Source organism: Lissotriton helveticus, chromosome 6 (assembly GCF_964261635.1).
Source record: "Lissotriton helveticus chromosome 6, aLisHel1.1, whole genome shotgun sequence".
NCBI classification, from domain to species: Eukaryota; Metazoa; Chordata; class Amphibia; order Caudata; family Salamandridae; genus Lissotriton; species Lissotriton helveticus.
The window spans coordinates 2,116,532,845-2,116,821,202 of record NC_136067.1 but is presented as its reverse complement, the minus strand read 5'-3'; the positions used below and the strand labels follow the sequence as shown (position 1 = coordinate 2,116,821,202).

The following is a 288,358-nucleotide window of genomic DNA, read 5'->3' as shown; positions in this document are numbered from 1 at the left end:
GTCTTTGCCAGGCAATGTTTGTTCACGGAAAAGGAGTTCAGGTTCAACAGTGTTCAAACGGTTCAATGGAGGCACAGCTTCTTGAAGAAGATCGTCACTCTCTTGCTCAGTGTTCGTTCCAATCAAACGGGCATCGCTGAATGGCAGAAAGCGAGGCACGGTCTCAGAGTCAGGAAGTCCTTTCTGGACCCACCGGTCGTACGGCAGAGGCAAAGGAGCCCTTTTGCAATGTACGCCGTGGATCCAGTTCTTTTTACCGTGCACTCGTACTGCAGAACGGGTAGATAACAAAACAAGGTAGAGTCCTGTCCAGCGGGGCTGTTCGTTGAAAATTTTTCACCAGGACCCAGCTTCCAGGTTCGATAGCATGTCCTGGATCTTCAGAAGCTTGTGGCAATGTATCGTGAACCTGTTGATGCAAAACACGCAATTTAGCCGTCAATTCATACAAGTAGTCAAGCAGCACAGGATGTTCTATCTCACTGAACTTTGTCGGCCTCTGCACTCCCCAAATGTTCGCCGGGCGACCGAAAACGATCTCGTATGGACTCAAACCCATTCGTGAATGCACAGTCATTCTAGTGGACAAAAGAGCTAGAGGCAAGGCATCTGGCCATTTTAAACCAGAGCTCGCTTGAATTTTGGCCAACTTAAATTTTAGGGTGCCGTTGTAGCACTTGACTAAACCAGCTGATTGGGGGTGATTTGCAGCGTGGAACTTCTGTCTAATTCCTAATCCCTCACATACTCTCTTTATCACTTGACCCACAAATTCACTCCCATTGTCACTCCAGATCATTCTCGGCAAACCAAACCTAGGGAAGAATTCCTTAATAAGGGCTTTCGCTGTGGACAAGGCAGTATTGTCCTTCAAAAGGGTAGGCTTCCACCCATCTAGAAAAAGAGCAAACAACCACTAACACATATTTCAGGTTGTTGCACCTCTCCATGTGGATGAAATCTAGCTGCAAAGCCTCAAACGGATACGTTGGAGGAGCAAAATGACCAGCTGGGGTTGGAGTTCCCTTACCAGGATTGTACATCAGACACACCATACAGTTTTTGACCAAATTCTCTGCACACTTGGGAATTCCAGCATTTTGCCATACCTGGGCCAACAACTTGCAAATCCCTTTCACGTTGATATGAGCCTTTCCATGAGCCATTGTAACCACTGGAAGTACATACGCATCGGGTAACAACCATCTCTGATGCTCTGACAAATCAATCCAACAACCATTCGAATCCAATTTACCCTTTGTTTCTCTCCATTCATTCAACTCTTTCTCTGTAGCTTCAGCTTGGATGGATTTCACACTCTCAATCGTATCTTCACACATACTTCCATCTGGAACCCATCTTGCCGGACCTGCAACATACATTTGACTCATCACATCTCTCGCAGTTTCTTTCGCAACTTCATCTGCAAACGCATTACCACGACCAACATCGTCAGTAACTTTCTTATGCGCACTGCATTTCACGATCGCAACTTGCAACGGCAAAGTAAGTGACTCAAGGAGTTCATTCACCAACTGACCATGCTGAATCTTAGTCCCATGCGAAGTCAGGAACCCACGCTCTTTCCACAAACGTCCAAAACGATGAGCCACACCAAACGCAAATTGACTATCGGTGTACACCGTCACTCGTTTCCCTTTCGACAACACACACGCTCTTGTCAATGCAATCAACTCTGCTGCTTGCGCTGAATTGTGTGGGATACGTGCAGCTTCAACAATCGTATGCAAAGTCGTAACAGCTTACGCCGCAGTCGTATCACCATTGGGAAGCTTGAAGCACGAACCATCAACCCATAAAATACCATCACACTCTGAAAGAGGAGTATCCCTAAGGTCTATCCTCCCTTTCGTTTCTTCCTCCGTTCTAAGGAAGCAATCATGCTGTTCAGTATCATCTGTCTCAACTGAAATCAGCAATAACGTAGCTGGATTCAACGTATTGCATCTCTTTATATGCACATGACTCGCTAACAAGGTCAATTTGTAACCCGACAACCTAGCACTAGTTAAGTGCTGTGTCTTGGTACGATTCAATAAGGTATCCACTGCATGTGGAACGATCACAATCAACGTATTGTCCATCACCAAACCATCAGACTGTCGAATAGAAACAGCCGCTGCTGCTGTAGCTCTCAAACAACTCGGCAATGCTCTAGCTACCGTGTCCAAAGTCGACGAAAAATACGCACATGGATGCTGCTTATCGCCAAACTGCTGAGTCAGGACTGACAATGCACATCCCTCTCTCTCGTGGACATAGAGTGTGAAAGGCTTACTGTAGTCGGGAGTACCCAACACAGGAGCCGAACACAACGCATCACGCAATTCTGAAAAACTCTTCTGACATTCGTCAGTCCAAGGAAGAGGATTCGGAGTATCCTTACAAGTAAGTGCTGTCAGGGGTTTCGCAAGAAGCGAGAAATTTGGGATCCACTGTCTACAATACGACGTAATACCTAGGAAAGCACGTACTTCTCTCTGTGTCGTAGGTACACTCATTTTCACAATGGCTTGAATTCTTTCTGGGGTCAGTTTCCTTCCCTCCTTCGATAAGAGGTGACCTAAATAGGTAACTTCTTGTCGACAATATTGCAGCTTTGAAAGAGAAACCTTATGATGGAAATCAGACAAATGACATAACGACAAAGTAGCCTCTTTACAAATCTCTTCGTTGTCGGCGGCGACTAACAGATCGTCGACATACTGAATCAAGGCAGCACCATCAGGCAAAACAAGCAAGTCAAGTTGTGTCTTCAAAGCTTGACTATAAATTGACGGACTCTCACAATAGCCTTGGGGAGCGCGTTTAAACCGGAAGCTTTGTCCTCCTAAAGAGAAACCAAAGATATCTCTACTTTCCACGGCAATTGGGATGCTGAAGAAAGCATTCTTCAAGTCAATCTCCGAAAACCAAGTAGCAGACGCTGGAATCAGAGTCAGTAAAGCAGTAATATCTGGCACAACTGGAAACTGCGGAACTACAATCTTGTTCACCTCGCGAAGGTCGATCACAAACCTATACACAGGCGGCTGTGAAAAATCAGTTTGTTTCAGAACGGGCAAAACCGGACTGTTGCACACATTACCTCTCGTTTCCTCAATCACACCTTTCTCAATCAGATCATAGATGATCGCCAAAAGCGCTCTTTCACCATCACTAGAAATCCTATATTGGGGAATACGTGGCATTCTAACATTTACTCTCAATGTCACTACATATGGTGGAATCTCCAAAAGACCCACATCATTAGGACCAGTAGCCCAAAGAGAATCAGGGAGAGAAGACGATTCAGGTGGAAGTCGATCTTTAGACAAATACATCGGAGAGATCACTCTCCTACCCAATGTAAGGTGTACTCCTGACGGAGAACAATATAACGTCGCATACAATCTCTTTAACAAGTCCAATCCCAACAAGTTCTCACCACAACCAGTCGTCAGAATAAGGGGTGCTTCAAATTCACAAGGTCCAACAGAAATAGACAACGGACTAGAAATCGGATTCGTAACCAGGGCGCCAGAAAAACCTACTGAAACATTTGTTAAGACAGACAAAGGTGCGCCAGGGAGTTTAGAGTGCATAATAGAACTCTTCGCAGCACCAGTATCCAACAGAAAAGGCTCTGACACACCTGATGCAATCACCTCAACATAAGGTCCACTCTGATCTACTGGAACTGAAACAACTCCTTCTCTCTGTCTATGGCTGTCCTAGCAATCATTACCATCCACATTCTCACCTTCGACATAGTAATCATCCACATAGTACTGTGGCGTCCTACTCGACGCACCATTCTGCTGATCAAAGCTATTCATTGAATTCTGTGGAGGCAAAGAACGAACGTTCTGACCACGACCTCTACCTCTAGGAACTTGCTGAACACCTCGACCTCTCACACCAGAAGCACCATTTGTGCGCTGTAACAGAACCGGACAACTACTCTTGAAATGACCCTCTTCTTTGCAATACGCACACTGATTAGGGCCTACTGGAAAACGCGGTTGAGAAGACTCGAACCTTTGCGAGTTTCTCTGATATTGCCAAGGTTGCTGATAATCGCGCTGATTATTACGGGGCGGATAAGCTTGCTGTAGAAGACCTTTAGTCTTCAATTCCTTAGTCTTCTTATCCGCTTTCTCTATCTCATCCTTGTTCCTATTCTCATAGTACAGGGCAGTAGCCAAAATCTGCGCTGACTTAGAAACAGTCCAAGCACTTTCAGAATCCTTCAACCTATTACATAATTCCGGAAGCAAACTATGAACAAATTTGTCAACGAACAACCGTTGACCACCTTCTGTACTCATGTCCTGACCACTGTGGTCTACAAATGTCTCTTCGAACCTCGTGAAAAAGTCGGACACAGTTTCATCTTTCTTCTGCTTACATGCAGACAATTTGTCCCAATTAACACGCATAGCCGGCATTAAAGTCTTCATATAATCAATATTTCTACCAGGGAGTTCAGTAATCACATCCTCAGGCTTAGCACCACCTACTTGTCTAGCATCTGCAGCTCTAAGATTATCCCATGTATCACCTAATTCCTGTGCATGATCCGTATGACGAATCTTTCCCCATATAGGCTGTGGAACAACATTCCCAAACAACATGTCTATATCTGCTAGATTCATGATACATGAATACAGTTTGGGATAGCTCCTTATAATATCCTGCTGGATTCTTACGCGGATCAGGCAAAGTCTGCTTAAGAGCTAAAACTTCAGCACGCTTCCATGGAACATGTACCCAAACGCGCTGAAAATGAGGCGCAATAGGCGCAATAACGTTTGCGTCCCTCTCTCTCCAAACTGGGGGAACTTCCCTCATTGGGTACTGTCGTGCTTTCCTCCGAACAGAAGGATCAGGCTCAAACAACGGCTGAGAAGGAGACTCACACCTAAACGACAACAATGTCGCAATAGCTCTCTCAACGTCAACGCCCACTATAGTTCCCTTCGCAAACTCGGACTGTACACGGAACAACTCAGACGGAGTATGTCCCAATACTCCATCTTCCCATTCCTCACGAAGGAAAGTACACATCTTATCAAAAACGTATCTCTGCTTTGGTTCTTTCCATTGACGGAAGACATCCATAACAGACTCTAAATCATATTGCAAAGTATAAGTGATCCATCTACGCGCTAGACGATCTAGTACTGTCTGTTCATCAATATCAGGCAATTGACTACGCAATTGTTTACTCCCTGAAACAGGAGTCATACTTGATGACCCAAAGAAAGGAAACAAAAGACTAGTAAAAAAACAACCAGTATTTTAGGGCTTGAGGGACGTTTAAAGACCAGAGCCTAAGTAATGTCCCCCAGAGGACTAAATTATACACAATAAACTTAGGGGTCTAGGAGCTAAACCAGATATGTGTTTGCTAATGTAAGTCCTATGTCAAACAAGTACTATAGGAATACAAAAATGAATAACAGACCAAATCGCCAAAGAATGAAACACCTGTAACCGTGAGTCACCCCAGTTGTTTGGATTCCCATCAAAGTCTTGTAAGATCAATATTCTCATTTGGTAATCCTTGACGGGTATTGTGTCTCTTGATCATTGAGATCACATGCATACCCTCTCGGATGGTTCGGGGTAGCGACCACAATCACACAGATATCTCAAATGATGTAGATTTGATGGGAAAAGTGCAGTGCGAAAAGTAAAAGTGGTGATTTAAAATAGGATAGGGAACTAACAAAAAAACTTTTAATGGGCGTTGGCCCCTTCCTGGTTAAAAACAAGAACAGTTTGGCAAAATCGTCGCAGTGAAAACAAATAACTGCGAAAAGACCAACATGTTTCAGCCACGGAGGAAGATGCCTCAGGCTTTCGTCAGGGTCTCTGTTCTTAGATAAGCTACTGCCTATATATGTGTATTAACGTGTGTGAAAAATTATACAAAAAAACACACAAGTGGAAAACAACAGAAAAGGATATAGTGTTCCTTCATCTGTGCGGACTCCTCTTCGGAAGCTGGTACTTCGTTACTATAATAGGGGGACAAACATACAAGTGAGACACTTCCAGCTACTCTGGTCTGTGTCGTACAGTGCAAGGAGTCAAAAACGTTGTCAGCCTTTGATACTCACCCAGAACTTCCGGGGAGTGGACCTCACCTCTTCCTGGACCTGGCTCAGGATATGTGAGACCCCGCTCTACGGGAACAGAAACCGACCTCATGATTACGATAACGGAGGGATCAAGGGTAGATCTACTCTCGTGCATACTACATGAAGTCAAAGGTGTTCTGGACGTAGAGTACACTGTCATACACCAACAAGCTCCCACACCTGTGTCACCTGCCGTGCCAACTCAACTACGTTAATGGATTCAAATATATTAGACTAGAGTGACTAGAGGTATCATACAGATCAGTGTCGTACGCAACCCACATGGTAGACTAGGGGAACTGGCGTCCTACCTGTCCGTCGTTGTCTCGAGCTGTGACTGAGTCAGGGGGAGGCACAGACCTATGTGCGTCATTCTTATTTGAATGGTTTGGAGAGAAACTCCCAACCAATCAGCAAATACTGCAGGGACGTAACCTCAGAGTAAAGCCTGAACTACTGGATGACGTCATACTCATCGCTCGAGTAGTTCTAAGGGTATTCAAAGGACCCCGCTATTTTTCAGTGGCTGGTCAAGATTGCCTGTTGGGGTGTTCAGGATAGGCTGAACCACGGTATGTCGTCATTCAGTCCATGTTGGTCAGTGCCCAGTTTGTACACCCATTTCTGCTCTTTACGAAACAGGAAATTAGACACATCGCTAACATGGGGAGGAATGAAAGGTTTCTCCAGAACATGCCATTTAAAGTCAGTTTCACTATGGTTGTGTGTGATAAAATGCTTAGTGAGTTTTGAGATGTCTTTTTTGCATCGGAAAGTGCTCTTATGCTCCTGCATTCTCACTCGTACTTTCCTAGTGGTCATGCCCACATAGCGTTCATTACAAATACAGGTGAGGAGATAGATCAAATTGTTGCTGTTACAATTAGAAAATTGTCTCAGCTCCCAAGGTCGGTCAGTACCGATGTCCACACTTGTGATCTTGGATGTTAGTGGGCAGACGGAGCAGTTTCCACAAGGATGGTGACCTACTACTGGTGGTAGGTCCCAGAGGGTGCCCACTTCTTTCTTAGTAGTGGCTTTGGGACGAGTATGTACCAGGCGATCCCTAAGATTTTTTGAACGTTTGAACGCAAAAAGAGTGAATTCAAGTTTGTCTTTGCCACTGTTTAGAATGCGCCAGTGTTTTTTAATCACTTTCTGAACGCTATTTGACTTAGTGTTGTTTGTGCTTACAAGAGTAAGTCGTTCAGTAGGTGGTTTAGCAGGTTTGGGTTCTAGCAGTGCAGCCCGATGGTTATTGGCTGCTCTTTTACATGAACGATTCACCAGTTTTTTTGGGTAATGTCTAGATATAAGCTGTTTCGTCAGCTCACTGGCATGCCGTTCAAAAGTTTCTGGAGTGGAGCAGTTCCTACGGACTCGTAGGAACTGCCCAAAGGGGAGATTGTCCCTCAAGGACTTTGGATGCTGACTCTCATACAGTAAGAGTGAATTCCTTGCCATGGGTTTACGGTAAAGTTCACTCTGTAGACCAGTTTCTGTGCTGTAAATCCAGAGGTCCAGAAAAGCTACTCGCTCTTTGCTGATTTCGATGGTGAAGCGAAGATAATCGTTTTGGTTATTGAGCCATTGGTGGAATAGTAGTACAGATTCCTTGGACCCTCTAAGTTTATTGTGTATAACAAAAGACTAGTGACAGTATCAGTCATTCTCTGTCGAACAGAAGGAGAAGTTGACACGAGAATAGGGGGAAAAACAGGATGAGCTAAAGTATACGTGGAAGTAGTATCAGAAGGAGTAGACAATACAGGAGACAAAGTCGTTGGAGCTGGAAGCGGAGCTGATAGTAAAGTCGGCGGTCCTTGAGAAGGCAGCGCCAGAGGAATAGGAGTCAGCTGAAGAGGAGCTGGAGGTAGTACGATAACAGGAGGCACAGCAACTGGGGGTCGCGCAACTAAAGGTTGCGGAGGTGCGGTAGCACTCTGCACATAAGGGGGTGGCGAACTCAACAAATGAGACATCAAAGGATCTTTCTCGAGTTCCTTCGCTGCAACCTGTTGAAGAGGCAAAGCTGGATAACATTTATCAATCGCCATTTTACGTTGCCTTTGCAACTGCTCACTCGCTTGTTCTTCTTCGTTATCTTTAAACTGTATAGCAGCTTGCATTATCGAAATACCCTTCTCTCTTTTATTTTTCTTCGCTAATTTAATTTCTTTCTGTTTGGCTTCCTTTCACCATAGTCGGAAAGAGTCAAACATTGTCGGCCGGGCTTTCTTCTTGAACAGTTTAAATTCAAGATTGTCTAAAATCTCTGTTTCAAAGCTACCATAATGGGGCCACTGTAGGACACCGTCTTTCCTAGTATATTTAACCCATACTTCATTATACGTGATAGGGCCCACACCATGTTTTACATAAAGTTCATAGGTCGGAGTTCCAATCGGAGGCACCGGACACAAGTCCTCCAATCGGGAATCCCTTTTACAACCACAACAAAATATCTTTCCAAGTCTGCTAAGACCAGGCATCTTCGCCCACTAGTCTAGCTTGAAACTTCAAGGGGAATCTCAAAACGATAGTCTCGTGAAAACACGAGTCCCTCGGCTTTGGGGCCTGCAGGTACCAAATCAAAGCGATCCCAAAGGATACCCAACAAAACTAAGGACTGGGAGACGCTCCACTCATACTTAACTGAAATGTCGATGGCGTCACCAGAAGACCCGTCTATCGTCTCGCTCTACAAATTGTCTAATGGCTCTAAGACAGGGCGACAGTCAGTGCAGCAGTCCTTCGTAGCCGTCGGAAAGCGGGGAACCTCGCAGCAAAGACTTTCGGACCACAACGACATACAGGGGTCGATGAAGTGGCAGGCCTTCCTCCTGAATTTTCACACGAAGCTCCTCACGATCTTCAGGCTTGGACCGGTACCGCTGAAGTGACCCCACTGTGGGCGCCAACTGAAGAACCAGGTTTTTAGAACCCAGCGGCGCCAGGGAAAACGCCTGTTGTCTTCGGATTCACCTGTCTTGGCAAACAGAGACACGGGACACTTCTAGGTGACGTCAATGAACCAAGTTTATTGGTTGCAACCAGGAACAGAGATCTACGAAGCACAACACGGGTGGTTCACCAGAGACTGTACAATTTCATGGAGTGGAGCATCGTCTTTTATGCCAAAAATCATGCTTCAGGCAAACATTCCTGGCTAGCATCAGTTACATACAAACAGACCAATCGTAGGGAGAAATTTCAAACATATCACATAACGACAATCCCACTTTCCGTTGTCCAGCCCACCAAACATGACCAAGCAAAACTCCAACATTCCTGTCCGAACGGGCCAGACAGACCCACCATAAAGTCCTCAACCCACATCAATGATTAAGCCATAACGGAGGAAACAGATACAGATGAAAAACGAGATAGAACGGTGTGTGCATGTACCATAAACTCAACAATGTCCTGCTCTTTGATCTCCATCTGACCAGCTGCTTAACAAGGAACTGGCTCAGCGAGGTCAGCCTCGGGCAAGGGAGTCAGTTCGGCCAGGTCACACAAAAGTCAGCTAAGGTGTACGTGTCCCAAGGACTCGTTCGGCCATAGTCATCAGCCTATGTGAGGGCAACCACCTAAAATGGCTGCCGTACACAAAATGGAACCCGAGGGTTCAGAACGGAATCCATGAATACGTAGTGCTCCCATTGATCGGTAATGACGAAAACACTCGTACATACCGCACTCATCATTTGCGATCCGCTGATACCAGAATCGTCTATATCCGACGACCTTCATTGAACGGGCTCGGAACCACCGAACCACAGACCCTCAAACCACAGAACCACACAATAGTAAATGCTAACTTTGTAACTACTGTTTAGAACACGGGTACTCATAGAAAGACTGTAGGAGAGTAGGGTTTGCAATCCTATGATCACCCAGGTTTTTTGCTTTTGTTTCACTGGTTTACGACTTTCTCTGGCTGTGGGCCTGCCAATCAGACCCACAGCCTGGCTGTTCTCTTTCTAAATTACGACATGTACCCTAGGTGCATCTACCAATTGGTACTGGGCCACCTTATCAGACCCCGTAACGCAGGGCATAGGTGTACCCAGGGCCGCCAGGGGCTGCAGCATGTATTATGCCACCCCTGGCTGGCCTCCTAAATTTGACACAACTGGCTGCATGACAGCTGGGGCAAAGTCGTGTAATTACCCTTTGCTGTAGGTATAGTAGCTCTATATCTAACCATACAATGAACACCCGAGTTCCTATCAGTCACTCCTATGGCAGGCCTTGACAATCCTGAAGGCAGAGTGCGTGAGCTCGTGTGAACTAGGTTCTGGCCCGAGCCGAGCCCGGTTGCAGCTTGCGGAATCAAGACCCAATGGCTGTTCCATGATAACGCGTACCACATCGGTAACTTCGGTGTCGCGTTATCAAGGCATGTCGAGTAAGGTGTCATACGAATCGGGATGCTGCCCCCTCACCAATTCTGGCGATGAGGTTAGCATTCCGCCCTTCTAGAGGGACACGACATGTACGTAACTGTGAACCCCGGTTAAAGTTAACTAAAGCCTCAGCTCCACAAAATGGATGCTGCCACCACAGACACGAGTCTGACCTCCTGCTGCTGGGAGTCCTTCCAGCGAGGAGAGCTTGGACAAAGGGTTTCCTGTCGAGGGCGGTGTTCGCACCGTCCCAGACAGGGTTTGTGTATTCTGGGTAGGTAGGGCTTTTGCGAGAAGGTGACTGCGGAGTGGCACCCCGGTGCTCACTACGCATCTGCCGGTTAGAACCAGTTCCAGGGGCACCAGCCCTGGCCTGGGGAAAGTCCGGCAGGGGAGAGGGGCGTAACTACCCCCCTTCCTGGTCCCACCCTTAGGGCAGGACCTAGTCATGTACCCACCCCTTTCTTTAGGATAAAGACCGGAGCGGGGACCCTTCCAAATTAGATCATCTTTGAATCAAGAACTACTTTCTACGAAAGGACATTCGAGACTCTTCTCAAGATTTCTCCCTTGTGACTAAGGAGTAGTCACCCCGCATCAGCGGGCACCATCTAAGAACTCTGCGGTTTGCTGTAAGTCCTTCCTCAAGGAATCCGACGGCCCAGCTCGACGAGAACCGGCTTCCCTGGCACCTCTGACCTCTACCCACGTCATCAGCTCAGCTGTGATCTGTGGGTGCGACGAGACCTCGAGGGACCGGCCATCATCAAAACCTGCACGCTTTCTTAACCCGCACGACCATCGAAGTAATTCTCTGGTGAGTGCTCTGGGGTCCGAGAAGCCCCGACCCTGAGCCGCTCCAGCACCGAAGTGCAGTCTCCCAGCATCTCCACGATCTGCGTGGGGCCCTTCTGCTCGCTGCTCAGCACGTTGTCTGGTCACTAGCCGCTGGCTTGTGCCCTTCTGTGACGACATCCGACAATCAACACTGCTGGTCTGGTTGCTCCAGACTGGCCCTTGCTTCCATCTTTGTGAGAAGCACCCCGGGCCCTCCTGGTCCACTCAAGACGCCATCTTAGGCCCACCACGTGGCCCTGAGATCTGCCAAGGCTTGTTGCCCCATCCTGGGCCCAGCGACGCCGACAGCATCATCCTTCGTGGGACAGCTCGCACCTCCACCGTGGTCGCCGACAACGCCTCCTGGTCCGTGAGACTGCAGAGCCTAGCGTCGCCCACTCACCTGGTCGAGGTGAAGGCCAACCGGTGCCTTCCTGGTACCCTCTGACTACTGGCTAGTAGTACGAACTTGGTCCCCTCTGCTTTCAGGTATCATCAATCTCTGATCCAGGCTTGGATCTCTACGAACTATTCATCACTGGTCGCCGGCCAGCAACTCCTTTTCTTCCGGCTCCTGGCTCGTCAGCGAAGACCCCGACGCCTGTAAGACTTGTGCAGCCGCAGCCCTCGTGGCTAGGTAACTCGGCATTTCGGTGCCTGCATAGCCTCTTTACTCTAGGGTCCCGAGTCCCTCGCTTCCGACTTGCCTTATCGGGTCCGCCCGAGACCTTAAACTTTCCGTGTCCTCGGACACTTGTTTTAATTGTGCACTTGAAGTATTTTCCTAAGAGATTTGGTTTGTGCTTAGTACCCTGTCCTCATAAAGAGTCCAGGGCTGTTGTGAATCTTAATAAATATACTGTTTATTTTCATAACACTTGTGTGGTGTCCTTTCACTTGGTGTTCAAGGGCTTTGTGATGGTATAACAGCTGGCTTAACACGCCCTCTCGAGTCTTTAGCCTTAGACTGCTCGTATCCACGCTACTAGGATAGCTGGTCTATAGGTTGACTTACAACCAAACACCATAAGGGTCGTTGGAACGATACATAGCGGTCGCTAGAATAGCGAACGTTGCATATCGGGCCAACTTCTCACATTGGTGAGCAGCGGTTGGGATTTGAGCTTGCTGTTGTTTTACCACACGTATCCTAAGAATATCTTGTTGAAAGATCACATAAGTACTGTTAGTACATATAACTAAAGCTTAGAATACTCTGAGTTCTACTGAACCAGCTGTTGCAGCTCCTCAAGGCTTAGCACACCTTGGCTGCAACTCTTAGCAAGGGAATAGTAGGTAAACACATAGTGTAGGTAGGTGCATCACTTACACCACACTAGAAACAGTATGTCGGACAAAGGAGGAAACTCTGAGTCTCCCCTTGTGTCAGTTGACCCTCCACAGGTCATTCCTTCAAGATATACTGTGCTGAGCTTCAAGGAGTTAAGACAGGTGTGTCACTCCAGGAAGATCAAGCAGGGGTCTAACCCCACAACGTCCTTTCTGATTGGTCTCTTGGAGACTTATGATGCCAGAAAAGCTGAGACCCGTCTTAGCTCTTCTAATCCAGAAGGAGACATGCCTCCCCTCGAGGGAACCAGAGACGATCCTGACCTCATCCACCTCGCAACTGAGAACGAAGATGTGGAGGATGATGAGGATGAGGATCCCTCTGGGGATGAGGCAGATAAGGGACAGGTAGAGGTCGTTAGACTAAGCAGGTCCAACTTAAGCAAACATGATAGTGGTACTGGGGGACCCCCAGCGCTACTGTCAGGTCCGCTTAACATTGGGAATGGACGAGCCCGATCTCTGTCAAGAGACTCTGGCAGATCCCTTCAAACCAATGGCTCTCAAAACTCTTCTCAAAGAGGGATGACGTCCCCTCAGAGGAGAGTGTACGAAGCTAAGGAAAGGGCAGCTAATCTGAGGATTGAAAGGGAAGAACTTGCCCTGGCCAAAGAAAGGCTTGCCTTTGCTAGAGAGCAACAGTTAAGTGGGGTAGTCCCCACTGGTGGCAGCAATGTACCTAGCAATAGGGAAAGGAGTTTTGATATGAAACACCTTGGTAAGATAGTGCCCCCCTTTAAACAAGGGGACGACATCCACAAATGGATAACTGCTTTGGAGAGGGCCTGCACTGTGCAGGATGTTCCCCAGAGTCAGTGGGCAGCTATCTTGTGGCTCTCCTTTGAAGGAAAAGGAAGAGACAAGCTCCTCACCACAAGGGTAGAGGACGCTAACGATTACCAAGTCTTGAAAAATACACTCGTTGAAGGGTTCGGCCTAACCACTGAGCAGTACAGGGTGCTGTTCAGGGATACCCAGAAAACGCAGTCTCAAGATTGGTCTGACTTTGTCGATTGTGCCACTAAGGCTTTTGAGGGCTGGTTGCTGGGCAGTAAGGTTACTGATTACAAAGGATTGTATAATTTGATGATGAGAGAACAAATTTTAAACAATTGTCAGAACCAGTTGTTGCATCAGCATCTTGTCGACTCGGATCTGACCTCTCCCCAAGAATTGGGAAAGAAGGCAGACAGATGGGTTCGTACAAGAGTTAAACAGAACCAGGGCCAGAATCAAGGTGGTCAGAAGAAAGCAGACCAGAAGGGTAAAGATTCTAAGGGGGAACAAAATGACCAGAAGTCTTCGACAGGTCCCCAACAACCCAAAGAGGGTGGGGGTCAGGCTCCCCAAAAGAAGAAAGAAGGCCAATCCAAAAGATGGTGCCAGTACTGCAAAAGTAAATCTCACTGGTTTAGTGAGTGCACCAAGAAAGGAGGAGGGCAGGCTCCTGCCACTGCAGCCCCTAAGGCACCTGTGCCCCCTAGTACAGCCAGCAGTGGTAGTGCACCTCCCAAGGGTTTAGTAGGGTTAACCCTGGGTTCTGAGGGGCGTGACAACTTAGTTGGCACACTCACTCAGGCTGTCCTTGTCAGTACAGGGGACGTGGACGTGTCCCCTGACGTAAGTCCCAATACTCTGGGCAAATACCGACAGACGCCTTTCATAAATGGAAAGATGGCTCAGGCCTATAGGGACACTTGTGCCAGCGTCACCATGGTGACGCCTAACTTTGTGGACCCTGGACAGATCATGCCAGGTACGGAATTCCTGGTGACCAATGCAAGCAATGTCACTACCAATCACAGTATGGCAATTGTAGCTTTCTCCTGGGGAGGGGTAACTGGCCAAAAGAAGGTTGTAGTTAGTTCAGACCTCCCAGTGGATCTTTTGTTGGGCAATGATTTGGAGTCATCACAATGGTCAGAAGTGGAGCACCGGACTCACATGGAAATGTTAGGCTTGCCAGCACATGTGTTCGCTGTGACCAGGTCACAGGTCAGGAAATGCCCCACTGAACAGGTGCTGGATCCTGGAACAACGGACCAGACACCTCCCAAGAAAAAGAGCGGTAGGGTTAAGGCTGCGCCTTCCCCCTTGCCCCAGGTCGTGGATCAAGTCTCAGAGGAGGCTGACCTACAGGAATTGAGGGAAACTGAGCCTAGGGAGTTCGAACTTGATCAAGTTGAATTCTTGGGTTCAGGGGGACCCTCAAGGGAAGACCTGGGGAAGGACCAGTTAGACTGCCCTTCTCTTGAACCCCTCAGACAGCAGGCTGCTGCTGAGGCTGCTGGGAACGCCACAGGTACCCACAAGGTATACTGGGAAGATGGACTCCTGTACACTGAGTCAAGAGACCCCAAGCCTGGCATGACCAGGAGGCTGGTTGTACCCTTGTCTCAGCGTGGTTTCCTACTTACCTTGGCCCACGAGATTCCCTTAGCAGGTCACTTAGGCCAGACGAAAACGTGGGACAGGCTTGTCTCACACTTTCACTGGCCTCATATGAACGAAGATACCAAGGAGTTTTGCCGCTCCTGTGTCACTTGCCAAGCCAGTGGTAAGTCAGGTGGCACGACAAAGGCCCCCCTTATACCAATGCCTGTGGTGGGGGTGCCCTTTGAACGGGTGGGGATCGACATCGTCGGTCCCATGGAACCACCAACAGCATCAGGGCACAAGTTTATACTGGTGGTAGTGGATCATGCCACCAGGTATCCTGAAGCTATTCCCCTTAGGACCACTACAGCACCTGTTGTGGCAAGAGCCCTAGCTGGAGTATTCTCCAGAGTGGGCTTCCCTAAGGAGGTCGTCTCCGACAGAGGTGCAAACTTTATGTCGAGCTACTTAACTGCTATGTGGAAGGAATGTGGTGTCAACTACAAGTTCACTACACCCTATCATCCACAATGCAATGGGCTTGTTGAGAGATTCAACAGGACCCTTAAAGGGATGATTCATGGACTACCTGAAAAGCTTCGGCGTAGATGGGACGTCCTGATCCCCTGCCTTTTATTCGCTTACAGAGAAGTCCCACAGAAGGGGGTTGGCTACAGCCTTTTTGAACTTTTGTACGGGCATCCTGTGAGAGGACCCCTATGTTTGGTGAAGGAAGGATGGGAGAGACCTCTCAAAAAGCCTGCAGCCAACATAGTGGACTATGTGCTTGGCCTCCGCTCGCGGATGGCTGAATACATGGAGAAGGCATCTGAAAACCTTAAGGCCAGCCAAGAACTCCAAAAAGCTTGGCATGACCAAAAGGCTGTCTTGACTGTTTACCAGCCCGGACAGAAGGTGTGGGTGTTGGAGCCAGTGGCCCCAGCAGCACTCAAGGACAAATGGTCCGGGCCCTACACCATCCTGGAGAAAAAGGGAGAGGTCACCTACCTGGTCGACCTGGGAACTCCCCGGAGCCCCCACAGGGTGCTTCATGTCAACAGGCTCAAGGCATATGTCGACAGGAAGGACATGAGTTTGCTCATGGCCCTAGATGAGGGACAGGAGGAGGAGAGTGACCCTCTCCCCGACCTGCTCACTCAGAATCCTGACGATGGATCGGTAGATGGTGTTGTCTTTTGTGGCAGCCTCTCCGAACATCAACAGAAAGACTGTAAACAGGTTCTTCAGTCTTTCAGACATATGTTTTCTCTAACACCCAGTCAGACCGATTGGTGCACCCATGAGGTTGACACTGGTGACAGCTTGCCCGTTAAGAGTAAAATCTACCGGCAGCCTGATCACGTTAGAGACTGCATCAAGAGTGAAGTGCAGAAAATGTTGGAGCTGGGAGTCATTGAACCCTCGGATAGCCCTTGGGCTAGTCCCGTAGTTCTAGTGCCGAAACCTCACACCCCGGGCGGTAAGAAAGAGATGAGGTTCTGCGTAGACTACAGGGGTCTCAATGCAGTCACTAAGACTGACGCCCACCCCATACCAAGGGCAGACGAGCTTATCGATAGATTGGCTTCGGCCAACTACCTAAATACGTTTGACCTGACAGCTGGGTATTGGCAAATCAGGTTAGCTGAGGACGCCAAGCCTAAAACCGCATTTTCAACCCCTGGTGGGCATTATCAGTTCGTGGTGATGCCCTTTGGTCTGAAAAATGCACCTGCCACCTTCCAAAGGTTGGTGAATCAAGTCCTTACTGGGCTGGATGACTTCTGTGCGGCGTATCTTGACGATATTGCTGTCTTTAGCTCCACCTGGGAGGATCACCTGGTCCACCTGCGGAAAGCGTTAGAGGCTCTGCAAGCAGCAGGCCTCACTATCAAGGCCACCAAGTGCCAGATAGGGCAGACACAGGTTGTATACCTGGGCCACCTTGTAGGTGGAGGCTAGGTTCAGCCACTGGAGAGCAAGATACAGTCAATCAGGGACTGGGCTCCTCCAACCACCCAGACTCAGGTTCGAGCTTTCTTGGGCCTGACTGGTTACTATAGGAAATTTGTCAAGAACTATGGTTCAATTGTGACACCATTAAATGAACTGACAAGTAAGAAAATGCCAAAGAAGGTTCAGTGGACAGCGAGCTGTCAAAAAGCATTCGATGACCTAAAGCAGGCCATGTGCACGGCGCCTATCCTCAAGAGTCCGGACTACTCCAAACCATTCATTGTCCAAACAGATGCTTCTGAGTTGGGTGTGGGAGCTGTTCTTTCTCAACTGAATTTTGATGGTCAAGACCAGCCCATTGCTTTTATAAGCAGAAGGCTGACCCCTAGAGAGAAGAATTGGCCAGCTATTGAGAGGGAGGCCTTTGCTGTGGTTTGGGCCCTGAAGAAGCTGAGGCCATACTTGTTTGGCACTCACTTCAAGATTCAGACCGACCATAAGCCCCTCTTATGGCTAAATCAGATGAAGGGTGAAAACCCCAAACTGCTTAGGTGGTCCATTTCCCTACAGGGGATGGACTTTACAGTGGAACATAGACCTGGTACTGATCATGGCAATGCCGATGGGCTCTCCAGATATTTCCACTTAGAACAAGAAGACTCACCTGGTCAAGGTTAGCTTATTGTTCCGACGTTTGGGGGGGGGTCATGTAGGAGAGTAGGGTCTGCAATCCTATGATCACCCAGGTTTTTTGCTTTTGTTTCACTGGTTTACGACTTTCTCTGGCTGTGGGCCTGCCAATCAGACCCACAGCCTGGCTGTTCTCTTTCTAAATTACGACATGTACCCTAGGTGCATCTACCAATTGGTACTGGGCCACCTTATCAGACCCCGTAACGCAGGGCATAGGTGTACCCAGGGCCGCCAGGGGCTGCAGCATGTATTATGCCACCCCTGGCTGGCCTCCTAAATTTGACACAACTGGCTGCATGACAGCTGGGGCAAAGTCGTGTAATCACCCTTTGCTGTAGGTATAGTAGCTCTATATCTAACCATACAATGGACACCCGAGTTCCTATCAGTCACTCCTATGGCAGGCCTTGACAATCCTGAAGGCAGAGTGCGTGAGCTCGTGTGAACTAGGTTCTGGCCCGAGCCGAGCCCGGTTGCAGCTTGCGGAATCAAGACCCAATGGCTGTTCCATGATAACGCGTACCACATCGGTAACTTCGGTGTCGCGTTATCAAGGCATGTCGAGTAAGGTGTCATACGAATCGGGATGCTGCCCCCTCACCAATTCTGGCGACGAGGTTAGCATTCCGCCCTTCTAGAGGGACACAACATGTACGTAACTGTGAACCCCGGTTAAAGTTAACTAAAGCCTCAGCTCCACAAAATGGATGCTGCCACCACAGACACGAGTCTGACCTCCTGCTGCTGGGAGTCCTTCCAGCGAGGAGAGCTTGGACAAAGGGTTTCCTGTCGAGGGCGGTGTTCGCACCGTCCCAGACAGGGTTTGTGTATTCTGGGTAGGTAGGGCTTTTGCGAGAAGGTGACTGCGGAGTGGCACCCCGGTGCTCACTACGCATCTGCCGGTTAGAACCAGTTCCAGGGGCACCAGCCCTGGCCTGGGGAAAGTCCGGCAGGGGAGAGGGGCGTAACTACCCCCCTTCCTGGTCCCACCCTTAGGGCAGGACCTAGTCATGTACCCACCCCTTTCTTTAGGATAAAGACCGGAGCGGGGACCCTTCCAAATTAGATCATCTTTGAATCAAGAACTACTTTCTACGAAAGGACATTCGAGACTCTTCTCAAGATTTCTCCCTTGTGACTAAGGAGTAGTCACCCCGCATCAGCGGGCACCATCTAAGAACTCTGCGGTTTGCTGTAAGTCCTTCCTCAAGGAATCCGACGGCCCAGCTCGACGAGAACCGGCTTCCCTGGCACCTCTGACCTCTACCCACGTCATCAGCTCAGCTGTGATCTGTGGGTGCGACGAGACCTCGAGGGACCGGCCATCATCAAAACCTGCACGCTTTCTTAACCCGCACGACCATCGAAGTAATTCTCTGGTGAGTGCTCTGGGGTCCGAGAAGCCCCGACCCTGAGCCGCTCCAGCACCGAAGTGCAGTCTCCCAGCATCTCCACGATCTGCGTGGGGCCCTTCTGCTCGCTGCTCAGCACGTTGTCTGGTCACTAGCCGCTGGCTTGTGCCCTTCTGTGACGACATCCGACAATCAACACTGCTGGTCTGGTTGCTCCAGACTGGCCCTTGCTTCCATCTTTGCGAGAAGCACCCCGGGCCCTCCTGGTCCACTCAAGACGCCATCTTAGGCCCACCACGTGGCCCTGAGATCTGCCAAGGCTTGTTGCCCCATCCTGGGCCCAGCGACGCCGACAGCATCATCCTTCGTGGGACAGCTCGCACCTCCACCGTGGTCGCCGACAACGCCTCCTGGTCCGTGAGACTGCAGAGCCTAGCGTCGCCCACTCACCTGGTCGAGGTGAAGGCCAACCGGTGCCTTCCTGGTACCCTCTGACTACTGGCTAGTAGTACGAACTTGGTCCCCTCTGCTTTCAGGTATCATCAATCTCTGATCCAGGCTTGGATCTCTACGAACTATTCATCACTGGTCGCCGGCCAGCAACTCCTTTTCTTCCGGCTCCTGGCTCGTCAGCGAAGACCCCGACGCCTGTAAGACTTGTGCAGCCGCAGCCCTCGTGGCTAGGTAACTCGGCATTTCGGTGCCTGCATAGCCTCTTTACTCTAGGGTCCCGAGTCCCTCGCTTCCGACTTGCCTTATCGGGTCCGCCCGAGACCTTAAACTTTCCGTGTCCTCGGACACTTGTTTTAATTGTGCACTTGAAGTATTTTCCTAAGAGATTTGGTTTGTGCTTAGTACCCTGTCCTCATAAAGAGTCCAGGGCTGTTGTGAATCTTAATAAATATACTGTTTATTTTCATAACACTTGTGTGGTGTCCTTTCACTTGGTGTTCAAGGGGTATGTGATGGTATAACAGCTGGCTTAACACGCCCTCTCGAGTCTTTAGCCTTAGACTGCTCGTATCCACGCTACTAGGATAGCTGGTCTATAGGTTGACTTACAACCAAACACCATAAGGGTCGTTGGAACGATACATAGCGGTCGCTAGAATAGCGAACGTTGCATATCGGGCCAACTTCTCACAACGACCCGCAGGCCTCCAGTGGCCCGGCAAGCCTTCCTTAGCGGCCCGCAGACCTTGCAGACATCGTACGTGTTTTTTTTTAATTAAAGAGTGTTAGCAAACACAGCCGCAGCAGCGCGGGCTCCGAGACACACTTCTTTATGGAGGCCGGGCGATTCACAACAAAGCCTCATTAAGAAGTAAATGGTCTTTTAAAGACCTATGAAGTACTCAGGTGCGGCTGTGTGCGCGCCCGGGAAGCTGGGGTGAGGTGACAAAGGGTGACGGACAGAAGGAGACGGAGGGAGGAAGACAGGGAGGGAGACATAGGGAGGGAGACAGACTGAGGGAGACAGAGACAAACAGAGGGAGACAGAGAGAGAGGGAGACAGAGAGAGAGGGAGACTTAGGGAGGGAGACAGAGAGGGAGACAGACAAAGGGAGATAGAGGGAGAGAGAGAGGGAGGGAGGGAGACAGAGAGATGGAGACAGAGGGATGGAGACTGAGGGAGGGAGAGGGAGACAGAGAGACGGAGATAGACAGAGGGAGACAGACAGAGGGAGATAGTCAGAGGGAGATAGTGGGAGGGAGACCGTGGGAGGGAGGGTGACAGAGAGGGAGACAGAGAGAGGTAGACAGAGGGAGGTAGACAGAGGGAGGTAGACAGAGGGAGGGAGACAGATAGAGGGAGACAGAGGGCGGTAGACAGGCAAGGTGAGGCGCAAAAGAGACTACCCCGAGCGGACAACGAAAGGAGCCGGTCCCTACAACTGCCCCCCCCCCGCGGGCTACATACCTGCAACCGGGAGGAAGGAGGAGGGACCGCAGCGCCCCAAACCAGCGCCGGTGTCTGCTAGCCGCAGCGCGATTGCACAGTAAGCGGAGAGGAGCGATACAGCCCCACCCCCCCCTGCGCTACAAGTACTGCCGCACAGCCAACCAAGCTACAACGGTCTCCAAGCGTGCACGGGACAAAACGCACGAATAAGGCAACGCACGACCAGAGCTGAGGTCTGCGCTCTAAGCAATTGGGAACACCCAGCAATGGAGAGGATGGAACAGACGATCTCGACCCGCACATAAGGCGCATAAGGAGCACAAACTCCACAAAGCGACCAACAGCAACAAGAGGGGCGGCGCCAGATGGCAGCGAGGAATGCTAAACACCTCAACACCCTAACTACCTAACTAACATCAAGGCAAAGGGCACTGAGGCAAGCCAAGGAGACCTAGCCCTGGCAGAGAAGTGAGGGCATCAGGCGACCGGAGCCAACACTGGTGAACGAGACAAGGCAAACGCTGGAGGGTATAAGGTCAAAAACAAAGACCCGGCACATCAAAGTACCGAGCCGTTTCCGCCTCAATTTTGCAACACAAACCACAGAACAAACACAGGCTAGACAGCGTGCTGGCACAAGGACAGTAGGCGGATCACAGATCAGACCAAGCAGATCGGACAATACACAGCTACAGAAAATGGCTGAAGGAGGGAAAAACCCAAATGACCAGAAAAAGCAAAAAAAAGATACTATGGAGTCCCCGGCAAAGCCCAAAACAGAGACTGCAACACTAGAAACACTGCTGAAAAGAATAAACGAGGTTAAAGATGTTGCAAAGGAAACCAAAAAGACAATAGATACCATGCAACTAGAACTGGCTGCAATCCGGGCTGACCAACACAGCACAAACACCAGACTGGAGACGGTGGAAGGTAGGATGAGGGAAGTTGAAGACGCAACAAGTAAGAACATCAAGACCACAGAAGAGCACGCAAAGATTGCCAAGACAATATAGAAACAGCTGGCGGAGCAGGACGACAGAGCAAGAAGGGGCAACATCAGAATCCTGGGGGTCCCGGAAGGCCTGGAGGAAAAGGAGAAATCATGCGCAGCAATGCTGGAAGACATGCTGCCCAAACTCACTGGTCTGAACTTCGAGAGGCAGTTTGAAGTTAACAAAGCATACAGAGTACCAGCGAAGAAACCAGCCACAGGGAAGCCCCCAAGAGCAATAATCTGCTCCCCACTAAGAGCAGATCACACCGACGCAATCTTTGCCTTTGCCAGGAAAAACCAAAGCCTTACATGGGCGAGCAGCAAGATCGTGCTCACACAAGACTACTCGAAAACCACGGTAGAGGCCAGGAAGGGCTTCCTAGCCATGAGAGAAGCTCTGCAGAATAGGAACCTGAACTACTCCTTCACTGGACCTGCCCGTTTTAAGATCACGGACAACTGGAGGTCAATGGTCTTTGAGGACCCAGAGGAACTGAGACGATATTTGAGAGGACCACCGACCGAGGATATGGTAGCGAAGGGCCAAAGCGCCCCAAAAAGAAGCGCCTCACCAAGCGATGAAAGGAAGCTGGAATGAAACACTATAATTGAAAATAGTCACTAAAAGAATCTACCTCTAAACAAGGAACTCGGATACATGACAAGAGTCCCGACATAAACCCCGGGAGACCAAGAGAAACAACACTAAACGGACATCTACCTCATAACCCGAACAAGCAACCGGGAAAGACAAGGCGAGAACAACAAATTTTAGCTACTGTGAGAGAAGGGACGCTAACCCAAAGAGCGCGCACAAGACTCAGAGACTTGGGAACAGACAATTCGAGGATCAATGAGAGATTACGGAATCAGCAACCAACCTACCTCAGGGGATGCGGTGCAAAGGAACACCCACTATGCAAGTAAGGGGTGGAGGGGGGGGGGTTCAGGGGGATGCGGGGGACATACACATGGGTCGATACTGTTTTCTTCTCTTTTCCTATCTTTCTACACCACTTTTCTATCCCAAGGAACCAACACACAGAACTAAGACAAGTAGGCAAGGAAGCCAAACAGGAAGCCAGCTCAGTAAGAACGGAAAATGACACACAACACGCATCACAGTCTCACAACGGACATCAAGGTAGTGTCAATGAACGTTAAGGGTCTCAACCACCCAGTTAAAAGGAGAAAAATTCTAGAACACCTGGCCAAGCTAAAAGTTGATATCTATGTCCTGCAGGAAACAAGGCATGGGGTTGATGACATAGACCGCTTAAAGGCCAGCTGGATAGGGCACGTCATAGGATCACCAGCAAAGAGCAAAAAAAACGGGGTCATCACAATACTTAGTAAAAAGTCAAAACTCACACCAGCCAAGTCAAATACAGACAAAGAAGGCAGATTTCTAATCACCAGCCTACTAAGAGGGGAGGAACCCATACATGTGGCAAACATCTACGGCCCCAACACCGAAGACAAGGCATTTTGGGAACAGATAGGCAAGGATCTGGAGGCACTACCTCTGGGGGAGCTCCAAATAGTAGCTGGAGACATGAACCAAGTACTGGACCCAGCCATAGACAGGCACCCACAAAGACAGAGCCAGAATACACAGAGGGGCAACCCGCTACGGAACCTCTGCACATAACTAAGACTAGTTGACCCATGGAGACTACAAAACCCAGACGGAAGAGAGTATACCTTCTACTCAAACCCACATAACTCCTACAGCAGGATTGACTATACACTAATATCAGACACACACCTCATAGAACACACAGAGATTGGCCCAAGAACGATCTCAGACCACTCACACATCTGCCTAACACTAACGGGCAAACACAACGAACGCCCGACACGTAGATGGAGGTTTGATGATGATTTACTCAAAAACACAAACAGCGATGCTGAAATTGAGCTAGCCATAAAAGACTACCTCAACAATAACGACAGCCCAGACATTGGAAGAGAGACACTATGGGATGCACTGAAAGCCACGGTACGAGGAACCATAATCAGTATCAAGGGAAGACAGAACAGAGAGAGAAGCAAAAAGATAACTGTCCTAGAGAGCGAAATCAAAATACTGGAATCAGGACACATAGCCAACCTAGAAGACAGAAACACCCTCACGACCCTTACAAAGAAAAAATACGAATTGAACAAGATCCTTAGCGAAAGGGCGGGGACCTGGATTATCAAATACAAAGCAATTAACCTATGCACGGCCAACAGGGCAGGTAAAGCACTCGCATTGTACCTTAAAGGCAAACAGAGACAGCACACAATAGCAGCCGTAAGGGATAGCACAAACAAATCACATACGACAAACAAGGCAATACTCGACACCTTCAGAGACTTTTACGCGCAACTCTACAGAAATACGAGACACTAAGTGCAGACGGGGGAAAAGAACTCCTGAAAAACATCACTACACCAGAGCTGACGAACGATCAGCGGGAAAGGCTAGACTCAGACATTACCTGCGAAGAAATAGAAAGAGCCGTCAAAAGCCTGAAAGATAAAAAGGCACCAGGACCAGACGGCTTCACAGCCAAGGTCTACAAACATTACATCACCACACGTCGGTCAACGATGACGTCAGTGTTCACAAGCTGTGTACACAACAGTCGTATGACACATTCGATGGCTGAAGCCAACATTATAGTAAATGTAAATGTAAATGTAGGTGTACTTATATAGTGCAACCTGTCACCCAAAGGGCATGCTGGCGCTTGCTTAGGGAACCCGTCCTGGTATTCCCCTGTGAGAAGCCCCGGCAGGGTGTCCACAGGGTGAAAGTCAGGCATCCCGCCGCGAGGGGCCATTGTGGAGATTAAGCAAGCTATTGCCCAGAGTCGCAGAGTGTGAACCAGTGAGTCGAGGAGGCACCGGATCGAGAATTATCGAGTCCGTGGAATTTTTAGCCCAAGACCCGCCGAGGCGGGGAATTGAACCCTGGTCCAGGACCGATCTCAGCTTCCGGGTCTGCCGCCTCTAACCCCTGAGCCACACTTCTCCATAGTGATCCCAAAGGAAGGCAAAGATACACAACACCCGAAAAACTACAGACCAATCTCACTCATTAATGTAGATTGCAAAATCTATGCCAAGATCCTAGCCACCAGGCTCAACACGTACTTACCCTCCCTCATACACTGGGCACAAGTGGGATACCTGAAGAACAGGATGTCCCACGACAACACAAGACTACTATGCCACGTAATCAACCACGCAACCAAAAGCAACAATGCAGCGGTCATGATCGCCCTTGATGCAGAAAAAGCATTTGATAGAGTGTCATGGCCATACCTAGACCAATGTATGCAAAAATTCGGATTAGGCGCCAAATACAGGAAAATGGTTATGGCCCTATACAATGAACCTAAAGCACGGGTGGTAGTGAACGGGGGCACGTCAGATCTGCTAGACCTAAAACGAGGAACGAGACAGGGCTGCCCGCTATCTCCGGCCCTCTTCCTACTGGCAATAGAACCCTTACTCAACATGATACGAGCAAATCCCAACATTAGGGGTATACCAGTAGAGGGAGAATCTTTCAAATTAGCAGCATACGCGGACGATGTCCTCATTGTAACAGAAGACCCAGAAAGGTCGATAAACGCCCTGATGGACACTATAGATCAATATGCCCATGTGTCAGGGTACAAACTCAACAGAGAGAAATCGGAGTGTAAGCCACTGAATATCCACACCAACAAGACGGCACTGGGGTCCTCGGGGCTGACCTGGCAGAGATAAGCCATTAAATACCTAGGCCTCCTTTTCGAAAGAGACCTGCGTACCACACTAGACCAGAATGAACAAGCAATCTTAAACAAAATCAAGGAGAAACTCGAGGGATGGTCACCCAAATTCACTACGTGGTGGGGGAGGATAGAAACTATAAAGATGATGGTCACCCCCATGGTTAACTACATGCTCAACATGCTACCACTAACTAACACATCTGACTTCCACAAAAAATTGGATAAATTACTGAACACATTCCTATGGAGAGGGAAGAAACCCAGAATCAGCCTTCAAAAACTTAGACTCCCCAAAGCACTAGGAGGTCTTAACATTACAAATTTCAAAACCTTTCAAACAGCCTGCATTGCAAAACAAGGCCTGTACTGGAGAAGCCCACAGAGTGACTACACCCCGGCATGGCTCTCTTTAGAGCGGAGCCTGCTAGGGGGGATGGAGCCCGTTGCACTACTCACGGCGACGAAACACCCCGCAATAAAACAAAACGCAATACTAAGGAACACAAGAATGGCCCTACTAAGAATAGATAAACTTCTAGACACAAGCGTCGGACTAACCCAGCTAGAGTCCCTCTGGTTCAATCCTAGAATAAAGTATAGGAACAACACGCTAGACATGCAGACATGGTACCGACACGGCATAACAACGGTGGGCCAATTACAGAACAAAGGATATCAAACAACCTTCGACACACTCAAAGAGCAATACAAGCTCGATAGAGTAGAGCTCTATAACTTCCTCAAAATAAGGGTGGCAATTGCCAAAGCAGGCATAAACAGTCACACCCCATCAATAATACAATACGCCACCTGCCTGAACACAATAGGACACCAAGTTGCGCACATATACAGAGCCCTGTGCCCCCAAACCACTAAACTAAATAACAAAATTATAACCCACTGGGAAGAGGCGGCGGGGAGAGAACTCAACGAGAAGGAAAGGGCAGACCTCTGGTCTTCCTCATCGAGAAGAAAGGTGACAACAACTCTAGATCAGACACAATTCTGGCTACTACACAGGGCCTACTGGACCCCGGCACGCCTAGCCACCATGGGTATCAGAGAGGATGGCTCCTGCTGGGACTGCAAGAAGCAGAAGGGGGACCTGGCACACCTCCTCTTCCACTGCACCAAGATCAGGAGATTCTGGGACTCAATAAATACTCCAATTAATGACGTTACAGGAGCCACACTAACACTGGACTTTCACCATCTAGCACTTGGGTACACCGACACCTCCATAACAACAGATAATGACAGGGACCTGATTGACCTCCTGCTCACAGCGGCGGTCAAGACGGTGTTGAACAATTGGAAAGACACAGCAAAGGCCACCTTTAAAGCCTGGTTCAACTGGGTCATATTCCTAAGAGGAGCTGACACCATAACAACCAACAGCCTACCGAACTCAGGGAAAAAAGCGAGATGTGGCTGTCGCTAGACAACTACCTGTCCTCCCATAAGCCACCCTGAACGGTCAAACAAGGTAACACGGCATAAACCACACGCATCACCTACTATGCGACACAACTCGCCTCCTCTCTCTCTTTACTCTTCATATCTCTACACCTCTCTTTTCTTTTCACGCCACCAGGGGTGCAAAAGACCATCAGACAGCTTGTAAGGGGTCAGGGGGGAAGCCTGGAACACTGGTGAGAAGAAGAAGAGGAAGCATGAGGACATGGACAACTGAACAGGCACAAGCAACAGGACAATGCTTGCCCCCCCCCGCGCCTTTTTTCTTCCCTGTCTTTTCCCATCCCCCCCATGTGTTTCCACTCTGCACCATGTATATATGCTTTTTTTTTCAATAAAAATTACTGAAATAAAAAAAAAAAAAAAAAAAATTACATTTTATTTATTTTGTTAGTGCTTCTTCTGGGTAAAGGTCGCGCTATAAAAAATCGCATAAAAAAATAAAAAAATAAAGTTCCAGTGTTGACAGAGTTGTCATTCTGAGCAGCATTGCTGATGTAAAATTGTAATCCTTCTTCTATTATTGCAAAAGGTCCCGGTCTTTGGTTCTCAAGATCTGGTCACCCACCCACAGGCCTTCTCTGGTGGGGGGCAGCAGTCCTCGAGTTGGCACCGCCCAGGCACTGATGCATCGCTGCCCCTGTGGGGGGCGGGGGGGGTATCACCCACCCACGGGCCTTCTCTGGTGGGGGGCACCAGTCCTCGAGTTGGCACAGTCCAAGTGCTGATGCATCGCTGCCCACGGGAGGGGGGGGGGGGGGTGGAATCTCCTTTCATACCTCCCGATCCCAGCACCTTCTCCATCCATAGCCCTCCATCTCCCCCCTCCCTCCCACCTGTAGAAGAGGTACATCCGCCTCCCTTATGGGAGGGTCGCCGAACCAAGGTCATCAACATACGTCGGGTGGGGGGGACCAGAGGGTGTTTTGGGACTGCCCCCCCACCCGTCTGACCACTCCCCCTGGATGACGCACTTCTAACGTCACTGGCAATGGCGGAGCGACCACAAAAGTCCTGAATGCCAGACTCCGGGAGGCGAGTTATCTTCACCCCAGAGGCGCCGTGTGAAGTGAGCGCCGTGTGATCTGCGGCAGGTGAGTTGTGTGAAGTGAGCGGCCGTGTGATCTGCGGCAGGTGAGTTGTGTGAAGTGAGCGCCGTGTGATCTGCGGCAGGTGAGTTGTGTGAAGTGAGCTGTGTGATCTGCGGCAGGTGAGTTGTGTGAGCGCGCCGTGTGATCTGCTGCAGGTGAGTTGTGGGGGTGGCGGACACGACACACACTCGAGTTATTTTCACCCGGAGGTGCTGTGCTTGTACTTCGTGCAGTTTTCAGATGCGTGTTTCAAGCTGAAGCGTGATGCTTTAAGTAATAGCTGTGGGCCCGGGGTTACCACGCCCCCCCCCGGGCCCCCCTCCTCTCTCAGGCGCGCCAGGGCCGTGGGCTCAGTCCACTCTTCGGACTCTCTCTTGCATTCACTCTGCCCGTGTGACCCCTGCTGCTGACCTGTGCTCGCAGCTGATGCCCCTGCGCCACATCTGGGGATTCTGCCCTCCATACGTCCTGGTGTCAGAGGGCTCCCTGTCCTTCCAGTGAGCGGCATCACGTCCTATTCACGCCCCCCCCCACCACCTTCATTGGTCTGGCACAGCACGCCCCCCCTCTTCATTGGTCTGGCATGAGAGCACAAGTGACGTGTGCATCCATGGGCACTGAGTGGATGAAGTATTCCAGCTGTGTGCCCCGAGCCTGGCAGTGCCACCCCTTCTATCACTCTCCCACCCCCCTCAAGCAGTACTGGCATTTTAATGTATGAGGGACTCTTTCACAATTAGAGAGTGCCCCCACTTACACACAGGAAGTGTGAGGGGCGCTCACACTTAGAGTGCCCCCACTAACACACAGGAAGTGTGAGGGGCGCTCACACTTAGAGTACCCCCACTTACACACAAGGAGTGTAAGGGGCGCTCACACTTAGAGTGCCCCCACTAACACACAGGAAGTGTGAGGGGCGCTCACACGTAGAGTACCCCCACTAACACACAAGGAGTGTGAGGGGCGCTCACACTTGGAGTGCCCCCACTAGCACACAAGGAGTGTGAGGGGCGCTCACACTTAGAGTGCCCCCACTAACACACAGGAAGTGTGAGGGGCGCTCACACTTAGAGTGCCCCCACTAGCACACAAGGAGTGTGAGGGGCGCTCACACTTAGAGTGCCCCCACTAACACACAAGGAGTGTGAGGGGCGCTCACACTTGGAGTGCCCCCACTAACACACCAGGAGTGTGAGGGGCGCTCACACTTAGAGTGCCCCCACTAGCACACAAGGAGTGTGAGGGGCGCTCACACTTGGAGTGTCCCCACTAACACACAGGAAGTGTGAGGGGCGCTCACACTTAAGAGTGCCCCCACTAGCACACAGGTAGTGTGAGGGGCGCTCACACTTAGAGTGCCCCCACTAGCACACAAGGAGTGTGAGGGGCGCTCACACTTAGAGTGCCCCCACTAACACACAAGGAGTGTGAGGGGCGCTCACACTTAGAGTGCCCCCACTAACACACAAGGAGTGTGAGGGGCGCTCACACTTAGAGTGCCCCCACTAACACACAGGAAGTGTGAGGGGCGCTCACACTTAGAGTGCCCCCACTAGCACACAAGGAGTGTGAGGGGCGCTCACACTTAGAGTGCCCCCACTAACACACAAGGAGTGTGAGGGGCGCTCACACTTAGAGTGCCCCCACTAACACACAGGAAGTGTGAGGGGCGCTCACACTTAGAGTGCCCCCACTAGCACACAAGGAGTGTGAGGGGCGCTCACACTTAGAGTGCCCCCACTAACACACAGGAAGTGTGAGGGGCGCTCACACTTAGAGTGCCCCCACTAGCACACAAGAAGTGTGAGGGGCGCTCACACTTAGAGTGCCCCCACTAACAAAAGGAGTGTGAGGGGCGCTCACACTTAGAGTGCCCCCACTAACACACAGGAGTGTGAGGGGCGCTCACACTTAGAGTGCCCCCACTAACACACAGGAAGTGTGAGGGGCGCTCACACTTAGAGTACCCCCACTAACACACAAGGAGTGTGAGGGGCGCTCACACTTGGAGTGCCCCCACTAGCACACAAGGAGTGTGAGGGGCGCTCACACTTAGAGTGCCCCCACTAGCACACAAGGAGTGTGAGGGGCGCTCACACTTAGAGTGCCCCCACTAGCACACAAGGAGTGTGAGGGGCGCTCACACTTAGAGTGCCCCCACTAACACACAAGAAGTGTGAGGGGCGCTCACACTTAGAGTGTCCCCACTAACACACAAGGAGTGTGAGGGGCGCTCACACTTGGAGTGTCCCCACTAACACACAAGGAGTGTGAGGGGCGCTCACACTTAGAGTGCCCCCACTAGCACACAAGGAGTGTGAGGGGCGCTCACACTTGGAGTGCCCCCACTAACACACAAGGAGTGTGAGGGGCGCTCACACTTAGAGTGCCCCCACTAACACACAGGAAGTGTGAGGGGCGCTCACACTTAGAGTGTCCCCACTAACACACAAGGAGTGTGAGGGGCGCTCACACTTGGAGTGCCCCCACTAGCACACAAGGAGTGTGAGGGGCGCTCACACTTAGAGTGCCCCCACTAGCACACAAGGAGTGTGAGGGGCGCTCACACTTAGAGTGCCCCCACTAGCACACAAGGAGTGTGAGGGGCGCTCACACTTAGAGTGCCCCCACTAACACACAAGAAGTGTGAGGGGCGCTCACACTTAGAGTGCCCCCACTAGCACACAGGTAGTGTGAGGGGCGCTCACACTTAGAGTGCCCCCACTAGCACACAAGGAGTGTGAGGGGCGCTCACACTTGGAGTGCCCCCACTAACACACAAGGAGTGTGAGGGGCGCTCACACTTAGAGTGCCCCCACTAACACACAAGGAGTGTGAGTGCCCCCACTAACACACAAGGAGTGTGAGGGGCGCTCACACTTGGAGTGCCCCCACTAGCACACAAGGAGTGTGAGGGGCGCTCACACTTGGAGTGTCCCCACTAACACACAGGTAGTGTGAGGGGCGCTCACACTTAGAGTGCCCCCACTAGCACACAAGGAGTGTGAGGGGCGCTCACACTTGGAGTGTCCCCACTAACACACAGGTAGTGTGAGGGGCGCTCACACTTACAGTGCCCCCACTAACACACAAGGAGTGTGAGGGGCGCTCACACTTGGAGTGCCCCCACTAACACACAGGTAGTGTGAGGGGCGCTCACACTTGGAGTGCCCCCACTAACACACAGGTAGTGTGAGGGGCGCTCACACTTAGAGTGCCCCCACTAGCACACAAGGAGTGTGAGGGGCGCTCACACTTGGAGTGTCCCCACTAACACACAGGTAGTGTGAGGGGCGCTCCCAGCAGGCTTTACAAACCAGGGTCTCTGCAGATTTCGGGCTTCTAGTCTGATCGCTGTGCTGAGGATGGGGCTTCACTGTGGGAACTTGTTCCAAGTCTTGCATCCTCGCACACACACATTATTTGCTGCTCTTGTGTCTTTGGCACAATTGTGCTCCATTTGTTAATGTTGAGTCTTATTTCCAAGTCAAGTTTCAATACTTTATTCGACAGCATTGTCATAAAAGCATTTTATCCCTATTCTAAACATATATAAACACTATGCTAAATTTAAGATCAGGTTAAGATACACATAAAATACAATTAGATACAGAAATGCTGGTGAAATCTTTTGACTTAAAAGAATTTAAACATTTTTTCAAAAATCAGAGTCACAGTGCCTAGCTCATAAAGAATGAGGTTAGTCTTAAAACTAAATATTTTTTCGTCATGCATGATCAATCGCAGTTAAAGTGCGAGTGCGGATAATCCAGGCCCAGCCCAGATATTTGGCTAGGGCGATTGCAAGATTGGGGGCACAATTTGATCTTAGGATTCTTAGTGCTTCTAGATATTTTCTTACACCCAAATTCTTGCAAGCTGGTTTTAGCCATCTACTTCTTGGGGCAGCATACAAGGGGCAAGCAAACAAAAAATGTGGGATGTCCTCAACGTGTATCTTACAGTAACAACATGTATTAACATTGCTTGGAGACCATTTGAAAGTAAAAGCATTTAGAGGTAAGGAACCAACTCTGAACTGGAAATACAGCTTTCTGTCCAAGGGTTTTGTGATCAGATCCCAGTACTGTTCACATTTTGGGGATAATTTAGACTCCAAGTACTGGGATGTCAACATAGAGGGTTGATTGGAAATTAAAACAGATTGATATACCATGTCCCAATACAATTTTTTCAGCAACGCCTTAGATGGAAAAGCGGAGGGGTCAGTAGTAGTCCATAAGTGGTCTAAATGCAGTTTTTGAAGCAGGTTCCTAATTTCCTTGAGCCAGGTTATTTTATGGAACCGGTCAGAGCTAATGATGTCCAAGACAGCAGATGCTTAATGACCCAGTTCAGGAGTAGTCTTTATGCGCCTCCAATATAAGAGTGGGCGCAATCGAGCCATATCCTCGATCTTTTTTCTCCCAAGGTCATATAGGAGCGGGATCGATGGAGTGCTCTGCGGGACTCCAACCAACCAGCGAAGGAATTTGTTCTCTGCAATAGCCAAGACGCTCAGATTGGTGAAGCCCCATAGCTCTGATCCATAAAGACAGGCGCCCAGCACTTTCATACTATAAATCTCCATTATAGGCTGGATGGGTTTTGTTAATGAGGATTTATATTTTTGTGCTATGGCCCCAGCCAACTGATGGAACTTTAAAACCACGGAATCAATATGAGATTTCCAGTTCATACTACCCTGCAAGGAGATGCCAAGGTAAGTGAAAGCGTTCACTTCTTCCAAAAAAGACCCATTAAAATGTATTTTTCCCTTGAATTGCTTGGCGGGATTCAAATTCATAAACTTGGTCTTTGTAGTATTTAACTCCAGGCCCCGAATCCAACAGAAATCTCCAAATGCATCAATTGTCTTTTGTAATCCGCTAGGGGTCGGTGAGACCAGTAAAGTGTCATCAGCAAACATTAATACTGGGACCCGCTCCCCATCTAGCGTAGGGGCATCAGTTGGCGATTTCTTTAGAAAGTCTACTACACCGTTAATGTAAAGGGAGAATAAGGCGGGGGCCAGGACGCATCCCTGTCTTACCCCGCGCTCCAAAGGGAAAGAATCTGTGACATCCCCCTGTGCACCCCACCTAATCCTTGCGTAGTTGTTTTCGTGCATACACACAAGCAAAGTCAATAATTCGGGGCTAATTCCAAGGTCGCTAAGAACAATCCAAAGTTTTTGACGTGGTACTAGGTCAAATGCTGACTTTAAGTCAACAAAAACAGCGTATAATGGGCCATTTATCAAGGTTACGTTTTTCCAATAAAGAGTTAAAAAATGGAATACCTGGTCGACGGAGCTAGTTAGGGGTCGAAAGCCAGCTTGGTACGGGGAGAGGATATCCTTATCATCTATCCAGGTTTGTATTTTGTTTTGTATCATTCTACCCATCAGTTTTTGTGCAGAGTCGATAAGGCTGATGGGCCTATAATTACTTGGTAAAGCCTTGTCCCCTTTTTTGAAAACTGGAATGATCTCCGCACCCTTCCATGAGGGTGGTATCATGGCTCCTTGTGCGATGGAATTTGCAAGCCATACGAAATATTGGCACCAGTTAGCCCGGTCAGATAGAAATACATCTGCCGGTATTCCATCAATTCCTGGAGCCCTACCTCTAGTCACCCCATCCAATGCTACATTTACATCTCTCAGTGTGAATATTTCATAACTATAAAAGACCATTTTGGGGCACGGGTGGAATGTCGGAGTCAAATTATCAGCATATTGCGGTTTAAAAAAATCCACCCATGCTTCCTTTGCCACATGATTTTTTGGACACTCTGCAATCCCCCCCTGCCCCATTTTAAGATAGCCCAAAACTCTTTCTGCTGTTTAGCTGCACAGGCTTTTTTGAGATCTAGCCATTGATTTTCATCCCACAGCCTTTTTGCCCTGGCTTGAGCTTTTCTATAATCATCCCTGGTCTTCAACACTCCTTCTTTAGTCCTCAACGCTATGCTGAGGTTCTGCCGTGCCTTTCTTCAAGAATGATCATACCATCCTCGATTTCTCTGGGGGCAAGCATCCTTTCCCTGGTGAGCTTTTTTTAGGAAAAACCCCTGTAAATTAACAAAAAACTTAGGATGTGACTCTTCAATTAATTTATTAAAATTGGGTTCATTACAATGAACCTGCAATCTCCTAACCTCTTTTGCGAGAACCTCCAGTAAGTCCTGCATATCCCCTGTCTTGTCCATCAGAGTTGCCCATTTGATGTGGCGAAGGTTGTTAGTTGAAATGATATCTAGTGGCATAACGCCCCTTTCCTGGTTAGGCGAAATAACTCCATGGTCCAGCTTGAGGATCAAGCACAACGGATTGTGGTCGCTCTCCAATCTAGATGACACTTTCATGTCTATTATCTTGTGCCAGTCTCTGACATCTACAAGGATGTAGTCTATCCGACTACTTGACCGTGTATTGTCAAAGGTGTGAGCACCCTGAAGGTCTGAGGGGGTGCGGCCATTTGCTGCCCTCAACCCCCTAGCCAAGCACAAACTCTTCACTTGTATTGCCACCTCAGTCCATTTCTTTACGGCTGGTAAATCCAATTGAGGGACTCCCCATTTAGCATCTTCCTCTAGGGCCATTTCATTATCCTCTTGGCCTAGTGGTTCGAATGTGGTGTTCATATCTCCCCCCCCACTAGGATGGTAATATGTGATGGAAGATTCTCTAGATCATTATCTAATACTACTACCACCTCAGCGGCTTTACCCCCTTGTGTTCCCCTGGCATAGATGTTGTAGAGGGCCATCTCTTGACCGTCAGCCCATGTTATCACAATTGGGAGTAAGTCACAGTTGTTAACGGGCCTCGCTCTAATAGTACATTGTAGTGATTGGCGTACCCATGTGATTAATCCCCCTGAGGGCCGCCCTTTTGGGTTCTTTTTCGCAGGGACAAAAAAATTTAAGAAACCCTGGCGATAAACAGGAATCGCTGCCCAGGTTTCCTGGAACATAATTACATCGTGGCTATCAACAAATTCTCACCATTCAGGGGACTCTAGTTTGTGGAGAATTCCCGCCAGATTCCAAGAAAGGAGTTTAAGACCTATCTTCGGCTGACTGGCCCTCCCATACAATGGTGTTACTAGCAGGGGTTGGATCGAAGTAGGTGGGGGGCTGGTTGCCCTGCTGAATGCAATGATGCGGGGAGTGGGAGCCAAGTGCCCCGCAGTACAAGAAAGAACCCCACTAGAGCAGGGTATCCTACCATTACTAAGGTTAGTGTCAGTAAGCTTCGTAGCAATGCCTGTTCGCCTCTCTTGAGTCCCTACTGTGTTACCCATGACTATATTCGTCCGCCCATTCAGTCAGTCGCACTCGCTAAGGCCAGAAAGGGCAGAGAATCTATTCTCCATCGGTATGCCCCAATTACTTCTTGTACCAAGGGGTTTGCCTTTTCTTAACACAGGGTTCCACTTTGTTCTAAGTACTGTGGGATTTAGAATATTCCCTTTCTTTGCATAGAAGAAATCTAGCGTTAGTGGGACTATCTCTGTGGATCTGCGCTGGGGTGGATATATATCCCCTCTAAATTTTTTGTTACCATCCCCAATCCATTCTACTCTTCTAGCTTTCACAACTTCTTGTGCCAGCTGGTCCATACCTCCCGGGAAAAAGGCCATGTTCCTTGATAACCAGTGGAGTGATTTATTTATTAGGGAAGATGTGTTCTCTACATGCCCAGATTCTAGGAGGGGAACATTTGCCAGGACCAGCACCAGGGGGGATGCCTCAACAATTAATTCTACAGGTCCCTTCTCTATGTTAGAATCTACCAGTCTGTCCCTTTGACTTGGCCCTTCAGAATCACCGATGTTGATACCCATTCCCCGGGACCCCCCCCCCCCTGTATCGTTAGACAGCATCGGAATAAGGGGAGTATTTTCCAAGTATTCTGGCCTAGGGGCTGTCTGTGTATTTTTTGATTCGACTCTAAGTGTCTCCTGCTTAGCAATGTTTGCTGCTCCCTCTAATGATTTTTGCGGAAGACCCCCCAGCCTATTCACCTCTTCAGTGAGGTGGTCTATTTTACATAGGAGAGGTTTGGTTATGGTCTTAATTTTACTATCTAGGGCGTTTAACAATTTCTTAAATTGGTCTTCGTCCAAGAGTAGCTTCCCTCCAGAGCTTCCCCTTGTATCTTCTCCATTGCTTTTTGATGGGGATGCATCTGGGCGTTTTTTACTTGAGCGGAGTGCGCCCCGTTTTGACAGACTCTTCTCCCCCCCCTTAACAGCTCTTGGAGCTGGTATCGGTGCTGGAGGCTCCTCTTCTAGCAGGACTATTTCTTCATCAGGTATACTCTCAGAGGCTGAGTCTACTATAGCTACTAATAACTGAGTTAATGGGTTATTCTCAGGTGTCTGAAATACCTCATTCCTAATGTCAAAAGCAGCTGTACCCAGAGGCGTGTTATCAGGTGGCAATACAGGGGAAAGGCTCAACCCCAGTGAAGATCTCCTGTCATTGTTTATTTTTGCGACCACCTGGACCATATAATTGTCAATAGTATTGACAGCTAGAGTCGATTTTGCCTTCGACATATTGAAAAGACTGCGTAGATGACCCCCAAGTAATGGCGTACAATACTAGTGCAAGAAACAAAAAATGGAGGGAGAGGGAGGTTAAACCAGACCAGGTCGGCCTCCAGTCAGTATACGCAATACAGGAACCCAAAGTGAAGGGTTCAGAGACCTGGTTGGTGTTTTCTCTACGAAAAGGGGCGTGCTGCGACAGGACGACTACGCAGGAGCACTTGTTTTGTGAGATGACTATGTGTGGTGTAAGTGTGGTGATGGTGGAGTGGGTGTGTAATTAAAAATACTGTGCTAGTGGGCCTCAACAATTTATTTTGCTCCTAGTGTGGTATAAAATTAAAAAGGGGTAACACTGTATTCCAACTTTTAATTGAGCTAGATAAGTGTTAGACTTATCTAGCTCAATTAAAAGTTGGAATACAGTGTTACCCCTTCTTTTCGTAGAGAACTGGGATGGCCCCGATGATGAAGCATGTCACCGTGGGGCAACCCCGGTGAGTGAGGGGAAATTTTTCTTTCTCACATTTTTGGTACACACTGACTTAGCAAGCAGTAACCAGAAAACACCAACCAGGTCTCTGAACCCTTCACTTTGGGTTCCTGTATTGCGTACAATACTAGTGCACAGGATGGCTTTCTTGCAAATGCAGCGTCAATGATGGTATAAGTAACTTACAAAAGATATTCTGAGCAGAGTTCCGGGCCCTGTCCCTGTCTCTTCCTGCCGATGAGGGCCGTAGAGGGACCTGGTGCACGCGAAAACTGCGTCGCTGGGCAGACCTCACACGCAGCGGCTCCCGCGAAGCGGGAGCGGCAAGAGGTAACGTCTCAACAGGTGCAGTTGGAGGAGAGGCGTCCACAATGTCCTCGCAGGGTCACAGCGTCCCAGGGAGATTAGGAGGGTCACGCAGGTGGGCTTGTCCAGGATCCTTTTCACCTGTTTTGCCGGCTGGGGCGGGGCTCGCAGGGGGCGCTGACCGGATGTTGGTTGTATATTATAAATAGAGGGGTTCGACCCATGTGGTCAATGGGACCTGGGTATTAGGTTAGGATATATATATGACCACACCCAGCCCCCTTTCTGAAACCGTGTCTTTCTATTAGTGTTTTCCAGATGAATGCTCTGTGAATTACGGACGTAAACCACAGGTCCTGTCCTGGCCCTAAGACCAGGTGATTTTTACCCTACTATTACTAAGGTTACCCCTCCATGTCAACGAGCACCGTCCATTTTTTCCGAATACAGATGCGATTCGTAACATTGCCCCCCCCGCCCTCTTTTAGTTTCAATGATATAATCTGCAGCTATTTCCACATTTAGAATAATACCCTCCAATTTTTTCCATTTTTTCCGTCACAAGGTTGTATACCCGGTAACTTAGCAACAGGTCTGAGTCTTTCTTCTACGAGGTTATTTAACCAAGCATGGTTACCTCGGTAACACTTCCTGTTTTCCAGGCTGACAAGCACTGACACGGGCTCCGCTTTTTGACCGTCCACCGGTGAGTGTTTCGGTAGGAGCCGCGAAAAAACTTCACAATCTAACCGCCCTCTATGCCCCTAATCTTTGGAATTCCGTTTCCCCCAGACGGCGTTCTGCAGTGCGCGATCCACTTTCGGGACGCACTGGTTACGAGTCTTTAACCCACCGTGGAGGAGACGTGCCGTGACCACTCCTTCCACGCGATTGTTGCACAATCCCCCTCGGGTGAGTTTTTGTATTCTGACAATGCGTGTGAGATAATTTATATGACCACACCCAGCCCCCTTTCTGAAACGTGTCTTTCTATTAGTGTTTTCCAGATGAATGCTCTGTGAATTACGGACGTAAACCACAGGTCCTGTCCTGGCCCTAAGACCAGGTGATTTTTACCCTACTATTACTAAGGTTACCCCTCCATGTCAACCTACATCAGCCCACAAGCGGGCTTGAGAGGTTTACTTTATGTTTTGCTATTTGGATGCTACGGTCCCAATTTTTCGAATTTTTCGAATTCCAACCCCACCTAATCAGACATAACCCTAATTACTGGGACTGGCCCCCTAGTACAGACGCAAACACGCCCACCAGGGCGTTTGCCTTTTTACTTACTTTTTTGGGCTAACCAACCAGGTAATGTTCTTGTCCTCAATTCATTCAACCTCCTTTTTTAACTCCTTTAACTTCTCAATTCATCTCTTGTAATTGTATTTTTAATTATCCTGCTTTCCACTGCCCTTCGGGCCCTTTGTATTTAAATCATGTCGGGACTCTTTTGAGACCGTTTCAAGTAATTAGTATATTTTTCCTTTTACACTCAGGACACAGCCCCACTCCTTCACCCCCCCACCGTCCTGATGAAGACCCGCCAGTAAGGATCCATTATCCTACATCTATGGGTCGAAACGTAGACTACCATCTACCTACACGAACTCCTCAACCCAAGATTGATAATAATAATCACCACGGGAGTTTCTGTTTTATGTGATATGTTCTACCTAACATGTGTTTTTTCTTGATCTTCAATCTATGGATCATTGTTAATGATGTTTTCAGTTGTGGATTGGTGCCTAATGGATTTTTTGATTAGTGATGTTAACTAATTGAAATATACCCCTTCCCTTGCACTCTTTCCCCCTTCCCCTGTGGGCGCACTTGAACTGTATATACTATACTAGCAATTGCATAATCAATAAATTTTTTGGTGCAGTGATAATAAAAACACTGTTCACCATCATTTTTGTGTTGTCTCTATTCTAACAATTTAGTGAAGCGTCAAGCGGATGTTGGTTGGTCACGCAGGGACTCCTGGAAGAGTGAGTCCCTGCCGCGCAACTCCCCTGCAGCCTCTCAGCGCCTCAGTGGACCTGGTGCACGCGAAAACAGCGTCGCTGGGCAGACCTCACACGCAGCGGCTCCCGCAAAGCGGGAGCTGCAAGAGGTAACGTCTCAACAGGTGCAGTTGGAGGAGAGGCGTCCACAATGTCCTCGCAGGGTCACAGCGTCCCAGGGAGATTAGGAGGGTCACCCTTTTTCTTATTTCCATGCTCTCTTGCCTCCATTCTCTTTCCACCTCTGGGGCTCCCCTTGGCACTTTGTCCCTCACCTTTGTTCCTGTGTGTGGGCATTCGTTCAATCCTTGTGTCTCTCACTTAGTGAACCGCCACATTTGGGGGTATATCTGTGGCTGCCCACTTCCTGCATTGCAATCCTTCCTGGCACTGCCAGTGCCACACACTTTGTCCTTTTGTTTCAGTCTTATTCTCAGGGCTCAATTCTTAACCTTGTGACCTCTGTGGACCCCACTGAAAACCGGGGGCCCCAACCGAAGCAATTTCTATGCTTTGAACCTCAAAACTATGTGCAAAATACAGAAAGAAATATACAAAAAAAAACAATGCAAAATTATGAAATGTTTGACTTGATAAACACACCAAAAATATATAGAAAACACATTTTAATGGGGAGGTTGGAACTTTTCAAAATCTGTTTTTATTTCCAAAAGGCAAAGCTGTATGCTAGACTATCATACCACTTTGTTTTCTTGCTCATAATGCATGTTGTCCTTAAGTTGACACTACCAATGCCTCAGTTGAGACCACCCATAGGAGCAAGATTTTGCTTGCTGTCCTTGTGCTGCTCCCACTCATCAGGCTAAGGAGACCAACTTCCATTTTACTCTCCCATTTCATGTTCCCTCCCATTTGTACAGAGTTGTATGTTTTTCAGTTTTACAATGTTTCTAATATTATTTCATTTCTCAACTGTCAAGGATCCTATGCATTGGTGTTTAAGGCCCCAGATTAAGAACCATAGCTCTATGCCTTTGTGTTAAAGGAAAAGGCTTTGCGTCTGTGTTTATATCACATCGCATGGGTTGATTTGCTGTCTTGTTTTTCAGCCTGCATCGTCAGCACTGTGTCTTTGTTTGCGGATCCTTGCGCTCTTGTTGCGGTCTATTCCATGTCTATGGTGCTGATACAGAGTGTCTGTCTTAATGTTGCTAGTTTAGCTGTATCGCTGCCCTTGTAGTTGTATGTCTATGTTGCACCGACCCATTTCTGTGCCTCTGTTGCCTTTGGTGTTGTCCGTGTCCCTGACCCTCTGGTGTAGGCTTTGGCATTCTAAACATGTTTTCGAAAGTCGACCGTGGTATGCTTCCCACTTCTGAATGCAGTTATTATGCTATGAGTAACCCCTAAGCTCTTCACTTTATCAGGTGTCGTTTGACAGCGCAGCTGTCACTAAATCTTGTGTGATCAACAGAAAACAAGCTTCAGAGTACTCTTGAGAGATAGACTTCGGCTCCACCTGCTTTTCGATAACGGATTACTGCATCGAGTTGGGCAACTGTGTGGTTTCACTGAAAAAGAGCACTTGTGTTGCACTTTCTTGGACATGTAGTGAGTCTCAGTCACAATTGTGTACTGCTAACTCCTCGTCTCTGTTGTGGCCATATGGGAATTTTGTAATGAGTTCAATAATGTAATGGAATTCAAGGAGTTGCAGTTGTTTCTCATGATTCCCCTCCTCTCAATCAATTCTAATCTTTATTTTCATGCATAAAGTGCCATAAAAGATACATAAAATACATTATAATTACTTTACAATTGTACAATATACATTGTTCAGTTCAGTTCAGTTCTTTATTTGTTTCGAAGGTTAAAAACCATCATAAAAATACATATTAATACATGATCACATAAAAACATACTGAACATCATAGTTTTGTAAAAAGTGACAAGTTAAAAAGAGTTTTTGTAGATAATATAAACAGAGTGTAGGTGTAACAGGGGGCACCACATGTCCTTTTAGTTTCATCCCCTTTCATCCGACTTTATCAACCCCTTGTGTTTCTTAATTTAAACACAATTTTTAGAAAACTCATGATAGCAAACAAAGTACGCATTTCCGTTGCTCTCTGCAGGAATAATAAGGCAGATTTGGCATGGATAATGTTTGAGTCCTTTTAAGATGTCCACCAAGAATCTTTGATGCGGTATTTTATAAAAAGGACACAGTAATACAAAATGAAGGGTGTCCTGCGGAGACCTATTGTCGCAGCCGCAGGCACCCTTCTGCTCAATTGTTTGCGTAAATCCAGAGGGATAAGCTAAAATATTGTGCAACAAATTGAGCCTAAAACAAGTCATTAAAAACCTCTCGTGTTGGCTGTACATTAAAAAAAGATACGGTTCCATGCCCACTTCATTAGAAACAAGCGAATGAGCAGCTACCAAGGGTATAATAGAATCAAACTCCCTCCTCCTGCAGTCATATTTTTCCAGTAGTTGCTTTTGTACAAAATGTCTGCTATATATGTCCACAGTTGAGGGGTCCAGGAATAACCTTTGCTGGCCAATATCCCCTAATGTTACTTTTATGTATTTCAGCCAGGGGATTTGAAGCCATCTATCTTTCCGTAGGCAATCCTGTATGATCTGTCTGGTTAAATCCGCATTGGGGTTTGACCAAATTTTAAGCCAGGACAGTATTGGTCTCAGTCTGATCAGGTCGGATATGTATGGGGTACCCAGCTCTTCGTGTGTTATTGCTGCTGGGATGCTCAAAGGAAGCTTTAACAGTTTTTTAAAGAATTTATCTTCCTCTCCTTGTATCTGTTGTGCATCCCTAAAACCCCACACTTCAGCTCCATAGATAGCCTTCGAGATACTAACCGATCTGTACAATGTCATCACCTGCTCAGGGGACCAGCGTCCCATTCGTCGGGCAAAGTTTAATATGGCCCCATTTGCTGAGACTAGTCTCCTAGACCTCTCCTCTATCAGAGGGGCAAAGTTGATCTTTTCGTCAAATAGAAGACCCAAATACGGAAATGTAGTGACAGTGTCCAAGACATGATCCCCTAGTTTAAACACGAATTTCTTATGTGGTTTCTTCCCAGCTACCATAATGAAAGATTTTGTCAGGTTGACGGAGAGGTCCAGATTCCTCATAAAATCAGAGAAACCTCTAATTAGGAGCTGGAGACCGACTGCTGTTCGCGCAAGGAGGACCGCGTCATCATCGTACAAAAGTACCGGCAAATGACGCAAACCTACCTTTGGACAGTCAGTCCCCAGTGCTATCAGGACACTCTCCAGGCCGTATGTAGAGGGAGAACAAGAACGGCGCCAGGATGCACCCCTGCCTCACCCCGCCAGAGCACGGGAAGGGATCGGTGCTCACCCCCCCCGCGCTGTAGCGGACTTTGGCAGTGGTGTTCCAGTGCAGCTCCCTAAGAATATTAATGAGGTCTGGGTCAATTCCCAAGTTATGCATAAGTGTCCAAAGTTTGGCTCTATTAACGTTATCAAAAGCCGCTGCTAAGTCCATGAATCCCATGTACATGGTCCCATCAGTCATCTTGGTGTATTTAGCCGTAAGGAGGTATTGGTTGAGGCATTGGTCACTAGTTGACCTGCCTGTTCGAAACCCGTACTGGGTATCCACCCGGATGTTATGAGTGTCAGTCCACTCTATTAAGCGGTTGAGCAGTGCCCTCCCGAGTACTTTAGCAGAGACATCAATCAACGAGATAGGTCTATAACACTGCGGGCTGTCCCTACAGCCTTTCTTATATATAGGGACAATCACCGCAGTGGACCACGATCTCGGAAGGCCCGATTTGATTGCTGCATTAAGTACTCTTGTTACTACTGGTGCCCATAAATCAGTGTTACTAAGAAATAAATCTGGTGGGGTACCATCCGGGCCTGGGGCTTTGTTTCGTGTCAGCCCTAGGATTGCTTTTAGTACTTCCTCCAAAGATAATTCTAGTTGTTCTGCCCTGGGCCCCACCCATATTCCATCTCCAATGTCTACCTCCTGCTGGTTGTATAAGGATTTAAAATGGTTGATCCATTGTTCTGGTAATATGTTAGAACTAATGACCGGGGAGCTTGAATCATGGAAGCATGGTCTGTTTATGATTCTCCAGAACTGTGCATAGTCCCTATTTTCACCTGCCTCCCTCAGGTCTGCCCAAACTTCTTTTTGAAGAGCACTCTTTCTTCTCTTTACCTGGGTTTTATAGTTCTGTCTGCAACGGGCAATTTCAATCATGTCCCTCGGGGCCTTTTTTAAACTCTGCTTTAGTTCTCTTAGAGCCCTTGAGCAGTTGGTATCGAACCATCTTGGGAAAGATGACTGTTTAGCAGGCTTCTTAGTTTTCAATAACCCTTCTACAATTTTAGTTAAAGATCCGAAAGCCACAACCACTCATCTGCCCTCTATTGAGAGGTCTAAGCAGGTCTCTATATGATCTTTCCCTACACCCACTAGTTTAGAGTAAAAATCTTGCGGGTTCATCATTGACCACCTTATGCGTCTCCCTTGATCTGTTACTTGAATTTGGGTTTCATTGGCCACCCCTGAGTTTTTTCTCGGTAAGTTTTTATAATTGATTTCTATTAAAAGGGGATTGTGATCACTGAAAGGGCTCCACTCTGTTCTTGTTTTTAGAATCTGCTCTCTAGAGCAGGCAGAGATCATTATATAATCTATTATGGACCCACCACCTCTCCCTTTAAATGTGGGTATAGGAGATTCCCCTGCTTTAAGTGCAGCTAAATCCATAACATGGGTGAGCGCGAAGTTATCTAAGAGCTTCATCAGGGCTGTGCCCTCTTTGTTGTGTACAACATGGGGACCCTTTTCTAGTGGGCAGGCTGACCAGTCGTCAGAAATAGGAACTAGCTTAGGGCATAGGTGGCAATTAAAGTCCCCCATCAACAGGACAGTTGGTTCTGGCCCCTTCAGCCCTGAATCCAATTCCTCATTTAATCTTCTCTCCAGCTCTGCTAGTATGGGAAAATTCCCATCAACCGGCATAGAGTTATAAAAATTTAGAAAAAGTAGTCTCTCACCCTGGTATTGTAGTGAAACTACTTGTATAGTGTCTGACATCCAGTCTGGGTGTGGCCAGGTGCCCTTCAGGTCTAAATCTACATATATTGCTAGGCCTCCTTTTGCTCTCCCAGAATTCGTCCCTTGGGCAGGTCTGAAAAAACACTTATAGCCCTCCAATTGACAGAGGTCCGAATCACGCGCCCATGTTTCTTGGAGAGCTATAACATGGAAGCGCCTAATGTATTCTTTCCACTCCTTACTTTTTAGTTTGGCTTCCAGTCCTGCAATATTCCAGGATAACACGGTCAATCCAACCCTATTCTCTTTTCCACTTGCTGTGATAGATTCATTTGTTCTGACCTTACCCACTATTGGTGCATCTATGATGTTTGTATTTTTGTCCCCCTGGCTCACGTGTGGTTCTGACCTCCAGGTTTGTACATTCCCCGCACTCCCACATTTACCCCCTATTTCTGGGCATGAGCTTTCACTGGTCACTAAGCTTGGTCTAGAATTGTTTTCTTGCAGAATGAGTCAATCAATGTCCTCAAGCGATTGAAAAGGGGCAAATCTGTTTCTCCACTGGGAGTAGTCTCGTGGGGGAAAGAACTGGTCGGGATGGCTTGCAGGTCTTGGTCTATGTGTGCGTTGTGGTCTTCCAAGGATCCACCCGCCCTCATCATCAGCACGAATAATGTTCCGACTCCTTGGGTAAAAGTACCCAAGTGGGAGTGCGCAAATTGTGCTGGTTTGATTCCTATTAGGATTCTTCAAGATGTAATCAACCAATCTGGTGTCCCTAAAATTTGCGACTATACAGTCCCCTCTTATGTCTTTTTTCTCCCACCAAGCCAGTTTACTCGTCTTACGTGCACTATCTCTCCTCTGTCCCCATTATTTAAGGGTCTGTGTATATTCAACCACTTGGAGATTTTAGCGAGTAATTGATAATGTGATTCTCTCTCTGTAGGCCTAATTTCTGGCACCCCTGCAAAAACTATTACAAATGGGCTGGCCTCTGGAGGGAGATCAATGTGTGGTGCGGGGGTGTTAGTAGTGTAGAAGGGGTCGGAGTCTGTGTGACAAGGATCGTGATCCCCGCCCCTCTGGGGGCGGCCTTCCTGTCTCCATTGCATTAGTGGTTGTAAAGGGGGTTTTTCCATATTTTTGGGGTTCATGCTTTGATTGTGTCCCCCTTTTGGTTTGTCATTAGAGCCCCCTCTTTGGTTTTGGGAAGTTTTTGGAGCCTCGTGTATCTGGGCAATTGTGTGTTGAGTGTGACTAACACAATTGTTGTTTTGCACTCTATTTTTGTTTACATTACCATTAGTAACCACCTCATTTGAATGAGTTAAATCAGTAGGAGGTTTTGTAAGTGTGTGTTCTATTGCCTTACTTTGTTTGGAGAGCTCACACATTATCTTGTCCACCTTACTTATAATTGGTTTTAGTTGTGCAGCAATAAAGGATTCTAGCTGTTTTTTAAGATCTACTAATAATGTCTCAACCCATCCTGGTGGAATTATTTCTGCTTGGGAGTTATTTTCTACTAGTATATATTCTTGTCTGCTTGTTGAGCGATTGCCTCTTACTGGTGCTTTCCTTTGTCTCTGTAGCCCCTTAGTCCTCCCCTGTCGCGTCATTTTTGTCTGGTGGATCGTTTCATTACACCCAGAGATTTCTTGGCCCGGGGTTTGTGCACAGGGGAGATCATCAGTGTCATTATTTGAGTGGGTCTCGTTTCCATGCATATTTGGGCTATCTGCAGTTGGTGGGTCTCTAGGGGGTGTTAGGGTGATTACGTTAAGGTTGGGTGAGGAGGATAAACTCCGTTCCATACGTTCTATTTCCCCCGTGACCTTTTTTAACATTAAGTCAATTGCTGTGGGTTTGTTCCCATTTGGGAGGGCACACTCCTTCGTTGCTGCTCGTATTTGCTTAGGGGTCTCTCTCTTGTTAGTTTTACTCGCAGCCGAACGTGTGTTGGGATGATTGGACATATTTCCTTTTGGGTCTCCAACTTAGTCACTCTAGTGGCCACAGTAACAGGTTTAGTTATCCTGCATTAATTGGAAGTCCCACATTAACAGATAACAAGCCAATTCGGTTCTCTAGCACCCCTCTTCTTGCAGCCGTTAAACTCAATGTGCAATACCTGGGTCAGTTGTTGGGTGTCCACTGGGGCCAAGGGAGGTGGCCCGTCCCGTCCCTGGATGGCCACAGACGGCCCGCCCTCTGCCCGGGCTCCGCCCGCGCGCGTCCCGCGAGGCGGGAGGAAGGGCTCGCTGAAGTACGCCTCCCGGCGGAAGCGGAAGCCCAGCTGACAGGCGGCGTCCCCGTGAAACAGGGGACGCTGGGGGTTGTAGTTTCTCCTCTCCTCCTGCCCTGCCCCTCTCGGCGGCCGCGAATGGTCAGCGGCGGCGGGGGCTAGCAGGGATGAGTTATGGCCAAAAGATGCAAGGATGGCAAGGAGTTGGCCTCAGAAGCAGGTCACAGTGGTTCCCGCTCCGCCGATGGAAGGGCTCGCTGAAGTACGCCTCCCGGCGGAAGCGGAAGCCCAGCTGACAGGCGGCGTCCCCGCGAAACAGGGGACGCTGGGGGTTGTAGTTTCTCCTCTCCTCCTGCCCTGCCCCTCTCGGCGGCCGCGAATGGTCAGCGGCGGCGGGGGCTAGCAGGGATGAGTTATGGCCAAAAGATGCAAGGATGGCAAGGAGTTGGCCTCAGAAGCAGGTCACGGTGGTTCCCCCAGCAGGTCACGGTAGTTGAATAAATTACAAGGTCACAAACGTGAAATATTATGGTTTGTAAGCAGTTCAATTTGATCCTGGACAACAATTCCGGATAGCAGAAAACAATACTTTAAAATATTTAAATAATTAAAAAAGCTAAAAAGGCATGAATATAAAATCATGATTAAAATCTGTATTCCCGGGGGCGTGGCTTACGCGCCGCTGAGTGCAGACAGCTCTCCCGTGAGCTCCGTTGAGCTGCGGGCTTCTTATTACAATTTCCAACTCCATACCTCCGACGGATTCCTGATTTTACAAGGTTTCTACAGCGGAATAGGCCTGACCTCACCTGAACTCGGTGATTTCTATGCCGTTTTTCTTCCACAACGCACTTCGATGTTCCTTTCCTTCGTCGGGACGCGGCCGGCCGCCATTTTGAGCCGCTGAGCCCGCATCCTTTATCCTGCTCCTCAGCTTTCTCCTGCTGTCATCGAAGCCTCCCTCAAAGTGCCTGGAATGTGTTTTTTTGCTTTCTACTTTCCGATACAAGGTATGACTCACAGCATATTCTCCAAGCACCGTTTTCAGCGTTTTTTTCTCCTCAGAACTTTTACCTTCCAAGCTATGGCGGCCATTTTAAGTGCTGGATTTGCAAATCATTATTTTCTGCGCAATTCATGGTTATGACTGTTCTTACTTTCCTATCTGCTGCCCACCTGTTTTCAATTCTTTAATTTTTTACCATACAAAGTGATGCTTTTGCTGATTTGGAGCATTTTGCCATTCGTGAGTTATTTATAAACCTTAATTTGGACTCTGGGCTTTTATTTCGACGTGAGTTACGCCTGCCATCCCTATACTACTTTTATGAGGAGGTGACCTTCTACTCTATGATTTTGTGATTTTCTATCTGAGTTTTTGAGGCTTTTTACCTTATTTGTTTTTCCTGCATCACATTATTCTTACGGCGCCAATCAGTCGTCGTGATGTCTCATGATTTAAGCAATATTAAAGCAAACCACACAGGCCCAAAACCTAAGAGGCTCAAAAATGACCCCCCCTCCCCTATTCATACGTCTCCTAACCCAATTTTGGATTCCATTTTGGAGGAATTAAGGGGTCTACAACCTTTTATGTTTGCTACAAATGAAAAGCTTAAGCAAATAGAGGAGAGATGGGTCGTTATGGAGGGTAAAGTCCTGAACCTAGAACAGCGCGTCAGTGATGTGCAGGATGCTTCTTCTAAAATTCCCCAACTGGAAAAAGAGATCCAGATGCTCAAACTCCACACCGAGGACCTTGAAAATCGCAATCGAAGGACTAACCTGCTCTTATATGGTGTCCCGGAGAATGTTGAGGGATCTGACATGGTGTCGTTTGTTCGAAAGTTCTTGCATGATCTTCTGGACCTCCATCCAGCGTCCCATCCTCTTAATATACAGCGAGCTCACCGCCTGGGTCGCCTCAATTCCAATGCGTCCAAGCCTCGTGGTATTATTGTTCTGTTTCTCGAGTTTACTGAACTAATGACTATACTCAAATCTGCCAGACCTAAACGTCGTCTTATATGGTCGGGTCACAATATTTTTATTTCACAAGACCTTTCCAATGCAACCAATGCCCGTCGAAAACAATTTTTGAATCTTCGTCCTCCAATGCGTCAGCTGAATATCCAGTATGGTATTCTGCATCCTTGTCTATGCAAGATCATGCATAATGGACGTACTCACTCCTTCGTTGATCCTCAGAAGCTCCATGCTTATCTGCAGACTGTTTCCTCCTCTACCATGGACACTAATGTTTAATAATAACTAATGTTTGATTTATCTTTGTAGGCCTACCTTTGTTGTGGCTACCTGGTTGCGCTGTTGCCGCCTTAACTCCTTGCATATCTCATCCTCTTTCTTGAGGTTTTGTGGTTTCTACCTTTTTTATGCCCGTTCTTGCTCTTCTGCTGCTCTTTGGGATCCGTGTCCTCAGTGGCGTTTTCCTTGTCCCCGATGTCTTGGTTATTTCTTTCTTCTCAGATCTGGCTTTTCTGCCTTGATCTGTCTTCTTGTCTTTTTCTTGTTGTTCTTTTCTTTCTTCTTTCCTTTCTTTCTTACTGTCTCCTTTCCTACGCTTTCCCTTCGACCTGGGCATTCCCCCTCTTCTCTTTCCGTGGACAGTCTCTGTTTTTTGCGTTATGGCTTCTTTGGTTCTTGTTGTCACACACAGTGCTCTTGGTCTTCCTGTATCTTCATTCTATACATGTATTGGGTATTTTATTCCGATGTAACGTGTTTTTTATTATGTTCTCTCCTGTAGATGTGTTTCCTGCAGTGTATCCACCCCTCGTGTACTGCCCCATCCTTACCTTACATCCTGTGTAATTTTGTGACGTGGAATGTTCGAGGTCTTGGTCACCCTGTCAAGCGTCAGAAGGTATTGTCTCATTTGTCTAAAATTAATTCTCAAGTAGTTTTCCTGCAAGAGACTCATTGTACAGATGTTGAATCTTCTAAGTTAAAACGTCATTGGGTGGGTCAAGTGGTATTTTCTCCTGCGGTTAACAAGAAAGGGGGTGTTGCGATTTTGCTCCATAAAGGGTTGTCGGCCCAAATTTTATCTTCTCAAAATGATGACGAAGGACGCTGGGTAATAGCAAAGGTTGTGATCCAAAATACGACTTTGGTTCTCTTAAACATTTATGGTCCGTTCGACCAGATCCCAAATTTTGGAACGATATCAAACTCCTTATTTCTACTATGGACTGTCCAAATATTGTAATTGCTGGTGACTTTAATCAATGGCTAGACCCATTCGCAGACAGGCTTTCCTCTCACAAATTTCAACCTGATAAGACTCATAAATGTTTCCAATCTGCCATTGCCTCGCGTCCCCTTTATGATGTTTGGAAAACATGTAATCCTGACACCCTTGAATATACTTTTTTTTCCAATGTCCATCATACACGTTCTAGGATAGACTATATTTTGGTTAGTAAGTCACTCCTTCCCTCTCTCCAAAAATCTGATATTGGATCTATTTTTCTGTCTGACTATGCCCCTGTCCATGCATCCAATGATCTTACCTTAACTTCCTCCAAATTTAGTCGATGGAAATTCAATACTTTTCTGTTGTCTGATGTTGCTTTTGTTAAGGAAACTACGCTCTTTATTAATGAGTTTTTTCTCCTTAATGACCCTGCTGACACCTCTATTCCCAATAATTGGGACGCTTTCAAAGCTGCTTTTCGAGCATTTACCATTTCATATGTTGCAAAAAAGAAGAACACTAATAGACTTAAATATGAGGACCAACTCAGGAATATTAAAAATCTTGAACACTCGTACTTTTCCTCAAAATCCAAGGATGCTCTTCAAAGTCTAATCAAAGCTAAGTCTGAGCTAAATAAGATTGCTACGGTAGAAGCTTGTAATACCCTCTTGAAAATTAAATCCAAATACCACGGGGGCCAAAACAAAGCGGGTAAAATGCTGGCAAACTATCTCAAAATCAAATCTGAACGTAAAACGATTCGGCCTATTCTTAATGACCAAACTAATACTTTAGTCTCCTCGGATGAGGATATTGCAGAAGTTTTCCATAATTATTACCACAATCTTTATACTGATGATACTCATCCTTCGGATTCTAACCTGACATCATTCTTTGAGGGTCTCCCATCTCCACCTTCACTCCCAGACAAATTTGCCCAATTAGAGAAAGATATTTCTCTTCAAGAAATCCTCCAGGCCATCTCTTCCCTTAAAAAATCCAAAGCTCCGGGTCCTAATGGATTACCGATTGAATTTTATTCTGCATTTCACACCATATTTGTGCCCCACTTACATCAAATTTTTAATTCATTTATTTCCTCTGCCAAGGCCTCTGGATCTTTCCTAGAGGCCCTCATTATCATAATTCCCAAACCAGACAAAGATCACTCCCAATGTAAAAATGTTCGCCCAATTTCCCTGATTAATTATGATTTGTAAAATATTTGCTAAAATTCTTGCTTCTTGCCTGGATGTCCTCATCCCTCTTTTGATTAAAACTGATCAGGTTGGCTTTGTAAAAGGTAGATTGGCCTCTGATAATGCATGTCTGTTCGCTAACATTATCTCCCACAGTAACTCTTTTAAATTTCCCCTTGCTGCTCTGTCCTTGGATGCAGAGAAAGCCTTCGATCGGATCAACTGGCAATTTATGTTTCGGTCCTTGCAATGGTTTGGTTTTGGTCCCTTCTTTATTTCCTTAGTTAAACTCCTTTACTCCTCTCCTCGTGCTAGTATATTTGTCAACAACCAGTTTTCTAGATTTTTTTCTTTGTCCAGAGGCACGAGACAGGGTTGTCCTCTTTCCCCCTTACTGTTTATCTTATGTCTCGAACCTTTTTTGGAGCGTATCCAAACTAACCCCAATGTCCATGGTTTCAAGCTAGCTTCTACTGAAACAAAATTATCTGCATACGCAGATGATATCCTTGTATATATGGCAGACCCAATTTCGTCTTTACCACATTTCATGAATGAAGTTCGTTTATACTCTTCCATCTCTGGCTACAAACTCAATCTCTCCAAAACAGAAGTCTTACCTCTAAATTCCATTTGCTACCAATACATGTTTCACTCCACAGACTTTGCATGGTGCCCTTTCAAAATAAAATACCTTGGTATTTGGTTTTCCACTTCTCTCGCTGACACGCTTAAGTTCACCTTTGATTCCCTTGTCAAAAAACTCCAGTCCCTTCTCCAAAGTTGGTCTCCCTTATTTTTCTTCCATTTGGGGTAGACTGGATACTATTAAATTGATGATTACGCCGCATATTCTTTATACTATATCTATGCTCCCCATAAAAATCCCATGCTCATATTTTGCTTGTTTGAATTCTATATGTTCCAAATTTTTGTGGAGTGACAAGCACCCCCGTATTGCTTTGCAAACACTCATCCGTCCTAAAAAGGAAGGTGGTGTCCGTTTCCCCAATTTTAAATTATATCACTCTGCTTTTACTATAAAACAATCCTTCTCCTTAGCGTATGATTTTTTGACTTCACCTGTTCCCAGATGGGTGATGTTAGAACGCTCCTTGTTGAAAGACTTTTCGTTTCAGCATGCTGTCTTCATGTCCAATTGTTCCTTTTTATCCAAACACCCAGTTCTGAAATACTCAAAGACACTGCTGCTTGACACTTTTTCCAAGGACCTATCTCCCCTTCAATGCTTCTTATCGTCCACTGTGTTGTATAATAAGTTCCTCAAATATAAGGGCAAGTCTTTCTATTACAAATACTGGAAGGAAAAGGGGATTTCTTTTGTACATCAATTCCTTTTCAATAATTCTATTCTCCCTTTCCATTAGTTGCAAAATATGTATCAACTTCCTGCTTCGTGTTTACAGGAGTATACCATCATAACTGATGCTATTCGCTCTCACCTAACTTTCCTTTCACCACCTGATGTTTTACCCTCCTTTTCCCCCCACGTCTCCTCTCTACTCTTTGTTCTCCCTACAACAACCAAAAGCTGCCCTTGTATATAGATTGCTGGTTTCCAATGTTACAGACCGCCCTAAGACCTCTGTTGAGAACGCCTGGGAAGCTGATTTGAATATTTTGTTACCAGTTGATGTTTGGGATCGTTTATGGTCCAAATTATTTAAGGTTTCTATTGCTGCACGCATTACTCAATCCCTTTTTTTCATTTATCATATAGTTGTTTTTACGCCTGTAAGTATTTCCAAGTTTTCCCCTGCTTCACCCTCTGTCTGCTGGTCTTGTTCTTCCGAACCAGATTACACTTAAACATCAACTATTTGAATGCCCCTCTGTCCTCTCTTTTTGGAAATCTATCTTGGGTATATGCATGCGTATGTTTCAATGTTCTACTCCATTCTCGTTAACTAATGTTTTTTTAGGTTCTCTGTTAGATGATACAGATATGATCTCCTCTAATGCTAGATTACTTGATTTGTTCATTGCTATTGCTTTTAGAGTGATTTTATCTTGTTGGAAAGATAATTCCAAAATTTCTGTTGTAACTTGGTGGAATTTCATATGTGATGAGCATAGGATTTCTATTGCTGCTTCTTCTTCTGTCCCTCTAAAAATCAAATCTGGTCTCCTATGGCTCCCCTTTGTTTCTTACCTCTCTTCTACCCATTCCATGTGAAGTTCATATCCTGTTCTTATCCTCGCATATTCCCATATTTCACCTAGCTTCCTTCATTCCCCCTCCTTCTTCCTTCTCTGTCTTTTCACCCTTCCTCTTTTCTCTCTTATTCTTTTCTTTACTTCTCTTTCTTTTTTCATTAACTCTAGTGCCTCCTGTTTTACCTTATTGTATTTACTTCATTATTGTACGGCTTTGTTTATGTTTTTGCTAAAACTTAATAAAAATTTCTTAAAATAAAAATAAAAATCTGTATTCCCAAAAGTAGCACTATTAGTGCGACATATATTGATATTTAATTATTCTGACTGGTATAAAACAGCATCACCGAGAAAATTGCACATAAATATTGGTTCTGTAATTTCAAAGTTTCAAGCACAATTTCATTCTCGTAAAATTAACAGCCAGGAGGAATTTGCTGATACCAAAAACTATGGCCTGACTAGTGTCAGTTTTTAAAATTCTTCCAGCCTCTTTGTGGGATCTGGAACCTATGTTCCGACAAAGGGGTAAAATCCACCTTTTTCTCAATGCCACATAAGTTGTGCAAAAAAACAAAATGTGTGCCTCATCTTCCTTTGTCTGGTTCGTACATAAAGTACAAAGGTTACTACTACTGTTCGACCACCTAAATTCACAGACATTTGTCCTAAGAGTGCCATATCTGAATTTCATGTAGAGTGTCTTGGCTAACGGGGGATGAATCTCATCTAAGAAGCTTTCAAAAGATGCCACGTCTTTGAACAATAGAAAATTATTTGTCAGAGATCCAGGTGTATTTAGGTTCACCACCTCATGACTCATATATGACCAGAAGGATAACTTTAAAATTTTCTTTGAGGACGAATTCAGTAATACTGGTTCATTCCAAAAATGTGATAGACCTAGTTTTACCAGCCAGGATCTTACATGATTGAACCATTCGACTTTATTACAGCAATCTAGATCCATTACCTCTTTTAGACCATTTTTATAGTCTATCAGCTCTGGGGTCGTCCATAATCTGACCCAGAGCATCAACGGTCTCAAAATAGCATGATGGTGTATGCGTTTCATATTCAGGTCTAAAAGGAGAGGAATCAACGGAGTGCTGACTGGTAGTTTTAACAAAGCCCTGTAGAACTTATTTTCTCCAGTTGTAAAGGAGTTTTTACACATGGGTCCCCACAATTCTGCCTCGTATAATACCGCTGATTGTACTTTAAATTTAAAAATCTCCAAGGCCTGGGTGATTGCTTTATTCAGGCTATTACCATGTCTTTTTATTATAGGTAAGGAATTTTGTTTGAACACTATTTTACTTTTTTCTATCTGGCTTCTCCATGTTAAATTCGAATCCAGGGAAACACCTAGATAGCTAAAATTATGGACACATTCTAATTTGTGTCCATTTAACGTCAAGTTTCCCCTAAAATTTTTGTGGACGATTAGGGCCATGTATTTTGTTTTCTTTATATTAATCTCTAAGCCTTTTGTGCTGCAATATACCTGGAACCTATTTAGAAGATTCTGTAGACCCCGAGGTGTTTGAGAAATAAGAATTGTATCATCCGCAAAAAGGAGGGACGAAACCCGTTTGCCCCCTAATTTTGGAGAATCATTGTTACAGTCCTCCATGCAAGACGGGATGTAATTGACAAACAAGGAAAAAAGTGTCGGGGCTAACACACATCCCTGGCGGACCCCTCTCTTTATTGGAATTGGTTGGGATAACTCCCCATTTGGGCCCCACCGAACTTTAGCATAGTTGTTCTCGTGTAATTTTATAATCTGCTTTAGTAAGTCAGCTGGTAGCCCCTGGCATGTAAGGGTTTCCCATAACAGTTCTCGGGGGATTAAATCAAACGCCGCCCGCAGGTCGACGAATGCTACGTACAGATGACCTTTTCTCAGGGTAATATATTTCCAGCACACATAACAAAATCTTAGTACCTAGTCAATGGTACTTATTTTCGCTCTAAACCCTGCTTGGTATTTTGTGAGCACTAACTCCTCTTCCATCCACATATTAATACGATTTAAAACATGCCTAGAATACATTTTTTGTAATATGTCAATTAAACTAATCGGGCGATAGTTTGCAGGGTCTTTCCTATCGCCCTTTTTAAAAATAGTGATAATTTGTGCACCCTTCCAAGTGTTCGGGATTTCTGCACCATTAGCAATAACATTACATAAGTGATTTGTATATGGTACCCAAATATTGGTCTCATGTTTAAATAGATCACCTGGTATTTTGTCAAGCCCGGGGTCTTCCCGTTTTTGACCAAGGCAATAGCTACTTGAGTTTCCACTTGATCAAAGACTATGGGCGTATTCTCTATTAAGACAATTGGTGGTGTATGTACAACCTGCATAACCTCGGTCCCCTCTGGGGCATCATATCATTTGGAGAAATGATTGATCCAAGTGGCCTCATCGAGGAAAACCTCTCGTGAACCTTTTTCTTTTTTGTTACCTTTTGCCACTATTTTCCAGAATAATTTTTGGTCCTTCATTTTAGCAGCTGATAGCATACTTGACCAAATTTCTTGGTCCCAAGATGATTTGGCTTCAGCCAGGGTTCCCCTGTATTTTTTCCTGGCCTCTTTAACGGCTAGTGCATTGTTATTTTTTATTGCCTGAACTAAAGTTGACTTTGCAACACAGCACTCTTTATTAAACCAAGGTTTGCCTACAGCCTGGGAGTTGGTTACTCCTCCCATCTTTTTTGGTCTTTTAGTCATTAGTAGTAAGAGTTCCTTGAAAAACTTCTTATGTAGGTTCAAAAAGGTCCCAGGGTCATTTTGAGTATTGACATACGTCCCGAAAGTAGTGGCAAAGGAGTTATAAATGTTTGCCACAAGATCTTCTTTCTCCAGTATATATAATAATAATAATAATAATACCGAGTTTTGTAAAGCGCGTACAGTTTCCTCAACCAGAGGTGTCCCGGCGCTAAGTGAGCAACGCAAACGAAACAGTGTGGTGAAAAACATGGAGAAGGAGGCTCATCAATTGAAAAGCCACGTTTTCAGCAGCTTCCTAAAAATAGCTTCGGATGGTGCCAACTGCATAGCCGGCGGTAGAGTGTTCCAGAGCTTCGCCGTGCTGGCCGAGAAGGTCCTGCCCCCCATCCGAGCCCGTCTAACTCGTGGGACGAGGAGTTGAAGCAAGGAGTTGGAACGAAGGAGTCTCGTCTGTACATATCTAGTGAGTTGAGCTTTCAAGTAATAAGGGCAAGGTCCATGAAAGGCTCTAAAAGCCAGAGTCAGGGCCTTAAATTTGATCCTACTAGCTACCTGTAGCCAGTGTAGTCTATACAAATGCGGAGAGACATGCTGCTTAAATGGAATATGCTTTATCAGTCAAGCAGCCGCATTCTGAACGGTTTGTAGCCGTTGGATCAGATATTTCGGAAGGCCCAGATATAAGCCGTTGGCATAATCCAGCCTTGAGGTGACCATGGCATGGATTACCGTTTTTCGGTATCCTTCTGGCAAGAGCCCCCGAGGAGATCTACGTATTCCACACATGCCGGAGAGCGGGCGCAATTGAATCCGCCATCAGACTCCAGAGCTTAGGTAGGCAGGGGTCATCAGGAGACCCAGATTTTCATCTTTTTATTTCTTGCAGGGCCTCAGGTAGCGAGATCGCCTGGAATTGACATAGGCACGCCAGAGGGCTGCTGGCCTCAGCCGTATCCACTATTTCCGTGGGCCTTGGCAGGGAGATTGAGCCGTAAACTTTCTTAATTTTATCATCAAAAAATTCAGAGATGCTATCACAGAGTGTTACCGAGGGGACAACCTCTGTTTCAATACATCTGGGTTTGAAAAAAGACTACAATTTAAAAAACTTCTTTACTTGAGTGATCTGCTTGCTGAATGGAGGTGACAATAAAATGTTTTTTGGCCTTTTTTATTGATTTATGAAGCTTACGGATGGCTGCCCGGTAGCGGGCTCTTGCCAATTCACAGTAGTTCGCCCTCCACAACCGTTCCAGCCTTTTGCAAGCTGATTTTTCTGCCTTCAGTTCCTCTGAAAACCAAGGGGCCGGGGGGGATTCCCTCCGTGACATTGCTCATTTAACTGGAGCAATAACCTCCACCATGTCACCAATCCATTGATTCAAAGCCTTGGCATCAGTCTTAGTATTGGAAGTTAGGGCCGGGGGGTTCAGGGCTAGGGCTGGACCGACAATTTCTGGTCGCAAATATTTCCACTGTCTCTGCAGGATGGAGCGTTTTCCCCCCTCCAGCCTCTCCCCCAGTAATGTAATGGCGAAAGGAATTCGAGCATGATCTGTCCACAGCAATGGCTGAGGTGCCTCCACTGACATATCCCTGATGTTGGAAAATATCAGGTCAAGCGTGTGACCTGCTGTATGCGTGGGTCCAGTGGTAGTCAGTGTCAGATTAGCAGCACTTAAAGTAGAAATTAGCTGCTCCGCCAGGGGGCAATCAGCTCTATCAACATGCACATTAAAATCCCCCACAACTATAAAATGCGGATGGAGGAGAGAACATTGGACGATAATGTCCATAAGCGCAGTTGAGCTCTCATCTGAGCAATCCGGGGGTCGGTAAATAACTAAACCCGCCAAAGATTGTTGAGGGGAAATTTGGTGGCAGAAATGCAATCCTTCCACCCCTGAGATCGTAATCGGTGTCGAGGTTGTAAGCTTATACCGGTCATTAAAGATGAGGGCCACCCCTTCTGTCGCCATCCCGATTAGTAAAACACATTTTAAAACCTTGGGGCACAGCTAACTGCAGACAATTATTACTGACTGCAGTATTATCTGGGATAGCAAGCCACGTTATTTCATTAGCATTCTGCCCCAAAAATAAGCTCCTTAAAAGACTAATTCCGAGTGGGCGATGATCACTATCTGTTCTTGGTCTGATTTCCATGTCTACAGCAAATGACCATATGTCCGAGGATAGGATAATGTAATCTATTTTGCTCTGGCACTTGTATCTGAAAAAGGTTGGGGCTTTCGGGCTGTCAGAAGGTAGACGCCCGTTACATGCCCTCATACCTTGGCCAGCCATTACCCTTGTGATTTGGAGGGCTAGGACAGTCCCAGCAACTGTCCCACTACTGGACAATGATGGTATATTATTAGCACTATCTTCATCCTCCAACAATTTATCTAGCCCTACAATGGGTTCGAAATTACAATTCAGGTCTCCACATATTATTTTACTTACTCCTGGATCTAATGCATTTAAAAGTGAATCCAGGGTTTCAATTATAGGAGGTTCCCTATATGATGGACATGGTCTATTGTAAACATTGTAGAGGTGTAACACCTTATTATCTTTAGTAACTATTTTTACACCAAGTATATCTAACGAGTCAATATTTAATTTACTAACAACTATGTCAATAGTCACTCTCACCCATATAATGAGGCCCCCTGACCGTCGGCCCCTCACAGATGGGGCAGCATTTATTTGGTAGGTTTTATATCCTACCCTATGTACAAGTTTAGTGGCCCAAGTTTCTTGAAGTATACAGATGTCACTTGAATTGATGTATATATATAATTTCTTTATTCTGTATTTCAAAATAGTAATCCATAAAAGCAACATTATCCACATCAATACAAATTAGAGAGTCCGTTACACAATAAAATTATGTTCCCATAAAAAACAATTAGAAGAGAATCTCTGCACTTTTCATTAAAAACGTTATTCTAAGATTGAAACATATTTTTTCAGAGGTTTTTCCTGTGCCTAAAAATACATTTCAGGAAGTTGACCACATAATAGCAGATACATTCGGACTCTAAAAATTGAAGACGCAACATCGCTGGATGACACTGTTTGAGACCCCACAACTTTAACAGTGATACCAGGCAAAATTTGCGGTGAGCATGATAAAAATTGCAAAACAACACAGTGTGTATGGTAGTCTGTGCTGATGTGTCGTCACAGGGATAAAGTCCAAGGGTTGGCTCCCAGGTGTTCCTCGTTGGAAAGGCTACTAGGCGATGGAAGAGATTTAATCTAAATCTGGTTAGCAGAAATCGATCAAAGATACTAATGTCAAGTGTTAGATAAGGCTGAATCATGACAGTGGATGGACCATAGTTGTATGGAGGACAGAGGCTTTGCCTGACTCATTAGCAAGCCTTAGTCCTTCTAGATGTGCCTATACATTGCTGGTGGTATTAGCCCCAAAACCCAGATTTGTCTCTACATTGCTGGTGGTATTAGCCTCCAACCACAGATGTTACTCTACATTGCTGGCGTATTAGCCCCCCACCCCAGATTTGCCTCTACATTGCTGGTGGTATTAGCCGCCCAACACCAGATGTGTCTCTACATTGCTGGGATATTAGCCCCCCAAGCCCAGATTTGCCTCTACATTGCTGTGTGTATTAGCCCTCAAACCCAGATTTGCCTCCACATTAATGGGGGTATTAGCCTCCCAACACCAGATTTTTCTCCACATTGCTGGGAGTATTAACCCCCTACCCAAGAGTTGCCTCTACATTGCTGGGGGTATTAGCCCCCAACCAAAGATTTGTCTCTACATTGCCGGGGGTATTAGCCCCACCCCCAGATTACATTGTTGGGAATATCCCCAACACCAAATTTACCTCTACATACCTCAGGGTGTTAGCCCCCAACACCAGATTTGCCTCTACATTGCTGGGGGTATTATTCCCCAACTCCAAATTTACGTCTACATTACTGGCGGTATTATCCCCCACCCCAGATTTGCCTCTACATTGCTAGGGGTATTGACCCCCCAACGCTAGTGTTGCCTCTCCATTACTGGGGGTATTAGCCCCCAAACCCAGATGTGCCTCTACATTGCTGGTGGTATTAGCCCCCAAACCCAGATGTGCCTCTACATTACTGAGGGTATTAGCCCACCAACACCAGATTTGCCTCTACATTACAGGGGGTATTAGCCGCCCAACACCAGATTTGTCTCCACATTGCTGGGATATTAGCCCCCTAACCCCAGATTTGCCACTACATTGCTGGGGTATTAGCCCTCAAAGCCAGATTTGCCTCTACATTGCTGCAATATTAGTCCCCCCAAATCCAGATATGCCACTACATTGCTGGGGGTATTAGCCCCCCCAACACCAGATTTACCTCTACATTATTGGGGGTATTAGCCCCCCACCCAAGATTTACCTCTACATTGCTGAGGTATTAGCCCCCCAAACCCATATTTGCCTCTACATTGCAGGGGGTATTAGCCCACAACACCGGATTTACCTATACATTACAGGGGGTATTAACCCCCACCCCAGATTTGCCCCTAAATTGCTAGGGGTATGAGCCCGAAACCCAGATTTGACTCTACATTGCTGGGGGTATTAGCCCCGAAACCCAGATTTGCCTCCACCTTACTGGGAGTATTAGCCCCCTAAACCAGATTTGCCTCTGCATTGCTGGGGGTATTAACCCCCAAACCCAGCTTTGTTTCTACATTGCTGGGGGTATTAGCCCCCCATCCCAGATTTGTCTCTACATTGCTGGGGGTATTATCCCCCCAACACCCGATTTGTCTCGACATTGCTGGGGGTATTAGCCCCCCAACACCAGATTTGTCTCTACATTGCTGGGGGTATTAGCCCCCCCACACCAGATTTGTCTCTACATTGCTGGGGGTATTAGCCCCCACCCCAGATTTGCCTCTACATTTCATGTGGTATTATTATTATTATTATTTTAAAATGTATACAGCGCATAGCTGCCCCAGTGACGAGGCATCCCAGCGCTACCCCAACAAATGACACTGGACCACTCCAACCCAAGTAAGTGGCCTGCGCAGGGAAAAGCCAGGTCTTTATGGCCTTTCAAAGTGCTAAATGGTTCTGAAGTCCTCTGATAGAAATCCAAAGATGCGCCGCCTGAACCTTGAAAGAGCGGCCCCCCGCTCTGGCTCTTTGGAAGCGAGGAATAAAAACTGAGCCAGAGTAGGCAAAGCGCAGAGGGCGATTAGGAACATATTGGACGAGAAGATCCACTAAGATCAGTGTTCCTTGATGTGTCAAAATTTTGTGGGCTACACGCAGCGTCTTAAAGTGGATTCTTTTAGCTATCAGCAGCCAGTGGAGTTTAGGCAGGATGTTCGCAACTGAACAAGATTTGGGCAATGCAAACAGAGCACGCGCTGCCGCATTCTCGATTCTTTGGAGACGAGAAATACAGGATTTGTTACCACCTAGATAAAGCAAATTCCCATAATCTAGCCTCAATAGAATTGTGGCTTGAAGAATAGTTTGACGAATCTTAGAAGAAAAATAACCAAGTAGCGGTTTCACCTCTCTCAGGAGACTGAAATATGATTCCGCTAAGTCTTTTGATTGCGCGTCAAATGAGAGCTCGCTATCTATCCAGAAGCCTAAGTTCTTTACTGCCTTCTTTAACAAAGGTGCGGGTTTTAATTTACCAGGCCACCACTTTTCCGACCAGAGGGCCCTGTCTCTACCCATCACCAGAATTTCAGACTTGGCGGCATTCAGCTGTAAACAATTTGCCGTCGTCCAGTCAGAAATAGCTAGAAGGTCCTCTCCAAATTTTAAAAGATTGTCTAGACACTCTTTAGAGAAGACGATAGCTAGCTGGGTGTCAACGGCATAAGAAACCAATGACAACCCTCTACTTTTTGCTAACAAAGCTACGGGTTGCACATAGATGTTGAAAAGCGTAGGGCTCAATATCGAGCCCTGTTGAACCCCATACTTGATGACATGCTCCTGAGAGTGGAAAGGTGGTAGCACCACTTGAAAAGTTCTGCCTTCCAAGAAGGACTGGAACCACGCCAAAGCCGACCCCCTGACTCCGATATCATGTAGACGACCTAGAAGAATGTCTTTGGAAACAGTATCGAAGGCGGCACTTAAATCCAACAGAATTAAGGCCGCTGAATTTTCAACATCTAGGCAGCTACGGATATCCTCAGTCACTGCCAACAGTGCTGATTCTGTACTATGACGCAGATGGAAGCCATTTTGTGAGGGATCCAGCGTTTTATTGCGCACCACCAATTCCGCCAGAACCATGTTAACATATAACTCAGTAACCTTAGCTAAGAAAGGGAGCTGGGAGATCGGCCAGAAGTTGCTCTGGTCCGATGGCTCCAGAGACGGCTGTTTTAAAAGAGGTATAACTTTTGCATGCTTCCAGGTTGCCGGGATTGAAGCAGAGGACAGAGACAAATTAACCAATTCCCTTATCGCTGGAGAGATTGAGTTAAAAACTTGTCGAAGCTGATCTGGTCTCAGTTGAACAGCTGGAGAGCCTGATTTAATTTTAAGGCACAAAGCTTCAATCTCAGAAAGCGAAAGTAGGGGAAAGGAGCACAAAGTTGTTTTGGAGACATTTAGCCTGTACTCAGACTTGGCTGGGTGATTAATAGGCAAGCCGGCAACTGGAAGGCGAACAGTTGGCAGGTTATTATAAATGATGTCTACCTTACGCACAAAAAAAAATCAGCTAGTTCCTCACACTGAGTGTTGGAAAAAATTGGAGAATTAACTTTCTCATTGGAATGTTGCATCTTTTTTAGCAGGGAGAAAATCATTTTAGGAGAGTTATTACACTCCAAGATTTTAGCTACAATATAGTCTGCTCTGGTTTTCTGAAGATTTGCGGCTGCATTGCTGTGGGTATTAGACCCCAATACCAGATTTGACTCTACATTGCTGGGGTATTAGCTCCCACCCCAGATTTGTCTCTATATTTCTGGGGGTATTAGCTCCCACCCCAGATTTGCCTCTACATTGCTGGTGGCATTAGGCCCCAACTACAGATTTACCTCTACATTGATTTGATTTGATTTTATAATTTATACAGCACACAAATGCCCGGGGGCATCTTGGCGCTAGGAACAGTAGGACAGTATCGTTATAGTGCCAGTTATGCGTCATGTCTATTTGTGAAGAGCCAGGTCTTCAAATCTCTTTTAAATGACATGAGCGATGTACTGCTCTTGATAGGGTTCGGGAGGAGGTTCCAGATTTTAATTGTTCCCACTGGGAAACTTCTTCCTCCCCATCGGACCTGCTTGACCTTGGGTGTTTGTAGCAGTTTAGAGTGAGCAGATCTTAGGCTCCTCCCTGGTGTATACCATTTCAAATGTGTCTTCAAAAACTGTGGGCTGATGCCTTTTAATGCTTTAAAGGCCAGGCATTGAGATTTAAAAATAATCCTTTTGGCCACTGGAAGCCAATGTAGGCCTTCCAATCTATGGGCGACCGGCTCATGTCTGGGGATGTCAAATATCAATCTAGCTGCTGCATTCTGCAATCTTTGCAGTTTCAGTAGCAGTTGTGATTGCAACCCTACATAGAGAGCATTGCCATAGTTAAGTCTGGACAAAGCAAGAGCTGTGACTAGTGTCTTCAATGCCTCGCGCGGGATTAAAGGGCGGATTTTCCTCATCATTTTTATGATAAGCCAAAAGGTAGAAGTTAGCTTATTGATCTGAGCATTAAATGTAAGCTTATCGTCAAAGACAAACTCCAAGTTCTTAGCCTTAGAGACTGGAATTGGACAGTTGCCCAGACTGTCAGGCCACCATCTCGGCGACCAGAAGGAAGGGTTGGGTCCTAACAGCATAACTTCTGTCTTTTCACCATTTAACTTTAGACAGTTGGCCTGCATACATTCATTCACCTGCGTCATGCAATGATTGAAACAGTCAGCTGTCGCTTCCAAATTATTTGAGACCGACACCACCACCTGTGTGTCGTCAGCATACGAGATAGCGGAGAACCCGCACTGTCTAATAATAGAGGCCAGTGACGCCACATATAGATTAAAAAGGGTGGGGCTAAGTGAGGACCCCTGAGGTACCCCACATGGCAATTTGAATAATTTGGAGACACCATCTCTCAATTCCACTGAGAAGGTTCTGTCTGCTAGGTATGACGACAGAAGCTTTAATGAGGAATCATTAAGCCCCATCTCTGCTAGTCTACTGGCTAAAATCTCATGATTGACGGTGTCGAAGGCCGCCGAGAGATCTAATAAGATCAAGGCGGCCTTCCCCCCTTGCATCAAGGATTATCCTGCGTTCCTCAGCTGCCATAACTAGCACCGTCTCTGCCCCATGACCCTCCCTGAAGCCATATTGTGCATGGTCCAGAAGTTCGTCTTTGTTAATCAATGCTGTTAGCTGGGTATTGAGCAGCTTCTCTAACACCTTAGATGGAAAGGGAATCCTAGAAATTGGACGGCAGCTACTAGCCTCCTTTGGGTCTAGATTAGGTTTCTTCAATAGTGGCAGTACTCTAGCTGTTTTCCAGGTATCTGGGAAAATGCCTGATTGAATTATCTTAGTGAACAATATGTTTAGTTATTCACTAACAAGTTCCTGACACATATGGTAAACTTTAGGGGGACAAGGGTCTAAAGGGGCTCCTGACTTAGTATTTTTAACCACCTGGATGATCTGATCTACAGAGGGGGGGGAACAAATTCTGTCTTGATTGTATTGTTAACAGCCCCTATTTTTGCCTGTATCGGGGGTTGGGGGGGTTATGATTGTCTTTAAAAGTTTTATAAACTGAGGTATCTTTATCAATAAAGAAATATCCCAAAGTATCGCAAAATTCAGAGCTGCTCATCACTGGGGCTTTTCCTGAAATGTTGGCTAGTTTTTTCACTGTGGCGAAAAGTACCTTGCTGGAGTTTTTGGCCTCTCGAATTTTGGTTGTAAAATAAGTACTTTTTTCCTCTATGATCATTTTCTTATATAATGATAATGATTGAGCTTACTCTGGTTTCCTGACTTGATCATAATGAGCTCTCCACTTTCTTTCAGCTCTCCTACATGCCTGTTTTTGCAATCTGAGCTTTTCTGTAAACCATGGCTTTGAGGGGTTTGATCTCCTAAGGATAAAAAAGAAATTTCGTGGCCACGATATAAACGGCTGCTTTGACCCAAGAAGATAGTCTGTACGTAGCTGTGTTAGTATCGGTTTGGAGATCTGGTTTAGAGGTCAGGAGAAAATCTTGAAGAGCAGATCTACTTATTGTTCCCCAATCTTGGTAGGTAACCAAGGCTGCAATGCATGCAGACATGTGCTGTTGTTGGCCTGCACTGACTTAGAACATTATCGCTCTGTGATCTGACTGCACTACGGATAGCACCTCAATGATTTTAATAGTGGGGTTAGAAGTTAAAATCCCCGTTAACGTGTGGCCGGCATCATGTGTCTCCTGTATAATGATCTGGTTCAAAGAAAAACTAATCATTGTATCAGTCAATGAGGCTGTATTACTATCCCCACCTTTCTCTAGATGGTAGTTGAAGTCTCCGAATACCGTAAAGTATGATCAACCTAGACTAGACTCCAGAAAGGGACTGATGATGTTTAGAAGGGGGGCCTGTGCCCAGGGGGCCTATATAAAAGAAAGCCATTTAGAGTATAGTTATAAGTAAGCGGGATCTGAAAAGACAGTTCCGCAGTCCGCAGAGCTCCCTGCTGTGGATCCCACCACTCGCAAACTCTCTCTAAAGATTATGGCTAGTCCACCCCCCGCTTGAACATTCTGTCTGCTCTAATAATATTAAAACCTGCCGGGAGGGCAAGAGCGAGCTCCGGCTCTGATGACTCACTGCCCAGGATTCGGTTATATATGCCAGGTCTACCACATGAGTTCCCATTACATTAGCCACATCAGTATTGTGTTTTACTAAATACCTTGCATTAATTAACATTCCTTTAAGATCTGGGATGGTATTTTTGTGGCCAGTGTTAACTGAGTTTCGAAGGGGTGTAAGTGCCTTGATTTTAGAAAAGCTCCATTGCATCTTACAATGCTCACAGTGTTTTGGCTCTGCCTGAAGCTCAACCAACGGGCAACTAGGGCTTTCACCCCAAGTGCTTAAATTGCATAGCTCATCTTTGGAATACACAGTTTTTCTCTGCTCTACCGAACGTAGCACAGGGGTTATGGCCCATGGCATGGAACAGGCGCAGATGGGCTTGCCTTTGGCGTGCTTTCGGCTCGCTGGCGGCGTGTTCGCTGCGCATGCGTTCCGACATCCAGCTATGTAGAGGGTGCAGCGGGAAAGACTAGCCCGCTCACCTCCCGGAAATGCCATTGCTGGAGGTATTAGCCCCCAACAACAGATTTGTCTATACATTGCTGAGGGTAATAGCCACTCACCCCAGATTTGTCTCTACATTGCAGGTGGTATTAACCCCCAACCACAGATTTGCCTCTGCATTGCTGTGGGTATTAGCTCCCCAATATCAGATTTGTCTCTACGACGAGTGGGCGCAGCGGACGAGCGCAGCTGGCGCGACGAATGCGCGCCAAAGGCGCGCTTAAGGCAAGCTCGTCTGCGCTCGTCCGCGCCGAGACCGGGCCTAGGGCCATACCCCCTATGCCTCAGACTTCAGAGACCAGGCACTATAACGCTGAAACTCTTCACAGTCTCAGGCCCCCTGCTACGAACTGCCCACGGCACCGCCATGCAGCCGAAAACATTCCACAAACATGCCCTAAATGTAATGCAACTCCTAAACCTAAACCCATAGCAGCACTAACCTACGAGTATCATATGCTCTTGTTAAATTGTAGATCCTTGCCGAAACATAGGCCAGAAATCGCCTTGTTATTAGAAGAACTCACCCCGGATATACTTTTCCTAACAGAAACATGGCTCACCACAGACTCCGATCCTGCCTTAGCTAGCGCTCTCCCTCCTGGCTTTCAAATAACCCGGAAGGACGGCCTGATGGGAGAGGCGGAGGTCTAGCAATTATCCATAAAGAGCAGTTTCAGTGCCGCGTCATCCCCAAAACCATCCCCGACTGTGAGTGCCTCGCGTTCAGCATCGACCTCTCACCGAATAATTGTTTTTCCGGAACTCTTATTTACCGTCCCCCAGGTCCCCTTAAGCAATTCCACCTTCTTCTTCCGCAGACCGTCGCAGACTGCGTGAGCACCGCGTCCTGCTTCACTTTGCTAGGCGATCTTAACCTGCATTTTGACTCTGCATCAGATCAGGTAGTCACTACACTGGCAGACGACCTAGCGGGTCTACAACTTACCCAATATGTCACAACCCCCACCCATGTTAAGGGTCACCTACTGGACCCAGTATTTAGCAATTGTGCATACCTTACAGCTGACCCGCCGATCCCTCTCCCGTGGACAGATCACTTCCTTGTGCCCTTCACATGGACCACACTTAAGCCTCTGCAGAATGGTCCCACCACTAAAACCACCCGAGCCTGGTCCCGCCTTTCAGTTGACGAGTGGTCTTCCAAGCTCTCCATCAACCAACCCTCTTACAACGAGGATCCAGGCCTAGCCAATCAGGCCTATGCTGACTGGATCACGCAAACTCTCGATAACACCCTCCCAAAAAATAAAATCACGCTAAAACGCGCCCACAAAACAGATCCCTGGTATACGGAGGCTCTCAGGGACAAGAAACGTCTATGTAGGAAAACGAAAGACGCTGGCGTTTAGACTACTCACCAGGCAGCAAATCCTGTTATCGAGAATCAATCAGAGAATACAAAGCTGAAATAAAAACCGCCCAGACCACTTATTTCTCGAACAAAATCCTCCAGGCCAAATCAAAACCCAAAGAAATTTTCCATATTGTAAAAAAATTATCTAAACCCCTTCCCAGCTTGCACGTTACAAAATCGACTACCCATTGCAACTATGTTGCTGAGTTCTTTCACCAAAAAATTAATACCATCTACTCCACCTTTCCCCCTAGCAATATCTCCTCCCTAACTCAGTCCAACGTAGCTTCACTCACCTCCCCTCCCCAGCATCAACCTTCTCTGGATCACTTCCCCCTTTTGGACGGCGCCACTCTAGAAAACACAGCCCGGAAAGTAAAAACCGGCTCACCTGACGATCCAGCCCCTCCAGACATCCTAATAGCAGCATCCAAATTCACTCTCCCAATCCTCAGGTCTGTACTGAATGCTTCGATAACTTCTGGCACAGTCCCCCCAGTTTGGAAACAAGCAATGGTCCGCTCACTATTGAAAAAGCCGAACCTGGACGCGTTAGACCTCAGCAATTACCGGCCAATCTCCTTGCTGCCGTGGCTGAGCAAAATCTTAGAAAAATTCATTAACCACCATCTGGTGAATTTCTTAGAAGACGCACAACTGTTAGACCCCACCCAAACGGGCTTCAGACCCAAACACGGGACCGAGACCGCCCTCCTCATGGTCAAGGAGGAATCTAGAAAATCCTGGATCAGCGAGGATCAGTGGCAGTGATCTTCCTTGATCTCAGTGCAGCCTTCGACACGGTCAGCCATGACATCTTGCTGCACCGTATGTCCAGCGTCGGAATTAAGAACAAAGCCTGGCTCTGGTTTAAATCTTTCCTGGAGGACAGATCCTTCCGAGTCTTTGATGGTGAGGCGGTGTCCACTAGTAGACCACTGAGGTGCGGAGTCCCCCAGGGCTCCTCCTTAAGTCCCGCCCTTTTCAACACCTATATGAGGCCACTGGCTGACGTCGTCCGCCGCTTTGGGATTAAGATCATCTCTTACGCGGACGACACACAGCTGGTGGTCTCACTGGCGCAGGTAGCCAACCCACCTGCGTCAGGCGGTCTGAGAGACTGCTTAAAATAAGTAAAAAGCTGGATGTCTTTATAATCCCTTAAACTGAATGGGGACAAAACGGAGCTGATGCTCCTGGAACCCTCCGACCCCCTCCTCTTCAACTCTCTGTGGCCCTCCGAACTAGGCCATCCTCCAGCACCCAAGGACAACATCAAGAGCCTTGGGGTATGGCTGGATAGTTCCCTTTCATTCAAGACCCAAGCCACAAACCTCTCTGCAACCTGCTTTGGCCTCCTTAAAATGCTTAAGAAAATTTTGCCCCTCCTCCCTATGGAAGCCAAGCAGGTCGCAATACAGGGCTTGATACAGTCCCGCCTGGATTTTAACAATGTGTTGTACCTTGGCGCCCCAGACTACACCCTATGCAGGCTTCAGATAGTACAGAACTGCGCGGCCCGTCTACTGCTCGAACTTCCCCTTTCACAATCAGTGAGGTCCGGCCTGGTCAACCTTCACTGGCTACCAGTGCGTCAAAGAATATATTTCTCATCAGGCTTTCTGGGACACGGGTCCTGTGATCACCCGGGACCTAATCACCCACTACTTACCCACCAGAAACCTCGGCTCTACTCAGACCTTCTTAGCTACACCCCCCAGAATAAAAAAAACTAGGTCGGGCGGCAGGACGTTTGCCTATAATGCATCCAAAACCTGGAACACTCTCCCTCTGCATCTAAGATCCAACTCCGACTACTCTTCATTCCGAAAGCAATTAAAAACTTTCCTCTTCAACTCTAGGAGGTCCCCTTTATTATCTTCCAGCGCTTGGACGTCTCCGGGCAGCAATTTGCGCTCTACAAATACACTTCCATTTCCATTTCCATTTCCATTCTCCCAGAGGAAGAGGAGGCAGCGGCTCCCATCCCCACGGCCCAGGCTGGTTGTGGGTTCAGGCAATTGGCTCGGAAACCTTTGCATGCTGTAAAAGGGTGGTGGGCAGGTTTAAAGGGCACTTAAGGCTAAAACCAGGCACCAGAAACCCCTACACTTAGGCACGAGGCACAGTAGGGATGGTGAAGGGTGCACTTGATTCACCCCCATTGCAGCCAATAGAAACGTCCCATATCCTTACCCCTTGCCTATCTTTATTTTGTTTCCGGTACCTTTGAGAGGAAGAGGAGCCGGACGGTGTGGCCATCAGGAGAGAACAAGACAGGAGCCCAGATCATCACTAACTTGCTCACCTGTTGGCCCGGACTCTAACTTGACTTAACTCTAAGAGTGTCCTGCATTTGTTTATGAATCCGTATTTTCCCAAACCTCTTCCCATTGGATAATAAGGACTGTGTTCTATTCTCTGGTTAATAAACAGACAACCTCTAACCGGGGTCGTGTATATGTAAGACATCTTGGTCCAACTCATAGGAGCCAGGGAAGCTCACAGGATATTAGTCCCCAAAACCAGAGCTGCCTCTACATTGCTGAGTGTATTAGCCTCTCACCCCAGATTTGCCTCTACTTTACTGGGGGTATTAGCCCCCCATCACCAGATTTGCCTCTACATTACTGGGGGTATTAGCCCCCATCCCAGATTTGCCTCTACATTGCTGGTCGTATTAGCCCCCACCCCAGTTTTGCCTCTACATTGCTGAGGGTATTAGCCCCCCAAAACCAGAGTTGCCTCTACATTGCTGGGGGTATTACCCCCACCCCAGTTTTGCCTCTCCATAGCAGGGGGTCTTAGCCCCCCACCCCAGATTTGCCTCTACATTGCTGGGGGTATTACCCCCACCCCAGTTTTGCCTCTACATTGCTGAGAGTATTAGCCCCCCATCCCAGATTTGCCTCTACATTGCTGGGGATATTAGCCCCCCAAAACCAGAGTTGCCTCTACATTGCTGGTCGTATTAGCCCCCACCCCAGTTGTGCCTCTACATTGCTGAGGGTATTAGCCCCCAATACCAGATTTGCCTCTACATTGCTGGGGGTATTAGCCCCCCAAAACTAGAGTTGCCTCTACATTGCTAGGGGTATTACCCCCACCCTAGTTTTGCCCCTACATAGCAGGGGGTCTTAGCTCCCACCCCAGATTTGCCTCTACATTGATGGGCGTATTAGCCCCCCAAACCCAGATTTGCCTCTACATTGCAGGGGGTATTAGCCCCCAACAACAGATTTACCTCTACATTACTGCAAGTATCCCCCCACCTAATTTGACTGTATTTGGGCCCCTGCTTTCTCTTGTATTGTGTTGTGCGGGCTAGTTGCATTATTCTGTATGGGTAGGTGTCTAACTTACTGTCTGCGATGACCATGTGAGTTGGGGTTGTAGTATTCTTCGTAGAAGTAGAGTATAGGGATGACGTGCGTAATGGGATACATGGGTGCACAGTCTCGATCGCAGGAATCGTGTTGTCGCACGATCCGGAGCTGAAATACTCACCTTCCAAACGCTCTGGTGTGTTGGTTGTGGTGACCGATGAGGCGCATAGGAAGTAGGCATCATACTTGGGCGTACGGAATCAGACTGGGAAGTGCCTCTGGACTATTCCATTCAGCGTTTACGGTGAGTTCTCATTGGGAAAATAAAGACGGATTCAGAGTGAGCGTGTCGCTTGTACATAAATTGTTTTGGCCATCGTACTGCGTCGTTTGGTTAAACCGGATCCCAGTACGAGTCGGTTGCACGGTCCGACTCTGGAAGGCTTTAGGATGGCCTTCCTGACGACATCGTAATTGGTCCGTATGTCAATATATTAAGCAGAAATACGCAGTGCAACAGTCCTCAAAAAACCAACAGTGTGGTTTATTATGTTCAGAGAGAGTACAAAAGGGAGTTTTCAAAACCTTATTTTTGAGATATTTACAGGCATAAACATAAGTGGTTAGATTTTATTGTGGGAGTTTGGGGGTATTGCATGTTTCCAGCCTACGTTTGTGTTGTGGATGCTTACCGATGTGTAAGGCACGTGGACCGCTATGTTACTGGTATTAGGATTTAAAGAAAATAAATCAGAGCGGACCCTGAGATGGCATTAGCCCAGACAGTTATGCATTTTAAAATGTGCTCAATGTTCTGTGACAGTGAGAGTATGGGAAGGAAGCATAAATACCGAGTAAACACCAACAGTAGTGAGTTTGTATGTGACAGTAATAATGAAGGTAATCCAAACTCGTTCTCTGTGTTCGAACCCCGCTGCTCTGCTTATCAATAGCACTAAATTGTAAATCCGGTATTTGTAAAGCACAAACTACTCACCCCTACGGGTCTCAAGGGGCTGTCATGGAAACTAGGTGTGTTTTTGCCCAGAGTCACATGGTGCTGAGCTGAACTGCCGCTGGAGCCGGGGTTTGAACCGTGAACCCTGTGCTCCAAAGTCAGCTGCCCTGTCCGCTGTGCCACACCTTTCCACTAGTATACAGAAGCAGTGGCAGCAAGCACGTTTAAAAAATAATTATCTACATTGTCAGGGTCATTTATAGACTTTCTTTGAAGCTCTTTGACATGCGCACACACATTGTCGCTAAAAGAAAGAAGGGTTCATGCGCCATGAAGTCTGTGGTAGTGGGAGCAGTTTCTACTGTATGTATGTATGTATGTAATTGATTTTGTATAGCGCATAAATCACCAAAGGTCTCATAGCGCTGCAGAAAAATCAGATAGAGAGGAAGAAGGAAGATATGGAACAACTTGGTCAGAATAGCCAAGTTTTCAAGTTGTTTCTAAATGATTTATGATTTGGATCACATCTGATGGATAGAGCAAGTGTGTTCCAAGTGGCGGGGCCAATTTTAGAGAAACTTCTGTCTCCATTTCTGACTGTCCGGGCTTTAGGGACTTTTAAAAGATGTTTATTGGATGATCTAAGAGTTCTTCCTGGACAGTAACCTCGGAGCTTTTGCATCAGATACTGTGGACCCTGTCCATACAGAGATTTATGGACCAGGCAGCAAACTTTAAATTTAATAAGTTTTCTGATTGGCAGTGATCCAGCGGCCTATAGGAAATATGTCATAAATAACGCTACCTAACTTCACAACCTATTTCACAATACATCACTCAATCTCATGGACCCATTAATCAAATATGACATATTTTGACCTACTGAATCAGGTGGCCAAATTAAACTTATATACAAATTATTTACAACTTATATACAACCGCGGTAAAAGATGACATCATTTGAACAAATCCTAACTATTTAAATGACCACCATGGCGATGGCATCTAGCTAATAGTAACCTGCACTCCTGAATAACCAAGACCAGCTTCTTTCAAAAGTAAGATTTTTATTAACCAGTTTTTAAGACTATTAAGAATATAATTGTATTAATGCAATTTTATTAGAATCATGGTAAGCATATTTGAAAAACATCAATGTAAGTTTAAGTTTTAAGCAAGAAATTATAAGTTTAGCATTTTCAAACCCTAAGTCCCTAACTAAGCTCAATAAATGGAAATAAAGTAAAGTCTTTAAGGGTTCTTACGTGCTCCAAGCAAAGTCCGTCAGCACGACACCCTCATCCGAAAGTTAGAAAGCAGCAGCCAACCCCAAGCACAGAGCATGAGTTTTTTATACCTTTCTATGCTAGCTAATCTAAGTAAAGTAAAACTTTTCTGCAAAAGTCGATGTCCCATTGGTCCGTAAGTGACAAGTGACAAGTCACCCCATATTTCAGAACTTCCATTCCGTCATATTCTTTGAGACCATTGTCTTTATTGTACGTGTTCCAAAGCTTCCTTAGTTTGCAACAAATTTGAACAAGATTTCTCACTGGTTTCTTTACATTTCCTCGGATGCAAAGTTATCAAATGTTCCCTTTGCCGGTTCCTGACCTTGGCCACGTCCGACAAAAATAATGACAGCGCTTCTTCATTGTAAAGTGAATGTAACTTTCATGGAAAACTTTAGAGTGGACATTGTGTTTCATGCAGAAATTGAATTCATCCTTTAGCAAACTCGAGCAAACTAGGCCCAAAAGCAGGCAACTTATTTTTCTAGTATAAAACAAACACAAGGAAATATTAATGAAAGAAATATTATTTTATTCTGTTTCCACCCTTCGTTTACTAATTAATTAACCCACCCTATTAGTCTAATGTTACCTAGCAAGAAGCAAACAAATAAAGCAGCATTTTATATCTACCAGTCTTCAAGAATCTATGTATTCTTTTATGTACCTATAACAGTAGAAATGACATCACATAGACAAGGAAAGCAAAATAAGCACATGCTACTTTTAAATCAGCTGCAGTTAGTAATGACAAAAACGAAAACGACAAAATTAGTTTATTATTTTTGCACGAACAAAAGATGCAACAATAATGCACATTTATGAGAACACATGTTAATGTCCCCATGTGTAAAGTTTAATCTAGGTTGAGTTAGCTTATCACATCACAAATCATTAATATTATTAATGTATATTATGGAAGTGTGACTTCACGAGTTTGAATAAAAATGTATTCTCTATCTCGCTTCATCAACTGCCAGTGTAGTTTTTTTCAGACATGGGGCTGAAGGGGTGCGGTGTGGAAGATCATGGGTCAGCCTGGCCGCCGCATTCTGAAGAGTCTGAAGCTTGGTTAAGGAGCTTTCATTAATATCCGCCAGCAGTGAATTACCATAATCCAAGCGACTGATTATGAGCCCCTGAACAAGGGGTTTGCGTGATGCCAGTGGTATCCATTTAAAGACCTTTCTGAGGTTACGCATCAGTCCAATGCTTGTATGCACGGTTTTATTTATATGGCAGGCCATGGACAGTTTATGGTCGATGGTTATACCTAGGTTTCTATTGGTGTTTTTTGGTGCCGGACAGGAACCTAGAGACGTGGGCCACAAATCTTCTGACCAGATTTTATTTGCCCTACCAAATAAGATGATTTCGTTTTTTCCAGCATTCAGCATGAGGTAGTTATTAGTCATCCATTCTTTAACTGACACCATGCACTGTTTAAATCTGTGTTTAGTGTCTATGAGATTAGAGCCGAGAGTGATAAGGATCTGGGTATCGTCGGCATATGAAACCGTATCGAACCCATGATCCTTAATTATCTTGGCTAGTGGAGATAGGTAGATATTGAATAACGTTGGGCTTAATATAGAGCCCTGCGGGACGCCTTTGTCATTTTCAACATGGTCAGATGAAAAAGGGCCAATTTTAACTCTGGATTTTCTTCCCGAGAGGTAGCTCTGGATCCACCTGTGGGCTAGACCCTCGACACCAAACTCACGCAGCCTTTCCAAAAGGATGCTGTGTGAGATGGTGTCGAAGGCCACCGACAGGTCCAGCAAGATCAAAATGGCTGATTGTTTTGCATCCAGTGCCATGCGGATGTTATCTACTACCTCCAGGACGGCAGTCTCCGTACTGTGGGCGGCTCTAAAGCCTGACTGTGATGGATCTAATAATTTATTCTCTTCCAGATGTTTAGTTAATTGTTTATTAATGAGTGACTCCATCATCTTACCAAAAAAAGGCAAGAGGGAGATGGGACGGTAACTGACAGTTTGTTTGGGATCAGCGTTATTTTTTTTCAAAATAGGTCTTACTGTGGCTTCTTTCCAGATTGCTGGAAAAGTGGCTTGTGCTAGTGATAGATTAAAAATTTAACTCAATTCAATGATTAAGGCTGGGGCTATTTTTGTAATGTTTTTAAGGGTGTGAATGGGTACATATTTTATTGCTAAAAGAAAGAAGAGTGGCTGAGACAAGAAGTCTGTGGAAGTGTGAACGAATTGTGCCTTTATATGTTTATAAAGAAGTGGGAGCTGGTATAAACAAGCATTTGCAATGCAATAGGTCTCGCATTATGAAAGTTTGAGCTATTGGTCTTGTAAAATTTGAAAATAGCTAAATTAACAGCTTTGTCATTTACATTGCCAATAGTTATAACTTCCGCAAATGTGACCCCTATAGCATTTGTAATGCAACATGTTTTGTATTTACGTGACTTAGATGTATTGATATTACAAATAACAATGGCTTTTAATTTTTTTAAATAATAATACTTAAATAAAAATGATTGTAATTTATAATGGCAATAGCTTAAACTTTTGTAAATTACTTTTGTGAAGATTATGTTCAGTGTATTTTATTGTGATGAAAATCCAAGAACAGAAGTGAAATATTAACATCTTTTTGTGACATTTGTAATAAAGCTTGAAACATTGAGAGAACCAGTTGTTGTTGAATGGTTGCACAGATTGATGCTGTGATGGCGCGGAGTGATGTTGTGGTGGCGTGGAGTGATGTTGTTGTGGTGCTGAGTGATGCTGGGGTTGCGCTGAGTGATGCTGGGGTGGTTCTGAGTGGTGCTGTGGTGGAACTGAGTGATGCTGTGGTGGAGCTGAGTGGTGCTGTGGTGGTGCAGAGTGATGCTGTGGTAGTGCTGAGTGGTGCTGTGGTGGTGCTGAGTGGTGCTGTGGTGGTGCTGAGTGGTGCTGTGGTGGTACTGAGTGATAATGTGGTGGTGCTGAGTGGTGCTGTGGTGGTGCTGAGTGATGCTGTGGTGGTGCTGAGTGATGCTGTGTTGGTGCTGAGTGATGCTAGGGTGGCGATGAGTGATGTTGGGGTGGCGCTGAGTGATGCTGGGGTGGCGCTGAGTGGTGCTGTGGTGGCGCTGAGTGATGCTGTGGTGGTGCTGAGTGGTGCTGTGGTGGTGCTGAGTGGTGCTGTGGTGGTGCTGAGTGATAATGTGGTGGTGCTGAGTGGTGCTGTGGTGGTGCTAAGTGATGCTGTGGTGGTGCTGAGTGATGCTGTGGTGGTGCTGAGTGATGCTGTGGTGGTGCTGAGTGATGCTGTGGTGGTGCTGAATGGTGCTGTGGTGGTGCTGAGTGATGCTGTGGTGGTGCTGAGTGGTACTTTGGTGGTGCTGAGTGGTGCTGTGGTGGTGCTGAGTGGTGCTGTTGTGGTGCTGAGTGGTGCTGTGGTGGTGCTGAGTGGTGCTGTGGTGGTGCTGAGTGATAATGTGATGGTGCTGAGTGATGCTGGGGTAGCGCTGAGTGATGATGTGGTGATGCAGAGGGCAGAAAGGCACATAAAGCGAGTCTAACAGAGGGCAGAAGGGCAGAAAAACAAGGGAAAAATGAGTCTAACAGAGGGCAGAAGGGCACAAAAATGAGTCTAACAGAGGGCAGAAGGGCAGAAAAACAAGGGAAAAACGAGTCTAACAGAGGGCAGAAGGGCACAAAAAACGAGTCTAACAGGGGCAGAAAGGCACAAAAAACGAGTCTAACAGAGGGCATAAGGGCAGAAAAACAAGGGGAAAACGAGTCTAAAAGAGGGCAGAAAGGCACAAAAAACGAGTCTAACAGAGGGCAGAAAGGCACATAAAGCGAGTCTAATAGAGGGCAGAAGGGCAGAAAAACAAGAGAAAAACGAGACTATCAGAGGGCAGAAGGGCACAAAAAACGAGTCTAACAGGGCAGAAAAATAAGGGAAAAACGAGTCTAACAGAGGGCAGAAGGGCACAAAAAATTAGTCTAACAGGGGGCAGAAAGGCACAAAAAGCGAGTCTAACAGAGGGCAGAAGGGCAGAAAAATAAGGGAAAGACGAGTCTAACAGAGGGCAGAAGGGCACAAAAAACGAGTCTAACAGGGGGAAGAAAAACACAAAAAGCGAGTCTAACAGAGGGCAGAAGGGCAGAAAAACAAGGGAAAAACGAGTCTAACAGAGGGCAGAAGGGCACAAAAAACTAGTCTAACAGGGGCAGAAAGGCACAAAAAACGAGTCTAAAAGAGGGCATGAGGGCAGAAAAACAAGGGAAAAACAAGTCTAAAAGAGGGCATAAAGGCACAAAAAACGAGTCTAATAGAGGGCATAAAGACACATAAAGCGAGTCTAATAGAGGGCAGAAGGGCAGAAAAACAAGGGAAAAACGAGACTAACAGAGGGCAGAAGGGCACAAAAAACGAGTCTAACAGAGGGCAGAAGGGCAGAAAAATAAGGGAAAAACGAGTCTAACAGAGGGCAGAAGGGCACAAAAAATGAGTCTAACAGGGGGCAGAAAGGCACAAAAAGCGAGTCTAACAGAGGACAGAAGGGCAGAAAAACAAGGGAAAAACGAGTCTAACAGAGGGCAGAAGGGCACAAAAAACGAGTCTAACAGGGGGAAGAAAAACACAAAAAGCGAGTCTAACAGAGGGCAGAAGGGCAGAAAAACAAGGGAAAAACGAGTCTAACAGAGGGCAGAAGGGCACAAAAAATGAGTCTAACAGAGGGCAGAAGGGCAGAAAAACAAGGGAAAAACAAGTCTAACAGGGCAGAAGGGCACAAAAAGCGAGTCTAACAGAGGGAAGAAGGGCAAAAAAACGAGTCTAACAGAGGGCAGAAGGGCAGAAAAACAAGGGAAAAACGAGTCTAACAGAGGGCAGAAGGGCACAAAAAGCGAGTCTAACAGAGGGCAGAAGGGCACAAAAAAACGAGTCTAACAGAGGGCAGAAGGGCAGAATGTCTCCTTCTGTGTATCCTTGCGCACTATATTCGCGTCCGTGAGTAAGTGCTCGTATTATAGCACCACTCCTTCTATCGTGTTTCCGCGGTTCGTGTATCTCTCAAGAGATACACGAACCGCGTGTATCTCTCTATTGTGTTTCCGCGGTTCGTGTATCTCTCACAAGCCCTGAGGAAGTCGTGGGTAACCCCTATACGACGAAACACGTGTTGGCGGGAAAACATTACAAGACACCATACATTAAAAACTTCTTGAAGAAAATATTGTGCTCATTTTAAATAACAAAACTTTTTTATACTTCTGACAAATTTGTATTTTGGTGTGACAGGGACTTGTATGTTCTGTTAGGGATCTGCCGATCCAATTGAGGGTAATTTGGATGATTGACCCTACCCTAGGCACCCATAACTGAGATAATTTAAAATCTAATAATACCACCGAAATCGGGGAGCGACGTTAACTATCCAGGATATAATCATCCCATCTCAATTCTATTGGAAGCTGTTTCAAATGTGCACATACCTGGTTACTAAGAGAAAGAAGAGTGCATAAAACAAGAGGTCTGTCCAATTTTTTTGTTTCTATTAAGCACATGTAACATGCAACATCGATCAGACATTACGGCACTGCATTTTGAAATGACACACAGATAAGCCGATGTTAAGCAAAGGAGGAGTCAGACCCCACAAAGTACATACAACAGATCACCTACAGCGCAAGCGCTGTTTAGGCTTGACCTAAAAGGGAGGCGAGGTATGAGAGTGGATGAGGCCTAATTATTGATTGAAGAGCCAAGTTTTTGATGCCTTTCTGAAATGAATAAGATTGGGATAATTTTTCCAAACAAGGATCAGAGAGTTGCATAATTTTACTGTGTCTTTTACAAACCTCCTGCTGCCCCATCGGGCCTTTTTAAATTTGGGGACCGTGATATTCATTAAGGATGCCGGCCGTAAAGATCGACTGGCGTGCACCATTGGAAGTATTGGCTGCCGGACCTGATTTATGACGAGCCCTGTAGACAATACATAGGGCTTGGAACACAACTCTCCTTCTCACAGGCAGCAACGGAAGAGTATTGGAGGCCTCTGCCCAGCTGTCTAAGGCAGCCTGGGTTGGAGAGGTTTGATGTGCGCATGTCAGGCTGGCCATTGCAAGACAGCTTTCCAAGGTGACGAGTGCACTTTAAACTGGAGCGTGCACCACTCTCTCCTGCTGCTAATAAACAGCAGCGCTGGCCCACTCCACCCTGATGCTTGGCAGAAATGGAAAATGAAATGATAATAAATTCTTTTTATTTTTCAACTTTGCAGCATTTCTTAGCAGTGGTGCAATGCTCCCCCGCCCTAATGGCATACCCGGAGCTGCCAACAACGGAAGTGGGCGGAACCAATGCCTGACGCTGTATGTACCGTAGAAGTATGTGAATAACAAAACAGACCAGTGGATATAGAAGGTCGGTTAAATGACTTTCTAAGTATATTACGTTTATAATTTTAGTAAGAGTAAAAGGTTTTGGCTGACACAAGCCTAATGACAGTCAGAGTGCTACTATCAGCAATGCACAGCTGGCAGCCAGAGGGTGGTAAATGACTGCAGAGCTGCAGAACAGGATGATGTGACAGGAGACCATGTTCGCTGACTGCACAGGCCGGGGGTCCTCTCTTGGGGAAGGAGTGGTCAGTCTGCACCTGTCCTATTCAGTGTCTGTTATGGTATGTAATTTAAACTTATAAAGCGTATTACTACCCTGAGGCATCTAAGCGCTATGTCTGTGGCTGGACTTTTAAAGAAGGAAGGAGTAATATGAGCCTTCAGCCTCGCCACAGAATCTCAACAAAAAGACAAAATGCCGTGGTCCTGACGGATCGGCCTCTTCCAAGTGACCTGAACTGAGGTATAGTGGACTCTACTGTTGTCTTGATAAAATAAACAACTGTAGGTCACTGTGAGGAGCTGGTGGTGATGGCCAGGCCTTGACAATGGATTCTTGTCTCAGCATATGCCCCACACACAGTGCTTAATTTGTGCCGGTGGTTGCCGGTGCTCGGCACCGGCACTTAATAGTCAACAACCGCTCTTATGACAGTCGGCCACATGGGGTGCTGTTTACTATTTTTTAACTAGAGACAACAACAGTTATTTAATAATCTAATATGCATTAAAATGAGAATTACCTGCTGCCTGAGGCATTCCTATAGCTTTTAGTGGCCTAGAATAACCTGTAATGTAACACTTTTAAGAGTAAGATGGGTAATTGTTGTGCTGGCACAGTCATTAGCTTCTCTGGCAGGGAAATGGACAATGCAAGCTGCTTTTGACTCCTGACGAGGCCCTGGCACTTCGTTTTTTACAAGTTAAGCACTGCCAACACACACCGGCTCTTGACTCTTAAAGCCAGGCTCCAAGGTCGCTGTATGTGTCATTGAGCCATCTCAGGGCATGTTGGTCGTTCTCCTCCCTCCCTGCTCCAGACTTGAACACTCTTTCCCCCTCTCATCAAACAGAAACTGGTCAAGCCGGATTCTACAAGTAGATGTCTGTCTTCTGTCGCGGTGTCAGACTGCTGACCTGATTTAGGACGGGGCTTGGAGACACCTTGTTACAGATGTCTGTCTTCCGTCGCGGTGTCAGACTGCTGACCTTATTTAGGACGGGGCTTGGAGACACCTTGTTATAGATGTCTGTCTTCCGTCGCGGTGTCAGACTGCTGATCTGATTTAGGACGGGGCTTAGAGACACCTTGTTATAGATGTCTGTCTTCTGTCGCGGTGTCAGACTGCTGACCTGATTTAGGGCGGGGCTTCGAGACACCTTGTTACAGATGTCTGTGTTCTGTAGGGTATCAGACTGCTGACCTGATTTAGGACGGGGCTTCGAGACACCATGTTACAGATGTCTGTCTTTTGCCGCAGGGTCAGACTGCTGACCTGATTTAGGACGGGGATTTGAGACACCTTGTTACAGATGTCTGTCTTCTGTCGTGGTGTCAGACTGCTGACCTTGTTTAGGACGGGGCTTCGAGACACCCTGTTATAGATGTCTGTCTTCTGTCGCGGTGTCAGACTGCTTACCTGATTTAGGAAGCAGCTTCGAGACACCTTGTTACAAATGTCTGTCTTCTGTCGCGGTGTCAGACTGCTGACCTGATTGCGGGCGGGGCTTCGAGACGCCTTATTATAGATGTCTGTCTTCTGTCATGGTGTCAGACTGCTGACCTGATTTAGGACGGGGCTTTGAGACACCTTGTTACAGATGTCTGTCTTCTGTTGCGGTGTCAGACTGCTGACCTTATTTAGGACGGGGCTTTGAGACACCTTGTTAGGATAAGTAAGAGTGACCAAGGGGTGCACACAGTTCAGAGAACAAATGGAGCAACTGGGTAAATGGAACTAACCCCACTCAGGTTAGTTTAGAAAGCCCTCACTCACCAACCTGGTTGGTGACATGCCTTATCATTGGGCTCCACTTGAGAGGCCGAATGCCCCCCCAGTGTGCTTCGACGCCAGAACAACTGCGGAGCGGGTTTTGTGAAATAGACGTGAAGTGAATTAATTAACAGTGATTGTGACAGTTAAAAATGTCTTATGTGTCTCAAAAAGTGTTTATTATTTGATCACTAGGACAAAAATAAAAATAGTGTAGGAAAATGATCCAAATAAATAGTTTGGATGTTTCCAGAAGTTTAATCGTCAGTCAACATGTTTCTGTCTTGAAATGGTGTGATTTTACCAAGCATTCATCAGGACAAAAAGTGAACTAAACCCTGGTGGTATGGGCACTCTAAGGCCCACCCTTACCATGGGACGTGAAATGTAAAAACAGTGAAAAAAAGTGCATACAGGTGGAGCGTACTCCACCTGAGGGACTCCTGGATTAGGAAGCCTCAAAAATTAATGATGCACTTAGATGGTGGTTCAATTACACACCATGGATCTCGGTAGGGGGTGGTGGCGTAATTGGCACACCGCCCTCGACGCCAGGCACCCTCTAGTAACCTGCATACACCCTCACAAACTTGATCCTGAAGGTGCCTGGCGTCGAGGGCGGTGTGCCAATTACGCCACCACCCCCTCCCGAGATCCATGGTGTGTAACTGACCTACCATCTAAGTGCATCATTAATTTTTGAGGCTTCCTAATCCAGGAGTCCCTCAGGTGGAGTACGCTCCACCTGTATGCACTTTTTTTCACTGTTTTTACATTTCACGTCCCATGGTAAGGGTGGGCCTTAGAGTGCCCATACCGCCAGGGTTTAGTTCACTTTTTGTCCTGATGAATGCCTGGTAATATCACACCCTTTCAAGGCAGAAACATGTTGACTGACGATTAAACTTCTGGAAACATCCAAACAATTTATTTGGATAATTTTCCTACACTATTTTTATTTATGTCCTAGTGATCAAACAATAAACACTTTTTGAGACACATAAGACATTTTTAACTGTCACAATCACTGTTAATTAATTCACTTCATGTCTATTTCACAAAACCCGCTCCGCAGTAGTTCTGGCGTCGAAGCACACTGGGGGGGGCATTCGGCCTCTCCAGTGGAACCCAATGATGAAGCATGTCACCAACCAGGTTGGTGAGTGAGGGCTTTCTAAACTAACCTGAGTGGGGTTAGTTCCATTTCCCCAGTTGCTCCATTTGTTCTCTGAACTGTGTGCACCCCTTGGTCACTCTTTCTTTGTTTAACAATTTATAACCGGGGACTAAGAGTGTTCCTCATTCTCCCTACCTCTCTTTTTGTTGTTACGTTGTTAGGATAAGATCACACCTGTGCTTCTTCTCTTATTGGCTGGTGCAATGGAACTCTTACCCTTGTCTATTTGTTTAACTGATGATCATACTAGGTTTAGGATAGAATTGAAAATGTGGCTTCTCCCTGGTTAATGGCTGGCAGGATGCTCATGTCTTGGTTTAATGAATCTCTCACAGTGGACGGGTTGAGCATCTACCTAGCGCTGTGATATTCCCTGGGGATTATCGTGGCGCTCCACAAATATTAAATAAGAATGTGTCTCAACCTCCCTTGACATGGAAGTTTTGTTGTCTCGGGGTTTGCTGCAGAGTTTTTAAGTTTTTGTGATAGAATCTAGGGGTATTCAACGCAGTCAACAGGTGCGTTAAAAAGCCATATTTTTAGAATAACGTCTTGGTAAATAATTTCCTTGTAATTATTTCTCTCACCTGAATATTCTACCCGTCTTTGTTTTTCAGACGGAGCCTCACATGAGCCATGGCGGACGGAGGGAGCACATCTGGAGACGTCCTGCTCTGCACCCTGGAGGACCTCACCAAAGCGGACTTCAAAAGGGTTAAGGATAAATTACCAGAAATCAGCTTCAAAGGGTGTCAAAACATCTCCAGAGGGAAGCTAGAGAAAGCAGACCAGATTGACACCAAGAACCTCCTCATACAGTTCTACGGCTCGGACGCCATTGATGTGACCATCGAAGCCTTCACCAAGGTTGGCCTGATGGAGCCGGCAGCCAGACTCAGAGAGGCGCAACCGCGAGGTAAGAGGGGGCGATCCTTCAAGATCACACCCCAAGGGCCACCTTCATGGCCAAAGTAAAAGCAGTTTCACAGATTTTCTTATCTTGAGATTAATACAAAGGATTTTTCAAAACCAGGGGCCATATTATCAAGAAAGGGCGATACATTATCGCCGCTTTTATCAGCAGGAAACTGTCGCTAAAGCGGCGATAATGGGCTTGATAATACGCCCTTGAGAATTCCAATAGAAGCCCATGTTAACACCAGAACTTGGGCTTCTATGGGAATTCTCAAGGGCGTAGTATCAAGCCCATTATCACCGCTTTATCGGCAGTTTTCTGCCGATAAAAGCGGCGATCCTGTATCGCCTTTTTTTAAATAATTTGGCCCCAGCTTTTTTAGAGAACTCCACACTGAAAAGCCTTGAACATGAATTTGGTCTGATGTCAGGTGTAAGCGCCTCAGAGACTCTTCTCTGTAAAAAAAATAGAGGTTCATATTTAAACGCGGGAAGAACCACAAGAGCACCCATCTTTTTTAAAACCAATCAAAGGCGCAGATAGAAGCTCTCGATTAAGGTTGAAACTGGAGGGTGCAAAGATGCAGGGGCATATTAACAAGCCTGGGCAATAAATTTATCGCCACTTTATCGGCAGGAAACGGCCGATAAAGTGGCGATAATGGGCTTGATAATATGCCCTATGGAATTCCAATGGAAGCTCATGTTAGAGGTGAAGGACATTTAACATGAGCTTCAATTGGAATTCCATAGGGCATATTATCAAACCCATTATCGCCACTTTATCGGCAGTTTCCTGCCGATAAAGTGGTGATAATTTTATCGCCCAGGCTTGAAAATATGCCCCGCAATGTTACCCGCCGGCTGTCGGGATAGAAAACCCGTTAATTAGTTCACACACTACTGTAATCCAGTAAATGGGCTCTGTTTAAGTAGAACCGCGGGTCGACAGAATAGATGAGGCAACATTTTACACGCCGGCACTACTGCGCAAGAGGCCAGAAGAGTAAATGCTGTGTTGGAACATTCGTCATGTCGATGCATGATATATTGGGGTTCTATGCGCACCTGTGTCCTGTGTGGGAACGTTGATCTGGCAGGTGAAGGCTGGATCGTGGTCTGTTAGGGTTGATGGCATGTACTTGAGGCATTAAACTCTCTTGAAGACCACACTGTACTTGGATTACTCATTTACTTATCATTGGCGATGACTGGGAATACATGAATATGTGAATACCATCCACCCTAATAAGAAAAAAAAAATCATTATTATTCGGGACCTACGCTTTTGAAGAACCCACTTTCCATTGTGGACCTATTAGATCATACATGCCTACAGACCCGATTCAGGCGGGAGACAACCGATTTTTCAAGGCAAAAATGGCTTTATTTCAGCTGTGTCCCGGCCTGAAATTGCATTTTCTACAGTAGAAGTCAATGGGGAATTTTCATTCTTCCGATTTTTTTACTTTAAATCTCCCACGTCCCTGTCCTCAAATGTTGGCCTGTGTGGGTTGGATTTATGTGGATTCTTTCTGTTGACGGTGGTCAGATGTATCGGTGAAGGGCGACAGTCTGCCGGAATGTTGGTGTCCAACAGGCATGAATCTCAGAGCGACCGCGCTGCGTGGAGTGCAGTGACCAACGATCCCGTGGATGTTCACGGCGCAGAATCCTGCTGCCGTCTGATGACGTGGTGGATCTCTTCAACTGACATAGTAAGAGTTCTGTCAGGATTCTTCTGGACGCTAACGTCATGACGCGGCTGTGAGAGTAGACTGTCAACCCCATGTGGCCATATTGGGTGTTTTTTCTGAACACGTCGACGTGATGACTTATCGGCGGCGGCGGCGGCCATCTTGGGAATTACTTTTGCATGAATAGTACATGCAGTTTTGTGGGCACTTTGCTTTTCTGGATGTGGTGAAGTGCGGGCAATGCGACAATAATAATAATAATAATAATAATAATAATCCACATTTGTAAAGCTCAAACAATCACCCGTAAGGGTCTCCAGGCGCTAACGTCATGACGCGGCTGTGAGAGTAGACTGTCAACCCCATGTGGCCATATTGGGTGTTTTTTTCTGAACACGTCGACGTGATGACTTATCGGCGGCGGCGGCGGCCATCTTGGGAATTACTTTTACATGAATAGTACATGCAGTTTTGTGGGCACTTTGCTTTTCTGGATGTGGTGAAGTGCGGGCAACGCGACAATAATAATAATAATAATAATAATAATCCACATTTGTAAAGCTCAAACAATCACCCGTAAGGGTCTCCAGGCGCTGGGGGCCGTTGGGAAGATTAAGCAAGCTATTGCCCAGAGTCACATGGTGCTGAGCTAATCTGCCGCCGGCGATCGAACCGTGAGCCCCAGATTCCAGAGTCAGTCGCCCTGGCCGCAGCGCCACACCTCTCCCCGGATGGATGGATAGTGCACACTGTGATGCACACACTTTCATTTACAGCATTGGAAGTGTCGTGAGTGTGTCAAGAGTTGTCAGTGATTCGCACGGTGACACAAACACCTGTTTTTTTAAAATTCTTTTTTAACATTGTGGTGACAAGGATATCATTGGTTTTTGTCATCACATACTTTACCAGTGATGTAACTATTTATTTTTTCTACAATTTTGTGTTTAAGTACCACAAAACTGTACTAACTGTACTATCGTCCTACAGACAACAGAGTTCATGTGCATGCAGTGATATGCCTGTCAATATACTTGTACATTATTTGGGGCCACTGAGTATTGAATTATCAGCTATTGTGTTTATTTTATTATTACACTGTGTATTCAATTTAATATTTTTCTTTTCTCTCTTTACAACTATTTCCTTTCATATTGGATGGTTTTGTGATTGTGAGAGTCATTTCTTTTGGTAGCTGGTTATTCTGACCATGTCAACCTCATCTGGAGCTTCTAATTTTCTAGCTGATCAAGGTGACCCTGTTTTCTATGGAAAAGTTTAAAACCAATTTTTGATTCGTACCTGATACCTATGGTGGGTGAGAAATTTTCTGCGAACCGAAAGCAAGCTATACTTTTACACAATCTTGGTATAGAAGGAAGGTGTATATATGAGAGCCTCAATATCATTCAAATATGTGATGGCAGTGGTGAACTTAGTAATGGATATGTTATGTCAGTGTTGATGCTTGAAAAGCATTTTGGTTCACAAATTAACCATTTGGAAATACACAAGTTATTTTCAAGGGTGCAAGGGAAGTTGGAAAAGATTAGTAGCTATGTGGCTGCTCTTTAAACCTTAACCCGTACATGTGATTTTGAGCATCTAACAGATTCTTTGATCAGAGATCAATTTGTTATATGCACTAATAATGTCAAGGTACAAGAAAAGTTATTAAGTAAAATCCCTAATTTGAAAGATGCTGTAGCTATTATAGAAGGAATGGAAAATATGAGCATGTGGGTATGTGAGATGCGTGATGAGAAAGGTAAGGATGGTGTTGGTGCAGAATTATCTTTTAATGAGGTCAACAGGGCTGATAGACGTGGAGAAGGACAATGACAAGGGTGTGGGTTTGTTGCCAATAAAGAATTGGATAAGAAATTTTTGATAAGAAGAAATATCCTCAGGTGGATTCTAGAAGTGCGGGTCCAAAATGTTTCAGATGTGGTAGTGAAGGCCATTTGTCAAACAGTTCTGGGTGTATTGCGAGATTTGCCTTTTGCAAGAAGTGTGGTAAGAAAGGACATTCTGCTTGGGTATGCAGAGGGTCCCAACAACAAGGGGTGAATTATCTGGATGAGGAGGTAAAGGTTATTTCAAGCTCGTGTGATGATGGATGTGTGGATGCAGATCCAATTGAGACGCCTGAGTGTGAAATTATGATTGGTGGCAAGAAAATCTTAGTTATTGCTGATTCTGGATTACCCTACACCATGGTTGGTGACAAGAATTGGGCTACTACGTTTATTGGTGATGGTGTTGAATTGTTACCTCCTGATATCAATCCTGTGGGTTTTGGTGGTGTGAGGATTGATGTGCGTGATTATTGTGCTGATCGGTAAACAGTTGATAAAGTATATGTTGCGCAGAGAGGGGACAATGTTCTTAGTTGGAGACATCAGAGAGACATGGGCATCACACTCAATCCCAACAGTGAACAGAAAGTATTAGCTCTGACCAAGAGTTGCCTACACACATATGTTCCACATTTCCCAAGGTGTTTGGTAGTAATTTAGGTTTACTGAAGAACTTTGAACATAGAATTATTTTGAAGAATGGTGCCATACCGTGTGTCTCCAAAGTGAGGAAAGTTCCACACATTATATTAGCTCCGTTAGAACTGGAGATCAAGGGCTAGATGTAGGACCATTTTTGCATGCGCAAACCCGTTTGTGCATGCAAAAACAGCATGGGCATTGTACAAAGCCTATTTTGCAAGTTTCAATTTTTTGCGAGTTGCAAAATAGTGTATTGCAACTCGCTATTAGGAAGGGGCGTTCCCTTCCTAATAGCTTACGCAACCCCATATATGAATGTTTTGCGTCTGCAACTGTGGGTGCAAAACACTTGCAAATTACCACCCTCTTTAAAAGGGTGGTAATGCACTTGCAAAAGGGAAGGGGTCCCAGGGGACCCCTTCCCCTTTGTAAATGCAAGGGGAAATATTTTTTAAGGGCAGGCAGTGGTCCCAGGGACTACTACTATGTGCCCTGAAAAATGAAAGGAAAACGTTTCATTTTTTTTTTAATGCATGCTCTTTTCCTTTAAAGAAAATAGGCTGCATTAAAAAACAAAACACTGCTTTATTTAAAAGCAGAGCCAGACATGGTGGTCTGCTGAGCCCGGCAGGCCACCATACCTGGGAGGGCCTGCCATTCCCAATGGGGTCGCAAATTGCGAGAGGCTCATTATTATTCATGGGCCTCTCAATTTGCGACCCCAATGGGAATTGCTAACAGTATGACATGCACTGTTGTACATTAGAAATAGTGCCTCGCAAATTGAAATTTGCAAAAAATCAATTTGCAAGGCGCTATTTCCACAGTTATACATCTGGCCCCAAGAAACGTAGAGAGAGGAGGAGTTATCGAGGAAATTGAGAGTTCTGAGTGGTTGGCTCCGGTGGTGTTGACACCTAAGGATTGTGGTAAAGAAATTAATAGATGTGCAGATTTGAGAGGTGTGAATAGATTCATTTGGAATGAAAGACAACCTTTACCGAATATCACAGAAACTTTAGCTCTCATAAAAGATGCACAGATTTTTAGTGTTGTGGACTTGTCCTCCGCTTACCACCAGGTTAAGCTTTATCCGGACTCTAAATACGTAACTTAATTTGTGACACCTTTAGGTGCATTCCAGTTTAATAGAATGCCTTTCGGGCTTGTCTCGACTGTGAGGTGTTTCCAGAGAGTGATGAAACAGGTGTTACAGGGTTTGGAGAAGGCTTTGTTCTTCCAAGACAATATACTTGTGTTTGGTAAAGATCTACAGTAACATAATAGAATTTTGTGGACAGATTGCAGAATGCTGGGTTGATTATTAAAAAGGAGATCTGCAAATTCAGGGTTACATCCGTGGACTTATTTAGGTCACACAGTCTCTAGTGAAGGGATTAGTCCAAAGATTGATTTGGCCAGGAGTGTAATTGAAGCTCCTAAGCCTGTCAACAATGATCAAGTACGTTCCTTTCTTGGTTTAGTGGAACTTTGTTCCACGTTCATTCGGAATTTTGCTAGCATTTCTCAGCCCTTGAGATCCTTGTTAAAAAGGGTTCTCAGTATGTTTGGTCTAATAAGGTGTGAAGTTTATTTCAATTGTGTTAAGGACTGTATTGGAAAATGACCCACTTTGGCCATTTTGATGTCAACAAGAGAACCATTTTATTTACTGACGCTAGCATCTTGTGGGTTGGGTGCTGTACTTGCTCATGTGGATAATGGTGTTTTAAAAGTGGTAGCCTTTGCTTCTAGTTCCCTGAGAGGAGCTGAAGAGTGATATTCTGTTATAGAACATGAGGCGCTGGCTGTGTATTGGGCCATTCTTCATTTCAAATTCTTTTTGTGGCGAATACCTTTTACTGTCCGATATGATGATAAGCCACTCACAAGGATTTTCATGTGTAGAGAGTTGGATAAACTTCCCCCCAGAATTTGCAGGTGCGCAGATGGTTTGTCTAACTACAATCCGGTGGTTGCGTTTTTTCTTGGTTTATAGAATTGTATGGCGGATTGCATGTCTAGGATGCCTTTTCAGCATGATGAGGACACTGTTAATTGTGGACAGTAAATTGGGTTTGTGAGTTTGCATTAGAAGACAAGGATTGAGCTGATGCTTATGCAAGTCACCCTGATTTTGATGTTTAAAAAGACTTTATTGTGAAAGGTTGGCCAGAGAAAAAGTTGTTTCTTTGGAGTGAAAGATGAGTTGAGCATTTTGGATGGTAACATCTTTAGAGGTAAGCTTGTGGTGGCTTCTAATGATTGAAAGGCAAACTGATTAATCTCGCACATGAAGGACATTTGGGTAGGAACAAGACCAAAGCCAGACATCACGAATGGTATTGGTGGCCCGGTTCGGACCATGAGGTGGAGGAGGTGGTGAAAGATTGTTGGCAATGTACAAACAATGATAAGTCTAAGAAACCTCACACAGCACTAGTTTCACCTGCTGAGGTACCTGTGGAACCTTGGACCAAATTGGGTTTGGACATTGCTGGTCCAGTTCAGTTGGTGACCCAAGAACTCAAACTGCACCTTCTCAGCAAATACTGGGATCCTTAGCCTTGCATCTGACCCCACACTCTGCCTCCTTTCTCGCACGGATGTATGTCGTTACAACGCATACTATTACAACGCATGCTTTTACAACGCATTTTTTACAACGCTAGTACCTTTACAATGCCAAACTTTACAACGCATTCTTTTACAACGCAAAATAGTGAATATAATGTAAAAGTACTTTTACAACGAATTCACTTATAACGCATACCGTTCCAACGCATTAAAATTTATTTATTTTTACATTTTGTAAAATAAACCCTGGCACCCGGGAAAATAGGGATTTTGGGTGGGAAAGTGTATTAAAATGTGGGTAGATACTGAACGTAAATATAACGAAATGCAACGCTTTTTTAAAATTAATATTTGAGTTTTAAAATTAATACTCGAGTATTAAAAAAAGTACTAGCGGAATTGCAAAAAAGTTACTATTTTAACAAAATAAAATTAATTCAATAAAAACATAACCAATACAAGTAGCAGATTAATAAAATAACTATTGGTAAATACAAACAGATTTCATTAGAAAAGTCGCCATTTTAAAAAGTCTACAACAACAAATTGTCCTACTACTGTTTTCATGAAAATAACACCACAACACGATTTACAAAATGGATGCCAAAACGGGACGTGAAAGTTAAAACAACACTATTTTACTACAACATTTTAAATTATGTTTCCACAAAAAACTTAAACGATTTAAAAAGCACATAAAAATGCTGTATTTCTCAAAAATTATAATGATACTATCAAAAAGTTATAAATACGAGCAAAACACCAAATTTTAAAGCAGTTGATTATCAACTCCCAGAGTGACCAGACGCCAAAATCTGACCCTCTGACCTACTCACCGAGCTACGACCTGAATTGATTCTAACAGAAATATTTTCCAAACCTCAAGTAAGTGTCGAAACAAATAACAGCAATAGCAAAATAAAAGGATTAAAAATCAGTATTATTAGTAATACTTTTTAAAATATATTTTACATATATTACAAACTTTCCGGAATAGACAATCGATTTTCCAAAGTGCTAAAAAACATAAAATATGTAAGTACATATACATATTAATCTATATTTTTCAACATTTATTTAATTTACAGCATAAAGCTATTAGTAAAATAATGGTCACAGAAAGTAATCCAATAGAATTTTTTTTTAACAAATTTAAGAAATATAAATTATTTTTTAAAACAGCACAACTGAAAGATTAGCGAGGATATCAATTCAATTCCAAAAAAACGAGAACTACTTCTAATACACACATTTATTATCATTTTCACAGAAAAATATTGAAGTAAGAAAATAACGAGGACTTTCGTCTGTTTAAAAAAACACACATTTTTAAAGAGGGAAATTATTTGTAAATAACAGTACTGCATTATTATTACTCCAAAAAGATGCTGCAGTTGGGAACGTGTGGGATAGTGTAGGGGCAGGATTAACTATTGTAACTCCAAGAAGAAGATGCTGTAGGGAAAGTGTGGATAGTGTAGGGGCCAGATTTAACATTCAATTTTCAAGACGGTGCTGCAGTAGGAAAAGTGTGGGATAGTATAGGGGCAGGATTTTCTATTCTAACTCCAGAAAGGTGCTGCAGTAGGGAAAGTGTGGGGTAGTGTAGGGGCAGGATTTACTATTCTAACTCCAGAAAGGTGCTGCAGTAGGGAAAGTGTGGGATAGTGTAGGGGCAGGATTTTCTATTCTAACTCCAGGAAGGTGCTGCAGTAGGGAAAGTGTGGGATAGTGTAGGGGCAAGATTTACTATTCTAACTCCAGGAAGGTGCTGAAGTAGGGAAAGTGTGGGATAGTATAGGGGCAGGATTTTCAATTCTAACTCCAGGAAGGTGCTGCAGTAGGGAAAGTGTGGGATAGTGTAGGGGCAGGATTTACTATTCTAACTCCAGGAAGGTGCTGCAGTAGGGAAAGTGTGGGATAGTGTTGGGGCAAAATTTACTATTCTAAACTCTAGGAAGGTGCTGCAGTAGGGAAAGTGTGGGATGGTGTAGGGGCTGAAATTACTATTCTAACTCCGAAAAGGTGCTGCAGTAGGGAAAGTGTGGGATAGTGTAGGGGCAACATTTTCGAAAAATAAAGCTTTTGGACATAAATGCAGACATTTTCCATTTTTCTTCAAATATTTAAAGAAAAAAATAGATTTTCATATTTTTTCTGTTTGCAGATTTTCAAAGAACTCTTCAAAGAACAAAAGAAATTCAAATCCAAGATAATCTCAGAAGCAAACAAGGAAAACACACCGAACTCTAAAGGTAATTCAAATGAAAATTCTAAACAATGAAACTGAAAAAATGACAGTACTTCATTATTATTACTCTAAAAAGATGCTTCAGTAGGGAAAGTGTGGGATAGTGTAGGGGCAAGATTTACTATTCTAACTCCAGGAAGGTGCTGCAGTAGGGAAAGTGTGGGATAGTGTAGGGGCAGGATTTACTATTCTAACTCCAGGAAGGTGCTGCAGTAGGGAAAGTGTGGGATAGTGTAGGGGCAGGATTTACTATTCTAACTCAGGAAGGTGCTGCAGTAGGGAAAGTGTGGGATAGTGTAGGGGCAAGATTTAATATTCTAACTCCAGGAAGGTGCTGCAGTAGGGAAAGTGTGGGATAGAGTAGGGGCAAGATTTTAGAAAAATAAAGCTTTTGAACAGAAATGTAGACATTTTCCATTTTTCATCAAACTTTAAAACAAAAAAGTACATATTCATATTTTTTTCTGTTTGCAGAATATCAAAGAGCTCTTCAAAGAGAAATTCAAATCCAAGGAAATCTCAGAACCAAACAAGGAAAACACACCAGACCCTGAAGGTAATTCAAATAAAAATTCCAAGCAAATAAACTGAAAAAATGACAGTACTTCATTATTATTACTCTAAAAAGATGCTACAGTAGGGACAGTGTGGGATAGTGTAGGGGCAGGATTTACTAATCTAACTCCAGGAAGGTGATGCAGTAGAGAAAGTGTGGGATAGTGTAGGGGCAGGATTTTCTATTCTAACTCCAGGAAGGTGCTGCAGTAGGGAAAGTGTCTGATAGTGTAGGGGCAAGATTTTAGAAAAATAAAGCTTTTGAACAGAAATGTAGACATTTTCCATTTTTCATCAAACTTTAAAACAAAAAAATACATATTCATATTTTTTTCTGTTTGCAGAATATCAAAGAACTCTTCAAAGAACAAAAGAAATTCAAATCCAAGGAAATCTCAGAACCAAACAAGGAAAACACACCAGACTCTGAAGGTAATTCAAATAAAAATTCCAAGCAATGAAACTGAAAAAATGACAGTACTTCAGTATTATTACTCTAAAAACATATTGCAGTAGGGAAAGTGTGGGATAGTGTAGGGGCAACATTTACTATTCTAACTCCAGGAAGGTGCTGCAGTAGGGAAAGTGTGGGATAGGGTAGGGGCAAGATTTACTATTCTAACTCCAGGAAGGTGCTGCAGTAGAGAAAGTGTGGGATAAGGTAGGGGCAAGATTTACTATTCTAACTCCAGAAATGTGCTGCAGTAGGGAAAGTGTGGGATCGTGTAGGGGCAGGATTTACTATTCTAACTCCAGGAAGGTGCTGCAGTAGGGAAAGTGTGGGATAGTATAGGGGCAGGATTTACTATTCTAACTCCAGGAAGGTGATCCAGTAGGGAAAGTGTGGGATAGTGTAGGGGCAAGATTTACTATTCTAACTCCAGGAAGGTGCTGCAGTAGGGAAAGTGTGGGATAGTGTAGGGGCAGGATTTACTATTCTAACTCCAGGAAGATGCTGCAGCAGGGAAAGTGTGGGATAGTGTAGGGGCAAGATTTACTATTCTAACTCCAGGAAGATGCTGCAGCAGGGAAAGTGTGGGATAGTGTAGTAACCAATTAACTTTTTAAAAAACACATACTAAATTAAATTTCATTTTTTTTCCACAGAAAATGTCTACTCAGGAAACTGCAACATATATTAAATCCAATAAAGGAAACCGTTTATTAAAACATTCAGGATATATATATTGTAAAGAAAGGATAAGTGAACCACGTAGACATTGGAGGTGCGTGCAATACTACTCATCCCATTGCAACGGCAGAGCGGTTACCCTTTTTAAAACCATTATTAAAACAACAGAACATAACCACTCTGCCTCTGCAATGGAGATTGAAGTAAGGGAAACCTTAAACGAAATGAAAGAAATTGCATGCACCCCCAATGACACTACTGGATCAATATTAAGAGAGGTTGCACAGCATGTCCCCAGTCATGTTGCTAGTAATATGCCTATTATACCTAATTTGAGAAGAATTATACAGAGACAAAAGCAGGCAAGTAAAACTCAAACTTCAACTCCTCATACTTTTTCTGACATTCAAATTCCTAATGATCTCACTATTTCTTTTTCTAATGAACCTTTCCTCCTGCACGACAACCAAAACCCTCATAAACGTATTCTTATCTTTAGTACACCCCTCAACCTTGTTAAGTTAGAAAATAGTGAAATTTGGATGATGGATGGGACGTTTAAAAGTACACCCCATCCTTTCACCCAAATTTACACTATTCACGCAAAGATTAACCATAATGTAATTCCATTAGTATATAGTTTGCTACCAGATAAGCAATCTGCAACCTACACTGAGTTTTTATCAGTGATTGAAATCAAAACATCCACTAAAAGTCCTAGGAAGATAATTATTGATTTTGAATTAGCTATGATCAATGTGATCACTAAAACGTACACGGATACCCAAATTCAGGGATGTTTTTTGAATTTTTCCCAGGAATTCTGGCGTAAATTACAAAAAACATCCCTGGTTGCAGAGTACTCAACTGATAGCAAACTACAGTTTAAATTAAAACAACTTACTGCTCCTTGTTTTGTCCCTTCTGAAAGTGTAGACGAGTACTACACAACTATTACAGAATCTGATTATTTTAACGAAAAAGAAGATAAATTGGCACCCTTACTAAATTATTTTGAGAACACATGGATTGAACATCTAAGCAGATCGGGTCGCAGGAGGAAGCCACGCTTCCATGTGGAGTGGTGGAACTGCTACACGAGCTGCATAGAAGGAGAAGGCAAAACAAACAATGCCATAGAGGGAGGGCATAACTCCTTCAACCATACAATTGGCAAACCACACCCTAATGTCTACTCATTTTTGGAAACTTTGAAGAAGGAGCAAAGTGTTCAAGAAATGAGAATTTCACAAACATTAACTGGTAGTCTAAACCCACGCATTTCCCAAAAATCAAAGGAAATGCCTGAGAGACTATTGGCTATTCTACAACAGTTTTCATTGTGTGTGACTTTAGACTACCTTGATAATGTTGCTAACATACTACATTTCTAACTTTAATTTAAACCTTACTTTCCAGCTTTTACCTAAATTAAATTAAAGTTTCAATTTAATTGACTTCCATATTTTTCCAAATTATTTTTTATTATTTTTAAAGTCGGGTCAGCTTAACGTTAGTTTTCTTCTATTTTTTTTTTTTTACCTCTTATTTCTCCACAAGTTATCCTTTTGGAGACCAAACCTAAATATTGTTAAACATAATTTATAAAATCTATGAATCAAAAAATCCATAATTGTTGTCAAATAATCTTAAAAATTGTCAAATAAACAGATTGCATTTTTTTTAGAATCAAAAGTGCACGAAATACACATTTTTTTATTTTCCATTTCTGATTTAAATCCAAAATCCACGAAATCCACAATTTTTTCAAACCAATGTTCTCTGGTTTGGAAAACCAAAGAACATTTAGAAAATCATCCATAAATCAAGAATAGCATATTTTTCCAAAATCATTTGCAAACATTTCTAAATTCCATAAACCATAGACAACGAAATCCATCACTTTCACCACTGCATCCAGGAAACAATTCAAAATTCACGTTTTGCATATTGCTATTCCTTTTGACCATATGTTTCGAGATAGCAATCCAGAGTCCAAAAAATCTATAATCTATTTAAATGATGTTTCAAAGTATTTCTTTTTCCGTATGCGTTCAAAAAATAAAACAACATGCACAATATCTTAAACCATTGTCACTCTTTCTTATAAAAAATAATAATTTCTAGAAATATAATTTTTTACTATGACCTTCTATCATTATACAAAACAACTTAGTAAAATTTTTGATCTGACCTTACAACGATATGTTCTAGATTCTAAAAAGCATTTCAATTTAATTTTCAAAAATATTAAATTACTATCAACATTCACACCAAAGTAATCAAAAATATCACGAAAGCAGCCAAATTTGAAAATCGATCTTTTCGTTTTCACAATACATGTGTTTCCTGCACTTTCTGATGTAAATTTCTATTGCATATCATAATATTACTTTTACTAAACCATAAAAAGTCTACTTTTATGATGTAACATTTTCTATTTCTTAATCAAACCATAATTACATCAATTTATTAGATTTACTATTATTTACTGCGACCCGACATAGGCATACTATAGTAACATGACAGGCGACATGCTGAAATAACATCGTAAACAATACATTAACATTTGCAACCTCTCCTTATCCTTTTTTTACAATATATATATTTTATTTTACATTATTTTCTTTAAAATGTAATTAAAAAAGTTTCCTACCTGAGCGCAGATCAGATTCCTGCTGCTTCCAGCTTCGACGCTCTTCAAAATGGCCGTTCGAATACACGTTAACGCGTTGACGTCATCAAAAGCTAAAAAGATGAAAAAAGGACTATTCTTATGTATTTATGTATATTTAATTTCAAACATTTTCATAATGTGAATTTACAAGATTAAAAATATATAAAAAAATCGTAAAATATTAATAAATGATACTATTTTTTTACATTATTTTTTCAATAAAAAATTATATACACAAATTATCGAGTCATTGTTTCCTTTAATGTAATTATTATAAATCTATTTCTAAATTAATGAAAAATTCTACTTACATCTGTACTAATGCCATTTCCTTCCAAAACTTGTTCGAAGTACCTTTTTCAGAGCTTGCAAAGTAGTTCCGCGGGTCTCTTAAGTTCATCTATGGAAATAAATAAAGGACAAAACTCTCCACTGAATACAATGTAAAAGCGTGGGAAAAATTCCTTCTTTAATATTAAAACATTTCATTTTAACAACACAACAATATAGATTTGTTTTCTTACAATAATACTTAATTCTCAAACTTATATTTAACTAAAAAAAATCCACTATTTTTAATAAATATTAATATTAATTAATCAATAATAAATTAAAATTAAAATCATTATTAATGTAAAATAACATTTTACTAATTTAAATGTAATTATATTTACAATTTTCCTTTTTAAATTTAATACTTGAGTATTTTTTTAAGAAAATACTATTTTTTTTATTTAATTCGTTTTTGTTTATTAATTTATAATTTATAATAATAATAATAATACTATTTTTAATTACTATATTTCAATAATTAGTATTAAATTATTAATCAATACTAAATTAAAATTAAATTCAGTATTAATGTTAACTAATTATTACTAATTAAAATTAAATTATAATTACAATTTTCATTTTTAAATTTAATACATGAGTATTAATTTTGCATAAAATGATATTAATTTATATTTAAAAAATGTAAACTTACCTTAAAACATACTAATTAAAATGTAATTATAATTACAATTTTCATTTTTAAATGTAATACTTGAGTATTAATTTTGCATAAATTAATATTAATTTAAATTTTACAAATTTAAACTTACCTTAAAACATACTTACGATGTAATGGCATGCGTTGTAATAACATCTGCGTTGTAATGGCATGCGTTGTAAATGCATGCGTTGTGAAAGCATTTGCGTTGTAAAAGTTGCGTTGTAATGGTAGTGCGTTGTAAAAGTTGCGTTGTAAAGGATGTTTCCCTTCTCGGACCATTCCCCTCTCCTCTTTTTTCTCTCTCCTTGTGCACTCCCGCCTTCTACCCCTTTACCTCCATCCACTTCCCTTACCTCGCTCCACCTAAAATCCCTCCCGGTCAACCGTTTTCCCCCCTCTTCCCCTACTTGGTTCCCCTTGCCTATTCTTATCTAATTATGCCTCACCCACAGTCCAGCACAGAATACTTTTTTCGCCCTCTGTCACTCTCTATGTACATTTATCTGTATTGTTTTTACAATGTTAAATAGACCTCCGTGGAGTGCCTTTTCATGTATATTGCCTTGGCTCATTTCAGTTTGATTTTACTTGCTTTTATGCTCTGCTATTGAACAATCCGTTCTTTGTCCTGTAATCTTGATTGTGCACATGTAAAGTGCTCTTATACCCCCGAGTCGAGCCAGCGCTATATGAAACCTTTCAAATAAATAAATATAACAGGCTGCGAAGAACTTCTACCACTGGATCACATAATTCGCAAACAAACTTGCCCCGGCCAAGCCAGCCAAATCCAAAGTACCTGTCAGAAGAGCTAGCTCGCTCACTGAGGAGCTGAAATCCACCAAATGCAACTGTCGGCAACTAGAAAGAGACAGGAGACCATACCACCTTCTAGACAGCACTGAACCAATACCACAACTTCCTGAAAGAGAAAAAGAAACTGACCCACGCAGACAGCATAGAAGCAAGTACAAATCACAGCGAGGAGCACTTTTCCTTTGGGTAGGAGTTCTCCAACCTTGCAGTCGCTTAGAATGACATCACATCCTCCAAAGAACTACGGGACACCCTGGCAGATCTGTTCCATGTCAAGATGTCAGGCATCTACAGAAACTTCAAATCCCACCTCCCACCGCCGCCAGCATCAACCTGTCACACCAATGAACACAACCCTGGAATACCTGCTCACCCTCTGGGACCACCTCACAACTCAAGCCACAATCTCCATCAAGACCTCCGTGCACTCGGGAGCACCTCACAGAACCCTATCCCCAGTACGTCTTCAACATCAGGAGAAAGACTATTGGTGAACAGCTCATGAAGTCGTGAACACCTCCATAACCTCGGACCATGAGGTGGAGGAGGTGGTGAAAGAATGTTGGCAATGTACAAACAATGATAAGTCTAAGAAACCTCACACAGCACTAGTTTCACCTGCTGAGGTACCTGTGGAACCTTGGACCAAATTGGGTTTGGACATTGCTGGTCCAGTTCAGTTGGTGACCCAAGAATTCAAACTGCACCTTCTCAGCAAATACTGGGATCCTTAGCCTGGCATCTGACCCCACACTCTGCCTCCTTTCTCGCACGGATGTATGACGTTACAATGCATACTATTACAACGCATGCTTTTACAACGCATTTTTTACAACGCAAGTACCTTTACACCGCCAAACTTTACAACGCATTCTTTCACAACGCAAAATAGTGAATATAATGTAAAAGTACTTTTACAACGAATTCACTTATAACGCATACCGTTACAACGCATTAAAAAAAAATGTTTTTAAAATTTTGTAAAATAAACGCTGGCACCCGGGAAAATAGGGGTTTTGGGTGGGGAAGTGTATTAAAATGTGGGTAGATACTGAACGTGAATATAACGAAATGCAACGCTTTTTTAAAATTAATATTTGAGTTTTAAAATTAATACTCGAGTATTAAAAAAGTACTCGCAGAATTGCAAAAAAGTTACTATTTTAACAAAATAAAATTAATTCAATAAAAACATAACCAATACAAGTAGCAGATTAATAAAATAACTATTGGTAAATACAGACAGATTTCATTTGAAAAGCCGCCATTTTAAAAAATGTCTACAAGAACAAATTGTCCTACTACTGTTTTCATGAAAATAACACCACAACACGATTTACAAAATGGATGCCAAAACGGGACGTGAAAGTTAAAACAACACTATTTTAATACAACATTTTAAATTATAAGTTTCCACAAAAAAATCAACGATTTAAAAAGCACATAAAACGCTGTATTTATCAAAAATTATAATGATAATATCAAAAAGTTATAAATACGAGCAAAACACCATTTTGAAAGCAGTTTATTATCAACTGCCAGAGTGACCAGACGCCAAAATCTGACCCTCTGACCTACTCACCGAGCTATGACCTGAATTGATTCTAACAGAAATATTTTCCGAACCTCAAGTAAGTGTCGAAACAAATAACAGCAATAGCAAAATAAAAGGATTAAAAATCAGTATTATTAGTAATACTTTTTAAAATATATTTTACATATATTACAAACTTTCCGGAATAGACAATCGATTTTCCAAAGTGCTCAAAAACTCACATAAAGTATGTAAGTACATATACATATTAATCTATATTTTTCGACATTTATTTAATTTACAGCATAAAGCTATTAGTAAAATAATGGTCACAGAAAGTAATCCAATAGAAACATTTTTTAACAAATTTAAGAAATATAAATTATTTTTTAAAACAGCACAACTGAAAGATTAGCGAGGATATCAATTCAAAACTGCATTTTGAGAAAAGAACGACACTCCTTTTGAACTAAAAATAAAAGGTACTGTTTGTAAATATTTTTTTCGTCAATTCTCAAATTACCAAAATAACGAGAACTACTTCTAATACACACATTTATTATCATTTTCACAGAAAAATATTGAAGTAAGAAAATAACGAGGACTTTCGTCTGTTTAAAAAAGCACACATTTTTAAAGAGGTAAATTATTTGTAAATAACAGTACTGCATTATTATTGCTCCAAAAAGATGCTGCAGTTGGGAACGTGTGGGATAGTGTAGGGGCAGGATTAACTATTGTAACTCCAAGAAGAAGATGCTGTAGGGAAAGTGTGGATAGTGTAGGGGCCAGATTTAACATTCAATTTTCAAGACGGTGCTGCAGTAGGAAAAGTGTGGGATAGTATAGGGGCAGGATTTTCTATTCTAACTCCAGGAAGGTGCTGCAGTAGGGAAAGTGTGCGATAGTGTAGGGGCAGGATTTTCTATTCTAACTCCAGGAAGGTGCTGCAGTAGGGAAAGTGTGGGATAGTGTAGGGGCACGATTTACTATTCTACCTCCAGGAAGGTGCTGCATTAGGGAAAGTGTGGGATAGTGTAGGGGCGGGATTTTTTATTCTAACTCCAGGAAGGTGCTGCAGTAGGGAAAGTGTGGGATAGTGTAGGGGCAGGATTTTCTATTCTAACTCCAGGAAGGTGCTGCAGTCGGGAAAGTGTGGGATAGTGTAGGGGCAAGATTTACTATTCTAACTCCAGGAAGGTGCTGCAGTAGGGAAAGTGTGGGATAGTGTAGGGGCAGGATTTTCTATTATAACTCCAGGAAGGTGCTGCAGTAGGGAAAGTGTGGGATAGTGTAGGGGCAGGATTTTCTATTCTAACTCCAGGAAGGTGCTGCAGTAGGGAAAGTGTGGGATAGTGTAGGGGCCAAATTTACTATTCTAACTCCAGGAAGGTGCTGCAGTAGGGACATTGTGGGATGGTGTAGGGGCTGAAATTACTATTCTAACTCCGGAAAGGTGCTGCAGTAGGGAAAGTGTGGGATAGTGTAGGGGCAACATTTTAGAAAAATAAAGCTTTTGGACATAAATGCAGACATTTTCCATTTTTCTTCAAATATTTAAAGAAAAAAATTAGATTTTCATATTTTTTTTTGTTTGCAGATTTTCAAAGAACTCTTCAAAGAACAAAAGAAATTCAAATCCAAGATAATCTCAGAAGCAAACAAGGAAAACACACCAGACTCTAAAGGTAATTCAAATGAAAATTCCAAACAATGAAACTGAAAAAATGACAGTACTTCATTATTATTACTCTAAAAAGATGTTGCAGTAGGGAAAGTGTGGGATAGTGTAGGGGCAAGATTTACTATTCTAACTCCAGGAAGGTGCTGAAGTAGGGAAAGTGTGGGATAGTGTAGGGGCAGAATTTACTATTCTAACTCCAGGAAGGTGCTGCAGTAGGGAAAGTGTGGGATAGTGTAGGGGCTGCATTTACTATTCTAACTCCAGGAAGGTGCTGCACTAGGGAAAGTGTGGGATAGTGTAGGGGCAAGAATTAATATTCTAACTCCAGAAAGGTGCTGCGGTAGGGAAAGTGTGGGATAGAGTAGGGGCAAGATTTTAAAAAAAATAAAGCTTTTGAACAGAAATGTAGACATTTTCCATTTTTCATCAAACTTTAAAACAAAAAAGTACATATTCATATTTTGTTTCTGTTAGCAGAATATCAAAGAACTCTTCAAAGAACAAGAGAAATTAAAATCCAAGGAAATCTCAGAACCAAACAAGGAAAACACACCAGACTCTGAAGGTCATTCAAATAAAAATTCCAAGCAAATAAACTGAAAAAAAGACAGTACTTCATTATTATTACTCTAAAAAGATGCTGCAGTAGGGAAAGTGTCGGATAGTGTAGGGGCAGGATTTACTATTCTAACTCCAGGAAGGTGATGCAGTAGAGAAAGTGTGGGATAGTGTAGGGGCAGGATTTTCTATTCTAACTCCAGGAAGGTGCTTCAGTAGGGAAAGTGTCTGATAGTGTAGGGGCAAGATTTTAGAAAAATAAAGCTTTTACACAGAAATGTAGACATTTTCCATTTTTCATCAAACTTTAAATAAAAAAAATACATATTCATATTTTGTTCTGTTTGCAGAATATCAAAGAACTCTTCAAAGAACAAAAGAAATTCAAATCCAAGGAAATCTCAGAACCAAACAATGGAAAACACACCAGACTCTGAAGGTAATTCAAATAAAAATTCCAAGCAATGAAACTGAAAAAATGACAGTACTTCAGTATTATTACTCTAAAAACATATTGCAGTAGGGAAAGTGTGGGATAGTGTAGGGGCAACATTTACTATTCTAACTCCAGGAAGGTGCTGCAGTAGAGAACGTGTGGGATAGGGTAGGGTGAAGATTTACTATTCTAACTCCAGGAAGGTGCTGCAGTAGGGAAAGTGTGGGGTAGTGTAGGGGCAGGATTTACTATTCTAACTCCAGGAAGGTGCTGCAGTAGGGAAAGTGTGGGATAGTATAGGGGTAGGATTTACTATTCTAACTCCAGGAAGGTGCTGCAGTAGGGAAAGTGTAGGATAGTGTAGGGGCAAGATTTACTATTCTAACTCCAGGAAGGTGCTGCAGTAGGGAAAGTGTGGGATAGTGTAGGGGCAGGATTTTCTATTCTAACTCCAGGAAGTTGCTGCAGTAGGGAAAGTGTGGGATAGTGTAGGGGCAAAATTTACTATTCTAAATCCAGGAAGGTGCTGCAGTAGGGAAAGTGTGGGATAGTGTAGGGGCAAGATTTACTATTCTAACTCCAGGAGGATGCTGCAGCAGGGAAAGTGTGGGATAGTGTAGGAGCAAGATTTACTATTTTAACTCCAGGAAGATGCTGCGGCAGGGAAAGTGTGGGATAGTGTAGTAACTAATTAACTTTTTAAAATACACATACTAAATTAAATTTCATTTTTTTTCCACAGAAAATGTCTACTCAGGAAACTGCAACATATGTTAAATCCAATAAAGGACACAGTTTATTAAAACATTCTGGATATATATATTGTAAAGAAAGGATAAGTGAACCACGTAGACATTGGAGGTGCGTGCAATACTACTCATCCCATTGCAACGGCAGAGCGGTTACCCTTTTTAAAACCATTATTAAAACAACAGAACATAACCACTCTGCCTCTGCAATGGAGATTGAAGTAAGGGAAACCTTAAATGAAATGAAAGAAATTGCATGCACCTCCAATGACACTACTGGATCAATATTAAGAGAGGTTGCACAGCATGTCCCCAGTCATGTTGCTAGTAATATGCCTATTATACCTAATTTGAGAAGAATTATACAGAGACAAAAGCAGGCAAGTAATACTCAAACTTCAACTCCTCATACTTTTTCTGACATTCAAATTCCTAATGATCTCACTATTTCTTTTTCTAATGAACCTTTCCTCCTGCACGACAACCAAAGCCCTCATAAACGTATTCTTATCTTTAGTACACCCCTCAACCTTGTTAAGTTGGAAAATAGTGAAATTTGGATGATGGATGGGACGTTTAAAAGTACACCCCATCCTTTCTTCCAAATTTACACTATTCACGAAAAGATTAATCATAATGTAATTCCATTAGTATATAGTTTGCTACCAGATAAGAAATCTGCAACCTACACTGAGTTTTTATCAGTGATTAAAAGCAAAACATCCAATAAAAGGTCCTAGGAAGATAATGATTGATTTTGAATTGGCTATGATCAATGGGATCAACAGGGCTTGGTCGCCCCACTCACTGCTGCCGCTCCTGCCTGCCTTTGCCGCCTCCTGCCTGCAGATTCCTTCACTCGCTGCCCGCTGCTCCTGGGAATTTCCCGCTGCTCCTGGGAATTTCCCGCTGCTCCTGGGAATTTCCCGCTGCCCGCTGCTTCTTGGAATTTCCTGCCGCTGCCTCCCTGCGGCCCCGCCCCCCTGTGATTCCATTCGCCACCCCGCTCCCGCCACCCAGCTGCTCCTCCCTCCCGGCTCCTTACTTATGACGCCCCCAGAGGGACCGCGCAGCGGATGCGCGCAGCGGGAGCGCCGATTGAGCGCCAAAGGTGAGCCAAAGGTAAGCCCGTCTGCGCTCGTCCGCGCCTGGCCCGTGCCCCGCGCCAGGACCCCTGGCCCTCCCCGCGGAGGCAAGACGACCCGACTGTCCTACGACGCCGCCACTCTCAACGTACTCAATGCCGGCCGGACCCACGCCTGCTGCCGAGCCACCCCGAGACGCATCCACGGACCCTTCACCTGCTGCACCTGCAAGTTCACCTGCCTCCGAACCTGCCCCGCACCCGCCAAGACAAACACCAGCAGCAACCACCTCAAGTGCATCCTGATCAACACCCGCTCCGTCCACAGACACGCCGTGGAACTCTGGAACCTCCTCGATGCTACATCACCGGACGTCGCCTTCCTCACAGAAACCTGGATGAACGCCTCCTCTGCACCCGACATCGCCATCGCCATCCTGGACGGGTACAAGATCATCAGGAGGGACCGCATCAACCAGACCGGAGGTGGCATCGCCATCGTCCACAGGAACACCATCCGCATCACGACCGACGCCAACGACTCCTTCGCCGCAGCAGAACATCTCCACTTCCAGATTCACACCGACCCAAAGCCGACCCTCAGAGGCACCCTCGTCTACAGACCCCCGGGACCACGCACACAATTCAGCGAAGACATCACAGACTTCATCAGCCCGCACGCCCTCCCCTCCACTGACTACATCCTCCTCGGGGACCTCAACTTCCACCTGGAGAACAACAAGGACCGCAACACCACCGCCCTGCTGGAAAACCTCGCCAACCTCGGACTCAAGCAACTGGTCAACACCCCCACCCGCTACGCCGGCCACACGCTTGATCCCGTCTTCTCTTCCAGCAAGTACATCACCTTCAGCCACGCCACCGGACTCCACTGGACCGACCACAGCTGCGTCCACTTCAGCTTCAAAAGATCCACGACCCACCACCACCCGCAACAGGTACCTCACAGGAATTGGAGCAAGATCACCGCAGACCAGCTCACCACCTCCCTCAGCCAGAGCCCACCCGCCAACACAACGGACCCCAACGAAGCCGCCCGCAACTTCACACAGTGGCTGACCGCCTGCGCCGACGACCTCGCGCCACTAAAGAACCCTCCCAGCAGACCCAGAAGCAAGAAGGCATCCTGGTTCACCGACGACCTTAAGGATCCAAGAAGACCTGCCGCACCCTCGAGAAAGCCTGGCTCCTCGACCGGACCACCGACAACATGACCGCCCTCAAACACGCTACCCGCAAGCACCACCAGCTCATCCGCACCACCAAGAAGAAATCCCTGAAGGAACGACTGGACAACAACGCCCACGACAGCAAAGAGCTCTTCACTATCGTCAAGGAGTTCTCCAACCCCAGTACCGGCACCAACGACATCACTCCGTCACAAGACCTCTGCGACTCCCTCACCTCGTTCTTCCACCGCAAGATCGCCGACATCCACAACAGCTTCGGCCCCCCACCCACGCACCCAACTGTCGAACCAACGCCCCCCACCGCCACCGTTCGCACCGGGACCACGGTGACCACCGAAGACACAGCCCGCACGATGAACACCATCCACTCCGGATCACCGACCGACCCCTGCCCACACCACGTCTTCAACAAGGCCGACTCCACCATCGCACCCCAACTCCGGAACATCATCAACGCCTCCTTCAACACCCCTACCTTCCCGGAGAGCTGGAAGCACGCCGAGATCAGCGCCCTCCTGAAGAAACCTACAGCGGACCCCACCGATCTCAAAAACTTCCGCCCCATCTCGCTCCTCCCTTTTCCTGCTAAAGTCATCGAGAAGATCGTCAACAGACAGCTGACCGCCTTCCTCGAGATGAACGGATCCCTCGACCCCTCGCAGTCCGGCTTCAGAGTCAACCACAGCACAGAGACCGCCCTCATCGCAGCCACCGACGACATCCGGACCCTGCTCGACAAGGGGGAAACAGTGGCCCTCATCCTCCTGGACCTCTCCGCTGCGTTTGACACGGTCTGCCACCGCACCCTAGTCCAGCGCCTCAGCAACATCGGTATCCAAGAGAAGGCACTGGAGTGGATCATCTCGTTCCTCGCCGGAAGAACACAAAGAGTTCGCCTCCCCCCGTTTCGCTCCGAGGCCACCGAAGTCATCTGCGGCGTCACGCAAGGATCTTCACTCAGCCCCACCCTCTTCAACATCTACATGAAACCTCTCGCAGCCATCGCACGCCAGCACAACCTCAACATCATCTCTTACGCCGACGACACCCAGCTGATCCTCTCCCTCACCAGAGACCCCGACACCGCCAGAACCTGCCTACACGAAGGGATGAAAGACGTCGCCGAGTGGATGAAGGACAGCCACCTGAAACTGAACTCGGACAAGACGGAAGTCCTCATCCTGGGATCTTCGCCCTCTGCCTGGGACGAGTCCTGGTGGCCCCCAGCCCTGGGCACCGCACCCAAGCCAACCGACCACGCACGCAACCTGGGCTTCATCCTGGACCCCTCCCTCTCGATGACCAGACAATCAACGCCGTCTCCTCATCGTGCTTCAACACCCTGCGTATGCTTCGCAAGATCTTCCGCTGGATCCCGACCGAGACCAGGAAGACTGTCACCCAGGCACTCGTCACCAGCCGACTGGACTACGGAAACGCCCTCTACGCCGGAACCACAGCCAAGCTACAGAAAAGACTCCAGCGCATCCAGAACGCCTCCGCCCAACTCATCCTGGATGTCCCCCGACGCAGCCACATCTCCAGCCACCTGAGGAACCTGCACTGGCTCCCCATCGACAAGAGGATCACGTTCCGGCTCCTCACCCACGCACACAAGTCTCTCCACGACCTGGGCCCCAAGTACCTCAACGACCGCCTGACCTTCTACACGCCCAGCCGCCAGCTACGGTCCACCAGCCTCGCCCTCGCAGCCGTAGCACGGATCCGAAGAGCCACCGCCGGAGGAAGATCCTTCTCTTACCTGGCTGCCAAGACTTGGAACTCGCTCCCCATCCACCTTCGGCTGACCCAGGACCATCTCGCCTTCAGGAAACAACAAAAGACCTGGCTGTTCGAGCAGTAGCATACCCCTCCCCCCAAGTGCCTTGAGACCCTCCCGGGTGAGTAGTGCGCTATACAAATGGCATGATTGATTGATTGATCACTAAAACGTACACGGATACCCAAATTCAGGGATGTTTTTTCCATTTTTCCCAGGAATTCTGGCGTAAATTACAAAAAACATCCCTGGATGCTGAGTACTCAACTGATAGCAAATTACAGTTTGAATTAAAAAATCTTACTGCTCTTTGTTTTGTCCCTCCTGAAAGTGTAGACGAGTACTACACAGCTATTACAGAATCTGATTATTTTAACGAAAATGAAGATAAATTGGCACCCTTACTAAATAATTTGAGGACACATGGATTGGACATCTAAGCAGATCGGGTCGCAGGAGGAAGCCACGTTTCCATGTGGAGCGGTGGAACTGCTACACGAGCTACATAGAAGGAGAAGGCAAAACAAACAATGCCATAGAGGAAGGGCATAACTCCTTCAACCATACAATTGGCAAACCACACCCTAATTTCTATTCATTTTTGGAAACTTTGAAGAAGGAGCAAAGTTTTCAAGAAAGGAGAATTTCACAAACATTAACTGGTAGTCTAAACCCACGCATTTCCAAAAAATCAAAGGAAATGTCTGAGAGACTATTGGCTGTTCTACAACAGTTTTCGTTGTGTGTGGCTTTAGACTACCTTGATAATGTTGCTAACATACTACATTTCTAACTTTAATTTAAACCTTACTTTCCTGCTTTTACCTAAATTAAATTAAAGTTTCAATTTAATTGACTTCCATGTTTTCCCAAATTATTTTTTAATATTTTTAAAGCCGGGTCAGCTTAACGTTAGTTTTCTTCTATTTTTTTTTTCTTCCTCTTATTTCTCCAAAAGTTATCCTTTTGGAGACCAAACCTAAATATTTTTAAACATAATTTATATAATCTATAAATCAAAAAATCCATAATTGTTGTCAAATAATCTTAAAAATTGTTAAATAAACAGATTGCATTTTTTTTAGAATCAAAAGTGCACGAAATACACATTTTTTTATTTTCCATTTCTGATTTAAATCCAAAATCAACGAAATCCACAATTTTTTCAAACCAATGTTCTCTGGTTTGGAAAACCAAAGAACATTTAGAAAATCATCCATAAATCAAGAATAGCATATTTTTCCAAAATCATTTGCAAACATTTCTAAAGTTCCATAAACCATAGACTACGAAATCCATCACTTTCACCACTGCATCCTGGAAACAATTCAAAATTCACGTTTTACATATTGCTATTCCTTTTGACCATATGTTTCGAGATAGCAATCCAGAGTCCAAAAAATCTATAATCTATTTAAATGATGTTTCAAAGTATTTCTTTTTCCGTATGCGTTCAAAAAATAAAACAACATGCACAATATCTTAAAGCATTGTCACTCTTTCTTATAAAAATAATAATTTCTAGAAATATTATTTTTTACTAGGACCTTCTATCATTATGCAAAACAACGTAGTACAATTTCTGATCTGACCTTACAACTATATGTTCTAGATTCTAAAATTTAATTTTCAAAAATATTAAATTACTATCAACATTCACACCAAAGTAATCAAAAATATCACGAAAGCAGCCAAATTTGAAAATCGATCTTTTCTTTTTCACAGTACATGTGTTTCCTGCACTTTCTGATGTATATTTCTATTGCATATCATAATATTACTTTTACTAAACCATAAAAAGTCTACTTTTATGATGTAACATTTTCTATTTCTTAATCAAACCATAATTACATCAATGTATTACATTTACTATTATTTACTGCGACCCGACATAGGCATACTATAGTAACATGACAGGCGACATGCTGAAATAACATCATAAACAATACATTAACATTTGCAACCTCTCCTTATCCTTTCTTTACAATATATATATTTTATTTTACATTATTTTCTTTAAAATGTAATTTAAAAAGTTTCCTACCTGAGCGCAGATCAGCTTCCTGCTGCTTCCAGCTTCGACGCTCTTCAAAATGGCCGCTTGAATACACGTTAATGCGTTGACGTCATCAAAAGTTAAAAAGATGAAAAAAGGACTATTCTTATGTATTTATGTATATTTAATTTCAAACATTTTTATAATGTGAATTTACAAGATTAAAAATATATAAAAATATCGTAAAATATTAATAAATGATAATATTTTTTTACATTATTTTTTCAATAAAAAATTATATACACAAATTTTCGAGTCATTGTTTTCTTTAATGTAATTATTATAAATCTGTTTAATTTTACAATATTATTATTTCTAGATTAATGAAAAATTCTACTTACATCTGTACTAATGCCATTTCCTTCCAAAACTTTTTCGAAGTACCTTTTTCAGAGCTTGCAAAGTAGTTCCGCGGGTCTCTTAAGTTCATCTATGGAAATAAATAAAGGACAAAACTCTCCATTGAATACAATGTAAAAGCGTGGGAAAAACTCTTTCTTTAATATTAAAACATATAATTTTAACAACACAACAATATAGATTTGGTTTTTTACAATTATACTTAATTCTCAAACTTATATTTAACTGAAAAAAAATTCCACTATTTTTAATCAATATTAATATTAATTAATCAATAATAAATTAAAATTAACATCATTATTAATGTAAAAAAACATTTTACTAATGTACATTTAATTATATTTACAATTTTCATTTTTACATTTAATACTTGAGTATTTGTTTAAGAAAATACTATTTTTTTTATTTAATTAGTTTTTGTTTATTAATTTATAATTCATAATAATAATAATACTATTTTTAATTAATATATTTCAATACTTTGTATTAAATTATTAATCAATACTATATTAAAATTAAATTCAGTATTAATGTTAACTAATTATTACTAATTAAAATTAAATTATAAATACAATTTTCATTTTCAAATTTAATACATGAGTATTAATTTTGCATAAAATAATATTAATTTATATTTTAAAAATTTAAACTTACCTTAAAACATACTAATTACAATGTAATAATAATTACAATTTTCATTTTTAAATTTAATACTTGAGTATTAATTTTGCATAAATTAATATGAATTAAAATTTTAAAAATGTAAACTTACCTTAAAACATACTTACGATGTAATGGCATGCGTTGTAATAACATCTGCGTTGTAATGGCATGCGTTGTAAATGCATGCGTTGTGAAAGCATTTGCGTTGTAAAAGTTGCGTTGTAATGGTAGTGCGTTGTAAAAGTTGTGTTGTAAAGGATGTTTCCCTTCTCGGAGCATTCCTCTCTCCTCTTTTTTCTCTCTCCTTGTGCACTCCCGCCTTCTACCCCTTTACCTCCATCCACTTCCCTTACCTCGCTCCACCTAAAATCCCTCCCGGTCAACCGTTTTCCCCCCTCTTCCCCTACTTGGTTCCCCTTGCCTATTCTTATCTAATTATGCCTCACCCACAGTCCAGCACAGAATACTTTTTTCGCCCTCTGTCACTCTCTATGTACATTTATCTGTATTGTTTTTACAATGTTAAATAGACCTCTGTGGAGTGCCTTTTCATGTATATTGCCCTTGGCTCATTTCAGTTTGATTTTACTTGCTTTTATGCTCTGCTATTGAACAATCCGTTCTTTGTCCTGTAATCTTGATTGTGCACATGTAAAGTGCTCTTATACCCCCGGGTTGAGCCAGCGCTATATGAAACCTTTCAAATAAATAAATATAACAGGCTACGAAGAACTTCTACCACTGGATCACATAATTCGCAAACAAACTTGCCCCGGCCAAGCCAGCCAAATCCAAAGTACCTGTCAGAAGAGCTAGCTCGCTCACTGAGGAGCTGAAATCCACCAAATGCAACTGTCGGCAACTAGAAAGAGACAGGAGACCATACCACCTTCTAGACAGCACTGAACCAATACCACAACTTCCTGAAAGAGAAAAAGAAACTGACCCACGCAGACAGCATAGAAGCAAGTACAAATCACAGCCAGGAGCACTTTTCCTTTGGGTAGGAGTTCTCCAACCTTGCAGTCGCTTAGAATGACATCACATCCTCCAAATAACTATGGGACACCCTGGCAGATTTGTTCCATGTCAAGATGTCAGGCATCTACAGAAACTTCAAATCCCACCTCCCACCGCCGCCAGCATCAACCTGTCACACCAACGAACACAACCCTGGAATACCTGCTCACCCTCTGGGACCACCTCACAACTCAAGCCACAATCTCCATCAAGACCTCCGTGCACTCGGGAGCACCTCACAGAACCCTATCCCCAGTACGTCTTCAACATCAGGAGCAAGACTATTGGTGACGAGCTCATGAACTCGTCAACACCTCCATAACCTCTGCCTCATTCCATGAGGACTGAAAACATGCTGAAATGGGGCCTCTCTGAAGAAACGATCTGCCGACCCAGCAGAACCAAATACATTCCTGCCCATCTCTCTGCTCCCCTTTCCAGGAAAGGTTCTCAAGAAAGCAATCAACCAGCAACTCACTGAACACCTGGAACACAACAACCTTCTTGACCCCTATCAATCTGGATTTCGCGTCAACCACAGCACCAAGACCACAATAACATTAGGGCCCTCCTGGACATCGACAACACAGGAGCCTTCATCCTCCTCAGCCTGTCAGACGCCTTTTACACCGTCTATCATTAAATCTTGATCAACAGACTCCACCACATTGGAATCCAAGGAAACACCCTAAAATGGATCACCTCATACCTCACTGTAAGAACCCAGAGAATTCACCTCCTACCATTTACATCAGAACCCAAGAAGATCATCTTTGGCATCCCCCAAAGACTATCCCTCAGCCCACCCTTTTCAACATCTACATGAACCCCCTGGCCAACACCGTCAGATCGCACAGACTCAACATTATATCCCACGCTGACGACATCCAGCTCATCCTCTTGCATTCAGAGAACTACTTCACCACCAGAGCCAACTTTCACAGATGTAGGACAACTGTCTCAATCTCAATACGGACAAGAAGAAAATCCTCATCTTTGGGAACAACAGCTTGCCATAGAACGAAGCATGGCGGCCTACAGAACTCTGCCCACCCCCCCCAACCCGACAGACCACAACCTCAACCTCGCATCCTCTTGGACAGCAAGCTATCTATGAAGAAACAGGTAAACACAGTATCATCCACCTGCTTTCACACCCTATGCATGCTTCGCAAGATCTCAGGTGGCTTCCAGTCAACACTAGAAGGACCATCTTGCAATCAATCAATCATCAATCAATCATAGCATTTATAAAGCGCACTACATACCCCTGAGGGTCTCAAGGCAACGGGGGGGGGGGTGCACTGCTACTGTTCGAAGAGCCAGGTCTTGAGAAGTCTCCTGAAGGTTAGAAGGTCTTCGGTCTACCACAGGTGTACGCAGAGGGTATCTCATGTCTTGGCGGCAAGGTGGGAGAATGATCTGCCGCCGGCAGTCACTCCTTGGATGCGGGGGATGGTGGCGAGGGCAAGGATTGCCGAGCGGAGATGGCGGTTAGGGATGTAGAGGCTGAGAAGGCTGTTGAGGTACGCTGGTCCTGTGTTGTGGAGTGCCTTGTGTACGTGGGTGAGGAGCTTGAAGATTATCCTCTTGTTGATGGGGAGCCAGTGCAGATCAGGTGGCGTGTGATATGGCTGCAGCGGGGGATGTCGAGGATCAGGTGTGCAGAGGCTTCTGGATGCGTTAGAGCCGTTTCAGAAGTCTGTCCGGGGCTCCAGCGTAGAGGGCATTTCCGTAGTCCAGTCTACTGCTGACGAGGGCCTGGGTGACCGTACTTCTCATTTCAGTGGGGATCCACTTGAAGATCCTGCGAAGCAAGTGGAGGGTATTGAAGCAGGAGGAAGAGGAGAAGGCATTGACCTGCTTTGTCATGGAGAGGGTAGAGTCGAGGATGACCCCAAGGTTGCGAGCGTGGTCGGTGGGTGTAGGGGGTGCTCCTAGTGCAGTGGGTCAGGCCGAGGGGGTGGATCTGAGGATGAGGACCTCTGTCTTGTCTGAGTTCAGCTTCAGTCGGCTGTTTCTCATACAGTCAATGACGGCCTTCATTCCTTTGTGGAGGTTGGTTTTGGCGGTGAGGGGCGCTTTGGTGAGGGAGAGGATCAGCTGGGGGTCAGCGTAGGAGATGGTGTTGAGGTCATGTCACTGTGCGACTTGGGCGAGTGGTGCAATGTAGACGTTGAATAACGTTGGGCTGAGGGATGAGCCTTGGGGTATGCCGCAGATGATCTCGGTGGCTTCGGAGCAGAAGGGGGGGAGGGGGATGCTTTGTGTTCTGCCGGAGAGGAAGGAAGTGGTCCAGTCCAGGGCCTTCTCTTGGATTCTGGCGTCGTAGAGATGTGTTCATAGTGTGTGGTGGCAGACCGTATCGAAGGTGGCTGACAGGTCCAGGAGGATGAGGGCCACGGTTTCTCCCTTGTCAAGCATGGTCCTGATGTCATCGGTGGCGGCGATGAGGGCAGTTTCGGTGCTGTGGTTGCTGCGAAGCCCGGACTGGGACGGGTCCAGGATGCTGTTCTTCTCGAGAAAGCTGGCTAGTTTGTTGACAGCCTTTTCAATGACCTTCCCCGGGAACGGGAGCAAGGAGACGGGTCGGAAGTTCTTGAGGTCCTTGGGGTCCGCCTTGGGTTTCTTGAGTAAGGCGTTGATCTCTGCATGCTTCCAGCTCTCCGGGAAGGTTGCTGTCTCGAAGGAGATGTTGATGGTTTTCCAGAGATGGGGTGCGATGGTGCTGCTGGCTTTGTTGAAAATGTGGTGTGGGCAGGGTTCTTCCGGGGATCCGGAGTGGATGGTGTTTATGATCTTGATGGTGTAGTCGTCGTTGTTGTTCCACGCAAGCAGGCGGTTGGTGTGGGTGGTGGTCGTGGGAGCGGGGAGCTCGGTGGTTGCCAGGGTGGTGGCGGCATCGAAGCTGTCATGGATGTCTGCGATCTTGAGATGGAAGAACGTGGCCAGGGAGTTGCACAGGACTTGTGCTTGTGGGATGTCGTTTGTGTTGGAGCTGGGGTTGGAGAATTCCTTTACGATGTTGAATAGATCTTTGCTGTTCTGTGTGTTGTTGTCTAGGCAGTCTTTGAGGTAGGTCTGTTGTGTCTTACAGGATACAAAAAAAGAAAAAAGACACTGCTTGTAGATCTGAAGGATTTATTGTGGGATCAATGAGCCACCGCTCCTCTCACAGCATCTAAGAGGCACCAACTAACCACAGATAGAATTTGGAATGATAACAGACCTGTAGTGTAGTTCCTATCATCCCAATAGGCTCTGCGCATTGGAATAATACCTTCAATAGTATAGGCCTAGACCAGACGTTAACTAGGTCTACTACTGTCGATATTAGACTTAAAGTTTTGGGTTTGCCAGATTAGCTCAGAGTTCACTAGAAACTTTCTCGAATAGGCAAGGAGGAGTTGAACCTCCCTGGATAGACAAGAAGGGATTTAGTTTCTGACAACCATAGAACATGACAACTTTGCTCTCCCCTAATCAAGAGTGTATCTCTAGAGTCGTGTGAACAAAAGGCAATTTATTTTACTCAGTCAGTACGTGCATTCTTAGTCTCATCAGATTGTAGAGAAGAGGAAGAGACGGGCGTGTTCAATAAAAGATGTTATTTATTGATCAGTCTCTTTTCTCATACAAGAGAAATGGATCGATATTATTGCAATACTTATGGTTAAGTAAAGTGCATACATTAAAAGCAGAAGTATAAAATAATACTGTAAAAACATTGATATGGTTTCTAAGCCAAATGAAGGTTTAAAATGAATAAAATATATACATACACATATACATTTGACTAATCGTACTCAACTGGTGTTTCTAGCTATGCCCACCCCGTGTACCTGACCTAAGCCTAATATGTGGGCGGGAATAGAAAGTTACAGTTTAAGTTAAGTTTGTTTTGCCAAGTGACTGACTAAAGAATTCTCTGCGAGGGGTTATTCAGTTCTGTACCTGGAATTTAGGATGAATGAGGGATGGTATCTCTTTCTCTGGTCTCGATATTCCAGGCTGCCTGCGAGGGCTACCCGGAAGCGCCGGTGCTGGATCTCTCGGCAGGAGAAAGGCAGCGTGTTGTTCTCAGCGCGTCAGGAAGGCGGGGCTGCGCCAGCGGGGTCTGCTCTGCTCTGGGCTTCGGCAAGTCTGGCTGCTCCGATCTCGTCACCACCGCGTGTGTTTGCATAGGGCAATATCGGTAATATTTATACCTTTCAGGTGCTGAGATTGACGTAAGGATGGACATAGATACGTCAATAAGGATGTCATACGACTTGGTCGTTAGCACATTCTTTTGCTGAAGTTCTCGATGAAATCAAAACAATGGCCGCAGGGTTTTTCCCAGGTTGTCATAGGTTTGATTTGTTTTGAGAACTCCGTATGCCTTATCAGGGGCTGGAGGAATAGCGCTTGTCTAATTAGATGGCAAGCGTTATGACCTAATCAGATAACACGTTCCTGTGCCGTAGTGTGGCTTAACCAGATAACGGTTTCTGCATCATGGGGGGTTTTTGCATCATGGGCTGACTGCTAGTTAACTTGTTAACCAGAATAGGGTCAGGAATAGGGGGATCGATACAGAACCTATAGGAATACATCACAGACCCATGACAACGCTAAAGGTTCTATGAGATATGCAAACAAGCATATCTAAACACAACATATTACCTCTTTTTTTTAAACAAAATATATGTGAAAATAGATAACAAATGGCAATGACAATAGAAAGAATAACAGAAAGCAAAGAAAATGGAGGGAAAAAGAATAAATAAAATGCAAATACATGAGATATATCTAAACAAACAACCTTCTACATAAAGTTGAAGTCAAAATGTGTGAAGAACTCCTTGTTACAAGATTTGACATATTATATAGACATGTGGTGTATGCATTTATTTATTTTATTTATTTTATTGAATTTGTATTGCGCTCAGCTACCCGTAGAGGGTTTCCCGGCGCCAGGGACAGCCTAAAGAAGAAAGATAGGTAATTGCTGAAAACAGGAGAAGCAGAGAACATTTGACCAACTAAAACAGAAAAGTTTTTAGCTTTTTGCGAAAGGCTAGAAGATTAGTTTCCGTTTTAAGCATCAGCGGAAGAGCATTCCACATCTTCGGCCCCAAATGGGCAAAAGAGCGGCCTCCCATTTTTGTCAAGCGAATTCTAGGAATTACAAAATTGGCTTGATTTGATGACCTAAGGGAACGATTTGGCTGGTATGGCCGGACAAGATTGTGCAAGTATGTGGGAGCAGAACCCTGACGGATTTTGAACATAAGGCACAAAGTATTAAAAGCTACACGGTCAGCAATTTTTAACCAATGAAGGTCACATAGGGCTTGTGTTGCAGACATTCTGCGTGGGACATTGCACAGAAGGCGGGCAGCTGAGTTCTGCACAACCTGGAGTATATTCATTGTAGCTCTATCAGCTCCCAGATAGAGCACATTGCCGTAGTCGATACGGGACATTACAAGAGCCTGGACAACAGTTCGACGAGTAGACTCAGGCAGCATCCATAGGATCTTCTGCAACCAGCGTAGAGTGTTAAAGCAGATTGCAGCGACCTTAGTTGCCTGTTGACGCATCGAGAGTTTCTCGTCGATTAGAAAGCCGAGGTTACGAACAACTGGCACGGGGGTAGGCAGTGGACCCATGTCACTAGGCCAATGTCTAGAACCCCACAGATCTTTATGTTTGCCAAGTACGATAACCTCGGTCTTTTCACCATTGAGTTTTAGCAGGTTGGCCTGCATCCAGGCTGCAACCCGAGAAAGGCCGATTTTAAGGGCAGAGGTGTCCTGAGACCTACTGTCAGACAGGGAGAACACGATCTGCGTATCATCTGCATAGGAGTAAATAGACAGACCGGCGTCCTCTACTATCGTGGCAAGGGGTCTGATGTAAATATTGAACAATAAAGGGCTCAATATAGACCCCTGCGGAACGCCATAAGCAGATGAGCAGATCGCCGATTCAGCTTTGGTTGAAAATACCTGAAAGGTGCGCTCATTAAGAAATGAAGCCACCCAGGCAAGCGCAGATCCTGCAACACCAAGGGAGTGAAGGGACTCTAGAAGAATGGAATGCGACACGGTATCAAAAGCCGCGCTTAAATCCAATAGTATAAGCGCAAAGGTCTCACCACTATCAATACCGTGTCGGAGTCGCTCAGTCACCCCCAGGAGTGCGGATTCGGTGGAATAATTGGCGCGAAAGCCTGATTGGGATGGATGGAGATATCCCGTATTTTCAACAAATTCGTTTAGCTGAAAGTTGACATGGCGTTCTAGTATCTTAGAACAAGCTGGCAGCAGGGATATAGGCCTAAAATTGGCCAGGTTAGTAATGTCCATACCAGATTTCTTCTGTAGGGGAACGACCATGGCGTGTTTCCATTCCTGTTCCACCCGAGATTCACTAAGAGAGATGTTAAGTAACCTCATTAGGAATCTACGTGGTTCAAGGTCAAGTTGTTTCAGTATCCTCATAGGGACAGGGTCCCGAGGAGATCCTGACTTAATGCTTTTTAGGCACGACAGGAAGGAAACATCATCAAATAATTTCCAGTTGTGCAGAAACTCAGTAGGAGGGACAGAGACATTACAGCAAGAGCCAGATAGGAAGGGATCAGTAGGGGGCGGAAGGGAAATTAAGGATTGGTGAATGTCCTGAACCTTCGATATAAAAAAGTCCGCAATAGCATTACAATGTTTACCACCCAGAGCTGGCAACACAGGAACAGTGTCAGCACCTGTGAGTTTATTAACAGTAGCAAAAAGAGTCCGAGGACAATTTTGCACTGAAGTAATAGTAGAGGTAATGTAAACTGCCTTGGCCCGTTTACAGTAGGACATGCAAATACATCCCCTAGTAAGGCACTCCACAGAGGATCAAATGAATTGATTCCAAAAAATTCTTTTGAAGATATATGAAGTTTTAATTGATCAAAGTTAGTGAAATCACAGTTCTCACTGATATTCAAATCATATCAATGGTGAAGATTAACTGCATGCGTATTCAGTTTATACGTTCGAACTCCAATGCATTTCGGGCGTGAGCGCCCTTTATCAAGGAGAGCTGAAAGAATGAAAACGAGCCCGAATTAGGATAAATGAATAGAGTGAAGGTCGGAAAAAGTACCGCAAATGAAGCTATTAACGTTAAAGTGCCGATCAATATTCGTGCATATGGTTGGTTTATACGAGTGCGATGTGAAGAGTGAGGTGCTCTATCGTGGGAAGTGGAGGGTGGGTTTAAGGGGGGTGAACTAAAGGAAAAGTGTAGGAAGTGAAACTTAACAAATGGTAAAATATCGCGTAAGGGTGGGTGGGTACTGGGATAACAGGTAGAACAGAGTGGCGCTAGATCATAAATGAACTTACTTCCGCGGAGTAGCGAGCGCGCTCGCAGCTCCGGTCAATCGGTGTGAGAGCTTCAAAGTGGGTTCACCTGTGTGAGTAAGTGCGGGGAAATTAGAACGCTAAAAAAAGTGCAAGTAGATATAAAAATAGGCCTGGTGGTGTGGTCGTGTTCAACTTAGAGAAACGTGAAAAAAGAACTATACAGAAAGAGTGCAGAAGTGTGGGGGCCATCTTGGAATGGTTAAGTGACAAGTAGGAAGGATCAGGTAGACTAAAGCTGAAATGGGAAAAAGATAGGGAAAGAATGAAAAACGAATGAAGGATAAAAATACACGTAAAGAGCAATGAGTCAACAGTCAAAGATGAATAACAGGCGTATAAGGATCATAGGTAACAACTGTATTCAACACGATCATTAAGCCCGTAAGGATTTAAAGTCTGTAAGCGATAAATCCATTCAAGTTCTCTTTTGAGAAGCAGCTTGCGGTTATCAATACCTTCCTTGATGTTAATAAGTTCCAGTACTGTGAATCGAAGTTGTGCGATGGTGTAGTGACATTATATAGAGACATCACTTGAAGAAGCATTAGTATGAGAAACATTATCATGTCCTGTAGAAGGAGAAGACTCTTTTCCCTGACCAGTAGGAGAATGAAAATTTTCTGCAGATACATTCGTCAAATCAGAGAGACTTGCATTTGCAGCTTTAACTTTGACAACTTTTCCCAGGTTCCACCAATGTCCACACCTCACCATAACAGCACCACCACAAACTTTTTCTACACACACAGGTTCACCAAATGTGTTGCCACCTTTTCTGACAAAACTGGTGTTTTTGATACAAACCATGTCTCCAGGAGACAAATCAACAGTTTTAGCAGACTTCTTTACATTGTATCAGTCAGACATATTTTTTCTGGGCTTCTTTGACACAAGTTTCCAAGGCAACATTGTCTACACTACACAACACTTTTTTGGAAAACGTTCTTAATAACCAAGCAGGATAAAGAGTAGAAGTAGGTACTCTACCTTTAAGAGAAACAAATGGTGTTATTTTGGTAAGTGGATGTGGGGTTGTGCGATAAAACCACAACATGGATCTAACAGCACTTTCCCTATCAAATTTGTTATGTATAGCCCATTTGATGCATTCCACAACCACTCTGTTCATCCTTTCGAGTAAACCGTTGGTTTGTGGATGTCCCACTGAACTTCTTAAATGCTTCACACCAGATTCATTGAAAAAATCACTAATTTCCTGATTAACAAATTGTACACAGTTATCCGAAACCATAGCCTCAGGAAATCCTTCCCTCATAAAAATTTCTCTAAGGAATAGTATGGCATTGCTAGCAGTGGGAGATGCACAAAACTTGACTTCTGGCCACTTGCTATGGAAATCCATTAGAACAAAAGCAAAACGTAGATGGTGGGGAAGAAAATTGAATGGCCCAACTAAATCTATGCCAAGTTTAAGCCAAGGTTTCGAAGGAAAAGAGATAGGTTGAAGAGGAGGAGTGAGAACTTTCAATCCCTTTTCTGCCCCACTACAAACAATACACTCCTTGACCCTCTCATCTATGTCTTTGTCCATAGAGGGCCACCAATAATGTAGTCTGAGCCATTTCTTTGTCATGGTTGCCCCAAGATGTCCATCATGCGCACAATCTATCAATTTGATGCGTATCTTGATGGGAGGGACACACCTACCATCCCTCATGACAACTCCATCTTCGATAGATAATTCCTCTGCCACTTTCCAAAAGGGCTGGATATTAGATGACACACTCCTCTCTCTTGGCCAACCTTTCACAATTTATTCTTTTATTTTGGAAAAAATAAAATCCTCACTAACCGCTTCCTTCCATTCAACCTCACTGCATGCCTTACTTTCGACAGCGTCAACTACAGCGATTAAACAGTCCTCTTTATCCTTATCCACATCCAGCGGTTCATCTTCCTTCAAGGGAAGCCTATATAAGATATCAGCTCTGACATTTTCTTTCCCAGGTATGTGCTTTGTTACAACATCATATTGCAAAAGTTTGGTGGTCAAACGTGCAATACGAGGTGTAGCGTATTTGAGATGTTCTCCTCCCAAGATATACACCAGGGGTTTGTGATCAGTTTGGATGACACATTTTCTACCCCAAATGTAGGTCTTGAATTTTTCACAAGCTAATAACTCCTTTTCAATGACTGAGTAATTAACTTCAGGGTCCCTGAGTACTCTGGAAGCATAACTAATAGTGACCTCACTGGCACCTTATTTTTGAGTAAGTACTGCCCCTAAACCATAATTACTGGTGTCAACTGTGATGGTGCAATATTCATTTGGATTATAAGCCTTAGGAGTTTTAGCATTGAGCATCTCAGACTTGACCAATAAAAAGGTTTCCTGACAGTTATCATCCCATACAAAAGTGACGTTTGATCTAAGCATATTGGAAAGTGACTTCATTTTGCTGGCATAGTCGGGAATAAAACGTGAGTAAAACTCACACAAACCCAAGGATGAACGTAACTCATCCTTACATTTCGGAGTAGGACACTCCACTACAGCTTTTACTAAACCAGGTCTAGGACACACACCTTCACCGGAAGCAAGCTGTTCTAAGAATTCTATCTCCCTCTTCTAGAACTCACACTTGTTCTTCTTAACAACTATTCCTTTTTTTTCAAAAATGGTAAGTACAGACCTGAGAGTTTTATCATGTAGGTATTTGTTGAAAATAAGCACATCATCTTGAAAGATGACAACACCCTTGACATCCTGAAGAACTGACTGCATAACCCTTTGAAAGACCGATGCTGCAGAAGCAAGCCCAAAGGGCATTCTACAGAATTGAAATGACCTAAAGGGAGAGTTGAAAGCAGTATAATGTCATGACTCATCATCCAATAAGATCTGATGGTACGCCGAAGCTAAACCAATCTTCAAAAACCATTGAGCGTCCCTCGGTTCCTCAAGTAAGTCCCCAATTTTCAGAAGTGGATGAGCATCCACCCAGATTTCTTTATTGAGACTCCTGAGATCGATGCATAAACGGATTTCACCATTCGTGTTCGTGTGACAACTAACGGACTAAGCCACAGACTTGATTCCACAGGTTCAATAATGCCAGATCTCTACAACCTTTCCAATTCCGACTTAAGGTCTGCTCTGAGACTGAAAGGAACTGACCTGACTTTGTGCTTCACAGGCACAGCATTACTTTTCACCCTAATGCTGTGTCTAAATCCTACAATTTTACCAAGAGAATCCGAGAATACATTAGGAAACTCCTTCTCCAAACAAAGAGGATCAGGCACAACCAAAACCTGTTCACTGGTTCCCGGTCTTAACACCATACCAAAGAGGCCTTGATGGTACCATCCTAAGATATTCAATCCACGTACTGCTACATAGATTTTACCTTGTATCTTTCTTCCTTTAAATTCCAACACATCTGCCATGTAACCTTCCAGATCTATTTTACGTCCCTCATATGAAACTGGAGCTCTATCTGGAAGAAATAGAGACCTGTTTTCCCAAGATATCATAGGTAATCATAGTAATCCTAGCTCCCGAATCCACCAAAAGCTTCAAACATACATCACCCACCAGCACATCAACATAGGGATCAACACATTCTGAAGGATCACCGGTTACGATACCATCATCCGTGATCGTAACAATCATATCCTGGACATTTTGAACAATGTCACTTTCACACACTTGTTCATCCTTAACAACACAATTAACTTTCTCAGGTATGTTAATGCTGGATTGGCACACTTTCCCCAAATGACCTATCTTACCACACTTGTGACATTTGGCATTTTTCCCTGGACAAAATCTATTATCTTTTCCATGTGAAGAATAACCACACCTGTAACACATATTTGTTTTTTTGAATACTCCCTTGTCATTAATTTTACATTTTCTTGAAGCATTGCTATTGGAAGTAGTAGAGGCAACAACATTTACATTTTCTTTTGAAGAAGAACTCACACTTAATTCCTTAATGGAATTCTGCGCCAACTCAAGACTTTTTGCCACTTTAATAATTTCTTCTAGGCTAGGATTGCCCTTTGTGAGAAGATTTTGCTGGATGTGTTTGTTACAACAATGCGCAATAAATTGGTCGCTAACCAATTGATCACAATACTCTCCAAATTGGCACTCTGCGCACAGTTTACGCAGCGCACTACGATAGGTATCTACATCTTTGCTTTGTAACTGTGCTCTCTTAAAAAATTTGTGCCTCAACACAACCAAACTCGGTTGCACATCAAACTTGATAACAAGCTTCGTGACAGCTTCCTGATATTCATCGATCTCTTCACCCTCAGCCAAAACTATATCAGGAAGGTGTTTGTAAACTTCTCTTCCTTCAAACCCTAAACTATTTAAAAGGAGGTATTTTTTTCTTTCTGCTCTATAACGTGATGCGCCAATAGCACCAATGTATGTCTCAAACGCATCAAACCATGGTCTCCTTTGAATCTGAGGCGTACCTGGACTTTCTAGAAAAGGGGGAGGTTGGTTTATAGACTGCATAATAATGCACAAGTGAAGAAAAATTGCTAAATATGAAACAGTTCAGTAAATATGTAAACTTACTACAAATGAAAATATTCACAGGTTCATGCAGCAAAAGAAGTACTATTCACAAAAAGCATACATTGTACACATAATTCTATGTACTGCTCCAACTATCTGTCTTTAAGTGAATTAAAATAAATTAAGACTAATCTGTTGAAAATGAGATTAAAAACAGAAATATTTTAAACTATAACACATTTCTGAATGAATAATTCACTGTATAATCAAAAAATAATTGAAGAAAATGTCACCTAAAAGAAGTTGCTGTTAAAATATTATAAAAAAAACACTTCTCTTTTCAACAATCTGTGAATAACACTCCGGGTTAAAAAGTTAAACAACTTGAGGCTTAGCCATGAACTCAACTGTGGAGAGCTCTCTTCTTACTGTGAAAATAAATCATGAAGTGATCCAAGATCAGTACCAGTCTGAGAGCGCTTGGCTGTTAACAGTGGAAACACAGCTTTCTTCTCCGATCAGCGCCGTGCCTGTGACGTGCTCCTTATTCCCCGATCAGCGCTGTGAATCAGACGTGTTCCTTTGCCTCCGATTACCACTGTGAAACTGACATGTTTCTTTTCCTCTGATCTGCGCTGTCAAACTGACGTTTGTAGGATTTATTGTGGAATCAATGATCCACCGCTCCTCTCACAGCATCTGAGAGGTACCAACTGACCACAGATAGAATTTGGAATGATAACAGACCCATGACAACGCTAAAGGTTCTGTGAGATATGCAAACAAGCATATCTAATCACAACAAGGTCCTTTTGGTCGATCTGATGAAATGGTGGTGTCTGCGGGTGGCATTTTTGTGGGCTGTGTAGCGTTCCGGTGTTTGTTCCTGGATCCGGTTTTTTTCGAGTTTTCGGCAGGTGCGCTTGGAGGCCTGGAGGTCTTCAGTGAACCACCTGTTTCTCTTGCTGTTGTGTGTGCTGGAGTGCTTCTTGAGCGGGGCGAGGGTGTTGGCTCAGTCATCGATCCATTGTCTGAGGCTGCGGGCTGCGGCGTCATTGTCGGTCGGGGTTGCGGGTGGGTTCTTGGCGAGGGCTGTGGTTAGCTGGTCCTCGGTGACTTTGCTCCAGCAGCGGCGAGGCATCTGCTGGGTGCGTTGGTGTGTGGGGGGTTTCCGGAAGGTGAAGTAGATGCAGCGGAGTTTGTGGTGTGGTCGAAGAAGACGTGGGTGCTAGCTGACAAGATGGGGTGCAGTGTGTGGCCAGTGGAGTGGGAGGGTGTAGTGACGAGTTGTCTGAGTCCGAGGTTGGCGGGGTTGGCGGTCAGGTTGGAGGAGTTGGGATCATTGTTGTTCTCGAGGTGGTCCCTGAGTAGGATGTAGTCTGCAGGCCCTCGTCACCAGCAGGCTGTACTATTGGAACACTCTACGGAGGAATCACTGACTGTCTCTTTAAGAGACTACAGATAATACAAAACTCGGCAGAAAGGCTCATCCTCGACTTCCCCAGAAGGACCCACATCACATCCTCAAATCTTGCAGCTACACTGACTACCGATCCAGAAGAGATGCCAGTTCAAGATGGTGGCCCACACATACAAAGCCCTGCACAAAAAAGGACCAGCATACATCAAGAAATGCATGACCTTCCACCACCCGACCAGGCAGCTACAATATGCCTCCCTGTTTCTTGCAGGTCTCGGTGGTTGCCAGGGTGGTGGCGGCATCGAAGCTGTCATGGATGTCTGCGATCTTGAGATGGAAGAAGGTGGCCAGGGAGTTGCACAAGACTTGTGCTTGTGGGATGTCGTTTGTGTTGGAGCTGGGGTTGGAGAATTCCTTTACGATGTTGAATAGATCTTTGCTGTTCTGTGTGTTGTTGTCTAGGCAGTCTTTGAGGTAGGTCTGTTGTGTCTTACAGGATACAAAAAAAGAAAAAAGACACTGCTTGTAGATCTGAAGGATTTATTATGGGATCAATGAGCCACCGCTCCTCTCACAGCATCTAAGAGGCACCAACTAACCACAGATAGAATTTGGAATGATAACAGACCCATGACAACGCTAAAGGTTCTATGAGCTATGCAAACAAGCATATCTAAACACAACATATTACCTCTTTTTTTAAACAAAATATATGTGAAAATAGATAACAAATGGCAATGACAATAGAAAGAATAACAGAAAGCAAAGAAAATGGAGGGAAAAAGAATAAATAAAATGCAAATACATGAGATATATCTAAACGAACAACCTTCTACATAAAGTTGAAGTCAAAATGTGTGAAGAACTCCTTGTTACAAGATTTGACATATTATATACAGAGACATCGCTTGAAGAAGCATTAGTATGAGAAACATTATCATGTCCTGTAGAAGGAGAAGACTCTTTTCCCTGACCAGTAGGAGAATGAACATTTTCTGCAGATACATTCGTCAAATCAGAGAGACTTGCATTTGCAGCTTTAACTTTGACAACTTTTCCCAGGTTCCACCAATGTCCACACCTCACCATAACAGCACCACCACAAACTTTTTCTACACACACAGGTTCACCAAATGTGTTGCCACCTTTTCTGACAAAACTGGTGTTTTTGATACAAACCATGTCTCCAGGAGACAAATCAACAGTTTTAGCAGACTTCTTTACATTGTATCAGTCAGACATATTTTTTCTGGGCTTCTTTGACACAAGTTTCCAAGGCAACATTGTCTACACTACACAACACTTTTTTGGAAAACGTTCTTAATAACCAAGCAGGATAAAGAGAAACAAATGGTGCTATTTTGGTAAGTGGATGTGGGGTTGTGCGATAAAACCACAACATGGATCTAACAGCACTTTCCATATCAAAATTGTTATGTATAGCCCATTTGATGCATTCCACAAGCACTCTGTTCATACTTTCGACTAAACCGTTGGTTTGTGGATGTCCCACTGAACTTCTTAAATGCTTCACACCAGATTCATTGAAAAAATCACTAATTTCCTGATTAACAAATTGTACACAGTTATCCGAAACCATAGCCTCAGGAAATCCTTCCCTCATAAAAATTTCTCTAAGGAATAGTATGGCATTGCTAGCAGTGGGAGATGCACAAACTTGACTTCTGGCCACTTGCTATGAAAATCCATTAGAACAAAAGCAAAACGTAGATGGTGGGGAAGAAAATTGAATGGCCCAACTAAATCTATCTGCATATGGCCTGGCGCCAAGAGGCCCCCAGGACTCTAACACGCACTACTGAAAATAAAACGCTTCGTTTGTCAAGATACCAAATTTTTTATCCAGTAAGATTCATCAAAATTCATCACATTACAGTCATTGTAAAGAAATACACTTGTTAAATTGTCAAATTCACAATACATTTGGATAACATAAGTAAATCTTTATACACAATAGAAAATGCAAAAAACACCCAATGCATTTCGGGGCATCAGCCCCTTCGTCAGGGGTCTGTTGAAAAAACAAAAAGGAAACCTTATTACTTCTGGTGTCTGGGGGGAAAATCAATGCTGCCGTGTATTAATTCCTAAATTATGCTTACCTCGTAATTGCAAATACTCAATGCTACAGTGTAATGTGAAGCATTAAGTAAATTCTGATCTTCATTTAAATGTGCAGAGTCTGTGAAAAAAATAATGGTCGCAGGCTTTCAATAATAGGACTCCAAAAAAAATGTAAACCATGACATTTTAACGTCATTAATGTTATATGAAGCTCACCTGTTGCTTTCTTAAATATGACCTTATTCCATCATATCTGTAATGAGCAAATAAGCAGAACTCAATGTCTCAAGTCACATGCTTAAAAAAAGGCAGTAGGGATTTTAGTGTATAAGTGCTCTTATTACCTGCAAGGCTTCAATTAAAGCTTGACCTCGCTTTTTCCATGCGGACTGTTCTACCTACAAAACAGTGAAGTCGAGGAAGTGAGTGTACCGCTGCTAAACCTAGCACTACAAAGCTCTACCATCCCTCCTTATCTATTTACATGCGGCTTACCTGCGGGTTTCTGAATCTAAAGCAGGTCCGCTTCATATTGTGAATAACGCTTCGTTTTCTAGTGACTCTGCCCGAAAAAAGAGGGATACACGCATGAGTTAAACTACCTTGTGTGCACTCGGCGAAAAAATTCACCGTAAAAATACTCGGGAAAAAGTTTGGCTTACCTATTCTAACGCTGTTGCCCTGCTATCTGCACAACCAGAGACGCAAACATCAATGCTCTGTTCGTGTTGTGCTGTTTATGAAAAGTCCCTTCTCTTCATTACTGCTCTACTTCAAAACGGAAGTAGGACTACCAATATGTAAGTGCCATCTTGGAGGGGTTCTTTAACACGTTAATAGTACCAGAGTGTGGGAATTAGAGTTTAAACAAAACACCATTACCAAAATAGTGTTTTACCTCATTATCAAAGATTGCAAATTTTTTAGAAAAATGAATGAAATAAAGGGGGGACAAACGGACCATATTACAAACAAAAAAATAATAATGACAATTATGAACAACTTATTGCCTGCCTATTTACATTCTAGTCTATATGAATATAGAACAACATACTGTGCACAGGTCAACATTATGTATGCTGTCTATTGATACACGTGTAAGTCTCACAGTGTGTTCAGTGTCCCATGAGGTATTGCATACTATGTGCATATATTTCAGTGTTTTTAATGTTTACTTTGTTGCTATAAAAAGCAAGCCATATCCAATTTGTCATTTAGCCCAGTTGGGGCCAAGGTCTGGAGTTTCCGAATCCAAAAAGCTTTCCTCTGGAGTAGGGTTTTTGAGTTATCAAAGCCTAATCGTTGCGGGAGTGATTTTATGATTTGAAATCTAAGTTGTGCAATGGTATGCCCAGTCTCCAACCAATGTTTCGCAAGTGGTGATGTTAGATTTTTATTTCTGATGCGGCTTTTGTGCTCTGAAAGCCGCAGTTTCAGCTTGCGTTCAGTTTTTCCGACATATAGTAAGCCACAAGGGCATTTGATGGAATAAACTACGTACTCGGAATTACAAGTTGTGTTGTGTCTGAGTTGGATTTTTTCGCCTGTCTGTAGGTGTAGTAAGATGTTTCCAGGTATTACATTATTGCAGTATTTGCAATTAAAGCACCGTGTGGTGCCTTTGTACGCTGCGTGTTGTGGGGTGGTGCCCATATTTCGTGTGGGTTTGTTCAAAAGCTCCTTCAAATTCTGTGCCCTCTTATACGCAAATAAGGGTTTATCACTGAACAAAGTTCCAAAATCCTTTTCCACTTGTATAATCTCCCAACGTTTCAAAATAATGTGTTTAATATCTCTAGATGCAGTGGAGTATTTCGAGACAAAAAACATTCTTTTATTTTCAGTCCGTGTTTTTTTCTTTAGAAGATCTGCCCTGGGTATTGCCTTGATCTTGTCCATGTGTGCTTCTAACAATTTTTTCGGATATCCTCTGTCTAGGTATCGTTGTTTCTGTTCCGCGATGTGCTTATCACAACTCTCTTCATCGGAGGATATTCTTTTGATCCTCATAAATTGGGACACTGGCAGGTTGTTAATGAGGTTTACAGGGTGAAAACTTCCCTACAGTAAAGCGGTGTTCTTATCTGTGGGTTTTTTGTAGAGGGTGGTGGTGATAGAATTGTTCTTGAGTTCTATCCAAACATCCAAGAACGGTAGGGCTGTCTTGCTGATGGTATGGGTGAATTGGATTCTGGGATTCGCAAGGTTTAGACTCCTGATGTTATGAGTCAAATCAGCAATTGGTTGTTTCCATATGATGAAGATGTCATCGATGAATCGCTTGTAATATACAAGCCCCTCTTGCCAAGTGTGATCTTCAAGAATGTAGTCCAGTTCAAATTTAGCCATGAATATATTGCCATATATACAGGCCCCCGGAAAACCCATTGCTGTCCCCGTGAGCTGTAAGTAGTAGTCATTTACCCATGAAAAGTAACTGTTTTCTAAACAGAATTCCAACAGTTGTAGGATTAAACATTTCAAATCTTCAGGCTTGTCATCCTGAAGTAAAGCCCATTCCATGGCTTCCAGTCCTTGTCTGTGGGGAATAGATATGTACAATGATGTCACATCTATTGTACATAGTGTTCAATCCATGATTCCTTCTGTGTCGATGGTTGATAGACTTCGTAAAAAATCAGATGTGTCTTCCAGATAAGTCGGCCAGTTTCGAATAAATGATTGCATGTGTGCATCAATGAAAATGCCCAAGTTTTCAAAAATCGACGAACAACCGGACACTATCGGCCTGAATGGGGGATTTCTCAGATCTTTGTGTATTTTTGGCAAAAAATATATTCTTGGTCTCCTTGGATAAATTTGTCTCAAGTAGCGTTTGGTCGTGTTATTCAACCAACCTAATTCCTCTGACTTGTCCAATATTGCATCAAGATTCTTAGTGATTTCAATGGTTGGATCACCTTCAAGTTTGACATAAGTATTCACATCCTGTACATGTTCAAATCCCTTTCTTACATAAAACTCCGAATCCATTATTACTAGCCCTCCTCCTTTGTCGGCTTTTTGGATGATGATCTCTTTGTTATTAATCAATGTTTGGAGAGTGCTGTACTCAGACCTTGTTAAGTTGTTAAGTTTCCTCTTGTATTGAATCTTGCTAAGATCAGCCTTGACTAACAGCTCAAAAGTATCCAGACTTTTGTGAGAGATTGGAGCCATAAACGTGCTTTTGGGTTTGAATTTGACAGAAGTGTTGTCTTCATTCTCAATAGGATTTAGTATTGTGAAGAAGTGCTTCAATCTCAAAATCCTCATGAACTTAAAAAGAGCTATTTCAGTTTCTAGTTGGTTCGTGTGGTAAGTATTGACAAAAGTTGTACCTTTGTTGAGCAATTTTTCTTCAGACTTCGTCAAAAGATGGTGAGAAATATTGATCACATAAGTAAATCTTTATACACAATAGAAAATGCACAAAACACCCAATGCATTTCGGGGCTTCAGCCCCTTCGTCAGGGGTCTGTTGAAAAAACAAAAAGGAAACCTTATTACTTCTGGTGTCTGGGGGGAAAATCAATGCTGCCGTGTATTAATTCCTAAATTATGCTTACCTCGTAATTGCAAATACTCAATGCTACAGTGTAATGTGAAGCATTAAGTAAATTCTGATCTTCATTTAAATGTGCAGAGTCTGTGAAAAAAATAATGGTCGCAGGCTTTCAATAATAGGACTCCCAAAAAAATGTAAACCATGACATTTTAACGTCATTAATGTTATATGAAGCTCACCTGTTGCTTTCTTAAATATGACCTTATTCCATCATATCTGTAATGAGCAAATAAGCAGAACTCAATGTCTCAAGTCACATGCTTAAAAAAAGGCAGTAGGGATTTTAGTGTATAAGTGCTCTTATTACCTGCAAGGCTTCAATTAAAGCTTGACCTCGCTTTTTCCATGCGGACTGTTCTACCTACAAAACAGTGAAGTCGAGGAAGTGAGTGTACCGCTGCTAAACCTAGCACTACAAAGCTCTACCATCCCTCCTTATCTATTTACATGCGGCTTACCTGCGGGTTTCTGAATCTAAAGCAGGTCCGCTTCATATTGTGAATAACGCTTCGTTTTCTAGTGACTCTGCCCGAAAAAAGAGGGATACACGCATGAGTTAAACTACCTTGTGTGCACTCGGCGAAAAAATTCACCGTAAAAATACTCGGGAAAAAGTTTGGCTTACCTATTCTAACGCTGTTGCCCTGCTATCTGCACAACCAGAGACGCAAACATCAATGCTCTGTTCGTGTTGTGCTGTTTATGAAAAGTCCCTTCTCTTCATTACTGCTCTACTTCAAAACGGAAGTAGGACTACCAATATGTAAGTGCCATCTTGGAGGGGTTCTTTAACACGTTAATAGTACCAGAGTGTGGGAATTAGAGTTTAAACAAAACACCATTACCAAAATAGTGTTTTACCTCATTATCAAAGATTGCAAATTTTTTAGAAAAATGAATTAAATAAAGGGGGGACAAACGGACCATATTACAAACAAAAAAATAATAATGACAATTATGAACAACTTATTGCCTGCCTATTTACATTCTAGTCTATATGAATATAGAACAACATACTGTGCACAGGTCAACATTATGTATGCTGTCTATTGATACACGTGTAAGTCTCACAGTGTGTTCAGTGTCCCATGAGGTATTGCATACTATGTGCATATATTTCAGTGTTTTTAATGTTTACTTTGTTGCTATAAAAAGCAAGCCATATCCAATTTGTCATTTAGCCCAGTTGGGGCCAAGGTCTGGAGTTTCCGAATCCAAAAAGCTTTCCTCTGGAGTAGGGTTTTTGAGTTATCAAAGCCTAATCGTTGCGGGAGTGATTTTATGATTTGAAATCTAAGTTGTGCAATGGTATGCCCAGTCTCCAACCAATGTTTCGCAAGTGGTGATGTTAGATTTTTATTTCTGATGCGGCTTTTGTGCTCTGAAAGCCGCAGTTTCAGCTTGCGTTCAGTTTTTCCGACATATAGTAAGCCACAAGGGCATTTGATGGAATAAACTACGTACTCGGAATTACAAGTTGTGTTGTGTCTGAGTTGGATTTTTTCGCCTGTCTGTAGGTGTAGTAAGATGTTTCCAGGTATTACATTATTGCAGTATTTGCAATTAAAGCACCGTGTGGTGCCTTTGTACGCTGCGTGTTGTGGGGTGGTGCCCATATTTCGTGTGGGTTTGTTCAAAAGCTCCTTCAAATTCTGTGCCCTCTTATACGCAAATAAGGGTTTATCACTGAACAAAGTTCCAAAATCCTTTTCCACTTGTATAATCTCCCAACGTTTCAAAATAATGTGTTTAATATCTCTAGATGCAGTGGAGTATTTCGAGACAAAAAACATTCTTTTATTTTCAGTCCGTGTTTTTTTCTTTAGAAGATCTGCCCTGGGTATTGCCTTGATCTTGTCCATGTGTGCTTCTAACAATTTTTTTGGATATCCTCTGTCTAGGTATCGTTGTTTCTGTTCCGCGATGTGCTTATCACAACTCTCTTCATCGGAGGATATTCTTTTGATCCTCATAAATTGGGACACTGGCAGGTTGTTAATGAGGTTTACAGGGTGAAAACTTCCCTACAGTAAAGCGGTGTTCTTATCTGTGGGTTTTTTGTAGAGGGTGGTGGTGATAGAATTGTTCTTGAGTTCTATCCAAACATCCAAGAACGGTAGGGCTGTCTTGCTGATGGTATGGGTGAATTGGATTCTGGGATTCGCAAGGTTTAGACTCCTGATGTTATGAGTCAAATCAGCAATTGGTTGTTTCCATATGATGAAGATGTCATCGATGAATCGCTTGTAATATACAAGCCCCTCTTGCCAAGTGTGATCTTCAAGAATGTAGTCCAGTTCAAATTTAGCCATGAATATATTGCCATATATACAGGCCCCCGGAAAACCCATTGCTGTCCCCGTGAGCTGTAAGTAGTAGTCATTTACCCATGAAAAGTAACTGTTTTCTAAACAGAATTCCAACAGTTGTAGGATTAAACATTTCAAATCTTCAGGCTTGTCATCCTGAAGTAAAGCCCATTCCATGGCTTCCAGTCCTTGTCTGTGGGGAATAGATATGTACAATGATGTCACATCTATTGTACATAGTGTTCAATCCATGATTCCTTCTGTGTCGATGGTTGATAGACTTCGTAAAAAATCAGATGTGTCTTCCAGATAAGTCGGCCAGTTTCGAATAAATGATTGCATGTGTGCATCAATGAAAATGCCCAAGTTTTCAAAAATCGACGAACAACCGGACACTATCGGCCTGAATGGGGGATTTCTCAGATCTTTGTGTATTTTTGGCAAAAAATATATTCTTGGTCTCCTTGGATAAATTTGTCTCAAGTAGCGTTTGGTCGTGTTATTCAACCAACCTAATTCCTCTGACTTGTCCAATATTGCATCAAGATTCTTAGTGATTTCAATGGTTGGATCACCTTCAAGTTTGACATAAGTATTCACATCCTGTACATGTTCAAATCCCTTTCTTACATAAAACTCCGAATCCATTATTACTAGCCCTCCTCCTTTGTCGGCTTTTTGGATGATGATCTCTTTGTTATTAATCAATGTTTGGAGAGTGCTGTACTCAGACCTTGTTAAGTTGTTAAGTTTCCTCTTGTATTGAATCTTGCTAAGATCAGCCTTGACTAACAGCTCAAAAGTATCCAGACTTTTGTGAGAGATTGGAGCCATAAACGTGCTTTTGGGTTTGAATTTGACAGAAGTGTTGTCTTCATTCTCAATAGGATTTAGTATTGTGAAGAAGTGCTTCAATCTCAAAATCCTCATGAACTTAAAAAGAGCTATTTCAGTTTCTAGTTGGTTCGTGTGGTAAGTATTGACAAAAGTTGTACCTTTGTTGAGCAATTTTTCTTCAGACTTCGTCAAAAGATGGTGAGAAATATTGATCACGAGGTTTTCGTCTGGCTCCGTAAGCCTGTTTTCGTCGATGTTGATGCTGATGAACTCTCTGCCCCGGGGGTCGAATCCTGCTGTCGTAGTTTTGTCTCCTGTAGCTCCTTCCGAAGGAGCTACAGGAGACAAAACTACGCAAGTTCAAGCGTGACACCATTGATTATAAATTAAATGAAGCCTATACTTGAGCTGAAATATATGCAAAGAGGAGGTATACAGGCAAAAAGCAACAAACTGCTTCGTCTGAGGAAAGTGTAGTATCTAACAGCGAGACCAGTTCTACTAGATTACCTATGGATAAAGAGCAAGCACGTAAACCTAGACAGCAGGATTCGACCCCCGGGGCAGAGAGTTCATCAGCATCAACATCGAATCTTCTTTTAGAGAAGGGCCATGCCCAGAGCAAACCACCGGATATATCAATCCCAGCCAGCGAAAAAAAACGCGACGAGGAAAAGGAGAAGGAAAAGGAACGGGAAAACAAAAAAACAGGCTTACGGAGCCAGACGAAAACCTCGTGATCAATATTTCTCACCATCTTTTGACGAAGTCTGAAGAAAAATTGCTCAACAAAGGTACAACTTTTGTCAATACTTACCACACAAACCAACTAGAAACTGAAATAGCTCTTTTTAAGTTCATGAGGATTTTGAGATTGAAGCACTTCTTCACAATACTAAATCCTATTGAGAATGAAGACACCACTTCTGTCAAATTCAAACCCAAAAGCACGTTTATGGCTCCAATCTCTCACAAAAGTCTGGATACTTTTGAGCTGTTAGTCAAGGCTGATCTTAGCAAGATTCAATACAAGAGGAAACTTAACAACTTAACAAGGTCTGAGTACAGCACTCTCCAAACATTGATTAATAACAAAGAGATCGTCATCCAAAAAGCCGACAAAGGAGGAGGGCTAGTAATAATGGATTCGGAGTTTTATGTAAGAAAGGGATTTGAACATGTACAGGATGTGAATACTTATGTCAAACTTAAAGGTGATCCAACCATTGAAATCACTAAGAATCTTGATGCAATATTGGATAAGTCAGAGGAATTAGGTTGGTTGAATAACACGACCAAACGCTACTTGAGACAAATTTATCCAAGGAGACCAAGAATATATTTTTTGCCAAAAATACACAAAGATCTGAGAAATCCCCCATTCAGGCCGATAGTGTCCGGTTGTTCGTCGATTTTTGAAAACTTGGGCATTTTCATTGATGCACACATGCAATCATTTATTCGAAACTGGCCGACTTATCTGGAAGACACATCTGATTTTTTACGAAGTCTATCAACCATCGACACAGAAGGAATCATGGATTGGACACTATGTACAATAGATGTGACATCATTGTACACATCTATTCCCCACAGACAAGGACTGGAAGCCATGGAATGGGCTTTACTTCGGGATGACAAGCCTGAAGATTTGAAATGCTTAATCCTACAACTGTTGGAATTCTGTTTAGAAAACAGTTACTTTTCATGGGTAAATGACTACAACTTACAGCTCACGGGGACAGCAATGGGTTTTCCGGGGGCCTGTATATATGCCAATATATTCATGGCTAAATTTGAACTGGACTACATTCTTGAAGATCACACTTGGCAAGAGGAGCTTGTATATTACAAGCGATTCATCGATGACATCTTCATCATATGGAAACGACCAATTGCTGATTTGACTCATAACATCAGGAGTCTAAACCTTGCGAATCCCTGAATCTAATTTACCCATACCATCAGCAAGACAGCCCTACCGTTCTTGGATGTTTGGATAGAACTCAAGAACAATTCTATCACCACCACCCTCTACAAAAAACCCACAGATAAGAACACCGCTTTACTGTATGGAAGTTTTTACCCTCTAAACCTCATTAACAACCTGCCAGTGTCCCAAATTATGAGGATCAAAAGAATATCCTCCGATGAAGAGAGTTGTGATAAGCACATCGTGGAACAGAAACAACGATACCTAGACAGAGGATATCCGAAAAAATTGTTAGAAGCACACATGGACAAGATCAAGGCAATACCCAGGGCAGATCTTCTAAAGAAAAAAACATGGACTGAAAATAAAAGAAAGGCTTTTGTCTCGAAATACTCCACTGCATCTAGAGATATTAAACGCATTATTTTGAAACGTTGGGAGATTATACAAGTGGAAAAGGATTTTGGAACTTTGTTCAGTGATAAACCCTTATTTGCGTATAAGAGGGCACAGAATTTGAAGGAGCTTTTGAACAAACCCACACGAAATATGGGCACCACCCCACAACACGCAGCGTACAAAGGTACCACACGGTGCTTTAATTGCAAAAACTGCAATAATGTAATACCTGGAAACATCTTACTACACCCACGGACAGGCGAAAAAATCCAACTCAGACACAACACAACTTGTAATTCCGAGTACGTAGTTTATTCCATCAAATGCCCTTGTGGCTTACTATATGTCGGAAAAACTGAACGCAAGCTGAAACTGCGGCTTTCAGAGCACAAAAGCCGCATCAGAAATAAAAATCGAACATCACCACTTGCGAAACATTGGTTGGAGACTGGGCATACCATTGCACAACTTAGATTTCAAATCATAGAATCACTCCCGCAACGATTAGGCTTTGATAACTCAAAAATCCTACTCCAGAGGGAAGCTTTTTGGATTCGGAAACTCCAGACCTTGGCCCCAACTGGGCTAAATGACAAATTGGATATGGCTTGCTTTTTATAGCAACAAAGTAAACATTAAAAACACTGAAATATATGCACATAGTATGCAATACCTCATGGGACACTGAACACACTGTGAGACTTACACGTGTATCAATAGACAGCATACATAATGTTGACCTGTGCACAGTATGTTGTTCTATATTCATATAGACTAGATTGTAAATAGGCAGGCAATAAGTTGTTCATAATTGTCATTATTATTTTTTTGTTTGGAATATGGTCCGTTTGTCCCCCCTTTATTTAATTCATTTTTCTAAAAAATTTGCAATCTTTGATAATGAGGTAAAACACTATTTTGGTAATGGTGTTTTGTTTAAACTCTAATTCCCACACTCGGGTACTCTTAACGTGTTAAAGCACCCCTCCAAGATAGCGCTTACATATTGGTAGTCCTACTTCCGTTTTGAAGTAGAGCAGTAATGAAGAGAAGGGACTTTTCATAAACAGCACAACACGAACAGAGCATTGATGTTCGCGTCTCTGGTTGTGCAGATAGCAGGGCAACAGCGTTAGAATAGGTAAGCCAAACTTTTTCCCGAGTATTTTTACGGTGAATTTTGTCGCCGAGTGCACACAAGGTAGTTTAACTCATGCGTGTATCCCTCTTTTTTCGGGCAGAGTCACTAGAAAACGAAGCGTTATTCACAATATGAAGCGGACCTGCTTTAGATTCAGAAACCCGCAGGTAAGCCGCATGTAAATAGATAAGGAGGGATGGTAGAGCTTTGTAGTGCTAGGTTTAGCAGCGGTACACTCACTTCCTCGACTTCACTGTTTTGTAGGTAGAACAGTCCGCATGGAAAAAGCGAGGTCAAGCTTTAATTGAAGCCTTGCAGGTAATAAGAGCACTTATACACTAAAATCCCTACTGCCTTTTTTTAAGCATGTGACTTGAGACATTGAGTTCTGCTCATTTGCTCATTACAGATATGATGGAATAAGGTCATATTTAAGAAAGCAACAGGTGAGCTTCATATAACATTAATGACGTTAAAATGTCATGGTTTACATTTTTTTTTTAGTCCTATTATTGAAAGCCTGCGACCATTATTTTTTTCACAGACTCTGCACATTTAAATGAAGATCAGAATTTACTTAATGCTTCACATTACACTGTAGCATTGAGTATTTGCAATTACGAGGTAAGCATAATTTAGGAATTAATACACGGCAGCATTGATTTTCCCCCCAGACACCAGAAGTAATAAGGTTTCCTTTTTGTTTTTTCAACAGACCCCTGACGAAGGGGCTGAAGCCCCGAAATGCATTGGGTGTTTTGTGCATTTTCTATTGTGTATAAAGATTTACTTATGTTATCCAAATGTATTGTGCATTTGACAATTTAACAAGTGTATTCCTTTACAATGACTGTAATGTGATGAATTTTGATGAATCTTACTGGATAAAAAATGTTGTATCTTGACAAACGAAGCATTTTATTTTCAGTAGTGCGTGTTAGAGTCCTGGGGGCCTCTTGGTGCCAGGCCATATGCAGATATTACGTCAGTGTGCAGACACTAGTCTAACACGGCACACACACATCATACAAACACACAAAAATTGATTATTTAGAGTGCTGCACCCGCTCTCATACACCAACTAAATCTATGCCAAGTTTAAGCCAAGGTTTCGAAGGAAAAGAGATAGGTTGAAGAGGAGGAGTGAGAACTTTCAATCCCTTTTCTGCCCCACTACAAACAATACACTCCTTGACCCTCTCATCTATGTCTTTGTCCATAGAGGGCCACCAATAATGTAGTCTGAGCCATTTCTTTGTCATGGTTGCCCCAAGATGTCCATCATGCGCACAATCTATCAATTTGATGCGTATCTTGATGGGAGGAACACACCTACCATCCCTCATGACAACTCCATCTTCAATAGATAATTCCTCTGCCACTTTCCAAAAGGGCTGGATATTAGATGACACACTCCTCTCTCTTGGCCAACCTTTCACAATGTATTCTTTTACTTTGGAAAAAGTAAAATCCTCACTCACCACTTCCTTCCATTCAACCTCACTGCATGCCTTACTTTCGACAGCGTCAACTACAGCGATTAAACAGTCCTCTTTATCCTCATGCACATCCAGCGGTTCATCTTCCTTCAAGGGAAGCCTATATAACATATCAGCTCTGACATTTTCTTTCCCAGGTATGTGCTTTGTTACAAAATCATATTGCAAAAGTTTGGTGGTCAAACGTGCAATACAAGGTGTAGCGTATTTGAGATGTTCTCCTCCCAAGATATACACCAGGGGTTCGTGATCAGTTTGGATGACAAATTTTCTACCCCAAATGTAGGTCCTGAATTTTTCACAAGCTAATAACTCCTTTTCAATGACGGAGTAATTAACTTCGGGGTCCCTGAGTACTCTGGAAGCATAACTAATAGCGACCTCACTGGCACCTTATTTTTGATTAAGTACTGCCCCTAAACCATAATTACTGGTGTCAACTGTGATGGTGCAATATTCATTTGGATTATAAGCCTTAGGAGTTTTAGCATTGAGCATCTCAGACTTGACCAATAAAAAGGTTTCCTGACAGTTATCATCCCATACAAAAGTGACGTTTGTTCTAAGCATATTGGAAAGTGACTTAATTTTGCTGGCATAGTCGGGAATAAAACGTGAGTAAAACTCACACAAACCCAAGGATGAACGTAACTCATCCTTACATTTCGGAGTAGGACACTCCACTACAGCTTTTACTAAACCAGGTCTAGGACACACACCTTCACCGGAAGCAAGCTGTCCTAAGAATTCTATCTCCCTCTTCTAGAACTCACACTTGTTCTTCTTAACAACTATTCCTTTTTTTTCAAAAATGGTACGTACAGACCTGAGAGTTTTATCATGTAGGTATTTGTTGAAAATAAGCACATCATCTTGAAAGATGACAACACCCTTGACATCCTGAAGAACTGACTGCATAACCCTTTGAAAGACCGATGCTGCAGAAGCAAGCCCAAAGGGCATTCTACAGAATTGAAATGACCTAAAGGGAGAGTTGAAAGCAGTATAATGTCATGACTCATCATCCAATAAGATCTGATGGTACGCCGAAGCTAAACCAATCTTCAAAAACCATTGAGCGTCCCTCGGTTCCTCAAGTAAGTCCCCAATTTTCAGAAGTGGATGAGCATCCACCCAGATGTCTTTATTGAGATTCCTGAGATCGATGCATAAACGGATTTCACCATTCGTGTTCGTGTGACAACTAACGGACTAAGCCACAGACTTGATTCAACAGGTTCAATAATGCCAGATCTCTACAACCTTTCCAATTCCGACTTAAGGTCTGCTCTGAGACTGAAAGGAACTGACCTGACTTTGTGCTTCACAGGCACAGCATTACTTTTCACCCTAATGCTGTGTCTAAATCCTACAATTTTACCAAGAGAATCTGAGAATACATTAGGAAACTCCTTCTCCAAACAAAGAGGATCAGGCACAACTAAAACCTGTTCACTGGTTCCCGGTCTTAACACCATACCAAAGAGGCCTTGATGGTACCATCCTAAGATATTCAATCCACGTACTGCTACATAGATTTTACCTTGTATCTTTCTTCCTTTAAATTCCAACACATCTTCCATGTAACCTTCCAGATCTATTTTACATCCCTCATATGAAACTGGAGCTCTATCTGGAAGAAATAGAGACCTGTTTTCCCAAGATTTTTTGAAAAGATCATAGGTAATCATAGTAATCCTAGCTCCCGAATCCACCAAAAGCTTCAAACATACATCACCCACCCGCACATCAACATAGGGATCAACACATTCTGAAGGATCACCGGTTACGATACCATCATCCATGATCGTAACAATCATATCCTGGAAATTTTGAACAATGTCACTCTCACACACTTGTTCATCCTTAACAACACAATTACCTTTCTCGGGTATGTTAATGCTGGATTGGCACACTTTCCCCAAATGACCTATCTTACCACACTTGTGACATGTGGCATTTTTCCCTGGACAAAATCTATTATCTTTTCCATGTGAAGAATAACCACACCTGTAACACATATTTGTTTTTTTGAATACTCCCTTGTCATTAATTTTACATTTTCTTGAAGCATTGCTATTGGAAGTAGTAGAGGCAACAACATTTACATTTTCTTTTGAAGAAGAACTCACACTTAATTCCTTAATGGAATTCTGCGCCAACTCAAGACTTTTTGCCACTTTAATAATTGCTTCTAGGCTAGGATTGCCCTTTGTGAGAAGATTTTGCTGGATGTGTTTGTTACAACAATGCGCAATAAATTGGTCGCTAACCAATTGATCACAATACTCTCCAAATTGGCACTCTGCGCACAGTTTACGCAGCGCACTACGATAGGTATCTACATCTTCGCTTTGTAACTGTGCTCTCTTAAAAAATTTGTGCCTCAACACAACCAAACTCGGTTGCACATCAAACTTGATAACAAGCTTCGTGACAGCTTCCTGATATTCATCGATCTCTTCACCCTCAGCCAAAACTATATCAGGAAGGTGTTTGTAAACTTCTCTTCCTTCAAACTCTAAACTATTTAAAAGGAGGTATTTTTTTCTTTCTGCTCTATAACGTGATGCGCCAATAGCACCAATGTATGTCTCAAATGCATCAAACCATGGTCTCCTTTGAATCTGAGGCGTACCTGGACTTTCTAGAAAAGGTGGAGGTTGGTTTATAGACTGCATAATAATGCACAAGTGAAGAAAAATTGCTAAATATGAAACAGTTCAGTAAATATGTAAACTTACTACAAATGAAAATATTCACAGGTTCATGCAGCAAAAGAAGTACTATTCACAAAAAGCATACATTGTACACATAATTCTATATACTGCTCCAACTATCTGTCTTTAAGTGAATTAAAATAAATTAAGACTAATCTGTTGAAAATGAGATTAAAAACAGAAATATTTTAAACTATAACACATTTCTGAATGAATAATTCACTGTATAATCAAAAAATAATTGAAGAAAATGTCACCTAAAAGAAGTTGCTGTTAAAATATTATTAAAAAAAACACTTCTCTTTTCAACAATCTGAGAATAACACTCCTGGTTAAAAAGTTAAACAACTTGAGGCTTAGCCATGTACTCAACTGTGGAAAGCTCTCTTCTTACTGTGAAAATAAATCATGAAGTGATCCAAGATCAGTACCAGTCTGAGAGCGCTTGGCTGTTAACAGTGGAAACACAGCTTTCTTCTCCGATCAGCGCCGTGCCTGTGACGTGCTCCTTATTCCCCGATCAGCGCTGTGAATCAGACGTTTTCCTTTGCCTCCGATTACCGCTGTGAAACTGACATGTTTCTTTTCCTCTGATCTGCGCTGTCAAACTGACGTTTGTAGGATTTATTGTGGGATCAATGATCCACCGCTCCTCTCACAGCATCTGAGAGGTACCAACTGACCACAGATAGAATTTGGAATGATAACAGACCCATGACAACGCTAAAGGTTCTGTGAGATATGCAAACAAGCATATCTAATCACAACAAGGTCCTTTTGGTCGATCTGATGAAATGGTGGGTTCTGCGGGTGGCATTTTTGTGGGCTGTGTAGCGTTCCGGTGTTTGTTCCTGGATCCAGTTTTTTTCGAGTTTTCGGCAGGTGCGCTTGGAGGCCTGGAGGTCTTCAGTGAACCACCTGGTTCTCTTGCTGTTGTGTGTGCTGGAGTGCTTCTTGAGCGGGGCGAGGGTGTTGGCTCAGTCATTGATCCATTGTCTGAGGCTGCGGGCTGCGGCGTCATGGTCGGTCGGGTCTGCGGGTGGGTTCTTGGCGAGGGCTGTGGTTAGCTGGTCCTCGGTGACTTTGCTCCAGCAGCGGCGAGGCATCTGCTGGGTGCGTTGGTGTGTGGGGGGTTTCCGGAAGGTGAAGTAGATGCAGCGGAGTTTGTGCTGTGGTCGAAGAAGACGTGGGTGCTAGCTGAGAAGATGGGGTGCAGTGTGTGGCCAGCGGAGTGGGGGGGTGTAGTGACGAGTTGTCTGAGTCCGAGGTTGGCGGGGTTGGCGGTCAGGTTGGAGGAGTTGGGATCGTTGTTGTTCTCGAGGTGGTCCCTGAGTAGGATGTAGTCTGCAGGCCCTCGTCACCAGCAGGCTGTACTATTGGAACACTCTACGGAGGAATCACTGACTGTCTCTTTAAGAGACTACAGATAATACAAAACTCGGCAGCAAGGCTCATCCTCGACTTCCCCAGAAGGACCCACATCTCATCCTCAAATCTTGCAGCTACACTGACTACCGATCCAGAAGAGATGCCAGTTCAAGATGGTGGCCCACACATACAAAGCCCTGCACAAAGAAGGACCAGCATACATCAAGAAATGCATGACCTTCCACCACCCGACCAGGCAGCTACAATATGCCTCCCTCTTTCTTGCAGACCCCCCCTCCAGATACGCCGAGCCAACAGCGGATGTTGCTCCTTCTCGCACCTGGGGGGCAAAGCTTGAAACGGCCTTCCCCTGCAACTCAGGACTGCCTCATCACTCCAGCAATTCAGGAAAGGACTGTACATCTGGCTGTACAGATCACCACGCAGCAGCAAGCAGCTCCTGTGCCTTGTGACCCTCCTGGGTTACTTGCCGTGCCACAAATAGGAATTCGCCCTGTCCGGCCCTCCTCTACGCTGATGACGCCGTTCTTATGGCTGGCACACCTATAGACCTTCAGTCCCTTCTGTCAAATTTTTCAGAAAACGTGAAAAATCTTGGTCTACTAATCAATCTAGGGAAAATATTAGTTATGAAATATGGTAGGACAAGAAAAGAAATGTAGAGACATAAGAATAGACGACACCTCCATTGGCTTCACTAACACTTTCTCCTCCTTGGGAATTTTATTTGACAGAGATGGACTGTGGAATAAAGCTATTGCTAACAGGAAGTTACTATTTAGCACATCCTGCATGGCTCTCATGAGTTTTGTGAAACATTTGGGCACAAATCCCCCCGAGGCAATGATGAAAATCTATAAAGCCAAGTGTCCTGAGCATAGCCACATTTGGGGCAGGACTGTGGAGGCACATCAACTGCACAGACATTCAAACAGTGGATAATGAATTTTTTATATATTTACCCACCATTCCTAAAAGTACATCAGTTTATGTTAGTCATGCGGAATTGGGGACACAACACATTACAAACTCGATAAAGCTGCAACCAATACTTCACTGGCATAAAATCTGGTCTTCGGAATATACAGTGTTGAACTGAGCAATTATTGGGGACTGTCTAAAATTGAGTTTGCACACAAGATTCTCATGGCTAGCGTACGTTCAACGCTTTTTCTGTGACATGGGCTGTTGCGCATATTTTGAAAGACCAGATACTTTATGTACCATTAGCAAAAAACATTTGAAGGAGCAAGGGATGATGCATCTAGATAATCTTAGATGGACACTTGGAGGTTCAAAACCAAGGCTATCAAAGAATCAATTAATCTTAACTACTTTCAGTGTGCAACCCTATCTCAAATCAGTATTGCATGGTAGGCATAGATTTGTTTTAACCCGGCTAAGACTAGGCATTTTTCATCAACTAGTCAGTTTCCCAAAAATGAATGACTGGGCAGTAAATTTGATTAACTGTCCCTGTGATAATATGATGTCTCAGGATACAATGCATCTGGTCCTCTTCTGAAAGTTTTACATTCACCAACGGAAAATATATATTCTACCTATATTAAAACCACATGGCTTTACACAATGTTGCCCCACATACTTTTGCTTGCAATCATTACCTACCCAGAAATATGTTGCAGAAGTGCTTCATTTTTATGGTAGTTTTTTTTTATACTAGAAAGAATATGGTATTAACCCTATGTATGTATGTATGTATGTATCGCATATTTATATAGCGCTGACTGTCACCCAAAGGGTATCCTGGCGCTTTGACTCTTCCTGACCATACACGATGTTACACTGCCCTAGGAAATAGGTGGGTTTTCAATCCTTTTTTAAAGGAGGTAAATTCCCCGGCACTCCTTAAAAACAAAGGCAAGGAGTTCCAAAGTTTGGCCACAGTGAATCCAAAGGAACGGCCTCCCATCCGAATCCTCTGAATTCTAGGGACTGCCGCCAAACATGCCGACGAAGATCGCAGAGGTCTGGCTGGCATGTACCAAGAGAAAAGCTCCTGCAGCAAGACAGGCCCCTGTCCATGGAGGGCTCTGAAAACTATGCAAGAAGCTTTAAAACAGATGCGCTGGTGGATAGGCAACCAGTGGAGATCCATTAACGCTGAAGAGGAGGAAGCAGAGCGTAACCGAGAAAGGGCCAACTTGGCTGCCATATTCTGCATTCGCTGCAGCTTAGCAATCAAGGTGCCAGGAGCACCCAGACGTAGTGCGTTGCAGTAATCAAGCCTGCTTAAGATGATACTGCGCACTACCTCTGGTCTGGCTTGGACTAGAAGCATGGGAAGGATCTTGCGCAGCATGCGAAGCAGCATGATGCATGTGGCGACAGTTCTATTTACGAACGCGTCTAGTTGTAAATTTGGTCCGAACATAACACTCAGATTACGGGCGGAATCTGTCGCCGCAACTGTACCCATGGAAGAAGTGGGCCATAAGTCCGCCGGCAGAGGACGGGGGGTATGATCCATGGAGCAATGCAGCACCTCGGTTTTAGAGCTGTTAAACTGAAGAGAGTTTCGACGCAGCCAGTCCGCAGTGGCTGTCATACAGCGATGAAAAGTCTCCTGAGACACGGCATCACTGCCTTCAAAAGAAAATATTAGCTGCGTGTCATCAGCATAGTTGATAACCGAGATACCAAAAGATTTGATCAGCCTGACCAGGGGGCGGAGGTAAAGATTAAATAAAATAGGGCTAATTGCCGACCCCTGAGGCACCCCTTGCCCCACTTTTTTGACGCCAGATCTATAAGGTGGCAAGGCCACTACCTGGTGTCTATCATAAAGATAGGAAACCAGCCAGTCCCGAGCCAGGCCGGCCACCCCAATTTCCTCCAGTCTGCTGACGAGGATAGCGTGATTGACCGTATCAAACGCGGCCGACATATCGAGCAGCACTAAAAAGGCTGCCGGACCAGAGTCGACTCGCGAGCGAAGATCATCCAGGATGACCTCTAGTGCGGACTCAGTGCCGTGAGCTGGCCTGAAGCCAAACTGGGCCACATCCAGACAGATATTAGTTTCCAGGAAGCTGGACAGATGTTTGGTAACCAACTTCTCCAGGATCTTAATGGGAAAGGGAAGCAGCTAAATTGGCCGATAATTTGCCGAACATGTGGGGTCCAGCGTTGCCTTCTTCAAAAGAGGAGAGACCACCGCCAGTTTCCAGCATTCAGGAACCATGGCGGTGGTAAGGGACTGGCAGCAGATAGCATAGAGAGGGGGAAAAAGCTCCTCTTGGAACTCCTTCCAAAGTCTATGAGGCAACGGGTCCATGGGAGATCCCGAGGACACGCCTTTAGCCAAAAGTCAGTAATCCTCATAGGAAGGGGAAAGAAAACTATCCAGCCATACCTGCCTCCCGGCTTCCTCGTAGGCCCCAGAGTTAGATAAAAGTGCCGAGTCAGACAAAGGCTGAGAGCGGGGAGAAGCCGGATCACCAAGACTGCTCAGAATAGTGGCTATCTTATCCTCAAAAGCCATTGCCAAGGAGTCACATAAGGACTGAGAGACCGGGATGTTATTAGTGGCACAGGCAGGATGAGAAAGGTCCTTAACGATTTTAAACAGAGTCTGAGACTTATTCACTGCCTGCGACAACGTATCCTCAAGAAACTTGGCTTTAGCGCACTTGATTTGCGCTTTATATTCCAGAAGTGCCTGTTTGAAAGAGGCTTTGTCTGGCCGAGGTACTGTTTCCTCCAAGCTCTTTCCGCCTGCTTACACCGTAGTTTCAACTGGAGGAGGTCTTTAGAATACCAAGGCATGGCAGGTTTGGACCTATCCCTTGCTTTCCGCAAGGGGGCCACTTTATCCAGAGATTCTGTGATTTGTTGACAGAGCCTCGCATAGCTCTCTTCCACATTTCCTCCCAAGGTAAATCCCCCCGATAGCAGGATAGGTAGGCAAGACTGTTTCAGAAGCCTGTACCATTGCCTACTAAGTTTGGTAGTAGCTCCCATGCTGCCACTCCTCCGAGTGTCAGCAGGAAGGAATAAGGTGAAATGAACAAGAGCATGGTCCGTCCAGCATTGGGGAATAATGTCCCTAATCATAACCTGATTATCATCCGCAAAAACTAAATCTATAACATGACCCTTTAAATGAGTCTGGAAGAGCACCAGCTGCTGTAGGTGTATATTGCAGCAGGCCTGGCACAAGTCTCTATACGCAGAGTCCGAGGGCCCATTAGGCCACAAGTTGAAGTCCCCCAGAACTTGTAGCCTGGCATGAGTATTGGAGAGATCATAAATGAGATCTAGCAGCAGCTCAGGTAAGGCTAACAAAGCGTTACCAGGAGGTCCATATCACAACAGCCCGGAGTGCAAGACTCCTCCTTGACCTTTTAAGGAAAATCCCATCAGTTCAAAACCCAGGACTTCCTTAATCTCCAACTGAAAAAGGTCCAATGTGTCCCTAAAAATGAAACCTATGCCACCACCTCTATTCCCTACACGGGGGTTATGCCTAATTTTATAACCCGGGGACAGGCTAGGCCCAGTTCCACCACACTGTCAGCTCTGGTCCCTGTCTCCGTCAGGAATAGCACATCCAACTCATGTAGTTCAATGAGGTGTGCAAATTCCACATGATGCTTGCTATGAGATCTAACATTAAGCAGGCCGCAGGACAGCATCTCCGAGCAACTGGCAGTAGAATCGAATCGACCGCTCAAGTTAGAGCGATGGTCGAGTCGAGTGAGCTCGTCTCTAGAGTATACTATGCGGGTACAGGCAGAGGGATCAGCATTGCCGGCGCCGGTCGCGACCTGTGCGCGAACGGGTGCAAACGGGCTTACCTCTGGCGCACCTCCGGCGCGCCATCGGCACGTTCGCTGCGCGCTTGAAAACTATGCATCTAAAATAGCCGTAAACGCGGGAGTCCTACGAGGAAACCTCTAGCCCCACAACAAAGATGGCGCCCGTAAATCGGCGCCCACCTAGTTGCTCCCACCCAAGATGGTGGCCTGAATCGCTGCAACGCGGTGAACAGCGAGACATAGATCACCCTGATTCCCACAAAATGCGGGGTGAGGAACAATTATTGTACAAGTAAATTAAAAGATTAAAAGCTCAGCAGTAAAGCAAAGTATGCGTGCGCACTGCGGTCAGTAAAGTCTATGACTAGACTAGAATACACAGTATTATACTTTTAACACCTTCAATGCTGCAGGGTATTTTTCTCCTGTGCTGCAAATCGATATTTACCATTGTTCATGAAAAGGTCAGCTCGTCATAAGCACAGCTCCAGTGGTACTGCATGACGAGCTGACCTTGTCATTAGCATAGAAGGGGTTAAGGTCCAGAAAAATTTAAATGAGTATTTGGTGGAAACAAGGGCTATGTAACACAATAACTTTATTATATTTTCAACCTGACCGGATTTGTGTAATATTTTGTATCTTTGCATTTTAACTTCATTAGATTAGTCCATTTGTGTACTATACTAGATGGAGGGTCTGGGGGACCAGGCCCTATAATATTCCATTGTACATTCTACTTGCATGGGCCATGGTAAACCACATGCCACAAACACAGGCTCAGGGTATGAGGGATGATTCTGGAGCTAGGAGGTTTTCATTCCCCCCCCAGCTCTTTATAAAACTTGGCTGGGAACGTTTGTCACTAAAGCTACCCCTACAGCGGTCCGTCTTTTCCATTTAATCAGGATGTGTGCATAAGCATAAAACCCGATCATAAATGGCCAATTTAATAAAGTTTGTGTACATTTTAACTAACAATTGTAGTTTTTTTTATTTTAGGACAAGAACTGTATAATGTTGTCTGATCTATGTAATGCTTCTATGGATGTATTTTATGCTTCCGAATAAAGACTATTATTACGACTTGCCATGCTTTAAAAATGATTGATTGATTGAATGAGGATGGTGCGCATGTCCAAAGCGGAAACGGCACCCCTCTGGTGGGCAGTCACCGGGGTTGGCTAGTGTATCGCTGGGGGAGGAGATTGCCCCAGTTAGTGGTGAGACAATGTAGAGGTCACCCTAGTGTCCTTGGATGATGGAGAGATGGTACCAGAGGCCCGCAAGCCTAGTAGCACTAAGAAAAACAGGCAATGGGTCACCATCAATGGCCAGAAGGTGGAGGCTCCAAGAGACACTTGAAGCTAGCATGACAAGCGTCAGATGTCATCTGTGGCAAACTCAGAGCAGGTAATCCCTAATGCATTCCACCAAGACATTATAGCTGGCAACCTGAGGGTCACTATCTAGTGGCTATGGTTCCCTTTGAATCGGGGGGGGGGTCTCAGATTTCTTGAGGGTAGCTGTGAGTACATCCAAGCCTGTAGATTGTCTGCTTGGCAATGATCTCTGAAAAGAGGTGGCACTTAGGTCACACCTGGAGATGTTTGGATTGCCTGTGTGGGTGTGCCTGACTACATGTCCTATGGCCGCCTGTAAAGGTAGCCAGGAGGACCTGGAGCCTGAAAGAGTGGCCCAGGTGCCTGCTACAAGGATTTAGGGCAATGGGCACAGGAAAACCACTCTGGAGACCCCCACAGTCTGAGGATTTTGCTGTCGGTGCACATCAGCACTTCCTAATAGCAGTCTCCACTCTTCACCTCCTGGGATTATTTGTCAGTCAGGAACAGTCACCATCAGTTCTCTTACAAACTCTTCTGGAAAGCCTGTAGTGAGTAAAGTTCTCCTGTGACTTTGCTGTTGATAGGGTGCGGCAACTGCAACCTAGCTGTTCAGTAGCTGACCACCACAGGTCAAAAGGTTATGATAGTAGAGTCACCTGAGGTTCAGCCATCAGAAACCTAGAGGTTACACATCGCTAAACCAGACAAGGAACCACATGTTCAGTGGATGCCGCCCCCACCGTTTTCATGTTGTAGAAATCTCAGCCCACTTGTGATCATATCACAGCTGGTCCTCTCCTTCAGCCTTGATGATTGCTTTCAGCTGATGGGTTGTTATAGCCGGTTGTAACTCAGCTGCATGTCCAGCATCTGTTCCACAGTGATCAGGAATGCCTTTCTCTGTCATTTCCTGTATCCTGGCATTGATGTGGTATCGGTCTGATGGCTGAGTCCTTGCCTTCGCTCATCGGAGGGTGGTTCTTTATTATCCAATGGGTTTTGGCTACTCAAGAGCCCAATCCTCACCCCTATCACATTCAATTAATTGACAAAGCCCTGAGCCGATCATAATCATTATCTCGGTAATAACCCCTGCCACGTAAATTAACCATTCCTGCTCATTCTGACTAAGAGTTTGGTGGCTACTTAAGATCCCACATTACAGCGACCTAAGAATAATTCATGAAATGACATTAAAGCTGTCACTGTTTTTGGATTACTCTATTTATATGTGCTTATCTTGACATTAATAAGTGTCATTTCATTTTCAGTGTTGGATCCTCATGAGGCCCGAGAGGTCCCAGGAGTTTCTTCAGGTATGTGAAGCTTCCACGCAGATGAGGAATAGGACTTTGAACCCAGGGAAGAGAGCTCTCACTGCCATGGGACTTGAACTTCTCTGTGAAGCAAATAATGGCCTATGTTGTGGGTGATTACTGTGGATAGGAGGCTTTAATTGTGCATGTTGATGATGCTGAATGATGTGGAGGCTGGGTTGAGCTGATGGAGTCTATACAAAGACAGAATACTCCAGGTCTAAGGACGCAGTTGGTTGAAATGGCTGTGACATGGAGATAGTTCTTTAGGGGGTTTTAAGTATTCAAGTGCCTTGGGAATTAGCAATAGGGTATGCTTTATGGTTTTGGTTTGCAACAGACACATGTTGACAGGGAGGCCTTGGATAATGAGACCATGTGGGAGAAAGTACAGAGCAGAGAGTGACCTGGTTAGATATTCTGAACATCTCTGTACTGTTCAGGTAGGAAATACTATCCGATGTGGGTACAAGCAGGTTTTCCCTATATGGGGTGAAAAAAGCACGTCTTGTGAAGCACCATCTAACTCGAACCTCCCCAAAAAGAATAAATGTGTTAACAAAAATGTAGCGTGTTAAGGAGAACAATGTGGACAACTTTAAAACCTCACACCCCTCTTATACACTACCCTAAAACACTACTACACTACAACACTACCCACACTACTTTCATCCCTACACTACCCTAAAACACTACTCCACAACAACACTACTGATGAAGGGTTAAAATTACGCTCTACCCTCTGATCACCAGAAAGAGCATTTCTTAACTGTCTTGATAGCGAAATGTCACATATGGCCCTGCCAGAGAGAACCTGAAATATGCTTAAAAACCCTCAATTTTTGCTATGCATGATCAACATATTAAATCCCCATAACTCCCTGAATCCTGGGGTTACAAACCCAAGGCTGAGGCCAAGAACACATGTCTTGGCCTAACAAAATGCACTAGGCCACAATAATGTTAATAATACATTTCTCTGCTGCACTGAAAATAACGTGGTAAATTGGCTTAATGTGAAGTAGTGATTTTCCACAGAATCAAGGCCAACGCCCATACACACACACGTACACAAGTCTCAGCTGGTGCAGAGGCAGATTGACACATTTCAGGGACTTTCCACTGAAGTCTTGTTTTGAAACAAGCTTCTTGCAAAACTAGCCCTAGCGTAAGTTTCCTGTCACACGTACATCTTTAGAAATATATACTGAACAAGATGTTCTTGCCCATGATGTACAGAACAAGATGTTCTTGCCCACAATGTACAGAACAAAATGTTCTCGCATGACCCACCAACTGTTAGGACACCTGACCGGCCCCCACTGTCCTAGGACAAATGTGGTGAAAGCCACCTGCGTCACAAAATACGTCAGGACAGTGTTAGTTCCTTGTTTTTAGGTAGAAAAGATCCACCATCACATTTAGAAGGCAGAACCTTCCAAGCTGACTCTTTGGGCTGTTCTCCAGTCGACTGAACTTTCTGATTTAGGAACCTGCAAAACCTGCTCTTCCAGGTGATGCCTTCCTGAATGAGATAGTAGCTTAAGCTCTCTTATTTATCTCAAATTGCTAAATGCTTTTTCATCCATACCCAATTCCTTGCAATAGTCATAGGTATCTTTCAGCATTAGATAAACATTAGATCTGCTAGGATTCTTCCCCCTAGGAGGGTGCTTCTAGGCACTAGGCCTGATAGGAGTGTACTTTGAAGAATTAAGCTGGAATTCTAGTATGCCTTTTAAGAATCTAAACCACTGTATTTTATTCTTGCTAAAATGTTTAAACCTGCAATGATAGTTCTCGGCGGAGTCATTGTGTAAAGGCAACGTACTTCCTCGAACAGTTAGAAGCTTTCGTAAACGTGTCCTGCTTACACAGAAAGTCGTCTTTTAATAGATAGCCACTTCTGTTTGCATCGCAATAACTTTTTGAAATAATTGATTCCTAGCATACTTCTAGTCGCACTGTTCCAGGCAGAGTGAAGCCAGAGTTTTTAAGAGTAACTTCTAGCATTATGGCTTATTGATACACATATGTTTGTGATAAATAAAACATGCCACTCCAACTTGACCAGCCGTCTTTCTCACGTTATTGCTATTCCTTCTACCAGAGCCTGATTGCTACGATTATCCAGACCACAGTGAGCGTGGCCACACCCTAAAAGAGGCTCGGGAAGGCCTCTTTCTACCCTCTACCCTCTGTCACTACCCACACTCCTCCCACCCCTACACTACCCTAAACCCTAAAACACTACCACACTACAACACTACCCACACTACTCCCACCCCTACACTACCCCAACCCAGAACACTACTACACAACAACACTACCCACACTACTCCCACCCCTACACTACCCCTTACCCCAAAACACTACCACACTACACTACTTCCACCCCTACACTACCCTAAACACTACTACACTACAGCACTACCCACACTACTCTCACCCCTACACTACCCTAACCCAAAAACACTACTACTCTAAAACACTACTACACTACAACACTACCCACACTACTCCCACCTCTACACAACCCCAACCCTAAAACACTACTACCCTACCCTAAACCACTACCCACACTACTCCCACCCCAACACTACCCCTAACCCTAAAACACTACTACACTACAACACTACCCACACTACTCCCACCCCTACACTACCCCTAACCCAAAACACTACTACTCTACAACACTACCCACACTACTCCCACCCCTACACTACCCTAAAACACTACTACACTTCAACACTACCCACACTACTCCCACCCCTACGTAAACCCAATTCTAAAACACTTCTACACTACCCTAAACCACTACCCACACTACTCCCACCCCTGCACTACCCCTAACCCTAAAAAAACTACTACATTACAACTCTACCCACACTATTCCCACCCCTACACTACCCTAAAACACTACTACACTACAACACTCCCCACACTACTCCCACCCCTACACTACCCCTAACTAACCCAAAAACACTACTACACTACAATACTACCCAAATGACTCCCACCCCTACACTATCCTAAAACACTACTACACTACAACACTGCCCACACTACTCCCACCCCTACACTACCCCTAACCCAAAACACGACTACACTACAACACTACACACAATACTCCCACCCCTACACAGCCCCAACCCTAAAACACTACTACCCTACCCTAAACCACTACCCACACTACTCCCACAGCCCTACACTAGACCTAACCCTAAAACACTACAACACTACAACACTACCCACACTACTCCCACCACTACACTACCCTAAAACACTACTACACTACAACACTACCCACACTACTCTCACCCCTACACTACCCCTAACCCAAAAACACTACTACACTACAACACTACCCACACTACTCCCACCCCTACACTACCCCTAACCCAAAATCACTACTACACAACTACACTACAACACTACCCACACTACTCCCACCTCGACACAACCCGAGCCCTAAAACACTACTACCCTACCCTAAACCACTACCCACACTACTCCCACCCCTGCACTACCCCTAACCCTAAAACACTACTACACTCCAACACTACTCACACTACTCCCACCCCTACACTACCCCTAACTCAAAAACACTACTACACTACAACACTACCCACACTACTCCCACCCCTACACCCCCCTAAACCCTAAAACACTACTACGCTACCCACACTACTCCCAACCCTACACTACTCTAAACCCTAAAACACTACTACACTACCTACACTATTCCCACCCCTTCACTACCCTAAAACCTAAAACACTACTACTCTACCCACACTACCCTCATCCCTACACTACCCTAAACCCTAATACACTAGTACACCACCCACACTTCTCCCACCCCTACACTACCCTAAACCCTAAACACAACACTACACAAACACTACTACTCTACCCTGAACACTACACTACACAAACAATACTACACTACAACCTAAATCACTACACTACATAAACACTATAACACTACCCTAAACCCTAATACACTACACTACACTAAACAAACACTACAACACTACACTACCCTAAAACCTAAATTACTACACTACATAAACTCTACACTACCCTCCCTAATACACTACACTAAACAAACATGACAACACCGCAACACACACTAAAACGTTTTTAAAAAAACACACAAAAACACAAACATTACCACACTACTTTTAAACTACCTTAAACCCTACAAAAGTAACCCCCACCCCATGCACAAACCCCCTTACCTCTCTCCTCTCCAGCGTCGCCGTCGGATCCTGCTTCCTCCTTCCTGCTTGCTTCACGTAATTGTGAGGAAACAGCCTAAGTTTCCTCACAACGACGTGGATAGGCACCTCCGACACCGCCGCCATTACACATTACATCGCATGCGTTGTAAAACCACATGCGATGTAATGTAATGCTTGGTTTTACCACGCATTGTAACATCGCATGCGTTGTAACACATGTGATGTAAAAGCAACGCGTAGTAAAACCCACGTTGTAATGGCTGTTCCCCAGTAATGCGGAGTACTGCACTGAAATGTGTTAGTCTAACGCCTGATGCATTGTACTTGACAGGACTGCTGCTTTCAAGCCACTCCATGTTTTCACAGTGCAGGTGGCAACCCGTCTGCACTTTTACAGATCCCCTTGCAAGCAAGTGCAGTGGCGGGTGCAGTCAGCGACTGCACCCGCCTGCAAGGGGATGTGTGGGTGGTTCATAGGACCCCCTTTACCGCACCCCAGACTCCTGGCATCAGGAGGCGCACTGACAATGAAGAACCGGGGTATTTAAGACCCAGCGGTGCCAGGGGACACACCCGAAGTCTCCGGATTCACTTGTCTCAGAACGACAGAAACGCGGACTCTTCTTGGTGACGTCAAAGATCAGATTTATTGGCTGCAACCAGTAACAGAGGTCCACGAAGTACAAAGGCTGTATATTCGTAGGAGACTGCTCAATCTTACAAAGCGCGTCATCTCTTTTATACCAAATATTGTGCTTCGGGCAAACATTCCTTATTTACAATTGCCCAATCCCATGTGTACACGACAAAAGCATTGCATGACAAACCCACAATTCATTGTCCAGCCCACCATCGATTACCCATCGATTACTTCATCAGATAAATCGGACGGCCCCTAATAAAAACGGGCACCTCCTCATTGTAAAACAGGTCATAAAGAAAGGAGCAGAGACAGGTGGGAGTCAGATAAGACATAGTTGTGTGCAATAAAAGGGTCTATGATGTCCTGCGCCCTGATCCGCAATCTTGACCAGCTGCCGAGCAAGGAACTGGCTCAACAAGTCCGGCCTCGGGCAACGGAGTCAGCTTGCCCAGGTCACGCCGAAGTCAGCTAAAGGTGTACGTGTCCCAAGGACTCGTTCGGCCTTAGTCATAGGCCTATGTGAGGGCAACCACAAAATGGCTGCTGCATACAAAATGGAACCCAAGGGTTCAGAACGGAATCCTTGATTTCAGGGTGATCTCATCACTCGAACATGACGAAAAACACTCATACATCTTACACTTGCCATTCTCGGTCCGTTGATACCAAAATCATCATGGTACGATGACCTTTATAAAACGGGCTCAGAATTCACGGAACCTCAGGACCTCCTTTTGCCCTTACATAGGCAATTAACCTAAACTCATGTCAGTCTGAATCTAGGTATATGCTCATCAGATCATCGAGATGTTGCTGTAGCATCATCCTATTACTTAGCACGTCTCGTGATACAGGTTTCCTTACACACGATGTAGCACAGAGGCCACATATAGCAGGAGCACACTGTGCACAAAGACAGAACAGGAAAAGGATGGCTAAGACCATCCCAATGACCATCAGAATCTTCCATCCCCACGTGGATATCAGTTCCCAGAACCATCCCATCAACGATCAATCTCCTTTATCCACGTGTATAGATTCGGAGATCTTATGTAACTTGGAAATGCCCTGGTACACTGTCGGAGCATTGTCTGGAAGGAAAACGCAGCAACTTGATTGGATCACTTTACATACCCCACCTTGGTCTGCTAGTATGACGTCTAACGCAACTGTTCTGGAGAGTCATAAGACGATCCGACTGGAGCTCAGCAGTCAAGTTACTAAGGGCACCGGCAGTTTCAATTACGGTGGACTCAACCACTCTTGTCAATTGCCGTATGTTCCTGCTGTTAACCATAGGTCCCCAAAACGGCAGAAAACCCTTCAAGAAATCACCTAATTCTTGTCCTGCGGTGTCTTCCTTACTGAAGTCACCTCTAACAATTCTTGTCTTGTGATAATCTGCCGCAGCTGTGTAGGTGGGAGGTAACAGGAACGAGACAAAACATGTGCCCGAGAAATCAGGGGGCAACCATGTGTATGCTCTATCGTAACAGACAAAATAGGTACCCTTAGCTGCTAGAAACGATGGGGAATTCTGGGATGCAAAAACATATGTCTCAGTGCAGATACTCTTCCCTAACTGAGCTCTTGGATTCTTACCATTTCCCTGCAGACAGTAATGACCCTGATGGGGTACGATCCAGATCGGAGAGGATCTTTTTGCTCGCTGGTACTCACTCAGACTAACTCCATATCCGGTTACGTTCCATCCAATATATGCTAGTGTCTCATCTCTCGGGATAGTCTCATAGGAAGTAGCTCCTCTAATCATGTCTACTATACCCTTAACTAGAGCACTATTCTTTGGATTGTCTTTCACAGAACGTAGGGGGTGGACTTCACGAGCATATATGAACATCGTTCTGTATGCCCACACAGAGCCATTGTAGCTAAATGGCAGGACCAGGTAAGGAATACCTTTGTCAGTAGTATGATGCATAAGACCACACACCCAACAGTCAGTCGTGTTCACTACTAGTTGGTGTTGGTGCAGAAGCTGAACTAAGGAGTTTTTAGCGAATTCCAATCTCCTAATGGACTCATGATCAGGCAGAGGGTGAAAAGAATGTGAGGAAACAGTAGAAGGAGGTATGGGCTGTGCAGTGGGTGCAAACGTCACTTGAAAAGAGAATATTATATATCCCATCAAAAACATCATTACGCTAAGCAACATGCAAAGACATAATACTAAAAAACATTTTCTGCTCATGATTGTACACATTTTGGCTCTAAAATTCATTTCTTCAACAGGTCTCTCCATCTTGAAAAACTCCATCCTCTAACCGTGCTGTTCGCGGCTGTTGGGTGTTCCGTGCTAAGGAATGCGTCTGTCAGTCCTGGGAACGCCCTAGGACCAACCAGAACCACCGACCTTGTGTCTCCGGCTTGCACTCCGAAGACTTGACACCGCGACCTTACAGCTGAACCCGGATGGCGGCTCGAAAAACAAAAATCGGTCAAAACAGTTTCTCAGATGGGAGAGCTGAATGTTCAAAAATAGATCATAAAGGAAATTTCTTTTATTTGTCCATGACTCTTTGTCGCAAATTATAACGACCTTTCCCCGGAAATGTCTGATCTCGGAACAGGAGTTCAGGCTCAGAAGTGTCCAATTGAATTGACGGTGGCAGAGCTCCTTGCAGAAGATCGTCGCTTTCACGCTCAGAAGTTGTCCCCATTAAACGTGCGTCACTAAAAGGCAGAAAATGAGGCACAGCCTCAGAATCAGCAATACCCTCCTGGACCCACCGGTCGTACGGCAGAGGCAAAGGAACCCTCTTACAGTGTACACCATGGATCTAGTTCTTTTTTCCTTGCACTCGTACTACAGATCGCGTTGACAGCAGCACCAAGTAGGGGCCAATCCAGCAGGGCTGATCGTTCTTTGTTCGCTGGAAATTCTTGACTAACACCCATGAACCAGGATTGATGACATGTCCTGGATCTTCAGAAGCCTGAGGCAGTGTATCATGAACCTGTTGGTGTAAGACACGCAATTTAGCAGTCAAATCATACAAGTAATCAAGCAGTACAGGGTGTTCAATCTCGCTGAATTTCGTTGGCCTCGGCACTCCCCATATGTTGGCCGGGCGACCAAACACAATCTCATAAGGACTAAGTCCTACTCGGGAATGTACAGTCATTCTTGTAGACAGTGCCAATGGCAAAGCATCAGGCCATTTGAGACCAGAGCTCGCTTGTATCTTGGCCAGTTTCAGTTTAAGAGTGCCATTATAGCACTCTACTAGTCCAGCTGATTGGGGGTGATTTGCAGCATGGAACTTTTGGCGGATTCCTAGCCCTTCGCATACTCTCTTCATCACTTGACCCACAAATTTACTCCCATTATCACTCCAGACCATTCTCGGCAAACCATACCTAGGGGAAAACTCTTTGATAAGGGCTTTAGCTGTGGACAAGGCAGTGTTATCTTTCAAGGGATATGCTTCTACCCATCTTGAGAAGGCACAAACAACTACGAGTACGTATTTCAGGTTGTTCCATCTCTCCATGTGGATAAAATCTAGCTGAAAAACCTCGAACAGATACGTCGGAGGCGCAAAGTGGCCAGCTGGGGTTGGAGTTCCCTTACCAGGATTGTACTTCAAGCACACCATACAATTCTTGACTACATTCTCTGCACATTTAGGAATTCCAGCAATCTGCCATACTGGAGCCAACAACTTACAAATCCCTTTCACACTGATATGGGCCATTCCATGTGCCATCGTAACCACTGCAAGCACGTACGCATCGGGTAACAACCATCGCTGATGCTCTGACAACTCAACCCAACAACCATTTGCATCCAATTTACCCATACTCTCTCTCCACACACTCAATTCTTTCTTTGTAGCTTCAGCTTGAATCAACTTCACACTCTCTATCGTATCCTCACACATTCCTCTATCCGCAACCCATCTCGCCGGACCCGCAACATACATTTGGCTCGTCACATCTCTTGCCACATCTTTCGCAACTTCGTCTGCAAACGCATTACCCTGCCCAACATCATCGGTGACCTTGTTGTGTGCACTGCATTTCACAATCGCAACTTGCAACGGCAAGGCAAGTGATTCCAGAAGCTCATTCACCAACTGACCATGCTGTATCTTTGTCCTGTGTGACCTAAGGAACCCACGTACCTTCCACAAGCGTCCAAAACTATGAGCCACACCAAAAGCATACTGGCTGTCGGTATATATGGTCACTTTCTTTCCTTTCGACAACACACACGCTCTCGTAAGTGCAATCAATTCTGCTACTTGAGCTGAATTATGTGGGATACGTGCAGCTTCAACAATCATCTCCAAAGTCGTTACAGCATATGCCGCAGTCGTATCACCATTCGGAAGCTTGAAGCATGAACCGTCCACCCATAAGGTACCATCACACTTCACAAGAGGAGTGTCTCTAAGATCTGCTCTTCCTTTTGTTTCTTCCTCTGTCCTGAAAAGCAATCATGCTGTTCAACAATATCTGTCTCTACTGAAATCGGCAACAACGTGGCTGGATTCAACGTATTGCATCTCTTTATGTGTACATGACTCGCTAAAAGTGTCAGCTCATAACCTGACAATCGAGCACTAGTCAAGTGCTGTGTCTTGGTCCTGTTTAACAAAGTATCCACTGCATGTGAAACCATCACGACCAGCGTATTATTCATCACCAAACCAGCAGACTGTCGAATAGAAACAGCTGCTGCCGCTGTGGCTCTCAAAGAACACGGCAACGCTCTAGCTACCGGATCCAAAGTCGACAAAAAATACGCACATGGACGCTGCTTCTCCCCAAAAGACTGTGTCAACACCGACAACGCACATCCTTCTCTCTCGTGGACGTACAAACCCAACACAGGAGCCGAACACAATGCGTTGCGCAATTCAGAAAAACTTTTCTGACAATCTTCAGACCACGGGAGGGTACTCGGTGTATCTTTACAGGTCAATGCCACGAGCGGTTTGGCCAGCAGAGAAAAATTTGGTATCCATTGTCTGCAATATGACATGATACCCAAAAAGGCACGCACGTCTCTCTGTGTAATCGGCACACTCATGCTCGCAATCGCTTGAATTCTTTCTGGGGTCAATCTTCTTCCCTCCTTCAACCTAAGTAGGTCACTTCTTGTCGACAATATTGTAACTTCGAAAAAAAAAACTTGTGATGGAGGTTAGATAAATGACGCAATAATGAAAAAGTAGCTTTCTTACAAATTTCCTCATTATCGGCGGCGACTAGTAAATCATCAACGTATTGGAGAAGAGCAGCACCATCAGGTAAAACAATCGTGTCAAGTTGTGTTTTCAAAGCCTGACTATAGATTGACGGACTCTCACAATAGCCCTGAGGAGCGCGTTTGAACCGGAAGCTTCGACCTCCTAAAGAGAAGCCGAAAATATCTCTACTCTCCTCGGCAATCGGGATGCTGAAGAAACCATTCTTCAAATCGATCACTGAAAACCAAGTTGCCGAAGCTGGAATCATAGTCAATAAAGCAGTGATGTCCGGAACAACAGAAAACTGTGGCACAACTATCTTATTCACCTCTCTAAGGTCGATCACAAACCTGTAAACAGGTGGTTTAGAAGAGTCAGTGCGTTTCAAGACAGGCAGAACAGGATTATTACACACATTACCTCTTGTTTCCTTGATCACATCTTTCTCAATCAAATCATGGATAATTGCTAGCAACGCTCTTTCACCATCACTAGAGATCCTATATTGGAGAATACGTGGCATTTTAACGTTTGCTTTTAACGTCACAACGTATGGCGGAATCTCCAGAAGACCTACATCGTTAGGACCAGTCGCCCAAAGAATATCAGGAAGAGAGGCCAGTTCCGTTGGAAGTTTATCCTTCGACAAATACATCGGAGAGACCACTTTCTTACCCAGTGTAAGTTGTACTCCCGAAGGAGAACAATATAATGTTGCATACAATCTTTTCAACAGATCCAATCCCAACAAGTTCTCATCACAACCTGTCGTCAGAATAAGGGGTGCTTCAAGCTCGCGAGGTCCAACAGAAAGAGACAAAGGACTAGAAATCGGGTTTCTAACTGGGGCGCCAGAAAAACCTACTGAAACATTCGTTAATCCAGACAAAGGTGCGCCAGGGAGTTTAGAGTGCATAATAGAACTCTTCGTAGCACCAGTATCCAACAGAAAAGGCTCTGACACACCTGATGTAATCACCTCAACATAAGGTCCACTCTGATCTACTGGAACTGAAACAACTCCCTCTCTTTGTCCATGGCTGTCCTAGCAATCATTACCATCCAAATTCTCGCCTTCGACATAGTAGTCGTCAGTATAGTACTGAGTCGTTCTGCCAGATGCATTATTCTGCTGATCAAAAGTATTCACCGAATTTTGTGGAGGAAATGAACGCGCGTTCTGGGAGAAACCTCCACGTCCCCTACCTCTAGGAGCTTGTTGAACACCTCGACCTCGTGCACTAGAAATACCATTCATACGCTGTAACAAAATAGGTCAACTATACTTGAAATGACCCTCTTCCTAACAATATGAACACTGATTGGGGCCTACCAGAAAACGCGGTTGAGGAGACTCAAACCTTTGCGAGTTTCTCTGAAACTGCTGAGGTTGCTGATAATCACGCTGGCTATTACGGGGCGGATACGCTTGCTGTAAAAGCACCTTCGTTTTTAACTCTTTAGTTTTCTTGTCTGCTTTATCTTTCTCATCCTTATCCCTATTTTCGTAGTACTGTGCAGTAGCCAGTATCTGTGCTGATGACGACACAGCCCAAGAGCTCTCTGAATCTTTTAACTTGGTACATAACTCGGGAAGTAAATTATGCACAAACTTATCAACAAACAAACGTTGGCCACCTTCTGTACTCATGTCTTGACCACTTTGGTCAATAAACGTTTCTTCAAACCTGGTGAAGAAGTCAGATACAGTTTCATCCTTCTTCTGCTTGCACGCAGACAATTCGTTCCAGTTTACTCGCATAGTGGGCATTAAAGTTTTCATGTAAGTAACAATCTTACCAGGGAGTTCTGCGACTAAGGGCTCAGGTTTGGCACCACCGACTTGTCGGCCAACTGCAGCAGCAATATTAACCCATGAATCACCTAACTCTTGCGCATGATCAGTATGACGAATCATCCCCATAAAGGCTGTGGAACCACATTTCCAAATAACATGTCTATATCAGCTAGATTCATAACACATGAGTCTGCGGTCTGTGATAACTCCTTATAATACCCTGCAGGATTTTTACGAGGGTCAGGTAAAGTCTGCTTAAGAGCCAAAACTTCAGCTCGTTTCCACGGAACATGTACCCAAACACGTTGAAAATGGGCCGTCGCAGCCACAATACCAAGACCTACATCAGCCTGAACTGCTTCCTTCCATACCGGAGGAACTTCTCTCATTGGATATTGCCGCACCTTTCTCTTAACAGAGGGATCAGGCTCAAACAACGACCGAGAAGGAGACTCGCACCTAAACGACAACAACGTCGCAACTGCTTACTCAACATCGGCACCCACAATCGTTCCTTTTGCAAACTCGGATTGCACATTGGACAACTCCGGCGGAGTCTGTCCCAAATCATCATCTTCCCATTCTTCACGAAGGAAGATACACATTTTTTTGAAAACATATCTCTGCTTCGGTTCTTCCCATTGACGGAAGACATCCATAACAGATTCTACGTCGTATCTTAAAGGACGAGTAACCCATTTACGCGCCAAGCGATCCAATATTTCTCTCTCGAGAGAGAATCAGGCAGTTGGCTACGCAACTGTTTACGCTCTGAAACAGGGGTCGTAGTAAGCGACCCAAAGAAAGGAGAAAAAAGACTAGTAACAGTGTTGGTCATTCTCTGTCGAACAGAAGGAGAGGTCGACAGGACAGGAGATAAAGCGGACTGAGAAAAGGTCAACGTAGGAGCAGTAGCAGAGGAGGTAGCAAGAACAGGTGAAAAAGTTGCAGTAATTAAAGGCGGAGCAGGTGGCAAAGTCAGTGGCCCTTGAGAAGGCTGGACCAAAGGAGCAGGAGCCAACTGAAGAGGAGCTGGTGGCTGTGGAATAACAGGAGGCTGCACAAAAGGAGGTTGCACAACTAAAGGTTGCGGAGGTGCTGTAGCACTTTGCGCGTAAGGGGGTGGCAAACTCAACAAATGCGACATCAAGGGATCTTTCTCAAGTTCCTTCGCTGCGTCTTGCTGAAGAAGCGGCAAAGCTGGATAGCATTTATCAATCGCCATTTTACGTTGCCTGTGCAACTGCTCACTTGCCTGTTCTTCTTCATTATCTTTAAACTGCATAGCAGCCTGCATTATCGAGATACCCTTCTCTCTTTTTTTTCTCTTCGCTAATTTGATTTCCTTCTGTTTGGCTTCCTTTCGCCATAGGCGGAAAGAGTCAAACATCGCCGGCCGGGCTTTCTTCTTAAAGAGTTTAACCTCTAAAATGTCTAGAACTTACGTATCAAAACTACCATATTGGGGCCATTTGAGGACACCGTCCTTCCTAGTGTACCTAATCCACACTTCATTATACGTGATGGGGCCCACGCCATGCTTCACATAGAGCTCATAGGTTGGAGTTCCAATAGGAGGAACCGGACACGAGTCCTCCAATCCGGAATCCCTATTAGAACCACAACAAAATATTCTTTCAAGTCTGCTAAGACCAGGCATCTTCGTTCTCTAGTCTAGCTTCAAACTTCAAGGGATTATCGAATACGATAGTCTCGCGAATACACGAGTCCCTCTGCTTTGGTACTTGCAAGTCCCAAATCAAAGAACCCAAATCAAAGATCCCAAGGGATACCCAAAACTAAGGACTGGGAGACGCTCCACTCATACTTAACTGAGGTATCGATGACGTCACCAGAAGACCCGTCTATCGTCTCGCTCTACAAATCGTCTAAGGCTCCAAGACAGGGCGACAGTCAGGGCAGCAGTCCCTCGTAGCCGTCGGAAAGCGGGGAACCTCGCAGCAAAGACTTTCAGACCACGACGACATACAGGGGTCGATGAAGTGGTTGGCCTTCCTCCAGAATTTTCACACGAAGCTCCTCACGATCGTCAGGCTTGGACCGGTACCGCTGAAGTCACCCAACGTTGGGCGCCAAATGAAGAACCGGGTTATTTAAGACCCAGCGGTGCCAGGGGACACACCCGAAGTCTCCGGATTCACCTGTCTCAGAACGACAGAAACGCGGACTCTTCTTGGTGACGTCAAAGATCAGATTTATTGGCTGCAACCAGTAACAGAGGTCCACGAAGTACAAAGGCTGTATATTCGTAGGAGACTGCTCAATCCTACAAAGCGCGTCATCCCTTTTATACCAAATATTGTGCTTCGGGCAAACATTCCTTATTTACAGTTGCCCAATCCCATGTGTACATGACAAAAGCATTGCATGACAAACCCACATTTCATTGTCCAGCCCACCATCGATTACCCAGAAAGGTCCAACACTCTTCATCAGATAAATCGGACGGCCTCTAATAAAAACGGGCACCTCCTCATTGTAAAACAGGTCATAAAGAAAGGAGCAGAGACAGGTGGGAGTCAGATAAGACATAGTTGTGTGCAATAAAAGGGTCTATGATGTCCTGCGCCCTGATCCGCAATCTTGACCAGCTGCCGAGCAAGGAACTGGTTCAACAAGTCCGGCCTCGGGCAACGAGGTCAGCTTGCCCAGGTCACGCAGAAGTCAGCTAAAGGTGTACGTGTCCCAAGGACTCGTTCGGCCTTAGTCATCGGCCTATGTGAGGGCTACCCCAAAATGGCTGCCGCATACAAAATGGAACCCAAGGGTTCAGAACGGAATCCTTGATTTCAGGGTGATCTCGTCACTCGAACATGACGAAAAACACTCATACATCTTACACTTGCCATTCTCGGTCCGTTGATACCAAAATCGTCATGGTACGATGACCTTTATAAAACGGGTTCAGAATTCACGGAACCTCAACGTGGCACACTATCAGTGTGCTTCCTGAGAGCTTCCTTGCCTCTGCGCCTGTGTCTATAATATGGCGTAGGCGTAGAGGCAAAGGGATGTCCATCAGTTGCATGGGGCATGCCCCCATGCAAATGAGGGAACATCCTCTGCAAATTAGCTATTGGTATTACAGAAGGGGCTGAACAGGCACTTTGAGTAATCCTGCATCGGTTTCGTACAGGAAGCTAACTGAATGAGCGGCAAGCCTTCTTTTTGTTTGTGTTTCAATTTTTTATTGACATTTATAAATAGAAAACATACAAATATTATGATACCTGTATGTATTATCATACAATAAATATATAAGAACATTGTTATATATGGGCATATTGTAAAACTTTTGGAATAATTAAGCATATAATGTAATAAATGCATAAACATATAAGTGCAAGGACAAATATTTGGATTTAAGTTGAGGCCATAAAAAATGGAATTAATGGAAGGTGGAAGAGAGAGGTAAGGAAAGAAGGGATCACAAACAAAATCGATAAGTGAAAAATGTACAATTATGAAGAATAATACAATATGAGTATGTTCCAAGAAGAAAATCACACTCTAGAAAAGCAATGTGAATAGGTAAAAGGTGAATATACGGGTTCAGTAAAATTCATTTGAGGTACATAAATATAAATGTATGAGAGGACATTCTAAAAGATAGATAAGATACGATAAAGTTAGATAAAATACGATACGATAAATACTTACCATAACATAAATTAAGAATGCTGATTCAAATATTCTGTGACTTCAACAAAATTAAATAAATTACATTACATTACAGGTATATGAATATATTGTTACGGAACCAAGGGAGATGAGGTAGGAAAATGAAATACGAGATGAAGATGGAAAAAGAGAGTGAAATGGATAATTTTGAGAAATGTACAAACAATAAACGAAAACAATAGGCATATCGTGGAGAATGTAAGTGTAAGCAGAGAGACACACATGTATAAATATGCATATTAAAAGATATAGACTTACATGTAAAAGTTCTGGTGAATAGTTAGTAAAAAAAACAACAAATAGTAGATAACCTCATCCGTGCTCAGGACGGCATAAATACAATATGTGTTGAGAATTATAACCACCAATAATGAATAATGAATGAGAATAAGAGGAAATAGAAATTAAATTACTGCGTAGAAGGGTCATTAACGTTAGCATCGGTATTTGGAGCTAGAAAAGGTAACCATATTCGAAGAAAGAGATCAGATTGATCCTGTACGTTGTATATCATACGTTCGTAGGAAGCTGTTTGGATCAAGGGCACCATCCAAGTTTCTTGTGATGGTGGTTGAGGCGATTTCCATTGCCGTAATATACACATTTTGGCTGTAGCTAAGGCTGTGTGTAAAAGTCGGGCTTGTGGCTTAGAAAGTGATTGTGATTGACGTGCATCATGCAGAAGAATGGTAGCATCCTAAATTGGAATTTGTAGAGGCACCGTGGAACGCAACGTTTTACCTACATAATTCCAAAAGGGTTGGATTATAGGACATCCACAGATAATATGAGAAATGTTACAAGACGTACTATCACATCTCCAGCAGTTAGAATGGGAAAGCAAGCCAGCTTTATGCAGTTTTGTTGGTGACCAGAGCCAATCATGTAAAATTTCGAATAAGCAAAATTTCAATCGTGCTTCACGAGCACCCTTATTGAGATTGTTAAGAATGTTAGACCATTCATCATCGGTATAAGAGACCGATAATAAGGTTTGCCATTTAGTACGTAGAGTTTGCGATAAGGGTTGAGAAAAAAGATGCAATGTAAGAGTTTGGTAGAAACCATATGTAGGTCCTTTCATCTTACCCCAAGTGTGGAGATATGTCACAATTGGTGAGTCAGGCAAGAGCCATGGTGGAGGTCCTAGACTTCTTCCTAAGGATTGCCGTAACTGGTTATATTTTGAAAGTTGAATATCAGGCAAATGAAATTCTTCCTGCAGTTGAACAAATGATGTAATATCACCATTTGTAAAAAGTTGATCTAAGGTGGAAACACCTGCTGATTCCCGAATAGGCCAAACAATTGATTTTCTATTAATGTGAATTGCAGAATTATTCCATAATGGTGCTTTCCTATGGAGACGAGGATGTGAGCCCAGTAAGTAGTGTGCCCTTTGCCAAGAGGCGCACATAGCCGACAACATAGGATTAGTGGAGTCTCGGGGACGAGATTCAGAGCCATATAAAACAGAAAGACCTGCTTTTGTTAATGAAAGGTAGTGTTCAAGATGTACCCACTGTGGCGCATCCGATGAATGTGGAAGCATATATGACATTTGAGAAAGTTAGAATGGCAAAGCATAATGTTCCACTGAAGGGAGACCTATTCCTCTATATGATCGATGAGCCTTTAGTTTTGAAGCTGAGAGACGGGGTTTGGCAGAGTTCCATATAAAAGATTTTATCTTAGAATCAATTGAACGTAACGTAGTTAAAGGGACCTGAATAGGGAGCATGCCGAGGGCATAAAGAAAACGAGAAAGAGCAACCATTTTCACAGCTTGAACCCTGCCCCACATTGAGAGACCCAATGCCTTCCACTTTTCAAAATCACGTTGCAGTTGAGCAATGAGGGGATTGAGATTATCCTTAACTATGCCCTCTAGACCTTTGTTCACTAGTATGCCCAAATATTTGAGATGAGAAAATTTCCATTGAAAGGGAAAACCTTGAATGGCCGCTATTGTGGTCCCGTTCGAGATGGGCAGCGCTTCGCTTTTGTTCCAATTAATTTTGTACCCAGAAAGGGAGGAGAAGTCATCTATTATTTTTAACACAGATGGTAAAGAGGTGGAGGGATCTGTGAGTGTAAGAAGAATATCCTCTGCGTAGAGATACATTTTGGATTCACCTGTCGGAAGAGAAATGCCCTCAATATAAGTAGATTGTCTTAAAGAGGCAGCTAACATTTCCATGGCTAGAAGAAAGAGTAACAGGGAGAGGAGGAAACCCTGACAAGTACCTCGATTGATAGGGAATGGATCTGAGATAAAACCCCCACAATTTACCTGTGCCAAGGGATTTTTGTACAACAAGCGTATTTTGTTTATGAATTGGTCTCCCAGGCCGAATTTTTGTAACACCCTAAAAAGATAATCCCATTCAATCCGATCAAACGCTTTTTCCGCATCCAGCGACAAGGCCAAAGCATCATCAGGAAGATTCTTGGCATACCATAGTGTGTGGGCAAGCGTGCGAAGATGGTTATTAGAGGAACGCCCCGGAACAAATCCTACCTGGGTACAGTGTATGAGAGATGGGATAACCTTACGCAAGCGAGACGCCAGAATGCTAGCTCGAATTTTGACGTTGCAATTCAATAAGGATATGGGACAATAGCTGCTACATAATAGAGGATCTTTACCAGGTTTAGGTAACACAGCAATAATAGCTTTATTAGATATTTATTAGAATTTTGACGCCGCAATTCAATAAAGATATGGGACGATAGCTGCTACATAATAGAGGATCTTTACCAGGTTTAGGTAACACAGCAATAATAGCTTTATTAGATATGAGGCCCACGAATGCCTCACGCTCTACCTCTTGGAATGCGAGTAAAAGAGAGTCAAGCACATCAACTCCTGCCCAACGATAAAACTCTGCTGGAAAGCCATCTTCTCCTGGAGCCTTATGTTATGGCAAGCCAGCACCTGCACGTGATATTTCGTCCCTGGTAATTTCACCTTCCAATTAGATTCTACCTTCATCTGACAAACAGGATAAGGTTACATTTGTAAGGAAAGAATCCAATTTGTCAGTGTCAAGTTGAGTTTCAGCAGTGTAAAGAGATTGATAATCCTGGGCAAATTCGTTAATATCTTGGGGTTTAGTTAGGGTAACATTGTTCATTGACTTAATGGACGGTATAGCCATAGCTGCTTGCTGCTGACGTAGTTGGGCTGCTAATAATCTTCCCGCTTTTTCCCCCTGCTCATAACATCTCCCTTTCATTCTATGTTGGGCATATTTGCCTTAAAGGTAAAAAGGTTGTTTAAAGCCATACAAGCTTTTTCCAATGATTTACGATGTGATATCGTTGGATCAAGTGTATATAAGGGAGTGTAAGACACAATATCTTGCTCCAATTCTTTTTGCTTTTTAGCATTTTGTTTATTAAATTGAGCTGCATCACTCATAAGCAGCCCACGGATAGTGGCTTGTGCCGCTACCCAGAATCAACGGACCCTTGATTGACTGATATTAAGTCTTGAAAATGGGATGGTAATACAATGTTGTTTTTGGGTGCCCTGTAACGTTGAATGTTTAAACGCCAGGGTTTGCGACCTGGTTTAGATAAACCAGTTTGTAAGGAAAGTAGAAATGGAGAATGATCAGAGATCGCTACCTCCAGTATCTGAGAGTCCTGTGTTATTTGAACGACATTTTGGGAGATTAAAAAATAGTCTAAACGAGAGAGCGTGCCATGCGTAGGGGAAGTGAAGGTGTAGTCCTTATCCATCGGGTGAGATACCGCCAATGGTCTACCAATCCATTATCTACCACCACATCATCCATTAGAGCCCTATCTGCCGCATTTGCCTTTCTTAGAGGGCCTGTTTTGTCTAGGACAGGATCACGCACTAGGTTCCATTCTCCACCGATAAGAAACTGGGAAGCACCTATTTCAGTTAAAAGGCGGTTTAGTTGAAGGAGGAATGATCATTTTGCTCCAGTGGGAGCGTAAATGGAGCCAACGCATATGTGTGTTTCACCGATGCGAAGCTTGGCAAAGACATATCGCCCATCCGGATCTATCCAGGAGTTCAAGACTGTCACTGGTAAGGATTTACGGATAAGAATCGCAACTCCACATTTGCAGGTTGGTGTCGCATCTGGGTCCGTTCTCTTCTGTATGCTGCTGTGTATAACCCGACCCACCCAGTCTCTATGTAATTTTTCAGACTCTTTAGCGTCAAGGTGGGTTTCTTGAAGGAGAGCTATGTCCACATGCTTGGACTGTAAATAAGAAAGTGTATTTTTTCTTTTAATAAAATGCGTCAATCCGTGAACATTCCAGGTTATTACTCGAAGATTTTGTGAAGTGGCCATGTGAGATAAGAATAAGAAAGAAAGGAGAGAAAGGAAAGAAAAAACAATTAAGAGGATAAGAGGATAAGAAGGGACCTTGGACTGTAACAAATATCAAGTAAATAATAAATGGATCAAATGGTATTGCTATTTGATGATGGAAGAATATATGTTTGGAGATAGGTAGAGGTGTATGCAACAGATGGAGTAATATGTAGTACAAATGACAAAGGGAAAGGTAGGGAGGAAAAAGTGCCAAGTATAAAATGGCACAAGGGATCTCAGGACTTTTAACCACGGGTCTAAACTCTAACCTCCGCCACGAGGAGGGGCCCCACCAGGAGAGTGAAGCAGTGGTTGACAAATATAAATCCAAAGATGTCTTTAAAATGTTTATAATAACATGTATTCTTACTATTAACAAAAAGAAAAGAAAAAAGAGATACAAGAAAGGAAGAGCATTAAAGAACAGTACAAAAACTGTATTACTCAGCAAACTGATGATGATATATCTTCTCCTCATTTATATCATGAGTTCATTAAGTTTGATCTAACACCTAGAAGAGAATGGGTGTGAAGACAGAGCTAAATCTGAACATAAGTATATTAAAACATTAAATCATCCACAATCTGATTCAAAATAGATTGTAATACTCATCTGTCCGCAGGTAAGATAACAGCTTCAGTTCTTGTATATTATGAGTTCATGAAGAGTGGTTAGTCAGTTAAAGATACAAGTGTGAGCATAGGTTAATTTGATCAAAATTGTAGAGAAGTATTGAGTCATCCACATTGTGCATTCGAAGTGGATTTTAGTGGAGCTCGGGATTTATCCCTAGGCTGTTCTTTAGTGAAGGCAGATACAGTTTGAAGATCAGCATTCTTGTCCCCATGACAACAAATAGTCCTTTCAAAATCTCTTCCTCTCTGTCGAGGACTGCAGACATTACGTTGTGGATTGCTCGATGCCCGAGAAAAAGAACCGTGATGTGACAGATCCGGAGTGGACTGCTGAGTTTCCATTTGTTGCGGTTTCCAATTGTCTTAAAATATACGGAGATCCTCAGGGTCATAGAAGTCTTTAGATATTCCATTCTTAGAAATTCGGAGACGAGCAGGATCAAATAGACAATATTTAATGTCTAGCTGACGTAGTTGAGGTCTAAATGAAAGGAAGGCCTTGCGTCTCTCGTTAGTGTCTCTGGAAAAATCAGCTGCAATACGAATTTCATACCCATTACAGGAGAATAGACCATGAGTACGTGCTGATATTAATATTTGCCTGGTCTGGTAATGCCTTAAAAAACAAACGATGAGGGGACGTGAGTTTGTGGCAGATTCTTTACGTAATGGACCTATTCGATGTGCGCATTGTATCTCCAGTGGAGGGTCAAAAGCAATGTCCATCATTTTTAGAAGGATATTTTGTCGAAATGTTCTAGCGTTTGAACCTTCAATCTTTTCCGGAAAACCGAAAAAGCGATCATTATCCCTCCTGCTTCTGTCTTTCAAATCTATTAACTTACTTGGTAAAAATAAAAGCTCCTGATCTCTGTTTTGTATTGAGTCTAGACGAGTTTCTACATGTATTAGCCCGTGATCAAGCTCCTCTGTCTTGGCTTGAAATCCTGCAATGTCTGCTCGTATTGTTTTAGTATCTGCTGTTAATGAGGAAATATTTGAATCCATGCCTTCAAGTCTGCGACTGACCGCTGCTATTTCTTGTAGGATGCGATCCATGGTTTGCCCTTGCATGGTGAGGTTAGTTTATATAGAATTGTCTATTGTAGAGGAAGAGCTGTTGGCAGTTGTATTTTGTGACTGCTTAAGTACATTCGTGAAAAGAGGCTGTTTAGAGGGTTTCTTTTCATTTTTGGCAGTAGACATTTTGGTTTCTGCTAAGTCTCTCAGAATCCCTCAGAAGTAAGACCTCTGTAAAGCTATTAGTTTTCAAAATGTTGAATTAAAGTGGGTTCTTGAAGCACTTCACAGAAGTCTGCAAATAAGCGTGTGTGGTGAGCAGACTGAGGAGCATGAGAAAAAAAACAAGAAGCTCAGGTGTGACCAGTGGGACGTTGCGAGCGGGAAGCTGTGGAACCCCAGGCTCAAGTTTGTAGGCAGGCTGACAGGACCAGAGTCTCTCAGCACATAAGTTAAAAAGCAAGGCTTATTAGAGAAAGTTGAGTACTGCACATATATCCACAAAAGAATCTCAAAGGCAGTCTGGGCATTTGTTCAGTTAAACTGTGTGCCGAACAACACTACAGCTTAATTTCATAGGGCAGCCGTCCCAGCAACACATAAACTTCATAAAACCTTATTGTAATTTAGTTAAGGCTTAAGAGGATATTTTTCAAAAATAGCACATGAACTGCTCCAATGTCAATCATATTTCAGCTGGGATTGTTCATCGCCATCTCTTCCACCAAAGAACCTCTGTCGACATACCAGGCACTTCACAGTGCAAACATGCAAGCCTTGGTATTTACTGTTGCAGACTGTGTGCAGAATACTCAGATTTTCCTCACAAAAGAGTAAAGCCTTTGTTTATTATAATTAGATAATTCAGCACCACAAAACAGCCACATTTAATTCCTCAGAAGATGGCAGACTTCACATCAGTGATCACAGCTGAAGCCCCTCCCCACTTCTTGAGGTAATTGTTTCAAAGAGCAGGCATATGAACTCCAAATGAACTTTACAGACCTTGACTGAAGTCAGCGGAAGTCATGACTCATAATGAAAGGCTCCGGTGCTTTCCTCTCAGTCTCTGTATTTCAAGAGGCAGAATCCAGTCAGCTTATCTTCAGAATCTCACGGGCAGGGACAGCTGGTTCCTGTCAGAGGCTGAAGTAAAACAGCCACATATCCTCTGAAGGGATGTATGCAGTGTCCTGTAATTCTCTCCTCAGAGAGCACCAGTTATTTAAGCTGTGCTGTGGATAGAAATACGTTTCAATAAATGAAAAGGAAGGCTGCCAGTGACGTCAGGGCTTCCTCTCAGCATGGAGCTCCGGCGCAGTTTCCATTCCTCAGGAACAGATTCACTCACACTGAAGAAAAGCAGCACACCTGTTCCTCGTTGACCTCATGACCTTCCTAATGCTGAAATGATGTCAAAAGTCTCCCATTTAATGCCCACCTTTTGAAGCCCCTCTCATGACGGAGCTCACAGATTAGGTGGCCTTCTTCAGTAGTGGCCAGACCATGCCCCCGTCAAGCCTCCTTACAGTTTTATAGTACAACCAGCTCTGTGTTGACTCTGCTTTGTATTTTAATATCAATGCTTTATCGAGTAATGAGTTTAAGTAATCAATTATGAATAAATAAATGATAAAGTTGACATTTCTAGGAAACCTCTTTTAAATCCCCTCTTAGATCCCAAACTTCGAGATCCCTACAGTTCAATGTTCCCTTGGGATCTAGTGACTCCCTCTGCATGAAGGTTCAGAGAGTTTCTTCACTCGCCTAGAGATCAGTGAAAATGCTGCTACGAATCTTTCTGCAGCAAACGCGCCACAGATCTATTCTGGACACACCTGAAATGCTCATTGTCGTTAAACTCTAACATAAGATGATTCTGCCTGTTATTCTCTGTCTTTTCTATCTTTGCTAGCGCCATGAATTCCTTTAAGACAGCAGTTTGAACTTTATAAATTTCTAAACACAAAGCAAGTGAATTATCCTTCTGCAAGTTGCCTCGGTGATGATTTTAAATTTGTGTGTATTTACCATGTTCCGATTTTCAGATTCCAGGAGGATATACATGGAGCATATTGTGGAGCGCTACGGAAGGATAAAAGACAGGAATGCCCGGCAGGGTGAGACGGTCCCACTGCAGAAAAGGTACACACAGCTGCTGATTGTCGAGAAGCCTCGCTACGAGGAGGAGCGCCAGCACGAGATCACATCCTATGGAAAGAAGCACATTAGTATCATGGACAGTCTGGCCTACTCCGAGCATTATATTGGTTTAGACGCTCTCTTCGACTCCATGGAGGATGGGCATAGACTCAGGACTATAGTGCTGCAGGGTCCAGCGGGCATCGGGAAGACCATGACAGCCCAAAAGATCATGCTGGACTGGGCTCTAGGAGAGCTCTACCAGGGATTGTTTGATTACGTGTTCTACCTCAGCTGCAGAGAAATCAACCAAGTCAGAAGCCACAAAAGTGTCTTTGATCTGATTGCAGCCGGCTGTCCCGACAGGAGGATACCAGCGAGCGCACTGATGGATGATCCCAGCAAGATACTGTTCATCCTTGATGGCTTTGATGAGCTGAAGTTCTCTCTCGACTTGCAGGAGGATCAGCACTGCAGTGATCCATCTCAGAAGAATCCTGTGGAAGTCACCCTGAGTAACCTGTTGAGAAGAAATATCCTGCCGGGGTGCGCCATGATCATCACCACACGCCCAACGGCTCTGGCACGGCTCATGAAGTGCATAAAAGATTATCTTTGTGCTGAGATAATGGGATTTACAGAAGAGGACAGGAAGTTGTACTTCAGTGGTTTCTTTGGCAATGATGAACAGGCATCCCGAGCCCTTGCTGTGGTGAAAGACAATGACACCCTGTACACCATGTGCTTCCTCCCCATCGTCTGCTGGATCGTGTGCACTGTCATTAAGCAACAGATAGCGAGAGGCCAGGACATTACAAGTTCTTCAAAGACCACAACATCGGTCTATTTGTTCTTCTTGTCCAGTCTGTTGAGGGACCACAGTGATGCCTCTGTAGAGAACATGCAAAGGAGCCTGAAGAAGCTCTGCTCCCTGGCACTCAATGGCGTCTTTGAGCAGAAAATCCTCTTCAATGAGGAGGACCTTCAGCAGTCCGGCCTCGAAGTGTCAGATATCCAGTCGCTGTTTCTCAATCAGAACATCTTCCCCCAAGACATTGACGTCTACTCAGCCTACAGCTTCATCCACCTCAGCTTTCAGGAGTTTTTTGCAGCCCTGTACTACATCCTTGACATCAATGTGGGCTCACTAAACCCTCAGAGAGATTTAAAGCACTTATTGAAGGAATATAGTGAGCAGACAAAAGGCCATTTAAAGCTAACAGTGCAATTTGTATGTGGCCTGATCAACAAAGACCAAGTGTGCCATATGGAGAAAGTCCTAGGGTACAAAATATCTCCCAGCGCCAGAGCTGACCTGATAGCATGGCTTCAAGAGCCAAAAGAGGAAAGCCTGCTAATGGATGTTTTCCACTGCTTACATGAGACTCAAGATGAAGAGATTATTTCCAGCACCATGAAAAATATTCAGAATATTAATATAACATGGTCCAATTATAGGATGATTGATTTCAAAGTGCTTTCACTCTGCTTAAAGCATTGCCAAGGAGTCAAGACTCTCAACCTGTCTGGCATAAACTTCAGGTCAGAACATCAGGAAATCATGAGATCTGGGATCATGAATTGCGATACTCTCAGGTATGTGCCTCTGCATATTAACCATACATGTTTTATATTTAGGTGTGTAGCTCTGTGTAGTAAATGTACATTTTCCATCTATATAGTATTTGTGAAACCCACTCCTAGCCAAAGGTATTGGGGCGCGGTACAGACTCAAAGACAAAAATATAATCAAGATGAGATTGGAAAGGGAGCTGGTTTCTTGTTCTGACATCATGATGTAATGTTGTCTAAAGAGATTTAAATAGTAGATCTTGATATGAGTTTGAGTTCTCTTTATTGAGGTTTGTGCCTCTTTGTGTTAAACCTACAGACTCTACATTCAGGTTTGTGCCTCTTTGTGTTAAACCTACAGACTCTACATTCAGGTTTGTGCCTCTTTGTGTTAAACCTACAGACTCTACATTCAGGTTTGTGCCTCTTTGTGTTAAACCTACAGACTCTACATTCAGGTTTGTGTCTCTTTGTGTTAAACCTACAGACTCTACATTCAGGTTTGTGCCTCTTTGTGTTAAACCTACAGACTCTACATTCAGGTTTGTGCCTCTTTGTGTTAAACCTCAGACTCTACATTCAGGTTTGTGCCTCTTTGTGTTAAACCTACAGACTCTACATTCAGGTGTGTGCCTCTTTGTGTTAAACCTACAGACTCTACATTCAGGTTTGTGCCTCTTTGTGTTAAACCTACGGACTCTACATTCAGTTTCGGGCCTCTTTGTTAATGTGTTGGGATTTGTAAAGCGCACAGCTGCCCGTAAGCGTCCCGGCGCTGAAGACCGCTGGGGAACCCGTCCTGACTTTCCCTGTGAGATGGTCCCTTCTGGGTATCTCCAAGGTGAAACCAGGCATCCCCGGCGTCTGTGGGGGGCCGTTGTAGAGATGAGGCAAGCTTAATGCCCAGAGTTGCCGAGTGTGATCCCTGGTTAGAGTAGGCACCGAGGCGAGAATTATCGAGTTCGCTGACCCTGGTCCACGGCCCTGCCGCGTCGGGAATTGAACCCTGGTTCCGGGCCGTTCTCTGCTTCCGGGTCTGCCGCCTCTAACCAGTGAGCCACACCACACGGACGCTACATTCAGGTTTGTGCCTCTTTGTGTTAAACCTACAGACTCTACGCCGGCGCCTAGAGTGGTCTGAAGGCTAAGAGTGGCAGAACCTCCTGCACAGAGCCGGTAGAGAGAGCTGAGGAGAGACTTCTTTCTTCCACCCACATAGTCATGACACCGCCAGCAGAGGCCTTGGTGCGGAGGTGCAGGCGGTGACAAGACTCCGGGGAGGGCGCAGGGTCCTGAGGCCTGATCCTGTGGCTGGTGGCTGTTTAGAGAAGAGAGGTGAGGAGACAGAGGTGTCAGCATGACGCAGCAGGGGAAGTGCTTGCCTCCCACACAGCTGCATTCATCTGGTGGTAGTGGCAGGTGTTTGTAAATGTACATGAGAGAGTGCAGCAGAAGCCAACCCAAGGGATGCTGCAATGCAGCAGAGCAGAGACATTTTCCCTTCCCTGGGACTGGATTTCAAGGGTTGCACCATCTGTTGAAGCACTAGTCTGAGGCACAATTTCCCCCGTGTGGTAACATGGAGCCATGCACACCCTCGTCTCACGAGTGATACCGGAGCAATGTGCAAGGGAACTTGCTCTGGGGCTACCGGATACCAGCCCGGGCATTAGTGCAAATTGAGGGCCTACCCATCCTGAATAGAGTGAATGTGGGAACCCCCTCATTGGGGGTAGTAAATGAGACTGAAGTTAGGAGCCCGTGGGGCCTGTGGAGAAAGGAATGTACAGAGACGGGGGAACCCTCCGACTGCTGAAGAGGCTGTGCCCTTAGGACTCGATTGTGCCATGGCCTGCCCTCCACCTGGTGTGGTCCCACCAGGGGCATCGGAAGGCGTTGACATCTTATCAAGTGGAAGATGGCCAGAGATAAGGAAACAAAGCCTCCCCGACAAGACAAAATGGACAGATATGTCAAGGTAGTGGCACCCACGGTGGAGGTGGCTTCATCGCCGGAGCCCAATACGCTGCTCTCCTCCAGGCTATCCAGTCTTCAAGGGAGGCCCTGGAGAGGGGATGGGAGAGGTGTGCTCCGAGGTGTCTCGCTTGCACCAGAAGCTCTGAAAGGTGGCGAAGAGGGTCACCTCAACAGAAAACAAGATATCCAAACTGCAGGACTGTGATGGTGGGTGTGCGGCAGGCCGGAAAAGCAGGCAAGGAGGCCGTATGTAGTGGGCTATGCTGTTTGGTTATTGTGCAAAACAGGCAGGAAGAAATGTCCCAACAAAACAAAGAAAGGCTCCAGGGGAGGTGGTCCGCTCCGCGTCTTGGGGTCGGGTCCAGGTCTTCAGGAAGTCCGACGACGGCTCCGGTATAGGGGAGGATCCACGGAGGGCAGTAAGAGAAGAAAAGAAACAAGGGACCGTTAGTCCTATCCTGAACTTCAAGATACAATATACCAATCACCGTCACCCGGGCAGTGAGGGGGGGGGAGAAAAGAGATAGTGAGGAAGAGGAGGTATCAGGAGGGAGGAACACAGGGCTGGTAGATAGACAGAGTGTCGATTCGGGACGTGAGGGGGACGGTTGGGTTCTCTGTGAGGGTGCTATACAGGTATGGTACAGTGCAGGGTACGTGGGTCTACCGAGAAGGGGGATATTTACAGGATCTTTACAGTGACCTCCTAGTGAGCAGGAAAAAGGAAATGAGTCAGGTACTCACGCGGTCCGCCGCAACTCTCCAGTGAGTCACAGCCGCTCTTCAGCCACCTCCTGAGGACTCCACCACTCTTCAGTCCAAACGTCTTCCTCGTACGCCTGCTCCCTTTCGTCAGCTCCAGTCCGAGTGTCCTGCCACGATGCTCCGACGGCGTTCTGCTCTTGGGTCTCGGCTTTTACCTGTTCTGACGCTGCCACGGGGGCGGGACTTCCGGGGTCAGAGGGATGTGCTTCCTCCGGACCCAGAGCTCTGGTTGGTTCCTGTAGGAGAGAGAAGGGCGGGGGTCCGTGGGTTATGGCTGCTGCTCCGAGTCCCGTTTCTGACACGGGGAAGTGTTTGCGGGCTGTCAGTCCCGGAGGAAAGGAAGGAGGTACGTGTGTGGGATGGCGGCTTCCGTGAGGGGGGCCCCGGGGCACCGTCTCACAAGGACACAGTGCAGATCCTGAAAAAGGATATGGAAGAGGCCCGTGCCATGAACTGGGAGGTGGTGTGGTGGCTCAAGGATGATGAAAATAGGTGTTATATTCCAGTGTTCTCATGAATTCTGTATTACATCCTCTGTTGTAATGGTCTTGGTACATGTTGCATCATAGCCATCTTTGGGTACCTAGGTTATCAGAATGTCAGCTTCCTTGAAGGTCCAGTGGAGTCAGTTGTTGCTGTGGCCTGATTATGGGAGTTGCTCTGTGTGGGTCCTTGGTGCTTTCTTCCTTCTTTTAAGAATAAACCTACTCTTCAACCTCTACTCCTGTGTGTATTACCTTTTTAAGATACAACATGAATTGGCGACGAGCGGGATGAAGCCAGCACCCTGATAACTACTTCTACATGTGTCTGCTTTCCTTCGCAACACCTTTTCCTACAAGAATTCTCTTCTGGGCCTTCCAATATACTTGCAGCCACTTCACTTACAGCAATATCCTTTCGTGACTGATTGGAGAATTGGCTAGAAAATTTGGATTTTACTTCGTGGATTGATACTTCGTGTTACTTGCCGATTTTTTTACTACTGACAATTTTATTTATATACATTTATCTGCATTTCGTCATTTTAAGTGCTCGCGTTGACTTGGTTTGAAACCTCTGCGAGCACCAACGTTGAACTTTGGAATTTCCCTCCTCCTCAGATTCCCCTTCACACGGCGTTCGTTTTCAGATCCATATTTCAGTTTCCATCACCGCTGATCATGCTCAGCTCAAGTAACAGCTGATGTCAGATGCGTCCTGATGCATCGTCGATGGTCTCTACTGCGGTGATGGGGCCCTAGGCCCACATGGTGGTATGAATGAATCACACAGGACACCAGCTAGGGGATTGGAACTCTGGCCTCGAGCACGTGCACCCGGGCCTCTTTATTAGAGGGCTCACGTCACTCGTGACGCCGGTGGTGGATGGGTATGTGGTGCAGTGTGTCCACTCCCATAGGGGGAGTGGCTACTAGACCAGTGCCTGTCGAGACATTAGAACGTGTCTCGCAGGACACTACATTCCTTTCCACCTTTATTAGAGAACAAACCAAATTCTAGTCCAACCTGTGTGGACAAAACAGTTAACTAAAACACCACAGGGTCCATCAGTCTTCTGAGACAGGTGGCAGGAAGACGCCAGACGTAGGTTGATGACTGTGCCTGCAGCAGGACCTTCTCGGTTGGCGCTCGTAGTTTAACCTGACCGGTTCAGGACACGACCACTGGCTCGGAGACATCCACTGCATGGCGACAGTTCACTTGGAATGGCATGTCTTGCATGGTTTCCTTTTTGTTGACGTCGGTGATGGTCTGTGGTGAATTCAAAACAGTTCTTTCAAGGGGATGCGTCATGAGCATGGACGGAGTTCATGGTAATGGTTCATGGAGGTGTTGCCTGGTCACTTGCCTCTGTGGACCCTTTTGGCTGCAACCGATGACCCGTCGGTGGGGCAAAGTCTCTTTTCACTCTCCTGTCTGGAGAGGCCCATTGCCGGGGTTGCTGCGGGACTGCAGGAAGGCTACGCCAAGGCCACTTGTGTGCCGACTGGGGGCGGCTGCAGGACCACCTAGGAGCCGTTACTTGGTCGCACGCACGCACAACCCTCTAGGGTGGAGGTGTCTTGGCCGATGCTTGCTCTCGCTACTGTGGTTCAGGGGTGTGCCCGGTTCACAAGTAGACTCTGGTCTCTTCTCTAGGCAGGTGTGGCAACAGCGTGTGACTCAAGTCCATCGATACTCTGGGAGTGGTGTTTGACGCATGTGGAGATGGCTGGCGTGATGGCGGTTGCCAGTCATGTGGTGACTCAGGATGACCGGTGGTGGTGACGTGCTGGGAGAGCTGGATGTCAGGAGGGACTTGGTAGACTTGTGCCTCCGCCTTGTTGAGGTTAAGCTTCAGTGACGGCGTGACACATAGTGTGTGGATCCTCTCTTGCCTGGCTTAGGATCACTAACGACTCCGTCTGGAGGCGGTGTGAGGAAAGACACTTGTAAATGTAAATGTACAGGAATTTATATAGCGCAAATCACCGAGCGGTTTCTAAGCGCTTGCTTAGGGAACCCGTCCTGGTATTCCCCTTGTGAGATAACCCCGGCAGGGTATCCACAAGGTGAAAGCCAGGCATCCCGCTGCGAGGGGCCGTTGTGGAGATTAAGCAAGCTATTGCCCAGAGTCGCAGAGTGTGAACCCGTGAATCGAGTAGGCACCGGAGCGTGAATTGTCGAGTCCAGGGACATTTTTTTAGGACTCAAGACCCCGCCGAGCCGGGAATTGAACCCTGGTCCCGGGCTGACCACTGCTTCCAGGTCTGCCTCCTCTAACCAGTGAGCCACACTTCTCCACTTTCTCCACTTGATACCAAACTTCACCCATGGCATCTGCAGTCAGGAGCAGGGATGCCGTTTGACTTAGACTGCTGACACTCTGGGGTGGACGATCGTCTGGTGAAGCGTTGGGATGATACACGGTTTGCGTCTGCTATGGCTTGTGGCCGGCTCTCCCGTGAGGCTGTATCCAGGGATGCCGGTTGACGCTCACCTGGGGAAACTTTGGGATGATACTCGGTCTGCGCTCGCTGCAGCTTACTCTTTGGTTTTCCCTTGAGCTGTATCCGGGGACGCCGATTGACGCTCACCTGGAGACGCATTGGGATGAGACCCAGTTTGCGCTTGCTGCGGCTTACTCTTGGTTCTCCCTTGAGCCTGTGTCCAGGGACGCCGATTGACGCTCACCTGGGAAAAGGGGATGAGACTCGGTTCTCACTTGCTGCCGCTTTTGTGTGGTTATCCCTTGGTGCTGTTGCCAGGGCCGTCCGTCCGCCTTGGTGTCTGTCTGGTGTCTTTGGAGGTGGTCTTGGGTTGTGTTGCTACGAGTCCTCGTGCTTCTCCTCTCTTTGTCTTTGACACACCTGCATCTGTGCCGCTTCTTCTGGGTGACATGGTTTCCACTCTTCTGCTTCTTCTCTGTTTGCAGTGACATGCACCATGTTCTAACAATGCCAACGGGCCTATCAACTTCAATGGGCTCCGGACCATATGGGCGAATCTTCAGTCACTCTTCTGCAATTCTCAGGAGAATTGTCTTCTTGTCTTCTTTCCTTTCTTTGTGGCATTGCGCCCTTCTTCTCCATGTTTCATCTCGCGATGCGGTTTGGTCACCATGCTGTCTTTGTCTTCCCGACCAGTCTTCTCCAGGCAGCGTGTACTCCACCTGTTTCTCTCTGGCCTGTTCATGGCTCTCAGACACTGATCTTCTCTTCTAGTGACTGGACTGATCGTCGCAATCCTCTCTGTTGCTTCTTCTTTTCCCCTTGGTAACCAGACTGGGTGGTCGGCTCTATCTTTGACATGAGTCTTCATGCTTTGCAGTCTCCTTTGTGATTGCTATTCACTGTTGCGGTGTTTTTAGCGTTGGCGCGCTTCGTCTACGCTGTGGAGGGTTGCGTCCCCACTCCTTGTACCTTCACTTGGGCATGCTGTCAAGCTTGCTGATGATGGCACTCTGGTTGCTGTGAGACGTCGCTGTGTCATTCTGGCACCTTCATACGCTGTCCAGTGGCGTTGGCGTGTCACTGTGCAGCGTCACTCTGGCGCTCCTGGCACGTCCTGGCGTGTGGGTAGGGAGTTGTTGCACTCCTGGTGCGTCCCTTGCGCCGTGTTCCTGCGCTTCTGGCACCTTCCTGCGACATCTCCTTTCGTCCTCAGGAGGTTGCACATTGACGTGGTGTCATTTGGGCGTTCCGGTGTGGCGGTGTTCTTTGCGACTCTGGAGTGTTCCTTGCTTGTGCAGTGTTACTCCTTGATGCTTTCCTGCGCCCTCCTCCAGTATGCTGGGTGCAAACCTTGCAGCTAAGCATGGGCGGATTTTGCGGATTGGCAATCCGCGAACTTGCGTATTTACGGATTCGCAATCCGCGAAGATCCGCGAACTCTAGCGGATTTGCGGATTTTTCCGTTTTTTGTGTTGGCGCGTGTTCGCGCCGATTTTGGGACAAGTTCGCAATTGCGAACTTACTTTTCGGCTTGCAACGGCCGCGACTATGTTGTTTCTACGTCTGGTTTATCATCACAGGTTCACAGCACCCTCTGTTTCACCACTGCCACCCTCTGGGACACCCATGCCACCCTCTAGTACATCCTCACAGGCACCTATTAGGTTTATTTATAACTGTAGATTATGGTGGTTGAAAAAAGCTAGCACACCTGCCCTTCTTCAACTGCCATCAATTAATTTGTGTTTCATTAATGTGTCAGTAATTTTGAAAGTTCCAGTCTGGCTGGCACCTGCTTCCTTCCTTATCTGTAATTTGCTTTTTGTTGCAGTGAATTTTTTTTTTTACAGGACCTTTATGGTGCTATTCTATGAGCCTGCTGTTTGGGTCATAGCAGGGTCATAGAATTGTTGCAAACTCTGGAGGGGCCCATCAGGAAGCACTACCTTGAATGTTACTAATGTTAAGTTTGAACTTTTGCACCTGCTCATTGCTTTCATTTTAGCTAAAATCGTTTTTTTTGCAATTTCGCGCGTTATTTGGGGCGCGAATCCGTGCGAGATCGATTTCGGAAGCCGCGAATACGTGCGAATACAAAATTGTTTTTGTTGCGACGTGTATGTTCGCGTGATCTTGCGCGTGTTCGCGAGGCGCTTCTAGCTATTCGTTTGCCAAGTTACCCTATCGGTCGTACACGGGCGCGGCCATCTTGTTGGCGTGACGTAATTCCGTTTCCGCCCGCTATGTGTAATCTCGCAAAGTGTGCTGCTCGCTAGTACAATTTCGCGCGTACTCGCAAGGAAAATCTCGCGCGAACTTACCCACGCGGTCGTGAACGGGCGCGGCCATCTTGTTTCTCATTCATTGCTATGGTTCTGGGCATGCTTTCTGTATCCTCTCTCAATCTCTGCCATCCTTTGCTTGTTTGAAGTTTTTTTGATCTAATTTTACTTATTATCTAACCCTCTATTTTTCTAGCTCTATATTTTTGTGTTTTCTGCAGCTTTTATTTACTTTTAAACTACTTTTTTAAACTCTTTTCTTTTCTTCTTCACTATTCTATTTCTTCTTTATCATTTAAGTTTATTTCTGCCCAGACCATGGTAAAGGGAGCCGGGAAGCACCCTGAGAAGGGGAAGGGTCCCGCACCCCGTGCCCGGCTCCCGTGCGGGCGTTTAAGGGGGGAGCAAGTGGTCCCGAGGGAGATCTTCAGCGCGGAGGAAGTGGCGGCACTGATCTTCCATGTCCAGCGCCGCCTCCCCAAGACGATCCTGGGAGGCGGCAAGATCGCGACCGGCTATGGCATCCGGGAGCGCCGCCAGCGGTGGGAGAAGGTGTGCCGGGCCATGTACAAGATCTCTGGGGTCCGGCGCACATATAACCAGGCCACCCACCGCTGGACCGATGTCATGGACCGGGAGCGGGACTTGCTGGACGCGCTCGGCGTAGAGGTCCCCGGGCTTGGTGAGTAGTAGTAGTAGTACATTTACTACTCTGTTTTATCCTGCTCTGTTATTTGCAAATCTTTGTTCTTTACCAAGAGCAATAATGCTGCCGATTACATTGAGGTAAATTATATTTCAAAATCTTCTATGCATTTCATTTTCAGGTGCACTGCTCTCCTTCTCAGTAGCCTTGCTTGCTACTATGCTTCTTTGTTTTGTATGTTGTGTTCAGAAGCATTTCATTGGCCTGAGAAATTATGTATGAGTGTACTGTAAAGAAAAGAACTGCGTAATGCTAGACAGTAAGGGTCATATTTTCAATTACCGGCGCATCCCTGCAAAGTAGCAGGGATGCGGCAGTAATTGTGTGCCATGCCACCACCACCCATTGGCCCAAAACGTCACAGAAGCCTTACGCATCTGTGCCGTAAAGGCAGCGCATTGCTGGAGTTGCGTGCCAACGATGGCGCAGCTCCAGCAATGCTCTGGGGTACCCTATCTCCCCAATGCTGCATCAAGCCGTACGTCGGCTTCAAGCGCGCAGGGTTTGAGTCATGCATCATTGTCCTAAAAATGACTGATTGACATCTTGTAGATTTCCCTCAGCCACTTTTAGGATTCGTTCCTGCGCAGGTACGCCCTCCCTTGCGCCGGAACGCCCCCTGATGGCGCAGGGCTTTACAACGTGATGCATCGCCCATATGCCCATATGTGTTTTTTTTTTTAATATATACGCCGCACCAACACCATGGCGAGTCTTTTGTTCTGCCGCTGCGTCAGAAAAGGCACGCAACAATGGAGGAAAATCAGCCGCAACTTCCGCAAGGGACTTATAAATCAGCCCCAACAGACTGAAGTCCAGTCCTTCCTTTAGACAGTCACATGGCTATCAGAAGAAATAGTGGCGGTGGTGGCGGGTGGATTGATAGTTTGAGTATTCACTGATCTGCAAGCAGGATGGACTTTGTCTGTCACGTGTTGCGCACTACTGCCTGCAGTGCCAGGCCTAGGCAAACCTCTTTAGTAGTCTGTTTATTGAGTTACATAGGAACTTTCTAAGTCAACGTTCCGCAAATCAGGCAATACGAATAACGTAGTATACCACATGAGATAGATCCCGTGGAATAGTTGTCTATCTATTTGCTATTTTTCCAAAATATGTTGTTATTGTTCTTTTGAAATGTTTGATTTGGTTGAAAAATCTCATCCATGTTTTATGGTTTTTCTTTCTTTCATGTTGTACATCAGCTCCCCCCAAGGGCAAGAGGACACAGGAGGAGGGTGCTGAGGATGCAGGCCAGGATCGGGCAGGCGAGGGCTCCTTTGCTGGCCCCAGTAAGTTTACATTTTAATAAACAGTACCTATTTTTTCCTAGCGTTCCTCATTCGATTTTTTCTAAATCGTCTTTGATCTTCTTGTAGACTGGATATAAATTCTTATCCTGCCTCGAATATGACTCCCTGTGGTATTACTAGACTATTCTTATTAGTCTGTCTGTGTAGCTAACTAAGATTGGACATTTGGCAATTCCATTGGACTCCCATTATATTCAGCAATACCTCTATGCACTGTCTCCTTACTGACTAGATAGTGTGGCAGAGTCATTCAGCTCCCGAAGTCACCGATTATAGATCCCCAATGATCTCTAGATTATCGTACGCAGGACAAGAGAGTAGTACGGAGTCACAGCACAGTCAAGAAGTGTCAGAGGCACTCATGCTTGCAAAAATTCCAAAACCTTTAGCTCATCCACTCTAGTCTAGAGGAACAAAAACCACAGAGTCTATTTAAGTGTAAAAGCTTTATTAAAAGTAAACACATTTATTAAAATCTACTTTGTCATAAAACTATTTAACTGTAAACGGAAAAGTGGTTAGTGCTGACGATTAATTGGACACATTTCTTGTGGTCGAGCCGAACTCTCACCTAGTTTGAACTTGATCCTGGTCGTGTTCTTAGGACTCAGGAGTCAAGCTTCTGTCTGTTAGGAGAAAAAGTGGTGCGTGTTAAAAATCAAAAGCAAGCATTCATCAGTTGTGCATAAAAGTGCAGCAAGACAACAGCCTTCCCTGGAAAATGGGACATTTTTACTATGGAGTAGACAGTCACAAATTATTACATTGTATTCTGTTTTTTTAACATTTCTCCTAGACCAAATATTATATAGTAGTGAGTGGTGTATTCTAACTTTCTTAAATGTACTTTGTAGGTGTAACATCTGGTGACGGGGCCAGCGCGGAGGTGGCTGTGTTGGACTTGGACTCGGAGGCCTCTGGGGAGGAGGCGGCGTTAGAAGAGCTGGTGGCCGTTCCTGTGGGGGATCAAACGGTGGTGGCGGAAACAGGTAAGCTATATATTCCTTACTTATTGAGATTGAAGACTGCATAGTGTGCTTTCTGCACGGGTGTATTACAATTACAAATCAACCAGGTAGTAGCCTCCTCGAAATGTACTTCGACTTAGCTGTGAAGTTTTTGGTGAGAAGAATCCCAATAAGTTCTTAGACGAACGTGATGGATGGGATGAACGAAAAGCGAAAGAAGGGTGTAAGTAAGTGGGACGCGAACTTGTATGATGGCTGGCAAAGAAGAACGATATGTGTTTGCTTGGACCCAGAGGTGGCTGGGAAGGAAAGAATATGGTATGGTGCATGGCTGGGTCAATGATGAAGCAAGGATGGGTGGAAGGACAGCAGCCTGGGTGGGTGAAACAGAAACTGTATGTGTGCGTATACTTTGACTGAATGGATGCCTGGAGCATGGTATTCTCTGACTCTTACATAGCACATGTGTATCTAGAGAGAGTAGATGGTCGCCAGGTGAAGTAAGTGTTACCTTGAAGAGCATGTACCACCGCACCCGCACGTCCGTCCCAGTGCAGGGAAGGCAAGGAAAAGAAATTGTAAATGTGTCCAATACTACCATGAATAGTAGCAGTACTTTGTATTGCGTTTGCATTCACAGCATATATCTGGTTATTACGGTGGACACTCCGTACCTCTCTTAATAACTTTAGTTTACTTGTAGTACGTCATTCATGTGTGGGTGTATCACTGTTCACTCAATATTAAGCAAAGCACCTAAAGTCATCTCATCTGTCATTAAATACGTCCCATGTGAAGTGATAGATAATCAAATTAGTTAGCTTCTTCAGTTTCCTTTTCTAGTACTCATTTGCACTGTAGGGTGAAAGGTAAATTAATTAAGCAGTAGCCCTTGTAACAGAGTATTCTCAGTGCCACCCGTAATAGAAAAGTAATAGCTTCACCACCTGCATGTACTGGACCGGTACAGTAACGCAAGTCTGTCTCCATCATCATGGTGTGCAACTTTTTTTCTCGGGTGCAACTTCACTGTGCTGTGTCCATGTCATTCTGCCGGCTTGCATAAGATAACGTACCCATTTCCCTAAACAAGAGAGAAGAAGAAGAATAAGACTGGTGTACTGTCATAGTCGACTGTAATGGAAGTCCATAGTGGTCGTAGGATTAGTTCATTAAACTACCACTACTGTTAGAGCAAGGATGCAGAAGTGGGAGGTTACATAGATACTGTCCTCAATAGTTATGTACTGTGCTTTCAATTTGCTACTTGTACTCTGTGACCCAACTTTCGGCTCAATCACTTTGTGTTATTAATAAGGAGCATTGGTTACAGACTATGTCTTTCTTTCTTCATATAGTTGCTCCTTCCAAATCAACAACAAGGAGGGAGCAGGCTAGATTGGCCCGGCAACGGAGGCTGGAGGCCACAGTCGCCGAGTATCGGCGGCTGGTGGCCCTGGAGGAGGAGGAGGACACGCAGTCGAGCGGGGCAACATCTTCGACTGTGACCACTGCATCCTCCTCCGTGACTAAGCCAGCGGGACCGAGCCGGGCTAAGAAAGCCGACCGCCACCGCCAAGCAACCGAAATACCAGCTGCCCCCCACAGGAGCTGCAAGGAACGCCAACGCCGCCTACGAGTCCGCATGTCCAACCTGGAGCAGGAGGTCCTGAGGTATAAGACCTTGGTTAAGGGCCTCCGCTCCGAGCTTGCCACCCTCCGCAAGGAGTATGATGCCCATGCCGCATCATGCACCAGCACCAGCACCCTCCAGTAGTGGAGTGTCCCTTGCCCTTTTTTTATAGACTTTTGGGGGGTGGGATTTGGGAGTTGGGATCGTTTTGGGACGTTTCAGAGACAATCGTTGGGGTTAGGGTGGGTGAGGGAGATTATTTTGTTAGGGATAAATAAATATATTTTTCAACTTTATCTGACCATACCTGTTTTTTACTGCTTTTCAGTCTGGTGGGTGGGGGGCGGGGGTGTAACAGTAACTTTGTTTTCCTGAACAGTCGTAGGACTTTAGTAGTACAACCGTCAATCTCTTGTCTACTCCGAAATAATACTCCATTATACTACCTCCCACCAAACGCTTATCTTACCTGTAATTTGTGTTAGAAATTAGGGCTAGGCCCAGGGCTGGCTCCAGGTGAAATGGGGATTAACGTTGTCATTCCTGGGCGGGTGACATTTCCTCATTGCGGTGGTACTAGTGGTGTGACACAGTGGCAGTTGCATGCCTATGGAAAAAAAGAAAACGAAACCTTGTTTGTACTCCTTACTGTAGCATTACAACGGTTACGGTACGATCGAGAAAATAGCAGGTGACAGTACACTAGAACAGTGCCATAATGTAGCCTAACAAATGGTAAAGTATTGCAAGTATAACTAGTACTTGCGTTGAATTTATTTGACATTGGCTACTACTACTAGAAGATATAGTACTGAAGCTGAGTAAGTCTAGAAGATATCCTCGTATTCCTTCACCAGCCTGTTGCTGCTATCACCTTATCCTCCCCAGCAAGTGTGTGGAATTATTGATGTCATTTTAGTCAGACATCAAGCAAAACAACACAGCCCGGGGGAAGAGGGTTAGGGTTTGTAAAATGGATGGGAATGGGGGTTTCTTTTTGGGTAGGTTTTGTTGAGAGAAGAAAAAAAAAGCAGAGCATGGACAAACAATAATTGAAGATACAGAGTTTACAGACAATCTTTGGTTACAAACTAAAGGTAAGCACATGCAGTCACACTCATAGAATAAAAGACAACAATGGATACTGTATCTGTATTGCGTATGTTGTTGGAGTTGTCCTGTTGAAATTGGTAAGTAAGTTGCATGCAGCAAACAATTCCTCTTATTGGCGGCACTCCTCCATTCCAGCTGACGCTTCGTCCATCAATGTGGTGGTGACCACTGACAGAAGAGACACCCTGTCCACTGCCTGCCTGGCGGATGTTGACTGAAACCCGGCCTGTAATTATTGAACGGAAAACAGGAAGTGCTATTACAATACCACTGATAAAAAAATAAAAGGTATGTACGCTGTGTGGTTCAAAAAGTGACACTTTGATTTCCCTAATAGACAGTACAATATTTTTTAAATTGCGTGCTCTGTCTGAGTCACCTTTTTAAGGATCAATAAGTATGGCCAAAATATTATAGCGGATCTTTCCCCTCAAGGTGGGTGTACTACTGTGTTTTAGAACAAAATTTGACCTTCCCAGCAATGCTCCCACCAAGACCCTTACTAAAGCCAGTCGCAAAAATGTAGAAGAACCCAATCATATCTCCAAAAACGATGCCTAGCAGAAAAATGGTTACAAAACGTACTTTGAAAGTAACAGTAGACCCAAATACAGACCGTGGATTGTATTCAAACCACTTGCCTGCAAGCAAAAGTATCCATAGCCAGCATCGCTCCAACAGTGCTCTACAACAACAGAACCGCGTTGCAATAGAACCCCCCTAAACACATGCAATCCTGCTGCTAGGGCTAACCCTAACGAACCCTAACTTACAAAAAGTGCCAAAACTGGTGTTTCCTTATGGATTTTGTCCAACAAACTTCTAGCCGGTATTAGACCTTCCCAGGAATGCCCCAGCCAAGACCCGCCAACCCACCCGCAAAAAAACACGCGGCAACACCCCCAAACAGCGAAAAAGCTAAATCTCATACTTACAATATCTCTCGGCCTTCGGTCCAAAGTAACGCGCTGTGCAGCTAGGTCATCATCAATCATCATAACTCCTGTTTTCCACCACGGATTTCCTGAAAAGCAAATGCAATCAAGATTAGACTGTCGCAGCAGTGCTTCGACAGAGACCCCGGCCGCAACCCACCCACGAACAGCAGGAAGCCCCCCAAAACGCTACATTGAGCAAGATGTCTGAAGAAATGGCAAAAAAAAGGCTGTTCCTTATGGATTTTGTCCAAAACACTTGTATCCGGTATTAGACCTTCCCAGGAATGCCCCAGGCAAGACCCGCCAACCCACCCGCAAAAAAACCCCCGACACAACACCCCCAAACAGCGGAAAAGCTAAATCTCATACTTACAATGTCTCTCGGCCTTCGGTCCAAACGCGGCGCTGTGCAGCTAGGTCGTCATCATCATCAATCATCATAACTCCTGTTTTCCACCACGGATTTCCTGAAAAGCAAATGCAATCAAGAATAGACTGTCGCAGCAGTGCTTCGACAGACACCAAAAATTACACACAAACCCCCGGAACCCCGCCAAAGAGCACCTCAAAGGCAAGCAAGTCAGCAAAAACGGCAAGAAATTTCCACCTCATATTTGGTCCAAAACACTTTTGTCCATTATTAGAGCTTCACAGCAATGGGCCCAAAACCGTCAACTCACCCGCAAAGAAGTACAACACCCCCACAAGTGCTGAGTCTTTCTTCATTGTGCGTAATCCAGCACTCTGCTTGGAGGGAAATCGCAGTCTGGAGGAGGAGGATAGAGGAGCATGTTCTTCAGAACTTGTGAACCTGAGGAATGTAGACTGCGGCACCTTCAAATCAATAAGCAAACAAGTGAAGACAGTTCTGATGATGGTCTTGTTTTTGGGATTAGGTGATTAAAGTTTGAATTAAATTAACTGTGCAAAACAAAGAAAGAGAGACACAAAGCACACAGGAATAAAAGTGAATAAGGACGAAAAAGAAAGTTCTTGATTGATTGTCTCATTTTCAGGGCTCGGTGTCAGGGAATAAGAACAAGATTTCGTCATCATACTCTGCGAATTCAGGCTGGATGAGGTCAGTGGCACCGAACAGAGAAAAAATCCCCTCATCTACGTTGCTGTCCTCCTCGTCTTCATGCGGCGTGCTTTCTCGTACTTTGTAATCTGGTGGTATGAGGTGCTGATTCATCTTGATCATTGTCAGCCGCTCCACATTTTTGGGCGAGAGGCGGCTCCGTTTGGGAGTTACAATGCCACCAGCAGCACTGAAAACACGTTCAGAAGACACACTTGCGAGTGGGCAAGACAAATAGTTTATAGCCAGGTTGTAGAGCTGTGGCCACAATTGCTTTTTGCCATGCCAATACTGCAATGGCTCCTCATTAAGAAAGACCACTGTTGAGTCATTCAGATAGTCCTGCACCATCGACTCAAGGTCATCAACTGTTCCTCCACTTTGCTTACTTTTTGCTGTGCTGGGTGTGACATTTTTTCGAGAACCATACCCCATCAAACTTAGCCAATCCTCCTCCCCAGCCACTGTTAGTGTTGTCATTGTGTGTGGTGCAGATGATCCAGTTGCCGGTGTCTTTAACGGCTGAGAGGTCACTTGTGCCCCAGCCACAGGTGCAGAAGTGGATTCTTGTGACTGCGGATGGCCTGCTGATGCTGATGCTGATGTACTGGCTTCTCCTTCAATAACCTGCCGTTCTTTTTCAAACCTCTTGGCTGACCAGGCTAACCAATGTTTGTACTTTTGAACATCTGCATCAGCGAAAGGAAAGAATGCGTTGTCTGCCAGCGCCTTTTTGTAGCGTGGATCCAGAATAGTAGCACAAATGTAATGCTGATCTGAGTTGATGTTTTTAAGACGTTCATCACCACGTAGGCGATGTAATAATTTCTCAGACAAAATGAAATGGGTTTTTTTTTTTCATCTTTTTGAAACTCAGAAGAAACCGCCATCAGTTGGTGCTCCAGTATGCACAACAATGGGATAGCTTTTCCCAAATTACAGTCCTCCTGGCTGACTGCACGCGTGAAGAACTCAAAAGGACGAAGCATGTCTGTCAGGCTTTTAACTATGGCCCATTGCACCTTACTCATCCGCAGGTCCTCCTTCTGAGATGTAGCCTCTGTCAAGAAATAGTAATCGAGTACCGTATACTGCTCATACAGACGCTCAAGCATGTAGAAGGTTGAGTTCCAACGTGTTGCCACCTCCTGGATGAGTGCTTTCACTGGCATTCCACGTTCAAGTAGCAGTCTCCGCAGATGCTTCCGGGCCTTAAAAGAATGGCTGAAATGGTTGCACATTTTGCGGCAGGTGGCCATTACCTCGAACGCTGGACTCTCTTTATCACTCAAGAATTTTTGAACTACCAGGTTGATACAGTGCGCCAAACACGGCACTCTAACATGGTCACCCTTCGACATGGCCTTAACTACATTGGCGCCATTATCCGTGGAAACATAACCAATCTTGCGTTTTAGGGGGGATAGCATTGTCAAGACCTTTTTGTTAAACTCTTCCAAAAGGTTTTCTGCTGTGTGACTTTTCTCCAAGCCAAACATGGCTAGTGTTGCATGTTTCCGAGCAGCTTTGAAAACTTGGTCCGGGTCAACACCTGCGTTTAGCTTTGCTATAACACCTGAAAAAGAGACCCAGTGTGCAGTGATGCACATGTAATCATCGCCTGGGCCACTGGTCCACATGTCTGTTGTCAGATGTATTGTGTGAACAGCACTCTTCTGCAAAGCTGCCCCAATCGCCTGCAGCACATCTTCATGTAGTGCTGGAACCGCAACTCGGGCAAAATAGAACCGGCTCGGAACCTTCCATTTAGGGCAGAGCGTTGCAACTAATTCAAGAAAACCTACCGCTTCTACAAAAGAAAAAGGTAGAAGGTCCACAGCTAGCATTTTAGCCAGCTTAGTGTTATACAGACGCGTCAGTGGGTGGTTGCGTTCATATGGCACGTCTGAAGTAAGCATTGTTCTAATGTTGGCCTGGACCAAGCATTTACGGGCTGATAATGACTTCGTTGACCCAATTTTGCTCGCTGGTGAACTTTTGTGCGTTGGTGTCTCACTCGCTCCAACACTCTTAGTGTGCCTCACATTGGGTGTGCTGCTGACAGGGGTACTGGGTGTAAGGGAAGTGTTTGACACGTCTTCTTCCTACTCGTCAACATCAGATGAAACATCAACGTTTCCTTGATTTTGGCCTTTCTTGATCGCAGCTAGGTGCGCAAACCATTGGACAGCGTGCTTTCTCTCAAGATGACCACTCTGGCCGCCGGTACCATAGTTGGTACCTGACTTACCACGACTAACTGCAAGCTTACAAAGGGTACAAATGGCAAACTTTGGATTTTTGGGACAAACAGTAAAGAAGTCCCAAACTGGGGACTTGAAGTGTCTGTGGGACCTGGAGGAGGCGGCGATACTGGTGGTGGTGGTCATGAAGCTAATGCCAGATGAAGTGGAGGATCTGGATTGCCCAACTTTTGTACGTTTTCCACTTTCACCGCCACTAATTAAGGTCGAGGTTGACGCAGGTCTCTTCTTGCCAGAAAGAAATATGGAAGCGGGACGAGTTGGTGTACTACTTAACTCCAATGATTGTGGTGTTTCCAATGCCTCCTCATCGACAACATCATCATCATCATCATCACGCGCAGCAGCTCTTCGGGCTAGGGTCAAAATGTCTGTTTGCTGCATGCCCGCTGGGGCTGCAGTGACCTTTATGATGACTGGGTCGTCGTTGGCAGAGTCTTCATCAGCAGCAGTATCCGCCACTTCTTGTTGAGCCTCATCACACTCCATAAGTCTGAGACTTTGGACGAGCTTCCTTTTACGCTTAAGTACCTTTGTTGGATCATGGTGTGCCTCACTCTCAGACGGCTGTGGTGCTGGTTCCCAAGTTTGATCCGTATCATCAGAAGGAGGTGTGCTTGAAGAGGATGTAGACACCACCCTTGATCTCTTCCTTGCTAGGGTTGTGGAAGACAATGAAGGATCAGCAGGAGGAGTGGCTTCCTCAAATGATACCTCGCCTTGATTGTCGATTTCCTGATGTGCCCCTACTTCGGGAGGAACAACTATTGTGGGCACTTGTGACCCTCCATGCACCTCTGCTTGCGCATCTCCTTGCGCTGCCTCTCCTTCCACATGTACTTGGGCTTGTACTTGCACATGTGATTGTTGTTGCGGCTGTGGTTGTTCAACACTCGTCAGATGAGCTACAACAACCTGTGTTGATTGAGGGACATTGCTGCTGCTTTCTTGCGATGAGCCAACATCACTGGTCGATGGTGATTGAACAACTATACTGGCTGCCTCTGCAGCACTCAAGGGCTTGGACTTAAGTTGGCGTGGTGGTGGTGGTGGCACTGAGCCCAATGGAGCGGGGGTGCTGCTGCCAGCTTGGTCCCCAGCAGATCCCGCTGCTGCTGCTGCAGGCATACTTTTTTTTTTACTCCCAAAAAAAGGGGCGGGCGGCACACCAGTCTCCTTGGTAACTTGCTTCTTCTGCTCCTTACTGGCACCTTTCTTGCTAGAGGAGCTACGGGTTACTTTTTTTGGGGCCATCCTCTTCAGAGCAGGTCAGCAGGCAGCAGTTGCACGAGTTGCAGAGGGTTCTGTGTCCAGACGTGACGTCGCGTGACGTTATGCTGCACACACCGCTGCAGGACTTCTTCCTGGCACTGGTGGTTCTCTTGAGTCTTCTTGTGCACCTAAAAGCAATGGAAGACAGAGGAACATCAGTTCAGTTATACACCCCAAAAATTCGACAAAACACAGAAAAATGAGCACAATCCCATGCCATCCTTGATGTTTACATTGAAGACACCCCACAGAAAGACTACGGACATGCAAGTATGCAACACTCACTACCCCTGGGCATAATGGATGAAAAGTAGGCAAAATAAGTGCAGGCCTCAGACACTGCCTCTCCTCAAAATGGCCCCTTACACCCCAGGCACATGTTGCCTGTACCAGCCAGCACTCAAGATGGCCACCACCACCACCACCCACATGGCCAGTCCACATCAACAGTACACCCCCAAAAAACAGAAAAACAGCCAGAAATCACCACAATCCAACGCCATCCATGATGTTTACATTAAAGAGAGTGAGACCACACCACAGGCACACTCAGTCCATGCACCACCCACCACCCCTGGGCAAAAGGCCACACCAGCAGCCCCCCAAAAACGACAAAAAACAATAAAATAAGCCCAATCCCAGCCCATCCATGGCCTCAATTATGTTTAAATTCAAGAAGACACCCCACAGAAAGACTAGGCCCATGCAACACTCACCACCCCTGGGCAAAGGGCCCCACCAGCAGGCCCAAAAAAACGACAAAAAACAATAAAATCAGCACAATCCCAGCCCATCCATGGCCTCAATGGTGTTTAAATTCAAGAAGACACCCCTCAGAAACACTAGGCCCATGCAACACTCACTACCCCTGGGCATAATGGATGAAAAGTAGGCAAAATAAGTGCAGGCCTCAGACACTGCCTCTCCTCAAAATGGCCCCTTACACCCCAGGCACATGTTGCCTGTACCAGCCAGCACTCAAGATGGCCACCACCACCACCCACATGGCCAGTCCACATCAACAGTACACCCCCAAAAAACAGAAAAACAGCCAGAAATCACCACAATCCAACGCCATCCATGATGTTTACATTAAAGAGAGTGAGACCACACCACAGGCACACTCAGTCCATGCACCACCCACCACCCCTGGGCAAAAGGCCACACCAGCAGCCCCCCAAAAACGACAAAAAACAATAAAAAAAGCCCAATCCCAGCCCATCCATGGCCTCAATTATGTTTAAATTCAAGAAGACACCCCACAGAAAGACTAGGCCCATGCAACACTCACCACCCCTGGGCAAAGGGCCCCACCAGCAGGCCCAAAAAAACGACAAAAAACAATAAAATCAGCACAATCCCAGCCCATCCATGGCCTCAATGGTGTTTAAATTCAAGAAGACACCCCTCAGAAACACTAGGCCCATGCAACACTCACTACCCCTGGGCATAATGGATGAAAAGTAGGCAAAATAAGTGCAGGCCTCAGACACTGCCTCTCCTCAAAATGGCCCCTTACACCCCAGGCACATGTTGCCTGTACCAGCCAGCACTCAAGATGGCCACCACCACCACCCACATGGCCAGTCCACATCAACAGTACACCCCCAAAAAACAGAAAAACAGCCAGAAATCACCACAATCCAACGCCATCCATGATGTTTACATTAAAGAGAGTGAGAGCACACCACAGGCACACTCAGTCCATGCACCACCCACCACCCCTGGGCAAAAGGCCACACCAGCAGCCCCCCAAAAACGACAAAAAACAATAAAAAAAGCCCAATCCCAGCCCATCCATGGCCTCAATTATGTTTAAATTCAAGAAGACACCCCACAGAAAGACTAGGCCCATGCAACACTCACCACCCCTGGGCAAAGGGCCCCACCAGCAGGCCCAAAAAAACGACAAAAAACAATAAAATCAGCACAATCCCAGCCCATCCATGGCCTCAATGGTGTTTAAATTCAAGAAGACACCCCTCAGAAACACTAGGCCCATGCAACACTCACTACCCCTGGGCATAATGGATGAAAAGTAGGCAAAATAAGTGCAGGCCTCAGACACTGCCTCTCCTCAAAATGGCCCCTTACACCCCAGGCACATGTTGCCTGTACCAGCCAGCACTCAAGATGGCCACCACCACCACCCACATGGCCAGTCCACATCAACAGTACACCCCCAAAAAACAGAAAAACAGCCAGAAATCACCACAATCCAACGCCATCCATGATGTTTACATTAAAGAGAGTGAGACCACACCACAGGCACACTCAGTCCATGCACCACCCACCACCCCTGGGCAAAAGGCCACACCAGCAGCCCCCCAAAAACGACAAAAAACAATAAAATAAGCCCAATCCCAGCCCATCCATGGCCTCAATTATGTTTAAATTCAAGAAGACACCCCACAGAAAGACTAGGCCCATGCAACACTCACCACCCCTGGGCAAAGGGCCCCACCAGCAGGCCCAAAAAAACGACCAAAAACAATAAAATCAGCACAATCCCAGCCCATCCATGGCCTCAATGGTGTTTAAATTCAAGAAGACACCCCTCAGAAACACTAGGCCCATGCAACACTCACTACCCCTGGGCATAATGGATGAAAAGTAGGCAAAATAAGTGCAGGCCTCAGACACTGCCTCTCCTCAAAATGGCCCCTTACACCCCAGGCACATGTTGCCTGTACCAGCCAGCACTCAAGATGGCCACCACCACCACCCACATGGCCAGTCCACATTAACAGTACACCCCCAAAAAACAGAAAAACAGCCAGAAATCACCACAATCCAACGCCATCCATGATGTTTACATTAAAGAGAGTGAGACCACACCACAGGCACACTCAGTCCATGCACCACCCACCACCCCTGGGCAAAAGGCCACACCAGCAGCCCCCCAAAAACGACAAAAAACAATAAAATAAGCCCAATCCCAGCCCATCCATGGCCTCAATTATGTTTAAATTCAAGAAGACACCCCACAGAAAGACTAGGCCCATGCAACACTCACCACCCCTGGGCAAAGGGCCCCACCAGCAGGCCCAAAAAAACGACAAAAAACAATAAAATCAGCACAATCCCAGCCCATCCATGGCCTCAATGGTGTTTAAATTCAAGAAGACACCCCTCAGAAACACTAGGCCCATGCAACACTCACTACCCCTGGGCATAATGGATGAAAAGTAGGCAAAATAAGTGCAGGCCTCAGACACTGCCTCTCCTCAAAATGGCCCCTTACACCCCAGGCACATGTTGCCTGTACCAGCCAGCACTCAAGATGGCCACCACCACCACCCACATGACCAGTCCACATCAACAGTACACCCCCAAAAAACAGAAAAACAGCCAGAAATCACCACAATCCAATGCCATCCATGATGTTTACATTAAAGAGAGTGAGACCACACCACAGGCACACTCAGTCCATGCACCACCACCCCTGGGCAAAAGGCCACACCAGCAGCCCCCCAAAAAAGACAAAGAACAATAAAATAAGCACAATCCCAGCCCATCCATGGCCTCAATTATGTTTACATTTAAGAAGACACCCCACAGAAAGACTAGGCCCATGCAACACTCACCACCCCTGGGCAAAGGGCCCCACCAGCAGTCCCAAAAAAAAGACAAAAATCAGCACAATCCCAGCCCATCCATGGCCTAAATGGTGTTTAAATTCAACAAAACAGTTGTATCATGCACCCCTAACCAACCCTGGTCCTACTGGATACTGTGGCTACCCACAATATAATTTATTTAATGTTCTGAAAAAGTTCCAAATTTTTACTTGCAGCAACTGTAATGCCCCAAACAAACTTACTTGTGAAAGTTGATTTCTAATCCAAAAGTGATCCAAAGACAGTCAAAAAGGCCTCAAATCCAAATATCCAGCAGCACCCACAAAAAGTAATCCTTCCAGCTCCAGATCCAAATGAAAGTGACCAGGAGATGGACAAAGCACTGGGAGGAGCCTGCTGGACAGGAACAGGAAGTTGGAGATTGTGGGGCACTTCCTTCCTCCCCCCCCCCAAAATGGACTCCTTGCAAAAAAAAAAGGCCATGCAAATGTCAACATGAGGAGTGATTCTGATAAAAATCATAATTTTCTGAAGGTTTATCCTGTTTGCTGGTGATTTTCTTGTGCGAAATTGCAAAATCTCTATTTCGCAAGTGCGAGATTGTTCCTTTCCGCCGCAACTACGTGTTCGCAATTGCGAACTCTCGCGAGGTGTGCTGTGCAAGGTGGCAAGCCGCGAGTACGTATTCGCGGGCGACAAACTCCCGCGGGAACACGCAGCAAGATCTAAAATGGCGCGTCACTCGCAAAGAAAAACAACTCGGCAAACGCTAATATGACGGAAAGTGAACGCCGTGCACCACGCCGCGCGCCGCAACCAAGCAAAAAATCCGCCGCGAGCGGATTCACGGATTTTCGACAAATTCGCGAGCGTTCGCGGATTGCGGATTTGCCGAAAATCCGAAAAATCCGCGAGCGGAGCGGATTTTACGCCCATGCTTACTTGCAGCCTCCTTGTGCTTCCCTTTTCTTTGCGCTCTGCTGTGCTTCTGTAGAGATGCCTTGGTCTTCTTTCTGTATGTCACAGCAACCTGGGACTGCCTCCACCTTGAGTTCCTTAGTCTCTACCAGTTCTGTGATATTTTCTATGTTGTAGGGGCGCAGTTGTTCAAAATGGCCACCAGGTGGCAATGTAGGGTTGGCTAATGGAAACTACGGTCGATTCTCCTATGCTCCTGGACCCTCGCTCGGTTCCGTGGTGCTCGTTTTCCAGGCTTGGCTCTCGCCTGGAGTCGTTGGGGCAGACGATCCAGATTACAGCCTGAAACATTCACCGCTCCGCTAGATGGCTCACCGGAGGGCTCCCTTTCACTAAGGTGAGTTGCTTTTTGATTTCAGGTGCTTTCTGCTCTTCGCAGCGGGCATTGCTCTCTACTGATCGTGTGGGGGGGGTTTTGTCAGTGCTGCTCCGCCCGTGGTTCTTTCCTCATTACTCCCGCCCGCAGCAGCTTCTCATTCTGTGCACTGCGGGGCGGAGAAGGGCTGGTGCTGGGGCCAGTTCACTTCAGATGGGCATGGTTTAGATGCTGCCATTGTTCGTTGGCGCCCCGCCGCAGCGTCATTTGTCACACGCTGTGCGGCGGGGGAGGGGTGTCAGCGCTGTTGTCCGGGCCACTTTTATGGGCATACACACACTTTTGGGCACCGGAAAGTGAGGCGGACTGCTTCTTTCCTTGCTAAATCTTGGGGCAGACTATGGTCCAACTATTGCTTCTCTTCCACCCCTTGCCACTGCAGCTTCTCTCCTCACACACTGCACGGGGTGCGGGGAGGGTTGCGCTACTCTTGGGGCTGCCTGCTTCTGTCTCTTCTCATGCCCTCTTCCACCACGACAGCCTCACTCAGCTGCGCGCACAAAGGAGGGGGGGGGGCTGTGGCCGTACTCGCTCCCTCACTTTTCAGCATTCGGCAGCTGCGGCTGGGATTATGGCAGTCCTGCCCCGTGTGCTATTAATTCTACAGGGCATAGCGCTGTCTCCAGTGGGGTAAAGTTCTCCTCATAGCGGGCAGGCTCCGCTTGACTTTTTCAGGGCCCGGCAGCTCCGCACACGCTGCGGGCTCATTCCCCCCACCACCGCAGCCGCTAAAGTGACACGCTGCGCGGTGGGCGGGGATCACTGCAGGCAGGCCGCGGGTGGGCTCCGCGAGTCTTGCTGTGGTACAGGGACAATGTCGGGCACCCCTCGCACTGTTTGGGGCACAGTTTATGTTCATAGCGGGTGGGCTCCGCTTTCGGTGCTGGTCACGGGCTCACCTTTGGCCGACGGGCCTTTTCACTTCGCGGGTGGGCTCCGCTTCAGTCACCACGCGGTGGGGCCTCACTTGCGGCCGACGCGGGTGGGCTCTGATCGGTCCACTTACTCCCGGGCACTTCGGGCCGCGCCTCCATGTGGCGCTCAGTTGCGGGCGGCACAGGTGGGCTCTGGTCGGTCCGCTGCACTTTTCCCCTCGCGCAGGGAGGCTCGCTCTGGGCACGGAGGTGCAGGGTGGGCTCCTGGTCGCCTCCTCCTTGGTCGTGTCGGCCCGGGGCTTAGCTCACGCCCCGCGGGCCTCCTTTGAAGGTCGCTTGCTGTTGGGGGGATTTCTCATTGCACGAGCAGCATTCTCCTTCCTTTTCCCCCCAACGTCTAGGCTGGTGCACGCATGGGCACCGGCTCCGCCTCGCCGCCAGTGTGGTGATGGGGCCCTAGGCCCGCATGGTGGTATGAATGAATCACACAGGACACCATAAGGCTCTACATGCTTCTGGAGCGAAATATCTTCAGAGAAGGCTAGCCTTTTATCATCCTGCAAGGTCTCTGAGGTCCGGATCTCTGTGTCTTGCTGTGGTCCCTCGTATAAAAAGGGCACGCATTGGAGGTCGGTCTTTTAGCCTGCTGGCTCCGCAGCTGTGGAAAACCTTGCCAGTGGGACTGCGCAGTACCTCCAATTTGTTGGCGTTTAGGAAGGGCCTTAAAACTTGGCTTTTTACTCTGTAGATATCTGGTATTTTTATTAGTTAGGGTTCCTCTTTATCCTTTCTGTTTTTGTTCTCTGCTCGTTATGTTGTGATTTAGGGTTACAATAAAGCGCCGGGACACTCTCTGAGTAGCCGTGCGCTATACAAGATATAAATAACATAACATAACATAACACCAGCTAGGGGATTGGAACTCTGGCCTTGAGCACGTGCACCCGGGCCTCTTTATTAGCCAGCTCACGTCACTCGTGACGCCGGTGGTGGATGGGTGTGTGGTGCAGTGTGTCCACTCCCATAGGGGGAGTGGCTCCTAGACCAGTGCCTGTCGAGACACTGGAACGTGTCTCGCAGGTCACTACATCTAGAAGGCAAGGTACAATCCTTTAAGAGTTTGCATTCTACATTTTGGTCAGTTTTCCATCTCTTCCACAATCTGACCGGAATTCTACAATTCAAGTGCAGTAATGCGCACACCTTTTCATTGAGGTTCAGTTTTTTATTTCTATTATCCTTTCCATACTACTGTTGCGGAGCCATTTGATGGTATAATACACCTTTGCCTATTATTAAGGTGCTTCTTCATCTCTAACTTCCTTTGGTGAGTACTTTACGCATGGCCACGTGCACACATTTTCATTAGAATCCAGATTTTTGGGAATTGTGCACTCCAAGGTTTCCCTCCTTATTTACAAAAATTATTGCCATTTCATTCAAGTGCGGTGACGCGCACACCTCTTTTCTTACAGTACTTTCCTCCTTGCAACCTTATGTCCTCTTTCAAGCGCGGTGATGCGCACACCTTCTTTTCAAGAGTTACACACTATACATTTTGAATTGTACATCATTTTCTGTTGTTTATTATTTATCTCACTGTAATATTGCTCTTCAGGCAGCCATTCTTCCTGCTCCATATTTATAAGAAGCTGGGACACCTAAAATTAAGTGGAACCAATGGTATACATATTTTAATAGCTACATATTGGCAATTGATGGTGTCAAATTTTCAGCCGTTAGGAAGAATACTAGGCTTTATAATCGCTTGGGTTCTGAGGGTCGGAGGATATTTGATCACCAACCACCCATAATTCGTCCTCCTTCTGATGACTGGGATGAATTTGCTGAGGCAATTGCCAGGTTAGAAAAACATTTTAAAGATGAGCCTAGAGTCATTGTAGAGAGACACAAATTCTATACTTGTAAACAACATGAACACAAAAACATTGATACTTTCTTAGCTGAGTTAGGAATATTAGCATCTTTCTGTGGGTTTATAGATCCAATTGAACAATATCTAAGAGATCAGATATTACTATATTTGTGGGGTGGAACAGTATGCATGTCAGGATTTATGTCATAGCTATCAGCCGCCTGAAACTGAACTCGGACAAGACGGAGATCCTCATCCTGGGCTCCTCACCCTCCGCCTGGGACGACTCCTGGTGGCCTCCCGCCCTGGGCACCGCACCCAAACCGACAGACCACGCACGCAACCTGGGCTTCATCCTAGACTCCTCCCTCTCCATGACCAGGCAAGTTAACAAAGTCTCCTCGACGTGCTTCAACATCCTACGCATGCTACGGAAGATCTTCTGGTGGATCCCCACCGAGACCAGGATGACCGTCACCCAGGCCCTCGTCACCAGCCGTCTGGACTACGGCAACGCCCTCTACGCCGGTACCACCGCCAAGCTCCAGAAGAGACTCCTGCGGATCCAGAACGCCTCAGCCAGACTCATCCTCGACATCCCACGAACCAGCCACATCTCCGGACCTCTGAGAGACCTTCACTGGCTCCCCGTCAACAAAAGAATCACCTTCCGCCTCCTCACCCACGCACACAAAGCTCTACACGACCGAGGCCCGAGTTACCTCAACAGCCGAGTCAACTTCTACGCTCCCAAACGCCACCTCCGCTCAGCCAACCACGCCCTCGCCGCCGTCCCCCGCATCTGAAGAGCGACTACAGGAGGACGGTCCTTCTCCTACCTGGCCGCCAAGACCTGGAACTCCCTCCCCCCCGACCTGCGCCTGACCCAAGACCACCTCTCCTTCAGGAAGAAGCTGAAGACCTGGCTGTTCGAGCAGTAGCGGAACCCCCCCCCCCAGCGCCTTGAGACCCTACGGGTATGTAGCGCGCTCTACAAGTGTCATTGATTGATAGCTAGAATGTAGACTCTTTTGTTTCCAGAGGAGATAGGAGAACGTAGGGGCATATTATCAAGGGGGTTTATCTCCGCTTTTTTGGCTTTAAAAGCCAAGAAAGCAGAGATAAAATGATCTCCCTATTACCTAGCTGTCGCTAACACCAGTTAGCGACAGCTAGAAGGAGATAGCGACCATCTTGGGCCCCGCTTTACAAGTCAATGATATTTATCACTAATGACATGCAAAGTGGGCGTGCCAAGATGTTAGCGACTGGAAACAGTCGCTAACATCGCTAGCTCCTATTACCAACTTTTGGAGATATTCGCGCTAAGCGCGAATATCTCCAAAAGCTAACACCTGCCCTGAGCAGTTCTTAGCCATGTTATCCAATGGAAGGTGGATAACATGGCTAAGAGCATTAGCTCGGTAATGCATGAATATCGCTGACTTTTCAGCGATCTTCATGCATTTCGGCCGATTTTTATCGCTTAGGAGATAAACCTTGATAATAGCAAGGTTTATCTGCGATAAAAATCGCCACAGCTCAGCAATAAAAATATCGCCGCTAAACCAACATAGCGATAATTATCGCTAGTTGTTGGTAATATGCTGTGTAGTTTTCAGTTAACTGTGTGGAGCTCACTGGTGCTGGAGATTGTCTGTTCTCCTCACCGGTGGGTTTATATGTTTATCTTAATAAACATCTTTACTCCTGCAATCGGCCAAGAACTCATCTTTACATTGGCGATGACTGGGAATCAGATTTCACCCAGTGTGAAGAATTTCAGGATTTTTTGTGAAGGAAGAACCAGAGATTATGCACCTCTCTACTTGATTTTAAAAGTGTTTTATTCGGAATTTGAATATTTCCGATCTACAAATATCGAGCAAATTTGATCATTACCACAGCACTGCAACTTCTAAATTTCATCATAACTCAAGGAACTGTTTCTTACTGTGGCTGTGATGGTTGGCAGTTGGATTGGATTTTGAAGCGCAACCCTTTTCTTTAGACGCGTGCTGCTGTTCACGTGACCTCCTTGTCCGCACCGCGTCACTGCTTTGTTGAGTTGCGCCGTTTCCTGCTTGTGCTACATGTCACTATGCAAGCTCTATTTTCTGAAAAAAAACTATGTCAGCGATAAAGTTTGACTTTACCATCTGTTTGCTTGGCAGTTTACTCTGCGCTGTTCTGCACATTGTGTATCCGTGATACACACTTTATTTATCATCAGTGTGCTTACAAAAACAGCTGGTCATTCTACAGCTCTGCAGAAGGCAATGTTATTACTCCAGTATGTGCAATTCAAGTTGGACAAAAAAATCTCAAAACTAGTAGTGGTGTTAAACCTAACAAGTCTTTTTGCTACAGATGTGGACCCAAGTCACATCTTGCCAACAATGCTGAATGTCCACCTGTTAAAAGAAGATGTAACAAATGCAGCAAAGTTGGTCATTTCCAAAGTGTGTGCAGAAATTTTAAGAGTGGGGCCAGTGTTAGTGTTAATACTGTCAGTGATGTCTGTGACAGTTTAGAGAATATGCTAATCACTTTGTATGATCCTTTAGTTGACATGAATGTGGTGCGTATTGGTGTTAAGGCACCGTTAGGTGAAGTACATATTGGAGATGTCAGTTTGGAAGTAATGGCGGACTCAGGTTCCCCTATTACTGTGTTATCTGATATCACTTTTGATGAAAAATGGAAAGGTATGCATCTAAAAACCAATGATATTAATCCTAGTGCTTTTGCAAATTTTGACATCAACATGTTAGGCTATTTTGAAAAAAATGTATGTTTCCAGGGGTGCAACATTTGTACTAAAATCTATGTTGCAATTTATGGGAAAACATTTTTGGATGGTATGATCTTGGCAAATTGGGCATGATGTTATGTGCTGGTACTGATTCTACTCTTGTTTTAAGAGGTATTTCGGTGAATCAAATGGAAATTCATAATCATTCTATCGACAATCTCATATCCAAACACAATGCTGTATTTATTAACAAAATAGGACAGGTGAAGAGTTTTTCTCATCACATTAAGTTGAAAAAAGATGCTATACCTGTTCAACATAAAGCCTGTATGGTACCGTTAAGTGTTCGTCAAAAGCTCAAACAGCACCTTGGCACATTGTGTGCTATGGTATAATTGAAACCACTAACAGCTCTGAATGGATTTCGGCTATTGTAATTGCACTTTAAAATAATGGGGATTTACGGGTATGTGTGGACTTGAGGTCGCTTCATAAGAACATTGTAACATTGTTATTGACTGTCATCATCTACCCAGGATACAGAAATTACATGCGACTGTCAATGAGGTTACGTTTTTTTGGTGAACAACCTTTACAACAAAACTTTTACAACGCACTACCATTACAACGCAACCATTACAACGCAAACCATTACAACGCATTGCGCTGGGGGGCTCTCTAGGATAGGGAATACGTTTAATTTACTATCTAACACCTTTATTAGTGTCCACGGGGACTGGAGTTGGAATAGTAAATTAAACTTTTCACTATCCAGCACCCCAAAGCGCTATGCGTTGTAAAGGTTTGCGATGTAAAAACCGCGTTGTAAAGGCATGCGTGGTAAAAGTATGCGTTGTAACGTCATACATCCAGTTTTTTTCCATAATCGACCTCAAGTCTGCATATCATCAAGTAATGCTGGATAATGATTCTAAAGATTTGACAGCCTTTGTCACTCCTTTTGGAATGTATAGATTCTTGAGGAATTAATTTCTGCCACTTATTGTTGTCTTTATATTATGATATAAGTTTTTAATAATAGGAAGAAATGTAATAAGGATTTATCATTGTCATCAATTGGATGTCTTTTTAATAGAATGCTAATGTATTTGTTTTTAAAAATCACTGTTTTTGATATATATAAGTCACCTTTTGAACTCAGTCGACTTTCATTTAATATATATATGGCCCTCTAATCTCGCTGATCTTGTCTTATGGGATCGAAATCAGATCATACGCAGATGACACTAATTTGATTCTGTCACTGGATAAGAACCCTACTGATGCTGAAGAAAATTTTAAATCCTGTTTTGAGGCACTAGTAAAATGGATGAAAGATAATCATCTTTATTGCAACACAGACAAAACAGAGGTTTTACCAATTGGTAAAAACAATTTCTTTCAACCAAAGGACTGGGGGCCAGGCGACACTACAGCTCCCCAATTAACGGTGGAAGTAGTAACAAATCTGGGCGTTGGGTTTGATGCCTCCCTTTCATTTAAGCCCCATGTTCTGAAAACAACTGGGACCTGCTTTGGTCTTATAAAAACATTGAGAAAGTTCTTCAATTTGATTCCGCTGGCTGCCAAGAAAACAGTGGCGGTGGCTCTTATACCATCGCGGCTGGACTACTGTAATAGCCTTCTCGCAGGAATTAATAAAACCATCCTGAGGAGACTACAGGTTGTCCAACACGCTGCAGCCAGACTGGTCCTAGGGCCCCCGCGTAGGACATCGGCCTCGGCTGCCCTGAAGACCCTCCACTGGCTTCCAGTTCATAAAATGATTTTGTTTAAATTACTACTGACAACCTTTAGAGCATATCGTCATTTGGGCCCAAGGTATCTTTCAGCAAGATTTAAGCCATATACCACAGCAAGAACACTAGGATCTAGTGCTGCAAGCTTGCTCAAATTGCCGGGCTTCAAATTAGCAACTAGAGGTGGCAAATCAGCCACTGTACTGGGAGAAAAGGCTTGGAACTGTATGCCAAAGGAACTTAGACATATGGAAAATGTGGGGCAGTTCAGAAAGGCACTAAAGACATGGATCTTTGGGACATCGGATGCCTGCTGTTTAGGCCTAATCTAGGTTTTATTACGTACAACTGATCCTTATCAGGTACAGAGCCAGGAGACTCTGTTATGAATGACAGTCACACTATATAAAACTCATTTGTATTTCATTTTCTGATGGCTCCTTTTGATAAAGTCAAAGCACTTATTTCACATGCTCCTGCTCTAAATACCTTGGATCCTAATGGTAAGTCATTTGTAACTGTTGATGCCAGTTCCATTAGAGTTTGAGGTGTTTTCAGTCAAGTTGTGGACGGTAAAAAAAGAACAGTCTCCTTCATATCTAGAGCATGGAGAGGTACTGAATTACATTACATCACCATCGAGGCGCTGGTGTGTGTTTGGGCTATGGAGAAGTTTAAGTGTTTTTTGAGGGGGAAGCCTTTTATGTTGGTCATGGATCACAAACCATTAGTGTATATGATGGATGGAGTGCTCTCTGGCAACGCTTCTTCAAAACCCATTCGGCTTATTTCCAGACTACAAGAGTTTAATTTTGAGACACAGCATATTTCTGGAGGCAGAAATGTTACAGCTGATTGTTTATTTAGGCTACCATCTTAAGTGTGTGAGTGAGGAAAATATTATTGATCAGCATGAGCATGTAGTTGCTGTGGTGGATATTTTGTACAATTGCAATGGCAAGATTTTGGAAATGAAATGTATCAAGTCTTGTGAAGAAGATGTTGTGCTGAATAAAGTGAAGCAGTATCTTATCCAAGGGTGGCCACCTTCTAGAAATCTGGATGCGGGGTTACAAAGTTATGCTCAAGTGTCAAGTGAACTTAGTATTGAGAACAACATTTTAGTTAGGCATAATTTGTTTGTTCCTCCAGTAGGTCTTAGACTCAAACTCATTGAGTTGGTTCATTATGGTCATCCTGCTGTGGGAATGAGCCTTTTCAGAGGCCCACCGGGGCAGGGGTTCTCCCTTTTTTGTCCTCAAGTCCTCAGACCAACAAAATAGAAATTGGCACGGAAGCTGTAATATTAAACAAATATTTTATTATCAACACTCATGCGTGGGAATTACTTTGATACAGAACCCTCAGGCAATGTATGGGGCAGTACATGGAATACAGAAACCATGATGCTTATAATACACCTTTTACTGCAGAGTGCGCATGGAGACTCAAAAAGAGGCAGTACAAGTGTTCACACAAATAGCTATTCACAAACAAGGGTACATGAGAATCACTTATTAAACAGAGTGGGAGGAGTTACATAGTTGCTGACATCAGTTAACATAGCCTGACAGTTAAGTCTGTAACAGGTGCATCCTAGCAGCTACAGGCCTTTCTGAGCACGTGCAATGCTCAGGCTCAGTGCTGAAGGACTTAACTATAGATGATGACTCAGGCATAATAGAGAAGCAGACAACAGCGAAGACGAGGAAGCACATGGCAAACACATGGCTAACTAAAATGGATGGGGGAAAGGATCACTTGTCCTGCTTAAACCTTGGGTTCACAAGTCGAGGAACTGGTATCTCCCAACAAATATGACTCTCATACACGTGTATTCAGATGGTCTCTCTTCAGCGGTATATACTGGGTACCTGCTTTTTTACACGTGCGTGCGTAATCATCGAGTCATTTTTTGTATTGTGCACCCTCCACCAGGAGGTTTTGCCTTAGGTTTAAGGCAGTAGTGATCGTGGATGGTGGAGGGGGTATAGTGGTGGTGTAGTTGTTAAAAATCCGGACAGCCAGACAGAGACAATTTTAATAAGTCTGGATTCGGACTGTAAGTAAAAAGTTAGGTGCACTTTTTGAATTGGTTAGGGATTCAAGTGCATATTATATCTAGAGTTTAAAAAGAGGTCAACATGTTTCAGCCTTTGGTAGTCAGAGGATCTTAGGCTTTCGTCAGGACCAATGGGGGTGAATAAATAGTGAGAAAAAACGTTGTGAGAAGAAAAAAGGTAAATTGACCTGATTCTTCGTGATTCAAGGTTTCATTGTACCTTGTTATGTTTGAAGAAATACTTCCTCGGGGATTTAAGGCTGATCGAGAGAGGTCTTACTTAGTGCCTTCTTGCTCGGTCTTTGCCGCATGTGCTGGCTCTGCCTGTCATCTCCCGGAAGCACGCACGTGTAAAAAAGCGGGTACCCAGTATATACCGCTGAAGAGAGACCATCTGAATACACGTGTATGAGAGTCATATTTGTTGGGAGATACCAGTTCCTCGACTTGTGAACCCAAGGTTTAAGCAGGACAAGTGATCCTTTCCCCCTTCTGATTATAAGAGTTAAACTTGGAGACTGAAAGGATCTTCACTCTACCTCCCCCATCCCCATGATTATACATAACTAAAATGGATGCCACAAGCAAAATGGCTTCAGCTCATGCTAACAGTGATCTCTGCCAAATTTCCACAGATGACCCTTTTAGCATTGACTGAAGACATCTCTATGACTTGGTAGGAACACTGAAAAAATCCTGAACATCTATTTTCATCATATCACTAACTTATTGGTCAAATACATATTGGGTGTTTATATTCTTAACAACCGAAAAAAACCTGGGGGTATAATAAGTCTCTACCAGTCTAAATAGAGTGTAACTGTCGTGGTCATGAACCAATATCTATAATAACAGGATTGCACAATGGAAAAGACCCTTATGAGTGGTTGGATTCCCATCAAATACATATCTGTGATCAAACTCATCATCTGGGTTTCCATCCACTTATCCTCTTGAACATAGAGGGATAAATTATGGACTACATCATAAAGAGGGTCTAAAGAAGAGACCAAGAAAAAAAAATCAGGTATTCACGGACCCTATATAAGTGGTCCTTCAAGAGAGTGTTACATGGGAATATTGAGTGTGTGTGAGAGTAAAAAGGATTTACACCAGAGAGATAATTTTATCGAGGTATCTGCTGTAATCCTGGTTAAAAACAGTGCAAAAAGGCAGTTTCATATATCACTGCCTGTCAATATGGTCAACATGTTTCAGCCCTCGGGACCATTAGTCCCTGACTCTCATCAGGACCTACTTAATATTTTGCAACTGCATCTGTGTACAATATGTTATATGTGCAACACAATGAAAGAAAGAAAATTCAAGATCAAAATATAAATGAGGATTGGAATCAATACAACCTCAAATACCAAGGAACCTGGAACAAGAAAATTGTGCATAGTGATGGTACACAGAGTCACACAACACCGGCAGAAATACACAAAAGACTGGTAAATCCAAGTGAGGTGTAAAGCATTTGCAACCTCAACATTACAGCAACTTTGTAATACAAAGATCAATAAATTTGTTTTGCTCACCCGTAAAATACGAGGAATGGATCTCACCTCGCCTGGAATCAACTCAGGTATACGAGGCCCACTCTATTATATGTGAAAACAAGGAGAGAAGAGAGCAAAAGTAAAGATAGATTTCATAGTCCATCTTTCTAGAAAACCCTCTCCCACTTCTAAGATACCACTGCTATACACCTACACTGTCACATGTACAATGACGTGGAGCAGCTAACTGACACCTATAATGTCAAGTGTTGTCTGGGCAAGAAGAAAATAAAGGAAGTAGGTAGATACTGTTAAAAGTACAGGCAGTGAAAAAAAGTACAGGCAGTTAAAAAAAGTGTCTGAAAAGAATATTAACATGAAGGTCTGATAAATACAGATACCTTTGATTGAAGAAGTCCCAGCGGCTAATTATACACTACGAGGTGGCCTGCCAGTGCCAGAAAAGGTTATAAAGGTCATTTCCAAAACCCCCTCGAGCCCACCTCTAGTGCTGTTAAAATATACAAACAATCTAAAAAAACAAAATTACGCAAGAGCATTACATCCATAGGGTGTCTTATTCCTAGATGCTACATCCTATATATTTATATTCTAAACATTGCGTTTGGTGGGTATACAAATTAAAATACAAAAGGAACACAGCATTGGGCCACATTGTATACATAAACAGCATGATAGCAGGATCGCAAAGAATATACATACAACTGTCAGCAGTTTCCAGCCCCAGGTAATGAACAATGTCCATAACCAGCCAGTTAAAGTCCATTCTCCTAAATCGGGATGTATCTCTGCAGCTATCTTATGCAGTTTAGAGATTGCATCAAAAACTGATCAGGGATGTAAACACAACAGCTGCTCCCGATGATGCGACATGCACCACCTCGAGGACCATTCAGTTTTGGAGTGCCACAATCCTCATAATTTGCAGTTCTTCTATGATGTTTCCAAAACAGTAGCTGTTTGGTTGGTTACAGCCTCTACAACACGTGTTAAGCGTCTGAATTTCCCGGCTGTTTAAGGCAGCACTAACAAAGAAGAACTATCCCAAATTAAAGTCAACATATTGATGCAGTGCAGTGTCAGTCTGATCCACCTCATCATGATTTATTGTCCTCTTATTTCGGTTCTTAGAAATGTCATTATACAGTTTATAGTCTTTATGGTAGGATGCAGGAGCAAAAAACACAAGTGGCAACAAAAAAGACACATAGCAAGTTCCTGACCAACCATTGGGTAGATGGTAGTATCCTTTATTCCCACATATAAAGTAGGTATTGTGTGATTGTTGGAAGGGGCGATCTCAAAGGGCCAGGTTGTGCTCACCCGACCACCCCAGGACCCACCTCTCCCACAGATCTTGCCGAGTCTTAACGTGAGGTCCCCACCGGGGAGGACTTCGAGTCTAGGATCGTACACACTGAGCTCACACCACACCTACGAACGGACACCACACCATTAGATTTCAGTAATCAGTAAAAGTAGCACTCTTATGTACAAATGATCGAGGGATCACAAAGTCTTTGAGGATTCGGGAAGAGGGAAGTGGGACAGTCTTTAGCCTTTGGGCCAGTACGAGGCGTACCCGGCGCACTCGTGCCGGGGGATACGGGAGATGATGATCGTACTGGCTGCTTCACTCTCGTCGAGTCGGCTCGGTCGTGATGTGATCTCAATGGTCCAGCCGGACCAGAGTACTCCTCGAGCCGCGACGAGGTCAGCAGGGCTCGATCCAGAGAAGTTCGTGAGGAGCCGCGACAGCGTCAGCAGGGCTCAGGTGGTCACAAGTTCATGCTCAAGCCGCGACAGCGTCAGCAGGGCTCCGAAGTCTTAGAGAGGACGAGCCGCGACAGCGTCAGTAGAGCTCCGATGGTTACGAGTGCAGCTCGAGCCGCGACAGCGTCAGCAGGGCTCCGAGGTCTTAGAGGTGGCAAGCCGCGACAGCGTCAGCAGGGCTCTGATGGGTACGAGTTCAGCTCGAGCCGCGACAGCGTCAGCAGGGCTCAGGTGGTTCAGTTCCTTGTTGCGAAGAGGGAGCCGCGACAGTGTCAGCAGGGCTCAGCGATGCGAGGTTGAGTTCTTCTCAGGGTCAGCCACGATTAGATCAGCAGGCTTCAGGTCCAAGATACAACTGCCCGCTAGTTGTCGGGCGGGCCCTGATATAGTCCATTGGCCCTTTGATATCCGGACCCTCGCAGGCGGAGGTCTCATGCCTTGGGGGCTGGTCATTGGCGAGGTCCGGCGGTTGGTTCTTTGATCTCTTTGGAAGATGCGTCCGGGGATTCCCAGATGCCCAGCAGGTCTGGAGCCAGCACTCGGGAAGGCCAGAGGTGCGATCGAGACTGGCCCGCAGGGGGAGGCCAAAGGTGTGACAGATACCAGTCTCTCAGGGGAGGCCGGAGGTGCCATAGAAACTCCCTGGCTTATCTCACTTGGGGAGCCCTTTACCCCCCAGCCGGGACTGGCGCGCCTTTGGAGTCTGTGTTTCGCTGGGGGCGGGGTCACGCTAGGCCCATGGAGTCAGGGATCTCGGGAAGGGAAAAATGGCTGCCGGGCCTTGTGGGGCATGCAGGTTGTAGGCGCTCGGCGCCGGGAGTGGGACGGGATAAGCGGGGCTGGTCGTCGGTTACAGTGTCGGGGTGTACAGGGAGAAGGACGACCTGGGCTCGGGGTGCAGGCTACGCTAACGTGGGGTGCTGCGCAGGGAACTCAAGGTGCAGGGCTACGCTAACAGGGTTCGGAGGGGAAGGGGCGACCCACGCCACAAGGCCGGGTCCAACAGTGATGACATAAAACTGAGGTTGTTGACTCCAGTAATATTCAACACCAAAGTACAATCGCTTTTCCCCACAGGAATACTTCCAATACTGTTCACACACAGGTCTGCTTGTGCTCTGGTAACAGCTATAACAGGATGCCCATTACCCTTGACAGTTGGAGTATCTGGAAAACATAGCGCTTAGAGGTGTTTCCTCTGTGATACTCCTCTATTTCTCACACAGTTCCTTTATCTTGTGGATCTCCTTCCTCATCAGGGTAGCACACTTTATTAAGATGAAAATCCAGTCTTCCTACTTCAGATGCCCTTTGCAGAGCAAACCAGGCCCTACAAGACCTATTGTGTGAAAACGGCAGAGGAATGAAAGGTGTGCCTCCCCTTTTTCTGTTGAGCTGGCATAATTCCACACACCCAACAGTTAGTAATGTTCGTAGCATTATGAGTGTGGTGCAACATTTGAATGAGCGTATTGTTCAGGTAGGACATTCTGTGCTGGTGCTCATGATAGGGAAGTGAGAAGTAATGATGCTCAATAGGGACAGGAGTAGTGACAGCTAGTATATTTCGAGCAGGAGTTACACTCTCTATAACCCATGTTATCGTAGCAATGATGATAACAATGGAAGTGAGCCTGACAATAAACATGGCCTTTCTGTCACAAACTTTCACAGCAGTCGATGTCTTCTCCATAGGCATGTTTATCTCGATGTTGAACAACAATGCAGATGGAGCTCTAAAGTCTTGGGCAGCCGTTGGTTTCTTCACTGAGAGTTAAGACAGGTGTCACTAAGAAAAAGATCCCCCCCTCTTTGGCTCAGCCTTTTACTAACCCAGGACGGTTTCTCAACCAGTCTTTTTCAGTAATGCACTTTCTCTCCGGGGTCGCAACTGATATTGAGATGCACCAGGGATCGTGTGGTCCGGGAAGACTTCCTCAGGTTCTTCTGGTGATATGGCTTGGCCTCTCTCTCTATGTCCAGGATGTCTTGATGGTCGGTGAGTGCAGCTGGCTCCACCAGGGCAGATGGCACTCTCTTGCAGTGGGTGGAGTGAATCCAATTTTTCCTATTGCTCACCCGGACTGCAGTTCTGGTTGCCAAGAGCACCTGCTCAGGGCCACGCCACCTTTGTTCCAGGCTATTCGACCTCTGGAAGACTTTCACCATACACTGGTCACCAGGCCGTAGATCATGGCCCTAACCCTTCAACCTGTGAGGAAGAGCTTCTCAAACACGTTGATGAATAGAAGTCAAGCTGTCAGTCAACTGAGACAAGTAGTCGATCATCAGCACATGAGGTAGATCATGTTTAGGGCATGGCTTAGGAATCCCCCAAATATTAATTGGCCTCTCAAATACTAACTCAATGATGTAAGGTCAGACTGAGATGTGGAAGCCTGTATTTTAGCCAACTTAAGTTTGAGAGTGGAATTGTATCGTTTCACTAGCCCTGCTGATTGTGGGTGAAAAGCAGCATGGAACTTCTGTTTGATTCCCAATCCTTTCAAGACATACTCAAAAACTTGCCCAATGAAATGGGGTCCGTTCTCACTCCACAAAAGTCTGCAAATGCCAAATCTGGGGAAAAACTCCTTTAGAAGCACCTTTGCTGTAATAAGAGCTGTATTTTATTTCGTAGTGTACCCCTCAATCCACTTCAATCCACTTACTGAAGGTACATACCACTACGAGGACATACTTCAGGTTATTACAACGTTCAAGCTGGATGTAATCCATTTGCAGAACCTCAAAAGGTGCAGTTGGTGTGGCAAACCCTCCTGTTGGAGTTCGTGTTCCGTTTCCAGGATTATACTGGAGGCAAATCAGACAAGACTGAACTTTTTTTTTAGCTGTACCGGCAGTCTATGGATGATCTCACACTTGCATAAGTAGCTTTGCTGTTGAGGATGCTCCAACATGTGCCGGCCCATGTGCCATGTGAATCATGGAGTATAAGTAGGCTGTGGGCAATCTCCATTTGGTCATGTCTTTATTTCTCCAACAGCCCTCATCATCCAACGTTCCCTCCTTAGGCCATTGGTCTAATTCTTCAGTAGAGGCAGATCGCTTCACGTCCAGCACCTCTTGCATGGCATCATGCCAACGTTCAGCCTGTGACTTAACCACGTACATGGATGTAGTACTTTGCTGCATTACAGTCTCACAGGCTGTGTGATCTGCGAAGGCATTGCCCTGTCCTATTTTATCAGTCACTTTCTTGTGTGCACTGCACTTAACAATCACTATTTTCATAATACTCCTAAATGTCTACCTAAGTCCAAAAAATTCTGATAAATTTTCTCAATTCACTACTTTATGGGAAATAGTCAAAGTGCTGTATCATGACCATCTAGACGTAACAATAATAATCTCAGGAGATTTTACTATGCATTTCCTTAATCAAAACTGCGTCAACAAACCAATAAAAGCATTATCACAGATGTGCGGATCTCAGCTTTAACCTCATGTTATTAGAGGATAAAGGTCAAATACCCACGTATAAAAAATCAGGTAATTTCTCCGTCATTGATTACTCCATTATATCATCTGAGTTGGTAGACTCCCTTCATAAATATCAAGTGATATCCACGGTAGAAAGTGATCACAATCCACAATCAATTTCCTTGGCACTATCACTGGATTATCTACCTGAAGCGAGATCACTGAAAATTGTACCAATAGTCTTTGACCTTAAAAGGCTGGTATGGCATCCGAAAAACCAAAAGGAAATACTGGATGTTCTCAAACTTTTAATTACCAAAGTTCTGGTGGAAAAAAAAGGGAAGTCCATGGTTGATATCTGGCCCTGTCTATGTGCCTCACTTTTAGATCGTTTTCCCCCATCGACATCATCAAAAGGCTCCATCATGACAACAACAAAAATCAGGATGGTATAATAATCGGTTGCTTCGCCTGAAAAGAGAGCTTAATAGAGCTACTATGGCAGTTTTCAGAAAACCGAATGGAGCACAAAAAGCTTTGGACGTACATAAATTAAAAAATTACAGAAAACAATACAAATATTGTTGGACTTGGCCCTTTTGGCAGGTTCACCCCTTAACTTTTTGCCTGTTAAGCTGACATAATTATAGTGATTTCTGGTCTCTGCGCACTTTAGCACTGTGGCCCAGTGTAAAGTATGTGCGCTCTCTGAGTGCGTGTGGTGAGATTGGCCTGCCCTCCCATAGGAATGCATGGGGACTATGTGTGTCCATGGTAGTTCCTGATGTGTGGGGAGTGCAGGGGCGAGTTTGGTATCGTTCGAACTCGTGAGATTAAATGCTGCGCAAAGATGTGCGCATATTTATTGTGTCTAGTGGAGAAGGGCCACTTTTAGAAGTTGGCATGTCTGTGCAGTGAATGTGAATTGACTGTCTGGCTTGTGATTGGCTGGAGCTGGCTGGTGTGCCTGGCTCCAGGAATCAGGATGGGTCAGTCCGGTGATGAATGGGGAGATCTGCATGTTGATGGCAGGGAGAAGTTGCACCTGGGACCTGAATAGGGCTGGGCCTTCCCTCCACAATGCTGGCTCTGCCCCCTGTGGTATGTCTGATGTCCCTGACCCAACCTGTGAATAGGCAGAGGGGCTGAGCAAAACAAAGTGCTCCAGAACCATTTGCATCTGGTTCGCCCCTTGCCTGCACCTTTCTTTTGTGTATAAAAGATGGGCTGTGACCCCATGAAAATGTTCTTGTTCCTGACTTGAATCTACCAGGGGCGTGCTGCTGCTGGGGCCCAGGGGAAGGCTTGCCTCCCTGGGCCCTGCCCTATCCCTGGATGCTGGGAGGACTTATTGGGACCCTTCTGCCTTGCCCTTGATGCCTGGAAAGACTTCTGGGACCTTTGGCTTTAGTTTCCTTGCCCCCAGGACCGTTGCAAACCTTTGTGTGCCTTGGGAGCGCCGAGATTTGGCTCCAAAAGGAGCCCTGGAGCTTGGCAGTGCTGAGCTGCCCTCTGCCCTGAGGGAATCCCCGGTGTAGGGATTCCCCCTGAATTTGCCGCAATTATGGGTGCCACCCCGCTTGTTTGGTTGTGCCCGGTGCGCAGGTGCCCACACTGCGTCTTCGTTTTTGTGTTATTGTGACAGCGGGTGCCCACCCCGCTTATTGAGTCCTGGCGGGTGCCCACCCGCATGCTAGCTTGGTTTTTGGTCTCGAGGGAGCCTACCCCTTGTTTTTGCCCCCGAAAGTTCACCGCCGCTGCCCACAGCTAAAACAGGAAGTCAGGCAGCCATCTGCCTTGCGGCGGACGGGACTTCCGGTTGTAAGGAGGAAGTCCCGCACACGCCCGGCAGCCTGGAGAAGTTGCCTGAAGCCGCCCAGAGCCCAGCGGGCTCTATTTCGAAGTCCCGGTCCCGAGGTGGGGGGACCGGGTGAAGACGCGCTCGATGCACCTCAGCCTGGAGCGAGGTGTTTAGTACAGCTGGGCTCCCATGAGGGAGGAGGGAGGGGGAGCCCCAGAGGCCAAATCCAGCCCACCGGCCCCATAGAGGAGACGGCACTGGCGAGAGAAAGCAGCCCGGTAAGGAGGGGGTTGTCCCGGGTTGTTTCCTGAGCGGCCCCACTTGGCAGCGGGCCGCTCCAATGGTGATGGCAGTATTTTGTTTAAAGAGCCTGTGTGGCTCTACCCTGGCCTCATTATTTAAGGAGCCAATACGCTCCTTGGGGGCATAGCGTTCTCAGAGCCAGATGGCTCCCACGCCCCACAGAAGTTGTCTTACAGCCCGTGCGTGGCTCCAGTAGGGGCAATGGTATTTTAAAGAGTTCCAGCAGTGCCCAGAGGGCACAGTTGTGCCAGGGCCCATTTTGTCCTTTCCCCTGCAGTTCATCAGGGGACACATGTTATTTTCAGAGCCCTGTGCGGCTCCAACCTGTGGCGCAGTTTGGTCCTAAGGGCTGGTGAGTGCCCATGCCGCAGTTTTCCTTTCCCAGCTGCCCAGCAAGTAGTGGGCAGCTGCACCGTTTAGGCATTTCTTTAAGTGGGCATGTTCTTTTGGACTCAGGAGTGACACACACTCCTTCGCCCTACCTTGGCCTTCCACAGCTGCGCAGCACTTTGTGCCAGCTGCAGCGTTTAGGCCTCCCAGTTCTTGCTCTCAGCTGCCCAACAAGTAGTGGGCAGCTGCATCGTTTAGGTTTTGGAGCAGTGACGCAACCTTGACTTTCACTGCCTAGGCAACAGCCCTGACTGTCTGGACATAGGGCGTTTGAGCCCCATTATTTGAGATGGCCAGTTGGCCAGGGGGATTGTTACATTTATAGGGCACAGGCCATAATGTGGTTTATGTGCTAATGCTTTTGGGTGCTAGGAAATGTATTCTGTATACTATGTTTTGCGCACCCTGTGTTGATACCTCTAGATATGATTTCTGCATAGGAGGTTGTTTTACCTGTTTAGGTTCGTGTTAGGGAGATTGTACTTCCCTGTGTGATTTACGCCCCTAGTGTAAGTTTTACTTAGCTGGTTAGGGTCTAATGTAGTTAGACTTGTGGGATACTGTGCATGATGGATTTCATGTCACAGACTGTTGCAAAGTACAGTGATTATCAGTGTTTACTGGTTGTACGCTTTATGGCCTATCTTACTGTTACCAAGTTATCTATTGCACTATTTCTTTACCAAGTGCTGATGCTATCAGTGGTCCATGTGGCCCTGTCAGGTTTACATAATCCCTTGTAAATATTGCCCAGTGCCAGGTGGCACCGTGTACATGCTGTTATTATTATTCTAATGTGTTTTGCTAATACAAAGACTATTTTTGATATAACCTTGTGTGGAGTTCCTTTTGTGGGGGGCCTGGGATGTTGTTGCTTGTTGGTGCATGCGCAAATGCTTTATACATTGCCTCCGGGACAAGCCTTACTGCTCGTGCCATGTTGCCAAGGGGGTGAGCAGGGGTTATCTTTGGAGTGTAACTCCCTTGCACTCACTAGAGTGGATGGTTTCTGGCTGACTTTGGCGCAAGCCTCAGCCAACCAGAAATCCCATTTTTAACAAATATGAACTAGGGAAAGCCGAACATTAATATTACGAAGGACTATGGGCCAAATTACATTTTTCATGCAAAACTCGAAATCCAAAATTATTCTGGGACGTAATTAACAATCTTGAAAATAGTGCTAATATAGACGAATCTTGCTTGGCGTCTTTTATTTATAATCTTTACGTTGCACCTTCGGCCCCACAGTTCTACTCCAATATTGCTCGCCAGAAGACAAACATATTAAGTAGAAAAAAGGCAGAAAACACAGTTCTGTCCAGCATAATGGCCAATCAGAGTTACATATTGAGGTTTTGCGGTCTAATTAGCAAGTCCTGCTCATTGCCCAAGCGCAGCTACAAGATATGGAGTTCTGGAACATAGAGAAAAAGGTAGGGGGGAGAAGGAGGATAAACAAAACCAGGTCAGCCTCCTATTCAAAGTTACAGATAAATGAGAAACCAAAATATAGGATTCAGAGACCTAGTATGTATGTTGGTCACTGAATAGACTATTCCAGTACAGACCAGTTGAGAAAGAAAAATTTCTTTCTAGTGTCCCCTCACTCACCGGGGTTTCCCCACGGTGACATGGTTCATCATTGGGGCCATCCCAGTTCTCTAAGAAAAGGGGCGTGCTGCGACTAGCGAACTACGCAGGACCACTTAAATCGTGAAAGACTATGTGTGGTGTGAAAGTGAGATAGTGACAGAGTGGGTGTGTGTGGTGTTAAAAATACCGTGCTAGTGGGCCTCAACAATTGTATTTAGCTCCTAGGTAGGTATATTAAAAGGGGGGTAACACTGCAATTCAGCCTTTAATTGGGGCTAAATCAGTGTATGGTCAACATGTTTCAAGCTCCCCAAGCTTTTCTTCAGGACCATACAGAGTCCAGCCCTGTATTTGCCACTCCTATATATACCTGATGTGGTTTATATAACTATATACAATATATATTATTGACGCTGTTAACTATTAAAAACATGCGTGTGATACATACGATTTATGCTTTCTCGTTATGCCTGTAAAAGGAATCACAAAATTAGTGACAAAGTTAACCCTCCATGACAGAGGGTATCACACATTCCATTCACGACCTATTTTCGAGTATCGAGTGTCTAGTGTGCACCATACTGGTGCGTGCACGCTTTCCAGTCCAGTGCATGCAAAAATGGTGGTTGTGAATTCACACATGTAAACAACACAGGACTTGATATGACTATAGACAAGACACACATAACACATAACTATTCTTGGCGAAATAGATATTTACATGTAGCGGTGCTTAGTAGCACTTCATGGTCTTAGGTGGGGGCAGGATCACCTCATGGAAACATTGCTGTTGGATGCAAGGTAAGAAATGGCGTTTTTAAATTATATTCGTTCGTTGCCAAAAAAACACTCGAAAAAGGATTTCTCAAACAAGGATCTTGAGAGATAAACCCTCTCCATTCATGCCCGCATTTGAACTTACTTCCTTAATGGTGAAACCGCTCTGCGTTACCTACTAGTTCCCCTCCGGACCGCACACTAACGCTGGTCCGGCCGGGACTGTTTTTTAAGATGTTCGTATTTCCGGGTTGTTGTCTGTGTGCTAGACCGTGTATTCACGGCGGCCATCTTGGGAGTATGCCGTTTGGTTGAACAATAAAGATATTGACAAAGTCTGTTCTCAGAACATTGGCAACTAATTACAATTATCTGGAACTAAAAATCTGTCACACTTTCAGGAACATCAACATCCCAGCCGTCATGAGTCACGGTGGGCGTGTGCTGATGACGGTTGGAGCCATCATGACCACGCCCGCGATAGGAATGTTCAATACCGGCGCGGAATTCCAGCCGCAGCCAAGGTGTTAATCATTATATCACTCTTAATGGTTTGAAAATCAATTCCCAAAAAAAAATGATTATAAGTGGAACAAAAACAGATAAGAAAGAATGAAACATCAAGGGTTTACACATTGAAACTGTAAAGTTTTATAAATACTTAGGAATAACATTTGATGATAATATGTCTTTTAAACAGCATTTTATTAACCTCAAAGCAAAGGCAACAGCATTGTCATTTGCTTTTAGAAAGTTGAGGGACAAGTTGTCATGTCAAAATCATGAACATCTATTGAAGGTCATGAAAGCAAAGATGATTCCATCTTTGACTTATGGCTCAATGATGTTTTGTGGCAAAGACACGAACATTCTTGATGCCCTGCAAATAAATGTCTTCAAATCAGTTTTTAGGATTCCCAGGCATATAGGACATGCTAATGTCAGATTAGAATTTGGTCTGAAAAGGCAATCCCTGGTAAGGCAATCTGCCTTCTTAAAAATATTATACTCATTATATCGCTCCGAACAAGGTACCCTTGCAAACCAATGCTGGCAGGAGATAACGAGGTATGAGCAGCTGGAGATCCTTTTTAAGCGAGAGTTTAAATAATGTTAATTACCCAATATTTGAAGGAGAGGCGAGGAGCAATTCTGTTTTTAAACATACATTAAATAGATCAGCCAACCTACTATCGATTGTTTTAGATCAAGATGAGCTCAAAATAAAGTATCATTCTTGGTCAATTACCAACTCATTTATTAAATTAGAACCCCAATCATACTTGTTGACCCGCTTAAAATCATTCTTAAGGGACACATTTATGTTATTGCGGTATGGACATACCCTACTAAGGATGGAATACCCAAATGGGGAAAAAATGGTCCTCTAACTTTTGTAGGTTATGTGGTTCCTATGACGAAACTTTAATACATATTGTGACTACATGCCCCCATTTGCTAGAAGAGCGGAAGACTCTGTTAAGACCTATTTTTAATGAATTAGGGGTGAGAACATGCCGACACGCCATTATTGCCTGCCTCACTGGGTCAATGCCTCGCCTGATTTCCCAATTTGTAAAGTTTATCTTTATTGCCGAAAAAAAACTACTAGCCATAACTGATTCTATTTCTTAGTACAGTAACATGCTGTTATTGAAAATTGTAATGAAAATGAAAAATCTGCTCTTAAAATCTACTTTTAAAAAGTTCTGTACAAACTTTACATCATAACTGTTACAGGATTGGTCAATCTTAAGACTAAAGACAAAGCGGTTTAAAAATTTTACTATAGGGTTTGGAAATTATCCTCTAGTAATTTTGCACAAATGCTTTTTTATTTATTGCTTCTCTCTATTAATGCTGCTAAAAAAAATCAGTGTAAAGCTGTATACAAATAATATTTTTTATATACTGTGTTTTATCTCTGAAACGATTTTTATTAATCAACAAATAAAGCAATTACTTACTTACTATTTTCTTAGGATATGTCAGGGCAGTAAGGAGATTATGTACTAATTCCCCATGCAATATTTGTGTCCCAGTTGATGTAAGGAAGCCTCTTTCCTTCCAGAGCCACCCAAAATCATGAGCCACTCCAAAAGCATATCAGTTATCAATGTAGATATTGACAGATAAATCAGTACTAAGCTCACATGTTCTTGTTAGCGCTATCAACTCAGCTGCCTGAGCTGACTTCTGTGGGATGCAGGCTGTCTCAACTACTGTTTGAAGTGTTGTGATTGCGAACACAGCTGATGTTGTGCCATTTGGCAATTTGAGGCAAGACCCATTGTTAGAAAGGCGATCCCTGGGGAGGCAGAAGATGTCTGACTGACCACCCCGAGACCCACCTCTCCGTATGGAGTTGGCCGAGCTCCGTCGAGAGGCCTCCTGGGTGAGGCTCCTCTCCTAGAATCGTAACAGCAGAGCAATCACACCACTACAAAGGGACACCACGCAAGAGAATACTTCTTAGAATCTTTATCAGTACTAACGATTGGTTCTCTCGGCAAGATGTTCAACGGATCGAGGGATCCTTAAAGTCTCGGTCACTGGGGAAAAGGGGTAGCGGGACAGTCTTTTAGGACCAGCAAGGTCGGGCCGCGGCAGCGCCCGCAGGCTCCAGAGGTGGTTTCAGCGAGGTCGGGCCGCGGCAGCGCCAGCAGGCTCCGAAGATGGTTTCAGCGAGGTTGGGCCGCGGCAGCGCCAGCAGGCTCCGAAGATGGTTTCAGCGAGGTTGGGCCGCGGCAGCGCCAGCAGGCTCCGAAGATGGTTTCAGCGAGGTTGGGCCGCGGCAGCGCCAGCAAGCTCCGAAGATGGTTTCAGCGAGGTTGGGCCGCGGCAGCACCAGCAGGCTCCGAAGGTTGTTTCAGCGAGGTTGGGCCGCGGCAGCGCCAGCAGGCTCCGAAGATGGTTTCAGGATTCAAAGTAGCGAGTTCCTCTCAGGGTCAGCCGTGATTCAATCTGCAGGTCTCTCGACTCCTGGATACAACTACTGACCCATTCCAGAGCTGCCCTAGATATAGGTCTGGAGTCCTTTGATGTCCGGACCCTCGCGTCTGGGGATCAGAGGGGCCGGGAGGAGAGTGTCTCAGCAGGGGGGTGGAGCCAGTGCCCAGGGAGTTCGGAGGGCGATCGAAACCAGGCATCCGGGGACGGTTGGAGGGCCATCGAAACTCCCCTCCTCCTTGATCCGTCAAGTGGCCGTTTTACCACCTGGTCGGATCTTGGTGCCTCGATGTCGGGGCTTCGCCGAGGTTGCGGCCGTGGACGGGCCGAGGCCACGTGTTCAGGACGTGGAGGGTCCAAGATGGAGTCGGGGCCTGGGATGGCGGCCCGGGTAGCGCCTGGGCCAGCAGAGTGGGGCGAACAGGGGTCGCCGTGTTCCTGAGGGGGAGAGCCAGGGGTCGCCAGCAGTGGCAGCTCTTGTTGAGGGTTGGAGAGGTAGCTTCGTCGGGGAGGACAGGGGTCGCTGCTGTCCCGGGCCCGCCATGCGGGGAGGCGCGGGACCACGCCACGAGGCCGGGTCCAACACACGTCCCCCCCAGCTGAAGGCGGGGAGAGTCACCCATCTTCTTGGGGGTTCTCCTCGTCGAGGCGGAAGAAGCGGGACAGGCTGTCGGCGTTGGCGTGGTCGTTGCCGGGACGATGTTCCACAGTGAAGTCCATCCCTTGGAGGGAAATGGACCATCGCAGCAACTTGGGGTTCTCCCCTCGCATCTGCATCAACCACCGCAAGGGCCGATGGTCGGTTTGCACCCGGAAGTGGGTGCCGAAGAGATAGGGTCGGAGCTTCTTGAGGGCCCACACCACAGCGAAGGCTTCTCGCTCAATGGTGCTCCAGCGTTGCTCTCGGGCCAGCAGACGTCGGCTGATGAAGGCCACAGGTTGATCGATTCCTTCGGGTTGAGTTGGGAAAGGACCGCCCCGACACCGTGCTCCGAGGCATCTGTTTGTACTATGAATTCCCGGCTGTAGTCGGGGGCTTGGAGCACGGGGTGGTACACATCGCTGTCTTCAGAGTCTCAAAGGCGGCCTGACACTCGGGTGTCCAATGCACCTTCTGTGGCTGTCTCTTGGAAGTGAGTTCGGTAAGGGGGCCAACAATGCTCCCATAATTCTTCACAAAGTGCCGGTAATACCCAGTGAGCACCAGGAAGGCTCTGACTGCTGTCTGGGTGACCGGGGGCTCCCAGGCCAGGATGGTGTTGATCTTGGGTTGGAGGGGAGCCACATGGCCGCTCCCCTCTTGGTGTCCCAGATAGGTCACGGAACCTTGGCCTATCTGGCACTTGCTTGCTTTTAATGTCAGTCCGGCCCGTCGGAGGGCCGTCAGGACCTCCCAGAGGTGCTTGAGGTGCTCGGCCCATTGGAGGCTGTATACCGCAATATCGTCCAGGTAGGCGGCGCTGAACTCTTCTAGCCCCGCCAGCACCTTATTCACCAGCCTCTGGAAAGTTGCGGGGCGTTCTTCATCCCGAAGGACATCACCCTGAAGTGGTAGTGGCCATCGAGGGTTGAGAAGGCTAGACCGAAGGTGCTCAGGTAGCGGGCCGCCCCCAGGCGGTCGATCAGTTCATCAGCCCGGGGAATGGGATGAGCATCGGTCCGGGTGACGGCGTTCAGTTCCCGGTAGTCTACACAAAACCTTAGTACGGGAGGGGCGCCAGGGGCGGCGCCCTTGGGGACCAGGACAACAGGACTGGCCCACGGACTGTCCGAGGGTTTGACTACCCCCATGGCCAGCATCTTGGAGACCTCGGATTGGATGCAGGTCCGGACTCGGTCGGGAACTTGGTAGGCCCGGTGCCGCACAGGGGGGCTGTCCCCGGTGTCGACATCGTGGACGCACCACTGGGTGACTCCGGGGGTGAGAGAAAACAAGTCTGCAAATTGATTCAACAGCTTTTGGCAGTCTTGGCGCTGTGCGGGGGTCAGGGTGGAGGAGAGGGTGACCCCCCCCGACAGAGCCGTCCTTCTCGGTGGTGCTCAGGAGGTCCGGTAGGGGCTCGGAGTCGTCTTCGGCCCCGCCGTCCATAGCCATCAGCAGGCTAAGCTCCGTTCTGACAAAGTGGGGTTTGAGCCGGTTGGCGTGGAGGACCCGGAGGGGGTTCCTGGGGGACTCCATGTCCACCAGGTAGGTGACAGGGATCTTGCGCTCTACCACCCTGAAGGGCCCAGTCCACTTGTCCTGGAGGGCACAGGGTTCGACTGGGGACATGACCCAGACCTGTTGGCCCGGCTCGAACTCAATGGAAGAGGCGTTTTGATCGTACCAGCGTTTCATCTCCTCTTGGCTGGCCTCAAGGTCGGCTTCGGCAAGTTCCCGGAACTTCCGAGTCTGATTGCGGAGGGTCAGGAGGTACCGGTAGACGTCGGGAGGAACATCTTGGACTGCAACCTCCCAGCCTTCTTTGACCAGGCTGAGGGGACCCCGGACGGGGTGTCCGTACAATAGTTCGAAGGGGCTGAACCCCAGGTACTTCTGTGGGACCTCTCGATAGGCAAAGAGGAGGCAGGGCAGCAGCACATCCCACTGGCGTCGCAAGGGCTCCTCCAGGCCCATGATCATCCCTTTGAGAGTTCGATTGAAATGTTCCACCAGCCCATTCCCTTGGGGGTGGTAGGGGGTCGTAAACTTATAGGTGACCCCGCACTGTGGCCACAGGGACTTCATGTAACGAGAAATAATGTTCGTACCCCGGTCACTGAAGAACTCTCGAGGGAAGCCCACCCTGGAGAAGATCCCCATCAGCGCCCGACCTACTACGGGGGCCGTCACAGTCCGAAGAGGGATGACTTCGGGATAGCGGGTGGCATGGTCCACCAGGACGAGAATAAACCGGTGTCCTTGGGAGGTGCGAGGCTCCAGAGGCCCCATAATGTCTATTCCTACCCGCTCGAAGGGGGTGTTGACGACTGGGAAGGGTTGGAGGGGGGCCTTGTGTTTCCCTCCACTCTTCCCGCTGGCTTGGCAGGTGGGGCAAGTCCGGCAGTAATTGTTCACATCGTTCTTCATCTTTGGCCAGTAGAAATGGGTCACCAGGCGGCTGTAGGTTTTGTCCTGTCCCAGGTGCCCGGCGAGAGGCACATCGTGTGCCAGGTTCAGGAGGAAGTCTCTGAATCGGAGGGGGACCACCAGCACACGGCTGGCCCCCAGTTCGGCGATCTTTTGTTCGCTATAGAGGAGGTCGTGGTCCAAATAGACCCAGTGGGACACCGATGGGTCTCCGGTGGCTTGAGTGGCGGCTTGCTGTGGGATTCCTTCGAGGGAGGGACAGGTTTTCTGCTCTTGCCGGAACTGTTCTCGGGTGGGGCCACCTTCTTGGCGCCATTGGACTAGTTCCGGGAGGTTGCCGAGCTCAGAAATTTCTCCACCGCCGGGCCCCAGGGGCTCTGGCTCTGGCTCTTCGGCCACGGCGGGTTGGCGGAGGTGCGGGCCACTCCGGTTCCTCAGTCGGGATGTCTTCCGTTGGAGCGGTGATTCGGGCGGCCATGGAGCGGGTGGTCGCTCAAACCCACTCAGGAAGGCCTAGCATCCCCAGATGCTCTCTCCGCTCGACGTGGGCCCAGGGGGAAATTTCTTGGTCGTTCCCGAGGAGGCAATCCACGGGGGCATCGTCCCGGACGGTCACTTTCAGCATGCCCGACACCCCTCCCCACTCGAAGGGGATACGGGCCATTTGGCACAGGCTCTCAGAGTTGTCCGCTGACCGTAATGGGCACAGCACATTGGGCAGGATTTGGTCGGAGCTCACTAAGTGGCAACGGACGGCAGGTTATGCTGGCTCCAGTGTCGTGGAGGGCTTCCGCCCGGTGCCCATTTATGGTGACCCGTTGGCGGTACTTTTGAGTGTTGCCCGGGTTCGGGGCCCGGGGGATCATGTCTCTTTCTCCTAGGCATACTAGGGACATAGCTGCGGGCTCCCACTCGGTCTGGTTGTGGTCATAGTCCTCTCCTTCGCCCCTTTCTTCTCCCAGGGCGTCGGCGGCGATCTGGCGGTTTGGAGGACCGGTGGTGCCGGGTCGTTTGGTTCATCAGGCAGAGGGGGTCATTGGCATAGTGACCGGGCTGCTGGCATCTGTGGCAGGTAACGTTCGGGCGGGGCCCCGGCCATGCTGGGGGGGCCCCTCCTCCGGCCAGGGAGGGCAAATTAGAGTTCGGGGCGGCCCCGCGGGGAAGTCTTGGCTCCTGTTCTGACCTCCTCCTCCGCCTCGCGGGCGGTGGTTCCCCAGGGAACCTCGTCCGTAGTCTCCTATCGGGCTCCGGGAGACCCGGGTGCTCACCCATCGATCGGCCTCGACGGCGAGATTGTGTGGCTCGGTTAGTTTGCTGTCGAGGAGATGCTGCCTGAGTTTGACGAAACAGTTGTTGGAGAGGTGCTCCCATACAATGAGGTTGAACAGCTGCTCGTTGGTGGTGACCTGGCTGCCTTTGATCCATCCCTCTAGGGCCCTACTATAGAAGTTCACGTACTCCACCCATGTAGTACCGGGGAGTTTCTTACAGTCTCGGAATCGCTGCCGGTACATCTCGGGGGTGAGCCCATAGCGAGTAAGGATGGCGGCTTTCATGTGCTCATAAGAGGTCATCTCGGCGTCGGGGAGCTCTAGCAGGGCGTCTCTCCCTTCGTTGACAAACTTCCCCCACAAGCCGGCGCCCCAGTCTTTGGCGGGTATTCGATGGGAGGCCATGGCCACTTTGTAAGCCTTAAACCATTGTTGGATGTCGTCGTTTTTGTAGTATTCTTTGATGACATCCTTGGGGATGTGGACCTTCGTGTCTGCAGGAGGAGGCGGGCTCTGGCTCCCGGAGGCGCTGGCCTCCCTACTTTTGGCCTGAATCTCAAGTTCCTTTAAGCCCCGCTCGTGCTCGAACGTGAGCTTCTTCTCCTCTAAGTCTCTCTGCATTCGTTTCTCCTCCAGGTCCCCTTGTAGCCGTAGTTGCTCAAGGGCTATATTCTTCTCGGCTAGCTGTAGTTCTCCGTCCAGACGGAGTCGGGCGAGCTCCAATTCGTGGAGCCGGCTCCTTTCTCGCTCTCGAGCGTCTTCGTGGGAGAGGCCCGTGTCTACGTTTGTATGTCTTTCCTCCACCGGGGTTGCGTGGGTCTCCGGGTGCAGGTTTGGAACCGTGTTATCTTCGTTCTGGGGCGGCGTCGCTCCTGCCTCCACCCATGTTTGTAGGGCTAGCTTAAAATCTTCCTCTGTGCTTAGTCCAGTGGTAGCGATGCCCAGGTCCTTGCAGAATTGTTTCAGTTTTTTATGATTATAAACTTCTAATCGTTCCTTCTGGAACTCCGTGGTCGGTCTGGTTTCTTTGGTAGTCATGGTTGCGGTGTGTTTCTGTCAGTAGTGGGTGAGTCACTCTCTGTACGATCTGCGTCGGCTCGGATCGCACCGCCTGCCACCAATGTTAGAAAGGCGATCCCTGGGGAGGCAGAAGATGTCTGACTGACCACCCCGAGACCCAACTCTCCGTATGGAGTTGGCCGAGCGCCGTCGAGAGGCCTCCTGGGTGAGGCTCCTCTCTTAGAATCGTAACAGCAGAGCAATTACACCACTACAAAGGGACACCACGCAAGAGGATACTTCTTAGAATCTTTATCAGTACTAACGATTGGTTCTCTCGGCAATATGTACAACGGATCGAGGGATCCTTAAGGTCTCGGCAGCGCCAGCAGGCTCCGAAGATGGTTTCAGCGAGGATGGGCTGCAGCAGCACCAGCAGGCTTCGAAGATGGTTTCAGCGAGGTTGGGCTGCGGCAGCGGCAGCAGGCTCTGAAGGTAGTTTCAGCGAGGTTGGGCCGCGGCAGCGCCAGCATGTTCCGAAGATGGTTTTGATTCAAAGTAGCGAGTTCCTCTCAGGGTCAGCCGTGATTCAATCTGCAGGTCTCTCGACTCCTGGATACAACTTCTGACCCATTCCAGAGCTGACCTAGATATAGGTCTGGAGTCCTTTGATGACCGGACCCTCGCGCCTGGGGATCAGAGGGGCCGGGAGGAGAGTGTCCAGACACCCAACAGGGGGGTGGAGCCAGTGCCCAGGGAGTCCGGAGGGCGATCGAAACCAGGCGTCCGGGGACGATTGAAGGGCCATTGAAACTCCCCTCCTCCTTGATCCGTCAAGTGGCCGTTTTACCACCTGGTCGGATCTTGGTGCCTCGATGTCGGGGCTTCGCCGAGGTTGCGGCCGTGGACGGGCCGAGGCCATTTGGTCAGGACGGGGAGGGTCCAAGATGGAGTCGGGGCCTGGGATGGCGGCCCGGGTAGCGCCTGGGCCAGCAGAGTGGGGCGAACAGGGGTCGCCGTGTTCCTGAGGGCGAGAGCCGGGGGTCGCCAGGAGTGGCGGCTCTCATTGAGGGTTGGAGAGGTAGCTTCGCCGGGGAGGGCAGGGGTCGCTGCTGTCCGGGGCCCGCCATGCGGGGAGGGGCGGGACCACGCCACGAGGCCGGGTCCAACACCCATCAACCCACAATTCCCCATCGACACTAGAAAGGGGCGTATCTTGTAGGTCAACATGACCCTTTGTTCCTCAGTGAGAAATATACAGTCATGGGACTCTTGCGACTGAGACTGAGTAGCTGGGAATGGCAATAGAGTAGCTGGATTACAGGTCAAACATGTTTTCAAAGTGATATGAGGAACCAAAAGTGTAAATTCATATCCTGTCAAACGAGCACTAGTTAAGTGCTGCGTTTTTGTTTGGTTCAACAAGGTGTCAACTGCATTGGGTACTAACGCAAACAATCTATGTGACAAAACTATCCCCTCATTCTGACGAATGGACACAGCTGCCGCTGCCACAGAACGAATACACCCAGGCAACGCACGAGCGTCTGGATCAAGGACAACAGAGAAATATGCACAAGGACGCTGCATATCACAGTGTTTCTATGTTAAAACTGAGAGAGTGCAACCATCCCTCTCGTGTACATAGAGTGTGAAGGCTTTAGTGTAGTCTGGAGTTCCTAATACTGGTGCAGAACATAGAGCTTGATGCAACTGATATAAAGCATTCTGGCATTCAGTAGTGCATGGGAGAGGCATCGGAGTATCTTTAGTCAAAAGGGCCAACAAGGGTTTAACAATGTGAGAAAAGCTAGGAATCCACTGCCTACAAAAAGAAGTAAGGCCAATCAGTGCACAAACATCTTTCTGAGTACGGGGCACAGGCGTGTCTAAAATAACTTGAATGTGGTCTGGTGTGAGTGTACATCCCTCCTTAGTCAGGAGAAGCTGCCTTTTCAATGATTGGCTGTAAATACTAGGACTCTCTGTATACCCCTGTGGAGCTCTACAGAATCTGAAGGATCAATTATTCAAAGTGAAGCCGAATAAATAACGGCGGTCAGGATGAATAGGTATCGAGAAGAAAGCATTGTGTCGTGATGTCAGAGACTACTGGATATTGGGGCACTTTGATATTATTAACCTCTCGTAAGTCAATGATAAACATGTATATTTTAGTATCAGCCTCTTTCTTCAAAATGGGAAGGATAGGACTATTACAAATATTGTAAGGGACTTCTTCCACAACTCCTACCGTAATCAGATCTTGAACAATACGTATTAGTGCTTCTTCGCCTTCTCGAGATATTTTATATTGAGGCAGTCGAGGCAATGAAGTGCCCTCCTTCGCTTGAATATGAACTGGTGGGATAACCATTTGTTTTACATCGGTATCTAATGTAGCCCACAAAGTACTCGGTAGTGATGCCAAAACAATATCTTCTTTAAGGAGACAAGACCTCTCAACCATGGGATATTTGTCATTTAAAATAACACGCACACCTTCTGGGGAACAACGCATCGTAGCATGAAAATGTTTGGGTATATCGAGACCCACAATATTGTTTGGCGTGTTAGGGGAAAACAAAAAAAAAAGGACAGGCTGCAGTGAATTTATCAACATGAAATGCAAGCAGCTGTGACAGTGGGCTAAGGGATGGTGCCCCATCGAATCCTATCAATGTTATTGTTAAGCCAGACAGGGGAGCCCTAGGAACCACAGCAACGAAACTGCCCTCATCGCCGCCACCGATGACATCAAGTCCCTACTGGACAACGGAGAAACGGCAACCCTCATCCTCCTGGACCTGTCAGCCGCCTTTGACACGGTCTGTCACCCCACACTATGAACACACCTCCACAATGCTGGGATCCAAGAGAAGGCCCTGGACTGGACCACCTCCTTCCTCTCCGGCAGAACACAGAGCGTCCGTCTTCCCCCCTTCCTCCCCGAAGCCACCAAGATCATCTGTGGCGTACCCTAGGGCTCATCTCTCAGCCCAACTCTGTTTAACATCTACATGGCACCGCTCGCTCACATCGCCCGTTGGCATGACCTGAACATCCTGTCCTACGCCGATGACACCCAGCTGATCCTCTCCCTCACCAAGGACCCCACACGAAGGAATGAAGGCCATTGCTGAATGGATGAGGAACAGCCGACTGAAGCTGAACTCGGACAAGACAAAGGTCCTCATCCTTGGATCCAACCGTTCGGCCTGGGACGACTCCTAGTGGCCGACTGCACTGGGAACCGCTCCAACACTCACTGACCACGCACGCAACCTAGGGGAAATCCTCGACTCCACCCTCTCCATGACTAAACAGGTCAACGCCGTCTCCTCCTCCTGCTTCAACACCCTCCACATGCTCCGTAGGATCTACAAGTGGATCCCCACTGAAACGAGAAGAACGGTCACCCAGGCCCTCGTCAGCAGCAGGTTGAACTATGGAAACGTCCTCTACGCAGGAGCATCGGCCAAACTCCTGAGACGGCTCCAACGCATCCAGAACGCCTCTGCACGCCTGATCCTCGACATCCCTTAGAATTTAAAACATTTGTAAAGCGCAGCGTTCACCATACGGTTTTCTTGGCGCTATAGTAGTAAGACTAGCAAGGGCGGAGTAACCAAGCGCAAAAGAAAATGGGCGGTTACAAGGGAAAAGCCTGTCGAAATAAGAACGTTTTTAAATCTCTGCGGAAAGATGAATATTGTGTGGCCAAGCGTAGGTGATCAGGGAGGGAGTTCCAGAAGGTGGGAGCCAGAGTTGAAAAATTGGCTCCACCCCACTTTTTACGCTTAAAACGTGGAATTTGCAGAAAGGATTTAGAGGAGGAGCGGAGCTCTCTGGTCGGGACATAGTCTTGGATCAGAGAGGAAATAAAAGCGGGGGCAGTGCCCTGGCGAGCCTGAAAAACCATACAGCCGGTTTTAAAAAGGGAGCGTTCCTTAATGAAGCTCCTTTAGGAGGGGTGTGGAGTGGTGAAAGCGGGTGAGACCATATACCAACCGGGCCGCTTGGTTCTGAATCATCTGGAGCTTCCGCAGGCTGTATGCAGGGATGCCGTTGTAAATGGCATTGGCATAGTCCAGCCGCGAGATCACCAGTGCGGACATGATCAGCTTAAGTGCTTGGGGAGAAAAGAAACGGGAGACAGTACGGATAGTTCGAAGAGTAAGAAAACAGGAAGAAACAACTGAACTGATATGTGAGTGTAGAGTGAGTTGGTTATTGATTTTAACACCCAGGGTTTTAACTGTGGAAGAAGGAGTGGGGGAAGTGCCAAAAGAGGAGGGCCAGAAGAGAGAATTCCAGGGACTGGATGAACCACCAGTGAGAACCAACTCGGTTTTATCCGGGTTCAGTTTGAGATGGTTGTGGTTCATCCAGTCCCTGATGAAAATCATAATAGATTGGAAATTTAAGATAGAAAGGGGTGAGGAGGAGAGATTAAAGATGAGCCACATCACACCCCACCTGAGAGACCTGCACTGGCTCCCAGTCAACAAGAGGATAACCTTCAAGCTCCTCACCCACGCACACAAGGCACTCCACAACACCGGACCAACATACCTCAACAGACGACTCAGCTTCTACACCCCCACCCGCCAGCTCCGCTCCGCCGACCTCACCCTCGCCACAGTCCCCCGCTTCCGAAGAGCGACCTGAGGCAGCAGATCGTTCTCCCACCTCGCTCCCAAGACCTGGAACACCCTCCCCATCCACCTACGGCAGACCGAAGACCTTCTGACCTTCAGAAAACTCCTTAAGAGCTGGCTTTTAGAGCAGTAGCAGCCTTCCCAATCCCAGCGCCTTGAGACCCTCACGGGTGAGTAGTGCGCTTTACAAATGATATGATTGATTGATCGAATTGTTTAGACAGGGCCCTATGAGTAGCTCCTGTAGCAATCAAAAACCGATCAGTAGAACCCAAAACATTTGCATTAACATAGGGACCCTTCTGATCTACTGGGACTTCAACTGATTCCTCATCCCATCCTAGGTATAACTATACTTAATTAGAGTCCTTCAAATCATCGATTGAATAATCGGACATCTGATACTGATTTCATCTGTCAAAAGTATCAGAGGAATTTTGAGTATGTTCAACTGCCTCAAACCTAGTTTGATTATCCATACCTCCCCTATTTCCGAAGGTCCCTGGGTGGCTTCTTATATGTCCTGTACCACGCTGATACTGCTGTCCTTTCAAAAGGGGGCACTCAAAACGCCAATGATCAATCTCCTTACAATAAGAAAACTGATCGGAAGACAAAGTTGATCGAGGAAAAGAGGGTGCACAAGGACGATACATCGCACGTCCGCCTCTACCACCACCTCTGTAAGATGGACCATAAACCTGTGGTAAATAAATAAATAATACCCTATTTTTGAATGCATGAATGAATAACAGATAGCTCAATAAATAAGAGTCAAGATTCGAGGTAGTGGGAGTTTTGCAGGTTTATTACAGCATAAAGGACAGGAACAGGACAACCTGCGGGGACAGAATGGCAAGCGCTGCCGGGGGCAGGATCTGGAATGGCTCTTGAACAGGATCAGGACTGGACTACTTTTTAATAACAATACATGAGCATATATACATAACGCAAACACATAGCATTACATTGCAATAGGCGTAGCAGTGGGTGGAGCAATAGGTACGACGCGTAGCAGTCGCGAAAGATAAGGGTAAAAAGAAGGTGTAACAGGGCGTATACATAGACATGTGATGCAAACGTAACAGAATATGTCATGAATGGGGCGGAAACCATGGAGGGGGCTACCTGAGGAGCCGGGACCTCTAACCTAATGGTGCGCGCAAACTGGCAATGACGTATTACTAGGAGAAGCTGGGGGCTATGAACTCTGTGCTAGGAGCAGAGACTGAAGTCTGGAGGGTCGGAGCGACATGTACCTAAACCCTATCTAGTATCTGATGTTTAGGGAACATGTTGATATAAACTAGAAGTCAAGAGGGGAAAGGCTAACAGACTCTAAGACTGGAGCATGCATTATTCTACATGTAGTGCGTGATGAAGAATATTAAATGACCCTTAAATACAATATTTCTCTAACATGGAGCCCTAAAGGCTAGACAATGATGGAAACTATTGATGTGATTCAGTAGCTTTAGGAATGCAGAGAAGGAGGGCTGAACTGATAGCTAGAATCATAACATACTCTTGGCAGGCTCAGAAGCAGAGCCAGGCTGAACCGGGCACTGAGAGGCAGGAAGTAAGTGAAGGGTCGAGGACACAGGTGGGGGCTGTGTCGCTCCTTAGCGAGGGCTTCAGGAGACAGGAGCTGAATCTGGTGTCCGGGCCCTTTTGAGGCCTAGAAACGGGGCCTTTCAATGCATTAACGTGCATACTGAGAAACGTGGCAACATAACTTTACATAGGCCCAATACTCGTATTATTCACGAGAACTGAAAACTGGCATACTAGAGATGGACACAACTGTAATTGCGTCTTTAATCGAACATGGGGAATAACATATGCATATTAATCATGCACACATAACATATGATGGAACACGCGTAGGGACACAGAACATGGCAAAATTTACTTTTCCACATTCCCTCCTTGTCACTACGTTTCCATCAGGAAACATCAATATTCATGATACCATCTATCATTTCATACAGTATCATTTGCTCATCTCGAATTCTCTTGGAACGGGTTTTAGAACGGGACTTGGGACTAGGAGTTATACTAGGAATACAGGATGTAGCACAAATGCCGCAGATCGCAGGGCCACATTGTATACAGAGGCAGCAACTGAATATGATCGCTACTGCTATACCTAGAAAGGACAAGACTTTCCATCCCCAGGCGGAAATTATACCCCAGAGCCAACCGGACCATGTCCAGGTGCCTGGATTTTGGTGTATCAGATGGGCAATTTTATGAAGTCTGGTTATAGCTGAATAAACAGACGGCGCATTATTTGGAATGAAAATGCAGCAACTGGATCCGATGATTCTACAAGCCCCGCCCCTATCGGCCAGTATGACGTCAAGGACGAGACGATTTTGCAAAACTACAAATCTCATAGCAGATTGCTCTTCGGTTAGGTTACCTAGAGCAGAGGCAGTCTCATTTACTACAGCTTCAAGGGTTCTGGTTAATCTACGGATTAACTTACTATTCTGGACAGGGCCTATAAAGAAGAAGAAACCTTTATTGAAGTCTGTATACTGTTCTAGAGTAGTTTCAGTATAATCGACAATTGGGGACTCGATCTCCCTTCTATGTCTAATGTGTACTAGATGTGTGTTTCTATGATAATCAGATGGGGCTAGAAAAACTGGTGGCAGTAGGAAGGCAATGTAACAGGTTCCCTCCCAATTGAGGGGCAGACGAACATATGCGGTCTGACCACAAATAAAATATGAATGACGTGAAGCTTTGAAAATAGATTTCCCACTGTCACTATACTTGACAATAGTAGTACAATCACTATGTCCTACATGTACGGAACCATTATTTCGGACACATAATTCGCCTTTGACTGGTAGTACTGAAATAGCGGGTAAGTCTGGAGTAGTATCAGACTGAACATTCAGGACCATGAAATTCGAAGAATAATTACCTAAATTGTAAACTTCATTTTCTAGATCTAACCCGGTTCTGTGGGGAAGACCTTGCTTGTCTGGAAAACATGTACTGTTAAGAAAAGACATATCTGTTGAGGATGACGTTAACGTGGACCATGCTCCACACGAACCATTATGTGAAAAAGGATAAGGAAAGAGTGGCAGAACTCCCTTCGGTGTCTGGAAAGGGGGGAGTCGACCACATACCCAACAATTAGTGGCATTGCTGGTCTGGTGTGAGTAATGTAACATTCGGATAAAAGAGTTATTACGCATAGCGAGGCGGTAGGAGAGTTCATGAGGTGGCAGGTCACTAAACGTGTGCTCTGCTGTAATATTAGAAGACGTATTTACATGAGAAACTGGAAAACACAGATAAAATGCATAACTGGTGCAGGAAATCAGAATGCTGAGAAATAATATGAAACTTAGAAAAACGATACATCGGATTGAGTTTTGACTGACTCTCTCACTATGGGGGTCTATTTTATACATGTCAGAAACAGTCTAACCGTTTCACCTAGGGGAGGACTTAGACAATCAAACTGGCTGACTTATTTTACTAGACCTTAATTTCTGTTTATACTCCTGCTGCGGAGTTTTCTCTAACGGGGAGGGTTTTGAATCAATGTCATTTGCGGGACAGTCCTTAAGAATAGTACTTTGGCAATCCTTCAAATCCTGGGAAATGTTCTTTGAGATGGGCTTCAATCCATAAACTTTTTAACATGAGAAAGGTGCACCCAGCCTTTGCGACCTTCCAACTTCACGGCTGTACGGGTGGTGAGGAGGACCTGTCGGGGCTCCTTCCAGCGTGGCTCCAGCGGACTTGATCGGTCGAAATTGCGGACAAGAACCATGGATCCTGGAACGATTTCATGCGGTGCCACCTCGGTATTGTCTGGAAATGCGGCGGCAACCTGTGAACGACAAGAGTTGAGGGCAGACATCAAGGAAGCTAGGTAATCTGTCAGCATGTTACTTGAAACATCGGTAATACTTCGGGGTCTAGGTGTACCCCACATGTTAGGGGGGCGGCCGAAAACGACCTCGTACGGGGACAGACCTGATCTGGAATGTGCGACCATGCGCATGTAAAACAAGGCGACTGGCAGAGCTACTAGCCAGTCCACACCTTTCTCTTGACAAACTTTAGCGATGCGGATTTTCAGGGTCTGATTATGTCTCTCTACGAGACCGGCTGCTTCAGGATGGCGTACACAATGGAACTTCCACTGGTACCCTAACAAAAGGGAAACGTGCTTCATTAACTCTGAGGAGAATGGCTGGCCGTTATCAGAATATACGACCCTAGGGAGTCCATAACGAGGGAAGAATTCACGAACCAGCTGCTTGGCAGTGGTCGCGGCTGTGTAATCTGGGACTGGATATGCTTCTGTCCACCTGGACAAAGCGCATACAACTACGAGGACATACTTGAAACCTCGACATCGCTCCATCTGAATATAATCCATCTGGAGGACTTCAAAAGGGTGGTCAGGAGGCTGGAATCCACCTTGTTCCACCGGGACACTTTTACCTGGATTAAACTGACAACATATCATACAGGTACGGACTTTCTGCTTAGCTGCAGCTCGTAAATGCTTGTTGAACCAAATGTTCTGGATACTATCTAACATAGCTTTTTCTCCTAAATGTGCTGGACTATGTGCGGTATTGATAATGACTTGAACCATAGAGTCGGGGAGAAACCATGAGGTTCTTCCCTTCGTCACCCATCCTTGATCTGTCTGGACCCCTCCTTGTTCGGACCATTTCTTGATTTCATCGAGAGTAGCATGTAACTGGATGTCTATGACATCTTGAGTAGGGTCTTTAACTGTCATACATGTAGTCGGATCTGGAGTGTGTGTCATGTTAACTGGAATGTCTGGAGTCTGGGCTGTAAGCTTGGCTGTGCGATCTGCTAGATCGTTACCCTGGGAAATAATGTCAGTGACTTTCGTGTGTGCCTTGCACTTCATGATGGCAATGGATGTCGTTAAATGTATTGCATCTAACAGAGCTTGAATAAGGAGACCATGCTGAATCTTGGTTCCATGAGAAGTCATGAAACCTCTCTCCTGCCAGAGCACTCCAAAGTCGTGTACGACTCCAAATGCGTAGCGTGAATCTGTGTAAATATTAACTTTCAGGTTCTTGGCGTGTATGCAGGCTTGTGTCAGAGCAACTAGCTCTGCTGCTTGAGCGGACAGAGTGTCAATACGGTGTGTCTCAATAACTTCAGTGTCAGTAGTCACTGCATACGCGGCGACTAGATCTCCTGTACTTGTTCTCATGCATGAACCATCCACATAAAGTGTCAGGTCGGGATATGGTAATGGAATATCTGTCAGATCTTGTCTTGGCTTTGTCGTAATGTTAACTACTTCCACACAGTCATGTGTGGCAGAATTTGAATTAGCTGATGGTAACAGTGTAGCAGGGTTCAGAACGTTGCAGCGTCTGATTTCTATGTGTGGCTGGAACAGTGTCAATTCATAACCTGTTAAACGTGCAATTGTCAAGTGCTGAGTTTGTGTTCGATTTAGAAGAACTTCCACGGAGTGCGGAACTTGTACTGCCAGGGGGTGTCCTAATACTATGGAATCACTTTGTCTAATAGCTAGTGCTGTGGCTGCAACTGACTTGAGGCACGCAGGCAAAGCCTGGGCGACTGGATCTAATGTGCTCGAAAAATAAGCACAGGGCTTGTATTGTCCTGCTTGATCTTGTGTGAGAACAGATAATGCTGTACCTTCACGTTCAGTAACGAAAAGTGTAAAAGGCTTACTGTAGTTCGGTGTGGCTAGGACTGGAGCTTGGCATAAAGCTTTCTTTAACTCGTTGAAACTAAGTGTATGTTCAGATGTCCAAGGGAGAACAGTCGGTACGGCTGCCTCCTGTGTCGTTAACTGTATCAGTGGCTTGGCTAGAAATGCATACTGAGGAATCCATTGTCTACAATAAGAAGTAAGGCCGATAAAGGCACGTACCTCCTTCTGGGTCTTGGGCTGAGGAAGACTCGCTATTAACTGGATACGGTCTGGTGTCAACTGCCTACCCCTCTTGGACAGTAAGTGTCCCAAGTAGACCACTTGCTGGACACAGAATTGAAGCTTCGAAGGGGACACCTTGTGCCCCATCTCGGCTAGGAAATACAGAACCGTCAGTGACGCTCGCTCGCAATCACGTTCAGAACGGGCTGTGATCAGTAGATCATCGACATACTGGAGCAGGGCAGTGTCAGTTGGCATGTGAACATTATCAAGTTGTCTCTTAAGTGCTTGACTGTAAATACTAGGACTTTCTGTGAAACCTTGAGGAGCGCGTGTGAACATATAGCTCCTTCCATTTAAACAGAATCCGAAAAGAAACTGGCTGTCTGGATGAATTGGAACACTAAAAAATGCGTTCTTGAGGTCGATTACTGTAAAGAACGTGGCTTCGGAATCAATGGCTGTCAATAGGGAAGAGATATCTGGAACAACTGGGTACTGAGGAATAATACATTTATTAAGTTCCCGTAGGTCAATCACTAATCGATATACTGGGGGTGCATTTGGATCAGTACGTTTCATGACTGGAATGATCGGAGAATTGCATACATTGGAGTCAGTTTCTACAACTACTCCTTGAGCGATGAGCTCGTCAATAATTTTGGATAAGGCTGCTACAGCCTCAGGTGGCAATCTGTACTGTCTGATTCGTGGTAACACTACACCTGGTTTGAGAGTCACACGATGGGGTGTGATTTGCATGTACCCTACATCAGTTGGACCTTGCGCCCATAAATGCTGCGGAACATTGGACAATCTTGGATCGAAATCACGTAAAACATAGTGACCCTTAAAGTCACGTAGGAACAGACGTATTCCCTCTGGGGAACAGCATATAACTGCACCTAACTCTTTCAGTGTTTTAATGCCTAGTAGATTTTCTGGACATGACTTAGTAAGTAACAGATCAGTAGTACGGGACAATGGACCTACTTCTAGAGTGACTGGCTTTGATATTTCATTTACTATGGGTTTTCCTGAAAATCCAAGGGAAACATTTCTAGAGCCTGAGAGCGGAGCCCCTGGAACTTCGGCGTGGCTAATTGTGGTCCTACTTGCCCCTGTATCAATCAAAAACTTTCTGTCTTTCCCTAATACTTGACTGTGAACATAGGGACCTTCTTGATCTACAGGTATCTCGATGAGAGGCAAGCCTACCTCCCTCTCTAGGCTGTTTCATGAATATGGCTGATACTCTGGATACTCAGACTGTGCATACTGGTACATCTGCTGTGTAACATGCTGTGTTGCAGCAATAGGCTGCGGTACCGTAACTGTCTGTTGTGCATTCTGTGGCTGAGGAGTCTGGGGAACTTGTTCTTGTCTAGGCGGACGTGGTCTTTCTTTTGTTTTACCGGTAGCTATGTTGTGTTTCAGAACTGCACACTCGTTTATAAAATGACCTGGCTGTTTACAATAGTTGCAGTTCCCTTTAACGGGAGCTGCAGGATGACTGGCTTGATTCCGACCCCTCTTCTGACTGTCTTGAGGAACAGATTGTGCAACTAATACTTTCATTTTCGTGTCTTTCATACGTTTTCTCTCGTGTTCTTGTTCTTCCCTGATTCTATTCTGGTGGTATTGGAGCATCTGCAACATCTGGGACGGGGTATTAGCTTGCCAGGTACTCTCGACCTTCAAAACTCGATTTTTAACTTGTGGACTTGAATTCTCGACTAATTTAGTAACAAAGAGATGAGGGTATGACTCGCTACTTGTCTTGAGGCCACTGTTGATGCTAAAACATTTTTCAAATCTAGAATAAAAATCACTAATGTCTTCTTCTTGTTTCTGTTTACAGGCTGAGATTGCATCCCAGTCTTCCTTTTTCGTTGTTAACAATCTGGGTAAAACTTGAATCAATAATTCTGGTAATTCTTTACATTTATCTCCTAGACCGGTACCTGGTACACGTGACTTATCTTCAGCTTCTAGAACTGCCCAATCTATCTTTTTCTCTCCCACCTCCCATTCTTTTTCCTTGAGCTTTTCATACACCCCTGCGGGCAACAGAACTTTTAACATTTTAATCATATCTGGATAAGTGTATTCTCCCATACGGAGCATGTCTTTTAATTCTCTATGGAACCCTGCTGGATCTTTGTCATGACAGGGAATTAATTTTTTCATCTCAAGGAGTTCCATCTTTGTAATCGGGGTGTAAACAAACACTCGTTGCATTTCACCATCCTCTGTCTTAACTGGATGCACTTCTCGTAACGGGTTCTGTCTTTCTATGTAAAATTGTTTACTTTCTGGGGGTGAGACATGAACAAAATGCGGGTTCAAAAACGTTCTATATTTGTGGCGCTGTTCTAGAATGACACTAATTAAATCGGTACTTAGACCTCTCCATCTATACTGGAGTAACTCGTTCAGGATATCATGTAACGGACCTGGATCAGAGTGTTGACCCTCATACAGAGTAATGAGGTGCTGGATCATATACATACCCACCAGTCGCTGCTCGGCTGGGGGCAATTTCAGAAACATTTGTACCACTATTTCGTCTGGAAAAGTGGTAGAATCAGTAATCCATCGGACTGCTGATCGGGCTAGTTCCTGTTCATGCATGGTACTTAACTCACTGTAACCGATTCGTGATTTTAGAATGTGATCGGTAACTTGAAATACTTGTTCTAGGGAACCTTGTTCTGGTGCTGAATGATGGGAAATTGACTTGTGTTCTAGGCGTAAATGGCGATCTGGAAATCTAGATTTTCCTACATACGCTATTCTGGCGGGATTCTCGTCATTTACCTCTTCAGTATCAGAGTTACTTTCTTTCTCGCTTACTTGTGCTGCTTTACGTTGTTCGTGTATCTTTATTATTTCTCTACGGATTTTCTTGTACATACTCTCCATAGCACTGATGGTATTGTGCTTACCCTCGGCTATATTATCACTCCACTTTGTTAAGATTTTCATTTCGGCCGGATCTTTAGACGGGTAATCTTGTTCTCTTATTAGACAGTTAATTAAAAACTTTAATAGCATGCGCTGGATCTCAGCTTTCCTTTGAGACATAGCCTCACCAATACTTTCTGGATCATCCCCTGTACGGATGAAACGATATATTCTGTCTAGATCTTCTTTCATATTCGGTAGGGTGACTAGATACTCGGCCACCCTTCTTACGCGTACTGAATATAAAACCATATTATCCTCGCCTGGAACTGGGTCATAGCCACATTCGCCAAGGGCTCGCCTGATTTCTGCAACAGACTTATTACACTTGGGCGTACGCTGTGATGCTCGAGCATGTAATTCGACTGCTGATAAACGTTTGTGTGGCGGCGGGGTTTGAGGAGGACCTCCTCCTGCGGCCCCCAGACTAGAATCGTCGACTGATGCTCTTCGTGGCAGAGTGGGAAATTGAAATGTTGGCTGGACCGGGGGTACCGTAGCAGGTACTGCATGGGGTGCCCCGGTGTCTGGAGGAGCGGGAAGTGCCTGATTTACAGGGACTGGCGGAGCGCGAACAGGATTTGCATATTCAGGGACTGTGTCGTCCAGATAGGACGAAATAAAAATATCAGCTGCGGTCGGTTTGTGACGTAGCTTGGTCGCAACTAATGGTGGCGGAAAATTACTGGATGCCTCCGGGGTCGCTTTTGGCAAGCCCTCGGCAAGAAGAGGATACATACCCTTAATAAGGGCATTCCTCTGTCTGTCTCTCTGTTCAGTTTTGACTTGTTCACCTATCTCGATTAATTCTTTTTCTTGGGCTCGCTCTAAGGATTCTCTACTTAGTTCTGATTTTCTGATTTCTTTTTCGGTTCTTTTATGAGATTCTTTGCGCCATAACTCAATGGCATCTTTCTGTGATTGTCTGGCTTTCTTTTTCCATAATGCCTCTTCTACTCTCATGATGCACTCGGCATCCCACGTACCTGATACGGGCCATCTATACTTTTCTTCCAACTCCTTGGTATACTCTACCCATAAATCTAGATATAATATGGCACTTATGCCATGTTTCTGATACATAAAGTGACCTGGACTGTCCCTGGGCGGGACGGGAACTGCTGCTTCCAGCAGACCCTTTCTAGTTTTTAACTGACGTAACTTCGAAAATAAGGGCATGGCTGAACTGTAATCTAGACACAATACAATACACAATGAACACGATACCTACTTTTCATTCATACCACGACATTTAGAATACATGAAGAACATTTAAAATAACAGTTCGAACAGAATACTACCTGGAATGCTGAGAACAGAACACATGAATTTTCTCGAGAATAGAACTGACTAGAACAGAAACTAGATGCACTGCTGAAACAGTACGAAACTTACCGGTCTCATAAAGAGACACGTCAGGACCCGCATCCACCGAAATGGACACTTCGTTTGTGGGTCTGTGTACCACCAACCCACAGACCAGAGTCAATTAGATTGACCCTGTCTAGATACCACCCCAGTAACGGTACTCACCGGGCAGCAAGAACGGGAGGCCTCGGACTGGACTGGACTGCTACGACGACGGACGCCGAACTTCGGACTTCAGTTACGGGCGGACCTCCGGATACCTCGGACCTTGGACTCTTGGCTTGGGCTCTGGTCGGGACTCGCCGCGTTCCTCCACCGTCTCGTCTGGATGCTGGACCGCCTCCTCCGTCTCCTCCGTGGGCCTGAGGGATACTTGAGCAGAAATATCTGCCGTTGCGCAGAAGAGTTCCGTCACGACTGCAGAGGGTCAGGGGGTCGGCGTGGCTTCACCGACGCGTGGGGAAAGGGCAAGTCCCTGTTCGGGCGCCATTATGTGGTAAATAAATAAATAATACCCTATTTTTGAATGCATGAATGAATAACAGATAGCTCAATAAATAAGAGTCAAGATTCGAGGTAGTGGGAGTTTTGCAGGTTTATTACAGCATAAAGGACAGGAACAGGACAACCTGCGGGGACAGAATGGCAAGCGCTGCCGGGGGCAGGATCTGGAATGGCTCTTGAACAGGATCAGGACTGGACTACTTTTTAATAACAATACATGAGCATATATACATAACGCAAACACATAGCATTACATTGCAATAGGCGTAGCAGTGGGTGGAGCAATAGGTACGACGCGTAGCAGTCGCGAAAGATAAGGGTAAAAAGAAGGTGTAACAGGGCGTATACATAGACATGTGATGCAAACGTAACAGAATATGTCATGAATGGGGCGGAAACCATGGAGGGGGCTACCTGAGGAGCCGGGACCTCTAACCTAATGGTGCGCGCAAACTGGCAATGACGTATTACTAGGAGAAGCTGGGGGCTATGAACTCTGTGCTAGGAGCAGAGACTGAAGTCTGGAGGGTCGGAGCGACATGTACCTAAACCCTATCTAGTATCTGATGTTTAGGGAACATGTTGATATAAACTAGAAGTCAAGAGGGGAAAGGCTAACAGACTCTAAGACTGGAGCATGCATTATTCTACATGTAGTGCGTGATGAAGAATATTAAATGACCCTTAAATACAATATTTCTCTAACATGGAGCCCTAAAGGCTAGACAATGATGGAAACTATTGATGTGATTCAGTAGCTTTAGGAATGCAGAGAAGGAGGGCTGAACTGATAGCTAGAATCATAACATACTCTTGGCAGGCTCAGAAGCAGAGCCAGGCTGAACCGGGCACTGAGAGGCAGGAAGTAAGTGAAGGGTCGAGGACACAGGTGGGGGCTGTGTCGCTCCTTAGCGAGGGCTTCAGGAGACAGGAGCTGAATCTGGTGTCCGGGCCCTTTTGAGGCCTAGAAACGGGGCCTTTCAATGCATTAACGTGCATACTGAGAAACGTGGCAACATAACTTTACATAGGCCCAATACTCGTATTATTCACGAGAACTGGAAACTGGCATACTAGAGATGGACACAACTGTAATTGCGTCTTTAATCGAACATGGGGAATAACATATGCATATTAATCATGCACACATAACATATGATGGAACACGCGTAGGGACACAGAACATGGCAAAATTTACTTTTCCACAAACCTGAGCTAACATAACTTTCGTCTTTAAATCTTTAGCCTTTTTATCCTCCTTGCCTTTGCTTCCAATTCCTGACATTCATAATACTGAGCCATAGTCAAAAGACAGACGGGGGAAGACGTAGTCCATGAACTCTTGCCTGCCTATTGGCGACTAGCTATTTCTGGCAACATGTTCACGACAAATTTGTCGACAAACAGATGCTTGCCCGTGTCATCTGTCAATGACTGCCCGCTAAAGTCATGGGATGTCTCCTCAAAACGTGTAAATAAATCAGAAACCGACTCATCAGCTTTCTGCTTACAAGACGCTAACATAGTCCAATTTATCTTTTTAGGAGGTATAAAGGTTTTCAGCTTAGTTATTATAGCTTTTGGGAGGTCTAATATCTCTTGTGGTTTCTGTGCAGTTTTCCTTTCTACATTTTTCTCTCAGTTTCTGCCCAAATGTCTCCAAAAGCTAGACGATCATCTACTATACGAATGGATCTCCACATGTCAGGGGGTAAGATAAGCCCAAAAAACATGTCAATATCAGGCAAAGTCATAAAGCAAGAACTAATAGCTCACTCAACTTCTTCATAAAAAGCAGCCGGATTTCTCCGCGGGTCAGGCAAAGCAGCTTTAAGAGCCATGACATCCGCTCTACTCCAAGGAGTATAGACCCAATTATAAACAAAATATCCCTTAGCATCAGTTGAATCTTTATTATCACTTGTTCCCGCACAACTAGGAGGGACATATAAAGGCGCAGCTTCACGCATTGGTTTCCCATGAACTACAATAGCCTTATCTGTCTTTGGAACTTCCTCCTGCTGCACAGGGTTCTGAGCTGTTTGTTCAGCTGCAGCCGCTGCCTTTTTTCTCCTCTTGCAAACAGAACGCATCAGTTCATAGTTTAACCACACGTCTAATTAAATCGGCCACCTGGGAAGGGAGAAAAAGACCATCACTCAACTGTTTATGATCACATTTTATATCAACAGGCTCTAATTCTTTGGAATGTTTCCTAAAACTTTTGATTACTTCACCAGTAAAGGACTCTACAAAATATAACTGCTCTGACTATGGCTACTACTGAACCATTGCTATAAGGTTGGGAGCAGAGGTGGTACCGCAAGCCCATTTACGAGCAGCAGATCTAAGAGAGGCTGCATGGTCAGTGGTCAAAAAAGAACGAGTCTGCCGTTTACCTTCTGGTTGTGTCCCTTTCTGATCTAATTGAGATCTATCATCATCAGAATCATCCTCGGGGCAGAGGGGAAAGCATATGGAGGCAGGGATCAATCTGACAAAATTGAATCGTCCTGTGTTTTATTAAGTAGAGGATAGAGAGGGCGCCGGACAGGGTATTGGCTGTTTACCTGTAGACAACGCTCCCTCTCCTCTTTCTCTTTTATTTCCTTCATTTCTTTATTTTTCATTTCCTGCCCTTACATACAGATATTTTTGCACTGTTCTTTGTCTGCTAAAGCTTGCTCTTTCCTCACTCTCTCATGTGCTTCTTTCTCCCACGTTCGTACACAGTCAAACATATCTTGTCTACTTTTGCGCTTAAACACACATTGTTCCACTTACTGAATCTTTCCAAGATCAAACGACCCCGTCATTGGCCATCACACAACAGGATCCTTTTTGATATATTTATTCCACAGTGCACTAAACATTATGGAAGAAATACCGTTTTTAATGTACATATACCTATTTGGTGTCCCCTCAGGGGGAGCCGGCTGACTTTGTTCTAAATCCATGTTGGTACCGCCAAGAAAGCAAAAACATCCTTCGAAGCATGCTTTAAACAGGCCTGTCAAAAATATTTTATAAATATAATATTATAACAAAATAGTACTTATCACAAATGCAGTACCGGTCACGAATTCACAAGTTAGAAATAAATCTCCCCATTACCTGCCCATATAAACTGCAGTGCCTATATTAACCCAAACAAAACCAGAACCTTGGCCAAACAAATCAAGAAGTGTTGCATCTAATGACCTTACCAAACAAAAGTCTTCAGGCTCCACCTGCCAAGCTCTAAATCGACCTAATGGTCTCTGTAAGTCGAACGCCAAGGGGATCTCAGTCGGAGACCAGCACCACCTGGAGGGTCAATTCGGGAAAATAGGAAAAGCTTTTCGGTCTGCTATGACAATAGTCTCCTCATGCAGTGTACATCCTTAGCGAGATTCCAAACCTCCATCGAGACCACTCCGTTGGGCATCCGAGTTGCCAATGAGCCCCACGTGACTGGTGCCAATTTGTTGGAGTTAGCCTTTTCAGAGGCCCACCGGGGCAAGGATTCTCCCTTTTTTATCCTCAAGTCCTCAGACCAACAAAATAGAGATGGGCACGGAAGCTGTAATATTAAACAAATATTTTATTATCAACACTCGTGAGTGGGGACTACATCGATACAGAACCCTCATGCAGTGTCTGAGGCAGTACATGGAATACAGAAACCAAGGTGCTTATGTACACCTTTTACTGCAGAGTGAGCATGGAGACTCAAAAAGAGGCGGTACAAGTGTTCACACGAATATCTATTCACATCTAAGGGTACATGAGAATCACTTATTAAACAGAGTGGGAGGAGTTACATAGTTGCTGACATCAGTTAAAATAGCCTGACAGTTAAATCTTATGGTCCACTATCGGAGCCTGCTTCCATAGCCTCAGCATGCTCAGAAGAGTCTTCCCCTTCCTACCACTGTCCTCGAGGAAAACTTTGATTCAGGCTCTGATTCTAAGCTGCTAGGACTATTGCAATGCGTTGTTAATCTCAGCCAACGAAAGGGACATACACAGACTACAGGTTGTTCAAAAGACTGCGGCTCGTCTGGTGACCAACGCCCCCCCTAGAATAGCCTCCCTCCCTTTGCTACAGGATATACATTGGCTACCCATACGTAAAAGGATCCATTTTAAGATATGCTGTATGGCTTACAAAGCTGTATACAGATTAGGCCCTAGTTACCTCAATGACAAATTTGTTAACTATGTGCCTCCCAGACCCCTCTGTTCAGGAGACAAAGCCCTGATTTCAGTCTCACTCTTTAGAAAGTCTCGACAAGGTGGTAAGGCCTTCTACCATCTTGCCCCACGCCTATGGAACAATCTCCCCATTCGCCTGCGACAATGTACCGATTACTTGTCCTTTAGGACACCGATTAAAACATCACTCTTCTAAACAAGTCTCCTCAGTTCGCTTATGTGGCCCAGTGCTGAGATACCCTCATGGGGTGATTTGTGCCCTCTATAAGTGAAATACATAAATAAATAAATAAATGGATAACTAAAATGGATGCCACAAGCAAAATGGGTTCAGCTCATGCTAACAGTGATCTCTGCCAAATTTCCGCACTGGGACATCTGGTACCAAGAGGTCACTTAAGCAGCATTTTTGGTTGCTTTGTTTGGATACATGTGTGGATAGATTTGTTGATGAATGTTCAGTGTGTGTGCAGTTGGATAAACATTGGAAAGTTTTGTGTGAACCTCTTGGTTTACAGGATTGTCCTCTGAGCCTTGGGAGAAAGTATGCATCAATGTTTCTGGACTGTTGGAAACGGGATCCCCGGCTGGCCAGGGCTCTCGCCAAAGTCAGTCAGAGGTCCCCGTCCCCAAGGTCAGGGCAAGGGAGTCACACAACAAGATAACCCCTGCTCACCCTCTAGGTAACGTGGCACGAGCAGCAAGGCTAAACTTGGAGGCGATGTGAGTTAAGTGTTTGCGCGCGCACCCCCAGCAACAACTCCCAGGGCCCACCACAAAGTAAACTCCACACCAGGTTATGTAAAAATAGCCTTTGTATTATAATAAATATACATTAGATAAAACACACATATTGTTACACTGTGCCAACAGGCACGGGCGGAATTCACAAGGGATATTGTACAGGACAGGGCCACCTGGACCACTGTCAGGGGTATGCACTTTTAGAAATAGCACTTTAGAAAAGAATACTTTGTAGAAACAATACTCATATAATGACTTTAGCATAAAAATATCACATGTAGCACACAACCAGGACTTCCTGGTAAGGGGTAAACCCCTCCTACGTAACCCTAATCACTCTAGGCAAATCACGCAGGTAACTAGGACCTTAATCTCAGGACCTATGGAAGGAAAAGCTATCACCTAAGCATAAACACCTAGCAAAGGGAAAGAAGCAAAACACATGATGTATCAACACATTCAGAGGTGTAGCAATAACAATTGCGCAGAACTCACATTTAGCATGTAAATCACAAATGTACCAGGACCTCCTGGCACAACACTGGAACGGTCTCTCAGGCCAACTGGCCTCACAAGGGCTGAAACTGCCCTGAGTCTCAATGTTAGGCAGGCTGCGTAGACAGCCAAGAACACAAGCCTAAACGTAGCAGTTGCCCACAAAGTGCTGGGCAACTGGTGCAGGAAAAGTTAGAGCAACGTTGGAGCCTCGTGGGCTCAAGAACCAACACTGTGGCACTGCTGAACCTCTCTGGGCTCTAGATAAATGCGGACAATGAGCCTCTCTGGGCTCCTGGACAAGGAATGGCGCCCTGAGCCTCTCTCAGGCTCTTCAACACAAAATGGGCACTTGAGCCTCTCTGGGCTCTAGAACAACAAACTGGCACCCTGAGCCTCTCGGGGCTCGCAAAGCAACTGTGGGCGCAAGAGCCTCTCAGGGCTCGAAAGAACAGGAAATGCCCTGAGCCTCTCTGGGCTCGTCACGGATGTGGGCAGGGGGCCCCTCACGGGGGACCCAGGAACAACTGGAGAGCCACTCGGGGCTCAAGGAACAAAGAACTGCCCCCCGAGTCTCTCTGGACTCGTTGGACACTTGCGGCACGTTGGAGTCCCTCACGGGGGACTCGGAACAAAGGTGAATGCCCCACGAGCCTCTCAGGCTCGGCAATTATATCTGGGGCACGCTGAGCCTCTCGGGGCTCACACGCTCGTACTGGAGGGGAAGGGCGGGCACCGGCAATGTGCCCCGACACCCTCCTCCCCTCTCGCGCTCACTAGGCTCCACTCACCGGCTCTCGGCTGCTCGGCGAATCTGCTGGGGCCGCGGGCGGGGCTCCTCTCCACTTGGGAGCTCCAGGCAAAACGCGGCAGGCTGCTTCCTGCTTCTCCGGTCCTCCTGATGACGCGGCGGGAGGCTCGGCCGGCTGGGCCAATCCCAGCGCGGCCGGGCTATGACGCGGCCGCTCTTCCCTCTCGGCCCGGTGCTGCGGCGGTGAACACGGGGCAATGCCGGGTGGGCACCGGCTCTTGAATAGCAAAGTAAACGGGCAAAGGAAGGCGGCAAATGAGCGGGGTATCACCCGCGCCGCTGGGTCACCTCACGGGGTGAAAGGATGCCGGGTGGGCACCGGCGAAGGTACTCAAAGCGCTAGCAGCGCTAGCCACGATTAAAAGGCGCTCCCAAGCGACAGGGGACACGATAAAGCGCTCACAGCGATAGAAGCCAAATGAAGCGCTCTCAAGCGCTAGGCAAGGGATCCTCAGTGCTCCCCAGCACTGGAGGACAGGACAAGGCTCCAGCAAGGGCTGGAGGCAGGCAGGGGGGCAAGGCTGTGCCCAGAGCCAGCACACTGGGTCTCCAGGCAGGGAGACAGTCCAAGTGGCGGTCCTCTGGCCCAGCAGCAGCAACAGCCCCCTCTGGCAGGAACAGAAAAGAGAACCACATTCATGGGGACCCAGCCCCTTCTTATACTGTGAAACCCTTTGTTTCAAGGTGCAGGGTGGGGGGAAAACCAGTTGCAGCTGGCTTGGGAGCACTCTTGATGGCCCAACCACCCCTTTCATTCACTGGGGAGGCTAGGGTCATTAGACACACCACTGGGGGGCGGAGCCAGCATTGTGTGGGGAAAAACCCAGCCCATCCAGGACCCTGGTGCACTCCTCCCACACATCACTCATGCTAATCTCACACTCACCACCGGGCAGACCCATCCAGACTTCCTGGAGCCTGGCATGCCAGCCAGCTCCAGCCAATCACGCTCCAGCACCCTTACTGCACACACATATCAATGTCCAGAAGTAGCACTTCCCTTCTAGACACATACAAGCTGCACATACCATCATGCAGCATTCATTCTCACGAGTTCACACATACTAAACTCGAGCCTGCATTCCCCACACATCAGGAACTACCAGGGACACACACATTCCCCATGCATTCCTATGGGAGGGCAGGCCAGCCATACTGCACGCACTTAGAGTGCGCACGCACCTTCCACTGGGACACAGTGAAAGTGCGCAGAAACCAAGACATCACTATTAAATATTTAATAACACCAGGCAAAAAGTTCAGGGGCGAACCTGCCAGACGGGCCAAGTCCAACACAACCCCCTTCCAGCCAAAACGCAGGGTAGGCCAATCACCACCGTGATGGACTTCCCTGCTTTGGGCGATAGAACACGGACGCGGGCCCGTCACTGCCGGGACACCCTCCTGTTCTACGCCAAGGCGAACCCCTAGGGTTCTTTCTAAAGCTACTGTAAGGACTAACTGGGCTACCCCACTGGTACTCCTCAGCTGTCCGCGGCCAGGACCAGGCCCAAGGCCACCCAGGTGCCACTGGTTCCTGCCTATTCACAGAGTGGGAGGTAGTAACCCCTGGCACATAGTAGCCACTCTCCACTCTTCCTGTCTGTAAGACAGGGCTAGACTGCCACTGGTTCTCCAGCCTAGGGTCTATAACCTCTGGGGGACCAGGAGTCCCAGGGAAGTCACTCCTCCCCTTACCTCTTCTTTTAGGATTCCTCCTCCTCCTGCGAGGGGTACCCTCAGAACACCACTCATCCAACCTAGGGTTTAACCCCTCAGGTTGTACCGGGGTCAGAGGCAGGCTCTCCCACCCTCTGCACCCCCTTCCAGAGTCCTGCTCCCTCCCAACCGGGGCGGAACCTCTGGAAGAAGAACTGGTCAAGACGCTACTTACAGACGTCCTACCCTTCAGGTCAGGCAGATCCTGAACCTGGCCTCCCAACCTCCGGTCTAAAACCTTCGGTGGAACAATTGCCTGGCACTCCAGGACTTCTGGGGACTCACATACTCTTCCCCAAGCACTCCATGCGCTGGACTCCTGTACCCTCCTTACCGGAGCGGTACTGCCAGACTCTAGAACCATGGAAGCTCTGCTTACAGACGCTCCCGGTCCTCTACTCACTGGGAGATCTCCCTCAAGTGGACTCACAGGACAGCCTAGGTCCCCAACCTGGTGTTCCCTCAAGAAACCACCCAAGTTCTGAGACAGGGCTTCGGGTATCTGGGGACTCTCAGCCACCCACTGACTCCTGCTCCACTGAGCCAGGTAGTAAACCCCTTCACCCTTCTCGCTAGACTGGGACCTAGCTGGGGCACTCTGACCATCCTCCACCACGCTGGGCTGGAGGACACCTGAACCACTACTTTCGGAATCACTCACCAATGATTCTGCAGAACCTCTGGCCCTCTCCCAGCGGTCTGCTTCAGCTGCCAGATCATAAGGATCACAACATTCCAACATCAACAGGTGCTGGCGCAGCTCCAGACAACAAATACCCAGGAACTGCTCCCTGAGAACCATGCGCATGGCTCCCTCCCTCGGGGAATCCGGCCTAGACGCCAGCCAATCACACTGCGCATCTGCACAGTCATCCAGAAACTCCTCCCAATCCTGGTGAGGCAGTCTCCTAAGGTTCCTGAATTTCAACCGACACTTCTCTTCTTCAGAGACAGGTACCAGACTGTGAGAACTGTAGGGGGAACTCCCTACAATGAAATTAAAATAGCTGCCACTACTGGACTCAGCCCTCCCTGTGGAGTCCAGAAAATCATGACTGCGGTCAGGGGATAACCTACCCTCTAGGGCTATCTTCTCCCTGGCCAAGGCCCTCTCAGCCTCTGCAGTCCGCTCATGCACACCCAGCTGCGCCATCTCTCTGGCATACTCTAATCTGAGCTTCTCCATGGCCAGCTGGTGCTCCCTCTCTTCTCTCCTATCCAGCCACTCCTCTGGGGACAGGGAAAGGGGTGGGGTGCTGCATCTGACACTGGACCCAGCAAGGGACTCCCTATCTAGGGGGTACTCGCTCTCTGCTGGCGCCCAGTCACTGTCAAACTCACTCTCCACTTCAGACTCTTCAGGGCTACCCTCAGACCCACCACCCTCATGGCGTGCGGCCCGGGCCCTCTCCCTCTCACTGTGCTCACGCTCCCAGTCATTCTTCTGCCACAGGATCATGTTATCCCTAAGCTTGGACTGGGTGTCTGACTCACTCACTGGGATGTCTCTCTCCTTACATAACCGTACCAACTCATGCACACTGTACTTAAACAGGCCACAAAGGTTAAAAGGAGATTCCATCTTGACAGGATGCTCACAGACACGTGCAACACAAGGGACCTTGCAATCTGAAGTAAGAGTACACACTTCCAAAACTTCAACACTCTCCTTATCAAAGAGAACTCACTCATGCATCCAGGAAAATACACCATTTATCCACACACACCCTCCCCTCGGATCGGTAAGGCAGTTTCTACCACCCCTGACTTTTTAACCTGACCAAAAGCGACACAGGTACCAAACTCTGGAAGCAGGGCGGGGGACAAATGTACTGAACACAATTATCAAATGACACTCTTCAGGAGAAGAAATAATGGACATTCACCAAAAACAATAATCCCCAAAAATGTGGTTATCTAAAAATGTAGAGCTTTGAAGTGCGGCCAGCCGCTACTGTGGTACAACGCAAACACAAATCCTTATCCCACCCGCTGCCGCCAATGTTGGAACGGGATCCCCGGCTGGCCAGGGCTCTCGCCAAAGTCAGTCAGAGGTCCCCGTCCCCAAGGTCAGGGCAAGGGAGTCACACAACAAGATAACCCCTGCTCACCCTCTAGGTAACGTGGCGCGAGCAGCAAGGCTAAACTTGGAGGCGATGTGAGTTAAGTGTTTGCGCGCGCACCCCCAGCAACAACTCCCAGGGCCCACCACAAAGTAAACTCCACACCAGGTTATGTAAAAATAGCCTTTGTATTATAATAAATATACATTAGATAAAACACACATATTGTTACACTGTGCCAACAGGCACGGGCGGAATTTACAAGGGATATTGTACAGGACAGGGCCACCTGGACCACTGTCAGGGGTATGCACTTTTAGAAATAGCACTTTAGAAAAGAATACTTTGTAGAAACAATACTCAGCCCATAAATCATATAATGACTTTAGCATAAAAATATCACATGTAGCACACAACTAGGACTTCCTGGTAAGGGGTAAACCCCTCCTACGTAACCCTAATCACTCTAGGCAAATCACGCAGGTAACTAGGACCTTAGTCTCAGGACCTATGGAAGGAAAAGCAATCACCTAAGCATAAACACCTAGCAAAGGGAAAGAAGCAAAACACATGATGTATCAACACATTCAGAGGTGTAGCAATAACAATTGCGCAGAACTCACATTTAGCATGTAAATCACAAATGTACCAGGACCTCCTGGCACAACACTGGAACGGTCTCTCAGGCCAACTGGCCTCACAAGGGCTGAAACTGCCCTGAGTCTCAATGTTAGGCAGGCTGCGTAGACAGCCAAGAACACAAGCCTAAACGTAGCAGTTGCCCACAAAGTGCTGGGCAACTGGTGCAGGAAAAGTTAGTGCAACGTTGGAGCCTCGTGGGCTCAAGAACCACCACTGTGGCACTGCTGAACCTCTCTGGGCTCTAGATAAATGCGGACAATGAGCCTCTCTGGGCTCCTGGACAAGGAATGGCGCCCTGAGCCTCTCTCAGGCTCTTCAACACAAAATGGGCACTCGAGCCTCTCTGGGCTCTAGAACAACGAACTGGCACCCTGAGCCTCTCGGGGCTCGCAAAGCAACTGTGGGCGCAAGAGCCTCTCAGGGCTCGAAAGAACAGGAAATGCCCTGAGCCTCTCTGGGCTCGTCACGGATGTGGGCGGGGGGCCCCTCACGGGGGACCCAGGAACAACTGGAGAGCCACTCGGGGCTCAAGGAACAAAGAACTGCCCCCCCCCCGAGTCTCTCTGGACTCGTTGGACACTTGCGGCACGTTGGAGTCCCTTACGGGGGACTCGGAACAAAGATGAATGCCCCACGAGCCTCTCATGCTCGGCAATTATATCTGGGGCACGCTGAGCCTCTCGGGGCTCACACGCTCGTACTGGAGGGGAAGGGCGGGCACCGGCAATGTGCCCCGACACCCTCCTCCCCTCTCGCGCTCACTAGGCCCCACTCACCGGCTCTCGGCTGCTCGACGAATCTGCTGGGGCCGCGGGCGGGGCTCCTCTCAACTCGGGAGCTCCAGGCAAGACGCAGCAGGTTTTTATAGAGTCAGAGAACAGGTTTTTAAGTGTTCAGAAATATGGCGCACAACTAGTCACGGTAAGTATTAAAGTGTCGTGGTATAGAGTTAGGTGCTTCTTGGCAGAGGAAAACCTTAACCTCTGTAAGAGAAGAGGTTCTGGGACCTCTCTCTAATGTAATTGGACAAGAATCCAGAGCACACTTAGTGTATCAAATCTAATTTCAATCTTCAAATGGTCAAAATGGTTGAAGCGATGGGATAGATCAAACACGCATAAGTATTTCAAAACGGTTTTATTGTTCAACAGTGTTCTTTCCTCAGAATCACTGTGCTTATCACTCTAGCCTACACGTGTTTCATCACAGCATGTGGCTGTGAATCTTCAGGGCTAAAAAGGATGTATACAAAAAAGAAAATGAAAACAAAAGGAAAAAATAATCAAAATATACATATAATATGTGTGGAGGGTGGGGACACCAGTGAAGTGGAAACCAAAAAAGATAAGGATGGGAAAAAGAGACAGAAGGTGACTTTGGGTAAGATAACTCACGAGAAGTTTATATATCGGGTCTATATTAATAGCGCGTGTAATAGGTTGTGTGTAGTGACATACGGCCTTCAAAAATGGTTGGTATATCTTATACTAAATGAGAGATTCATAAGTTTTATCATAAGCATATAATTTGTGGCGTGCGGTGACTTTACATGGTTAAGTACTGTCCTTGATGTGGTCTAAACCATAATATTTCATTCATTAAATTGTTCCAAGCCTCCAATAAGCATACAGTTTCCTAAAGTAGAAAATGAGTATTTCAATAATGGTTTCTATATCTTAATTCATTAATGAAACGGAATTTAAACGTTCAAATTAGGCATATGAATGTGTAAAGTAGCGAAATAATAAAACTGAATATATCATTTTACGGGTTCTGAACGTTCCCTTATGCCTAGACATAACCAACTTTTGTTAGTAAATGGGACAAGTGTCAATAAATAAGTAAATGTATACAAATAAAGATCAAGAAAACGTCTGTCATTACTCAAAATCTAAACAGTACTCAAACTAAACATGCTGTTCGTCCAGACGTATTCTCTGCTTTAAAGTAGGTACATAGCATATTAGCTTTCACCACGTATCCAATAAACCCCTTAATGCTATTTCTCATCATACATATTTCCATCTAGTATGCTTCATGAAAAAGTGGACATAAGTTGATATATTCATTTGTAATTAGTTTAAGCAAAAACTCGCTACGACAGAACCCTAAAGACTTCAAAGCATATGTGATTGTCCCAACAGTGTTAGAATGTCTCAATAGAAATTAGTGACTCTGTGCATTGTGAAAACATGGGCTAAAAGTACTATGCTGTAAAAGAAAAGCAAAAATTCGGAAAAAAGTATACAAATTGGAGAAGGGGGGGTTTTTGGGAATTACCTGATCTGAATGATCAAGGCGCGTTATCTGTTGAATGAGGATAAAATTGTAATCAGCACAAATAATGAAAGCCGGTGTCAGACAATGTGGAAAATTAGTACGTTTTGGTGAACATTATCTGCGCCATCTTGCCTCTTCCCCTGATGCCACACTTTTGTCGTGCGCGCCCGCCATTTTAAGATGCCCCGATCAGAACAAACCCTTTTGCATGCCGCTGGCCCCTGACATAGCCCTTTGCCTTCACTAAGCCTGCACGCTGACCACCCCCTGCTTGCACCTGCCTTGAGTCATAAACCCCTCTTCGGCGCTGCTCTGCCCCAGGCCCTCATCCTGTTCCCAGCACGACACCTCCCTGCTTTCCTTTCATGATCTCCGGCCCTTAGATGCAAACCCCCTTTTTCCCCGTGTGCCCGTTTTGTCCTCCCCGTTCCCAAGCCGACACCCAGCTCTGCCGATACCATCCTTGCCCCTCCCCGTACAATAGAAAGCTTCCCCCATCAAAGAATCCCCGGGTTGATCAAAGCCCCCCACCCCATGAGATCCGATCAAACTCCCCACATTCCGTGAATCGGCGGATTATCCAGCTGCGCGATGCTCATCACCTGTTGTGACTAGGGTGGGGACTTCAACTGTAAATGTGTGTGGGAACGGGCCCAAAGGGGAGTTCCGAGAATGTCTTCTCCGTACATCAAAGCTTTAACATGTATGTGTAATCTACAATAAAGTCATAAATGTGGGTATAAGAGGCCAGGCCTCAGAAAATACAGTTAGAGCACCTCAGAACGATACCTTCTGTCCGTTTCGTTGTGTTCTCCTCCGGAGAGAATAAAAAAACCTTGTTTCCTGCTTTCCAGTCTCCAGCGCCTGCCTCTTCATTGATTTAAATAACTAGGGGGTCACAGAGGCAATACCGCCGGGCAAATATCGATTGTCCCCGACCCGATTGAACTTTTTACAATTGGCGTCCCAAGCGTGGGGCCCATCAGCGACTCGTGGATCCAGTGGGAGAGGTCCCGACGACAGAGTGAACGACTGCAACGATCGGGAGAGCTCTTGCCCAATAGACCCTCGTCTGGCAGCCGATCATCCGAACTTCACTAGTTCCGAACAGACCTCTCTCGAGTGATCTACGGTCCTGACTGGGAACCATCAGGAGTGCCGTGAGAAATACGAGAAAAAGAGGACGATCGGGCGCTGGATTCGGAAGACAAGAAACTGTCCACATGGTCCGGGTAAGGTCGTGTTGCCACGACAAGTTGCGAAAAAAAAATTTGTTTTGATTGCTTGATTGTTCAAAATACTAGTATTGCTCTGTTTATTTTTATTTGGAGATTCACTGTCTGCAAACGGAGAAACAACAGGCTCTCTCTCCCTTTGCAAGCAGTGGAGGATAGGTAGGGTAGCAGCCGTGCTTGTTCTTTTTCTCCCCCACTCAATAATTGCTTGAAACTGAACTGTTGTTCACAAAACTATTGTTTCCTGGAGATTCCCTGTCTGCAAGCAGGGAAGAGACCACCCTTTTTGCAGATAGTGAAAAGGGTAGGTAACGCAGATCTTTGCGGACCTACTCATTCTCCCCATTGTTATTTATTGGTCGTTTGGTTTTATATTTTTTTTTGATCCATGAGGTATTCACTACCTGCAAACAACGTAGAATAGAAATATTCTGTCTAGTCTTTGCACCTAGGGATAAGATAGGCAGTGCTGACTTTTTAGTCCCTCGTTACGAGCCGTCATGTCTGTCTTCTCCCCACTGATAAATAGCCTGTTTAGCCCGGACCGGGTGTTAGAGGTGGACCATATAGCTCCACTAGAAGGCACCCCTAATAAGGACATGTTCATAAACTATGGGTTAGTCACCATAGCTTATAATAAATTATGGCACAGGTATACCGAAGATAGCCAAGACAAACAGTGGCCACTGGCACTGGCACGATGTGAACGAGTCTCCCTCGCCCCCCCAGGTGGGGGCATCACAGCTGCACCCCAGCTGAACGTCCCGCTCTCACAAAACAGGGACCTCTTCCTTTCACTCCGAAGGGTCTCTTCCATTCTTGCAAACTCGACGAGAGTGGCCCCTGTAGGGCCTAAAAATGGCGTCTGGATCCGCTGGAAGGCGGGCCCCGGCCACTAGAGTAACTTTGGCCAGCCATACAACTCGAACATTTGTCCCATGGAGCACGAGCCCCCATCTCCGACAGCATCTCCGCAGCCTTGAAGATCATACAAAGGTCCCCGGCGGAACCTTCGGCCTTTGCAGGTTTCCGGTAAGGGACGGCTGCCTTGATCGCCAACGAAACAAACATGACATTGCCACACCTTCTGTTAGCGTGAATTCTAGAACTGCCGAAAAGGACTCTGGTCCAAACTGCCAGTAATGGAAACATTTCCCCCTGATGCTGCTTCCGGACTGTGCCGGCCCCGCCCAAAATGGCGCTGGTATCAATCGGAACTTACGAACACCTCGTGGTGTTCCTTCGCACTAATATAAACTTGATGTTCTGAGATTTTATATGATCCTTTGTACACTTGGCTAGAAAAGACGAAGAGAACTCACTCGACGAATAGTGTGAAAAGATCCCCGTTACAAATGTTGATTACGAATGTACAATGTATTATATTTTTATAACTGATGTAAACCCCATTTACGACGCACACGTACGGTATGCATATAGGAAATCTGATTACAACTGTTATGATTATGCTTCTAAATTATGAAAATATATGCCCCCGAACCCCCAGCCAATTAATAGACGTTTTAGTCTCTTACAAATGAATGAGTAAAACTTTCCGATGTTTTTATTGCTGCAAACGACACCCCCCACTGTACGCACTTTAGCCATTGCCACGACCGACCAAATACGACCGCACCCTCATAATCCATATGCTGAAATGATTTTGCAAAATAAAGTCTTTGAAACTATGGACGGGTATTGCATGCTTTATTTTAAAACAATATGGGATGGGTGGGAAAGTTCTTTTCTGTGCACCCTACTCTGCTCTCTCTTTAAGGTTAAAGGAAGATGGTTACCCAGCCCTGGAGGACGGATCGGATCAACAACACGACACTCCGCCTTCAAAGTACGCAACTGGCTCGTGAACTCTCGCGTAGAGGAAGACCTTGACTTCCAAGGATGGGTAAAACGAACGGTGTAAATGAGGGAATGTAAAAGGAGGGTGAAATGAAATAATGTAAGTGTTAGACAGTACAACGTTCCAAAGTATCAGGGAACGGAGCTGACCCAAGAACCGAAGAACCTTAGAACGCCACAGCGTTGAAAGAGGTTTAAGGACCCCGATAGTAAGATACATCCTTTGACTAGATACCTCGCACTAGGCACCTCTGGTTTCCTTTTTATGTTTCCCCGCACACGCCCTACATGAACGCACTACCCCCCCTCGACTCCGGAAACCATATCCCCGGGGACCCTGCCCCAAGGAGGAAAGACGAGTAAGAGGTAAGTAAAGGACTTATGAATCCATGTATTTGAATGCGCGCGAATGCTGTCTCCCCCACCCCCCCCCCTTTTTCCTCCTTCTGCAGGTTACATCAGAGATTACAGCTGAGGTGTGGCGAAGATCTGAGACCTTGCCATGTCTAAATACACGAAACGGACTAGCGCCGCGAGGTGGTGTCTAAGCACGCCTGCAAGCTACTCACGTATCGAACAAACCCGAAAAATTAGCACAACCTGATAAAAAGTGATCACCCTTAAACCAGACCGGACGAATGAACCCATGTCACGTATGATGCGAAACTGTGAGGGAATGTGTGTGTGTGTGACTGAGGCGTTGACCCAACTGGTCAAAGGACCGAGAATGCGAGAAAGTGCGACAAAATGGTACCTCCTTTTTTCTTCTTTCCTTTTCTCAAAGCACGTCCCCTCTACCCTGTCTAATGCTCAAACTGCATGATTACAAGATTCTAACGCGGACTCGTGAATACCCTTTACTGTGTAATGCACTAAATAGCCTTTCTTGAATGCACTGCCACCCTCTCTGTTGCACGTGTACTATTTAGCCTGCCGTTGCACTCTCTCTCTCTCTCTCTCTCTCTCTCTCTCTCTCTCTCTCTCTCTCTCTCTCTCTCTCTCTCTCTCTCTCTCTCTCTCACTCTCTCTCTCTCTCTCTCTCTATTTTTGCACTACCACTCTTCCGAGTGGTTAGCCCCGAAATTGGCAGATTGCCACCCCTAGCACACCACCTAATTGGCTTCAAATACCGTCAGTATTTGCACAAACGCTTGTCTTTAATACAATCACCCTGAGGCCGCGTCATTACCTCTCCTTTTCCGCTAGAAGTCAATGAACCCAGGTTGGGCCGTAAGGGAAAGGACAGGTAAGACGACAGAGGTTCCCTAATCTGACCCGAAATAAGGGAACTACATGTCAACGGCTCCTATAGTATAAAACAAGGACCTCAGAATACGCGACCCTCCCCTCCCCGAATTGTCGCAATACCCAAACCAGAAAAACGATCACCCCCGTTACCTCCCCTGTCTATGTCCCTGGTTGTTTCCCATAAAACCCCTGTCCTTCCTAGTTAAGTAACCGGGCTGTAAAAGGTTACGTAGGACCCAGAATGATGTTTTACAAGGTTAACAGACTAGACCAAGGTAAAGAAATCATCAAAATGAACCCCGCAGTAGTTGAAAAACAGGATGCACCGATAGAAAGGAAATGTTTAGCCATGTTCGTCTCTCAGCAAAATACCTGTGTAGTATCATGTTGACGACTCACTGTACCCTTTTGTAAATGTAAAACTCTAGAGAACGGCATATCTTTGCCAGATTTGTCTCCCGAAGGTGGGTTACCATCAGATGAACTGTCATGCCTGTAATAAATAATTATGGAGGAAAGTCATAGTAAATCCAACAGGTCCGCCACCGGTCATTCATATGCCAGTTGTGAACATTAAATATAACGGACATTTTCATTCTTTGCCTGGAGCTGGGAGAGAAATAGACTTTTTGATTATCTTCATCTGCAAATTTTCTAAAGACTGTCTTTTCAAACTTGTTTAAGGGTACTGCTATTGGAGGAGAGAAGGACCGGATGTGGGAGCACGAGGCCCGACTGCAGACTAAGGAACACCTGCGACATTAGCCAAGGCGAGACCACGACTGAAAAGAGCTGCAGGACGAGGCACTGTTTTCGACAGCATGAAAAGAAAGGGTCGACCTGATGCCCCTGCTCGACGTCCAGTGCCTGTCGACAAGTCCCCGCTCTCTGAATTCCGTCACACGCCCGCCTATTTGAAGTCTCTCGTTCCCCTAGTTTGTTCCCAATTTGGCCTTGCTCCATCCCCCTTTTTCCTCTGACCTACCCTATGGACTGTTTTGAACGCTCTTCTTCCATCGGAACTTTCTGACAATCACCTCAAAGGACACAGGGCGAAAAGGACCTTTCCGACCAGAAGCGCGAGGAAAGGGTCGTGCCCTGCAACGCAGAACTTAGAACAGAGCTGGACTTGTAGCTCCACCGCCGGTGCTCAACAGCGCCAACGAAAGACCACAAAGAACAATGAGAACTCATAAAACTTCGAACATTTGACATCCTCAATCACCGTTTTTTTGCCTCATTTCTCTCCCAGCCGCCATTGTATTAATCCCGCTCCAATCCGAATCTGAAATATGTATTAACCTGCCAGTTCACGTTATGATATGTACTTGCTGCTCGCCGTTTTTGTATTTCATTCCTATGACTTTCCTGCTGAACAAATTTATCAGAGTTTATCAAATAGGTGCACCTCCTAAAAACTAGAAACCTCAAAATGTATCGTTTACAACTCTTTTTCATCTAGGGTTCCTACCGTTTTCTTTCTCATGCTCACTACAGTAGAACCGAATAGAAAATGAACCAGCAAGATGTCTTGAATATGTTAAAGGGAGGACTGTGGAAAATTAGTACGTTTTGGTGAACATTATCTGCGCCATCTTGCCTCTTCCCCTGATGCCACACTTTTGTCGTGCGCGCCCGCCATTTTAAGATGCCCCGATCAGAACAAACCCTTTTGCATGCCGCTGGCCCCTGACATAGCCCTTTGCCTTCACTAAGCCTGCACGCTGACCACCCCCTGCTTGCACCTGCCTTGAGTCATAAACCCCTCTTCGGCGCTGCTCTGCCCCAGGCCCTCATCCTGTTCCCAGCACGACACCTCCCTGCTTTCCTTTCATGATCTCCGGCCCTTAGATGCAAACCCCCTTTTTCCCCGTGTGCCTGTTTTGTCCTCCCCGTTCCCAAGCCGACACCCAGCTCTGCCGATACCATCCTTGCCCCTCCCCGTACAATAGAAAGCTTCCCCCATCAAAGAATCCCCGGGTTGATCAAAGCCCCCCACCCCATGAGATCCGATCAAACTCCCCACATTCCGTGAATCGGCGGATTATCCAGCTGCGCGATGCTCATCACCTGTTGTGACTAGGGTGGGGACTTCAACTGTAAATGTGTGTGGGAACGGGCCCAAAGGGGAGTTCCGAGAATGTCTTCTCCGTACATCAAAGCTTTAACATGTATGTGTAATCTACAATAAAGTCATAAATGTGGGTATAAGAGGCCAGGCCTCAGAAAATACAGTTAGAGCACCTCAGAACGATACCTTCTGTCCGTTTCGTTGTGTTCTCCTCCGGAGAGAATAAAAAAACCTTGTTTCCTGCTTTCCAGTCTCCAGCGCCTGCCTCTTCATTGATTTAAATAACTAGGGGGTCACAGAGGCAATACCGCCGGGCAAATATCGATTGTCCCCGACCCGATTGAACTTTTTACAACAAGCGTTAAACAGACTACGAAGGAATAGTCAGGATTAATGAGGGAAAGACTCACCGGGAGACCGGTGATAATTCCGTCCCGGTCCTAATCGGGATGTTTATGTTTGTAGGAGAACGGTACCGAAAGTAATCGGTTGCCGTTTCGTCAAAATGGGGATCGTGTGTAACAGTTCACACAGCGTCGGTGCTATTCGGGCTACACAACCAAAAGAAGGGAAAATATTATTGTGGTAAAGTGGTTCGGTGACAAAATGCAGCGAGAGGCGAAAATCTCCAAAGAGACCGTTTCTATGGCTTACCTGTTTGCCCGTGGGTTGAGCCGAGTGCAGCTCCTGTTTCCGAATGCGGGAACAAACACCACGCGGTTCACGCTCATAAAATAGGGCAGTTGCAAAAAAGACTAGACCGCTCAGGTTGAATAATAGTGGGCAAAAAATAGAAGAGTTACTCAAAAGGATAATCAAAGTCCCCTTCATTTGCACAAAGTGCATATGTATAGGTAGGGGACGCGCAAATACGTGAAAAAAGAACCGGGTGAAAAATAGAAGGCTAATAATAGGACCCCCAAAAAATTAACCAAGGGGATGAGTATTTTGTAAAGAAAGGTAGAAGTCGAAATGATCGGTGTGATTCAGAGTTTAGTATGGACCAAAATTAGTCCCATGAGTAAAAGACTAAAACAGCGTGTTTGTTAATATTGTGCCTGTTTAACAGTTGCACCACAACATTTTTAATAGTCCCTAAAATCTTTCTCGTGGTGAGAAGCGTAGGCCATAACAGTATTATGGGTTGTTCTAAAGAGGGTGAAACGGAATTAAAAGGCTCTCCTTTACAGCTAGCATGGAACAAACTCCATAGGAAGGTTGAACCATTATGGAAGTGTTTGGGGTATATAAAGAGAACCGAGAAATAAAAATGGAAAAAGTGATCCATTTTAATATTTTTCAAAATTTTATATTTCTTATCCCTGTGGTCGGCAGAAAAAACTGGAAAGCAACTCCCAATCGGGAGGAGAAGGAAACATTACCCTCAATGTCTAGGGAACATAATAACCAAAACCTTAGTGGGTATAATTGGTGACATTATTCATGGTAATTCATTCCACATTTTTATCAACATAGTTATTTATAAAACTCAGTTAGAAAAATTCATATAAACTGGACATATTCTTTGTGAATTCGAGTCTACACAATACTTGTATATTGCTACTTGTTACATTGTAATGAATTACCATGAATAATGTCACCAATTATACCCACTAAGGTTTTGGTTATTATGTTCCCTAGACATTGAGGGTAATGTTTCCTTCTCCTCCCGATTGGGAGTTGCTTTCCAGTTTTTTCTGCCGACCACAGGGATAAGAAATATAAAATTTTGAAAAATATTAAAATGGATCACTTTTTCCATTTTTATTTCTCGGTTCTCTTTATATACCCCAAACACTTCCATAATGGTTCAACCTTCCTATGGAGTTTGTTCCATGCTAGCTGTAAAGGAGAGCCTTTTAATTCCGTTTCACCCTCTTTAGAACAACCCATAATACTGTTATGGCCTACGCTTCTCACCACGAGAAAGATTTTAGGGACTATTAAAAATGTTGTGGTGCAACTGTTAAACAGGCACAATATTAACAAACACGCTGTTTTAGTCTTTTACTCATGGGACTAATTTTGGTCCATACTAAACTCTGAATCACACCGATCATTTCGACTTCTACCTTTCTTTACAAAATACTCATCCCCTTGGTTAATTTTTTGGGGGTCCTATTATTAGCCTTCTATTTTTCACCCGGTTCTTTTTTCACGTATTTGCGCGTCCCCTACCTATACATATGCACTTTGTGCAAATGAAGGGGACTTTGATTATCCTTTTGAGTAACTCTTCTATTTTTTGCCCACTATTATTCAACCTGAGCGGTCTAGTCTTTTTTGCAACTGCCCTATTTTATGGGCGTGAACCGCGTGGTGTTTGTTCCCGCATTCGGAAACAGGAGCTGCACTCGGCTCAACCCACGGGCAAACAGGTAAGCCATAGAAACGGTCTCTTTGGAGATTTTCGCCTCTCGCTGCATTTTGTCACCGAACCACTTTACCACAATAATATTTTCCCTTCTTTTGGTTGTGTAGCCCGAATAGCACCGACGCTGTGTGAACTGTTACACACGATCCCCATTTTGACGAAACGGCAACCGATTACTTTCGGTACCGTTCTCCTACAAACATAAACATCCCGATTTGGACCGGGACGGAATTATCACCGATCTCTCGTTGAGTCTTTCCCTCATTAATCCTGACTATTCCTTCGTAGTCTGTTTAACGCTTGTCTGACACCGGCTTTCATTATTTGTGCTGATTACAATTTTATCCTCATTCAACAGATAACGCGCCTTGATCATTCAGATCAGGTAATTCCCAAAAAACCCCCCTTCTCCAATTTGTATACTTTTTTCCGAATTTTTGCTTTTCTTTTACAGCATAGTACTTTTAGCCCATGTTTTCACAATGCACAGAGTCACTAATTTCTATTGAGACATTCTAACACTGTTGGGACAATCACATATGCTTTGAAGTCTTTAGGGTTCTGTCGTAGCGAGTTTTTGCTTAAACTAATTACAAATGAATATATCAACTTATGTCCACTTTTTCATGAAGCATACTAGATGGAAATATGTATGATGAGAAATAGCATTAAGGGGTTTATTGGATACGTGGTGAAAGCTAATATGCTATGTACCTACTTTAAAGCAGAGAATACGTCTGGACGAACAGCATGTTTAGTTTGAGTACTGTTTAGATTTTGAGTAATGACAGACGTTTTCTTGATCTTTATTTGTATACATTTACTTATTTATTGACACTTGTCCCATTTACTAACAAAAGTTGGTTATGTCTAGGCATAAGGGAACGTTCAGAACCCGTAAAATGATATATTCAGTTTTATTATTTCGCTACTTTACACATTCATATGCCTAATTTGAACGTTTAAATTCCGTTTCATTAATGAATTAAGATATAGAAACCATTATTGAAATACTCATTTTCTACTTTAGGAAACTGTATGCTTATTGGAGGCTTGGAACAATTTAATGAATGAAATATTATGGTTTAGACCACATCAAGGACAGTACTTAACCATGTAAAGTCACCGCACGCCACAAATTATATGCTTATGATAAAACTTATGAATCTCTCATTTAGTATAAGATATACCAACCATTTTTGAAGGCCGTATGTCACTACACACAACCTATTACACGCGCTATTAATATAGACCCGATATATAAACTTCTCGTGAGTTATCTTACCCAAAGTCACCTTCTGTCTCTTTTTCCCATCCTTATCTTTTTTGGTTTCCACTTCACTGGTGTCCCCACCCTCCACACATATTATATGTATATTTTGATTATTTTTTCCTTTTGTTTTCATTTTCTTTTTTGTATACATCCTTTTTAGCCCTGAAGATTCACAGCCACATGCTGTGATGAAACACGTGTAGGCTAGAGTGATAAGCACAGTGATTCTGAGGAAAGAACACTGTTGAACAATAAAACCGTTTTGAAATACTTATGCGTGTTTGATCTATCCCATCGCTTCAACCATTTTGACCATTTGAAGATTGAAATTAGATTTGATACACTAAGTGTGCTCTGGATTCTTGTCCAAAGACGCAGCAGGTTGCTTCCTGCTTCTCCGGTCCTCCTGATGACGCGGCGGGAGGCTCGGCCGGCTGGGCCAATCCCAGCGCGGCCGGGCTATGACGCTGCCGCTCCTCCCTCTCGGCCCAGTGCTGCGGCGGTGAACACGGGGCAATGCCGGGTGGGCACCGGCTCTTGAATAGCAAAGTAAACGGGCAAAGGAAGGCGGCAAATGAGCGGGGTGGCACCCGCGCCGCTGGGTCACCTCACGGGGTGAAAGGATGCCGGGTGGGCACCGGCGAAGGTATTCAAAGCGCTAGCAGCGCTAGCCACAAAGAAAAGGCGCTCCCAAGCGCCAGGGGACACGATAAAGCGCTCACAGCGCTAGAAGCCAAATGAAGCGCTCTCAAGCGCTAGGCAAGGGATCCTCAGTGCTCCCCAGCACTGGAGGACAGGACAAGGCTCCAGCAAGGGCTGGAGGCAGGCAGGGGGGCAAGGCTGGGCCCAGAGCCAGCACACTGGGTCTCCAGGCAGGGAGACAGTCCAAGTGGCGGTCCTCTGGCCCAGCAGCAGCAACAGCCCCCTCTGGCAGCAGGAACAGAAAAGAGAACCACATTCATGGGGACCCAGCCCCTTCTTATACTGTGAAACCCTTTGTTTCAAGGTGCAGGGTGGGGGGAAAACCAGTTGCAGCTGGCTTGGGAGCACTCTTGATGGCCCAACCACCCCTTTCATTCACTGGGGAGGCTAGGGTCGTTAGACATACCACAGGGGGGCGGAGCCAGCATTGTGTGGGGAAAAACCCAGCCCATCCAGGACCCAGGTGCACTCCTCCCACACATCACTCATGCTAATCTCGCACTCACCACCGGGCAGACCCATCCAGACTTCCTGGAGCCTGGCATGCCAGCCAGCTCCAGCCAATCACGCTCCAGCACCCTTACTGCACACACATCAATGTCCAGAAGTAGCACTTCCCTTCTAGACACATACAAGCCGCACATACCATCGTGCAGCATTCATTCTCACGAGTTCACACATACTAAACTCGAGCCTGCACTCCCCACACATCAGGAACTACCAGGGACACACACATTCCCCATGCATTCCTATGGGAGGGCAGGCCTATCTCACTCCACGCACTCAGAGTGCGCACGCACCTTCCACTGGGACACAGTGAAAGTGCGCAGAAACCAAGACATCACTATTAATTATTTAATAACACCAGGCAAAAAGTTCAGGGGCGAACCTGCCAGACGGGCCAAGTCCAACATGGACTTTATGATTTTTTGGGCAGAAAACACAGACTTTTGATTTTACTGGTTGATAATAGTCGATTTATCATACTTTTGTTGAGAATCCTAGCACTGGTGCAGTTATTAAATTCTTAGAAGGTGTTTTTCAAATTGAAGGTTTTCCCAAATTGCTTATGTCAGACAATGGAGTTCAATTTGTTTCTTCGAAGAATGGTACAAGAAATGTGGTATCCTAGCTGAGAGAGCTCCTTTATAATGTCCAAAAGCAAACAGTCAAGTTGAAAGGGCTAACAGATTTATTAAGGATGGCATACAAGCTGCTCTTGGGAACAACAAGAATGCTTTTAATTTTCTCAAAGAAAAGTTGTTGTCTCATCACACCACACCTCATTCAGTCACTGGAGAATCTCACTATTATTTGATGAGGGAAAAAGAGTTGTACTTTTTTATCTCCTTGTTTTGATACCAGTGTTCATACAAATTTTGAGACTGTTGTTCGTACTGTCAAAAAGAATTTGAATGTAACCTTAGTGAAAAACAAAGAATATCATGATGTACTACACAGGACCAGGTCCAAGATTATTTGTGTTGGTGACTAGGTTCGTATCATTAAGCCGGGTTTCCAATGTAAAGGTACCTCTAAGTTTTCTGTAACTGTGCAGGTTGTTAAAGTTTCTGGCAGTGCTCTTCTTTTGCATATAAGAGGTTGGTGGAACAAAAGTACTGTTGTTGTGCTAAAACCTGGTCAGGAAAGTATGTTTAGTGATTTAAATCCTGATGAATCATTTATTTACCTTCATGCTGTAAATCACAAACATGATCTTATTGTTCCTCGCATGTCTAATTCTGCTGTTGATTCTCAGCAAATCATTTTGGCCTCTGATTTCAATGTGAGATTCACTCCTTAATTGTCTGATTCTTGTGCTAATATCCATGAGACTAATGTTCCTCCTATTCTCAGTCCCAATGGTATTTCTCTTTTGTCTTAGGGACCTGTACAGGATGGAGTTGCTGCTTCTTTTCAATCTAAAAGAGTTGTTAGGTTACCCAAGAAATTAGAAGACTGTATTTTAATGTTAATTGTTTTTGTTTTCTTTTCTTTTTTTCATTTTTTATTTTTGTTGTTCTTTAAAAAAAACAGGGGGGACATATTGGGTGGAATAGTATGCATGTCATGATTTATATCATAGCTAGAATGTAGACTCTTTTGTTGCCAGAGGAGATTGGAGAACGTAGTTTTCACTTAACTGTGTGGAGCTGACTGGTGCTGGAGGTTCTCTGTTCTCCTCACCGGTGGGTTTATATGTTTATCTTAATAAGCATCTCTACTCCTGCAATCGACCAAGAAGTCATCTTTACATAATTGTTATGATTTTAAAGTCCAAGAAAGGATTTTATGTTGCTGAATTCCTTCTTTAGCAGAAACACTAGAAATTGCCAGAGGAATAGAACGTTCTATTATAGCTGCTAAAGAATTAGGTAAGACTAAAGACATTAACACGGAAGCAGTAAACAAAATTATTCAAAAGCCTACTTTTAATTCTGGGCCTAATAATCAATCCAATACTCCCAAACCTGATTTTTTTTAAACGGTTAGAAATATTCAATGCTTCAGATGTGGCTCACAGTTCCACTTCACCAATGCTCCAAACTGTGCAGCTCTTGGTAAAACTCGTAAAGAAAAATTGTCATTTTTCTAAGTTTTGTATATATATTAACAAAGTTATGGGTTTAAACACAAATGAGCCTTAGAATGCTCCTACTTCACATTATGAGGATACTCAATGTATGAAAATGTTGTTATCTGTTGATATGATTAATACTGTAACTCAATCTGTTCCTGAGGGAGGTGATCCCATTTGCAATGTCAAAATTGGAAATGTAGATACCAGAGTCACTGTTGAATCTGGCTCTCCTATTACCATTATTTCGGACCAATTTAAAAAAAAAAATGGAATAGCATAGATTTGTTTCCTCCAGACATTTGCACTGTTGCTTTTGGTGGTCAAGAAATCAACATGATGGGTTATTTTCCAGAAAACTTACAATTCAAAGATAGACTCATTCATACTAAAGTTAATGTTGCAAACAAAGGTTACAACATTTTAGGTTGGAGATATCAGGGTAAATTTGGAATAATTTTGAGGCCTGGGACCGAACATCCTATCTTGTTTATTAACACTTTCTTTTGTTGACTCTTGGGAACAGACCCTTATTCGCCGCCACTACCGCCATTACCTGGACTTCTCTCGTTGCCTGTGCTGGTCGCTGCAATCCTGTTATTGTCTCCATGGGGGCTTTGTGGGGGTGGGGGCGTGAGCGGCCATCTGGCGCTCTCCTGCTGGTCTCCCCCGCTGCTGTTGCACTCCGAGCTCCGTGCACGGCCGCCGAGGGGGAGACCACAATCCCCACCACTCCTGGCAACTGACCTGACCCCGCCCACGAAGGACTTCGCGCCAGGCGGCGCTTTAAAATACGGAGAGAGGTTCTATAAAGCGGGTGCTTTCTTTTGTTGACTCTTGGGAACAGACCCTTATTCGCTGCCACTACCGCCATTACCTGGACTCCTGGACTCCTCTCATTGCCTGTGCTGGTCGCTGCAATCCTGTCAGTGTCTCCGTGGGGGCTGTGTGAAGATGAGGGGCGCGAGCACCCATCTGGTGCTCTCCTGCTGGTCTTCCCCGCTGCTGTTGCACTACGAGCTCCGTGCACGGCCGCCGAGGGGGGAGACCACAATCCCCACCACTCCCCGCGGCTGACCTGACCTGGCCCACCAAGGACTTCGCGCCAAGCGGCGCTTTAAAATACGGAGAGAGGTCCTGCATCGCGGGACACGCGCGGGTTCAGTCGGGCTAAGCCTGGGCAAAGGGCGGGCCATCTGTGGACGTACGAGGCCGGAGGAGGCCGGGCTGGGCCACCCCTCTAACTTCCTGCCTAACCCATGGACCTTAACTTGCTGGTATTTGGTTTACTAGTTTTGTTCTTATCACTGTATTGCTTGGTAGCCAGTGGGGCATAGCCGCGTCTAGGAAAGCAATTAGTCCATGCCAATGTCAACACGGTCTGGGAAGGGTAAGAGGGTGGGGGGAGGCTGTGTAAGCGAAACTTTGGATCAGTTCATAACACGGGCGTATTCTGTGCTAGAAAAGGAAATTGCCCTCACGGAACGCCGCCTCTCACTTGAACCCCTTAACCATAAGCGTTCCTCCTTAGGGTCCCTTGCGCGGGCGGTTTAGCCCTTAACAACATAGGCCCCATAAGGGCAAGTTTGGAGAGGCTTAACGGGGCTGTTTCCCCTAGGCAACTGTCCACTTTGCCTATAGAGAGGTCTGCTGTTACCACTAAGGAAGCTGCCCCGCCTAGTAATCTCAATATCTCTAAGGGCCCCCCCGGGCACTTGCAGCTAGCAGGTGTAGTAGGACTCAGCCATTGCCCCCTTAAAAGGAAAAGAGCCACAGATCGTATGAAGGGTGGGCGCCTCAAACCTGCTAAGAAGTTTAAGGCCAAAATCCCTAAGGGCGGTGAGAATTTCTCATGGTTAGGGAGGGCTGAGGTATCCAAGTCAGCAGGAGGAGGAGTGTTGAACACTAGCCAGATCCCGCTAATAGAGCTTGTGAAAGGTAACTCATAGCCTGCTTCTGCCCTAGGATCCATACCCTCTATTGCTCAGATAGAGAAGTTAGTGAAGTCATTGATCCTCCCTGTTCTGGAAAGGGTAAGAGTTATGATGGAGAGGCTGGACAGATTTGAGCAGGCCACGCTTGACAACTTTTTCTCCCTTAAATCACTAATCAAGCTACAATCTAAAAACAACCTAATTGTGCCAGAACAGGAGAAGAATAAAGCGGTGGTCGCTGCACCCGCAGAGGCGTGGGAGCCAATAACCCCTGAAGCAGCCCTTGTGCCCACGACTGGGTCTTCTGAAGCAGTATCAGTCGGACCATCCAATTGTGTGCAGTCAGCCAGCTCAACCGCCATCCTTCAAACCAACTAGGTCTAAAAGGTGCCCGTTCGAAGGGACCTAAGCAGCGACAGGTCCCAATTCCGTCCACAAACAAAAGAGTGAATTCTACCACAAATCCTCCGCCAGTGGCCCAACAGCCCGTCCCGGTTGTAAAGGATGTTATTAAATCTCCTTATGTTCGCCTTCTGCTAGAGTGTTTGCCGTACGTTGTTGTGCTCATTGGTGTCAAGCAGACAAACATGAAACCTATCAGGAGCTCAAAAATAAAACCATGTACTGGCTCAAGGAGAACAGACCCCTCCCAAGACATCTAGATCGACAGGTCCTCCATGTTATAAGGGTTGGGTGGATCGCCAATAGGTTCAAAGATTGTTCGGGGGACTGTATTTTGGTCAATTTTAAGCTTATTTCCCCCGCCCAGAGTAGTTTTAGGTCTGACACTAGTGAGGGAACGCTAATAACTTCCCCTTGGAGGTCCAGTATGCTCGCAGCTAAGCCACCTATGGACCGGCTGCGACGGACCCAGACCTTAGGATCCTCAGCTGGAACATAGCGGATATCTCCCGGAAATTAGATCTCCCTGAATGGAATACCCTCGTTGAGGCTTTTTCGATCTGCATCTTTCAAGAGACCTGGAGGAGGGAGCCCTGCCACAGGGTTGGTTCCAGCGGTTTCTTCACCTTCAGGGAAAGGCCGCCTCTCCGGAGGTCTTCTTATATGGGTTGATATCTTGCTGGGCTGTCAAATCGTCCAGAGAGAGTCCAACTGCCCTGACATACTTAGAATTTCGGTCAGGGGTTCACGGAGAGGGTGTACCCTAGAAATCTTCAATATTTATGCTAGAGGCACTAAAGGGGGCTCGCCGTCTCCTACGGTTGCGAGCCTGGAGGCCTAACTTAGGCAGTGTCCGGTCTCCACGCATGTCCTGGTTGCGGGCGATCTCAATTGTGCTTTTGAGCCCCTCGCGTCCGATGACATTCTGGACATTGCTGCTGAGGACGCTAGGAGGGGTATACCCTCATTATCCACCCAACCTATAAGGAGGTTGTCCCAACGGGCCATCCAGTTGAATACTCTGACCTTAGGGCAGTAAATGGAAGAACCACGTCGGACCCATCTGGAGCTCACACCTTTAATAGGGCAGATCACACCTCAAGGATAGATTATATCTTGCTTGATTTTAAGCTCTGGAGTTTTATGCACGACATGGCAGTTCTGCCAACAGTGGACAGTGATCATAACCTGCTCTCCTTGGCCTTGCACCCTTTGTGGCCGAGCACGGTAGGCACGGTTAATCCTACCAAAATGCTCTCAACCTTGGAAGTTTGCCCCACCAACTGCAGGAGGCGTCCCAAATGGTGCACGGTCGCTATGGATGAGGGGAAAGTTCAAGCAATAGGGGAGCTAGTGACAGCAGCTCAGAATAAGTTGGACTGTCCTGCTGTGGACAACAGTGAGATGTCTGTTCTTTTCTGCGAGACTATCAAGGCATTGGGGGATCTAATATTGGTAGCAAGTAGGGATACTCCTCCAGCAGACTTCAAGAGACTGAAGAATAATTTGGCCTGGTACAACAAAAAATGCAGGGAGATGAAGACTGCACTGGTTATAGCAGTTAAAAGCAAAGCCCAGGTTAAGATCCAGTCGACCAGAAAAGAATACAAACTGACCATCAGTGAAGCTAAGGAAGAATGGGAGGACCGGTACTGGTGTGAGTTAAAGGAAGCCAGTGCGGGGAGGGACTCCAGAGGGTTCTGGAATATAGTAAGGGCCAAGAATAGGCCAGATAACACACTTATGACGTGCAACATCTCGGGTGAAAGCTGGTTCAACCACTTCTCGGCCCCATATACCATCGATCGGGAGGTTAGCCAGGGGACGTTTATACCCTTTTTTATTTCAACTGACCCCTCTGGGGAACTACCAGGGCTACCCTTTACACCTAAGGAAGTGGAGAATGTGATTAAAACCTTGGTCCCCCTTAAAGCAGCTGGCCAAGATTGGATCCCGGGGGACTTGCTACGCCTCAATCATATCGAGTGGGGGAGGATATTTTCATCCCTACTTAACGCCATCAACAATGGTGCACCTGTTCCAGATTCCTGGAAAGAAGCGGAGGTCGTCCCTATTTTTAAAAAGGGGCTTAGGGACGACCCCGCCAATTACCGACCAATCAGTCTAATTGACTCCTCACAGAAGGTTGCTGGGAAAGTGGTTCTTGGGAGGGTACTCCAGTGGAAGACAATAATATTGTTTCCGATTACCAAGCTGGCTTCAGGACGGGTACAGGGACCATTGAGCAGGCCTTTAGGCTAGTGCTCATCTATTGGAAGGTGGTCCTTCTGGCCAAAGGCAGTCTTTACCTTGCGTTTATAGACTTAAAGACTACATTTGACCTAGTGCCCCGGGACCAGCTTTGGGGGGTCCTGTCCGAAATGGGAGTGCCCTCGTACATTTTGTCCTTGCTGGTGAAGTTACATACTTGTAACTTCGCCCAGGTGAGGTGGGGTACACAGGGCCAGAAAACCGAAAGGGTGCCAGTGAATAGGGGTGTCCGCCAGGGATATGTGCTTGTTCCCACTCTATTCTCTCTTTATGTGAATGGAGTGGATGAACATTTAACGAAAATTCCATCAGATGCACCGTCCCTGGCGGAAAAGCGTATAGCAACTCTCCTTTTCGACGACGACACCCTCCTCATCTCGAGTCTCCTGTGGGCTTACAGAGTCTTTTGGATAGTTTTGAGTCCTTCTGCAAGACAAGAGGGCTGGACTGTTCCCATGAGGCACAGGGTAGGACTGATTTGCATATAGCCATGTCTGAACTGGGGTGGCAGAGTGGGCTAAAGAACGTGATGGATTAAACCCAGATCTTTTGACTGGGTGTGAGTGTTCGATTGATTCAGATGCTCCGTCCATCACCACCCCCTTTTGTACCGCTTGTGGCCGCCATAAGTGTGGCAGGGTATGCTCAGACATGAGTCCCTTGCTCACTTTGCCACTGGATTCAAGCAAGCCAGGCTGAAGACGGCTGGAATGCCAGAAACTTCGCCCAGGTGAGGTGGGGTACACAGGGCCAGAAAACCGAAAGGGTGCCAGTGAATAGGGGTGTCCGCCAGGGATATGTGCTTGTTCCCACTCTATTCTCTCTTTACGTGAATGGAGTGGATGAACATTTAACGAAAATTCCATTAAATGCACCGTCCCTGGCGGAAAAGCGTATAGCAACTCTCCTTTTCGACGACGACACCCTCCTCATCTCGAAGTCTCCTGTGGGCTTACAGAGTCTTTTGGATAGTTTTGAGTCCTTCTGCAAGACAAGAGGGCTTATAATTAATACGGACAAAACCAAGTATTTGGTGCTGAACCCCCCGAAGACGGCTGGAATGCCAGAAACCGGTCCTCGGAAGCTTGTTTCCGGTCCAGGGAAGACATGGCTTGGCAGTTCGGGCTGGACTGTTCCCATGAGGCACAGGGTCAGACTGATTTGCATATAGCCATGTCTGAACTGGGGTGGCAGAGTGGGCTAAAGAACGGTGATGGACTAAACCCAGATCTTTTGAATCGGTGTGAGTGTTTGATTGATTCAGATGCTCCGTCCATCACCACCCCCTTTTGTACCGCTTTTGGCTGCCATAAGTGTGGCAGGGTATGCTCAGACGTGAGTCTCTTGCTCACTTTGCCACTGGATTCAAGCAAGCGGGGCTGAAGACGGCTGGAATGCCAGAAACCGGTCCTCGGAAGCTTGTTTCCGGTCCAGGGAAAACATGGCTTGGCAGTTGAGGCTGGACTGTTCCCATGAGGCACAGGGTCAGACTGATTTGCATATAGCCATGTCTGAACTGGGGTGGCAGAGTGGGCTAAAGAACGGTGATGGACTAAACCCAGATCTTTTGACTGGGTGTGAGTGTTTGATTGATTCAGATGCTCCGTCCATCACCACCCCCTTTTGTACCACTTTTGGCTGCCATAAGTGTGGCAGGGTATGCTCAGATGTGAGTCCCTTGCTCACTTTGCCACTGGATTCAAGCAAGCCGGGCTGAAGACGGCTGGAATGCCAGAAACCGGTCCTCGGAAGCTTGTTTCCGGTTCATGGAAGACATGGCTTGGCAGTTCGGGCTGGACTGTTCCCATGAGGCACAGGGTCAGACTGATTTGCATATAGCCATGTCTGAACTGGGGTGGCAGATGGGCTAAAGAACGGTGATGGACTAAACCCAGATCTTTTGACTGGGTGTGAGTGTTTGATTGATTCAGATGCTCCGTCCATCACCACCCCCTTTTGTACCGCATTTGGCCGCCATAAGTGTGGCAGGGTATGCTCAGACGTGAGTCTCTTGCTCACTTTGTCACTGGATTCAAGCAAGCCGGGCTGAAGATGGCTGGAATGCCAGAAACCGGTTCTCGGAAGCTTGTTTCCGGTCCAGGGAAGACATGGCTTGGCAGTTCGGGCTGGACTGTTCCCATGAGGCACAGGGTCAGACTGATTTGCATATAGCCATGTCTGAACTGGGGTGGCAGAGTGGGCTAAAGAACGGTGATGGACTAAACCCAGATCTTTTGACTGGGTGTGAGTGTTTGATTGATTCAGATGCTCAATACATCCCCACCCCCTTTTGTACTGAACCCCCGGAGAAACTTGGACGTCCACCGGCGTTAAACCTTGTGCCATTGGAGAGGGTAGCGGAATTTGATTATTTAGGCATCTGTCTCACAGACACTATGCAGTGGAATTACCATATCCAGAAGATGTTACTTAGTCATAAAAGGATAGTGGGGGCACTCCTGAAGGAGCAGCGCTCCTCCTCATCTAAACCTATCGCCCCTGTTGTTGACATCTATAAGGCTAGAGGCGTTATCGCGGCCCTATATGGGGCTGAACTGTGGGGTACTTGTAATGTAGATGTGTTAGCCAGATCCGAGAGTAAATTCTTGAAGGATTTGATGGTTCTCCCACAGAGTACCCCAACTTTACCCTTGTTGTTAGATATGGGATGCCGCTCGATTAAAGACCAGGCTCAAATTCGTTCATTGTTATTATGGGCTCGGTTGTGGCGAGTGCCGGATCTAGCCTCTTATGCAGAGGGCTTGCGGGATGTAATGTCGTTGCATGGCTGGTCAAAAATCAAGTGGCTGAAAGACGTTAAATTTCTGCTTGGTGAACTGGGACTCGGGGATGCTTGGGAAACTATATCTGCCCCCCCACCGTTAATTTTTTGAAGCCATCTGATCGGGCCTTGTATTTCAGATTTAGGGTGGGTATCCTCCCAGTAGGTGAACTGACTGCGCGTTGGAACCCTCCGCATCAGACTTCACCTTTTTGCCCATTCTGTCTGACTAGAGTAGAGTACGTTGCTCACATGTTGTTTGAATATATGGCTTATGAAGCACTGAGAAAATGCTGGTTACGCCCAATTTGCAGGGAATTGGGCACCCGGCATCATATTGTGGCACTTCGCATTTTGATGTCAGATACCCGAACTCTTTTTATATGTGGTGTGCCCAAATTTTTAAGATGGACTTGGTCCATCCGATCAAAAAGGCTTTCTGTACATATCTAATGAGTGTTTTTACCTGTATCTTTTTATGTAGTTTTTCTCTGTTTTTAAGCAAGTTTTAATGATCAGCAATATGAATGATGTATAGATTGTGGTCTTTTATTGTGCTGTCAATGCTTTTAAGATTTTTTTTATCGAAATAAAGCTTCAATCAGTATTAACACTGTGCAAGAGAATATTGCTTCTTTATGTGAGGTTCTTGCGAAACACCAACATGTTTTTGAGAACAATTTAGGAATGGTGAAAGGGTATGACCATAATATTATCCTTAATCCTAACGCCATCCCAGTAGTGCACAAAGTAGGACATGTCCCTTTGAGCATTAGATAAAGGTTAAAGTAACATCTTCAAAAATTATGCGCTGATGGAGTCATTGAGCCTGTGGACTCTTCCTTATGGGTTTCTTCCATTGTAGGGGCTTTAAAAAAATTCTGATGAACTCCGATTATGCATTGATTTGAGGGCATTAAATAAAAATATTCAGGTAGACTGCTTCCCTTTACCAAGAATTCACGATATCTTAGCTCAACTCTCCGGTACAAAAATATTTTCCACTATTGATCTGAGAGCCGCCTATCATCAGATTGAGCTAAACAAGGACTCTCGTGATCTTACAGCTTTCAACACTCCTTTTGGTGCATTTTGTTTCCTTAGAATGCCATTTGGCCTTGCATCAGCAGCATCCGAATTAAAGAAACATATGTTTCAGTTCTAAGGAGATGAGAAAGATGTACTCACATATCAAGATGACATTTTATTTCTTCAAACTCAGTCAAGGAACACTTAATTAAACTTGACCGGGTTCTTGGTATTCTGGAAGACCATGGTATGACAGTGAAGAAACAAAAATGAAAGTTTTTAATGAAAGAAGTGGAGTATTTGGGGCATGTTGTTTCTTCAACTGGTATCAGACCCAAGCATGTGCCCAACCAACGGATAAGGATAAATTAAGATCTTTCCTTGGCTTAAGCGAATATTATTTCTGTTTTGTGCACAATTTTGCCTTGGTAAGTAAACCTTTTAGAAGACTGGTTAGGAGCAAAGTCAAGTTTTACTGGCAAGATGAACAAATGGAAGCTTTTGAAAATTTAAAGAGCTTAATTGTAAATGCACCTGCACTTTAACCATATATAGATAATGCCATGTCCATTGTCACTGTTGATGCCAGTAATTTAGGGCTTGGTGCCAATTTAAGTCAGGTGGTGAATGTAGTTAAAATACGGTAGCTTTTGCTTACCGCAGACTTTCGTTGCTGAAAAGAATTACAGCACAATTGAAAAGGAGGCATCAGCCTGTATGTGGGGTGCTCATCATTTTGCAACAAATCTAAGGGGTAAATAATATGTAGTGGTTACTGATCACAAACCCTTAGTTTTTATGTGGAATGATAAAGGTTTGAGTAATGCCAGTCCTAGGTTGATTTGTCTGTTTTCTAGATTATATGAGTATAATTTTAGTATGAGACATATCCCCAGTGGAAATTGTTTTAGAGCTGATTTTCTTTCCAGGTGTCCCTCTTATTCATGTATTGACAAGTTAGTTTTTGAAAAAAAGAAACTTGTTGTTCATTTGGTTGATGGTTTTGCCTTGACCATAGAGGTCATTTCCTATCAAGATTGTGAACCTGTCTCTGCTTCGGATCAATGTCAAGTTATCCTTAAGAAGTTCCTATGTGCTGGTTGGCCTAGAGAAACTCAAGTTGGAGAAGAGTTCAAATCATTTTTCAAGATCAAGGATGAATTAAGTGTAGAAGGAATGTTTCATATGAGAGGTTCTTTGTTAATTCCCCCTGCCCGGTTTGAGGAGTAAGCTCATTGCCTTGTCTCAAAAGGGGTATGTGGGTGTTACCGGAACAAAGAAGTGGTTACGTTTATATTACTGGTGGCTAGTAATTGTAGAGAGTGTGGCCATGCAGAAAAATCTCTTCGCACTTTCAATTCTCCTTTATGTCCAGTGACTTTTCCCCAGAGACCTTGGGAAAAATTGGGATTAGATTTTGTTGGTCCTATTGGTGGTGTGAACGGTGGTTTTAGGTACATTTTGTCAGTTGTTGAATACTTTTCCAAGTAGGTATTTTTCAAGTTCATGAGAGAACCCAACACAGATAGTGTTATTGAGTTTGAAGCAACTATTTCATTCAGAGGGGATTTCTGCATTTGTGATTTCAGACAATGGATCTCAGTTTGTTTTCAACAAAATGGGAAGATTTTAGTTTTTTGGCGTTAAACGTCTTACTACTGCTCTTTATAGTCCTCAAGGTAACGGTTTAGTCGAGAGGGTGAACTGTGTTCTGAAAGACACTATAAAGTTAGCTATTTCTTCTGGTTTACAGGTGTAGGATGCTATTGGTGAAAAATGTTGGTCTTACAACAACACTCCTCATTCTACCACTGGACTGTCCCCATTTGTTTTGTTGAAGGGTAGACACTCTCTTAATTAACTTTCTCCTGAGTGGGTGATTTCCAATTCTGGTGTTGATTGCAATATTCCCAACAATGATCAAATCAGATGTAGAGTGGAGTTGAGTCAAAATAAATCCAAAGTAAGATGTGATAATGTTAAGAAAGTCAATTAAGAGGACTTGGTTGTGGGTGAGTTTGTCCGCATTAGGAGACCATTCAAGAAGGGTAGTGTGAGGAGGATGAAGACAAAGTACACCGGAAGTGCCAAAAAGGGAATGCCGACTCACCAACCAAGCCGGAACAGTCCTGCGGTCTAGTGTCGGATGGGGAGACGGAGGAGGAACCTCTTACATCATCAGCAGTAGACGGAACAAAAGACCCGGAGACCGGAGCATTCAAGCAGGAGGTGGAGAAGGAAAAGGACGAGTCGAGGAGCGAGAGAGACGAACCCAGAGAGGAAGACGAGAATGAAGGAGTCGAGAGGGCAGAGACCCAGGAGAACATGTTTTACGCTGTGACCAAGCCCGGTGGCCCACAGGAGGGAGAGGACGAACTTGGTGAACTGGGACTCGGGGATGCTTGGAAAACTAGATCTGCCCCCCCCAAAGCTGTTCTCAAAAAGTTATATTGGACCTGGATATCCAGCAAAAACAGTTCTAACTCGTTACATGGCAGAACAACTGTAGAGTTTTTAAGGATCAAGGATGTGGTGGTTTATGAACCGTATCTTGATACAATTTTGAAGCCATCTGATCGGACCTTGTATTTCAGATTTGGGGTGGGTATCCTCCCAGTAGGTGAACTGACTGCGCGTTGCAATCTCCGCATCAGACTTCACCTTTTTGCCCATTCTGTCTTATTAGAGTAGAGTCCGTTGCTCACATGTTGTTTGAATGTCCGGCTTATGAAGCACCGAGAAAATGCTGGTAACGCCCAATATGCAGGGAATTGGGCACCCGGCATCATATTGTGGCATTTCGCATTTTGATGTCAGATACCCGTACTCTTTTTATATGTGGTGTGTCCAAATTTTTAAGATGGACTTGGTCCATCCGATCAAAAAGGCTTTCTCTACATATCTAATGAGTGTTTTTACCTGTATCTTTTTATGTAGTTTTTCTCTGTTTTAAGCAAGTTTTATTGATCAGGAATATGAATGATGTATAGATTGTGGTCTTTTATTGTGCTGTCAATTCTTTTAAGATATTTTTTATCGAAATAAAGCTTCAATCAATATCAATATCAACATTAACACTGTGCAAGAGAATATTGCTTCTTTCTGTGAGGTTGTTACGAAACACCAACATGTTTTTGAGAACAATTTAGGTATGGTGAAAGGGTATGAGCATAATATTATCCTTAATCCTAACGCCATCCCAGTAGTGCACAAAGTAGGACATGTCCCTTTGAGCATTAGATAAAGGTTAAAGTAACATCTTCAAAAATTATGCGCTGATGGAGTCATTGAGCCTGTGGACTCTTCCTTATGGGTTTCTTCCATTGTAGGGGCTTTAAAAAAATTCTGATGAATTCCGATTATGCATTGATTTGAGGGCATTAAATAAAAATATTCAGGTAGACTGCTTCCCTTTACCAAGAATTCACGATATCTTAGCTCAACTCTCCGGTACAAAAATATTTTCCACTATTGATCTGAGAGCCGCCTATCATCAGATTGAGCTAAACAAGGACTCTCGTGATCTTACAGCTTTCAACACTCCTTTTGGTGCATTTTGTTTCCTTAGAATGCCATTTGGCCTTGCATCAGCACCATCCGAATTTCAGAAACATATGTTTAAGTTATAAGGAGATGAGAAAGATGTACTCAAATATCAAGATTACATTTTATTTCTTCAAACTCAGTCAAGGAACACTTAATTAAACTTGACCGGGTTCTTGGTATTCTGGAAGACCATGGTATGACAGTGAAGAAACAAAAATGTACGGTTTTAATGCAGGAAGTGGAGTATTTGGGGCATGTTGTTTCTTCAACTGGTATCAGACCCAAGCATGTGCCCAACCTACGGATAAGGATAAATTAAGATCTTTCCTTGGCTTAAGTGAATATCATTTCCGTTTTGTGCACAATTTTGCCTTGGTAAGTAAACCTTTTAGAAGACTGATTAGGAGCAAAGTCAAGTTTTACTGGCAAGATGAACAAATGGAAGCTTTTGAAAATTTAAAGAGCTTAATTATAAATGCACCTGCACTTTAACCATATATAGATAATGTCATGTCCATTGTCACTGTTGATGCCAGTAATTTAGGGCTTGGTGCCAATTTAAGTCAGGTGGTGAATGGAGTTAAAATACGGTAGCTTTTGCTTACCGCAGACTTTCGTTGCTGAAAAGAATTACAGCACAATTGAAAAGGAGGCATCAGCCTGTATGTGGGGTGCTCATCATTTTGCAACAAATCTAAGGGGGAAATAATATGTAGTGGTTACTGATCACAAACCCTTAGTTTTTATGTGGAATGATAAAGGTTTGAGTAATGCCAGTCCTAGGTTGATTTGTCTGTTTTCTAGATTATATGAGTATAATTTTAGTATGAGACATATCCCCGGTGGAAATTGTTTTAGAGCTGATTTTCTTTCCAGGTGTCCCTCTTATTCATGTATTGACAAGTTAGTTTTTTGAAAAAAAGAAACTTGTTGTTCATTTGGTTGAGGGTTTTGCCTTGACCATAGAGGTCATTTCCTATCAAGATTGTGAACCTGTCTCTGCTTCGGATCAATGTCAAGTTATCCTTAAGAAGTTCATATGTGCTGGTTGGCCTAGAGAAACTCAAGTTGGAGAAGAGTTCAAATCATTTTTCAAGATCAAGGATGAATTAAGTGTAGAAGGAATGTTTCTTATGAGAGGTTCTTTGTTAATTCCCCCTGCCGGTTTGAGGAGTAAGCTCTTTGCCTTGTCTCAAAAGGGGTATATGGGTGTTACCGGAACAAAGAAGTGGTTACGTTTATATTACTGGTGGCTAGTAATTGTAGAGAGTGTGGGCATGCAGAAAAATCTCTTCGCACTTTCAATTCTCCTTTATGTCCAGTGACTTTTCCCCAGAGACCTTGGGAAAAATTGGGATTAGATTTTGTTGGTCCTATTGGTGGTGTGAACGGTGGTTTTAGGTACATTTTGTCAGTTGTTGAATACTTTTCCAAGTAGGTATTTTTCAAGTTCATAAGAGAACCCAACACAGATAGTGTTATTGAGTTTAAAGCAACTATTTCATTCAGAGGGGATTTCTGCATTTGTGATTTCAGACAATGGATCTCAGTTTGTTTTGAACAAAATGGGAAGATTTTAGTTTTTTTGCGTTAAACGTCTTACTACTGCTCTTTATAGTCCTCAAGGTAATGTTTAGTTGAGAGGGTGAACTGTGTTCTGAAAGACACTATACAGTTAGCTATTTCTTCTGGTTTACAGGTGTAGGATGCTATTGGTGAAAAATGTTGGTCTTACAACAACACTCCTCATTCTACCACTGGACTGTCCCCATTTGTTTTGTTGAAGGGTAGACACTCTCTTAATTAACTTTCTCCTGAGTGGATGATTTCCAATTCTGGTGTTGATTGCAATATTACCAACAATGATCAAATCAGATGTAGAGTGGAGTTGAGTCAAAATAAATCCAAAGTAAGATGTGATAATGTTAAGAAAATCAATTAAGAGGATTTGGTTGTGGGTGAGTTTGTCCGCATTAGGAGACCATTCAAGAAGGGTAGTGTGAGGAGGATGAAGACAAAGTACACCGGAAGTGCCAAAAAGGGAATGCCGACTCACCAACCAAGCCGGAAGAGTCCAGCGGTCTAGTGTCGGCCGGGGAGACGGAGGAGGAACCTCTGACATCATCAGCAGTGGACGGAACAAAAGACCCGGAGACCGGAGCATTCAAGCAGGAGGTGGAGAAGGAAAACTTACCTGGTGTGCCCTGTGGTCCCTTCTACCCAACCCCTACAGGAGGATCTAAATTCTACCCTGAAACTAAGATTGTTCAAGTTGACAAGCATGCTGTGAAAGTTATTTGTGGGAAGTGGTGAAGCAAAAGGGGAGTTTTGCTAAAACTAGAAAATCTGATGTCAATATTTCTGATTTCTGTCAAAGTGTCACTTCTACTGATGGAATGGTAGTCAATGGACATAACTTCTTTGATGTTAGTGTGTCTGATGAGAATGTATTTCCTGTCCAGGTTCAGGTTCAGAAATCTTGTTTGGGTTCCAGCATATTTGAGGAGGATCAGCCCTCTTCTGAGCATGTGGATGTGCAAGAATTTGATGCAGAATCCAGCTTGATTAAAGATTCCTCTTCTTTGTCTGAAGTCCCTTCTAGTGCGCAGGAGTTTAGTGTGGAATCTACCTTGCGTGATGAAACTCCTGGAGTGTTGGGAAATGTATCTGGCACTGAAGACGTCACTGAAGTTACACAAGGGAGATTGAGATGGTCGCCTAAATATCTTGAAGATTATTTTATATGAATTCTACTTTCTCTGTTTGTATTTTATTTATTTTCATTCTTGTTTTGTTTAAAGGGGGAAGGTGAGTTATATTCCAATGTTCTCATTAATTCTGTATTAAATCCTCTGTTGTAATGGTCTTGGTGCATGTTGCATCATAGCCATCTTTGGGTACCTAGGTTATCATTTACATTTACATTTACCTAGGTTATCAGAATGCCAGCTTCCTTGAAGGTCCAGTGGAGTCAGTTGTTGCTGTGGGCTGATGATGGGAGCTGCTCTGTGTGGGTCTGTGTGGGTCCTTGGTGCTTTCTTCCTTCTTTTAAGAATAAACCTACTCTTCAACCTCACTCATTTGTGGATTACCTTATTAAGATATAACAATAGGGCTCAACATAACAACATAACAACCTCAGGTTTGTTGGATGCAGCAATTTCTGGATGCTCTATGACAAAGTATTCTGCCATAAGGCAAACTCTCTTCCTGCTTTGTAATTGAAAGAGCCCACCATGCACTGGAGAGTAGGCCGCCGCCAGGTGGCCCGCCGAGGCAAATATTAGCCTGTTTCTTGAATTTTCAGGACAGAGATACGAGTCTCACGGAGGTGCATAAACTAAGGAAGGTACGCCATGATAACTCCAAAATTATATTTTTTCCATATTACACAAGGGAGGTTCAGCGCTAGAGGTGCACATTCGTCTCAGTAAAAGTTAAACTGCGATCCCAGCAAATACAATACATGTTGCTCTTCCCAGCCCAGCTCAAGTTTCTGTACCAAGGGCAATCTATCTTTTTCCAGAGTCCTGAGGAAGCTTGGAAGAGGCTGGAGGAAAGGCCCCGGATGAAGCGGAGTGAGCAACAGAATCCGGACCAGGGGCCGGACAGGGGTGTACTGCCAGCCCATGCACTGCACTGTGGATCCGGTGGAGAGGACGCCACTCCTGACAGCAAATTGACACATCCCCCTGGAGGCTTAGGGACCCGAATTGAGACCAGGAGGCTCATTGGGCTCAGACAGTCAAGATGTAGCGGCCTTCAGAAAAAGCAGTTCCGGGAACTAGGAGGAGGACTCACAGGGGATGAACCCAAAACGGAATCCGAGACCCCCTACCCATTGGTGGTCACCATAACACATTTGGAGTAGGATCATTATGTGTCTCCTTCAAACGCTACTGCTTCTGATCTGACAGTGGTCGCTTAGTCAAGGGTGTAAAGAGAGAATACGGGGCCCTGATGCAAGACGGAGCCAAGCCCTGCCAAGAAAAGCAGGGGGCTCATTGTTTCAAGGGTTTGGGAAAAGTTAGATCAAGACACAATAGCGCAGACACACAGTGCTTAATTTGAGTGTGAGAAGTTAGCCTGGCATATGATGTCCACTAGTTCTAGTGGGCACCTTGCACCAGTCTAAATCGACCCTTATTGATGGTGGTTGTAAAGTCAACCTTATAGACAAGCTATCCTAATGGTAGCATGGACCAGCAGTCATCAGGCTAAGACTTCAGAGAGCGTATTAAGCAAGTTGTTTTACCAATTATAATCTCTTGAGTACCAAATGAAAGTACACCACACAAGGTATATATCAAATATATATGTATTTATTCTAAACACAACCCCTCTGCACTCTTTATGAGGTCAGAGGTCAAAGTACATTACAACAATCTCAATTAGCATACGATAAGTTGCACAATATAGAGTATGCCCTAGGGGCCTCACGAACCATATACTAAAATAGTGGTATAAGAACCACGTATAGAATGGAAAGCATGCCTGGGGCCTGTGGAATCGCTGGGGCTACTCTAAACAACCAAAGGTTAGGAAGTAGGAAGCCCACGGGAGACGCGTGCAGTGTCTAAACACAGCCACGGGTTACCATTGACTTTCTATGGGAAACGAAGAAGTTACAAAGTACAATTTAAGGACACTTCCGGATGGACTACGATGGAACCCTTTTAAACTAGGACACTTCGAGAGTCAAGACCCACGGGAGCACCGGAGTACTCTTGTTACCTCACCCAGGGAAGCCGGGTGCATAGGTGCCTTTTGGTGTCTGGTTTCGTCGTCGT

The 288,358-nt window shown here is 45.5% G+C and overlaps 1 protein-coding gene across 1 annotated transcript; it reads left to right on the top strand.

The window, feature by feature from the left end:
- Window positions 1-83,852: 83,852 nt before the first annotated feature.
- On the top strand, window positions 83,853-247,602 carry LOC144763076 (NACHT, LRR and PYD domains-containing protein 3-like). Its single transcript, XM_078648378.1, has 6 exons — window positions 83,853-84,146; window positions 151,086-151,130; window positions 174,802-176,491; window positions 205,772-206,109; window positions 246,958-247,026; window positions 247,508-247,602. The coding sequence occupies exons 1-6, from the start codon at window positions 83,867-83,869 to the stop codon at window positions 247,600-247,602; spliced, it is 2,517 nt and encodes an 838-aa protein (XP_078504504.1). The 5' UTR covers window positions 83,853-83,866.
- Window positions 247,603-288,358: the final 40,756 nt, after the last annotated feature.

Excerpts from the sequence above, each read along its gene's own strand:
- LOC144763076 (XM_078648378.1), top strand. The coding sequence starts at position 83,867 with ATGGCGGACGGAGGGAGCACATCTGGAGACGTCCTGCTCTGCACCCTG. Across the intron at positions 84,147-151,085 it reads CAGAGAGGCGCAACCGCGAG|TGTTGGATCCTCATGAGGCC; the intron begins GTAAGAGGGGGC and ends TTTCATTTTCAG. Across the intron at positions 151,131-174,801 it reads GGTCCCAGGAGTTTCTTCAG|ATTCCAGGAGGATATACATG; the intron begins GTATGTGAAGCT and ends TCCGATTTTCAG.